Raw genomic sequence first — 288,358 nt, 5'->3', positions numbered from 1 at the left:
AACAGAAAACCCACACAAATAATTAACATTTGTCAACAAGAACCATTATGCTGCTGGGTGCAAAGCAAAATTGCAATTGCTACTGAAGAAAGCAAGTATGTCCTGAGGAGGGGGTGAAATTAATGATGTTTCAAAAGTGACTGAGATACTGAATTCTTTTTTAGTGAAGAAATAAACAATACTAATAAAGTAACTTTCAAAACAGGTGGTAGGAATATAATGTTAAAACATATTCTGTTCTGATGAAAAGAGAGTTCGAGAATAATGGGGGAAATATGAAAGTCTAGATTTCAGCAAATCTGATATTTTGCATCCTATTCTATGTAAGTATGTTAATGTTACCTCATACTTGTATCACTGCTTTGGATACCATGAAGAATAAGGGAGGCTTTGAAAGGTTAGTGTGAAACTATTTTTAAATACTAAAAGGAAATATGAGAGATTAGTACATGATCCTTTTGTATATTCAGCACAGTGGCCTTGAGCTGGTAGATATTACTTTCAAACATACAAGTATTTCTATTGACACCAGCGAGATTATGCCTGCATTTGAAGATGGACATGTGTTTCATTGCTTTGCTGGACTGGGGTCACCATGCTCACCATCGTGCTTTACCTTGTCCTTATTCTCCCTCAAATAACAAAGCTCATAGTAAGAGAAAAGACCACACATATCTAGAGGCTAATGCACCTGGCAGCAATTGGCAGAATAGGTTCAGAAAGAACAAAAGGGTAGAAGATAAATTTGATTTTTTTTAACTAGAACTACAAAGAAAAATGGAGACATGAAAAACCATGGCTGCAATATATTTGGATTGTAATACGTGTTAAAATCTTTGTCAACATTAATTAAAATTGGCTTCGATAGAAACACTGCCTCACTGAAAGATTGAAGGAGGATGAAAGAGCATAAACAAAGGATAATGTCAGCAATATATCCAGATGGGAAGAGGTATATAGCATGGTGCTGCAGGGATCTGTATTAAGTCAGGGATTAATATCTTCACTAGCCCAGGAGAGAAGTAAATAGCATTAATTACATTCACAGATAATACTAAAGAGATGCTTGGAGGACAGGGAAGTAATACAAGGAAACTTAATTATCTTAGAAACAGGATCAGAAAATACCTGTGTGTTTGCTTAGTGCCTGACACTGCAGGGCACTGATCTTGACTGTGGCCCCTCAGATGCAATATTATAAAAAGAGTGAATTGTTACAAAAGTGAACAATGCAATATCCAGTTTTAAAAAATGCAAGGTGAAAGAAGGAAAAAAGTATCATGAACTTTGAAAAGAAACAGGAAATTGGACAGCAGCAATTCTGGAAAAGACTGCAGGTGTGAGAAGATAGAGTCATTTACACGCATTTTCCAGATCCATGTGGCATGAAGAAACAAACTCGTCTTTGAGGCATGCATACAAAAAAGCATCAAGTCTTCTGGCCGCAAGATAAAAGCACTTTGGAATATGATCGAAGTGTGACTGTCTCTAGAAAATTACATATGATTCTGAGCGAAGCATTACAAAGAAGATATTAACAGACAGACAGGAGAGTGCTCAAAGAAAAGATGCAAACATTTTAAAGTGACTGAAGGGGTAATTATGCCTGTATGGTAATTTGTATTGAATTATAGAATTTATTCATTCTGTTTTTACACATTTATACAATCATTTTACATAAGAGGATGCTAAAAATATATAAGAAGACATTAATAAATTAAACTCTAGAGTATTCAAGATAAAGTATAAGCAAGTACAAGTATGATAAAAAAGCATGTTTCAGATAATATCGTTTTGATTTAAAGACTATGTATCCGTACAGGAAATCCACAGAAAAATTTGTTAAATAAACCTCTTGCTTTCCTACAGTTTCCTATAGGTATATGTAGAAAGTATGAATAAAGGTGATGCATTTGATTTATACATATAATTGTTTTTATATATAATTATATTTTGGATATTATAAATTGCCAGAGGTGTTTATTTTACTTTATGTCAAATTCCTTAGCCATTTCTGATGAGGTCTGAAAAATGAGTTATATTTATTATGGCTACCTTCTAAATATTTAGAAATATTTAAAAAGACGAATTTAGATTGCTTCATGTCATAGGTTTATAAAAGTGGCAATATAAAAAATAATAAAAGGAAAGCTAGGCTAAACATTTGGAGAGAAAAATCAAAACTTCCTAGCAGTGCTGTAAGTGACTGTGCTAAATGGGATTCAGTGGAACATTTCTATCTCTCGAAACATCTGAAACAAAAATGAATAGCTCACTATGAATTTACTGAAGTGACCAGTCACGAATTGTCAGGGAGACAGACGGCATGATTCAGTAGTTTTTTTCCATGTCTAATTTGTAAGCCTCTGATGTTATTATCAGTATACTCTGAGCAAGTGGGGTTAGGGGATGTTCCAACCATATGTGATCTATCACCTCCACTCCCCTGCAGACCTGGCAAAGTGCTTTGCTGAATCAGGTCATAATGCTTGCAGCCTTGTTAACCTGCAGGGTAAGAGCCCTGGGAGGATCAAGATCACGTCTGAACTCAGCCAACAGCTGAATTTTTTATAAAGTGACTGCCAGACAGGGGGATTTGAAATTCTGAATTTGTTTCATTAATATTGTAGCTGACAATCATTTTTCTAAGCTATCATTCTATAGTCTGAATTTCTCTGAATAGACTGCTTTTAATAGCTCTGTCAATACGATGTCTTCTTTTCTTTTTTTTAAATAGGAAAACACAAATGTAGTGAAGGAAGACTAAGTGCTGTCTGAGGTTCTGCTTTTTCCTTCCCCTTGTGAAAATGCAGATTTATCTTCATTAAATACCATAATTCAGAGTTTCTCTATTCTGATTAGACAGAAAAAAATCACGCTTCCTTTATTTTTCTTTTCCTCAGATGAAATGCTGGAATAAAAACATTTCATCTGATGGATAGATTAAGCATTGCTATTGTAAATCTACAGCCAAGAAACAGGTTGAAATAAAAATACAAACAAATTGGCAACCTGGATTCATAAGAGACAATACTGATGGCACCTCTCTGACTCATATAACATTTATGATCATTCTTTATGGGAGCTCAGCCACTTGTGGGGAACACAATAATAATAAAACTATTTAGCAGTTTTATAGCTCACTGTATTTTCAGAGCACCACAGTGATGTTAAATAAAGATGCCAAACAATACTCTTTGCAGTGGGTGATTAGACTATATTATTCCCATTGTATAGGCAGAAAGATCAAGTGAGTTGCCCAAGGTGAAATAGTGGTAGAGGCAGAGGCAGGATTAAGACACAAGCTGAATCGTAATAAGTGTGGATTTACTCAGCCAGATAAGAAGTTTCTCCTTTTTTACTATTTGCTTATGAAACATTTACAGTTGTTCCTAACCCCAGACCAACTCTGCAAAGTCATTATGCATTTATTTTAAAAACAAAAATGAACTTATGCTTGTGTGCTCTGCTGAATATAGTGAGAGACTATGAAGTCAAAGTACCCATAACTGTATCTTTCTACATCTAATTTCAGCAGTGGAGTCTAATTCCACAGCACCACTTTTAGTGCTATTCAGAGAGGCCTGCAGCTTCAGCCCCTGTACTTGAATGGCACACTTCCATTCAAATGCAGTAGTATTTCATCAAAATGTGCTGTCATTTTTGTCGTGGAAAACACAGAGCCAGCTTGTCTTTGTGTAAGTGTCATTTTGCGATATGAGTTACAAATACAACAACAAGCATGTTTCCATTAGATTAAATATCTGCTGAATACCTGGTTACAGAAGGCAATATTTAATTCAAGTCACTAATATTCCATCAGTTATTAAGGAGGAGAAGAGGTTTTCTCCGTGCTTTCACATCACCTTGAGGTTTGGGGATTTGAACTATTCTAACATTTATTTTAAGATTGTACTTTGCTGTTTTTATCCGCAGGTAAAAACACTGCCATTTCCAAAATGATGCCAAACAAGACATAGAGAGATGACAACACACTGCACTACATGCTCAGTTTGCAACTGAACTACCTTGTTGTCATACAACTTTTGCTTTAGCGCTAAGGAAACAAGACAGGGAAGGTAGAACATAGCTTCAAAGAGGTCTTAGAATCCCCAGGAAAGCTATTTATACTGGGTTGCCTGACAACTGTGCGTTCCAAACTCTTCTTTAGATGGTTGGCCAGTTTCCTCATCACTGACATGCATCAAGCATTTGCTTGTCTCTGTAGATTGTTTGTTTTCAGATGTCTTTTTTCAATAGTACTAAAATAAATTGCAAGTATGACATTTATATCTCTCCTACTGGTTTAATCTCTATTACTCTCTTTGAACAGTAGTGCGAACTGGGAGGGTGTCCTAAAATTAATCCGTTTTTCAAAGCTCCTTTTTATAATGTTTATTTGGCCATAAATTTTGTATTATGCAAGACTTTTTTCTACTTGATGATGATTACAATGTATTTTTTGCCTTTTATCCTAATTTTCCTGGTGAATTTACAGCTCATGAAAATTCCTGAGGTAATCACTTAGAGACTGAATTACGCTACTAATTCACTCACAGGCTGCAGCAAGCTATAGCGTAGAACCAAATACTTAAATCATTAACAATCCCCTGTCCCCTTCTCCATCCTCTTTAATTAAGAGATTTGTCTCAAAAAATAATACAAACTTAGATTACCCTGTCTTTTTACAACAGTCATGACTGTGGAAAAAGGTTGTAGGCTTGGACGGAGGGAAATTTCACCAGAATCATCCGGGAACCATGAAAGAAAGGGCTGTATGCTACAGAGGCATCACCGAAAATTGCCTTCCAGATGATCCTGAACTAATCTGTATCTTCTACTGTCCTTCAGTTTTCTCCTTGGCATCAGGGGAGAAGACAGGGAAAAGGAAGAGCAAAATAAGAAAGGTTAACTGATTGAGCAATAGATTTTTAGGCCACTTAAGAAGGCCTCACATAGACAGCTGACTGAGCATTAAGATATATTGTGATATATTAAGCATCTCTCCAATAGAATTTCATCTTACTGGTGCTGTAACTGTGTACAGCAGCCGTTGATTTAAGGGAGACAGTTCTGCTTGTCTGGTGCTGCACCAGTCTTTAAAGATGTAGTGAGATGCTTTAGCAGGAGGAACCAGAAGTGTACACAGGTGGGTACGAGGCTTGCCCTGGAGGAGGTTGCCTGCCGTAGATGCTCTATACGCCACCCATTTTGTAAACCTACATTCCACACCAAAGGCAATCCTTTGAATAAGCTGTTTGTGCCTGTAGAATTTGTCTGTACAGTGCAGTTTGTGATTTAGTTTAGCTATCCTTTTTTTGTTTTATGGGAAATGAGAGGGTGTAGGAGAAATTCAAGTGCTCTTTTGCCTCAGTATTTTCATTTACTTTAAGTGATAGAAGAAACAAAAGGAAAAATAATTTAAGATATATTACCTGATAATAGAAAGCGCCTTGCAGTAATTAAATCCCTTACACACAGTATTATATGAAGATTACAGAGCGAATACTGTTTGTCAAATGTGGAAAAGCACTGAGAAGTTCCCTCTTGTAACTGTAAAAACTGTTCAGTTGTTAATGGAGAATTGATAAGGAATAGTGAAACAAGGTCCATATTTGCTTATATACCCAAAGTATATTTGCAAGTATATGAGCAAGTATATGCAAGTATATGAGCAAAGTATTTGCTCATAACAATCTCTTTCATTAAAACAGGCTTTTTAGTGAGAAAAGTGTCTCAAAGTTTTAATGTAGAATAATACATTGAAATGGATTTCTACACAGTAAAATATTAATAATGTATACATTATACTTTACCTTTTCACAATACTTATTATAGGTGCATATTTTTAACCTAAATTTTAGTTTTTTATATATTTAGCCTCATTTTAAATATAGATGTCAACATACGATTAAGAGAGGTACTTTTTTTCTGAAACATTTTCATGCTGAGCACAGCAGTTATAGTAATTGCTTCTCTCTCCAAGAAGAAACATGTGGGTTCTTAAATTCTAAAGTAATAGACACCTTCTCTAGACTAAAATAATATGGCTTTCCTCAGGAGAGAAAATTGCTGTGCCATGGAGAAGGTTAATCTTCTCTGAAAGCTGTTCCAGTTTGGAATTCTGACAGTTTTCATGGATAAAATTCTCCCTGAGAACCAAATATAGGAGATGAAGGAGGGGATAATATACAGACTAATGCCCTTCACCTTTCAGCAACTGCCCATGTTAAACCTGCCTCTGTGATTTGCATCTTTCCTATTGATGTTTCATTGAACATGTGCAGATTCAAACTCATTTATACAGATGTTTAGGGAATGTCTGGGACATTTACTAGGGGAATGTGTACATCTCAGATAAGGTTTTGACTTTCTAAGTTGTCTCTGTGACAATGAAATACCATGCGTAGCTGGTGAGCTGGAGTTCCAACATCAGTACTGAAATAACTATATTACTTTCAGGTCTGGAGGGAGGTAGTTTGGCATTAGTTTAAAGATAATTGCACAGTGTAGGCATGCTGTTAAACATTGCACAGTTCTCTAGAGCTAATAGAAAGTATAACATAAGGTTACCCTAAATCAATCCACATCCCAGGTGTCTTAAATAAGACTATGCAGAAACACCATTCCATTCAAAACCTTCAGCTCTAATCCTCCCCCTACGTATTTTTCTATCCAGTAGCTCAGCAGAAAACAAAGTCTTATTTGAAAATGTAGCTGGGAGAAAGAAAAATTGAGTGTCAGCCCCCCTTTTAACTGGTGATTAGAAAACTTGTCCAGGAAATATGCAGGTGCAGCTTACACCACATCTTCTTTAAGCAGGAGGCTATCCATGATATTCTGGATATTCTCAGGACCTTTTCTGTTAAAGACATGCCACTGTGCAAAAGCAAATTCCATACCTGTTGTATTGAAAAAGGAGCAAGATTCAGACAGGACTTGGCCATTTGGCCTAATGGTCATAATGCTCACAGTGAGCATAATCCTTTGTGCTGATCCCTATTCCCAGGCACATCTCAGTATTTTATGCTGAGCAATGAGAGGAGGTGAAAACTTCCATCATTGGATGACGGAGGCAATCTAGGGGGCCTGAGAGCTGGAGAGTGCACAATTTCCTCACTCTGAATAACCAAACCACTGTTGTTTAGGTTCCTTCCTAAACTGGATTTACACTCCCTCAGAGAGAGAATGACACTGAAGAGGTCTCCTTTTTGGCACAGGTTTTATGGATCCTACACTATTGCATAAAAGAAATGCATCAGCATTTGTTCAAATAAATAGGAGGACCCCAATCATCTCTGAACAGAACTCTCTGAAAAAGTTGTTTAAAGTAGAGTTTTAAACAACTGGAAGGAATGACATAGGAATAATATGTATTGGAGAATTTAAATGGAAAAACAGAATGGATAGCACTTTCAGTAGTAGCTATATGAGATGCTAGCTATATTTAACTAAGAGCCTTCTTCCAGAGTCCATAGAAAAATAAATGAAGTTGTCTGGGTAGCACCTGCAAAAACAATACCTGCAAGAAAGTAGAAGAGTGTGAGGATAAAAAATTTAAAAGCCTGGGATTGCTGTATAATTATTTATTTGTGGATTGGAAAAGATTGTTTATGCTCAATTACTTGGTTGTATCATTATTCATACACTGTTTTGTTACCTGTTTTGAGACATTTTCGTTCTGTATTTTCTTGCAGAAATGGGAATATTATAACATTTTTAGTTACTTTAGAAGAGTTTAGTAAATTAAGTGCTGTTTAATATGGGAGTGTAGTTCATCCATTTATTGTAGTTTAAAAAATGGGGAGTAATTTGTGGCATATGTTTTATCACTATAAAAAAGAATTGAACAAAGCAAGATTAATGCAAATTAGACATTATTGTGCTCGGAGGCATCTACTACTAACAATGTTCCGTGTAATGAAGGCTGAATGTTGTGCATGATTAAACTAGTCATATATAAACAATAGCTCAAAGAAACATAGCAGAATATTAGAATGTGATTTTCTTCGTCCGCCTCTCCCCCAACAGAAAGTAAGTGAGGGAAAGAAGACAAGAGCAGGTAAAAAGCAGGATCAAGAATATGTACTCCATTACAGAAAGTAGAACCGTCAGGGTGAAAAGGGACTGAAAAGAAGAGAATGTCAGTGGGCTTCTGTGAAGGAACTACTTAGATATGGTATATTGATTCAGACTAACAGACATCAAGGAAAAACAGACCTGAGTTCAAAATCTGGAGTATTCTTCGCAATTTTTATATCTTAACTTTCATTGCCTAAGTCAAAGCTGGCATCTGTATGCTCCCTTTACAGTTAATGGAGAAAAATAGCACCTCTGGAAGGCATTTCACCTTAATCATCTTAGACACCTGTCTGAGGAACCGACAATCCACTCCATGAAAGTATCTCTTTATCTTTGTTGACTGTAGAAGGAGCATTTGGGGACTAGCTTAGACCAAATAACTAACTTTTTGCTGTTTGAATGACATGAGATGAATCCCTGTGGTTCTGATATGAAGTGACTCCTACTCTATAACTGACTAAACCGATAATGTTTCGATCTTGTAATGACCTCAGTGCATGCAGATTCTTCGGTCAATAAGGATTGGACCAGAATGTGCACGTAAGGATCAGGGCCAAGACAGAATCTTGGTATCAGTTTCAAATTTCTGAATTATTCAGATGTAGGGACTTAAATCCCAGAGCTTCCATCTGTTGGTTTCTATACCAACTAGTGAGTACTAAAGCAATTTTCCATGTTCAGAGAATTTTGTAATATTATATTTAAAAGCTGAATTTACGTATGAGTTCCAGTGGCATGAGTAGCATTTAAGCACTTGTAAATCAAGTTCCTGTGTCAATGGTCTTGTGAATGAAAAGCATTCCCACATTTGAACCTATTTGGGTTAAGTTTTAAAAGTTCTATTTTCATTTTGTGAATAAATAGATTAAGGATTTCTTGATTTTTCTTCTATATTTTAAGTATTGCTTGGTTCTGTTCCATATGTTCTCAGAAGCAGAATCAGTTGTTCAATTTCATTTAGGAAATTTTATTTAGAACAATGCTAACATTAATGCTTTGGTTCTTCTAAACTTACAGAAAAAGACTGGTCTTCTGATTTCCTATAGCAAACTGGACTCTGGTTACTCAACAAGATTTTTCCTTATTCTTTTACTATAAAAACCTCTGACACTTTCTTTCTTGCCAAATGTGGGAGAGGGAACTGCCCCCAAAAGTTCTTCTCTGATTGCACAAAGACATTCAAGGTAGCCAGACACTTCTGGAGATCTTACAAAGAGAACAAAGTCGGAGCTCTGACAGTATTCCCTTTTTGGAGGAGCTGCCCTCTATTTATTGCAGGGGTTGTCTGTATTAATGGTTTAGTTTGGCTTAGGAGTTCATCTGAGAAACAAATCTGCCAATTCCCATTTTTCCTAACCTTGTGCTGTCATTGTGGAGAGGCACTGGAGTGCATGAGCTGGATGCCTTTCAGATGAATCTACATAGAAAGATACGCACCAGAAGCACACCCAGAATCCTACAGCCATTAATGGGCGTTCAGACTAGAGCTAATCCTAAGTAACACCCCCTCCCTGAGATGCAGAATACATGCAGAGACTTGTTTCTATACAGATCTGCTCTATGCACTGCACGACTTGCATTAACCTATTAGTTATTTACATTTCTTTTACTGTACAAAATCTCACAAATCTTTGGTTAAAATTAGAGTTGATTTTCTTTATCCATGCACCAATCTCATATTTGTTTTTCCGTTAGGATTCAAGCAACTGAGTGCTGTAAACTGGCTGAAAAGGTTATTTTAGAAAAAGGGTTCTAAAAAGCACACAAAGAGTTTTTTCAAGCACTTGATAGGAAAAGAAATAATGACCTGAACAATGCTTTGACCATATCTTTTTCATTTCCAGTGTGTTCATAGTCTCTATTCCTACTTGATTATTATTTCAGCATCAGATTTACAGATGATACTGTCTCAAAAAGGAATCTTAATTTTCAGTCAATAAATCATATAACAGTCTGATGCTGATTCCAGCTCTAAAAAAGGTTTGTTGTTCCAGAGATGTCCTTATTGTACAGGACTTCCTACCTTGTTACTTCTCCCTGAGAAACGTAGTGCTCCAGCCATATGGTCAAACAGTCCCCATATAATCGTTCATGCTCAGCTCAGAGTGTGGAAGAAGATAATGCAACAAACTGAGAACAGTGTGAACACTGGTTATTAAGGGGAAAAAAGGCACATTATATATGAGAGCCTATTTTATAAGGAAATGACGAGAGAGAAAGAAATGACATATGCACTGGATGTATTTCAAAAGTACAAGTGCTAAATGAGAGACTGAGGTTCTAACCCTGTATCTCTCTGATGGGTAGGTAGGGGGAAAGTCTTTTAAGTCTTCTCTTTTTATAAACCAGGTTGTATCACCTGAGTATTGACAAGGTATGCACACTGGGGCTTGCAGATGTAGCCCAGGGTACCTGCTGAGTGTTTGAGCACAGTTCTCTAGCTTAGTCGAAATGTATATTTGTGTTAATTAACTCCATGGGGAATTAGCCACACCAGCATTAGAAACTGTGGAGGTCCTTGACAATAGTGTTTTAGTTATTTCTTTTGAAGAAAAAAGAAAACATTTCTTTGGCAACTGAACATCAGCCCATACTAATAACTAAAGGCCAAATACAATATAAATATTTCTTGAACTGATCTGCAAATGTAATGGTCTTAATAGTTCCAGTAAGAAAGTGGTATGCATTAACTGGAGTTGAAATATAGTATTTAAATGTTTTTCTTTATTTGTCATGATGATTCCTCTTCAGAATAGATGAGATATAAAAAATAAACTAATGGACATTTTACATTACTCTAAGCAACACTATGCAATGAAAAATTTCAGCATCAGAATGCATATATGCAGTTCCCAAGGGTAGAATACACTGGGAGTTATTGACCTTTGAAAAATCTGATACAGCAAATATTTTCCGTTCAGTAATGTACCCAGGAGACACGGAGTAAACATGTTGAGATATGAACAATGATTTCAAATTTACTACTCCAAGTGAAGGAAAGACTTTAGGCCAAATGCTTCCTGCACATGATGAGTGTCAGTTCTGCTGGTTTCTGCCTGTCTTTGCCCACACATGTCGGAATTATATCTATGTGATCCTATGTCTCCATCAAATCTGATAGTGGCCTGTGCTGTCTCCACAGCTGTGTTAAGAAGAGCAGAAGCCCAGTAAAATGCCCACTTCTCTCTTTCAGATAAAGCCAGAGGATTTCCCTATGTCATCATTTCTCTATTAGTTTGTTTTTTTGGAGCTAGATGTTCTGCTATTATTATTATTAATTATATTTCTTAATGGCAGCCAATGTCAGCTAAAGCTCAGCCAGGTGATGTTAGCAGGAGTGAAGACATGTTAGAGAACTTTCTTCCTTTCACTTACTATTGATTTCAAACTACTATCAGTGGTCTGATGCCTCAAATTCCATCTGAAGTCCTCAGGCTGGTTTGCATATTTAGAAACAGTGGCCAGTGGGTTTAAAAAAAAACAAAACAAAAAAAACCCACAGAAATATTTTCTTGTCACTAGCCAGAACTAGTGACAGAGATCCATGTATTTATGTCTCCCAGCCTCAATTACACATACTTTCTCCTGGACTGATCAGTCTGCTGATTTCTATGCTGTCGGAATTAGAAAGAGCAGTCGGCTTCACTCTTTTACTGGAACAACTTCCTACTGAGCACAGAAGTTAACTTGCTGCATCAAACCTTTATTTACTGTAAGATCATACTTGGTTTTACTCATGTGCAAGAATGTTCAGAGTGAAGGAATTCCCTTGTAGGGGGAAAAAAAACTTCCAAGTTTTTCTGAGATCAAATAAACTCTAATGTTACTGGAATTATGGTGAACTGAATAAGTGTCACTTGATGCCTTTTATCTGTTTTTTTTTTTCATTTTTATGCTTTATATTGTTTTTACTTCTCAAAAGGTAAAGAAAAAAGGAATTTCAAAAACTGTTTGTGGCCCTATTTGGTTCTGTATGATACAAAAAACTTTGCATGTGTGCATGTGTCTGTGTGTGTGTGTCTATGTGTCTTTGATTTGTACTTATGAATGCTATGATTTACAGTGCCAGGTTTTCCAAGAAGCCCTAGTAAAATCTCACTTGAAGGGAAGAAACAGATTCATCTATATCAGGAGACTGTACTGTTTTAACTAAAGCAGCTTTAGAGATGGTGAGGAATTATATGAGCATACCTTATCTCAATATTAATAGAAGAGCTTCTACATTGGAATTTTACTCAATATCACTTTTTTTAATCAAATCATGAAATCATATCCTAATTGTAACAATTGCACTAATTCTGCATTTAAATGCAAACTGGATATTCTGCAAAGCTTTTTTCTACCAAAACAGTTCTTTTTAATTAAGAAAATTTAAGCACTTGACATGCTTTCAGCACAGATCATCCCCCTGAAGTTATTAAATCTGAGAATTTTACTAAATCACTCTATCAAATCAGGAACTAACATTGTGTCTACACTAATAGCACTTTCCTGGCCAGTATAAGAAAAATAAATAGCTCATCCTTCCTTATGTGCATGAAGATAAACAGTAAATTGTCCTTTGATATAAACAAAATAACCCTCAAAATGAAAGAAAAAATCAAAATTTTCGGTGTAGTTGTATCCACACTGAGAGGGAAGAGAGAGGTTGGTATTATGGTCGTATGAAGTTAGGATCACTGTTCTCCAGCTTTTCTGGTTGGTATGAACTATTCAAAATGTGTAGATCTGGCATAAGCCCCTGTAAATAAGCAGATATTAACTAAAAGGAAGGCATAAACTGTTTTTTCTTCTTCTGTTTGTTTGTTTGTTCTACGCTTGATTAGACTTACTTTCCTCCATACAATGTCCAGCTGTTTCCTAATTCCTACGCTAGAATTAGCCTTGGGTAAGAAAAAAGCTGTATTTCTTAGACTAAGAATACTGTCTTACATTAAAATAGCTAATATAGGGTGATTTTTATCTCTTTTCAGATCACCTAAACCCACAGAATCTTATATCTCACCTAGTTTTCTCTTCCACAGAGATATAAATGGAAATATGTGATATAAATGAAAATATGTAGTTTATGCTGCAGCTAGCACTAGGCTTTTCTACAACAGAAGTTTATGCTGTGGCTAGTGCTTTTTCTACAATGGAAGAAACCTAGAGATTAGATTTAGATCTGGAGATTACTAACAGAGGAGCACAACAGGGTGCTCTAGCATAACAGATGCGATGGAGCAGGTGACTAGAGATGGATCGTAAGTGACAAAGAAGCACCCAGTGAAACAGTAAGGTTCAGCTCCAGTACAAACAAAATAACACATACAGTGTATATAAATGGCATAATGCACTGCCACAGGATGCTACAGAGTCTAAAATTAGAAATCGATTCAGGAAGGAATTGGACAGCTTCTTGGAGGACAAGATGTATGGATGCAAACTCTTGCTCGAGAAGTCAGATTTTGGGTTTCTGAAAGCTGAGAGTATATATCCTGGAAATATGCTCTTGTCCTGTCTCCTTAAGCATTTACTGCTACCACAGTTGGAAATAGCATACGGGGATAGGTGGACTTTTGTTATCATTAGTAATGGTACTTTTATTATTTCCACATGTGCGTGTTAACCTACATTTAACAGTTAACAAACTAAACCATTTTAAGTAATATCATATAATGTGAGTGCCTATTTGTTTAAATAATAGAATAAAAAATTGCCAAATTTTAGAACCTTCTTGCTTGAATTAAAAGTAGAATAAGACACACATAAAAAATAATTATTTATCTACTTCCTTTCTATTTGTATAGGAAAAAAAAAGATACTTGGCCCTTCTGTCTGAAGGTCAAACTGTAATACTGAAATGAGCGTCAACATGTAGTATGCTAAGTTGCCCAGTATGCTTGCATATTTCACTTGATCCAAACATTATATTCTCTCTTTTTATTTGTATTTATTAGCATAAAAGTGCTATTGCTTTGATGCAGTAAGAACGCATTAGTGGAAAATTAAAACAAAAGAAGACCTACTTACTTCATGATAGAACATTTAGACTGGTCTATATGTATAATGAGGGAAATTAAAGGCCTAGCTCTTCTGTCTCTTAAACACATGAATTCAATCGCCCCTCAAGACTTTACAAAGTTATTTTCACTGAGCTTGCAGCACTGTATTGAAGGAGTAGTTTTTTATCTGGTCTTCTATGGTACTTTGAGAAAGGAGTAATCCGTTAACTAGTCTGGGAACATTTAGGACTCTTCTGTGCCCCTTCAATCTCTCTATCTAAAGAGGTCATTATAAATGAAACAATTTTCACCATTATACGAGCAAAATATAGAGCATAACTGCCCAGTAACTTCCATTTTGCTTTATTCTATTTGTTTTGATATACTGACGGTAACACATATAGTTAAAATCAAACACGATAAGTAGGGAGATTGCATTATCTCCCAAAAGGATTCCAAGCTTGATTTCCATAAATAGACAAAGAAATCAACCTGAACCTTCTGTTAGTGTAAGAACCTTACTTTACTAAATATTGTTCTGTTTACAGTGTTCAGAATTCATCTTTTTGCCATATCATCTTTGAATAAAGTATTTATTTTTCCACATAAGCTTTCCTGTTCTTCAGGAACATGATTTGGATTTTCTGTGCATTATAGAGAAATATCTAGTCCAAAAAAACCACACAATAAAAAGTGTTATGTTTCAGAAGGAATTGAACATTTCAGTCTGAAAATGAGTTTGAAAGTGCAATTCCACAAAAGCTAAAGAAAGCATGTAATTGTCTATTAAATAATATGTTTTGAAAGTTTTTTTTTTTGCCTTAGACTTTATTGGATTTATTTATTTAAGGTCTTTACCTCTTTCTTTTTTTTTTTTTTTTTCCCAAAGATGAAAATCTCATTTCATGTACAGTGCTATATTCTTGTACCTTCTTCTTCCTACTTCACGATTAATTTCTCTTTCCTGGAGGAGAAGGGATAGTCTGGCAAGAAACCTTTTGCCATACAGAAATCTATTCATACTGGATCAGTTATAATATAATGAAGGATGAGTAATCAACAGATATTAAAAAATAAAACTAATAGAAAGTGTACAAACAATTTAGGAAAGAAATATTTCAACTATATTTGGTCTAATAAATTAAACAGTGCCTGGGACCAGTCTCAGATATTTTGTGCTAACCAACACAAAACAGCCTAGGTCTGTCCTGTCAAAATATGTTACCCTCCAAAAGAGTGTGGCCAAATTCAAACTGTTTATTCAGAATGGTTCTGGTCCATGTTATATCCCTATTATGTCCAGGAATGGTGTTGCAGTGTGTCAGTGGGCCCAGGCCAAAGGCATGTCATGTACAGGTCAAACAATTTAATGGTATGGATAATTGTATTCCAGTACCCAATAATTGTTTAATAGACTAGTATAGACATAGCCTTCTTGCACTACACATATACACAGCTAAGAAGGGTGCAGTAATAAATATAGCAGGAAGGTGAATTTCATTGTTCATTAATGTACTACAGATTACCTGTGTTTTCAGTATAATCCTAGTACATAGAGGAGAACTGTTGATGGAAATGCAGACAGTGGCTGAAGATCTTGCATTTTTTCTAAACTATCCATTCCCTTAGCTTTCTCTAGTATAGTGTCTACTTTTTTTGAGAACAGCAAAGCTACAGGAAGGAGTTCAAGACCTGATACAGTACTACTTTAAATCCACTTGCATTTTTTACAGAAGTCAGCAATAAGAATGCATAAGAACATACGTTACATACCAGGCAAGGTACAAAAGCATCAGTGCCGACATTATATGTGTAAAGCACAAAATCTTTAATTCCATGGCTGCTGAGATATTTGGCTGTTCCAAATACTCCAAACCTAGATCTTAGGACAGTAGCATTATCCCAGATAAACTCTCAACAAGGCAAACTATAACACGAGCATCACCCTCAGGGCACCTCATATTTATCATACCCACTGAAATATGGAATAACAAAATAAAACCTAACCCAATTACATGATAATGAAATAAAGTTTCAGTTTAAAAGAATGCTTTGGCCTTCTCTTTGTATCCTTATCAATCTGCTAATCTAAGAGTGACTAGTTCTACCCAGACCAAATGACTCTAATTGTACAATTACAACATTAAGACTATTCCATTTACCCAGCAAATTGATTGGCTAAACATAGCTAAGTACTTTATTATAATATAGAATTTCCTAAGAAAATAAAAACAATGTTAATGTTCAGCCCTATTGAAAAGAAAATGCAGGGCCAGGTTTTTAGCTAATACAGATTGGTAGGGACCCATTAACTTAAATGGGACTTCATTGATTTACACCAGCTGAAGCATGCAGCCATATTTCTCAGAATATTTTGCATACTTTTTCTTCTTCAGTGTCATACTTCAGCTGCTCATGATATTTGTGTAACTATGTCTAAGATGGACTAAATTCTAGAAGCATACTGCTACAGGAAAAATTTTATATAGGGCTGTCAATTTGCACAATCCTATTAAAATTATAACTAAATCATTCAGGTAAGCAAACTCTTAAAGATTTAGTTGCTTTGTCACGAGCCTAACTAGAATGAATTAAAATGTAAACCTCAAACTTGCAAGACATTTAAATGATCAAACTAAAACATTAGTGCAGGATAAACTTAATTTTGGCAGTACAGGAATGGAACTTTAATAGCAAGTCTCTTTCAAGAATCAATAAATGTTGGTGAACAATATTAAGCAATGTGTTTAGCAGTCAGATAGTTAACACACTCATTTTGTGTTTTTGAGAGGAGTAGGACCATATTTGCTCATGCTTCCTTTGTGTCTTGCACTGTAAATTAAACCTCCATTACTTAGGTTGCTATTTTTTGACTATGGAAACTAATAGTATCAAGGCTAATGTTGCTTAAGGAGAGAAAATATAATTTATTTTGGTCTTTGTAATGTAATGAAGCAAAATTCAGGAAGACTGTAATGTGAGGTCTCTCATCTGACATCATTGCAATATTGGTTAATATTGTGTCATTTATGATTCCATGACTTTAATACTATCACCGTAATTAGTTCTATAATGAGAAATTCAATTGTCCAAGAAGAGTTGTCTAGTTTTAGAAGTCTTAGGGTATCTTGTCTGGCCTCTAGCTACCCATTTTGAAAGGCGTCTATCAACTGTAGGTCCCATGTCATATTTGCTGGCCCCATACAGATTTAGATATACAAGCTCTCATAGGCCATCTGAAACAGTACTGAATGTGGGTTTGCACACTTCAGTTTCATCTATAATGTAACATATGGCTCTGTATAAGTGTTGTGAGGAATTCTGGAGATCAGAATTCCAGATTTGGACATCTAAAGTGAAAGCTGACTGGGAATTTTACTTGCCCTCAAAGCGAATGACAAAGTCATTCTGAACTTAGCTTTAGTACACTGATATAAAGACCTCCTATTTTTTTTTTGTTTTGAAATAGTTAAACATTATATAAAAATTCAGAAAATAAATAAGGCATAAATAAATTTCAGAAAACAGAATTGATCTATTTATCAAAATGAAAGCAGCATTACAGTAATGATTATGAGATTTCCAGAACAGCCCTGGCAAATGAGCACTGTCAAAAAATCAGCATTGGCCTCAAGTTACCATAGAGTGCCATGCAATATTATAACATTTTTTTCTCCTTTGGTAAAAACCCATTTTGATACCTCAGAGACATCTGTATAGGAAAAAGATAAATAATTCTGAGAATTAGGCACTATGAGTGGGATCGGTTAATCATTAAGACACTAAAATTACAGGTCTCTGTGGTTGAGATAGGTGTCAAAGCTTCCACTACAATCAGTGAAAGTCTAGTCAATATAATCAGTGGAGCCTAGGGAATGAGTCCATGAATGGAACAATAGAGATTTGATTCAGTTGCCACAACCAAGAAATGCTTTCAGGTAACCAAGAGCATCTAAATGACACTTGATACTTGTGCTTGACAACTGAATCTCACCCTGCTTGTGCTAAGTCTCTCTATAATTAATGGAGATCTTGCCAGTGAAGCCTGAGGAGCAATTTAGCTACCACTAAGGTAAATGTGTAAGAAGGTGTTCAGCTATCAGCACAAAGGTTTCTTGTGTTATTTGAGAGGTTTAGGTTAGCCAAAATGTCCACACAAAACTGATTGCGAAGAGATATGACACCCACAGAAAAATAAGTGCTTTTCTGGTGCAACAATTAGAGGCCATTTGGGACACTTTAGGCCATCTCAAAAGACAGTTAAGGTTTATGTGCAAGTATTAGGTTGAGTTGAATCACTCTACTGGTACTATCAGCTAGATCTATGCTAAGCATAGACAAGTGGGATGGGGCTCAGTTGCTTAAATGTGTGCAATTAGCACCACTTTAATGATCTTATGCATTGTAGAATATATCCTGAGCATCCACAAGGGGCTGGCAGTTATAACACAAGAATGACATGTCTTCTGGATAGAGAGAAGGCAAGTGAGATACACTAGGACAATTCAGACATCATTAGATATCTCTATTTAGGCAACTGAATCCTATGTGAACATGTCTGTAGATGTTCAGATTTAGGCATCTGGCTCTCAAAGTGAACTCCATCCTGTCCTGTGTTGTGCACTGCTATTCATAACAATATACAAGAGTGTCAAAAAAAAAAAAAAAAAAAAAAAAAAGTAAAGCCATTCATGGATGATAAAGTAACAATCGCAACTGCCTGTGCATTCAAAGCCTTTATTAATATGTTCAAAAGAAAGAGTTTCTGAAACTATTAAATTCTTGACCAAACACTGAAATCTATGACTTTGAAGTCTTATCTTGCCAAGGATATCCAGGACCACTTAACTGAACTAATCATTTATTGTTGTTTTTAATTTCTGCTTCCATGCATAAAGGTTGAACTATCATTACTTGTTGAGTTTACGGAATCATTGTATAGAACTATTCTGAAATGGCTACTACTTGAAAAAGGATTTACAAAATCAAGACCTTAATTTTTATTTTTATATAATAGTAACTGTACAAAAAATAATATACCCTTAATATATAATATCACCCTCATCCTGCTTGAATAAGCTCCCATTATATTTAAGATAGAACTTGTTTTTGAGGTACCCAAAGAGTGATCAAGCTCACCTTAATGTAAACAGTCTTGTTGTGATTTGGTTGCTTACAAATAACTATATATATACTTAATATATAAAGTACATATGATTAATATAAATTTCAGGAGCAATCTTTGATAATAGATTACAGGAAAAGACTTCTGGAAGAAGACCGTGTCTTTGAGGAAACAGGGCAATAACGTTCATGCCTAGAGTTATTTTTTGGAATGTAACCCTTTTCCTGTCTTGTCACAGAAGGTGGATAGGGAAGCAATTTTCTGTGGGTCTGTGTCAGCATATGGCATATCTCCCTGAGTACCCTAATGGCTGGGATCTGGAGGCATGAAGAGTTCAGCTTTTCTTTATTCCTTTTATCATCTACTTTGGATTTGGATAGATTTCCCTTTGCATGTCATAAGCCATCATCTATCTAGTCACATGGTGATAGATGCTGTGCAGTCCAAGTCCCATCTAGCTTTCAGTAAGAGATCAAATAAGAGATTCAGCTGCCCAACAACAGTACTGGAGCAGTCAGGGACCTGATTCTGACACTGTCCCTTGCCATCAATAGCATCTTTTTAACAGATGCATACATTTCAGGGAGAGAAATGCACTCATAAGGTTTGCAGACTCAAGCTGATGGCTAGCAGGACATTCTTATAGAATAATTAGAGACAGGAATTATAGCTAAAATTCAAACTACCATTTCTGACCTTTTAACATGCAAAAGATCTAAAGAGTTTGCATTTAAAGAGTTAATATGACCTATCACAGAGTTAGAGACAACTACTAATTTGGGATTCTGATATGATGATATAAAGTGTAATTTAAAAAATTTATACATTTATATTCAATATATCATTCATTATATCATTCAGTATAGAATACTATAGTCAGTATATTATAGCTTTGCTTATACATTTTTAAACCAACAAAATCAGAATTACTTATTGTTATTTGGAAAGTATACGCTAGTAAATATATATTATTAAAAGAAAACATTATCTTGTGAAGGAAAAATATTACCCATCAATTTATCCTCTCTGGTTAATTATATTTCCTGACCTATATTACATTTTTAATCAATGATTATATTTAATTCACAAGCCTCAATATATTCAAGTTTATTAAAAATGCCTTTTCCTTAATTCAATGTTTACCTTCATTTTTCCTACTTTAAATCATGTTGGGGCAAGAAGTGCTACTTCCTTGATATGGAGTGGATTCACTTCTGGATCTTTGATAGAAAAGTTTGAAGTTTAGGTTTATTTCCTCACCTGTTTTCTCTGTATTTCCTATAGGAAACAACATGCTGCAGATGATTGATTGAAATTACAGATCTTTAATCAAAATGAGAAGCTAGGGATTTTTCTAGATTACCCTTCAGGGACAATATACCCTTGTAGTCTTGCATGAGACAAAACTCGGCAGACCTTCTAGCCTCACAGAAGTCAGAGCTGGGCATCTCACGGAGTTCTATGGGGACAAGATTTCACTCAAAATCTGAGAGACTGGAAATGTATGGGAAGCAATGTTTATTTCTGAATTTTAAACCAGGTAAATAGTATAGATTTGTCCCACGGCATGACAAGAGTAAAATTTAGCTTAGGCAAAGAAATGCCTATGTAGTGTGCTAAATTAAAAATGGTAGGAGAGAAGGAAATTGCTTGGTTTTATTACCTAGAAGATTTTTTTTTTTTTTAGTCTAGAGGTCTCTTGGTGTCTGTTTCCCCTTTTTCAATAACTTAAAGATATACAGATAGCTACTGTAGTAGCTGAAATGAGTAATTTCGTGTGCCCCTAAAAAGATGAACATGCATAGTTCTCCTTGTCCTGCATTTTACTTCCTAAGGAATTTCCTTGAAGAATTAAATAATGTATGGCCTTCTGAGCAAGCAATATAACTGGTTTTTGATGAACAACAGCAGGAAAAATTCTACACAAATGTGTTTGCATTTAATAATAGTTTTTGTTCAACAGAGTAAGAAACCCTTTGAGGTCTGCCTCTGACAACCTCTGATGCTTCTGTTTTATCAATAAAGTATCCATGCTTCTGTCACCTCAAAGTTAGGTGACTGTTTTTCCTTATATAGGGTGACAGTGCAATAATGTAGAATGTAGCTGCTTTGCATTCTATGGAATAAAAAAAGTAGCATATAAAGGGAATTCCTAAATATCCTAAAAGAAACTTATAGCTAAGCAAAGATGAATCATCCTCTGGAGGTGACTTACTCCCTCTCTATTTACTGGAAAAGGTATCTGGATGAGAAACTTTGGTTAGATCCTTAATGTTACAAATGAACCCCATCCTCTGATACTACAATTTTGAATTCAACGCCTTCTGAAGTTGCCTGTTTCTTTCTATATAAATATGATGAGCTTAGACTTAGAAGGTTAGCCTTAAATATCTAAAGACAAGAAAGATTAATTCTTTCTAGATATAGATATTATTAGCACCATGATTTTTACTTGTGAGGTTTCAAATGTCATCTGACATCTGTCCTTGAAACGCCGCCTGATTATAACATATAAACAATGGCAGTTAAAAAATACAGTCAAGATGCAATACTCTTGCTTTAAAAAAAATTAGACTATTATAAAGTACTTTCAGGGAGGGGTCCTCAACTTTGAAATCAGGTAGCCTATTTGATCTGAAACAGGTTAGGTCTACTGATATTAAAGATAAACTGCAAATCCAATCTGTTGGTTATGCTACTTAACAAAGACATGACTATTTAGAAAGATTTATTTTTATAATTATTTGTTGACTACTGATTGTATGATGGTTATACTATCTTGTGTGATGTATATTCCCCTTTTATTGAGTTCCATTACAATATCTCGTAGGGTGCCCAGGGCTACTGATGGGTGCCTTTGTGTGTGTCCTAATTTAGTTGAAAGAAACAAAATAAAGAAAAAAAAGTGTTAATTTTCAGCTTCGATGCCCTGATTTTTGTCAAAACCAAATTTAATCTGTAGAATGAATAAGTACAAAACATAATTGGACTGTGAGATGCAGCTGGTAAGGGAAATTTGTCAGTGTAGTTCCTCCTTATTACTTTCTGCAACAGGGATCCAGGATGCAGTGTTTGAAGAATTTCACATACTATATTGTACAATAGATAATGCTGAGAAAGATCTTTTATGTTTTATTATGTATTTTGCAAGGGTTCCTTTGCTTGCCTAAACTAACTCAGGACATAGGCACACATTTAACAATAAATATAAAAGCTTCTTTAACTTCATTTAAAACATTGATATAATTTTTGCCACAGATGGTTTCAATCTATGGTCATATTTCCATCCATGTTTCACAGCGTCACTTGAAGAAAAAAATTGGAACAGGAAAGAAGAAAATATTTTTCCTCTGACAAAAACATCAAACAAATATCCATGAAGGAAAAGAGAATACAAAATCTCTAAACTGCTCTTCCTTCCTGAAATAAATCCTGGCAGACTTCTGCCTACTCCCAAATTCATTCATATGAGAGGGAAGGAAGGAAGCAAGCAAGCAAGCAAGCAATGGAGGGAGGGAGGAAGGGAGGAAGGAACAAAAGAAAGAAATCCAGTGAGGAGGACCACAACAATTCCCTACACAGATGCAGAATGGGGAGAGCAAACAATCTCTGCTTCATTCACTGGCTCTGGGATGGAAAGGGGTGCCCCAGGGCAGTGTGGTAAAGCAGGAACACTCAGTCTACACTAGATGTTGTCATAAAGTTAAGATAGGGAGGACGATGACTTCACTTTAGCTTGGGGGATGGAAGATCGGTCAAAGAGGAAATACATCTCTTGTTCAATGGCTGGGAGCTGGATTCTTCACAGGTTTCACATGCCACTTTTTCTTCTGAGTTAGCAGGCAATGCAGCAATTATGTGAGACCTCTGTGTAGAGTGCCTTTGCATTGTGACCATCTCTGCAGTTCTGACACCAAAGGTCTTTCTGTTATTGATTTAAAGAAATTTTACCATTTCTTTTCTAGGTAGTCCTCACCTTTCTACTGACGCTCCACTTGATCCAAAGTCTATAACTGAAGTATTTGTACATATTACTCAGCATTCGTGTTGGACAGCACTTCCATGAAGCGTCTGTATGCTAAGTTTACTGTAAAAGACAATTAGTATAATATATGTATTTTTTCCTTGTTTTGCAGTGTGTACCTAGCGATACATGACATTGCATTCTCTGTTAAATAAATAACTTTTGAAGAAAATAACATTCCTGGATTTTCTCTTGTTTGAATTTCATATTTTTATCTTGGCAAATTGGGACTTCTACATTTCTGGTCCCATATCATAAATTTCAGGATATCGTAAAGATCAAATTGCCAAGGCTGATAAGACTAAACTTGGACCTGAAACTCCATCTTCTTCCATTCCTGAAGAGAATGAAGAGGAGAAAGAAGTGAAGGAAATTATCTTGGAGAAGTCTAACAAACTTCCCGTATTGCCAGACTAACTCAGAAAGCATTCAACTCACTGCTGTGCCTCAGGCCCATTTAAATCTGATTTAAAGTCTTAAAAAAAGATTTTGGCAAGGACTTCCACATAAGATCTACATGAACCAGTTGCAAGTTCCTGAAACACAGAAATCTGTAGAACAGATTTGAGGGCTAATCTTGTTCATCCTTATACTAATGTTTTCTCAGAAACACTGGTTAATTTATGTGTCTTGGTTGTAATACTCCCAATGCGAGGGCTGTTATGAATGCAGCATGTCCAGGGCAGAGTTTATAGACTTCTTCAGCTAGACAAGATTACTCTCATCCTCAAAGTTCTTCTTCTTCTTCTTCTTTTTTTTTTTTTTTTTAATAATACAGGTTGATTTAATTGTTTTCAGTTGTACTTATCTTAAGTAAAGTATAAGCATTTCAAAAAGTCTCTGATTTTCTAAGTAAATCTACCTGAAACAATTCAGCTCTCTTTAACACAAATCCTCGGTCCACTCCACTTTACTCCTCTGACAAGATTATTGAGCAGCAAGGCTAACTGCCATTGCTGGAGCCTTACGCTAATGTGAGTACACTATTTCTAATGCTAGGAATAGTATTTTTAAAGCTAAAACGTCTCTGCAGGTCATTACATTGGACCACATAAACATCCTTAGTGGTTATTTCTGAAGAAGATTACTTAGATTAGTCAACTATGTATAGCAAAGCACTTAAAGAAAAGATAGCAGCATTTATATTGCTGGATCTAAAAGTCTAAATTGTGCACCTCAGCACATTGGCAAAAGAAAAGCAAACTATAGTAACTAAAGGAGAGGCAATTCAGAAACATCAGTCTGAAAAATTAGTTTCAGGAAAGCATGAGGGAAGTTAAAAGCTAAATCCCTGTGAAAAATCTGTCATTCACAGGCTGGAAAATGGAAGCCTGGGTTTGTTTGTTTGTTAAGGCTTTAAAATAACAGACTAGTAACCCAAATAAAAGGACAGGCAAAAGGAGTTTGACTTATCAAGCTGACAGAGTGTACCAACACAGATTACTGAAGCTGTAATCAGTGTAGTTTACACACAACTCACCCTCAAGAGCTATTTAGAGGACAGAAAAAGATATGAAAAATGATATGAACCCATCAAAAGTTAGGTAGGTTTACATTAAGTTCTTCTCAGAAGGACATGCCTGAAAGTCACCTGCAAGTTTTAATGGCAGAACAGAGTCACCTCAAAGCTTCATAATCACTTCGTTAAACTTGATTTGAGACAGAAAATATCATTCACTTCATAAGAACCTGCATGTGACTTCAGGACCCTGACCTGACTTCAGGACAAAACTTGTTCCTCTGTTTTGCCTTGGCCAGTTTGCAGAATATCAATACCGGGCAGTGATGAAATTGTATTTCAGACTAAATCAAGTTGGAGAGAAGACACAAAAGCTGCATATTGGTGGAAGTGGAAACAAAATTGGGAATAACAAAGATGTATAAAATAACTGTTGTCTGAAATCAATTTTTTTAAGGAAAACAGCATTTTTAGAACTATCAAGCACTGGAACAGGTTGCCCAGAAAGGTTGTGGAGTCTCCGTCCTTGGAGATATTCAAAAGTCGTCTGGACTCGACCTTGAGCAACTTGGTCCGGGTGACACTGTGTTGACCCCAGGTTGGACTAGACAATGTTCAGACATCCCTTCCAACTTCAACCATTCCACAATGCTGTGATTTTTTTTTACCCACAGTCTGTGTACTGGAATATACAGGCATACTCAAAGATTATTTCTGGGAAAAGTTCACATACTTTATTCAAGAATGAATTATGACAACAAATTAAGAAGAGTTAGAAAGAATTAGCTAATCAGGGGTTATTCATGTTATCTGAGAAAATTATGGCCTACGTCACAATCTCTAGCACTGTTAAAACTACAGGTAATAAAAAAGACCAAGCTGAACTCTCACTTCTGCACTGAGAAAATTACAGGACAAGATGTACTCAAGGAGTAATTGATTCCTAATAGCTAGGTCATATTAAATCAACTTAGTGGACTAGTAATTTCAGATATTTATCACAGACCATTCAAAATCTCATTTCTGAGCCATATCTGGAATCTTCTCCACAATGAATGTGAAAGTGTAAAAGTGATGGTGATATATTGGCTGTTATCAATTATATTTGCCATTGTTTAGGTAACACTGCAGGTCTTTTTTATATAACTACATATTGGTATTATCAGAAGTAATTTAAGTAATTTAGGAGGAAATGCTGAAAAGACAGATTGAGACTAAAATTATCTGCCAAAGTCTGTTAGGCATTTTTCTATTTTGTGAACTAGAACGAGAGACAACAACTACAACTATTCTACAATGAGAATAAAAACAATAATAGTAGTCTATATTTTTCCCATAGTTTTAAATATACATACTGTAATATCTGAAACACACAGAAGAGCTTTGAGGGGGGAGGAGGAGGAGGAAAAAAAGAAAAAAAAGAAAAAAAATTCTTCTAGGTCTAATCTGAGGTATACTGTAGCCAGAGAATTCATGTATACTACAGCAGAAGAATCAGAAATCATTCAGGAAAGTCCAGAACTCCAATGAAATCAGAAATGGGTTCTTGTATGCAGGTCTCCCACACCCTAATTAGATATAAGGTGTTAGAACCACTATCTCCTGGTAAATATTATGGAAGATACAAGTCATTAAGTGACTGGTGAAAACATCTTCTGAATTTATCCTAAGATAGGTAGTGTAAATCCTTCTTTATGAATCCCCTTGGACTTAGGCATTAAACCACTTACCTACCTCAGGACTTGGCGGACATATATAGCAGAACCTAGAGAAATTTAAATTCAGCAGCAGCCACTGGGCAGAAATTTTAAGGCCCTAAATTTTGGATTTAACTTCCTAAATTAAGACATCTTCTACATCTCTTTATAATTCTGGCCCAGAAGTCATTTATGTTGTTTGAAAACTGAATTCAGCATCTTTAATCTGTCTGCTTAGTATGCTCACACCTTCAGGATCATACGGTATAACTAATCCTTGCAGAATAATTGTATAGCATTTATTACTGTGCTGTACACCACTAAATATGATGGTTGATGTTTTTTAGGTCATCAAAAACTATTATACAAAGACAAAAAATTAATTGCAAGAAAAATGACATCAGCAGGTAAAAGTTAATAAATATGAATGCCAGTCCATTTCTAAGCAGCATGAAACTTCCTGATAACACCATGCAAAACCTAGTATTCATTTCACAAATGTGGATAATGAAGATGTGAGTAGCAGAGCATGTGTCAAAAGTATGTAGATGAATAGACGTTTAATCTACCTATGCCTAAGAAAAAACAATCATCTCCTGCAGAAGGATTGCTTTTGTTTAAGTATTGCTAGCTGATGAAATCCCAGCACTCTAACAAGGGTTTATAATTTGATAAAAATTGCTGGTGACTGGATCTGCATTTTCTTCAAACTGCTGCCCTGCTTCTTGCTAAGTGCACTGCTGACATGTTTGGTATTGAACTTGAACTTAAAAATTACTATCCCAGTAGATGTTTATTAGATTTAGCTGGCTGAAGTAAACCTAGACACAGTGCCCGCAGTACAATGTAAAAACAGATCTTATTTATGTGTGCTGGGAAATGTTGCACATTTCTTCCAGGAAAAAAGGGAAAATCAGAAATAATAAGAACAAAAACACCCACAAAGTAAGGTATTATCCATGCTATTAGAGGACCAGAGAAAATTGACCTGTGTTAAACTAATGTTATGTCATCTTTGAAAACATTATGATATTGTGTAATGCATTTTATTTTTATATAATCATTTTAATACACATTATTGGGAAAAAGCTTGACAGAAAGAACCACCTATAAATTCAATTCATGCCATGAGCTGAAGCAGAGGAATCTCAATATGGGGATCTAATTTTTCATATGAAAATATTACATATGTTTTAGTAAGAACAGACTGCATAGGGTTCATTTGAAATTATTTTAAAGAAAAACTATAAAATTAACATAAGTGGTAATTTATGAAAAAATAAATTCTCAGGAATATCTAAATTCTAATAACATGTGCTCGTCCCTAGAGAATCGCATAATACATTTGTTGAAATCAAATATAATTTTTTGGCAAATTCTACAAAACCTTTTTTTTTTTTTTTTGCCTACAGATGACTGGAATGGTATAGCCTTAACAACCGCCTAGTTATCTGCCTCTTTGCTAAGCCCTTTCTCTGTATCCACTAATGTCACCTGGAGAAGCATACACTGTAATGACTTGCATTCTCTGAAACTGAAATGTCTCATGCATCTGTAGGAATCTTTCTGCTGAGATCCTGCATGATTTCTGTCATCCCACCATTTCTTTTTGTTCTACAGTTCTTTGCTGTCACTGGTCAATAACATTGAGCCAGTATAGGATACTGAGCTTAGCAGAGGGTACCTCGAAGTATGCGATATGTTTCAGGTGAAGTTTGACAAAGCATTATGTAGTATCATTTAATGTCAGCTGTTGCGCAGATGTCACAGGATTCAGCTGGTTGAAGGAGAAGGAATGATAAATACAAAAAAGAAAAACAGGCAAAGAGGCATAAAAAGGTAATAAGAAAAAGGAGACACAAGAAGAATGTGAACAGGAGCAGGTTCAGGTGAACTGACATATATGTAGAGGAAAAAAAAAAGAGCATAGAGAGCAGGTCACAGCAAAGTGCAAGAAAAATGATACTTGAGAGAAATCAAGCCATGGAAAACAGTTATGCATTTCTAGAGGGTAAAGCATAATGCTGGACCACCACTGAACGTCAGTGCTTGCTGTGATATGAAGACAGCTTGGTGCTGTGATACTACCTTCTCTTTCTTCTAATCATTTTTTTTTTTTCCTGAAAAGTGCATAGAACAAACACCTAAGCATTTCTTGTATATCAGTGATTTACTTCTAAAAGTTTTGATGGGATAATGTATGGAATCTAAAAATATTACCACTGATATTAGTGACTGTCAGATTACTAATAAAATTGACCAGGTAGGACTATCAGCAAAATTCTCCAATGTGCTTGAACAGAGAAGGAACCTAACAGCTGGATCCAAAAGGATTCACATCTCTAAAACAGCACTTCATTATATTTAATGATTATCTGGAAAACTTTTTCTTAGTTGCTGCTTAATTTGAGAGAAATCATGACTCTTGGTGTCTCACTTTCAGTATGAAAACTCCCTGGACACCAGGGAGATTGTCTGTATACCCAGAAAAATTTCAGCCTGGGTAATACGAACCACTTTAGACCACAGTTTATGTCCAGACTTGACTGAGCTCCACAGAGTATGTTTTTCCCACCTAATTTCCCAGCCGTGGGAAGTTTATGCGTGAGTTATTGTCAAAACATAGCTCTTAAAGCAGGATCCATGCAAAAAGCAATGACAACAAGCTTTTAATTTTCTCAGTGAAATATTCCCATGCTCTGAATACTTCTCACGAATGAGAAAGTTCATCTTCAAATTTTTTCTGTCACTTATCACCACATTTCAGGAAAGGCTTCAGAGGTGTTAATTTCAGGTGGTGTGAAAAAAATCTGTAATAGTTCTGAGCAAGCACTGAAGACAAAAGTGTTTAAAGAAACACCTCTTATTAGTGTTAGTCTTTCCCTGTAGGCTGTTTCTGATTCGACATGCTGATGTCTAGGACTTCTTTTATGCAATACCTTATTTTACTGCCAAGCCAATATGGAAGCTTAACATAGGGTTTTGCTTCCTGTGTCAGGTACTGTCCCTTTAAAAGTTATCCTCGTTTTATTAAATTTTGAAGAGTCTAACTTCCTTTCTAAAATATGTCTAAATTTCAACTAGAAAAATGATTTAGATCAGTTTTTTGTTCTTTTAAGTGATGAAACTTTTAATTGCCACTGATTTCAAATCTTCAAAATTCAAGTTCTTAATAATATGGTTAGTCTTCATGGGAAATGCTGGATTTCATGATAGAATTCAAATTCATAGATTTTAATTTAAAATATTACCTGTAATTTTCACTATTTTTAATGCAAGAAACACACTTTTCTCTGTTGAAAATATAATTTCTTTTGCCCTCATTACCAACTGCACTACAACATTATCTAATGTCTTCTTCCTATTCTCTGAGGTTTTCTTAGTACTTCTTTACTACCAGTAAGGTCTCAAATGCTGCATTTAGACATCATGCATTTCAGTATTTATTTAACTGAGATTTGATTCTCTTTCTGTGATCTTTTTTATCTGTTTTTAATTTAACTTAGTTATGAAATGCTATTATAATCATTCATAAAGAGGAAGTACACACTTTTCTGTAATTCTTCATTAGCTTATTTCTATTCTTTTTCATATGAAACACAGAAACCCCCCTATCGGCAGCTTTCAGTAAGCTGCCCTAATTAGATTTAAAGCACATATTTCAATATGTTATTGATGACAAAGCTGCTACTCCATCACTGTCAATTGGACGAAAAGAATTCAAGAAGAAATCAGCAATATGGTAATTTTGCAAAGCTCTGAATATTTTAGTTTGTTGGGAACTTCACAAGAAAGATAGGAGTGTTAAATTCTTGATTTCATGCTAATTGTAAACAATCACCCTGTAGTTCTGTGATTTTTGTCACACAGATTTCAGAGGGATCTGATTAGGCTCCAGGCAATCACTATTTAATGTGAATACTTCCAGTTAGTAAGGGCTGAATTAAAGTTTAAAGTTTAAGTGACAGCAGCTAAGAACCTAGTTGCTATGTTTTTCGTTCTAGCTTAAAAAAAAAAAGAAAAAAAGAAAAGTACTGTTCCTCTAATCCTGCAAAAACTGTTAGCTGATCAAATAATTTCATGTTACCCATTAGAATCTAGATGGAAGCTTCAAAAACAAAAGCTTTACAAGAGATGAAAGGTAACCAGAGAAATCAAAGTAAAACAGCAATACATTTCTAGCTACAGGATGTAGAACAGAGACCAAAATTGTTATTTTTATATATTTTACTTAAGTATTTTGCTGAGTAGCTGCTTTAGGTAAATCTCTCTCAGTTCCTGCCTGAAGCTAACCTTCCCCTACCAAACTTTTAAGTACTCTTATGCGTTTAAAATTGATGTGTTCGTATTTCTTTAAAAATGTAAACATTTCCAATATGCCTTATCAAAAGTTTCTACCTTAACACCCACTATAAGCGAACCTTAATCAGTGATCACCCATGATACTGAAAGATTAGAATTCATTTTTATGTACTTTTGTTGATATTACATGTGACAAAGCTTGTTAGAAATGAGTTGGAGCAGCAAGTAATATTTCAGTGGTATCTCTCAAAAAAAGCAGATGCTGTGCTGATGTGTCTTTTTCCATATTATTCACATGATAGTCCTAGAAAAACACTAAGAATTAGAATATTTTCAAATATCAATCTCCTTTTAATTTGCAATAGTCATTCTAATAAATTTTCTCTCAAAAAGCTGTTTCTGTTCAGATGATTGAAGAGGACAGGCACCTTCTTTAAACTCTTCCTGTGTTTTAAAAAAAAAAAAAAATCCAGGCAGTTTCATAAATCTCTAAACTTTCCTGAGTTCCTCTGGCTCTGCTGGACAAGTGTTGTGAATTCCTATGAACTTTTTATGGATGCATATCTGAACTCCTTTTTTTCTGGGACAGCTAGGCAGAAAAATCAGCCACAGTGTACTGCATGTTCCTCTCTCAACCAGCAGATGTTTGAACGTTCTGCAGCTCAAAGTATCTGTGGGAGAGGGGAAAGCAGAGCCAGTATCAGCCTTGACTAAGAAACGGTCAAGTACAGCTGTCATATTTTCAGAGGGTTACAGTTAATTTTCCATGCAAATTCCATCTGCATAATCAAACATCTTTTGTTTAAGTCATCTCTTGCCTTTTCTTCATCCTTAACCCACTTCTTTTTGGGGGTATTCCCTTTCTTATTCCAGGGATATTTTTAGGAGCAAACTTGAAGTGAAGTTCAAGGATCCTTCAAGTCTCTGCTGTACTCCTTCAGCTACATTTAGAAGAGAGTTTGTTTTTTTCATAATGAAGACTGTGTGCATTTAGAGTGGACACATGATGATGAAGCGAAGTAAATTCTGTGCTCGTTTATAAGCATTTGTTGCATTTAATGACCTGGGTGAAGTCAGTACAGTAAAACTAGACCCTAAGTATTTCAGTTACTGAATCTGGAGGTAGAAGACTAAAGATGTGTGTACAAGAGAGGGAGAAAGACATCTGTAACAACTGCAAATGACTGTTGAAGTTTTGGTTTGCAGTACATTTGTTCATAGAATACAAACCCAAAAGGTATAATTTAAAATAATATTTAGGTGACTTTATTAGAGCACATGGAATATCTTAGAAGTGTAATTCATTAAAACATTGGCATTCCAAAATAAAGGACAAGCTGGAAAAATATCATATGGTATTCACATACTGACATAGATTACTTCTTTTAGGTAGAATTCTTCCTAAGATCTTTTGAGTTTAAGGAAGAAAGGAAGCATATTTCAGAATATAGACCTTAAACTAGGTTATGATAAATTTGCATTCAATTTGCAGAATAAAATGAACTCCAAATGCTGCTGGTGGCACATGGAGGATAATCTTCTGTTCTTAGTGTTCTGTGCATTTAGTTACACAGGGTAAAACTTATGCCTAGGATCCCTTTATGGACTAGATCTCCTTAACTCCTATATTGTGGCATTAAATGGAATCAAGCTGGAGCCCAGATCTTGTACTAAAATTCTTGCAAAATAAGAAAAAAAGTTCTTCATAATTTATAAATAAACTTTAAAACAATAAACAGTAGGACAGGTCTTGAATATAAACCAAATTAAAATCATAACTATTCCAGTGGGAGTTTAGTTGCTGTGGCACAGATCACTACTATTTCAGTCTTTATTGACCTCATATTGACATCAAAAGTGATGGTTCCATATGTGGAAGGTTGCCAGTGGTTACAATGTTACATTGATTCCTCTGAACGTCAGAAAGAAATGTTCATGGGCTGCTGGACTTCCAAATTTTGGGCTGCAAAACCACCACAGTGATATCTTCTTGTACAATACAACTCATGTGTTTTATATTTGATTGAATGTTCACAAGTATGAAGTCTATTCTGTTAATTTGCATGGGGAACAGGGGAAAGACAAACAGAAGGTGGAGGAGGAAGGAATATATGTCCTCAATACCACTCCCTCACAGAAATGGTATGTAATTATGATATTCTACCACTGTTGTCATCACTTCTCTACATGGACAGCAGCTGTGTCTAACCCTGAAATGACATCAGATTTTCTTAATTTACTCTAAAGTATCTTAGAAAAAGGAGTAGTAATCATTTGCCTATTTTCTACCCTCATAGAAAAAAAATGAGAAAACCTCCTAAAAAATACAATTTTATAGAAAGTAACTAGGTTCATTCTGAATGAAGTGAGTCAGGTTGTCTCTCCCACTGTCCATCCAGCGGACATTATTCATGGATAGATCCTATTTTGTAAAATAGAGGCTGTTTTCCTTCATTTTCCATTCTATTTGTAAAGTTTCATGAAAGTGCTTGAAGGACAAACACCCTGATGACAAAACAGGAATAACGTGCACAGACACATAACCCTCTGGTGTATAACAATATATCTTGAAGCAGCTTCAAGTGGCAGTCAAAGTAGTATTTACTTTTATCAAATAAGCACCATTTATGTCACATATCTAAAACCAACAATGATAAGAGTAATAAGGGGAATAATAATAACGATATAAAGTTATTTGTGCTGTTAAGGTTCATGAACAGATTTTCACAAGACAGTGCTTCCACTATCATAACAACAGTTTTGTAAGATCTAGAGAAGGCATAATGTTTAAAACATTTTTATCTGGATCAGAAGGTTCAAATTTGAATCATGTCATGAATTCATGGTAAAAGGGAATGTCAGTTCATCTCTGTATATGGGCATTACTTCATCAGAATTAGGAATCAAAGCTGGCCATCTGTGACATGAGCTAAATCACCCCGGTTTTTGCTGTTGGTCTCAGAAGCAGAACCTTTATCATGCTGCCTCATGAAATACTTGGAGTGCTCTGATCTGGACAACAGCATAGTTCTGGTGGCAGGTGTTGGGTTAGCTGGGTGGCAGGTTATGTGCATTGCATCAGGCAACCTATACTTTGTCTTTCATGCAGACTTTTATATATAAAAGTGAGCCTTTAACAACATTATATACAACACAAACATAACTTTTACCATGTGCTAAAATGAAGAAAAACATAAATATGGACTGACTTCTGTTTGTTAAACTATATTATCCCAGATTTTTATTTATTTTTTTAATCTTGAACTACCATGTAAGAAAAAATTATTTAAGAAAAGTATATAGGGAACTATAAGAAAAAATTTTTTTCCTTGTATGCTGCTGGTATGTTTTATCATAAAGCTCAGAGCTTCCTTTATTCAGGGTAGCGTATACAGTGAGTTAAGCAAGTTGCTTAATCAGTGCTCCCTCAAAATTTTAATCCAGATTCAGAAACAAACACAGGAGTACTCAAGGCATTACTGTTCTTCACTGTACAATGAAGGACTTGAGTGTTATGTGCCAGAACTAGAGAGAGAAATAAACTTGGGTCAAGAACTTGTTAAGCATTTCAGAGAAGAAACAGGAGCTGCAGCATAGCTGTACAGGACTACAATATCTAGTACTTTCTGGTTGAGGACATACGCTGGAGAGGCACGGTGTTTGTGACCAGTCAAATGTTTCTGAGGCAGAGCCACTTCTTTTGAACTGACCTCATTACATCCCCATGTGGACTGTGACTATGATGACAACATTCCTCCATCAAGACTTTTCCCCCATAAAAGAAGCAGCTTTGCATTTTCTCATCTGCATAAAAAAAAAGGGATTTCATAATAGCAATAGCTGACCTATAGCTCACTAAGCTTTTATATATACACATAGAAATTCTCGATTGGTTATGCTGTACTGTTAGATGCAAGCTATCACGCAAGAATAGACCATAAAAAAACAATTTTAGCATACCTTCTAAGAAGAAAATACTTGAACTTGTTTGTTAAGAATGAGAAATACTGAATAAGCAGAAGCAATTTAATTGGTTTATAGCTTTTCGTGTACTTTAGTTTGATGAAAAGTTAAACATTATTGTTTTCCAAGAGTCATTCACAGGATCATCTTGATTCTTCTTGATAAAATAAAAGCTTCATGTATTGACAACAATACAGCAGACCTCAGTTAAAAAACAAAAAAAACCCCCAAAAATCCAAAAAAGTTAATTCTTTGTTGAAAACAACATTTTTTCCTTACATCTAACAGAAATATAAAAACGTTAGTGATCATTGTTCCTTGCTACACACTTGAAAAGAGAACAATCCTTTGCCTGCTTGATTATTTTCAGGACATCAGTAAAACAGAATTAAGAACATCTGAAGAAGTAAAAAAGTGCACTATAATCAAATGGTCTAAACTTTGACAACATAGCATTGTTTGCAACCAGTACCCCTAAGATTAATTTTGGAAGACATCTCACTGACTACAGAATTAATGGAAAGTGAAAATGAATATTTGCTTGAAACTAATTGCTTGCCTCATATATTGCATAATGCAGGAAAGTACACTACAGAGAGGTTCTCATTTGGCCTTAAAGGCTGTGTAACAAAAGTTTTCAATCATTTTATTCTCATCCATCAAACCAATTTCAGGACTATAAGAAATATTTCATTTTATCAATGTTGAATATGCTGAAGTGTTGAGGCTTGTGATAATTATCCCACAGATTAAAAAATATAGAAATATTTTCTAGCCATATGAAGTTATTTTTATACATGAAGAAAGAACTATCTAGCTGTTATTTTAAAGCCTTTCAGTATGGTGATAAATTCTCTCCAGTGTCAAATTCACCTGATTTAAAGAGAAAAGGAGGGAAGAAAAAAAAAAGCAAAACCCCTCCCCCAAAACCTTTGAATAATTTGATTTCAACTGACTATAGAAACCTGCCTATTAATGGATCAGTTAAGGTATGCGTATATGAACACTTTTTTAAAGTGAAGGAATACAGGAAAATCAAGCAGTACCCTTTAAAACAATAAACGGAAATATATGATAATATAATGATACATATAAGGGCAACAGAAATGTTTGTGAGCAAAGAAAGCCATAATGTGCTAACATACTTTTTTTCTTTATCCCGAAAAGAAATCTGTGAGCCACTTTTACGTGGTTTCTATTACATGTGAAGAAAGGTAGTCAAGCCCAGACCTGTTTACTCCAGAGCTACTATACAATTTTCTAGGCTTTCACTTGAGTAAGCTTTTCTAACTACTATTTTCAATTTTTAAAAAGATAGTTTTAAAGTTAAAATTAATGGACAACAATGAAGGAAGTCAGTGAAAGTGAAAAGTTTTTGATTTAGCTTAAAGAAAACTGGTGCAGACCAAAGAGAAAATGCTTCTTTAGAATGAAAGAGTACAAAATGATGAACTGATATACAGAGCTTGAATAAATAAACAAGATATGTGATTGTAAAGCACAAAGATAAAACATGAAGTGAACTCCATTAGACATTATAGAGCAGTATTATGTCATTCATCTAAAGTAAACACGAAGACCTTTCTTATAGTTTCATTGTTCCTTCATTCTGACAATTTAATAAGTACCATCAGAACGTTGAACTTAAAATTCACAGTGAATTTCCAGTGATAACTATCAACCTTTAGTCATTCCAATCATTACAGACACATATTGCTGGGTCTGAAAAAACGTTTCATTTGCCAGGAGTTCACTTGACTCTCCAAACATTCTCTCCTACACTCAGTTTCTTTCTAAGCTTTAGGCAACCCACAATATAATATTAAAATAAGATTCAGTAGAAACAGCCAAATTTCTCATCAAAACCACAGCTCTTTACATGATAAATAGACTAAGTTTCTCTTGAAAATGATTCACCTGAATCTGGGCCCAGATCAGCTTAAAAGAAGTTAACCATAGAAAACTCCTAAAGAAATCTCATTAGAGAATTGATCTCATAAGAAAGTATTACCCAGCCAAGTTTTATGCAGTCTGAGGTTTTTGCTTTTATCATTTTGCATGTAGGTACACCAACCTATCTGCTGAATATTAAATATCTGGAATCTGAAAATATGGTGGTCAGGGGAGAAGGAAACGAAAAAACAAAACAAGCACACATCCATGCAGGAAGTGGAATTACAGAGGAGTCAGCATGAGAAATGAGAGAAACGTAAATCAGTAAGCTTGTAGTTAAGAATAAAATAGGACATTATTTATGTACGTATTAAAAACACACAAACATACACACACACTAGGTACCAAAATATATGGCAGATTCTACACATTTTAAAACTAGAAGCATAAGCAGTTTAAAGGGGAGAACTAGAGAAGAATTGAAATAACAGGAAAAGGAAAAAAAAAACATAAGCAGAAAGAGCAACTAGACATATGAACTGTATAACCAGAGAATGCAAATTAAAAATTTAACCTGTCAATGGAAGACAGGTTTAAAGACTCTGTTTAAAGTTAAGCATATGCATAAGTCTGGTGAGAGACTGGTGATACACAAATGTAACAATGATAAAAATTATATTTGCCCTACTCCCTCATTTTTTCCGCTCCCTCAAGGACCTTGCTTATGAAAGAAAAAGACCACTTTTTTTTTTTTTTTTTTTTTTTTGGGTGGGGGGTGGGGTGGGAGGAGAATATATACTTCTATTCAAGCCATTGTTCCAGTGAATGACAACCACAACAGCTGTGCTAAATTGCAGATTTACTAGGGAGATTAGGAGTGCTTTTACCATCCCATTAACAATCTCCAACACAGCAGGCAGTCCCAAAGCAGGTGATATATCTAGGATCACATAATTTCACTCCATCTCTTCATTTAGTTTGGGCCTGTTTCTATACTTGTATATGGTCCCAAACTAATATAAATTTTGACCTGTATCGAGTAATTTTAGCTTGTATCTTATGTAGGGAAAGCTTAACCACCACCTTTACCCAGACAGTCTTTGGTCTAATATGTAATGCTAAAGGGGAAGGTAGGATTCTCTAGCACTAAATATTAGATCAAAAAATACATTAAATATTAATGTATATGTTAATGATAAAGTGTCCAGTCTGGCTGATCATTAAAATGAATCATTAAAATGGTTCTACATGGGACAAGTGTGAGGAATGCTGCAACACAGTAGCTATTTCATCAGTTTCAGCCCAGCTCCACATTAGGAAAAAGGCCAACTATTCCAGTTTCAGGAAGGTTTGAAAAGAAACAGTTCCACTGCATAAAGGATCTCACATGATGCTGAGGAGAAGGGGATTTGCTTAATAATACTGAAGGGTGCATAAGTCAATACAAAAACTGGCAAGACTATGCATACACCATGATGACAGCAGGAGCTGGGAAAAGATGGACTGTTTCCATTACATTTAATGGTGTTTCCTGTGAGAAAGGTCATTAAAATCTTTGTGCTGTCCTTGGGGTCAGAAGCAAGGAATTTTTTTTCTAATGGTATTTTTAATCATGAAAGCAAATCAACTTCCATTTGGGTGTAAATTTGATGACTTAAGTGATGAGTAAACCCCACATTGTATCTATATGCAAGTTGAAACTTCAAACATGGGGACATTTTCTAGATAAGCAAGAAAGATGCACACAACTATGATGGAAAATTGAGAAGATAAAATATGACATTCACATATTTTATATTTATATATAAATAAATATATATATACATGTTCTTGCTCACACACAAACATATACTCCCATACTCTTGCTCACTTTGCCTTCCTTTATCTTTGCTTAGATGGTTACATTTTTATTACATGGCAAATCACTGTACGCCTTCAATTTACTTCTCCTTATATTTCCATCCTGTCTGTCATTTTCAAAAGTAAATTCAGTGACTTTAAAAAAATACACTGTGTCTTGTAACTGCCTATGAATGTTAAACTGATTGTTTAAGTGACATCTGTCTTTCCTTCAATACTATCTGAAAGGCTTCTCAAGGTTTATCAGACCTTCAAGACCTGTGGCTTCCAATTTACAGCTTATTGGAAACAAACACACATGCTTCTAACAGATAGGATAGTTTTACTTTTTTGGAGAAAGTGACACAGCGAGGAAATGACACTGAGATTCTTTGATCAGCCCCCACTGGTTATATGCAATGTCACTTGTAAATGTTGTGTATAAGGGGTATAAGCGGGTAAAACCTTCTTGGACTAGTTACAAATTTAATTGGATTATTCAAGAAAAATGGAGCTAAGCTCTACTAAAAAAAACAGTGTGTAAAGCTTCTCTCTTGTAATATGTTCTTACTATGCTTTAATGTCATCTCAAGTTTAATATGTTTTTTAACATATTCAGAAACTAGACTTAATCCTATAATCCATTTATTTTCAGATGGTACAAGTGAGGTTAACCAGAACAGAGGATGACCTCTGACTGGTTAATCCTAATTAAAGTTGAGCAAGAGATTTTTTTGCAAACTCTTCTGATGAATTCAGTTTTACTCTGAACTATAACTTCAGGTGTATCTTTCCCACTGCACATATAGAGGAAGAGAGGTACTGCATCACCAAGGTTTTGCACCAGCTGGAAGCTGTTTCACTGGTACCTGTGTAATGGACTGAGCAGAACGGGAGCCACAGGTAGGACAAAGTAATGTTTCCGGCGGACCTGGTTAGCAGTTCATGACATTGTCATTAGCCTCTACTTGACAGGATATTAAAACTCCTGTCCTACCCCCTGCCTTCTACTTATCCTAAGAATATGTTAAACCAACTCCTCAAATGCCTTAAACCTCCTTCACGACAAGCAATAATTCAAAAGAGCCTCAGAAGAAGAAAAAATGTAGATTGAATTTGCCATTCTGGTTTTCATTGCTCAGCTGGTGGTACATTTACCTACCATATCCCTTCTTCCCTCTGAACTGTCCCCAGGCACCACCAGCCTACAGTGGTGAATCCCTGCAATGTTGCCTTCTTCACGGATGACCACTGTAATATTAAAGAAAGTTATTGTCATGTAATTTTACAGGCTCTAAACCTTTAAAGCTTTCCATACTTGAAGAATGGAAGGAGATATTTTCCTCCAGGTGAGATTAAACTAAAAATAATCGATCTAGATAACAAGAAATTACTTTGAAAGTGTTAAAATTGACTCCTAAGGGTGTCACTCTCTGGCTAGAAAAGTGAAAGAAATCCTTAAAATGGAAGAGATTACAACTAGAATGAAAGTGACCTTTAATAAATATCTACTGAGATGGTCATTGGCCTTGATCTTGATTTATACAGAAATTGTGAATGAAGGGCAGGTAGACAACTTTCAGGTATGTAATCTCTCAGGCCCAAAAGAGAGGCAGCATCTGTTAGGCACAGAAATTTAGTCCTTTATGAACGTAGCTGAGGGCTGTCTGTATGCCAAATACTAATACAAAACCAGCCAGCCTACCCATATTGACAGATGATAGCCTCTATATGAAGTCTGAGATAACTGTTAGCAGTGAAAGTCCTGTATTTTTTCTTAGGGGGAAAAATCTTAGTAATGTAAACAAAACCAGACAGATAACTGAGCTGCATACATGTAAGGTGAATGCAGAAGGAGAAATAAAGAACAACCCTATAGTGTTATCATCCCACTAGATATTTCCATGCTCCTTTACAATGATTTATTCACCTGATTTATTCTTAACATTTCCTTAGTTAATTGAACATTACTACCTTCATTTTCATGGGTGAAGTGGAAGACTTAAAGGTGGCTCTATAAACAGAAAAATTGATAATGAAACTATCATTTTTTGAATTATGATCTGACACCTTAACAGTTATTATTTTATTATGAGAAGAACAGAGGAGCAGCAAGAAAAAAGAAAATTCGTAACTTTAGATCCTCTCTAAATTTCCCAACAAACCTGTCAGTAAGATAGAGGTCTTATAAAGAGCATATGAAATGAATTCATATTCCCATTCAAATTCCTATCAAAACTGATCACAAGGGTATATCATGCTTGGAAGTTTAGAATCTGACTCTAACAGAGTCAATATTACTCTAGCATGTAAGTACAACTTACTGTGAAGAAGAGGGGCAGGATGTTAGACCTCTTTGCTGCTCCAAATTCTGCACAGCTGCTTCTGTCAAACATAGCTTGACTAAATGCCCCAAAGAGTCACAAATGGATATTTGTCAGCTCTGAGGGAATGAAAAGACCAGAATCTTCTGAAAACAGAGAGCAAAAAGGTAAGTAAAAAACAACCAAAATCCTTTTTTCCAATCTGTAACTGGATTTCAATATAGACTCCCAAAGCAGGAAATGTGGAATTTATTTTGAGCTGCCACCTGAACCTCCAGACTGCTAATCAGTAATCCATCAGAAAAAAGAAAAAAAAGAAAAAAAAGACAAAAAAGAAGAAAAAGAAAAAAAAAAGATAAGTCTACATCTCAAAAGAAGGTTCCAATCAGAAGAATCATACAAAGAACTATTTTGTGACCCTATTGTGTTTTTTGGAGATTTTAGGGGCTTCTTAAACTGTGATTTATAAGTGATCCGTTAGGTTTATACTCACAAACCAGTAAAATAAGACCCTTAAGTATTTTCTATGATAGGCGAATAAATGTCACAATTCACAATTATGTGAATTCTGTCCAGCACCAGTTGTTTGCTGAGAAATAGTTCATTATCCTCACTACGCATATTGCACAATTATCCAGATAACATAAAAATTGAAATTGATAGTCATAAATTTCTCCCTTCCCTCATAAAAGACGTCTGACTGGAAAAATACTGCTCCTTTTACATCAGCAAAAATTAGTCATTTATAATTTGATATATTTAACAGATTTTTGCCTTGAAACAATTTTGTATGGTATTCTTTGAGAACAGAAGTTAAAATTTGCAGTAAAGCATGAAAATTTCACTGAAAAGTCAAAATGCAAAAAGACATTTTTGTTTCTCAAAAATAAAAAAAAATGCAAATGAAAATAAAACTGTTCTTTCTTTAGTTTAACTATGTTGTTGTTAGGTTTCCCATATAAGTTTTCTACTTGGTGACATTCCTAAGTACAGTATCACAGAAGACAGTCTTTTTCCTTTATGCATATAGTTGGTAGTGGCTGCAGAAAATTTAGCTCCTCATTGGATGTAGTTCTTCATGGGATTAGCTGAATTTAGTTAGCCTCTTTCATATGATGATAAAGGTAATGTGCACTTACAAATTTTGAAAATATACCTAGATACTCAACCCCTGTCAAAACCAAAAAGAATTAGATCAATAAATATCCTTCAGCATTTGCCATTTCGGTAAACAAGCCAGAGCATTCTGTGGGCTTTACAGTGGTGTCATCAACATATCACAGGTTCATATTGCAGGTCTGCAGGAGACTATTGAGTGAGAAGCTGCTAGTCCCCACTACTATACCTTGATCCTCCTGCAATCTCGTCTCCATTTCAGTTTGATGTGTAACAGCTATGGCAATAATTACTCAACTACAGCTTTAACAGGGGAGTGAGAGAAAGACTGAGTCCTTTGAAATGATTTGGAGAGCATTAGGCAGTCCCTTCTCTGTAGGCACAGTAACTAGTGATAGTGGTTTCACCCTTTGAGCTGAACAGAATTCGGTTGTTTATACGTTTTGTTCCAGTTACTTTAACGTTCTACCTTTAAAGAAAAAAAGATTAATACATTTATTTAAGGGCAGAGCATTAGGTCCAAACCTTTGGCAACATGGACTCATGCTGAACTTCAAGAGATATTTTTAGTTCAGACTTGTAAGCCTTAAAAGAAAACAACTGCAGCAACTAACAGTTAAGGAACAAAATGTGAGGAAAACAAAAATCAATTATTTGAAACTACCGATACATTCCTTCAGCCAATAAATATCAAAACAAACAAATTCCAAGTGTGTCAATCAGAAATACACACACACACGATCACACGCACAGAGTTCTGCAGTATTTATTTTCTCTTGTGAGTGTTTAACTCGTAACAAACAGGGGGTAAATCCTCCTAACCTACAGTTTCCCATGGAATATCTTCTATTTACATTTCTATCAATTCCCTTCTTCATTCAACCAGAACTGAAAAGCATAATCCCTTGTTAAGTTTATTGTAGAAAAATCACATTGTGTTCCAAAACAATAATCATTCAAGTCAAGATAAAGTTTTTAAAGGTTGGATTGGACCCCTGTGTTTCCCTTAACTGGACACCTGAGAATGAAAAACACAATTGTCAAGATGCCTCCTGGCTTGCATTACAAGAAACCTAATCCATTTACTCACTAGTGTGATGTCCTGCTAGCAGGAAGCAAGCACATACTAATTAAATGCTTCATTTCTTTATTTAAATGCTTGCATTGCATCCCCAGAGAGAAGGGTGTCCAGTGCAAATTGTTCTTGAGGAAATTACTTGTTTTTTTTCAGCTGTGGTTGTAACAGAAGTGTAGCTGTTGTTAGCAAATTAGTGGTTATGGTTACAGTAAATGGAAAACAGAAGCAATTATGGCTTACAAATGATTTCAAAAGTATTAGGAAAAAGATGAGCTACAATGTTACTAATGGCAACTGGATAAAACTAGAGCTGTAAACCTATAAAGCAAGACTAAACACAAATGATTTAGCATCAAAGGATGCAATTTTATAGGAAGACGTCATGTTTCCAGGTGCTGATTGAAGCTCATACTCTGTGAAGACCAGTTGGGTTTATACCCCATGAAAATTGCTTGTCATGATTTGTATTTTACTTATTTATAACCCCTAAGATTTAATTGCCTTGCATAATTGTAACCTGGAAGATTACTTTTGCTTCATACCAGTGTGCCTAAGTGAGGTCAGTAAACTCTAAAAGGAGTGTAAATGAAAGAAAGAATGTGGCTTTTTGAGGAAATACAACCTTTTTTTTTTTTTTTTTTTTTTTTTAGCTCGTGAACTTGCTGAATTCCCGAAAATATTTATTTGCAGGATTTACTTTGTTCAGGTGCTAGCTTGTTGTGCTTACATTTTCTAAATTGCTGTTTATTTTACTTTATTCTTTCCCCTTGCTTCAACAGATCCATAAAGTATGGGATCATTGCCTTCAGTCAGACAAAATGATAGACTCCACTAATAAGGGGTGTCTGACACTGGAGATAAAGGAGAGAAGAATGTACCAGTCTTGCAACAGAAAGTGCATCAACTGAAAATATTTACTGTTCCTATTAAAAATGAATTAACAAAAACAGGTGGCCTTTTAATTGAAGCCTTTATCACACTTTGCTCATTTTCATTTAAATGCAAATTTGAAATCCTTTCTCTAAGCCAATAGAAAGTTGAAACCAAACATCGACACTGCTTTACTAATGATGTAATTATGTGGCATACCGTTAGGTTCAATGTGAGGTACTACATATACTGGAAATATTAAGACAGCCAGTGAAGGTCCTCTTCTTTGTTTTACGAGGATACATTTATAGGCTGTTAAACTCTTTACGTGAGAACTTCATACCCAGAAGAGCTCTGTCTTGATATAACTGAAAAAAGACTACTCTCCACTCACACTATAAATCTGACCTCAGCTGAGTTTCTAGATAGTAGGTCTAGGGTCTACACTCAGAAAAAAAATTGATTCAGCTGCCTGCTAAAGGATGGAGGTCATTTATACGTTAGGCGCCCTTTCTTCTGAGTGATCCGACCAGAATTGTGCCTGTGGACCCCAACAGGATTTTTTCACCTTTTTGCAGACTTCGCTATTTGATCTCTTTTATCTGCTTGCCTTAAAGATTTTGTTGGCACATCCCAGCATGTATTTATTTTAAGCTACCTTGACCTATGTGATAGATTTTATAACTGCTTTTTTTTTTCCTTTTAATTATTTGTAGCTTATTATTGGGTGAAATATGTTTTGTTAAAAAAGGCCACCACAAGGCAGTTGAGGTTGCCTCTTTACCTACCCTGGCTACTCCACGTGGGTGAGGTGAAATGTCTGGAAAAGAGTGTGACTGTTCCTCCCCTGAGCCATCCAAATATGCTCAGAAGGATGGGGCAAGGGGTGTAGGAAAGGACCTGGCTTGTAGGGAGACGATAGCGCAAAATCTCTCAGACTGCCACAGATAAAAGAGCTTTGTCAGGACACAGAAGGTAGCGGAAGTGGGGGGGGGATTGCTTTCAAACATTTTACTTCCATCTGTCTTTGCCAACAGACCTATCTCCATTTTATGAGTTTTGCTAAAACCCAGCAATTCAAAACCCTGGGGTGTTTTTGATGTACTCACTTACAGGAAAAGATAGATGCAGTTCAGCTTCAAAGCTGGCTGAATTAGGAGTCATGTCACGAGCAATTGTTTATTGAAATGTGTATCGCGAGTTTTAACTCAAGCTCCTGTAATGGTAGAGCTGAAATGATCCAGCTGATTTTGCAATACTATTTTTCTTTGACATGTCTTAAGCTTTTAGTTAGAAATAATATATGCCTTTCTTTTCTACATAGTCTGGATTAGTGAATCTCAAACAAGCTAGCCCAATTTGAGTTCTGTCATAGCAAATGTCTTCTGAGGAGGAGGTGAGAATTTGCATCACTTTTCCCTTCCCTCCTGTTAAGCTGAGAAGCTGGAGAGAGGATAAGATGGGGTCTAGACACAGGAAGGTAAAAAATTGCTTACCCTATATCACACCACAAATCCAGTGGCTGAAATAGGTCTATTATATTTCATTTAGAGTATTTATCTTAAACTTCTTTGCAGTCTTTTTTTATAGTTTATGTAAACAAAATTTCTGAAGCATCTGAGTGAAATTAAGTGTCATTCACAGAAGTCACACAGCTATGTCTAGATTTTATTGCCTCAGTTCAAAATGTATTTTCAAGATCATTCTTGCAATTTGGAAATATCTACATTTTCTAAGTGCTTCAGTTTCTCTGTGGAAACTAAATACTTTTTTTCTGGATGCTCATAGAATCACTTAGATATAGAAGCTGCAAAGACATATCTTAAATTTCAGCCTCTGCAGAATCCACAATTCTTTTGCCTATTTTGCCTTCAGTTCTTTTAAAGAGCAATTCTAATAGAATTAAAGCACAACCAAAGAGAGGAGTCATTCCTTTAATGCCTCTCAATCTTTGTCTGTTAGCATTCACACCCAAAACTCTTCTCTGCCCATTCACAGGGTGTCTGCTCATTCACATCTCAGAGGCATCTCCAATCACACACCTATCACACTCCTATTGCTATAACTTTCTTGTTAAAGTCATTCCAATCTACATAATAATTCACTAGAAAAGGAATTTGCATGTGCTTCTTCTAAAATCTCCACAACTTTCATAGCTGCAGAACTGTAGCAGCACTTTTCTCTGTATTTTTTCTCCTTTTCTCTCTCTAAGGATCCGATGAATAATAATTACATTATTTCAGTCTGAGAAGAAGAATATGAAAGGAAGCCTCCATGATGCTAATTTATCACTTAAACTAAAACTGTTATTTGTTTTTGATTTATTTTAAAATGTCATCTGAGTAGTTTATTTTGAATGCAAATTTCAACATCCCAGAAGCCCATTTGGGGTCTGACACAGATGTCATGTATATCATTAAAAACTCCATTGGCTTCAAAGAAAGCAGAATTAGTCCTCTGGAGCTGGCAGTGTTACTTGGAGTCTGCCTGATGTATTCTTTGCTTTGTGATTTCATTTTTTTTTCTTAATTATATTAAATAATTATAAAATGAAATAAATATACAGTAAAGTGGATGCACCAATACAAAAGAGCCAAAACAGAAGTCATGGAGAAATAAAAGGATGTGTTGCCTTAGAGCTAGAGAGAAAGAGAGATAGAGGAAAAGATTTTTTTCCAATAAGATTTATTCCTTCTAAGATATTGAAGAATATTTCTTTTGAGTTTATCACTTCTGTACTGCACCTTCATACTGAAAGAAATAAGTGCAAACATTTCAGGAAGGGGTCATATATACCTTCAGTGATTCACTTATCACAGCTCTAGCGCTGCTGTTCCAGCTTATGAGTAGAGATATTTTTCATTTGTCAGAAAAAAAAAAAAAAGAAAAAAAAAAGTAGTGAGCCCTATCAAAAGTCTCAGGATTATATAAAAAGCAAATTTTACAGGTCTTTGGTTCAAAAGTTCAGGTCAAAGGTGTGGTTCAATGTAATTCAATTTGTATGTGAAAGGAACAGTCTTGTGCCTTTCCATATTAACAGTCCTCCCTCATTATAATATTAAGTACATTGGGAAGGATGATACATCACACAGGATAATATAAGTTGACACATACAAAGGAAACATAAGAAAGCTTAGCTCTTGGTACTGTTTTTTTTGCTCCTGGCTCTCTCTGAAATGCTGAATAAGTTTTTCATTTGATCTTAGCTTAATGCAAGAATCAGCTGTTTGGAGAGGAGAAAGCAGACTTCAAAAAAAAAAAAAAAAAAAAAATCCAGCCTTCATTCAGCCCAACAGACTCTAAGAGGTTTCCAGTAACTGGTGAACTATTGCAATTCTTGCTACACCTGCACAAACTCTCGCGTAGCAAATGGGCAGCTTGATGCATATGGCTAACTGCTGTCTCCCTAAAAGCCCTTTTCTTTAATTTATTAGGTAGCCTGTTCTGTAACCAAAACAAGCGCACGGCATTTGGGTTTTTACTCCCTGCTTTCCTTGGTAGCAGGAGGGGTCCTTTCGAGGCTGCGGCGGCAGACCAGGCAGCAGGGAATCTGTAACGGCTGATTCAGCTCCTTCTCCCTGAATAAGAAACTAATCCAATTGACACACAGTGAAGTAAACAGATAGTGACATATTTGTAGACAAACTGTCATACTCTTGATTATTCCTAAAAACAAATTATTTTTGAATAGCAAGCATGGTTTGTAAAAATGTCTGCCAGCCTCTGCAGCTGGTACATTTCTATGAGACCCAGCTATTAGGGAGATAAGTTAATTTCAATATAATGTACTATGGTTTCTTACCTCTTTTAGTAAATCTCTCTTGCACATTGAATTAAAGAAATATGCAAATGTTTTCACACTATAGATATGGTAGTTTGGTTTGTGTTTTATAATTTCTCTTTTCTTTTTGTTTCCTGCTTGAATAACTCTCCATGTTGTAACTCGCCATGTTTCCATGTTGCAAATTCCCATGTTTGAAAAGCTCCCCAGAAAGCAAGTCGATTTTGCCCTGTCTTAAATCTTCGTCTTTTTTTTAATGGAATTTTTTTTTTCAGTTAGCTGTTTTGTTTGAAAATAGTACATATTTGAAAAATTTAGTCTTGGTATGGCATGCACCAAATAGATTGGATTTTCAAAAGCAGGATTGGCTTCGTATTGTTCCCACCGAACTCTTGTATAGCTCAGTGAAATCAGGATTTCACCTCTCTCCCCTGGAGCCCCAAAGCTACTGTGTTATTGTAGGGGCTGAGTGTCCATCTCTTTGAGAATTTCACTGCAAAGAAAGAATACACCATTTAAATAAAGTGATGTACTTATCTGTCAAACTGTATCACATATCCTTCTATTGTGAATTCCCCCTGCATTAGTAGGAGTAAAGAGGCATGTTACCTTGTGCTGCCATTAGATATTTGTAAGGGACAAAGAATGAGGTCTTCTTCTAGTGCATTTACTGAAGAGTCCTATGGATTGAATATAACATTAAATACAGTGCTGTTAAAAACAGAGCCAAGCAAATAGTTGATGCTGCCTAGTGTGTTAGTCCAACTGCAGGCTTTGGAGTGAAGATGAATTCCTTTCAATAGTGCATACGTGAAATACAGAGGTATTCACTTTCCTTACAACACCCCTGGGGGTGGGGATGCCAAGGGTGTCCTTTTCTCCCTGATTTCTTGGTTTTAGGTGAGAAAACTCCTTGTGGAGGGTTTTTGTTTCTTTTGTGCTCATGATTTAAGAGTGGGATCCTCCAGCATATTTAGTGACTGCAATAATGCATGCCTAATTCAGCTACCTCCAAATTAGCAGATTTAGATGTCTGAGAAAGGGATTCTTAGAAACTAACTAAGCAAGACGCTATTTAAGCTAATTATGATTGATGTGCAGAGGAAGGGATGGGAGTTACCTGGTAGAAGTAGCCAGAGATAAGTAAGAATCTCTGAAATAACACATACCTTCCTTCTCTTGTGATCTTGAGTTGTGAAACTAATATGGAATTAAGCTCCTGTTCAAAGCTCCCTGTTAAGGCATTGCATGCCTTTTCTTCACTTCATTTTGAGAACAGGGAAAGCACAAAATAAACAAGAATCTGAAAATCTGTCTTTCTCCAAATCTTCTAAAGGAGCTGCTCCATCATATATAAATAAATTGTTTGAGGAGAGAGAAAAAATATGCTGCATTGTCTGGTAACCACTCACACAATGTATAGATGCAAGTCCATCCCATCAGTTTCTTTACTGAGCATGCTCTGAACCTAAAGTATCTTGCTCCTGTAGTAAACAAGCTTTTCTCCTGAGATAGTTTGAAAATCTCTGGAATTTTAGCTTGAGCAAGAGCTTTAAGCAACTAATTAACTGCTGGGGGGATCCAACCTCAGCATCTTTGTGTGTGCAGATACTTATGGAGTTAGGCAGTGGTGAATGGATTTTAAGGATGTCACTGGTGGCTAAATGAGATCTGAGGAAGAGGATAAAGACGGAGGCTTTTTCAGAATAACTTTTAAGACACAGGCTGAAAAGGCTTTTGGCAAGAAGCTTTTGGCAAGAAAATCAGAGAATTTAAATTAAGGGTGAATATATTTAATTTTGAGCTGGTAAGCATTCTGTACTGAAAGTTACTAATTCAACTTCAGTCCAATGAACCTTTTAGGTAGCAGCAGTTGGAACCTCTATGGCAACCAAATGTTACAACACTCCTATCAAAAAAGAAAAAAATCTTACAAGGTAATATGCTATAGCACAGTATTCAGTGCTTTTAATCACCTGCACTGCTTACCTTTAACAAAGAGTACTGAAGGAGTGAAGCATATGGCATATATGATATTAATTACTGAAAACTTTCTTGTGCTTTAGAATTATTAAAGAAAAAGTCATGCTAATGTTTACGGTTCCATCAAAATGGGGCTTTTGCTTAGCTAAGCAATGTATTGTGACACTAAGTCTCTGATATAGCTTTTTCCATCTTGGTCATCTTTTATTTCGCCCTCTGATAATTAGTTCAGTCACCAAGAACATTGGCATTTTCTTAATGATTAATTTTCAAATCTATAGATATCTCCTTTTACTCTTTCCTTGATTCTTTGGGCATTCCTAGGAGACAGTACTTCAAAGTGTGATGTAAAAGATCTCAGAGCAGTACCTGGTAAATCAGGCATTTAAGAGGCTAACATGCTTCTAAGCATGTTTTTAAAGTTATTAGTTTCTTTAGAACATTTCTACATTTTAGTAAATGAAATAATAGAGATAATTAACATCCATATGCCTTCTACAATTTTGAGGTTAGATTAAGTTTCATAAAACCTACAAAGGAAAAACAACTGTCAAGTGTCTCAGATATCCTGGAATATGCTTATTTTCTTCTGCGGTGGTTTCACTCAGACACAGAATAGCAGTGTTTTGCAGTCAGCAGACTTCTAGAAATATAAAGGCTTAAAAAAAGGTGTCCTGAAAGCAAAAGCACGGTTACTTGTGCTGCTCTGTTCATATATTAACCTTATATGATGTCTGTCACCATGAAACACTTTAGAGTCTGTGGGCCTGACTTTGTCTTTGTCTTGCCTCACATAGAATCATTTCCACCTGTATAAAGCAAGTAAAGAATTTTGTCAAAACAACTTGTCTCCGCTCTGCTTTCACTTTACATGAACGGAAGTGTCTAAGTTGTAAAGAAGTGAGGAACTGGGTGCACGTGTGTGCATGCGCACGCGCGCTCATACACACACTCACACACTCATATGCACAGAGGAATTGCCAAGGCATCGTTCAGACACTACTTTCTCGTGAATGGAACATGATGATGGTTTAATATCACATCCTACCCCCACACAAGAGTTTCAGACAGGAAATAAAGACTATATGCAGCTGTAAGTGGATTTTAGGTAGCAATAAACAAACAATATAGCTAGGACTCTGCTGCTAACACCTCTACAAAAAGGGACATACACAGGAACTTTAAGGGCAGGAGATGAGTTTAATTTTTCAGCAAGGTGGTGTCATTAACAGAAATATGTTCTCACAGTTTTGATCACTAGCCGCCTGGGAATCCTCTGTATGATGAGATCAGCAGCTAAAGTGCTGCGGCTGCAGATTTCTTCTCTAAATTTCATTGTCTCTGTTTCACAGATAGGGAGCATACGGTATAGTATAAATGAAGGGGCTTGCAGAGGGTCAGCAAGAGGACAGGGGCAGAAGGACAGAGAGAACTTCCAAGACTCAGTCTAGTCCTGGGTGCTTATGCTTTTCAGATATATGTGCACAGTTAAGAGTAATGTGCTAACATTCATAACTTTATAAAGAAACTCCCTTTATTTTACTTTATTTTATTTTTCTCTACTTCTATTTGGATGCCGATATTTCTGGTATTTAGCTCTTTTCTTCAAATATTTTTCACCAGTGGAGAATAATTTTTATGACCCTTGTCTTTTGTAACTTTTCCATCCTATCAAAACAAAGAACTATCTTCTATCATATGAATCGCCAACAAAACTGTCAACTAAGCATTTCTTTCAGGTTTTATACTTCTGTCTTTTTTATTTCCTTTTTTATTATTGGAGATGGTGCATGAATTAGATACCATGATTTGCAGAAATGAAACAAAATGTATAGAAGTGGCAGTTAGAACCATCTTGTTTTTTCCTGAAAACCAATGATATTTGAAATCATTGACATTCAGGGAAGGGCAAAAGGCTTCCAGTTGTCTTCAAGATAAAATTAGTCCTCTTTTTTTTTCCCCTAAATTGCTCTTGTTATCTTTCTAGTTTGTTTTAAGAGAAACATTCAACACTTATCTCTGCATGTGGTTTAATATTTTTGTAAACACATTCACAGTCTGTGAAATTTATTGTATTGTAAACCCTAGAGACAAGAAAGAACGTTTCCAAAACTGCTTAAGAAACTTCAGAGCACAGCTAAAAATCGGTGGATCTTGTGTTCTCGGGAAGCTTTGATCTCTTGAAAAGAAAAATAAGCAATCAAAAAAGAAAAACAAACAACCCCACCTCACAACCTTCTGAGAAGGGTAACTGCAAGTACTGACTCACCAAAAGACTTCATTTTCATGAAGCTTCCCATTTAGCAAAGATTGTATGAGTAGCTGAGAACTAACTTGAAAGTAGCTCTTTGTAGCTATGTCTGAACGCCAAATCTACCCATTGATAAAATGTAAAGCATGGTTGAAATGGTGTGAGAAAGAGGACAAAATAAAAATAAAAATCTGGTAGTAAAGATGGGAAAGAGATTAAAAAAAAAAGAGAGCGGCCAAGAGAAAGAGAAAAAGAAAGAGAAAGAGAAAGAGAAAAGAAAACGTAGAACAAAACAGATGACCAAATTTCCATGGAGAAAGTTACCTCAAGAAAGTAAAGTAGAAAGGAAGAAATTACCACACCACACAAAGGTTCCAGTGATTTAAATTGTGAACTTTTAGAAAGTTTAGTGAGACAGACCTTTTGAGATTCCCTCATCTATTATGGCATCTTTTTGCAAAACATTTCTTGCTGACTATAAAATGAAAGAATGTAAAGGTCTAATATTTAAGAGCCTGGAGCAGCTAAGGATCCATACAGCCACAAAGATATAAAGCTGACACTGTGCATAAAATATGTTTCTAATGAACATTCTTCGTATGTACCAGAAAAAAACTTGAATATTTATCCAGACCATCAGCTATTTTAATGTCAGACAACAAAGGCCTAGTGGTCCTTGATCAAGGATGGAATAAAATGGCAACAATTTAAAGTAAAGATTATCTGTTATTATCCACTACACACTAAATGAGTAATAAAACATTCCAGTAAGTCTTAAACATTTTCCTTAATGCAAGCTCATGACAGCCAGGAAAGAGGACAGAACATATTTCTAACCTTTGTACTAGCCTGGTTTGTCCCCATGAAGCCCTACAGAAGAATATGGCTTACCTAAAAGAATCCTAACAATTCTGTTTCTTTAACTTAACTCTTCCTAAACTTTTAGGAAGTGTGCAATTTAAATCACTGGAACTTTTTTGCAATGTAATTATTTCTTCCTTCCTCCTCTGCTTTCCCTGAAGTAATGTCTTCTAGGCAGGTTTACATCTGCTCTCTTCAGTATTTTCATTCTTTTTGGCTCTCTCTTTTCCATAATTAGGAAATTGTCTTAAGTGGAAAAGATATCTAAATGATGTGAAGCCTGACTAACAGCAGTGATTAGTGACCAGTTTTGACAAATATCTGGAAAGCAAACTGTGTCAGCATATGCCAGCATATACATATGCACATGTATGCATACTCAAACACCACTTTCATGTACTTAGCAGATGAAATAAATATTGGTGGAAGATGGTAAAAAGGAAATCACTATCACAACAATATTGTTTGTGTAGCATCATTCCTGCTAAATGGCTATAACTTTGTAAATTTTTGGAGTGCATTAAAAAAATCAAACAGTAAAGATGTAGTTCCACAAACTGCAAGTAATTTCCAAAGCAAATAATATGTACAATAGTACTATACAGTAAATTGGGAGCAGCTGCTGGTACTGACATTACAGATGGTTGCAAAGTGTATAATTTATGTTTTCTGCCACAGTAAGTGGAAAAGCCGTTTAGACATGGATTCATGATTTCATTTTTTTTTTCAGTTCTCATTATTGTGGACATACACATTCAAAATCTGTGTGTTGACATTAATCCATTTTTATTATGACTTTGTTAGCATAGTATCTGCCTGTTGGATTTTTAATGGTTTCTCTAGGAAGGTGACCTTCTCAGTAGATTATCGCATTTTTGGCTTTATAGAAATATGGAAGCAGTCAAGCATTCTGTAGTCTAGATGTAGCCTCTCAGAGACATACGAAATACACAGTGAAAGTTGAGAAGGTTACTACATCTCGTTTTAGAATATGCAGTTGGGCAATTATCCATCACCAAGAGATCAAGATGGGTTCTTGTGCATAAAACAAAGAATGAAGGAGAAAAAAATTATCAAAACAGTTGTTTACTTGCATTTTCTAAAAAAAAAAAAAAAATGTAATCACATTCTCCATCCTCCTCTCAACAACAACAAACAACATCAACAAAGAAACCCAGCCAAGGTGAAGACCTGCCTTTGCAGAGAGACTGGATGAGTGCTGGAGAGGCCAAGTGGGTTTCATCTTGCCTGGTCGTAGCCACTGGAAAGTTTAGCCTTGTAAACTCAGCTCATCATCTAGGCTGCCTCTGTAGTTTAGTAGGAAGAGAGAAGCCTCTCCAGAGGGTGATTTATCCATCTCAGTTAGACATCTATCTGAAGATGAAGTGAGTTGCTAGCTAGATGAATCACCCTCTGGAGGAACCTCTCTCTCCATTGACTACAGAACATGTCTGTTTGAAAAGCTCTGGCTAGACCCTTGATGCTTAGAGACCACAGTTCAGCACGACAAACCCTTTCTTTAGATCTCACAGCGCTGACAGCAGTGGAAAAACTGGAAAAGAACAGTATGTTTGCTCCATTATTAATAAGAAATAGTTATTTAAGTTTGTGTTAAGAATTGGCACAGTATTTTCACCCTCTGGGAGAGCTCTGCATACAGAATGCAAAAGACTTGAGGAAAATTTATTCCTATCTTTCTTACTGTGCTAAACTTTGGGTTGCAGTTCCTTTACAATAGAGTTTTTTTGCTGAAGTTTTTTTGGCGCAAGACTAAGTGGTCCTTGGAGACCTCGGTGTCCAGCTGTTTTATCACATACCCTCCCCACTCCCTTTTCAGTGCTAGATTTTCAAAAGTATGACATCATCCTGGGAACTCCTAAAGGTCTTAGCGGCATAAATCTCTCAAGGGTAAACATTTTAATTTCTGCCCTGAACATTGGCAGAAACTTTAAATTCTTGACAGTGTAGTGACGGTTGATGTCTGATTTAGATCTTATCAGCAGTACTCAAAAAAATTAAGCATTCCCCTACTAGTTGCACCTGTAGGGCCTAATCCATCTATGCATAATGAGGAGAAAACATACCTTTTACCATCAAGCTCAGTGGTTAGAACATCTTCTCTTCTTCACTGGATTTGGTTTGCAGGCATCCACAGACTTAAGCATTCTGGGCTCTTAGATATTGTGAAATGAGCCTTTGTCACCTTTTCCTGCTCATGTCATTCTTCCTGACATACATATTCATTAGAACAAGTACTAGTCTGACATGCCAACTTTCCATGACTTAATCAGCTGGTAAGGAAATCTTTCCTTTCTCCTTTTATTTTTTTTCCCCTTTCTTCTCTTCAAGTGAATACTGCAAGTTGTTTTTTTTCAAAATGGAACAGCTTCCACAGGAAAGGCTCAGAATAACCAAGACTCATTCTGTTAGGGAACTTTATCATTGAGGTTAGAGACTTGGATGGGATTCATCTGTCTTAATTTAGGCAACTAAAAGTTATATTTCCAAGATTTAAGTAGTCAGCCCTAGGCTGACTTTATAATCCATAGATGAATAGACATATCCAGAGACACCTCACTGAGTAGGTGTCCAGGATAAGCAGATGAAGCCCCCATCCTCTCTCTACTGACTACAAAGGAAAGCTAGATAGATTAGTTCAGATTTGAATATCTCACTTTAAATTATCTAATTAGGTAAGATGAAATTCACACTGCAACTCACACGCAGGCTATCAGCAAGGGATTTGGTCCTCAGTCATTTGCGGAGCAAAGGGAAGATCTTGAACCAGAAAGCTTTGTTTGAGAAGAGTCTCCGCTTCTCAGATTTGAACTGAGTTGGCTGCAGAGGCTAACTTCAGGAAAGGGTTCAAGGCTCTGTAACCCAAACTAGAGAGGTGCCCCCAGTTACCCTGTAGCCAAATGCTTATCCCTTGCTGAACTTATGTCACATCATACTTCTTAGCACATCTGATGGATAAAATAAAGCAATTCCTTATCAGTAGACTGGCTGACGTGAAGCACCTCTTTAGGCATCTAATCCTCATCCGTGTCTGAGTAGAAGGTGAAGAAACTTCTTGCTTCACTGGTGACTAGTCTTAAATTTCTGTAATAGGGAAAAATGGGATCTTATTCAACTTATATTAAACCAGGGACCCAGCAGCCAAGTACAGTGTTAACTGTGACCTTTATGATACAATCTCATGTTTTACGCTGAACCAGTGAACCTAAGATGTTGTTTGAAGGGAAACCTTTCAGACAGAGTTCATTACCAAGCATTAATCTTTTTCAAAACACACTAAGAATCTATCAAAACTGACCTTCACTGCTCTGTATTAGAATGCAGTGAGAATGCTGATGGCTGAAAGGAATATTACAATGGATTTGCTTCAAACTCTGGATGAACAATTAACACAGGAACGTCTGGGCTGAATTTTGTTTCAGCATTGCTGGCTTGTACTGCTGTCTGACATTTGTATCTTTGAATGCATTTATTCACAGATATGCATATATGCATACATGCACAAACAGTGACGGCTGGGGTTGTTAGACCATCATTCCCAGAGAGATTGGTGAGGCAAAGAGATAATTTGTTAGTTGAATGGAAGTTTTATCAATGTCATTTTTCTTATGTCCACAGACTGAGAGGCAAAGACTGAAATTTTGTCACAGATGTTCACAGGTCTTCTTTTATTTCCCCTGAAGGTGATAGATATTTTCAGATTTTCCCATACACTTCAGTGGAAACAGGAGCAGAAGCTAAGTTCTTTCTATAGGAGGATTTCCTTTCCATACGAAAGGCCTCACATTGCCATTCACTTTACTTCATTGCTGCATCTCACCCAGACTACTTCAGCCCTCTATTTTTTCTAAAACCTTGCTAAAAATCATGCATAAATGCCCTTGATATCCTTTATTCCCTTCTTTTCCCATCAGTACCATCACAAAACCTTCCTCACTCCCACATTTGCCCTAGCCTTTCTCAGATTTCACACAGAAAACAGGAGCATTGCCTAAACATTTATTTTTTTATGAGAAACAAAATAAAACTTGGCTTTGTTTTTCACAGAGATGCTGCCTTAATTTAGGGAGTCAGGAGAGAGTGCTGCAAATAAGGAGCTGGTGGATTTCAGCAGAAACTCTTGGATAAGCCTGGTTTAATTATGAAAGGGGACCACAGCGTGTTTACTTTGTTTAAGAGTGAATGAGTAAGACTGTGTGTGCATGTGTGTGAGAGAGAGGAAGCCAGAGAGCAAACAGGGTGAACTGGGCAACATTTCAAAAAGAAAGCTTTATAAAATAGCTCCTTAAAAATTAGTAAATATTTCACAACTTGAAATTACTCAGGAAACTCCTATTTCCCATTAAGAGGTACCCAAATTTAAGCGTGAAACAGATTTAATCTGGCTCACTGCATCCATAACAAGACACTCACAATTTTCTGGTTCTTCCTCACTGAAATACACCACACACAGGCAAACTCAAATCTACTGTCATTTTTCAATTTAAAATTAATCTTCCCTGATTAGGTTTTAGGGAGAAGCTCACAAAAAGACTCTCACAAAGTCAGGTTCACATTAAATAGAAATCTTCCTGTTGCCAAACTGTTGATATTTTCATTTATTTCCTGACATTTAAAATCCCATCACTGAAGTACTGGGCGTATGGTGATAACTCATTGCATATATAGCACAACAGAAAAAAAGGTGTCTGTTTCCACAGCTGAGCAGACTGATTTTAACGAAATTGAGCCAGTGGTGTATTATCGTTTCAAACAAGGACAAGTTGTCGAGCTTTTCTTGCCTGAGAGGCAGGCATACATTAACTCAAGGCTGCTAACAGAATAGTGACAAAAGAGACACAATGCTCTTTCTGATTCCCTGCTTCCTCCTCCTGAGACTTGGGCTCATTTGGAGCGTTGATGCTTACCAGACCCTCCAAAAAACACAGCAGCTGTTGTCGAGAGAGAAATCTCCATTTGCAACAACAACAAAAAATCAATTAAACAAGTGAATTAAAAGAGAACTGAAAAGTGCTCCACACCTCACAGTCTATGATATATATATCGTTTTCAGTTTTAAACATACTTAAAATAATAAAAAGAAAACTTTCAAGAGCTACGGAATCTCGAGGGGATTTAGTCCAAAACTTGAAAGCAGATTAGCTATTTTTTGTTGGCTTTGATAGAAAGCTTTTGTCTGTCTGCACAGCCATGGCTTTTACTAATAATACAGGGATGGGAGTAATTTCTAGTACAGTTGGCTCTTGGGTCCCAAACAAAACTGAATTTTTCATAGGTCTGTATCTCTGGGAAAGTAAAGGTTAGTGCTTGATGTCTGATTTACTTTCAGCCGTTTCAAAGCCTGTGGAAAGTATTAAGAAGGAAGAGATTCAGGTAATCTATCTAGCTGGAAGTTTAAAGGAGAGCAAACGGGGGGTTTATCCTTCATTTTGCTCTTTGTATCACTGTGTTACTAATTTCAGATGGTAAAAAAACAATGTCAGGCCTCCAAAATCATGAAAGTAATTTGGAGAATTTTTTGTGAATGTTTGCTTTGGTTTTGAGATGCATTCTCTGAAGGTTTTTTCTTGCTACAATGAGAAACTTTGTTCTTAGAGACCCTGATAATAAACTGCATTATAGCAAATAGAGTTGTAAGTGTTTTCTGATGTAGCATGGGGGTACAACAGAAACATAAGCTATCTGGGCCTAAATATGATTAAATCTGACTCTACTACTAGAAAAACAGAGATACATGGCTTCTTTCTGACATAGTTCCATAGCTATTGACCAAGTAAATATTTAGCATTTGTACAGTAATTTCCATTCCAAATACCAGTTCCAGTAAACTCTAAGGACCCACTGAAACAAAGATCTTCAGACTAGATGAAGAAGCTTAATTTACATATACGTATACCCTTTCGAAAATGGCAAAGATCTCTTCTGAGACAAATCATTATTTTTATTTGTATTGCAGCAGTGTATAGAAACCAGGACACTACTGTACTGAACTCTGTACAAACACAAAGGAAAGAGATTTCCAAATAATAATCTGAGAAGAAAAAAAAAATTGCATTTTTTTTTGGGGGGGGGAGGAATACAGAATTGTGGCCCCAGAAAGTCTAAGTATTTGCAGCTTTCCTGCCCACTATGAAACAATCCTGCCCACTATGACAAAAATGTCATGTTACAAACAGAAGCTGAAATAATGTATGGAGGAAAAAAAATCTTACCTGAGATTCTACAAAATAAGCCAAACTAATCTGAAGAAAGAACTTTTCTGTAGCTATCAACTTTTTTAGCAAACTTTTCTTGTATTTAGCAGTGTGTACACATATGCATGCACACACAGATATATATAATATATCATTTTATGTAAGAATTTCTTAAGTAAGTTAATCATTTCACTGAAAAATGCATGTGTTCTGCAGTCAGTGATTTTTTTTCTCCCCCTCCTTTATCTATTCTATGGTAGTAAATCCCCAGCTGGAGAAAAGGGGTGAACTCCACAAAATCAGCTCGCATGTGCGGAGGGACTGGACTCAGATTTCAAATCCATGGTAATTGATAATTCAAATGTCTTTTCCCTTACGTTGCTTGCAGGAAGATGATATGAATTCATTATATTACCATCACCAAGAAAGAAGCTGGCTGCATTGTCAGTGCACTTTTCCACCTTCTGGTGCCAATTTTTTTGAAATAAGGTATGCTGGAGTTTGTAAGGCTAAGGGCAGCGGACAGGGCAGCTGACATTTGGAATATCAATGTAGGACTCAGAAGAGCAGATCTGCTTGTAGTTTGGCCTGCATGAAGCTGCTTGGTTTTGGTTTGTCAAATTTCAGACAATATCTTGACGCCTGAGTTTCAGCTCACACTGATATAAATCAGTGGTAATCTCTTGATTGCAATGAAGTCAGTGGGAGTTATTACTTCAGTGGAGCCAGGATTCACTCCAGGAGTAACTCTTTTGAGACTAATGGTGTTACACTGGCATAGCATTAGCAACAAAAAAGACACATCCTCTTTATTTTTAAAATCAATGTTAGCAGAGATCTCTGGGAATGACTTATGATTTTTTTTTTTTTTTGAAAGTAAAAACCCTTCTCTCTCTACACTAGAATCTAATGGTTTAATTTTGGATAAAATTAATTAAGAGAAAAAGAAAAAACTGCTTAAGTGGCTACTTATCTACTATACCTGTATAAGTATACAATTCACATGTCTCTGGAATATATGTACTTCCTATGACTCCAGCAGTGGCATATGAATTTGAAAGATTTTGTTAACACATAGGTATACCAGGTGGTATATAACAAATGATGGTCTCTAACCCTATAGAATTGGTCCTGCCTGTATCCTTTGGCCATTATGGTTACTGTGACCCTATTGTGACTCTATTAACCAAAGTCTTGTTTGAAAATATTGATTTATATACTCAAGGAAAAGAATCATGCAAGAATACTCAAGGAAAAGAATCATTAAGAACATAAAACAAATTAAAACTAAACCAAAATCATTTTTAGAATGTCTATATTATAATATAAACATAAAGTGTGAGATTTATAATTGTAAACAATAAACTCTCTTAGTCAATATAATTCTATTTCTTTTCTTCAAGTGGATTGCTGAAAGCAAAATCGCTCTTAATGAAGACACTTAAACATTTTGCAGCAATACACCATGCCTAGCTGAAGATTATGAAGTGAACTAAACAAAACAAATGCTATAGGTGACTTTAATTTAATTTAAAATTTTAAATATTGATATATTCCATTAACAGACAATGGGTATGCATTTCAAAACAATTCACTTTCTGTTTGCTGTGTTTCTTTCAGGGAATTAGTGAAAGTATATGAATGTTCTAGACAGCAGACTATTATATCCTTGGAAACACACACACGCAAAAATCTTGATGTAAAGCCATGACATGAATGGAATAGCTTTAGTGAAATGGAGGATAGATTTTACACACTGATTATCTTACATAAAAAAAAAAAAAGTTTTCTATAATTTCTATGTTTTCTTTCAGCCAGATATAGAATATCTAATGTGTGCACCTGCTTTATTATAACTAAGTCATGAATATGTGAGTAATAAAAATATAAATGTTTTAAGTAAATGATGTAACATCCTTTGCCAGCAAATCTCAGGCCATTAAAACATATATATGTATATATAAAAATATATATATATACACATATAAACATGCACATATATAAACATATGTACATATATGTTTTAATGGTCTAAGATAAGATTTTATTATGTTATATATACTATTATTATGTTATTATATTATTATTGAATTATATATTATTATTATTTTTAGAGGTGATATCTATCAAAGAAATAATCATTTCACAACTATTCAGTAGACAATATGAAAATATGACTGTTATTGTTCAAGGACAATCGGAAAAAATCTCACCATATTTTTCACATATATTACAAAACTGAATTGCTTTCTTTTTTTTGTGATTAAAATATAAAGCATAGAGTAAACCCTAAAAATTATATAAACTTTGATAGGTAAAAGAATAGCATGGACCTTTGTAGATTAGTATTCTTTTGCAAAATGCATTTATTTTATGTGCTGTGTTTTTCATTCTTTGTGCAAGTAGAATTAATTTCACAAGGTATAAAGCAGTGGTAAACAAATTCCAACAAACAACTTTCAGTGATTCTGGTCATTGATCTGGAAACTTGGAAACATAATTACTAAAGGTCTTCGAAACATGAGGTTTGTGACAGGTTTAACATTTACTTTTCTTTTTTTTAACTCTATTCTTTCTAAAGGCAGGGCTGGAATATCATTTGAGATGCAGGAAAATTCATGAACAGGCTCATGTAGAATGTATAGAATATAAGTATTGATATTTGCCTTGCTTGTGTGTCGTACTCCCATGTTCAAGCCAGAACGTACTTTGAAACCATTGCCAGTATCTATCTGCACTGCAAAGCAACTCTTATCTGAAATGCCTGTTGTGCTCAGTTACTTTGTGCTGCATCATGATAGGATGACTAATCGTGTCATGAAAGTTAAATGAAATCGTGCAGCCAGGAAGAAGAATGCATTTTCAGGGTGCAATATTTCAAATGAATTATTTGTTCTTTCGTAGTGACTAATGCTTGAGCAAAAGACATATTTATTTTCTGGGAATGCAGAGCTTGATTCTGCACCACTAAATTCAATGAAGATGCTGTTGTTTACTTCTCTGAGTGCAGGATAGGAATCTTCTGTTAGGAAGGCAGTGACTTATGTGCATGTGTGTATGTGTTAGAAAAAAGAAGTCTATTGGCGTGTGATTTTCTCTTTATCTCTGACATACTGTGTTACTTCAAAAGATTTCACTGGCAAAAAGCACATATGCTTCACCGCAGCAAAGAGTATGACAAATAAAAATAAATAAATAAATAAGAGAGTATGACACTGTAGGTGTATGTTGTTACAACCAGAGGAAGTAAACTGCTGGTCCCCTTCTTTTACACAGTGACCACGTTCTCATTGATATAAATACTAAGCTTTTCAATAAATAAAACACCGATGGCATGACAAATTTACTAATGTAAGAAGCTTGAAAATACACTTAATAGTAAAATATATAGCCTTTATCTGAGACTGGTGAAAGGGCATTTTAACTTTTAATATTTTTTCTGGGGCTTCTGTTATGCGTCTCCTCAACAGACTACCTAAGGGAATGTGCAAGCAATCTTTCTGTCCTGTGGAAAAATGCCATGTGTCATAAGGCGAGCTGTCTTTGCAGAATGGCCAGTGTCCAAAACACCAGTGCTTAAAAATGAAAAAGCCAAGATGCTCCACAGCTTATCTTGGGAGAATTATTGACTCAGAGGCACCATGTGCGATGGCTGTCCACAGCAAGCATGGTCAAGATTATCGTTAAGCATGCCACACACCCAACACTAATTCCAGCGTCAGGAATTCAGTTCTAAAGCAGCTCTGCTGCAGTAAGTTTTTGGCACAACTTCAAAGCTAATATTCAGTCAGAAAGCTTAAAACCATGCAAGCTTATTTAGATTCTTTAAATGGCCTAGCTTAGTAGATTTGTGGGCATTTGGAGCTTTGTAAATCATTGCAGAGTAAAACAGTAAAAAATAAAAAGTTAATCTTTTCAGCTAGAGTTCTCAATAATGTGACACTGGATTCATTTCAAAGTGTTTTCTTCTGGCCTATCAGCCTCTGTCCCTAAGTCTCAAGGATACTGGAGCTATGGGCACTGAAACTTTTTTATTTGTGAAATTTGTTTCTTCTTTTGGCACATTATGAAATCACACAAGAGTTTTTGAGAGAAAAACAAACTTTTCATTTCAAATCCCACCTACGTTACGAAGTGACTGTTGTCTTATCTCCTGTGAGAAACTGTTGGACTTGAGTCACCACTTTTCAAAGATACTATCTTGTTACATGATGGCTGTCAGGAAGGAATGCGTTGGTATGTGTGTCACTTAAATTTTAAACAGCTTTTGCAATGGAACTGAACGAAAGCTCTACTTACATGAATGCTAGGTCTACCTCTATTATGTGAGAACTTCACATATGGGTACCTGATATCCAAATAATAAATAAGAGGGGTCATATAAAGCAACACGAATTTCATCACCTTTCATCACCTCGAAATGACTGTGTTTATCTTGATGTGATGTTACAGCTTCCTTAGCAGTTTAAAAATAGCTTGTAAATACTCTATCACAGGAAACTTCTTCCTCTCACAGTAGAGTAATTTTCTTTCAAAATGACCTCAGTCCAAGAATGAAAAAGTATGACTTGGTGTGGGGTCATTCAAAGCTTTTCTGGACTAAAACAGGTGTTGGTTTGAAAATCAGTTATTATACATTTTTGGGGGTCAGCACTAAGACCAATGTATTATTGTCTCAGAAAGGGAATTTTGTTTTTGGATATCCAGTATGGTCTCATAAAGCATTTTGATATGATATATTTGTAATGTTATGTATAAAAATGTTGTTCTCAGATATGTTTGACATTTATTTTTCAGGTGTTCTGTGCCCTAATACCATTTGAGTTTTGAGGTTTATAACAAAGCCTGAGTTGGCTGAAGCTTCAGAGGGGAACTACCTCCTTTTCTTTACAAGTCAACCAAGATACATTTAAAGCCTCCATTCTCAAAAAAAATGTGTTTTATTAGAAGTCAGCAAAGTCAGAGACTGCCACTGTTAAATACAGCAAGTGCAGATTCCCTGGCTGAGACTGTTTAGAAAAAAAAAAAAAGAAGAAGGTGGCGGCGGCAAACCTGCATCATGTCCACTGCATGTTTCCAGTAGCAAATTGAAAGACTCCTCTTACAGCTCACTAATTTTAGGTTGTTCCACGGCTTGAACAAAATCTAGGTGACTCATTTCCATCATCTCTGAAGCCTGACTTCAGACTTGCTGCAATAGGGCCCCTATTCCTTTCAAGACAGGCCGTACTTAGGCTGCAGGCTCCTTACTTTTTGTTTTGAGAGCACTCAGCTGCTCTCAGAGGAGCACTTTCCTCACTTGCAAGCAGTCAGCCACACCAGAGTGCAGCAGTAGGAAAAAACAAATAACCAGCTCACTGTCTGCTTTCCAGGCATATCCTAAAAAAAACCAAACCAAAACAAAACAAAAACAACAACAAAAAAACCCCTCTTATTTAATATAATGTAGAATATATATGTACTGTAGTATGTATACATAGTGTAATATACTTGTAGAATAAGTTATGCATAAACAAACCAAACAAGTTTTACCAGTTGTCTCAGCACTGCCAGTCCTTTTTCTCCTAGAGTCAAGGGCAATACTTCCAATTCCTTCAATGAATTCAAATAAAATAATCTACATTCTGTGCACTGTCCAAAATACAAAAAAACAGGCCCAGTCAGGTTCTGAAAACTTACCACACAGTGTAGGTCAGGTATAAAATTAGCAGTGGTGTGCTAAAGAGGACATCAAATCTCCCTTGGAATGATCTGCCTGCTCCACTGTGTGGGACATACACAGAACACAAAACAACTCCAGATTTGCTATTTCTAAATCTGCCCCTTGAAAAGGAGGAAGTTCCCTGTTCCACTGCTGCAGACTGACAGAGGTAAGCAGAATTTAGCTTCTGATTCCCAACATGAATGACAAGGACTCTTCAAGGCAATACCTCTGCAGTTGCTAGAAGGCATTCCTTCTTCCTCTACCCTCAGGGTTCAGCTGTTGTTTCAGATTTCCGAATTATTTCTTTGAGTGGGGAGGAACACAACCTGCCTTCTCAGCTGTCTGATAAGAGGAATCAGAATAGCTAAAATTATGACTGAATGCAAGACTGTCACCTCTTCCCAGTCCTAAAAAGAAGGAATCAGGAAGCTCAGACCTGCTCTCAGGAAATGTGCGGGCTCTCACTGAGGCTGCTTTTCCCTCATCGTTGAACCGAGTTCTGAATCTAGAGCCTCTAAAACTCTTCAAGGTTTGTCTAAACCTTTCACATACTCATTTACAAAGGGGATTTCCTGCCCAAACAGACTTCATCAAAGACTTCCTCAGCATTCCCATGCAGTCAGACTACAGGAAATTCCTAAAGTTCTCCTTTAAATGAGGGCTTTATTAGTGTAGCACAGTGCTCTCTGAATTGCTCCAAGGGATCTTACTATGGTTATGTGACTAATTGTTCATCTCCTAACATTCCTGGGAGTGAAATGTTTATTTACTTGGATTATATTTCAATTGCAGCAGAAATGCTCACAAAATGCCATATATTGACAATGTTCCAACTACACTGCTGTGCTCCCAAGAAATATAGGGATATCTATATTATATTAACCTTTTCTCTCTCTATCTATCTTTTTCTTAATATTTTGGATTCATATTACAATGCCTGTGCTTCAAGCAAACCTTTATTGGTCCAAAATGGCATCCACAAAAAATGTCTAAAAAGATCTGGTTCTTTTGCAGAACTACTTAGCGAAATTATTCTATTCTCCAGTAGTTTATATCTACTGACTGCTTTATCTATTACAAAGATATCCCAAACTGATTTCTGCATAAAACTTAATCTGAATTTGAATTTTGAATCTTATAATCTTCATTGAAAATGACATTAAGAGCTTGTCAGTGTTTTTCTCCTGCTCTCTGCACTTGCTTTTGGTTACAACTGGTGAAGGTGAGATATCTCCCTTCAGCAATATTTTATGATAAATGTCTTACTTTCCTGTCTTTCTGTCAAACTCAACATACAAAGAAATAGAATAACATTATTTTACCTGAATATACCGTTTGACCAACATTCACAAAAACAGATGTATCATTTGAATCAGACAATATCCTACCACTCCTATGAGGGATTATATGCTTTTTCAAATGGGGTTTTCAAAACAATCTCAACTGTGACTCCCCAAATTTCTTCCATAGTCATTGCTGGGTTTAAAGTTGAAGCTATGAAAAATGGAGCAACACAGCTTATAAAGTCTCCCTTATGGTTTCTCAGCAATTACAAGAGGAGAAGGTATTTTTTTCTTTAAACATTTTATCCATTCAGTAACGGATATCTGTAGGTTTTATACTTGTACCACTAAGAAAACAAGGAATTTTTGTGCTGCAAGAGAAGGAGGGAAGGAGTTTGACAGGAAAATCCAAATTCATTCTTTCAAATATATATAATAGAAGTAAACAGTTCATTTTTTTTCTTTTTCTTCTTTCATTTTCCTTGTTCCTCATGAAAACTTTTCAGTGCAATCACTTGACAAATAAAATGAAAAGAAAATTTTTTTATCAATTTTCAAAAAAATGAAATTAATTTCTTTGAAATTAAATCAGAAATAATCTGCTTTTTTGTTCTGTTTCAAAAGAAAAAAATGATGACAATAAAAATGTACATTAACTTTTTAAAGTCAGCTGAAGGACTGTATTTTTGTAAAACAAAATAAATGCAAATAATTGACAAAAAATTTTTGATCGTCTCGAATAAACTGGGAGAGGAAGGAATTGGGATGAATGGGTTGAATTCTTTATCTCTCTGCTGGGGTGGGGAGGATGCTGCTTTTCCATCCTGATTTGTAGGAGATGAAGGAAAGACTAGTCTCAAAGTGGGCAGCGTTTCTGTCAGCAACAGCCTCTCAGCACTCCATCTCCGTTAGCCCATCCATTGAGCGCTTCCTCACTGCTGCTGAGTGAGGACCCAGTTGGAGATGGTGGATGCACTGGAGATCTGGTGCTGCTTCTCCAAAAGCTTCCAGCCCACTGCAGGGAGGGTCAACGAGTGGCAGGGAGAGACAGAATCATCCCTGACTCTTGTTGAGTATCCCCGAATACTTACAGAGCAAGAGATGGATCTCTGATACCAAATGAGAGAAGCATTGCGATAAGGAGGCAGTGAGGCCATGGTATTGGGGGCAAAATGGTAACAAGAGCCATATTGACACCTCGAGGTAAAGACTGGGCCCTAGAGGAGGTGAAAACAGCTGGTTTCTCTTCAGCTTCATGGCTAGCTATAGCCTGACAGTGGACTGGAGCCTGGATTATTTCATTGAGCTTTAGGGACTTAAACTGCCTAATTTAGGGTTTTAGTTGCTCTAGTTCCCCTTTCTTACCCAATAGAGAGAAAGACATTGCCAAAGAAAGGTATCTATCTCTCTGGGTTATAAAGGTAGTGTAGGATGCCTATTCTCCTGAATTAGTCATCTTCTTTAATAAAAGACACTCAAAGCACAACCTAGACTCTATCCCACATACGTATGTGATTTCTGACAGTATAATAGTATATTTTCCTGAAAATGTAGCATCTTTTGATTTTGAGTATTGTTCCAGTAACACTAGAAAAACAGAGACAAAGTCTGTGCCGCATTAGATGATTTAGTTCAGTTTATTTCGTTCTTTGCACAACTTAAGATATCTGCTGGGAATAAAGGGGAAAAAAAAACCCTTTTGATGATAAAGCCTTGCCTACTGTTTCTGAATGCATAGTTAAATGAACCACCCATGCATGACGAACAAATCCCAAATTATTTTCTATCATTCCCTGCATTATATGAGGAAACACTACTAAGGTAAAACCCCTGCACAGATGTAAGGTATGGTATAGTACGGGTGGGCTCTGACTAGTCCTTGTAAACTTTTGGTAGGATTAATTTCATCCTAATCTATACATCTAAAATTAATCATCTGTCTCTAAACTAGTCAACCTACATTCTTTTTCAAATCAATACAAGAAAATGGCCTATCCAAGAGGCAGTTAAGCCCATCCTAAGACAGTTGTCTAGAATATGAGAGAAGTATTTTTCCCAAAGACCTGTTTGTCTCCTCTGCTTATAAAGACAGGATAGTATAAGCAGCTTAGACTTAGATAACTGAGTTAGACCTCTAAACTTAGGTCGAACAAATCCTACACCCAACTTTCACTCACATAATCACTCAAGAGAATTTTTCTGCCACAAAAACAAATTCTTTGTTAAATATAAAACCCTACTAATGTAGTAGCTGAAATTTTAAGTTAAATATTTTGAGAAATTATGGCTGCTAGTGGGAATTAACTGCACTCTTTCTTTTTTGTAGCTTAGAATAGACTGATTTTTTTTCTGCTTCCTATTAAATAGAGCAGAGCAAACCCCTCATTTGAACAGAGAAAGTCTTGAAATCTCACCAATAAATGAAAATATCAGAAAAATAATTTTAAGAAGATTGCTTTATTATATTATATTAGCATGGCACGATGCTAATATCTTTTGAAGTCAAGTTCCTGTCTTTGAGCAAGAGCTGGATCCTAGTGTTTGCTTTATTTTACTTGCATGCATTCCTCATGCCTGTTATAGAAGTAACTCTGTTTACATTCAAAGAATGTACACCCACTGCTATTTTCAGTCACAATAAAAATCAAACAGCTTCCTCAACAAGCCATCCAATAATGATGAAATGCCATTCAGAATTTTATTACAAAGAAGAGACAATGGAGCTCAGATGTTTCCTTTAAAACTGAAGTCCCTAGGGAAGGCTGAGCAATCTTTGTGAAACCAGCCACTTGCTTCTGTAATTGTAGAAATGCCAAGAATTGTTCCAGGACAGTACTGGGGAAAGAAAATATCCTATTTTGGCAGTGGAAGAAGACAGCTTAAGGGGTTGCTTGATCTACATTATTGTTCTTTCAGCAGACAGAGATTATACTAGAAGAACCTGTGGATATTTTATTGTTTTCCATCAAATTCACAGCGTTGGTCACGTGGAAAGCCTTGATTTGGGAAACGCGACTAACATGGACCTTCTGGAATTAACAAAGGAAGCAAGTTGCTGAGTGCCAGATGCAGGGCCTTTCCACAATAAGCTTAGCATCACGTGGCTTTTGCTAAATATCTTCGGTCTTTTCTATATCTTTTTCCTATAAATGGGCGATACAGATTTCCCCCCCCCCCCCCCCGATGGCAATTTCTATTTAAGACTTCTATTAACTTTTCTTCTAAAATGTGTATGAGCTAATGTGTGGTCTCAATCTATCTGATCAATAAAGTTAAAAAAATAGAATAACTAACTAAAACATACACACACATATGCATATTTTTTATCCTAGACCAGCTATATCAGGAGCACTTTTGTCTTGATTCTAATGCCAGCATGGACAAATCACAATAAAAGACTCTGTGTGGGGGTGCGTGTGTGGGTGTGGGTGGAGGAGGGGTTCTGTGCACAAATAGATTCTAATAACAGTAAATCTTCTTTTAAAGAAATTGTAAAAAAGAAAAACAGCAACAATAAATATTTGAACGGTTATGCCTTTTTTTCATTTTGAAGCTGCAGAAAAATTATATTTTAGTGTAAGAGCATGACAAAAAATAATCCAACATTTCTTCTGTCAGAATATTTTGTTAACTTGATCCATAGATGGGAGCCACAACAAATTTCTCACCATTCTGATAGGTACTAAAGAGGAACATAATACATCTTTTCATGTTTGAGTACTAAATTAGTGTGGATTTTAAATTAGATGTAAGAAATTGTGTACCTCCAAGAAATTTTTAATTTGCACTAAGAAAAATAAAGCAACAAAAGTAGCAAAAAGTATTATGTTACCTTACTTTTACATCCAGGTCTGTGATTTTATTAATGCATTTCAATGGAACAGAAGGTCACACTTACTATTTTTGATAATGCATACTGAATGCATGCAGCAGTGCATTCAAATGAATAAATGACTGTAATAGTTTATTTCCAGTTGTATTTGATAGGTAGAAAGGATTTGTAGACTGAGTAAATAAGCTGCTCTTTCCAAGACCAAGAGGACACCAGTAGTAAAGGAGATGTTTGTCATGGCCTGAGGGAAATAAAAAGGATACTTTTTCTTCTCTTTCCTTTTGTTTTTTTTCTTTTTTCTTTCTTTCTTTTTTTTTTTTTTTTAATATCAGCAGTGGGAATGGTAAGGGGCTGAAAACCAAAAGTCAGTAGTGTGAAGCATCATGAGTCGTGACATTCTTCTCAGTTCAGAGAAATCATAAGGTGAATGGGAAATTGGGAGCTGTTTATTATAGTGATAAGAGCTCTAGGGAGCTAAGAATATTGGCTTATTTTTATTACTATTTATTGATTTTTTTTAATGGTGGCAGTTAAAACAGTGCACAATTAACTAAAGAATCAGAATTCTAGAATTCAGATGTGAGAGACAATAAGTCAATTGATCAAGTAATTTTTAGATAAGCAAAATTAAAGCTGATTTAGAAAATTTCCAGTTGAAGGAAAAGAAAGAGATAACTATGCAGTGACTTCTAATCCTTTTGTGCCGTCATGGCATGCTAAATGCTTTGTTTCTTACCCCTTTTTCAACAACAACAAACAACAACACTGTTGAAAGACAGTGGAACTTTTGGCTTGAGAGAGAGTGGAAGAATATCACCTAAATGTAAGTGAGAACGTTTGACCAATAAATAGAAATCTTGATCAGGAAAATAAAAGAGAGATGAGAAAATGATACTTTGCCTGATCTTTAGTTAATAGGAATTTACATGGTTGCACTGAGGTTACATAGCTAAATGAGTCTGCGCTGAGGATGTGGCTCTTTTGTTTCTCTAATATAGCTCAGAAAAAGCTCTAACATTGCTCTAAAACGGTACAGTGCAGAAGGATTTCTCCCCCTGAAAGTCCCACAAAGTATTCCCAAAATGATCATACAATAGTATTATATGTTTTTCTTTTTTTACATATGTGCATCTGTGTATATACGGTCAAACTGGTGTTACAGTCCCTACCACAGTCTTCATTCACACTTATCCTAAACATGAATAACCTAAGTTCAAGTAATGAAAACTAAACATCTCAAAAAGACATGCACAACTCCTGAAGACAAAATGCAGAGTTTGCATAAGTTGCTAACTAAAAACCTCTATTCAGTTAGCAATGCCAGTATCTTTGTGTTTCTACTGTTTGACACAATGATGGATTATTTATTTACTGAACAGCACTGGTGGCCAGAAAATCTGATTTTCATGCATGAAATCCATGAAACCTCAGCCACTGAACAGCTTCTTTTACACATGGCAAAGGTCAACTATCAAGGGATTTTCTCACGTTTTGTGTGATTGGTCATGCCTCATTTCCTTCAAGAAAATATGATTTCCCCAAAGTGTGTGCATTTTAAAAGACTCACAAAGACCAAGAAAGTTGTTTCCTCTTTGTCTGTGATAAGCTCAAAATATAGAGACTAACCTACAGGGAACGACAAGCAACTGTTTGTAGCTGGGAACCATATTTAATCCTATCGTTAAGGAAAACCTCAGCGCTCACAAGGAAAAAAAAGAGTGCAAACTAGACACTTAGCCTTGTCACTTAACCTTTCAGACTTGCAAGTATTCAAAAAAAAAAATTAATATAATTGATAGTTGAATTCCCTATATTGGGAACATTTTATTTGTTTATACCAAGAACTACTATTCTTTTGAATAATAGGGAATCAAACCAAATGAAAAAGGATACTAGTACTGTTTTTGAAGGTTTCAGTACTCTCAAACATAAGAGTAATCGATTTGATACCCATATTTTAATCTGATCATGGAAGAGTAGAAAGGAAATTGCAGTTCACGCTATCCACTGCAGGAGCCGTCCTTTTGGAAGGTAGCACTGCAGCATATCTTTGTTAGGAGTTTTCTTCAGGACGAGGGCTACCCACCCTCTCATTGCTCGATGCATGTGTAAAGTGCCTGTCACGATGGAGCTCTACTCCCAGCTGGGGTCCTGAGAGATCATGGTGATAGATAACTGTATGAAAATAGAAAAGCAGTAGAATCCCTCAAAGCACTGATTTTCTTGTATTCATATAGGCCATAGGCCTTTCTTCTGAGAGGCTGAATTTCAGAATGCTGTAATGGATGTTGACTAACAAATTGAAAGACTTCTGCAAGACTTTTCAGATTCTCTGTAGTTTTGAGCAGTTCCATGCAAAGTCTACAATCATTTACATGTGACAATCTGTGTCTTTTGTCTAACAAGTGATTCCCCATTTTGTGATTTCTTTCCTCCTTTTTGTTTGAAAAGCATCTGTTTGTTTTTTTTTTACCTTAAAGTGATAACGTCCTGCATCGGCCAATACATTTTATTATATCATGTAATAAGCCATCATAAAAAAATACAGTATCTGCCCTGTGGAAAGAGTTGAAAGAAATCTGACAATAAAATAATGATAACAATGTGTAACATGAAAAATATATATGAACATGACATAATATCAAAGGGAAAACATGTTTTGCTCAACTGACAAAATGTAGTCAATTCAAAGAGAAATCCTGTTGCTTTTAACTTCTCCTAAGATAGCAAAATACAATTGTCTGTGCATCAGGAAAAAAAAAAGGCAACAAAAAGTTTGTGGCAAATGAAGGCTCTAGACTCTTTTAATAATGAGGGAATGTTTAAATATTGGCAGAGTATATGTTAATGTTAATATGCATGGATCATTTGGCTACGTTATTTACAAGGGTTTAGAATCTTCCCCATATCTTTGTCGTACACTGGAGATTGCAGCTTTTGGCTTCTCTTTTGCCAGTAGGTTAGTGACAAATTACTATGAGACATCTGAAAAATGGAAGAAATAACCAGGGTATAAGAAAGATTAGCACATAGTGCTAGGAAAAGGAATAGTACCTCGGCAACAATGAGGAGAATAGTGATAGTATAAAAATGTTTAAAGTATGTGATCAAGAATTTATTAAAAAGTACAAAATGACTCACACTCAAATCAGGAGGATCACTATAGAAATTCTTCTGCGTTAGCTGAAACAGGGAGAAAGCTGCTGTTAGTATAAGTTTATAATCACTACAAAAGGGGAAGGATGAATAATTATTGCTGAAATTGAAAAAAGGAAAAATTTGAATGGCATGTGTGAAGAGAAAGTAAGAATGAATGAAATCTTAATAATGCTTGGTATTGGAGCATGGATTAATTTTACCTGGCAAGTCTTGAAAATTGCAATGCTTGAGACATTTAAAACTAGACTGGACAATAAATGATTCGAACATACTGGTGAGTGCTGTCACAGCTGGGTGGGGGATGGACTTGATAACCTTAGGAGTCTTCTGCATCGAACTTCTGTCACTCTCTGATAACGTAAAATAGGCTGTAATACTTCAGTCCGTAGAACATAGCAAGCAAAATATCATGCTGAGCAAGGAACTTTGTGTCTGCCCCGTTTTCTCCTCTGGGCAAGATCTGCATATCAATATTAATGACGTATCATCTTCCAGGTTGTCTACAGCCATGCCACTCTCATGATAAATGTGGTCAGATACCGTGCCGGCGTTGCCAACACTGAGGCTTCTGAAGGGGTGTGTGCCTCTCTGTTATGTTAATTTTGCTAGCTTGAACTTGGCTGCTGCTCCCGCTGTCACAGCTATTTATGGAGAGCAAGTTTGTGTTAATAAACCTCTTGCGTCTTTACAAATTGTCTGGAATCAGTATGACTGTTAGTGCTCTGATTTGTCTTGGGGAACTGGAAGGAATTTTACATGTACATTGTTGGAATAAATCAAGACAGCGTAAAGTTTTCTTTGTTAGTCCGTCTCCTGAAAATATTCTGCCTCTAAGCACATGGTATAGGGGGATAAGGTTTGAATAAACTAACAGGGAATATTTTTCATGATTTCTTAGATTTTCTATAGAATTCCTTCCATTATTTTTCACTGACCTGCTGGAAACTGGAGTAAATCCTTGAAACAGAATAATACTTTTTCATTTTTTTCATAACCATCTGTTAATTTGAAGGCCATTTTACATTTAATTTTTATACTTCTAGCTGTATGCAATTGGCTTATTTACAAATATGTCCTTGTTTCATTCATTCATCAGTAAGTAAATGAAATAAAGGGGGAAAAAACGCTGGACTTCATCCCTTGCCTGATATTAAAGATCCAAGTGTTTCAGAATTCCCTTATAAAACTCTAATAAAAATACAATTATTTTTCTATATTGTGTCACAGAACATGTAATGGATATCTTGTGTTTTACTGCAAGATAAAGAATTCCTACTCTAAACTGTATATAGTCTGTTTTTAGCTTAAAATTTTAGGAATAAGTCAATTTTTAATATCATCCTTTTACATTTAATGAAAAATTAATATTTAATATTTAATGCAACATTTCATTCAGCTGTAGATAATACTTATAACTGTTTAATGGTCAAAATAATGAAGATATGGTTGTTTTATTTTTACTGACAAACAGAAATTCACCACAGTTACAAAACAATTCCATTTAGGACCTAGTGAATATTTATTTTTCAATGTTTTCATCTCTACAAAAATGATTAGCAATTGTTTCAGTGACAAAACTAATTCAGTGACAGAGAAAGAAAGGCAAAAAAAAAAAAAAAAACCCACAATCCCCATAGAATCAATTCTTTTATGAATTTGGAAAATAACAAGTAATCATTGCTTGTTATAGTTTTTGACAGCTTAAGTATAAAAAAATCAATTACCATGGAACTACTATCCAGATTAATGTCGAAAATAAACCTGCTTCTTAGGTACCTTATAACATAGAATTGATTTTTATTGTTTGAGGGAGGCTGGCTATATTTAATTTCTTTTATTGATTTCTTTCCTTAAGTCCCATATTCAATGCATGTGAGATACAATGCAATTTCTTACAGCAAAGTAATGCCAGGCACCAAGGCTGTGAATTAATTTTACATGAGTGAAAGCAGTGCTTAGTAATTTGCTGAGTATTTGAGAGCAAAACTAGTAATTTTCCTCTTTATTATTTATAAATATCAGGAGGTCCACAAGTGGGCATGGTGATGTCGGCTCAAATGAGAAGACCTTGCAGTAATTTCTAATATCTTGACACTGCAGCACCTCATGTCCTATGCCTCATGTACTTTGAATGCCAGCAGTAATTGAAGGTTTTTGGAAATCAGGAGGGGAAATATAATCAGCAGGGATTGCAATTGCTTCTTTGAGACTATGAGTTTCAAATCAGAATGCAATTTTAAACAGAAATGAATGCATGGTTTAAAAAAACACACACAAACATGGCAATTAAAAAGGAAAAATTTATATTGTTTGGAGCTTAAAGTGATTCTAGTCTTTCTCTAAATAAATAAATAAAAATGAACTACATCCATGAGCCTGTATGAGTAGAATTTTAATGATTCCTGTGTCAGCAAAGAGAAGGCAATGTCCTTTTGGTAGAAGAAATGCAAACGTTTCCTTCAAATAAATGTAAAATATGCAAATGCAATGATTCAGAAAGGGAGAATGAAAAGTTTGGAGCAGTAAGTATTTCATTTTGGCCTCTAATGTTGCTCGTTGTGTCATGGATTATAACTTTACAGCAGCAGCTTTCCTTGTCTAAATATGCTAGATAAGGTGGGTGCTCTTCACAGAGATTACCTGTTATTCAGAGATAGCTCTGTGGATGAATTTCTCTGCAGCAAAGTACTACTGTATTTAGCTGCAGAGGAAGATGGTGACATCTGAACGTGGGTAAGCAAAAACTGACATATAAAGGTACTATAATGCTCTGAGCCGGTTTACTGCAGCAGGTAAAGATCATACACTATCTGATTCAAAATAAAGTAAGCAAAGCCTACCCAACTTACCCTGAGGAGTTTTCAAAGCTTAATAAAGATGTCAGGACTATACTTGGTAAGACCTGATTACTCCTGAACACTGATCTACCCTTATGACTTTACCTGCGTGAAGCAGGGCAGTGGGTGGCAGTGTTACGCTGCTGCTTCCTAAGCAGACAAGCTATTCTAATCAGAAAAAAAGAGAAGGGAGGTATCTAAATTAAGTTTGAGTACTCCCTTCTTTCCTAAGCATCTGATCAGAGGTGCCATAATATAACTATTCATTTGATTTCTCCTGGCCTCTGTGCTTGCATGAATAGAATGTAAGTGGCAAAATGTAGCCAGATCCAAGAGTTTTATTAAAAAGAATGAACACAAATATTGAATTGAAAGTGTTGCTTTTTTAAATTGGTGCATATATTTAATGGTCACACAAAATTATCGTTGCTTTCTATGATGATAATACCTACAAAACTCCCATCCGGGAGTAAGATAATTTATGCTAGGTCCTGTACAAATATAATTACTTACCATTTTACACAGTTTGTTGATAGTGAGGTTTCTTTTGAATGTTTCTAGAACAGATTTATGATAGAATGGCCATATTCAGCATCAATAAAAAATAACATGAAAATAGGAAATTATTCCTCCATGGGCAAAGACTGAGATGAAAGATGATATTTGTACTGTTGAGGCACCTGGGTGGCTTAGTCAGGAGGCTAGTTTCCTTGCCTCCCTCTAAAAATAAACTAACTTCTGCAGAGGAGATTCAGAACAGGAGCCAACTTTGATGCTCTCTATCTCTGGAGGAATTTATTTCTTTCACCTGACTTCACAAGGGGTTTAGGGAGATTGACTTCCTAGCATCAGCGCCAGAAATTAGAGGGCTAAAATAGATGGTACAGATACTATATAAGAGTCCTATTATGCAATATTCCGTGAAAGGAAGTCATATTTGGAGGGGCTGACAAAGCTGCTGCAGATATACAGCTGAGTGTGTAAAGTCTGACCTGCAGAATCTCTGCTGCTTCAGAGCACGCACTGTCCGCCTTCCACAGTAAGCCTGCAAAGTCTGATGGTTTTGCTTTTTGCATTGGAAATTTGAGCTGGTTATGAGCAAGACACAAAATATATGGTCCAAATATGCCTCACTTTACTGTTTTTTGTGTTTTGTGTTTTTTCCCTCCTTCTTCTCTCACCTCAAATTCAGTTCTGTCCTGGAGCCTAACATACTCTGCTTTCTACAGTAGATAGGTGGGAGTGTGTAAAACTCAACAAAACTCACTTGTTCTCTGAGTAAACCCACTCCACCTTCATTTACTCAACACCTCTCAAGATTTTGAAAGGCTGAAATATTTTTGTCTTTAACATATGATATTGCAGTCCTCATGGTCTGTTAAGGCTGAGTTCATCAAAACAACATTCTTTCAAGGTCACCTCAAGGAACATTAGTGAGTTGTACAGTCCTCTATCTGTTGTGGTCAAGTGCAAATCTGTCTTATACGAAAGGTGAATCTGAGAGGAGTAGAACAAGATTTGCTTTTTGGATTTTTGTTTTGTTTTGTTTTGTCTCCTTCCCTGCAGTGGTTGTGAAGTGAGAACATAAAATAAATTGGTAAGTTTAAACAAAGTTTTATCATACAGATATCTCTTTCCTAACAACCAGCCCCATAATGTGTGTTCGTAATAAAGATATTACACTTCAGTCTGAAAAGACCCCTGTACTACATCCAAATTGCAAAGCAGGGGCATGCTTCTGTACTCTGGAGTCTAGGTAGAGCCCTGTGCTTCCTAGGGAGAGACACAGGTGTATCCTTCACTCCACTCTGTTTTCTATGTAGGTGAGAAAACATACATAGGCTATAAAGGCAGGCATAGGTCAAATACATGCTTGCATTGTTCTTACAGTCTTCCTCATATGTTCAGTTTGGGCCATTGTTAGAGACAGATTTGGTTTGATCAGCTAAAGATGTTCATATGCTCTAAATTATAATCCAAATAATGGATTTTGCCATTTTTCAATGTAATGTTCTGGTAATAAATATGATTTCTTATTTACCAATTGTCTTTTCTGCAATATGATTTTGTGTATCAGTTAGCTATTATTACGCAGTAAGGCAGAGATAAAGAGACCCCAGTCAAAACCTGGAGACCCATTGCTTTATACAGTCTTTACCCATACAATGGAAAAAATAAATTCCATGACAAAATATTGAGCAGCTGTGTACATTTTAAGACAGAACAGACAGAAGGATTGAAAACGGAAAAGTGAAACAGGTATATGTGTGTGTATATATATATAGATAGATAGATAGATATAAAAGAGATCAGATATATACTATTGCTAAAATAACCTCTTTTTAAAAAACATTTTAGGTAGAAGCAGATAGGCAATTATAGGAGAAATTTCTTTGAATCTACAGATGACTTTGCAAGAAATTAGCCTTTCAGTAATTTTCATATATCATTGGAAAGTAGCAAAAGAAGTGCTTTATCTAGGGAAATGTTCACTGAAAAGCCACAAAATATTCTCAGGGAAATGACCTACTTTAAGCTGAAGCCTGTGATATCTGTGTATGCAGTACTGTTTCTTGCACTGGGGGCAGGTGTGCCTAGAGAACTTCTAAGATCTGACATTGGTTGATCTTGGGTTTCAGACAAATCACTTAATTGGAATTAATTCATATTAACACTTTCTGGTTTTGTCAAAGGGGAACACAGATTGACAAGTATAATGTAAAAGGTTCTTATAACAACTAACTTACAGCTTAATGGAGAAATATGGGGAGAAATTTGGCCCCACAGAAATCTTTCACTAAATCTCATTAGAATTAATTATAGCACTGTTTCACCCATAGAGATAATAATAATATTAATAATAAAAGAAATACATTACCTACTAAAGCATGAGAAAGGCTATCTACATGAATGCCACTTAAAAAATCTGCTAGATTACAGAAAGGCAAGTGTATCCTTGTTTGCCTTAAACAGGTAAAGGACGGCTCACAAGTTGACTTCAATTTGGATTAAGATGGCTACAAACTAGAGCTCATTTAGCCAGTTACCTACTTGCTAGAGTTCCCACAGCCCATAAAGATTCACCCAGTTTTTCACATCTCTCTCCTGAAGCGTCATCATCTAGACGCTTCTCCATGCTAGTCAGCCCCCCAGGAGCAATCAAGGCTAGCCAGAGTACCAAGAAAAGCACATTTTGGACTCTACACTCACTCGGGGAGAGCTTTGCTACCTTGCTGATTGTCAGGGCCACACACCTGAGGAGCATTTCTGGGAACCATCATACAGTGCACATGCTTCAGCCAAGGCCAGAGCTTGTCACAACATGCATCCTTCCAAACCCAGGCATTTTTAGGGTGTGAGGACCTGCCTGGCTGGAGGGCACCCTCCGGACACCAGAAACCCTCAACTGCCCTGACCTCTACCACCTGTACCATGTGCCCTCTGCTCCTGGCTCATCTTCCCTTGTGGAGCAGTCCAGCTTTCTTCTGTGCCCTGACTTTTTTCATTAAATATGAGCTAAATTCTTGGAGCTAATTGTCAAATACTTTGTAAGGAATGTTTAGAGAATAACAGCTCTGTTATTGCTGTTGTGGGACAGCAAAGACAATTACTATTTTGACTTTGCTTTTGTAGTATGATTTTCTTATAAATATGCATGGAAAACATAAGTATGCAGCATATTGATCCGGAATGAAAATATAAATATTCCACAAAACAGCATAGAAAATTTGAGTATCACTCATAAGGACTTACTTCTTTCACAGGTTTATTAAAAAAGAAATCTCATATGCACCTTTTTCATTTTGACCGACCTGGATATTTTTAAGGAGCCAAGAAAGGAAGCCGATTAGAAAGCTCCGCACATATTGAATGTATTGGTATAATTTTTCTGTAGAACATTTCTTCAGGCTTCTACTTAAAAAGATCTGCACTTGTCTTTCCCCCCACCCCCACCCCCCTTGGATGATGAAAAGTAGAGTTCATCATAAATGCCAGCTCCTGTTTTTATTTTCCTGAATGGCTACTCCCAAGGCTTTCCCCCTGGAGAATTTCCTGTCTCATTTTCACTTCAGCAAGGAACTCAGGCTCTTTAGCCTCTAAAACCGAGCTGGAAAACCCAGCTGACATAGCTCTAGAGAAAAGCTTCTAAAACCTGATATCCCGTCATAGGAAGCACTAGGCCAGATTCTTATTTGAAATAAATTAGCATATTTGCATAGAAGCAAAGGAAATTTTACCCAGTGAGGATATAGGTCTAAAATAGGATTTTCAATCTGGAGTATCATTAAATATAAAGAGTTAAGGAATTCACAGTTAGCAGCATTAATTGAGAGAAAAAGAGATGTGATTCTCACCTAGGATCCTTAGTCAGCGTTGCTCTATTGAGTTCCTTATAGCTATTGTGATCCTGAACACCTGAAGTTCTCACCCAGACAAACAGCCTTCTCCCAAATTCAGTGTGCTCCAAATGTTTACATACTCACTGTATCTTTATATATTGATTATTTTGCTAGCAGATTTATTTATTTGTTTAACATAAAGCTTACAATGTTTAGAACTGTTCTACACTATTTTGTCATACATCTAGTTAGGAAAAAGACGGTATAATTAAGTGTTTACAGATTTAGCCTGGAGTGGAAGGGCAATGAATTTCTCTACTACAGATTTCTTGGGTGGCCTCCAGTAAGTCACTCTGTCTATGCCACAGTGCATATCACAGAAAAACCTGGCTATTACAGAGTGAGGAGAAGTTCCTCCATATCAGAATAGAAGCAAAATTGTGAGTGGCTCTGTGAAAGGGAATGGATCCCAGTCTGCAGAACAGATTGCTGCAGCTTTATTTAAAGAGATAATATTGCAAAGAATTTGAAGAACAGATACAGTTTTGACAACCATCCATTTTTTTTAATATCACCAGCTCATGTTATTACTCTAGGACTTAATTTCAGCTGTGTACTTTGCACAACTCAAAGACTTATATGTAATACAGTGAATATAAATCATCATTTCCATGTTGATTATCTGGAGAGGAAAATGGAAAATGAAAAGGTTAAATGGAAATACTTGTACTTCCTTTATCCTAGGGGATGCTAGAAATCAGTATGGCCATTTTGTATCTAGTTCCCCTTCTCTGACATGTAATGGCTTAGCAATAAAAATCCTAGCTAGACCAACCCTGTAGTCATAGGTGCCCTTCTCATGAAGCAGAAATCAGTTGTGGTAGTTTTCAATCTTCTTTGCACTACAGTGCGAATGAGGAAAGTTCACAGTGCACAGTTTTGATATGACCTCAGATTAAATAAAAATTATACTCGACTAAAAGTTTCCTTCCTTGTCCCCCCCGCAAAAAAAGATATTTATTATTTATTATTCTGTTACAAACAAATAGATTTTTTGCTAAATTCTCAAAGAAAATCCATACTTTTTTCTACTCTTGAGAATGTTTGAATAAAAGGATTTTTTTTTTCCAGTCAGAAACTGACAGCAAGTCGTATCAGACAAATACATATTTAAACAGTCTGATACAACCACTGTCTTTTTCAATATATTGAAATTCCTGGACGTAAAATAAATATAATGTCTTCTCTAACTACAGTACCATATGTTCAAAAAAACCCACAAAACCCCTTTTTCATGCTTTACTGCCTCCTGGGCTTTTATTCTAATTCAATACTGCAGTTATTGATATAGACTTGCATCTCTATTGCTCTTTATTTATTTATTTTAATTTATCATCTCTAGGAACACCTGACTCCTGGCACAATTTCTATTTCAATTGCTTTTGTCACTTAAGTACATTTTGGTAGGACAAATGACAAATCTAACTTCTGTTAGGCTTAATGGATTTTTTTTTTCCTTCTGGATATTGCAGGTGTCTCTGCATTTTCTTGGTGGTCCTAATTAAAATAGGCCCACTATTGTTTTTGCTTTGCTCAAACATTTTCTGGAAGACAGATGAGCGCAGTAGGTTTCAGATATTAATGCAATTAACATCTGATGTCCCTTTTTGAGATTACAGTTATCTGGAGGAATTTGCACCAGATTTCCATCACATCAGAAAAAGTAAAAAAAAATAAAAGAAATACACTAATTTTATCATCAGATAGGCAACTGTAAATTCTGTGGAATAATGTATGCTGTGTACCTTCTGAAACTGGGACTCATATGGCTGGAAAACAGCTTCAGTCATCCCATTTTAGAGGGCTGCCTCTCCTAAACCCCCTTTTTCCACCCCCTCTACAGCTCCCCAAGAATGTGCCAGTCACAGGAGGCACAGCACATACTCTCAGCCCTCCCATGTTTTCTCACAAAGGCTTTGATCAGCACAGAAATAGTTCTTGGCACTAAAACTCGGATTGTGTTAGTATTAATATTCAGCACTGTGATAAATGAAAAAAAAAATTGCATTCATTTCAGGCTTCAGACCAAATGAGACATTGCTGATAAAAATAAATATATTCACTTCACACTTTGAAGGTTATCGTTGCAACTAGAAAGGTTAGAGGTTGTGTTTGTTTAATGGAAGATCAGATACTAAAGCATGAGATGAGACATGCTGGGAAAATGTCATGATTTAGAACTGGGGCAAAACTCAACAAATACAGCCTCTAATAGCAAATAGCCTTTTTGTAGAGCAGGAAATATGTACTCTTACTGATTTTTTTAGAAAATATTTAGAGTGTGAAAACAGTCCTCAAGTGGAACAGTGGTAAGTCCTTTCGGAAACTTAACGCAGTGACAGAATAACCAATGGTAAGGGCACTACACTCCAATTTTAGGTAATGAGGTTTACAGCTCTGCATCTTATGGGTCACCATATACATGGATTCAGTCCTCTTATCTTAAGTGAATTCCCTAACCACTAGGTAATTGGTTATTGGAGGGTTCCTTGTTCTCTTTCCCATTTCAACCAAAAGCTTTAATACCATCTTAAGAAAATTTCCCAAGGAAAAAACATCCACTGAAGTCTGTATATTTGTGTCAGGTTTACTTTGAGCACATCAACGTTTTTCAGTGAAATCTCTTTTGTCAAAATATTCTTGAATAGCATCAGTGCTGAGGTTCTTTGCACTAGGTCACGTAGAGAGATGAAGGATGCTGTTCAGCCACCTGTCCTTCCCTTTCACCTGAAACACAAAGTTTCTGCTATATGTTGTGCCTTGCATTTGATGGAGAGAAGGAATTGCCCCTTTTGTGCTCTGACAGGGAAAAACTGTCCCAATTCATGAAATGATGTTATCTCTTTATGAGACAAACACTAAAAAAGAAAAAAAATAATAGAGCTTCTAGCTGCATGAACAAGCAGAAAGCCATCTCTATTGTGGAAAAAGAAAATGTTCCCATTTTAGCTGTAACTACTCAAATCTGTATAGTGTATCATTATCAACAACCAACATCTGTCCAGAACTGTCCTGTATGGCACTTGTGTTCCACATCTCACATGCAAGTAGCTTTGAAATAGGAATGAAATGGGATCTGGATCTCAAATCCCCTAGGGATGGTCTATAGGAAGGCAAATCTCTGTGGCCAGCTCTCCAAATCATTGCCTGTAGGCAACCCAGTTCCAAACAGAAAGACAAGAATCAGAAAAAAGCATCAGAAAGAAAAGTTATATGTAGCTTTCTGTTTTTAAAAATATTTCCAACCTAATCTCCCCTCAATGACTAGTTCTGTACATCACCAGCTGAAAATCAGTAGTTACCAGTTAAGCTTTCAAAATAATTAAAAATGTATAAATGTTTCATGCTGAGGCAAAGTTGCACATTACATCCTGACGAGTAAGTATAATAAGCTACTTCCATAAAATCTGCCATTTTCTTTCTGAGCAAATATCCGCAGCTGGGATAGAAAGAGGGAACTTGGAGACAATGCTGTGGATAGTGTTTGGGGCCTGCTGGCATCAGTGACCTCAAATGCTCCATCACTTTAAGGAACCGAAGAACAACCTCTACGCAACACAGTGGTTAATCAGGGTTTCCACCTTTCAAGGACTTCCCAAATTTTACCTAGTTGGGATGTTCAGTATTTTTTTTCAGTGTTTGGATGATCCCCATACCCAAGCTTTTCATACCATACTGAACTGAGTGAATACAGCTCAATGAGAAATGCACTCACAGGGAAATATTTTACTCAATGATTGCTTCATTCACTGGGTAGGAATCACATTGCAGGGCTCCCTGTTGTCAGCTTAGGGCTTCATCCAGTATACTAGCTCCTAGCTCCTCCTCCTCACCATGTGAGTTGTTACATGAATAGGATGTATAAGCCCAGTGGAGACACACATTTCTCCAAGTGTTTCTTACTGTTGAGTTCAGGCAGCTGTCTCCTTAATTTTCTTGTTTTTTCTGAATCTCATTCTGAGGTGTCTGTGTTGCTTCTGCATTGCCTAGAGCACATACATACCCGTCTCAGTAGTTTAAATTTCATGACAGAGACAAGACATGTAAAATTTTGTCATTGCAATTCTTGAATAGCTTTTTTTGTCACCAAGGTCATACCTGGAACTCAGTTACAGAAAATGTCACCTTGGCACTCGAGTCAGTTTGTGATTGACATTTGTGAGCCTGGAAGTTACCTCAGGAGCCTTTAGCAGAAGTGTGAATATGGTGCATGGGGAGAAGAGGTATATCCGTTGCTAGATCTGTCTCTGTGAACCACTGAAGGCTGAACGTTGTAGCAGGGGGTGAGTGATTCGATTCACTGGACCAAGTGCTAACAAAGCCATACCAAGACAATTATCAGGATCCGATGGAAAGTAACCCATAACTGCGGGACTTGGCCCTCACAGCTGAGGTTTACGTGAAAGGCAAAGAGGCAAAGTACCTACATTTAAGATAATGCAGAAGAGGAGCTGTGCTTTTAGAACTGTACATTTCTCTCTATTAAGACATCACATTTTCAATCTCCTCATCAACACAATGTTAAGAGCCTTGAAATCATTTTATCCTACTAAGCCTAGCAGTCTGTTCAATTATCATCATAAAAAGGAATGGCTTTTGTTCTGCAGTTCAGTGCAATTGGTTTCCAATAATTACCTTTATGTCTTTTTAGCTATCTAGTTTACAGAAAAGATCATAGTGCACGTAAAGTTTACATTAAAATAGTTCAATAACTTAACTGTAGAAAACAATTTAGCCTTATGTTCACTGCATATATTATGGCTTTTGTGGCTTCTTTTCCTTTTGAATGACACGGTCAACAGTTCATCACATTTGCACCTCAGAGGCAATTGTTACTCACTCATGTGTGAAAATAGCAGAGTCTGTTTAGATTAAATTGCTCAAGATCATCACAGATTGTTCAGGGACAAATCACAACATTTTGGTGGAAAGAAGATTGTTGTTGCCTTCCACCTCACGCATTCAGGGCACAATTTTAAATACTATACAAATGCATTATTTGAGTCTGAAGAAAGAATTCAAAATTTTTTTCTTTTCCTTCTGCTCAAGGGAGATAAGCATACTTGGGGAAAAAAGGAAGAAAAATTATATAAAAAAATGTTCATTAGTTACTTGTAACATCATTTAAGACATCATATGTGATGGGGAAAGTACAAGAAGACAAGAAGACTTTTCAGGGAAAAATACCCACAAGAACACAATGTGCACTTATTGTAATAAACAGAAACCATAAAATAAGCATATGAACATATATTAAACATTTTAAAATCTGCCTAGATCACTTGAAAGCCACATGTACCAAGTCTGATGTCACTTTTCAAAATACATGTCATTTAAAAGTATTGAATGAATAAAGGAGTTAAATCAAACCATTTATGACATTTTCTATACAAGTTAATTTTAATTTCCAAATAGGCGTACAGAATATCTGTGTTTACTTTGATTCATTGCTTTAATCAGTTTTCAATTAACTGAGATGATAGGAAAAGTGAAGATGGCCTATATTAAATATAAACATACACACACACGTATGTATAATCTCCAAAACTGTATTTTTAATGTAATCCCATATTGGACATAGAAAACATTTTTCTTCCAGGAAATCTGTCTTTGAAGACAGCCTTTTTTTTTCATTTTCTTCACTGCTTGGAATTCCACTAAACATATTAAAATAAGATTAAAAAGGAGATGCTACTAAAAATATTGCATGACAAATTTGATATTAACAATGTTTTCCCCTACAGTAAAATTATAGATCTAAAGCAACTTAAATGAGGAAAGGGATAAACAAATTCTGTGAATGAAAGTGAAAACAAGAAGCTTCTTATTCAAAGATTATTGAGGTATGCATGAAAGATGAGTCATGAATATGTTAGGAAATCAGTAAAAGTACTTTCGCATAAAACAATGTTAATGTTAACATAGTTAAGCTATGTTAAACACACAGTGGAAAAATTAACAGTAAATTGATGCTAACAAAAGAATATAAAGTGTTCAGTGTAACGGCATGTTTCCAAACTAGAGACAAAATCCTGGATCAGTGAAATTAGTTCCTTTTTTCTTCCTCTTGAAAGGTGCTCAGAATTTCTTCCTAACCATACAATAGTCAGAGGAGTACCAGTACTGTCAATTCTCCTTGCACACTAGCCAGGGCTGAGTAATTGTTTAGGAAGACAAGTAAGATATCCAGTTTATTTCATTACTGTCTCTTGTCAAGAAAGTATTGGATAGAAAAAAAGTCATTTTTATTATGACCCCATCTTTTGGTGGGTCTTGTTACTATATACATATATATATGTATGTATATACACACACACATAGGCAGGGACACACACATAGACAGGGACATAGACAGATACAGGTGTGCATGTGCACATCTGTGTGCACATGCGCACACACACGCACAGAGAGGAGAACTGCAGGTTATGTCAATGTAGGACATAAGCTTTTGGAGAGGCTCCCAGCTTAGAGCAGCTGCAAGCGCTGTGCTGGAGGCTGCACCAGCTCAGGGCTGCGCCCAACCAAACTTCTCTCTAGGCCTTCTGGGGCGCTCCAGCAAATCTAATAAAACTTCAAAGCGGGCTGCACGCTGTTTGCTGAGCAGTCTGGGTGATTTTATCTGTTCAATACATATAGACACGCTTTCGTGGTTATTGCTCCACAATGGCAAGCGGGTTCCCGGGGACTCGGCACCCCTGCCTCGGGGCATGCTGTCCTCCGTGCCCGCCTCGCTGCCGGCAGCACCAGCTCTCCCCTGCCTTTGGCTGCTGGGAGCACGGCAATCCAGCTCTATTTTCTTCAGGGTGAAACTCCAGGGCAGAAGGGGATTCTCTGCAGCTCGAAATCTCTAAAGTATTCCCACAGAAAGCAGACGCGATTTAGCTTTTCATTTCCATGACATAAAAAGAAGAAAAATACTGTATAAATATGTAGAGGTCCTTTATCTCACAGAGTGTAACTTTATCCCATATGAGGAACAGAGAGAGCCTTTAGAAAAGAGATGAACTGAGAAAAATTACTGAGCAGTCTGCGGACAGCCAGACATTCTTTGGTGTTCAGAATGTTTTTGCTTCTGAATAACTCACTTATTATTTTTGGGGTGTATTCCAAGAAAATCTCTACTTCACTGTCTGCTATGTATATAAAGTCCCATTTTCTTCACTTAAAGCTAGAGTTCATTTCCATGATGGAGTGAATTTTGCCTTTCATGTATGTCTAGAAAAGAATAAAAATGAATCTACAAAAATATCTAAATTTTTACATTCATGTGATAAATAAATTGTGATTTGAAAATCATTGCTGATCAAGATCGACTCATTCTAACAACCCTGACAAACAAATATACAAAACCACACCTTGATTTATTTGCTATTAGGATTTTGCATATGCTGCTTAACATATATTGACAAATATATTAAAACAGCAATAACAACAACCAACAAATCCTGTCTCTTTATTCAAATGCTTTCAAAAGTGTGGCAGTGAAGTAGTTAAGGCATTTTTTCTTCCAGATCTACAGGTGTGTGCTGTGACTTTCTGGCATCATTTGTGCCAAAGTCCATCCCCTTAGATGATCTAGCTGTAGACAGGTTGGTTTTTCAGCCTTGAATGTCAAAAGTGGTTGAACACAATGGTATTTTCTTGTCCCTTATTGATTTCAGAAGTGGCTATGCTTTAAACATACTAGCCCAGTGGACCACCTAGTCTAGAGAATGACCTTTGATTCCCATCTTGACTAACAGCTGTGACTACACTAGGGTATGTTCCCATAACTGCAAAACAAAGCAAAACACAGCTGAGTGGGGAAAATTCAAAATAATCAAAATCTGATGTTCTCAGCAGATTAGGTTTTTTTCAAACTATATTTGGCTACAGTTTGCTCAGCATGGTGTCCAATTTCTAATGTTATTGGAAATCATAATCCTAACAATTTTGGAAATTGTAATCCTAATTTATTCCCTAGTAGCATTTATGTACATATATACATATACATGTACATGTAAATATGCACATACAAAAGATTTAATCACTCATTGTCTAAAAAAGCAAACTGATTCTATTTACTTTCTATAGTTTGCAGTTAGAACAATCAATGTTTTTAGACAAAAAAACAAAATGTTCACATCATTAGCATTCTTTGGTAAATCATTTTGGTTGATTCGATGTTTGAATATCTAGTTAATGTTGTTTTTGAGACTCATGGGACTTTGCAATTACTTTTTCAAATGAAAATTGATAAAGGCTGAATATCAGAGGCAACAGGAAAAAGACATTTAAAAAATAATTCTGATTCATAGCTTCTCATAGTATATTATAAAGTCCTATTTCTTACGAAAAAGTGTATTAGTAATTGAACTAGAATCGGCCCTTTCCTCTACTAGTACAGAAGATTTCAAAAACTGCTGAATAAATATTACAACTGCATTCACACAAACAGGAAATTCTTAATTTAAACAAAAACTTTGCTTTAAATATGAGCTAAAAGAAGAATATGAGCTGTATTTGAATACCTTGTGTGCTGTATAGTGAATACTCAGCTTTCTTTGAAAACTGAAGAAAAGAGGAAAAATAGATAAGAGTATTTCAAAGTCCAGTTGTCTTTTGGAACTATTGTTCAATATTGTTTTATTGTTTGTTTATTTACTACATTCCCAGTGTTTTAATTTTAATGCCAGCCCTGTCTAAGAGTCTGCAGGGTTGGATTCTGCTGATGGAGCTGAGCAGACTGTGCAAAGTAACATGGATGAGCCTGCTGTGCTGGGCTCATTTTTGTACATAAAAGTTCCAGTTTTAAAATCTGTAAAGTTTTAAGAAAGAAAGAGATCATTGAATGACCTCACCCCCCAAAAAACAGAAAAAAAAAGATAAAATTGTTTAATTTCACTTTTCACTGACTTGTATGCTGTTGGTAAGATGTGACTTTCTTCTGTCAATATGGATGTATCAGTCAGTGCAAAGACATGTAAGACTGTCTTTTGAATTCTCCTTTTACTGAAGACTCTCCTTGATTTTTTGGCAGGGAGGGATTGGGCGTTGTTGGTGAACTCTTTACTTTCTTCTATGGTATGGCTATGGAAAAGTCAGTCAGTTTCTGGCTTATTTGTGATTTTTTGCATTAGTTTTTCTTCTCTCTTAAAGGTTGTGGAAAATCTTCTCTATAAACAGATTCAAGAGTTTAAAGTTTGTATTAAATACTACTTGTTTTCCTTTTTTTTAATTTGATAATTAGTAAATTAGCATAGAATCAAATCAAGTGTAATTTCTTACTCAAAGATATTACAAAGCTCACCTGAGCAACTTAATTCCTTGTGAGCAAGCCGAAGGGATCACTGGCATAAATGTAGGATTCAGGCTAATGTCCCACCATTTTTAGAATATATTTATAGTACAATATTTGGTGTATTTTTTATATATGCTGTTTGGTCATGTTGTGTGTGTAATTTTATAGCTGAGATTCAGGGTGTTAGTACAAGCACAGAAACTACAAAAACCTGGCAAATAAATCTATTATCTGGACATTATATTAAAAAAAACCTTTGATCTTTACTTATTTCTAAACCAAATAACCCTGATTTGCTTTAGAGTTTTCTAAAATTTGCATTGCTGTCCTTCAAAACAATGAAGAAGGTTCTCCTCAGGACCTTCAGTCATATTCTCCCCCAGGCAGAAAATCCTGACTGCTTAAAAGTAAAAAATGTGTCCATGTCTATGTTGTCTGTGCACAGCAGAAGACCAACAATCTGTTTCAACTTTCATCTTCAGCTGTAACACTGGCTTTTAGTCCTGGACTGCTCTGGACACTAATATTTTTTGTAAACTATTTGGAGAGGAAAAAAAACAATCACTGTACTTTTCAGAAAATGCTCAGCACTAGTTTTAAATAGAGGCCAGAGCTTGCTTTTTTGCATGTGCAAGCAGTATCACAGATTAGTCTGATATAGCTGGAATAAAGACATTATTTCAGTTGTCTTTGTTTAGTACATGGTTGTCAGCTCATTTCTGCCTCTGTGCTACAAAGACATAGCAGAGAACAGCAGCTACAGCATCCTGGGCTAAACTACATCAATCTTAATGCTGTCTGACACAGTATTTAAGTGAGTCTCAGTGTACCTTTCCCTGTTCTGGTCAGGAGCTATGGAGACGTCTGTGCAGCAGCAAGGAACTGCAACAATCAGCAGAGACAGTACTACCAAAAAGATTTTTACAATTCATCTTTGTTGATATGATGTTGTTTTATGTTGTCTTCGAGATATAGGCCTAGAAGAAAGCCCAGTCCTGATACCATGTGTGGGCAGTTTTGTTGTCACAGCTGGTGATACTTTCTTCAAGATGACAGAGAAACTTTCCCTGGAAGTTAATGGTCACGAAACTCTATAAATTCTTGACCAAGCTCTTGCCTTTTTTGACCAAATATGTGGATGAGGAATTAACAAAACCTCCAGCAGTGTTTGTACATGCTGACTGTAAAGCATTTCACAATAAGTTTTCCACCACAGATGAAAAATACTACACAGAGCTGTGAAAACACTAGTATAAAGGAGGACTTCTCGTCTTCAAAAATCAGACTGAAGGGTTTTGCTAGTTGTTATTATTTGGGCAGACCAAGGAAGGTATTTCTTATGGCTTTTTCCGTGTTACTCTGATGGAAAACCTATCTAATCCAGCAGCACCTTCTGCCTGAATCTGAACCAGGAAGTACAGAAAAAGACTGTTTTCAGCAGTAAACAATGGAGGGATTGTATATGAAAACTCAGTGTTTTTAAACTGTTTAACACAGGACACTCACATCTACCTTAAAAAGATATTTAATATCAGTGGAACCAATTATATGCAGAGTTACAAACAGGGAATTTTGAAGCTGGTATCTTAATGGTAACTTAATTTGAAGCATTAAGGTGACTCTTTCGCATGACGTGTAGCACTTCAAGAAAGTACTGCTGGAGGAGTGCAAATGATGTGGATGTCTCTGGTGAGTCAGATAAGAAAGATTGTTTCCTGAGGGAGTTCCAGGACAGATGGCATTTGCAAATGAAATGGTGGTGATGACAGAATTTGCCCAAGCAGATGTAAGCTGCTTCCAGGGAAACAAGAAGTTGTTGAATGAAGCAGTACCAACATCAACACCTATTAGAATGGCCCATCTGAAGAGATGCTCAGATAACCATTACATTACACACTGACAGCTAGGAGGCCACAATGTTGTTAGATTCCAGATTGGAAATAAATTTGACCCATGGAGAGCAGTCAGTGAAGAAGAGGGGATCGAAGGAGCATATACAGCAGGAATTGAATGGGTGGATGTAAACCATCAACCACTAAATTCAGTAGGAGAAGTACAGCTCCTATGAACTTTAGGTGTTTAATTATTACTCCTTTATTATGATAATAAATATTTCTAGAATGGTTGGGTAAGGGATCAATTCCAGTAAAATATGAGGGGAAAAATCATTTCTAACAGTCTTGAAGTGTTTTCGCTTCAGGTAGATTGGAGAAATTGTGGAATCTGATGGGGAATTTAGCCACATTAGAGATGCCTCCACAATGCCTATGAATGACAGGGATGAACTCCTCCATGTTGTGTATTGGACTAAAAGCTGGTATGAACACATGTTACATAACTAACAGAGTCACTATTCAATAATTTCCATAAGTTGCATAATATTGTAATAGATATTTTAAGTAAACTATCAACTTAGAGTGAAGTTTAACAGAGGTCCATTTAAGCGGACTTAGCAGTTTTACAGTTTGCAAGCTTGTTTCATATTGCAGAGATTAATTCTCTCCCAAAGAAAGACAGAGAAGCAAGGGATATAAATCATGGATTTTACTTGTCTGTTTGCTCAGATACAGACAGCAGGCTGAGACAGGAGTCCAGAAATATGCAGAAATAGAATATGGTAGTGAGCAGGCATACTTAGTAATAGTTTCAAAACTACATAGGAAGTTTTCCTTATAAGCAAATGAAGGACAGTTGCTCACATTTTGCCTGACACTGAGTCAATTGTATGGAAAGACTGTAAAGCTTTTAGGTTTAAGAGTTAAAGACATTTTGGGATAATTCTGTATGCTGAATCCATTCATGATTGACATATATTGGAAGAAAAATAATATTCTCTAAATGTGTTATTGATTAGAATAGAGTTTGGTTCACTCTGATGTGTTCATGGAGCAGGAGAAGGCACTGGGACAGAAGGAGTTGCCATTTTTAGGTGCAATACTGTCAGAAAACCTTCAGACAGCTACAGACGTCACACTGGGATTCTGTTTTTATTTAAGATAAAATAGTGATGGAGGCAAAGATTTTGTATATTTTCTCACCCTGACTGGGATAAGAGCAAAACAGATGTTCTTTAGAGTAAAGCATTATGGAACCAACAAGGAGGGATGTGCTAATACCCTGTACCATTTTGAGAATAGGCTACAGATTTCCAGGATATCAACAACTTAGAAGACCCTGTCAACTATTAATCTATAGGCTGAAATATTATTAGTTATTAAGACTCAAACATTTTTGTGGGGAAAACTGGAATATTTGCAAAGGATTTGGGGGTCTTGAGGAATCTGACTGTCACACACTATGCTCATGCTATCAAGACTGAAATAGCATCTCTGAATGAAGATTTGTTGAAATTCTATTAAAAAATGTGTGTGCTAGAGCAGACTTATGTGAATATTGTGTAACTGAGTCCACACTTAACAGGAACAGTTTAGCTGGGTCTGGATGGATAACATCAGCAGATTTAGTGTACAATACATTTCACCATATATTATTTACAATGTTTTATATGTGTTCTATATTTTTTATACTAAAAATACTTACACCATACTTGGAAAACAGACTGTGAGTTATTAATATTTAACTAGTGTTTCAGCTGCAAAAGCCTTGTGGATTACCTTTGTGTAAGTTGTTTAAAATTACTGAAGAGATAGGACTGTTGGCTTTACTACGGTAAAGAGTTAAAATAAATTGCAGGAAAAAGTATGTAATAGTTTTATATAGTATTGTCCCAGCACAAATTTTTTTTGGTATTTAATGTTATTGGCATCAACATTAATAAGACTGGAGTTCTGTGTGCTTTGAACAATTATACTCTCTTTGTGAATATTAAATATTTCTACTTCAGGAATGGTTTCTTTTTTCCCAATAGGAAACATATATTGCGCTGTGAACCTTGCCATATAAATCATTTACTCAACTTACCCTAAAGCAAGACAGAATTGATTGAATAATAATGGACACATATTTTAGCATGTATTTCCTTTTGACATCTATATCAAAGAAGGTCTTGCCTCAGTTTAAATATCCCCTCGTTCTAGCGTATGTGCATACATCTATGTACTTCGTAGACAATGGGGTGAGCACGTTTTTCCATTCTGCAGAAGAAGGGCTGGAGTGCTTCTATTGTATGTCACAATTAGGTTTGACTGTCAACTGTATGCTAATAATCTGAAGTGCCATCCATTGCGTAACATACTGTATAATGCTTAATGACCTCAGTGCTTGTCGGAGGCCGATCATATTGAAGTAGCTTCAGAAAGAATCATATGTCATGTATACCAGTTTTGTGTACTTTTTTTTTTCCCAATAGCAGAACAAACATATAATAGATTGCTTCAATGTATCAAAATGTTTTTTATATTCATCCACATACAGGATAAATGCAATGTCAGGCCGCAGAGGTTAAAAGACAGATGGGGTGCTAGACTGCATTGAATAACAAACATATTTAAAGTAATTACACATACATGAGGAGGATCTTCTGGCTATTTAACTTGAAGATTAATGAAGAAGAAAATTCTCCCTCCACTGGTGTTACAAGTTTTTCACAGCTCCCTTTTCACCGCAAGCCAATTCCATTCAGTTTTTCCTGATATCGGTACAATCCCCTCTGTTTTCATTATTCCTCTTGCAAACACGTATAACACCTCTTGCAGATCTTAAGCAACACAGCATACATACGTACAATCTGGGAAATGAAACAGGGCCAGCACACAGACCTGCACACTGATATGTGATCATTCATACTGTTAAATTGTTAGCATGGCCCCTGAAATAATTTTGGACTCATCAACCAGCACTCTCACAGACAATGCCCAGGCACAGTTTGGCGCTTAGCATGGGCCAGGCACTCCTCCTTACAAGCAATCTGGATGCAGTCGCAATATTTTTAGGCAAAAGAGAATTAAGCCGTACAGAAATAAGCAGTGCCAAGACAGCTGGCATGAGGGCCAAAGAATAGTCTATGGTCCGTTTTCTTTATGAGTATAGACATGGACATGGATTCCAGGCACCGAACAATATGCACTCCCCACGTAACTGCATCTGTTTGGATTCTGCACACTTACTTTTAGCTTTTGAAGTGTGGCGAGCTATGTGCAACAATTCAGAAGCCAACATGACTTAAGTACTCCTGCAGAAGGCTTTATTTATTTATTTTTAACTAAGAAAAGTGGATTATTAAAATCAGCCTAATTCTTTATTAAGACAATGCTTTGTGATAGCATTTCTTTCACAAAGCATTCTGTGGGAGTCATAAACGATTCTGTACAAATTATGTCAAAACTCTGTCTGATTCCCAGAAGCATTTTAAGATGAATTGATGCAGGAGGCATGCTCCAGCCTGAGTGTTGCATGTCATTTGTTTTGTGACATTCAAGGCTGAAGCTAAATCTCTGAATGTCACAGAGATATTCTGGATTCTGTGCAGGGCTGCCTGGAGACAGTGTTTGACCTTCACGATAGCACTTGCTGGGGGCATTCTAGTCTCATGAATGCTCATAGGAGGCCACAGATACCTGTCCTGTTTTGGCAGAACACAAAATCTAGTGCTAAGCAATTTTAGGTTCAAACAGAGCTTGCAATGCACTTGAGCCGTGCACTTTCACCACAAAATGCCAGGTGATATTTAGGCTTCCAGATCTACCTCCAGTTTTTGTGACGTCAAAAAAGAAGAAATGGAAATGTGGAGATCCACTTTGACTTTAGTGGATTTTGAATTAAGTTCCACATGAGTAGTCTGAAGATGGTGCATACTTCCTCAAAACCCCATTGCTTACCTGCTAAAAACTGTAATTGTGCTTATGTGTTTCTAATAAACCCATACTCATTACATCTGTCAGGACTACCTTATCTAGAACTGCTTGGGCTGAAAAAGCCTTCAGACTCTTCAGCTGCAAGCTGTTTGTGTGATGGGACTAATTAGATATTCTTCCTTGCTTAGTTTCTTATTTTATTTTCTATATTTTCTGTGTCTTCTGGGATGGTATAACCTTTAAAGTTAAAGACTTTTTCCTGTAAGAATAATGATACCATCTTAGGCTTTAATGGTTCAGAAAGCTACAGATAAGTTGTACTGGCTCAAATCCATAACCATATCTGAAGCTGCAAGAGTTCATGGCATCCTTTAATATACCTCCATCCAGAATTACTAGACTTCTCTTTCTTATCAATATGTTAATAACATTTCCAGCAGGACAACTAATGTTTAATGTCTTTTGGATACAGATATATATTCAATCATGGCAGAGTTTCATCCACAGATTATTCCAATTTTTTTTTTTAAAAAAGGAAAAAAAAAGCAATTCTTTTCTTTTTTTTTTTTTTTTTTAATGAGGTATAAAAACAATTATTATAAGACAGGAAGGGGCAAAAAAGAGTGGAGAAATACTTGCTCCTGTCCTTTGGATCAAATTTAAAGAGATATGAGCAATATATTTTCAATTCATCTTTACTGTTTGAATCATTCTCTTGAAGAATCAATATTTATCATTTGACACGAATGGGAACTGAACTCAAAGTGATGCCATTTACAAATCTGCATTGTGTTCTTTTCTACATGCATAGCTTGAAAGACCTACTTACTTTAGAAAATTGTCACTGACTTGTTTATCTCTATGTGGCCATTCTGGGACCAGAATAATGAAAGAATTGAGCTTATCCCTGATCTTAATATTTTTGAAGCAAATTTCCTATTGGAATAGACTTTTATGAGAGAAAAAAAAAAAAAATAACCTCAAGTGGCTTTTGCCAAAGTCTGCGTTTTATCATGAACAGCAAAACTGATAAAAAGTTTTTACCCAGCTCTTGGATTTACTTTCTTTTTAAAAAAACAGACAACTAATGTATAATTTGTATTGCAGAGGCAGCTCAAGCAACGGGCCTAGTTAGAACATAAAGTAGTTGCTTGAATTGCATTTCACATTCTCCACCTCTATTTTCCCCAGCAAAGCTTAAACAGTAAGGTTTAACTCACTTCTAGGCACAGTTTTGTCCTTGGAACAATTAGAGAGTGTTGTGGCTAAATAGCACCCTTTCCTAAGTGACACTGCTAGGTTTTTGTACTGTTTTCTGTGAACCAATTTGAGATATCTGATGCCTGGTTTTCAGAAGTGGTGATGACATGCTGCTCTCTTTGAGTGGCCATATCTCTGTAACGCCTCAAGGGGTTTCAAGCTGTACATGGATAGAATTAGAATTAGTAACACTTCTCAAAATATGCCTAAATGTCTGGCTTAAAAAAAGCTTTTCTAGAAGAATAACATGAAGAAATATGAATGTTACTTTCCCACATGCTGTTGTATTATTTGTGCAGGAATTAGAGAAGCATTAAATGAAAATTTCTGATGCTTCATCCTCCCTCAGAAAAATACAGCTTGCCTTTGAGGTAACCTATTTGGATAATCAGATGCAGGGAGTGAGCAATGCAGGTTTTGAAAAGAGGCTTGCTATTTGTATGGCTTGATATTTTACTGTACATATAAACTGAAGCCTTGCCATCTTAACAATGACACACATTTTCTAGCAGCTTCTCCCCAAGGCACATCTCCCACCATAATCATTCCTACATTCAAAAGAAGTCTGGCTTCCACTTATAAAATCTTATTAATGAGTCATTTTAAAGCTGTCTGAACCAATTAATACCCATACTGTGTTTCCTCTGTGGGAGAATCATCAGAGAATGTCAGGTTACCCTTTGGTTGTGTTCTACAGCAGCCCATTTAAATGTCCCATTAACAGGAAGCAAAATGTTTGTTTCCTCGTTTGTTTTCCTTCTCCGCTGCATAAAAGAGGCACTTTTTGGCTAGGGAGTGCGAATATATAACTCTCAGACGCATCATGAGCTGCCGGCAGGAAATTTATAACTCATGCTTCCTTATCTGCAAGTAGCATGCTCCCATTATGGAATAGGTCAAGCATTCTTTTTGCCTGAACCACATTAGGCTGCTTTTGAGGGCTGTCCTGGGGCTTAAGAAGCTCTTGCTGAAGGACTAATGGAAGATAGTAGAAAGTTTAGAATATTAAAAAATACAAAGGGGAAAAGACTTATGGACAAAATCTTCCTTCAGTTTAATCATCAATATACATCTGGAGAAATTCCACCGAAGCCAGAAAATTACTCTGGATTTATACCAGTAGAACTGTGAGAAAAATAAAATAAATATGTTGAGAGAAAAGAATGAGGCAGAAAATAAAATACATACAAACATAATTTAAAGGAAAGACACAAGGGAAAATGTAACAAAAAGAAAACAAAACAATTAGGTCAGTGTTTAGATAAAATAACAACCAACTAAATGATAATCTTATCTTCATTTAAAGTCAAATATTTTTCTGAAATGTGGAAAGATGAAAATGACTTTTTGAATCCTTAGATCTACTAGGAAAAAGAATAAGATTGTCTACGAAGACGGTATTTGGTATTTTCAGCACAATTGGAAGCAATAGGGTACCTGCGAGTTAAAGCTCACGAAAGGTTCTCTCATTAAAGTACAGCTTATATCTTAGTAGTTACAGCAGCCTTCAAAAGTTGGGACATGTGAGTTAAAATCTGCTGTAGGTATCTGCACAACAATCTGCTGATTTTTTATAAATGCTAGCTCAGTGCACTGCATGCTGTGAAGCCATTCTGAGTAATTTGACTCTCTCCGTGCACTGTACAGGAAACCCTTGCACCTCTTTCTGCACTCTGAATTCCCCTCTGATGACAAGAGCTTAGAAAATTAGTGCTATGGAGCATTTAACATAGTTCTTCAGGATATAAGCTCAGAAATTAAAAGGCATTTAGCTGCCTAACTTTTCCAAAATATCTGTTAAAGTTAGGATTCCAAAATCTGTGAGAAGTTTGGGTATGAATCAGTCCCTGAACCAACAGTGCAGTCAAACACCTGCCTGCGTGTTTTTTGGTTTCTTTTTGCTGAACTGAGGCATTACTAACAAAATCAACATCTTTAGACTGTGTTCCAGGAAACAGATTTAGCTTTAGTAATCAGTAATTTAGGCAATGACGATAGTCAGGACAGTATTAGAAAAATTCTGCTCCTCTGGGAGGACATCTGGGTAGGGTCAATGAATTAAACTGTGTAAAGACTGCTTTCAATAAATATCAATTAATTTTTCTAATTTAATTCAAAATCACTACAATCATAGTCAAGAAAAAGAACTGAAGATGAAATACAACACACAGAAATAAGACTACTATTTTACAATGTCTCTGGAACTGTTTTTTCTTTTTTTTTTTTTTTTTAACTCAGTGTTGCTTGCCTTAATGGGGACAATATCTTCATTACGTAATTCTAGAAAGGATTCAGTCTACTATTAAAACACCCCAATCTAGGTGTCCATATGTGTGTATCAGAAATTATGTCATAGTCAATGATGAAATAAGCCATACAAGTAAGAAAGCCCGGGGATCATTCAGCTAAATGTAGGAATTATTTTAGATGATAGGAGGTATCTTGGCCTACTGCTGCATCTGGCCCAATCTGCAGCTGCTGTTTGAGAAAGGAACGGATCATCTCTAGGACTGTGACTTATCTGCCAGCCTTATGCAAATATTTTGGACACTCTATAGCATTTGAAATGATCCTAGAAACCAATATCTAAGTAATCAAATCCCTCCTTCATTTTTTATGCTCAGATGAGAGAAAATGCTCTCTAATCCTCACTAATTGCGTTGCCTAAACCTTCACTGAACATAATGAAAGACTAGATAACTTGCACGCTTGTGGATGTCTACACGAAGACATTCAGTGTGTGTGTCTCAGTCTCAAGATGAATCCTATTTTAGCTGGCCATGGTGATATCTAGTAAAAATATCCTAACTTAATATCAGCTACTTCATGGGTCTGATGGAGATTAATTAATATTCAAGTAGCTTTGGCTATCTTTAGGTGGAGTGAATCTATACCTGTGAATTATATTTATTGTTAGAATTACTATCCGATCCAAACTTTAGGGTCAGAACTACTGAAACTTTTCAGTTTTGATATCACAGAGAGTAGGAAAGGAGAATTCCATTACAACTAAATGATAATAATGGCAAAAAAATATGTAGAAAAAGCAAAGAAATAGGGGGCAAAAGAAGAATGAAAAGAAAAATTGATGATTGGGCAAAAACAAGATAATATGACTCATAAGTTCTTTGTGGGACCCAAGCAAAGTTGAATTACATCAATTCTTCATGTCCCTTCTCACTTTTTCCACTTTGTCTTCATGAAGGACTAACTTCCTCAATATAATAAATTAAGCCTGATCGTGTTCCCATTAAAGTGAGTAGTAAAGCTCCCATTAATTTTAGTGGATCAAGGGACGACCTCAAATGTATGTTATCAAACAGATTGGTTTGTGGATATATTGCAAAAAAAAAAGAAGTTTCATGAAATTGCACAAAACTAGTTTCTACTAAACTTACACATTTTTACCCTGAGAAATTCATTTTTTCTGTAAGATTTTTTTCTGCATAATTAATTGAATTATGAAATAGTTTATGCCCAAACAGAACAGGCAAATATTGAAGAAAAGTATTCCAAGATTAGTTTTACTAGTATGGATAATCTTTTACATATTTTCCAGGCACAATCCTATGGACGATTGAGATAAATACATGTTTACAAACATACGTGTATATATATATATATATATATATGTATATGTATATGTATATGTATATGTATATGTATAAGATATGTCTATACAGATCAATATTCTTATACAGTGGACAGCCAATAGTTAAAGAGGTGACTTGAACAGATATTTCAAGGGCAAAATGGAATGTATTCTCCAATTAAACTAATTAGAGTATTTGAACGGAAAAAAATGTGTGAATATAATGACTGTTTGTGGGCTATTCATTAAGAGAGAGAGAAAAACAAAAGGGGGGAATTACTGAGTACATTCCATGATAAATAGTTTGTTAGTTCTTTTTCTGTGATGGAATCCTTTCTTGGGTTTGTATAGTTAGTGCTATTTTTGACTGTCTGTTAATAAATGCCCAAAAGGTAGAAACAGCACGAAGTTGGAGTATACTAATGCTATAGAGTTCTTTCTTACAATAAGAGTCCTGCATATCTAGTATCATCACAGTAATTTGAAGAGAGACGACACAGCAATGTTTTCACCATTTTGATACTGCATTTGTTTATGTTGTAATAACTAATTAGTTTACAGCTTGTGCAGGACACCTTCTTGAACCAGGATGGATTGTTTCTCTCCCTTGTCTTTCAGAGAACTTGGGAAGAAAGCCAGGGTAGGAGGAGGAACTTCTTCAGAGCTACTGGAGACTGGCAAAGCTAGAAATAGGGCACAATATGATTTGAGATAGTCTGTTTTGCTCACACACAGATCATCAGATTTGGAGTAAGGAGCTAATTTTTTGCCTGGCTATTGATAGCAAGAATGGATTTGGCGTGAGGGGAAGCATTAGTCACCCAGTTCATAAGAAGGCGCATGTTACATGTGTATTTCTTTGAAGATTAGTTTAATGAATCCCTTTCTATAGTAGGGAGAAAAATTGCCGATGACTTCGACCTTATCTTCTTCTTGAGAAGTTCTTACTCTTCTACTGCAAGACTTACATTTACTAAACATGTTGTGGATATTTTTTGCCTGGGGATGTTGTGAGGATGTGAAACAGGTGTTCCATGGACCCTTATGACCTAAAGGGACCTAATGATGCATGTGTTCTATTACTAATAACCAGACTTTTTCATGCTATTGTTATAACCTTTGGTCACACATATTAGACTTCATAGAGTGAAAATATCAGGAATTTGCTCAGCAATTTTTGTTTATTTTGCCATACAATCTGCAAGTATTTGCTTAAAATGCACATGGCAGAACTGTGGTTTAAGCTGTTTTTTTTCCCCCCTTTGTGTAGCAATGGGAAAAAAAAAGATACACTTATAAAACAAAACTATGGAAGATGGGAGTGTACAAAGACCCTAACAACCAAAAACTATACTACATTATGCAACCTGTATATTTTAACTTTTTTTTTTTAACTTAAAACTGTGTCATAGTAATTGGAATACCTTCTACAATATCTTCCATTCCTGAATTTCCTCAGGCATATAACTGTAATCACTCTATATCCCTTATATACATTCAAACATTACTCTCCCTGGAGATTCCTGTGGGAAATATTCTTTTCTCGTTCTACTTCAATCAAAATCATCAACCATGGCCTATCGATTACAGACATAAAAAAATAACTCTCACCAAGCCTAACTAAGCAGCAAAATAAGGTGAGAAATGTAGGAATATTTTGCTAGTGTCAGTATTTACTGCTTCATAGGAAGATCTCAAGAGAAGCACACTAAAGCCTTATGATGAAAGTTCTAGAATTTACTTTAGACTGGTTAGCAAGAAAGATTCCCCACAGAAAAGTAAAGAGAAGAATGAGATAAATTAAATATTAAAGACTTAGTAAAGAATTACCAAAGCATTGTAAATAAACAATATCAAATTGAAAACAATTTCAGGAATATGTGATTTTAGATATCTGTACTCAGCTTGACTTATCAGTGCATTTAAGGACTTGTCTGTGATTTTATATACAACCCTTAGCAGGAGTGAATTTATTAACTTTATGTCTTCATAACTAGCCTTGGGAAATAATGTGATTCACACAGAAACACTGTTCTTCAAATGCTGTAGGACACTTAGTGTCTGTAGCTAATGTCTCATCATCTCCACTGGTCAAAACAAAAGAAAGGATGCTGTCACAGTGTCATTTGTCTACTACTTAGGAAAAAAAAAAAAAAGAGTTCTTCTGTGCAAGATATAATTGGAATAGATTTCAGATATTCATATATGAATATAGCTTTCTTCACCTTTATTCCTTGGGCTTTTCATTTAAACTATACCCAATCCGGCCTTAGATATCAAAGCCAATAGTTCCACAGTTAGTTTTTCATGAACTTATCGCCAGCACTCGCGTTTTAGGTGGCTAACTTTTAACTTTTAACAACTTCTGTCCGTCTTTTTTTTTTTTTTTTTTTTTTTTTTTATGAAGAAAGGATCTGGAAAACTTCTGGTATTTGGGGTGGAAGTAGTCAATGTCAATAGCAGGAGACAAGCCAACAATTGGACAAATATCTCACCCCAGAGGAATGCTTCTGGTCCTTGCCTGAGCCGTGCCCTGAGCTGCCCAGATTTGAGGGGCTTCAATTTGTTCCATTTGAGCTCGGCTGACAGTAAGTTCAGGAAGCTGAAAATCCATTGTAGGATGCACAGCTGGTCCCCATGTGATTTAAGGCTCCCTTTTATGCAAAACCTCTGTGGAAAAATGAGAAAACAGCAGAAGACTTGGATTTGCTCTAGCAAAAACAGTATTCCTTTCTGAAGTCCTTGGTTGTTTTGAATAATCTCTGTAGTTCTCCCATTAAATTATATAGGCTTTTTCCTATATAGGATTTATAGGATTATATGGATTTTTCAATAAAACATTTTTCACGTTGAACCATGTTATTTTTTGTTTGGACAGCTGCTAGGGCACTCACTAATTCAGCTCTTCACCTGCTATTACACTTTGTTATGAGGCATATGTGATATATTTTGTCAGCAATTTCTTGTTTATCCCAATTCTCAGCAATAGGAACCAGTGAATTGTTACAATCCAATAAGCTTTCCAGTATCTGTCTGTACCTCCATGTCTAGATATCCAAGTCCCATTCATCCCATTCAAACAAAACAGAGGCAAAAATATATTCTCAGATGAATTTCTGCTATTTAGTCATCACTGTATATCACTCAGGGGGCAAGCACCAGGGAAATACCAAGTAATAGGATGACAGCCTGTGTTTCCAGTGTATACCCTTCTCCTTCCTACTTTGACTCAGTGGAGCAGAAGTACTTATATTCTCTCTTATGAAAGAAGACAGCTATTTCCTAAAACATAACCAAGTGCAAAATCTAAGTCCAAGGCCAGGCCATCTGATTTATACCAACACAGAAAAGGAAAATTTGTAGACTGCACTTCCAGCAACCCATTCTGAACTGCCTTGCTTACTGAAGCTAACAAATTACCCTTTCCATGAGGAAAGGCAAAGCTGCATCTTGGGAGAGGAGGCGAAAGTGAATTGTGTGATCATCCATTTGTATGGGTAACTAATGTGACAGAGTATGTGGAAGCATACTGTACTACAAGATTGTGACAGAGTATGTGGAAGCATACTGTACTACAAGATTGGAAGGTGTGGCCCATAATTATGATTACTAAGCAAAATTTTTAAATATTGCAAACAAGGCTTGTGGGAAAAAAATGAATAAGCTGCATAAGAATCTCAGAATTCTGATTAAAGAACTTATGCTATTTTGTGTAGCAATCTTATGATTTGTCGGCTGGTGCAGTGTCATAGTAATAGGGAGTAGCAAGTAGTCACCAAATAACTGAGTTTGCATTACTGTGAATATAAAATCACTAAAACTTAAAACATACCAGAAAAGCAAGATACCTACTAAATCTTGTAACTAACTAACTACCAGATTATATCTTGTAAATGTCACTTGGATTTTCAAATGTCACTTGCTTTTAAAGAAGCAACACTGACCAAGAGGCAGAGTTCAAGAATATTTTTGTTTGATAACATGTATATTTTTTAATTTATTTCAAGTTATACATTGCCTTTGCCTTTTCTTTCCACATCTCTTCAGTTGGCAAGTGTCTTTATGAGTTATAACCTTTCCACTTTTAGCCGTGAGAATTATTTTACGTGATTGATTGTTGCAATTAGGCTGTCCAGTGGAGCAGTGGCAGTTCCTTGTGCTGCCAAGCAGGAGGGACCTCAATGCTGAACTCTCCCAGCCTGGGATGGCCAACAATGGGCCTGCCACGGTGAAGATGGGCCTGACCTCTGGCCAAGGTGGTAGACATGTCACTCAAAGGGCAGACCTGCCGATTGCGAGCAGAAAGCAGATGCTCATGTGCCTCTGATACCAGACACAAACTGCTAATAGTGTGAGGCCTAATCTAAAGGAAACAGTGAGGAGGAGAGATGCTTTGTGAATATAAAGACGAGCTATTTTGAACAGAATGACTCTGAACATCTCTTCAAACAACATGACGCTGCAGAGGTATGTTCAAAACTCATGCCTTTCCTACATCATTTCATAGAATATCTGTTCATATTTAAAAAATAGTGTAGCCTTGAATTACTATCTTCTAACCTAATTGTCTCTCATACCCCAACACTTGACATAGATCCTTCACCCTAAATTCTAATCTGATTAGGACCATCTCATGAGACAGCAGGTTCTCTTTAAAGGACGTTCCAAAATTAATCATCAAAATGATAATTAAGGTCCCCAGACTAGAAAATATTTGATTATATGAATCTATAAGTTCTATATACTTATACGTACATGTATAAGAAGCTAAGACTCACAAATCTAGAATCTAAACCTACATATCAGTTCCTCTTCTCTTTATGCGATGTCTACATGATCACTCATATCTAGTATCAGCCTTGATCCTATAATATAGGTCTTCCTCTTTTCTTTGCTAGAGATTACAATATTTACATATCTGCAATGACTACATAGTTTCTTATACAGCCTGAGAAACTGAAATCACTCTAAACCTACACAGAAAAACAAAATGAATACCAATACCTTGAATAAAACCATAACCTCTGGTAATTTTGTTTTGTATGTGGTTTAGATGGATTGTTTCAGTGGTTCTTAATTTCACTGGTCTTAATTGTTGTGATTAAAAGTCATTACATAGGCATATCAAGAGAGGCTTGGTGGTTCTGAACAGCAGGAAGACTGAAGCTGCAGTCCTTGATGCACCAACCCAATTAAAAATGCAATCAACTTTGAGGATTGGAAGTTAAAATAGAAGCAGGATGAGTGGACATGAGTCTCAGAAACTAAACTGCCTGGCTGGAAAAAAGGCACTGGAAATATCTGAAGAATGCATGTAATCTTGATGAAATTCCTTTAAAAAGTGCCTATATTGAAAACAGATTAGAGTTATTAGGGAATCAGACATTAAATATTTTTGATTGATAAAATCACAGAGAAAAAAAATTGTTGCTTTTTTGAGCAGATAACAACAGTAAACTTCCTCCTAAAAACCATGCTGAAAATTTCCATATCGCAGCTGCCCAGAGTGCATAACAAGGAGAATATTAGTAATGTCCAGATGCACATAAATCTACAGGGATGCCTCTTGCCAACAGCAAAATGAAAGGGATGACAGTGTCAATCACATCCAATAGACTATGTTAATGCTTTTCAAACAGTTCTTTCACACTCGAAAATAGTGCTCATTAATAATGTATGGTCCGGTATGAAGGAGAAGGAATGTTGCCTCCAAAACTGATAGAATTCATTGTTCCTCTCTATACTCATCTGAACAATAAAGCCACATTTCTGAAGGACAATTTTTCTTTTGTCTTTAGGATTGTGCTGAAATGATTTCAAACCTATTATACTAATTGGCCCCTTTAGTTTTCCAGTGTGTGCTGCAAATGTTGCACTTTAAGAGCCATCTCTCCCTGACTCCCTCCATTCCCCCCTCCCTCTTTGACTGGCATTTCTGGATTGTATGAGTAAGTTACCAAGCTTTCAAAATTGCTGGGTGGGTGACGGTGCAGGGTTTTTTTCTGCTCCTCCGCTCTGTTGTTCAAACAGCTGTCAGGATGGTGGGCCTGTGGGTTTGCAGATATGTTTTCAGACTAACAGATTGTAAGCTCATGCGTGAGAACAGAAGAAATACTTAGAATCTGAAAAGGTTACCCACCCCTTGGAGACTAATCTCCTAATATACTATTTTGGTCAGAAAGCACCTCAATTGCTTCTCAAAGAAGCCCATTATTTTTGCCTCACAGACCATTCAGAGTCATGTTTATAACTGCCTGCTTAAAAAAAAGGTCTTTTTATACCTGTGTGAATTCAAGTTTTATTTACTTTCAGTCACTTCCCTTTGTTCTATCATCTAAAACGACAGCCTGTGTTTGAAACGGTGACTTGTAATGTTCCTGCCCCAAAGGAAAACCAGACCAGCCAGAGCACTTTGCTCCATTGCACTGAGAGAAGAAAGAACCAGCACCGTTTAGGCTAAAATCCTTAGCTTTTTGGGCTGTTCACCACAGACAACCCCTTCAGTTTAAATCAAGTCTAAAAGGTGGATCTCATTTCCTAGCCATAATCTTGTTTTTTCCTCTCTTTTTCACACACATATACACAAATATATGTGACACCAAGGTTATCAAACAACTTGAGGGTCCTAGGAACTTTTCCCTGTGCATGGAGAGATAAAAACAGGAGTTCACAGTCCCTTGCCATCGAGTCAGTCATTATAAAGATTAGGATTCAGATTCCTTTTTTAGCCCCATTTGCAGCAGTGGCATTGAAAGAAGGGAGGAGAGATATTGGTAAGTTTTGCAGCCCAGTAGCTCCCAACCTGACAGTCTGTTTTCATTTTATAAAAGACAGAATTGTGCTTCTGGATTCTCTTCTGACAGCTTGGTGTCTCATGCTACCCCGAGTGCTCCTAGATCCTGCTCCTCCGCTAGCACAGATGAAATTTGTGGCCCCATTGCTAAGCCAGGTACTACACATTTTGATCAATGTTACCAAATCTGCCTACTTGTTTGTTTGCCATATGTTTTAGTTTCTTCTATGGACAAATGTCTTTTTAAATTTTGAAATGCTTTCAAGCAGACTCTATGTTTTTATAAGATCCAGCGCATGATGTCTCAAGTCAGGGCCTCCTTTAGTGTATGTATTAAGAAATTTTCCCTTGTACTTACTCTTTTATATCTTTTATATCTTTTTTCCTTTATTTAATTTATGATAATTTTTGTTTCAAGTAATTTTTGTCATATTAAATTTGTCATAAAAAATTTGTCATAAAAATATTTTTGTCAAGTAATGTGTTAGAATATTTTGAGATGATAAGCCTAGGAAAAGGGCTAGCTTAGGTTAAATGTAAATTAATTAATAAGATTCCAGTTAGAAAGTAAATATTGAGCTCTCCAGAAAGCGATTAATGATAAGTGACTTTTGAACATAAGAACTATCTGGTGCAGGAAACTATTCAAAACAATACTCTCTTGCCTACAGAGATTCATACTTAGTGCAAGCTCAAAAATATGAAATGCTAGTCATGCCTACACATCAGATCCATTTTTTAATGTTTATGAATATTTGAGTTAAAATTCAAGATGGTACTTCAAAATTTTCATTTTAAATATGATTGCAAACAGGATAAACAAAACCATTGGCATATTCATTACAAAAATGAGTCTCATAGAAAAGTGGGGGCTGGATAAAATAGGCGATATATATATATATATGTATATGTATAGCACCTAATTCAAGGTGTGTGGTCATTTAGGTAGAAACAAAAACACTGGGGTAAACATCTCATTTCCCATAGCTATACTGGCTAAATAAGTCTTTTCTACTGACAGGCAAAAGAGCTAACACTGATCAAGGAGATGCTTGAAATCAATCCAGAGCTATCCATTAGGGAGCACTGTGCACAAGCGTAGGCCTGAAATTTCACCCCATTCTGGATGGCAGTGCAGCAGGGGGAAACCAACCAGAGGGCCTAGTAGTTACCTTCCCAGAGGAAAAAGACTGCAGACTGCCATGAAGCACTGGTTATTCTTATCCTGTTTGCCTGCCTTGTTAGAGTTTTATTTTTCTCCTTTTAGTAAAAATGCAGTTTGTTAGCTGTGCGATTTGTATGTGCAGCTGAAGAGTGTTAGCTCGCTGAGCATCATAAAGTTCAGTAGAATTTTCACACGTTTCTGTGCTTTTTTGTAGCGATCTCCTTAAACTTGAACCAGACCTTGGTGCTGACAATACAGTCTGGCAGGAGGGTTATTCAGGCATTACTCTTTGCTAGCACTTTTATATAATAGCCCTACAAGAGTTTTCACAGAAGCAGGATCAAAATTCAGCTTCATTGGTAGCCTGAGGAGATTTAAACATTAGATCTTCATAAAGATACATGTTCTCTCTCCCACGCTATATAGACTATCCAAGTCTCCTTGGGAATTTTCTGTTGGAAACACAGCAAAACACAAACCTATATATAGCCCAATAGCTGGGGCCTTTATTAGGGAAGCAAATGTGTTTTCTGCTTCTGAGACAATAAAGAAGTCCATACAGGAGCTGAAACAGTAAGAGGAGGACGCCCCTCTTTTCCAAGAAAATTGCACCGATTAGGGCATTTCACAGAAAGCCTCGTCATGTTGATGTCAGCTCTGACAATGCAAAGGGAGTCCAAGGGAAATCCAAGGAAAATTTAGACAGGAGAGTTACTACCCGCATCTCACAGGGACTTTGCACTGATCTAGTCACTAAGCTTCAGTCACAGTCTGTACTGGCCTGGGGATCCCCAGGTTTTGTTTAAAGTCATGTGACATTTTCAATGTCTCATTTTACATCACTTTTTCTTAAATCCAGTCCAAATTCTAATTCTGTAGCTTCAGTTAATCATCATTTGAAATTCAATTACTCAGCCTCAGTGATAGCAGGGTCTCATTAAAAACAAAAAAACAAAAAAACAAAACACACAATAAAAATCTCACACTAATAGTATTTTCAAGGCATTGATATTCATTTTTTTTCTCATTGACAATTCTGCAAAATGACTGCTAACTTTCAGCTAACACCTCCAGTAGCACGTTCAAGGATTTAATGGCTAGATTCTGATATGCCTTTGGAGATTTTTTATTTCAGGCAACATGACTTTTCTTACGCTTTTCTCTTATTTTTCCCTTGGATTGTAAATCTGTGTATTTACAGACAAGTGTGTGAATACAAGAATTTTACATACTTAGACTCTGCCAGATAAAAATTTCACAACATACATAACCTTGTTTCTACATTTGGATGCTCTCCCTTAATATTTGTATCTATTGGGATATGACTCCAGTGCCCATTTATATTCCATCATCTCATTCATCCAAAACATCTGGGATGCTGTCTGTTGTCTTCCCTCCTCAGGCAAATGTTTCACTTGCAGCTTGTATAAGGTCTGTCTGGCTACAGTGAACTTAAGAATTCCCAGTTCCAAAGTATGGTGAGTTGAGCAGGCTGTTGCCAATGAGAGAAAATATCTTATTTTGTAGCTCATTCTGGAAAAGTGGCCTGAGAATAACCCCTCCAGGGATGACAATTGCTCTGTTTCCCAGGCATATGTCCACTCTTGGTAATCAAGGACAGCTTGTCATGCAAGAGTACCCCAGGAGATGGATGTCCAGCTTTTTCTGAAAATTTTTGGAGGTGACACAAAGGCTGTATGTCCAAAACAAACTGACAGCAAGTGAAGAGGCAGAAGCTTGAAAGTTATTTGAAAAATTGTGGTAAAAATATGGAAGCTGGTAAATATTTTCATCAAAATTTTCCTAGATAGATTTTTATTTTCAAATTCAAACAAGCATCAACTTGAGAGTGTCATTTTGATGAAAATCTGCAAATGGAAATGGGATGGTTTCTTATAGCTCTGTGTATTTGGATTGACTCTTCTCTCTGGAATAGATTTGATCCTTAAGCATCATTGTCTTTGTATATATTTCAATAGTTACTGTGAATGCTCCCTGAGAGATATGAATTTTTTCGAACAATTCATATTATTAAATCTGATGATGTCAGATACAATGGTCAGGATAGACTCAGAAACACCTCTTAGGAGAACTGATTTAAATAAGCGTAACCAGTGCCCCTAGGAATACAGGCAGCCCTGAACACAATGAAATCATCTCAAGTTAAATGTGTATGACCATTTTGTTGGGAAATTTATTATAGAAGATCATTATAGTTCACTCATAGAAAATACAATATAATTTCCATCAGAAACCTATTTAATATATGATATTGCAAATGTGGACCTATATTACAAAAAAGCAGAGAACATGTTACAGTAAAAATCTAGGTATACACAAGCTGACAACATTTTAAAATAATTTAGAAGTAATTTTTGCTCCCCAAAAGACTCAGTGTACCTAATTTAAAATTGATGTAAATGCTATTTTAACTTCTGAATTTACTTACTGAATTTTTATTTAATCATCAGTTTCATGGAAACAAAATTAGAAAGTGGAAAAATACATAACAGACGGATAGCAAATCTGACCCAAATGACATCATATTAGAAAAGTATATGCAGTTTGCAGGACAAAAATAATTTACTGAATAACATCTGGAGTCATTTATGGACTCTTCCTGGGAATGCTGACATAGAGAAGTGAAAGCCTGTAACACTGCAGAACATCATCTCACTTACGGCTGATATATGTTCAGGACTCCACTTACAAATTGCGCTGAACAAAACTATTTTCAAGTTATGCTTTTATAGTTTGTTTTTTTCTCTTCATCACTTCTCTTATGCTTACAGAAAAGCATTTCAGCTCATAGGGGAGGAGGAGGATTCACTGCTGGAAGTCTGTTGGTCAGAGAAGAGATTTTAAAGGAACATAATAAATGCATGTTGTCATTTCAATACTTTTTAAAGACTAGGCGAAGCCATAGCAAGTTTTTTGACTCCTGAAGCATGTTCATCTCACCTGGATCCTTCACCTGGATCATCAGTGCTGCCTGCAGATCCTTCTCACTTCTTTTGCAGAGCCTCTGTGGGCAGTATCTAGCAGCTGTAGACTTTCGTCCCTCATTCCTGTGAAGCAACAGTTTATGGTAGGTCATATTTATCTCTATTTAGAGTCTGCACCAGAAAAGAGCTCTAGTGCAGGGATGCTCCACTTACCTCCTTTGTTACATCTGTAAAATCAGGGTCATGTACCTTCAGTGAAAAGCATTAAGAAAGAGATAGAGATTGTAACATACTTTTTTCTTCTTGGCATGTGGTGTGCATTTTGTTGAAGTCAAAGCATTTGACAAGCTTGAGTTGCAGCTCTGATGTGTCAGCAGGATCTGTCTCCTCATATACTACAGCCAAACAGTAGGTGTGTGACAAACTTTTTGGTTCGACAACATGCATGCCACATGCCACAGATTAGTTTAGCCATCTCTGGCAGTTTGTGTAAACATTTTCCATCTTCTTGAGCGAAGTCACACATGGCACTTGTAATCTGTTAGAAGAAAAATTGTACCTATTTTTGTCATCCCCTGAATCTGCTAACTTCCAAGGAGAAACAAATGCAAGGTTTTTTGTTTGTTTGTTTCTTTGTTTTGTTTGTTGGGGAGGAAGACTGCTGGAATTTTTCCTGCTATGAATCAGACTTTGATCATTTTGCATAGAACTATTCAGCTTTGGTAGCATTATCCAAGTGTGAGTTTGAGCTCAACATGCCAGAAATAGAGTAGAACAAATGGCCAGATCCTGTATGGGTGACTCAGGTGACAACTCCTGCTTATTTACTTTGTTATTCTGTGTGTGGTGCAAATGAGAGGGAAAAGGTAGAGATAAATTATTGCAATCCTTGAAAAGTCTGTTGTGGTCAGAGAGGAAAGACAGGAATATTACAAAAGCTCTCTTGACTCCCTTTTTGTGTCTGCTTTTTCTCTGTCCAGTTAATGCAGAAGGGCTTTATTCAGAGAGCAGAGCTGAACCCTGTTAAAGACCTGGTGCAGATCCCAGGTGCACCCTACTGCACCAGTGAGGTGGGAAGGGGATTGGTCACACCACAGCACCAGTGTTAAAAGTAGGGGAAGGTGCCCTTTGCGGAGGACAGTGCAATGTATAGTATTCCTGAAATGCAAAAGACATCAAAAGCTGTAAAACATCAGAAGTTATCACCTGAAGAACTTTTTTATGGCAGGAATCCAAACTTATCTTAAAAGGAAGGAAATGAATGCAAAGAATTCAGGGTCTGAAAAGGATTTTTGCTTATCTTAAACTTTGTAAATGATCCTAAATCCTACTAGTTAATTTTCTGCTGGAGCAGAAAACTAAGGAGGTAGGAGGGCGAGAGAACAGAAAAAAACCAAAAACCTCCAACTATTTGCTAATACTCCTGCTAATGGGTATTTTATGGAGACTTTTATATTTTATAATCCCTTTCAAAATACTTCACTACATTTTTATATGTTAAATGCTTATTTTATTACTTAAAAGAATAGTTGCATGATATTGAAAAAATGACTCAGAAAATGGCATTAACTAGCATTTGAATTGGCAATAATGTGACACTTCGAAAACCATGAAAAGTAAATCTACTTTAGCAAGGTTTCTATTTAAGCAGAAAGGTATAATAATAAGAAAATATAGGGCATATTTTCTGCATAGTGTAGCAGAATCTGATACCAGAACACAGCGACTGGTAAAAACATAAAACGTGCAAAGTAGGTGTGTTTAGAATGTAAACACCACATACCACATTTAAAGTTTTAGTCTTTGCTATCTTATTTCTTATGTGAATCACATGCTAGTTAGCGATAGTGCAATGTTCAGTTTTCTAAATTTATTTGCGTTATCAGAATCTAGTATTAGTAGCATATTTGTAATCTGAGATTATCTTTTTACTCTAATTCATTTATTGCCTGCACAATTATTTATGTAAGGAAAAAAATAAATGATGGGTAAGAAATCCTTTTCCAAAAAACACAGTTCTCTAATCTGTCTGCCTGCCCCCCAAAGAGTTGATTAATTTGTAATATTTCTGTAGTTGAGCAAATTTCAATTGACATTTATTGTTTACACCTTGTCTACGTTGGGAAGTATTTTCTATATAAACTCCGGTGTTAACTGAAATCAACATTTGTATACTAATGCTGGCTCCCCACACATTTGTTTTACCTTGTATAAGGAAGCTTTTTACCATTTCATCTTATTTCAGTCAGGAAAAGTTTTAAGCTAAACAGTAAACAGGCACTGTTACTTCTAAATAAGATTGTTACCGTGGGGGATACATTTCTAAAAAACCTCAGAACTATAGTAGTATAACCTGTGAAACTTTTTCTCAGTTGACAAAGCCTCCAGCAGTATTACTTAGGCTTCTACATTAGAGGTAAGAAGTCAGAATAAAACACTTCAGTATAAGGGGCACTTGAATTAAAGGACTTTAAGCCCCTAATGAGAACCCGTGTCTTGATTTGAGTCAAGATTCTTTCTGGCCATAATAGAAATAAAAGCAGAATTGCAAGAACAGCTGTAGAAAGCAACCGTGACTTGCAAAAAATCACCTATTAATTTGAGGTATATGCACAGATCATTTTATGAACTCTTTGTGGGTGGGATTTAGATGGGAATAATCAACAGCAGCAAGCAGTGGGCAGATTTAAACTACCGTCAAAAACAGCAACACCTACAGAATGGCAAAGCTTCAATCCAGGCATGTGTATTTTGGAAATGATGTTACATCTTTCCAAAGACAGACCATCCAGGCAGAATAAGAGGACAGAAAAAGACAGGCCTTCAGAAAGGAAGGCATTTTGGAAATATTTATGATGAGTAAAATTCTAGAAAACAGAATAAGATGGTCCCTTGTTCAAATCTAAACCCAAATCTAAACCCCACTTTGTGGCTGGAGGGCCACAAAGACTAGAGGAGAAAGTGCCCACTATATGCAGTCAATTACTGATGACGGGAAGAGTAATAATGCAAAATGGTATCTCAGTAACCACTTAACAGTCTAGAAAATACTGTTATATATTATTTTGAGGGTACTACAGTTTCAAACAGAAACAAACAGAAAAAAAAAAAAAAAAAGATGTAAGGATGTTACCAAAAAATTGTCCCTGGGTGGGGGGGACAATTATCAGAGGAGAAATACAGAGAAGAGAATGCCCTCTACAAGTAGGATGATATACCTCCATGCAAATGTGTACAATATGGCAAGCAGGAGTTCAATGTCAAATCAACAAAATAGTCAATGAATTCTGGGTAAAAAAATCAAAATGTTTCTTAGGAATATAAACCATATTTTTAGAAGTAACTTAGAAGCTTTGTTATTGTCATGACTTCTTTTGAGGGAAACTGAAAAAGTCTGTTGTTTAAAACATGCAATTTGAAGTGTCCAAATAGCATATCAGATTAAAGAAAAGATGGAACAAACCTGAAGACATAATACTTTATTTGTAGATTGCTCACATATACGATAAAGGACTAAATTCACTGAATAATTTCTTATCAGTTATTCATGTGGTTCTTAGATTTCTTTAATGAGTCACACTCTCAGAAAGTCTTTATCTCATATATATATATGTTTGTGCATGTGAAGCTGTATATATATATATATATATATACACACACACAGCTCAACATACACAAGCACACACATCCCCATACACTTGCGTAACTATGACATTTTCTTTTTCAGACAGCAAACAATATTTGCTTGCACTAGTCAGTACATTATACACTGAAGAGCAATAAGACATATTGTTCTGTTTGAGTACACATGTAGAAGTTAGGGCCAAGCCAATGAAATTTTTTATCCATGAAAATTACAAAATGAATACATACTAGAAAATCCATTAAGCAAAGAAAACAGTAGCCAAAATTGGGTACTAGTCCAAACTTCATCTTTATTTACTCAATATATTTAATGTTTAGGCAGTTTTATAAATTTACAAGTGTTTGCATAAATGGTCTTTTTCAATTACTGACCTATAATTTACTACAATTATTTGCCTTTGTGTCGCCAATGTTAGATATTCCTCTTAACAGATTGCTGTATGCTCATATATAATATAGACATTTCAGCTTGAATAAATCCCAGAGGCCTGACCCTGGATATAGCCAATAAACAAGGTCTCAAAATCTGTTTTAATGCAATAAGTATGGATTTTTGTGTGCTAAACAATCTTAAAACCTAATCCCTTCAGTGGCTGATTAATCAATAATATAAACATTAGCTGCTACCACTTGTCTCATAGCTTTAGAGCCATAGCAGTCTTTCATTTTAAGAATCAGGGCCTAGCTCTCCGAAAATCTTTAATTAATGTAAACTCACACATAAGAAATTATAAATAGTATTAGAAATATACATACACATATAAAATCAGAGTGAGTCACAAAGAGACAATGATTAATATGGAAACACTGCAAAGTATATTACTAGGATTTGGTGATGTGATTATAAATTTGACTGCTGTGTAGTACATACAGGAGAAAGGGAACTCATACAAAGGAAAAAGGCTTTACCAGAAATTTTGTATTCTGAATGTAAAAAGGTGTTTTAAAAATTACCCAAATTCTGCTTCCTTGTGTGTTTTAGGGATTTCTGTTTTCCAATCTGAATTGTATGGGCAGAAACTGAAAACAAAATTTAGCTTTGCATTATTTTTCTCCTGCTCAAGTAATACAATTTTAGTAATAATGGTAGTAAATATGTATATCAGTATAATATCTACAGTCACTAATCAATGGTGCTTTAGATAACTGGTTCTTGCCCATGTGTGTGTTGCTGTTATGTCTATGAGGTAAGATAGGACCTTTTTTGATTCAAGGGAAACTTTGTCTTCACTATGACTACAATGTATTGGTGCTCATTTAACAGCTATTAAGATAAATGACAGAGCATAGCTCATGTGCATTTGCCTAAATTCATTTCCCTTCTTAAGACAGTATGGCCAAACTATCTTTTGGGCCCTGTCCTGGAAATGTGTCTAAGCATTGCCAGACCCATGCTGGGAGCCATGCTAACAAACAGTAGGGACATTGGCCAGGGCTTGAGCAAATGTCCATATCCCGTTTTGCTTATCAATACTGATATAGCTGGGGAAACCACACCCCAGCTTATCTGTCAATGAAGAGTTTCATTTAACCAAACATACACAACACTTGAGCAGCCACTATTGGTTACCCAAATGGTTTCCTTGTTGACCTTAGTCAGATGACTGGTGCTTCTTTGGCTCATCAAGGATCACAGATTTCTTGTCTCAGAGGTTCTTTTGTTTTGCTGTTCAGGCAAATATTAAGATTCTATCCTGAACTTGCTTACTTATATACCTTAGTGGGTGCACAGGCAGGTCCCCTGTAGCTGTATACTTGATAATCTATCGCATGTGGTTGTTAAATTTGCTAATTGTATGACTAGCTATAGTGACCTAAGTATGAAGCACAAGCAATACAAACAGAAATTCAATCCTTTGTTTCAGATGTTAATACAAAGGAACAATATTTATATCATTTCCTCATTCTATTCATATGTTCTTTGTTTTTGTTTTTGGATTTTTTTTTCTAGAAGAGGACATCAGGGGCTAAGACAACCATTTATGCAAGTTTAGGCACAGAGGAGGCACATTTCTAAATACAAAGAGTTCCACTTTAAAAGACTCTGTACTGCTTTTTTGTTCTTGGTGATGTGACTCACTTTCCATAGTCTAATGTGACCCATAACAATAGTACTGATTCTGAGATAAAATATTCAACAAAATTAAGGAGCTAAGTTAAAGAGATCTGATTATTTACAGACAGTGGCCAGATAGGGGAGAATGCTTTCTTTACCGTGGTGTGCAGAAATCAAGACCTGAACTGTGGCTAGTGCACATGAGATGAGGGGTGTGTATGCACAGAGAGAGAAGAGGAGATTAACTCCACTGTTGGAGGTAATTTCATTATTTTTACCATAAAGCAGCTGGACATTTTAATGGACTGAACTGAAGAGAGGAAAATATGAGCTGTCAAGTTCAAGTTAGGGCTCAGATAACAGCAGGTAAAAGAGATGTGGTCTGTCTCAGTATGAGCCACACTGGATCCTACAGCGAAACAGCCTCAGTTTCACGATTCAACAGGCAGGCTAGACTCCAGGCTAGGGTATCACAGGAAGGTGATGACACTGCATTACGCGATGGCGACAGCATTACTCCTGGAACAGAGCCAGTAAATTCATTTGCTCATTTTTGAAGCCCATGGAATTTCCTCCCTAAATGTCTTCTATCTCAATGTCTTTATAGCGGGTTTACTGTAAAGCATAGGCATCTCTTTGGATGCACAGCAAAGCCGTCACTTAAGACTATTAAATGAGCTAAGAGATAAATCTCCTTCCGGCAAGACAGCTGAGGCTATACTGACCTTCTTCCAACTGGAAATCACAAAGTAGCTTTCTAACCCTGATAAGACAAAGCAGCATAGTGATAATGACATGGCATTTTTGTCACTCAAATACTGAATAATATGAAGTGTGACAAGCTGGGGCTTTCTTTGTGTCCCTGAATATATGCCATGAGTATGTGTTAATGCAAATAATGGAAATATATCAAAATAAGATACATATTTTCTGCTTGGATATGCAAGTTTCATTGCATTCATGTAGACAAAACTTACCATGTGGTATGGTTAACATTTTGACATTATTTCAGGATAAAATAATACTTACTCTAGGTATACTGTACATTTTCTCTGATTTTTGCTTCACTTTGATTTGGAAAGCAGATATAATAGGATGCAACATTTTGCCCAGAAGGAATCTTAGATTTTTTTTTTTTCATTTACATGGCTTTATGAAACAATAGTATTTCAATACTGAGGCAATCTAATCTGAGACTCACCACTACTCAGTTATGTTCAGCATTAACTAGAGCATAGAACTGTGTTGAGTATCTCCTGCTGTTGTTTCCACACAGGAGCTTTAGCTTTGCTGTTGCAGTGTGGATGGTTCTTGTTAGAATGCAAAATGAATTTAGCAGTTTGGCTTCTTTTGAGGAAATACATTCTGACAAATATCTGGAAGTATTCTAGAGAAAGAATGTCTCATGTCAAACACACTGATCAGTTGCATTGACACACAAAATGTTGTCAAATTCTTGACAGCATTTCTCTCTACCAAATTCTCCCTACCCAAAACTTCAGTCCATTGATGTCAAAATATTTTGCAGTGAAAGTTTGAAATTTAAACTCAGATACAATTATTTTTTGGTGTCCAGATGAAAAGAACAGGGAAATGTTTCCCTTTTATTTCCATGAACTTTTCCATCTCATTTTATTTAGTAGTTACTGAGTATGTGTTATACAGGCATGCCAGGATTAGTATAAATTGATTGCCACCTTGAGGGTACAGTGCAACAATAACTATGTATACACTAATGGTCAAAGGAGAACATATACAAATGACAATATGCCAGCTAAAAGTAAATAAAGAAAATACATTTCAGGTCCTCATGCACATAGTATGATTTCTCTAAGATTGAATAGCAAGAATAATTATAACAACAGTAATAGAAATGACAAAAGCATGGTTGTTCAATTAAATGCAGGAGCAGAAAAGGTGAAGAAAACCAACCTCAATATAGTTTTAAATGATATCAGAAATCTAATTTGGGAGAAAAAAGTCCTCTTCCCGTTAATGATTAAAAATTTCAAATTTTACAGCTTGAACTGTGGCAATTGTAGTCATATTTCCTTAGTCGCCTGTAAACAACAGAAAACAGTTATCTTTCCATTATAGTTCTCCCTTCTGATTATCTCTAGAACAAAGTGCTGAAGGCCATTACAACTTCCAGTGGTGTCAAGGCCTTAATTGGGAATAGATTTTCAACTGGGTTAATGTAATATTTTATCTTGGAATCAAGAGCCATTCCTCATTCCAATCATATGTGTCTGTGAGCAATATTGTGGTGTTGTTTTTCCTTGGCCTGTTGTATTTTGTATCCTACTTCCTCTTACTGAGGTTAGTTCTCCTAAACTCCAGGGCTTAGTTACAGCTATAGCACTTCTACAGACTTTAAAGAAGCTGTAGGACTATGTTTTCGAAAGTATTAATATAGCTTGAAAATTGCACACTTTCAAGATTACTAAGGTAGCTCATAAAAAAAAGTAAGCAGTCTTAACAATATATCAAAGTTTCTTTGTGCTGTTACTATAAGAATCTTATAGTTTTAACAAGACAGGTATTGTCTGTATATATCCCTTCATTCTTATGTAAATTTAAACAAAAAATAAAATATTTAACACTTTTACTTCAAGTCAGGTATAGGATAGGTTTTACTATCTGAGGGGTAAAGGTACTACTACCAGGGGAGTAGGTTTTACTAAGCAGAGAAAGGAAAAAGGGGAGTACCTAGGTTATAGGAGACGGATCTTCCTCAAAGGGTCTTCAGAGGGGATAACCTCTCTTCACAGAACATTTCAATGAACTGGATGCCAGCCCACTGCCTTCCCTGGGGTGAGGTATTAAATTTTGAAGTTAGCCTTCTAAGTCAGACTTGGGCAAATTCATTTTCTGTAAATGTAATCCAGTTTCCAGAAAACAAGCAAAGTAAATACCTCCTTGTAAAATTATACTTATTTTTGTTTTTTTCCCATTGTATTCCCTGATACCAATCTTTGGCAGGGCAATATTTAAAAAAGGCGTTTGGGGTTTTTTTGAGCCAACATATTATTGTCTGAAGTTATAACATCATTGGTCACTTTTGAATAATAGACTTAGAATTCTGTGGGTACGTTTATTTATTTATTTATTTATTCTTCCCATCAGGACATGCATTTCTCTTCTGAGAACTAGATGGTCTGGAAACAAAGCTTCCATTTTATATTGATCTATACTGGTTATAAAGTAACTCTTTACTCCCAAACTGCAAAGGAACCAAAGTTACAGGAAGATTAAAGCTAAAAAAACTTTACACAGTGCAATAGCTCTCTCTTACTTTCAGCATAGCTATTTACACTGCCAGTATCTCAAGCAAACATTTCCTGACCAATTTTTGGCTTCTTTTCAGTATTGTGTTATATTTAATGTAATGCTCATAGGCCAAGCCAGTCTGGCAAAGCTGAATTTCCTCTGAACATGTTGATTATCAGGGAGCTACTTTTCAGGTCAGTGACTTAGTTAGTACAGCTTAACTCTGAGCCGGTGTGGCGGACTGATGAATGAATTTTTTGCCTTAAACATTTCTTGGTGCATGGGGTGCAGGCAGGCCACAACGACTGAGCTGCTGCGACCCCTGAAAAGGTCTCCCTGCGACCACCCGGGACACACCGAGCCTGCACTGAACGAGACCGCAATCGGGCAGAGACTTTGGGATCTGGACTGTAAATTATTGTCCGTTTTTAGAACAACTTCTATAAAACCTGCTTGGCATGAGTGGCTAAATTTGCTGAAGCCTTAGGCCGCACTCCCTAGTACAGTGAGAAAGGGCCCAGAGCTGCTGCAGGCGGGAATGATAAGGGAGTTACCAGCAATTTGCATTCCTGTGCACTGCTGAAACAGTGCTAATTGCTGAAGTTATCACCTTCTTTGTCAGGACCTTGAGAGCTAATGGCTGGACCTAAGAATGGAGACACACCTGTCAGCAGAAACGGCAACAGTAAACGGCCTACCTAGGGACAGTGATGAGACCCAATAAGGAGCAGGAGACCCCAGACCCAAATATTACTATTGGTCTGAACTACCACGTGAGGGGTGGGAAAACTTAATTTGAAAAAGCTATAATTGCCGAGGGATTTCTTTGTTCCCCCCCCCCCCATCTCCTTCTCACTCCCTCTCTCGGCCCTCGCTCCTCGTCCCTCGTCGGAGGCACCCAGCTTGAGCTGTGATTCGAGCGGAGTCAGCGGAACATCATCGGCCTTGGAGTGGTGGTAGCTAGCTTCCTCTCTCCTTTTCCAACTTTTCTTTATCTTTTCCCCTTACCCTTGTTCCCTTTTTTCCCTTCGCCTCCCCTTCGCCTTCCCCCCCCCCCCCCCACACACGCCTTTTCTCCCCAATTCGTAGAAAATAAAGGTAAAAGGTTGTACGATATTTGACCGGTTTTAGCGTCTTAATCTCGTCCTTGGGATCGTAACGAAACCCTCCCGATATTGGATCGGGACAGCCGGTAGGTATGGTTGGGCGTGAAGGTACTTATTCATAAAACTGCTTCTTCTGAAAACTGTACATATGCAATATCATAGCAACAGTCAGTTATGGCTGCAACATGATGTATTTAAGCATTGCAGAAGACAAGCTTTGCTCTGCTCCTGGTAGACAATGAGTGCTGGAAGATCCATATACACAGGGAATAATCATTTTCCTGCTGTTTAACCTCAAGTCAGAGAATAGTCAATGGCCTAGTCATTAGCCTGCAGCCCTAACGATCACCGTGGCAGCTGACAGGTGCAGAATCGTTGCATACACGCACTAGTGACAGAGCTAGAAGGTCAATTATTATCTTCTGGTACTTTTAATATCTGTACTGCAACTAACCCACCTTCCCCAAGAAACTCCACATAATAATAATAATAATAATAAAATAATGCCTCCATATTTGGTATCATATGCTCTGCCTTCATCCTCCTAGACCTCCTTTTCCTACCCCACATCTTGCTCCAAATCTCAGTGGCCTTGCTCAGTCAGTGAAAAGTTTTTTCCACTTATTGCTATTATAGAGTTTCCAAGAGAGTCAGATATCTCTTGCACCCACTTTCTTTCCATGTCTCAATCTATTCCTTCACATTCTACTGAAACTTTCAGGATGTTTATTTCATTTTGCCTTCACTCTGCCATAAATCTTCAATACCTATGATCTTATGCACTTTAGGTCACAAGCTACCCAGCTTAAATTGTTACTACTACTTATCACGGAAGAGGGGAAAAAAAAAAGATAACCGAAGATATATTTTTAACTCTTCAACATGAATTAAATGGGAATTGTGTAACAGACCCTGTTTTGATCCTGAATGAAAATCAAATATGTTTCATCTCTGTGGAAAATCAACCTCCTATTAAACTTACTTGATTAGATAATAAAAACATTCTCATATCAAAAAACTGGCACATAGTAAAATAAAAGTAGATTTAAAAGTACAATACACAGAGTTAATTTTTCTTCTCCAGGATTCTAGACTGAAAAGGTGAATTTGTTCACTTACAAGTGAATTTGTAAGGTACATTTCGGTTGTCACATATCTGACAAACACTGGATTTTTTTTTCTTTTGGTGGGGGCAGGGGAACAAATGTAGACACACTGTGAAAAAACATGTTGTCTGTATCCTATCAGAGAGCTCTACAGGCGGATGTATACATTCTAAATTAATTACATGTAAGTGTTATCTTGCACCAAAATTATATATATTTACAGTAAATCTTTTACAGCAATTCTCTCATGTAAATGCCAGAAGAATAAATTAAATCCTAACAAGGGCATTAATCTCCCTTTGAACTTGAAGAAAGGTGCCCCTATGGGTATGATATATTCCTGCATATGGAGCAGTTTATTCTTTTGCAATTGTCATGTTAATTTTGAAAATAAATAATAGTACTTTACTCATTTTTCTCCATCCATAAACAAAGTAGTAGATAACATAAAATGAAATATGTTCCAGCAGGGATGTAAATTGTATTGATGGAAGACTCCAGATCCTGTTTCAAGTATTTCAGTAAGGTGCTTTGAAATTCAGAAATACTATATGATTTAAATTCATAAAAAAGAACAAAATTCCATGAAAGGAAAGTAAAAGAATTAAGTGAATAAATGTGGATTCATACAAAACTTACACTTACTATGATCTTATGGGGGCAGATGCAATGTTTCATACAAAATCCTATTCTTAGGACTTTTGGAAAAAAGTTTTAGAGACTCAAATAATTCAGATAAATTTGGATATGAACTTGAATTATGAATTAAAAGCAAGTGAGCTTTGGAATATTTATCTCAAACAACTTGAAAGTCCAGCCAGCCCTGTGATTTACTGCAAAGTGTGTGTCCTCCTTCTTTGACCTTCTCCATCTATTGACTTTTGTACAGTTTCTTTGCCAACAACTTAAGATTGGGTACACCGTTTTCACCAGACAAATTGGAAAAGTACTTTTTATAGTTTACACCACAGGAAATATTGAATGCAATTCACAGAAAACATGCTTTACTCTTATTAGTCCAGAGAATTTGCAAATTCAAAAATTTACACATTAGCAAGTAATACACAGAAGCAAATTACAGAACACTTGTAACGTCCCATCTGCATGTACCTGTCACTGCACATGCATAATAGCTGATTCCACAAGAGATCCAGAAGGATATATGTATGCAGCCAGAATTAAGTTGTCAGATAGGAGACAGTAATACCTTTGCACAAATAATAATAAAATATATTAAACAACATGGGTATAAATGTGTCTGAGCTGATGATGTGCAGAGAGACAAATAATTACAAGAGAAGTATTTAAAAAACTCATGTAGTGCTAGATGGAATAATGACAAAAAATAAATCATTCATAGAAGTTGCAGGGTTTATAGAGGACGCAGGCCTGGGGTGCTGCCTCAAGGCACTGTCATGGTGCCTGATACACCCTTTTTTCAGTCTAAGGCAACTTCAGGCATCTCATCTGATACAGAAAATTCTGCTGAATTTTAATTTCAAACTGTGGTGCTTCTACTGCATCTGCATCTGTCTGTGGGACATCATTTAAGACTGTCTTTCCAGAGGGAGTTTTAGTACCTGCTGTCACTCACAATGTTGCTCTCATTCCCACTTCACGCATGTGAGGCATAATTAGCAATGCTTAATAGTCTGTGTCCTGCGCTCTGGCACCATCATCCTCGATACTGCACTGTTTTCCTTTTACAGTTGGCTGCAAAAGCAAAGAGGAATTGTACTTTGTGCTTTGGTTGTAAGGTTTCCTATCACTGTGACACTCGGACAATGATCATATGTGCTGTATCTCCTTACTCTGTTAAGAATCTAGAATGTCATTTGGTGAGATCACTGAAAATAATCATAATTAATTTCTTGCTGATTGACAGGCTAATTCCTTCTCAGAATAATATGCAAAGGCAATTATCAGTCAGTGCTAGCTGCATGTCTAACTAAATTGCATTATAGATGTTCAAGGCGGAGGTTAAGCTTGGACTACTTTAAAAGCTTGTGCTGCATTGCATACAGTCAAATCAAATCATTGCCAGTTAAGCAGTTTAATCAATGTCTGGGATTTAAAAACCTTTTCTGAAATCTGTTTCTTTTAAATATGTTGATTTTGAGAGATTTTTCTAGGAGAGTGAAACAAGCTCACTGGTACTGTCAAACTGAAAAAAATACCTTTTGATGAGACTTTCTAAAAAAATATTAAAACAAGTTAATAATGTAAAAATCTTCTATTCCTTCATTTTATATTGCTATTTCAAATTTTCATTCAGAAATGATTCTTTGAAAATAAATTATGTTTTAATATATAGCTCACCTCAGAAAATATATATGCTGAAATGACATTCATATTATTTTTATGTTAGCAGCATTCTTTTGATCAAATCAGAATTGATTGTTTCCTGATCAGAAGTTTTAACCTTTCCCATTTTTCTTCCAATGTAGAATGAAAAAAATAAAATAAAGCATTATTGAAATTGCAGTGCTCACAAAGATTTACTGCTTCTGTTGATACATGAAATTAATGCCTTACTAGAGACAAATTAATTGATTTTATGAGTTATTTTCATCATTTACCAATATGAAGTTTCAGCTACATGTCCAGGGGTGTTTAGTATACATTGATGAGGAAATATAGAATACTATGTACAAAAATGTAGACAGTGTGAAGGCAACAGAGTTCAGTTTCATAGTGGTCAAGTTCTATTTGTTGTTACTCCCAGGTAAATTTACACACAGGAAATCTGAAAGAGACCCTGGCTGTCACATTTTCCAGCTTGATGCCTGTAAGTGCCTCAGAGATGTCAGAGGGATAGTGCTTCTGTCAGGGGAATCACTTACTGACCTATTTTTGTTAGGAAGTGAGCACTTGTACGTGCATGACCATTTATGCAATTTGAAGGTGAGAACTAAGATATTTAAAAGCGCCTAGCCTGGTAGAAATCTTCCTTGTGTCACTGAAGCCAGGAGAGTTATGTCAGTTTGTACCAGATCAGAATTTATTTTAAACAATAGATGGTGCTGACATTTTTAGAAAGCATATTTCCAAGTTTCACATATTTTCATTTTTTTCCACACTTTCAGGGACATCTTCTATTCATTTACTAGAAATCGAAAATAATGCAAAGATCCAAAGGTCAAGTATTGTGATGGGGAATTGCAAATATCTGCAGTAAATAATAGGAATGATGATGATGATGATGTAACAAAAAAGACAAAGCATCAAAAATCCCAGCCTCAGACTGTCTGAGGGCCTGAGTCTGAGAAGCCAATCTCTTGGGCAAAATAAGTTCTTACTCATCCTGTTTAGCAGAATGGATTTTGGTCCTGTGGAAGTCAATATGAATACTTCAGTTTCACTCATTTCAAATAAATCCACAATATTACACAAAATATTCTCTGTTTGATTTAGATGAAAGATTTTTTAAGACATAATTTATAATGAAACTTTTTGAAAAAATGTATATAAGATTGGATACTTGCCTACTTTATAAACACAGTTATCACAGTTCACAGTTATGATGGGAAATAGAATCCAGTTATTGTTTCCCGATTTGCTCTTTCTCCTCTAAGCTTTCTTTTACACTACTTCTTTATTAGACATGACAAAGAATCATTTTCCTTTAGCGGTTCAGGCATTTACCACTCCCTCTGAAGTTATCAGAGGTTGTGTCCCCCACAATACACAATGAACTCTCTGAGGACCTCAGAAAGTACATGCTATTGTTTTAATGTGTGGGTTTTTTAGACTGCTTCCTGGAGGAAATCCTTAGTACAATTATTTTTTTAATCGCTTTAAGAACCATGTTTCTTTTTGTTTTGGTTTGGGTTTCTTTTTCCTTGAAAAGGTGTTTGAAGTCCTTGAATTTACCCCTAGGCCCATAACCATCTTTAATTCTCATTTCTAATCCCTGAACACCCTTAATCAAGCCTCAGTAGTTTTAATTATTGTTCAACATCTTATTTAGGATTAAAATTTTTCTATGACTGTACAATGAATACAGATCATCAAATACTCATTGTATAATCACAATTAAAAGAATAATCCCTCCAAAGATGTTTAGAACAATTTAGACTACCCAGGATTTAAGAGAGTTAGGTGAAATGAGATTTATGGCTTGGCCAAGTGTCCTGAAACGTAAAACACATTTTTAAATATTCTTAGGAAAATGGATCAAATACAAAATTCATCAGGTTTGACAGACTGTCTCTTATTATGGCTAGTTCAAAGAGTTTCAGAAAAAAGGTGCAAGAACCTCACAGCAAGAGAGAGTAGACTAATTTGCATGTATAGTTAAATCTCGTCCTGATCTCTGATAGTTAGAGCAAGCTTAAACCCTGAAGCTTGAAGTTGATGATCTCTTTAATAAAATCAGCATGAACTATAAAAATTCCATGTACTCTTTATATCAATCTGTAAGTCCATCAGTTTTTGGTAAGTTTATGGCCTCTGAAACTTTAGTGTCCAGAGGATTAATTTTTTTCCAGGAAGAGCAGGATAGTTGAGTACAACTTAAAATTTTAAATGCATATATATTCTTGATGATAAAATCAACGGTGAAGAACAATGTCAAAAATGCAGTGTCTCTCAATCTTCCTTATCTTATATAGGCATTATGCCACTTTATGAAGCTCATTAGGTAAATTACCATTAAGCTTACAAAAATCAAGTACTTGACTACCCAGTAAAATACTTATATGTATTTTAACCCTGTAATATATTCATTATCTTGTGAGTCACTGTAAAGATGTTTGCAAATATGTATCTCAGTAAAACAACTGGAACAACTGAGGAGGAAGAAAGGTGTACTCAAAAGTAGTATGTATTGAGCTTCTCTCAGGAGGCAAGTATTTGGCATTTCATATTAACAAGGTTTAAGAGGGACAGATGACCCTGTATGAAATGAGCTCTTGCCAAGCCTAAATAAGAGAAATCTCTGCTGCAGACTCCTCTATAGGGTAATGGAGATCGAAGTCATATGGAAGGACAAGATGGTCAGACATAGCACTGGTCCATCCCTGCTGCTACTCAGCTACCTCTTTCCCCACCTGGGCAGTTTACCTTTGGGCTCCTGTGTGAATAGGCTCTCACAGGCCCCACTCTTTGCATGGGCTTAGTACTGTTATCTGTCTGTTTTAGGAATACAGACATTTTTGATGGAGATGTAATTCTGCAGTGTACAACAGTTCCTTCCTGGTATGCAGGCATTAAACTATGGAGGGAACCACGTGTGCGGAGTGCAGTCGAGTTTTCATGACTTCCCTTTCAGGAGAAAAGTGCCCCCAGTACCAGCTTCATAGCACCTACTTTTTAAAACGGCTAGCATAAGGAATTTTCACCAAGTTTCCAAGTCAGAGAATCTTATTTGAGAGCTTTCACTTGCAGCATACTTTTCATGTGTCCCAGAATCTTTCCTAGCCTTTCCTTTTCCATTCTGAGTGGAAGTATGCATTTAGATTTTCAGTATTATCCTACCCTTTTTTGACCTCTCTCACTCTCCACAACTCAGTGCATAGCAGGCATTGTGTGGCTTCCTATTCAAAACCCCTTTTTGGTGTTTTCCTGAATTCTCTGAGCATCTTAAACTGCACTGGTGCAAGCCCAGTGACAAAATAACTTGAGAGGGAGGTATTCCCACCCTGTAAAAGCAAATCCTCCAGTGTAAAGGGTTGTGTGCTTTAACACCGCTGATTAAGAAAATATGCTCCTAAATTCTCAAAGTGCACTTAAAAAAAAGTCTCCTCTGTCACGGGAGAAGTGGGAAGAGAGGTAAAAGAAAGGAACCAAGCCATTCAGAAGAGAGTTCTCCTAGCAGGTGGCCCTATTTGTGCCACTTCAACAAAGGGGGAAAACCAAACAAGCAGGCAAAAAATTACTATATCGCTCAAGGTGATTGATTAAGGTATGCTTTCACGGGTGTTTGAGGATGTCATTAAAACACTGAAATATCGAGAAGTTTGCCATGCATTAGAAGTTATCCATTGTATCACACTGGGATATAGCCTGACATTGCCCTGTGTCATACTGGGAGACTGCTTAGAACCATCCTATGCTGTCTGCCACCAGTGTTCAGTGTGGGGCTTCCTGTGAGTTTTCAAAGACAATGAAGAAACCTGGGGATTGTATCCTTTTGAACTAGTGAGTCACCAGAACATCACAGATGTTCATTACCATATGAATTTAGCACAATTTCTAAATCCCCAGATCACTGTTATCTCTGAGTTTAGCCTTTGTGGTGAATGGAGGAAAACTGTTATTTTATTTATCTGAAGACTGCATTGTGATAAGCAAAGTGCCTGAAATAATCATATCAAGTTCACTGTAGCATAAGAATTTCCAGTTGGGGGGGGAGGGGCACTTTTTTTTTTCCCTGAGTGAGGGCAAGGTTATAATAGTTTTTAGCAGAAAAAAAGAACTGTTAATAGCAATTTCTGATACAATATTTTTTTCTGTTTTAAGAAAAATATTATTCCTCATATAAATATAAAAATATTATTATGTTTTAAGAAAAATACTATACCTCATATGAGGAATAGTAAGCTCAATCTGAGAGCTTGACCTTGAGGTGATCCAACTCCAACCTCACAGCAGAGAGCGGGGCCTGTTAGATACAGTGCAGAGCTGTACCAGCAGTTATAACACAGACTTGAAAATAGGACTAAAACACATCCACCCAGTTCAGAGCACCAGAAGAAGAAACTTGGCCTGTAGAGACGTTATATGTGTGTTCCCAGGAACGCTGCATTCCCTGGCACTGTAATTCAATCGTCTGTGTTCTTACATCATTAGTACCAGTTCTTCACCAGAAGCCAGCCAGCACTCTCCTGTACAGTTCCTGGAGATGGGTCAGTAGTTAGCATGGGCTGGAGCAGTTCTTACAAAGTTATCTTGTTTGTGTTAGTAAATGTTCTAGTAACATGGCAATGAGAAAAAAATATATCTTTTTTTATTCTTTTGTCTACTCCTCTTTCTGCATCATTTTCCCTTAAAGCCCAGCTAATTTTTTTTCCATTTTTCTACACTGAACTTCTTTAGGATGTCTTGCTTTTATCCATGTCATTATAATAGCTGGTTCATGACTGTATTACAAATATATATTTTGGACAAAAAAAAAAAAAGAAAAAAAAAAAAGAAAAGAAACCCACAACAGAATAGAAATTGATGAGAATTTTAGACATTGACTTAATATTTTCAGAAATTCAGAATCAGGGATGAATTCGGAAGACCATTGAATACAAAGCAAGAGGTATAAAAATAGAAAATAAAAATACAAATGATCTATTCTGGTAACACTAGTGTACACAGTCCTATATACAGGTAGACAGGACTTAGGAAGCATTCAGCTGGCTGGAAACATGAATACAGCACAGAGGAGGTGTTTCTACAAGTGGCAGTTACAACTGAAATGCCATACTGTGACTTTTAAGAGCATTTTTTATTTTGGCTGACTCTATGTTGATATTTCTTCAAGATCTTGTGTAAAAAGAGAAGAAAAGAGAAAGGGAATTTGTGTTGAACACACCATTGTAAAGAGGCAATTAGAGAGACTTATCAGTAATGGGAAACTTTCCCTCTACATACAGTTATGTGAATTTGTAATTGGTTATCATTTAATTTTAGTTCTAATATTTACAGAATTTCCATTTACGAAGAAAATTCTGAAGCATAATTTTTCAGAGAGTTCCTCAATAGGAGTAATTTAATTTCATCTCTCAAAATACCTACTATCATGCTGACCAAGTACTTTCTTGGATCAAAGAATATTGTTCATTTTTGGTTGTTAGATCAGGAAATTAATTTGTCTAAAAAATACCTAAATAATTGACCAGAAACCTCAGTAGAAGTTTGTTTTGTTTTGGGCACTTCTAGGGGATAAAAATCAAGCTAATCTCTTCAGTAGATTGAGAATATGAAGAAGTTTTATGCTGCTGACTCTCTTTCACCTGGCTTATTTACTTGCTTTTTCCTCAGCTATATTTGCTATCCTCTAACTACGCAAGACAACCATGCGATACAGATAGACTGGTGATTTATTTCCTGATTAGACCAGGTGGAAGGAAACAGAAGAGAAGCAATGTGCTCTCAAAAGTCTGCCATTAGCTGAGGGACCTGTAGACATTGTTTTCAATCACCTAGTCCAATAGAAGTCCAGATGACTTTTTCAACCACATTCTAGTATCAAGAAGTTGAATGAAACTATTAAAATTGCAAAATCATCTTGTATAAATATTGTTGGGTTTTTTGGCATCTATTTTATGTATTAAACATTTATTTTGGTAAATAACACTAGTAGTGATCTTTCCATACTTGGTATAGTCAGGAGGAATTGGTCAGATGCGTGATTCCTCCTGGTATGTCTATATTCCTAGTGAAACTCCAGCCTCATCACTTCATTTCCATCCCCCGTGGCTACATTTGCCCTGTCTCCTCGTGCGTTCCAAACCTACCCTTTCCCCTCTTGTTGAAAGACACCTCTGTAGCCTATTTTCATAGAAAAGCACAGTTTCTTTTTGTGCTCCAGAAAATATGAAGTGAAATTCTAGCCAGCAGAGGATCTGTACCAGTTGCTTATTCTGTGATAACTACTGCCTAGCACTCCTGCTGAGGCAAAACGCCTCCCCACTGCCTCCTGCAGTGGGCTGTGTCTTAAAGGCACATATTAATTGTTAATTAACAAATTACAATTTTAAAAATAAACTACAAACAGCTTATTATAGTGACATTCAAATCACTCCATTCAGTTAAATAGGATGACAATTTATTTAATAATGATCACAATGTTCCTTTCTCTGTTGCTTTTTTTCTGTCTTTTGCAGCTTTTTGATACCAAAAAAATTGCTGTCAATGAATGCAATTCAAATGGTCTCTTTATGAAATGAAATCGTGCAAGCTGATATGACTGATGCTTGCATTGTTTCTTGAAGGACGGACAGGGTGGCTACAAGAACAATGTTTCTTTTAGGAAGCAACTCTGCATGCCCTACTCTGTAAAATAGCAATAATTGAAAAAAAACTACCAGTTTGTCTGACTGAGGATTATAGGACTCAGCTGACTTCACAACTTTAAGGGTACTTTCTCTTTTTAAGAATAATTGGTCCTTGTGAAATGTGAGTAGCAAACAACATTGCAGGATCTATTTTTTTATGGAAGGAAGCATCCTTTTGTATGATCTCCAGATGAAAAGCTGTCATCCGTCTTCTGAATAGGTTTCATCTCCCTCTCCTTCAATGGCTAGTTTTTTGGTTTTTTTTTTTTTTTTTTTTTTGAAACTGCTGAAGACTCCAAGCAATTCTTTATAATTCCCTAAATAAAGATATCAGAGTATCTGCAAAAAGAGTACATGAGCAGGAATGGGCAGCTGTCTCCAAGGGTGGAGGGGGAAAACTTACCAGTTTAGTTAAAAGCTGTGAAATGTTATTGCTGAGTAATGCCAACGTGTTTCCTAAATGGCTGTGTCCTTCCAGTTTAAAATGGTTCTTCAAGTGGAATATTTCTCATTTATGATATGTTAACCTAAGTATATAAGCTGTTTTGTGCAGAGTCTTAGCAGTCTATCAAAGATAATTAAAAGGAGAGAGTAAACTTCAAAGGCAAGCTGTGGAGAGGAGAGGAGAGGAGAGGAGAGGAGAGGAGAGGAGAGGAGAGGAGAGGAGAGGAGAGGAGAAAGAAAGAAGAAAGAAAAGGAAAGAAAGAAGGAAAGAAGATAAGAAAGAAAGGAAGAAAGAAGGGAAGAGGGAGAGGGGAGGAGAGGAGGAGGAAGGAAGGAAAAAGAAAAAAAGAAAGAGATTATCCTTTCATTTGGGAATATTAAAAAAAAGCCATCTACAAGGAACATCTTACAGAGAAGGTTTTAAAGATGACCAGAAATATAAATTCTCCACCTATTTTTTATTATATTTTACAGAGATTATGTAAAAAGATGGATAAGGTTGTAGTGTTAAGCATTTTGTCGCACATTCTTCCTGGTGTCTTATTATTTGGTGAATAATGCGTTCTACTAACAGCTTGGATATTTATTGCTGAGATTGTCATTTCTTCCCCCCCACTCCCGCCCCCCTTCTTTTTTCCCTTGGATCAGCTCTATAGCTGCTCAAGTAATTTATTCTTTTTGTATAGTGCTGTTTCCTAAATGGCTGTGCCAAATATTCAGTCTATTCTGTAGAACATACAACTTTAACTTTGTCTCTGCATGTATTCATTATAGGAGTCTTTAATTACAGGATCAGATAATATTTCTAAAATAGCACAGTCTAGTATTATATCATTTGTTGGATTTTCACTTCATTTTTTTTTCCTGGGAACACTCAAAGACACGTACATGCAATAAAGACATCCTAGTGGAAAATTAAAATTTTAATACCATTATCTGAAGCATTAAAGCTGTTCAAAATCTTTTAAAATAGATATTTTTGTACTAAATAAAGGTGGAAGGGAATCCTAATATTAAAAACACAGTTTCATGCATTTCTTTTGGAAAATAAGAAAAGTATGAAGAACAATTCACTAATTCCACAAGTCTCATTCATTTATCCCATAGTCTCTGCCTAGCCCCCCATCCCTGGTAACCTTTCAAAACTGGCCAATCATCTTGCACAAACCATCTTTATGCACAAGATAATAGCCAGTAATAAGGCCAATGGCAGTACCAATAATTATCATATTCAGACAGTACAAACCTGGAAAATTTCAAGCTGAAAGCTGAAAGTTTCAAGAAAGCTATGGGAGACCATAATGGGCTCTAATGAAAAACACAATTCATTAAACTGTAGAAGTTGGTACAATTCCCAGCATAACAAGCAGAAATCTTTGCTATGTTTAGTCAATTCTAGAGTAATGGCAAATGGGTTAAATATCCTATGAAATAAATGAATGAGAATATATGGAACTATTCTTCACAGTTTTCATTAAAAAAAGGAAACTTCTTCGAACAAAATCAATAGTAAAATTCTCTCTGACCTTATCAAGTAAGGTTAGGGTTAAAAACCTAAATAATGATATTGTTCATTATTTATGATTCATGGATGAAAATCTTATTTTTTCCCCCATGGGAAATGGCCTATTAGAAGTTCCAGTTTCTTTTGATCTTAATCTAAAGATGATCAAAATGCATAATTATGCTTCCTTTGACCTCTAGAATGAATATGACCACCTGTTTTGGAGGAAATAGAATAAGTCAACTGGATACATGTGCAGCATGAATGCAGCTTTTGAGAGAGCCATAGGTAATTCTATTTTCCAAATGATTTGGTCATAGGTTGTGGCTATTTACATAAGGAAAAAAGAACACTTTGATGATAGAAAAGGTATGAACATAGAAAGTGAGATAACATGAAACGAGACAATGTTTTTTGTTTGTGTTCTATTCTATTTTGATCTAATTTAAAATGAAAAGATAATATGTAGAATTTAACATATATATTTCAAGAAATACAACAGATGTCTTGTAGGAAAATAAAACCCCTAAAAGCAATATTGGAAGTAGCCAGAAGTTAAAACACCCAATCAGTTCAAAGCTAGTAAAGCAGTGATTTCATAAAGATGTAAATATAGAGAGGTTTAGTACAGATATAAAACTAGCAAAGAAAGAGTTTTGTTTGGGGAAAATTTGAAGAAAAAAAATTTAAATATAAAAATAGTGGTCAATATAAAGACCTGTTGTAAAATAGGTAGAATCTTATAACTATAAAAAGTAGAACATATCAATAAGCAGAAAAAATATAGCTTAGAAAGAGTAAATAGATAATAACTGGAACTAAGAAAAGCCAGAGCATTAAAAAACATTTTTAATTGAACTAGAATAACTGAGTGGCACATCGGTTAGCTTGTATGAGAGGATTTATTTTCACCTTATTTTTTCACTCCTGATTGTTACTTACATCTACTTGTTGTGTGTTAGCTTAAAAGTAGGTGTGAACTGGGCCTTTCTTAACGTTTATTGTTTGCACAGAATTTCACTGGAACTATACATACACACGAAGTTAAGCATATTGCTCATTAGGATTAGAATTTATTTGCAAATGGTTGCTTCTTTGTTCTTTCTTGTGAAAATTTCAGACCAAATTTTTTTATTTTCATATAGAAAGCCATTCTTTTTGTTGTTGAAAAAAGGAAAAAAACATTCTGACTCAAGATGTTGGTTCATTGCAATAGTTTTGCAATGCCATATCAAGATCTTGTTTTTCAGTTTAGCTTGTAGTTACATTCTAGAAGAAATATTTTCTCTTTCTGCATATTATTTCTACAGATCTTTAGTAAATGTCTGTGTTTTGGGATCAGTATTGAAATTTGCTTCTCAAGCAACAAACAGGAACTGGCTACAAGACTTTTTTTTTTTACTCAGGCCTTTCCTGTCAAAAAGGTGAAGACCATGGAATAGGACAGGACCACACTGAAAAAGCACAAATGATTCTTACTTGGCTTGATAGTTCGTAATTAGCAGTTGCTTCTGGTAAATGTCTATTGCTACACTTCATCATCTAGACAGAGCACAGATGTGCAGCCTCTAAAATTCTACCTGATCTGCCGAGAGTACATGTCTTTTTTCATATTTATATGTCATTATCCAGTACAAATAGGGCAAGGAGATTTTTGTGGGACAGAAATACATGATAAAGACTAACCTTGCATATAGACTTCAGAAATTTACCATCTCTTTAACATCACATTATGAAGAAATTGGCTAGGACTTAGCACTGCATATTTACCCGCAGAGAATGCCACTGGCTGTGGAAAAGTAAAAGATAAGATATCTCCAAAACTGTGAGCAAAATTCTATCCTCATTTTCACCCATTTAGTTCCACATGAATGACAATGACAACAGGATGTTTCTCAATGCCTGAACATTCACCTCGAAACCCTGGATCAAGCAAAAATCCTTGAATCACCTTCAATAAAAAATAATATATTTATTAAACTGGCAATTCACATTTAATGATTATTAAAGCAACCAATTAATTAAAATGAATGGCATGAAAATGAATACAATTAAAAGGAAACAAGAGATGGCATTACAGGATTTGTACCTTGCATTTGTCCACCAGGCAACTTTTTCAATTGCAGCCAAATTGAGAAGAAGGGGAGATAGCTGAAAGATGCTCATGTTCGAAAAGTTTTGCCAACTCTGGAGACAGAGTAAAGAACAAAAATTATTGTTCCCTCTGAGGAAAGGACAATTATAACTCAGCCAATTCAAGGAGGATAGGACATTGGGAGCTCACTGCCGTGAGTTCTGTGTGTGTGGGAGAGGGCATGGAATTGGTTAGGAATATGGGATACAATCTCATAGGAAAACAAACTTCATTAATTCTGCTAATTTAACCTAGCTTTAACTTCAACTTCTAAGCATGGTAACAATGAGGCCAGAGCTCTTAAGCAGGAGAACGCAAGTTTTAAATTGCTTATTACAAGCTTGTCTCATTCATATATTTATATATGTAGATGCAAGTATATATGTATATTTTATACATGTATAGGCATATATACACAAACAGACACATACACACACATATGCAAATTTCTATATATGCATGTAAGAGAGAAGGTACCAGTAGATGGCACTCAAGAATATGTAACTGTGATGGGTTTGTTGGCTGCCTTTTCTTGAAGAAATCAGTAAGGAATAGAATCAGGTTCTTGAAAAAACAATGGCCTCCACCCCAGACAAAAGCATAACAAAGTCTGTATTTAAAACAAATACAATATTTCTTTACCCTCCAAAAATGCTTTTTTTCTGCATTATCTGGGAAGGATTTGCATGTGTTGGGATTTGGGTGGGACAACTGTTGAACACTGTGGCTGCCTGTGAAGTACTAAATAAAAAGGCCTGGGAGTTTTCTTTTTATTTTTTTGTTTTTTTGTTTTTTTTTTTTTGTCTCTGACACCACCTGTCCTTGGTATGATGCTTCCCTATCAAACTAAGCCTTTTTCTCCCCTGCATTTGGGCATCTACACCCAAACTGTCTGATAGGAGTTATCCCAGCCATGCTAACCCTTGTGTATTCTGGACATTGTCTGAGAGAAGAATAAAGGCAAAACCATGGGGGCCTTTGCTAATAATTTACATAGAAAAGCCAGTCTTTGGACCTGTTTAGTTCACTCGTACAGATACAATTTATGATATTTAGCTTTTGTAAGTGTCATTGCATGTTTATAACAGAAATAATTAAAACATTGGCTACAACTGCTTTGACATTAGGAAGAACTAAGAGGAACTTGCTCCTGCTAAAAGGGATTTGAAAAAAGGTTGTGGCATCAGCAGAAAGAGATTTTTATTCTTTCTTAATCCAGAAGTCTTCTCATCCAGACAAACCAACTGTGCCTACAAGCAGACCAAGCAGAGCCTGCTGCGCCTAGACTTCAGTCTTGGCCCCTCATATCAGCATGTCAGAATGATAAATAGGTCTGGACCATCCCCCCATATCCCCAGATTTTCCTTGGAAGAAAGGACACAGAGGTATGAACTGAACCATGGCATACTTCTGTAGCTCACCAGGCCTGGTCAACTGTGAAATACCAGCCCCTCCATATAGACACAACCAGAACATTTGGTTAAAAAAAAAAAAAAGCTTTCAAAACAATTTTTTCTTTCAAAAACAATTCAAAACAATTTTTTTGAAAGTAAGAAGCTTGAAAAAACAGTAATGAAAAAGTACACACAGACTGCAAAAGCACTGGGACCATAGCCTTGAAAAGTTCTTATTTTCAACCACATGCTGGATAAAAATGTCTTGAAGCCACAAGTAAAAAACACTTTAAAAAAAAAAAAAAATTCTCCTGTGTTCAGGAAAACGGACTTTTACTCTCAGAGAGCAAACATTTTTGATACTTTATTTAATTACTAAAATTCTCCTCCTGTGAGCAGTCCTTCCTGGGTCTAAAAGCTGCATCTAACTGCTCAGATCATGACAGATATGAGCAGCGTAGTGCATGGATTTGTGAGACCAAAGATGTGTATTGTCCCTTTTTTATTTTGCGAAGGTCTGCAGCTTTACACTTTCCTCATTCAACTTTAAAAATAAACAAATAAATAAAAAACCTTAGGTGGGAATTTATTTGAGCATAGACTTTGAAAAGGCACCCAGAGGAGTAAATTTCTTCCTCTGGATGATTCCAGCTTTGACTTTATCAAGTTTATGTTCACTCTACTATCCATCTTCTGTGCCTTCATTTTCCTTAAAAAAGGCCTTGTTTTGATGTCTAAATCTTACATGCCATCAAATCCACTCTCAAATTTATTGTTCTAATTTACATGAATAATCTTGTTCATACACAAACCATGTACACATAGCACACACATGCAGAGAGAGAATCTATGTATTTATTCCACAACATAGAACATTTGGATCAGCCACAATAGTTTTCCATAATGAATGTCTTTGCTTGTCAAACATTTAAAACAGCCAAAAAGAAAGAAAGCCTCCAACTTGAATAAAACTTTGTCTAAGAGCTACAGAGAAGTCAGAAAGTGCTTCTTGCCAATGAAGCTGTTTCTGTTTTTTAACAAATGAAATAAATTCTAAGATATGCTATACTCAGAGGCATTCCCGATCTAGTTTTCACACATTATTTTTTTTGCCTTTTTCTTAGCTGTAATAAAAAGACTGAGAGAATAAATTGAGGGAAAAGGAGAGGTGAATCTGTTGAGAGGCTCTCTAATGACTGCTTATTGCAGAATTCTTTGCATGATGGCTTAATTCACTAGTTATAATATATATCAGCTGTCCTTCATGAATACCCATTAAAACTTTTACATATACACACACTTACAGCTTGGGAAATGGCTTTTAAGATACAAGATTTCTTCCTCTTTTTTTTCCTGATGTTTTTCCTCTAACGCTCTTAGCAATCAGCTAGCCCTAATTATATTTAGTCTACAAAAGGCTGTTGTATGTTGTTGTAATATGCCACCTGAGACATACCTCCTTGAAGTTTGGTAGAGTTTAATAAAAAACTAGTTAGCAAGGGCTAAATCCCGGAAAGTACTAATGCCACTAAGTCTCTTCAGTTACCTGGGAATTCTCCCTCTGCGGTACAGACACGTGCCACTCCTAAGAGCGCTAACCAGTTTGATATATTCCTGCTTCTTGCTACATTTCCTGTCCAGCCACACTTACTTAAGAAATGCTATTTTAGATTTGTAGGAGTTTTACTGGCATTACATAAATTGCTTAGATGCCTTATGTAAAACAGAAGGGTTTATTTTCCTTCCTCTCTCTACCTAACAAAAAGATTTTCACTCCTCTCCCCCATCCCAAATGGCAAGTCTCTTAAATACTTTAAAGGAAGAGCATGATTATAATACTTTGCTGAATAAGGATCGAGTTACCTACATAATGAAAATGAGTCATATACTTCTGTTTTCTGTTGTGCCACCTATTGTAAAAATTATTAAACTAGTCTACATGTATATGAACAACATTCTTACAAAATAAAACCCTAAATTACCATCATGGTATTTGGTACACAAATCAGCATGGAAAGCATCTCATTTTCCTTCCAGAATTCTCCTGTCTCATATCTTATCCCATTGAACCAGCTTTTTCCAAAGAGGACACCTTCACACATAGGCTACATTACAGAAGAATCACACATGCAACTTCTAATAAAAGTACCCTTCTTCCTTAAGACACAAGACCATTGTAGTAGAATGTCATTAATCTGACCATACTTTGGAAGGCAAAGGGCTGTCCGCTGAGCAGTCACAAGGCAAGAACCATTGACATGAAACACATTAGCTTTATTATTTTTGTTAAACATAATTTAAATTATTTGGAAATTATTTTGAGGAATTTTCAAACACTAAAAATGACTCTGGGACCCAGCCAATGTAAGCACCTGGAATTCTTTTACAGAGACCTGAGGCATGTCACTTTGCAAGATCTGAGAATGGAGAAAAGTGACTTGTGTGGAAATTTTTTTGATCTAGTCTTTGGGTAATAACTTATTTTCTGTAAAATGCTCTGTGGAGTTATCCAGACTACTCCTAAACAAGAAATAGGCCAAATTATCCAGTGCAAAATCCAACTGTATCACTTCCAATACCTGAGATTTTTTTTTCAGAAATCACCTCAGTATTTCTATCCTGTTTTGTGCACATAGCTTATAGGTTTTGCCACCAAGTTAGCTCTGGTTACAGTCAGGAAGCTGAGAAAATCCCTCTGAAGAAAGACACTGGTAGAAAGCCTTCCCCCCCCCCCCCCCCCCCCCCCCCGCCCCGGTTGTATCTGCATTGATGACTATCAACCTACAAAAAGAGTACCGTGTTCTTATTAAAGGCGAAGCTGCAATCCAAAGTAGGTCAAAAGAAAGGAGCACCTGACTCAGAACACAGCTTCCAGAGATCATAGCTAAAAAGAAAAAAACCCCATCCATCTCTAGTTCTGCTGCTAATGACAAACTGAACCTAGGTGAAAAGGTTCCTTTCAGGATGGAACAAGGAGGAGGGGCGGTGAAAAAAAATACAGTGTCACATGCTTGCCTGAAGAGTTTCCTTTAGCTCAGCTCTGATACCCCTCCATCAATCACTGCTGATGTCTGCATTACATTCTAATTCCTAAGACATATCTCCTGTCGACTGAAAAGATCAAAGGGAAGGCTTGCTCAGGGACGATGGAGCATGCTAATCGCAATCCCACCCCTTTGTTTGTAAATCCTTTGCAAGGTTCCGATTGCAGTGAATTAATTAAATTGGTTCTCACACGATGACACTGATTCTACCTATATTTCTTTCCCTTTTTTTATCTTGGATTTTTTTTTTCCTTTTAAAAGAAATACACATTGTAATATGTTAGGAAGTCATCATCTGGAGGATATGAATATGATCTTGAAGCGTTATGATTACAGAGCATTGGGAACCTACATGTATTCTCTCTCATATGAGAACTACATTAACATTTCACTTACTTAACCTCCCAATAGAATTGTGAAGGCACCGTTTATAAGAATTGTATAGGCAGTATAGGAAGAAGAGAGGATTGATTGATTCAGGAGGGAAAATCATATTTCTTTCGGGCATATTCCTAAATTGCTTGACACACATTTGCTTATATGTGAAGGCTATACCTAAAGGAAAGCTGATAGCTGAACTTGAATAAAAAACATTTCAAGGTAGGAGTGGGAGAATCAGCAAAGAGGGAGTGACAGCTGAGATTCAGACTACACAAAGGTTTTAATTACAAGCCAAAAATGTACACCACTTGAACTTAAACAGCTTTTTAATCCAATCCAATTTCATTAAGCACATTTATTTCAACTTCAGACTTATTTATTGAAGCTTAATTTAAACCATTTCCTTCAAGCTTCTTCCCAATTGACTTAGCCTATGTCTGTTTTAAAGACTTTGTTACAGTTCAAGTGGTCAGGGTATGGAGAGTGAGCTTAAATCCACATATCTGGGCTGGCATAAACTCATACTATAGCTTCTGTTGTACCAGCAAAAATGTCGTTTAGCTTGTTTTGCTTCAGGACAGTGAATTTATTACATTGATACAAAGGTTCAGTTTGATAATAGCTCCATTAGGAGCACTTTGCTTGTTTTCTGTATTGGTATTTCTATAATGGTAAAGTGTTCTTAGTACAGATGTTTCTGGATATTAAATTGAACCAAAACTGATTTAAAACCCAAATAAGAGCATCATCCTAGCTTTCTGCACATAAAAAACCCTGTGCAATGCTGGAAATAAATAAAGTTTGTTAGTCCAGATATATATTACTTTCCCAAGGCAAACATTTTCCAGTGGCAAAAGGAAAAAGTAGTAAACCTCTGACTTTGGAGTTAAATGAAGGCGTAGGCCACATTCAAGGCTAGTGAAAATTCCAGACTTTGTCTGAAGTCACCACAGTCGTACCCTTCAGAGTATCTGAATATCTGGTTCAGTTTCTTTGTTCTTTTACAGCTATGATATAATTTACATTAAGCTTTGAATGACTATGAAGAAAGTGGCTGATCAGAAATGATTTGCACAGTGATTTAACCAGGTGCCAAAATGTAACATGTAAAGGTTTGTGGCTTTGTCTTTTTCCAAATGAAGATGTGGAAGGGGGAGACAGAAACAGGCTGGGAGGGAACACCACGGATGAGCTGGGAATTTAAAATGCTGCAAAAAGAAAATCATATAAAATATGATTCAAATAAAAGTTTTTAAAATAGCATCATCTTGCTCCTGGGCTACTAGTAGTTATATTTCAACTCAAAGGAAAACTAACATTATCTTCAAAGCTGGAAGAGTCTCGTATGAAAGCAAAGTTTATTTCTACGTTGTGAATTTTTTGGAGTTAAAAGAGCCAGTGCTGGGGCCCTAGAGATTTCCCTTGTGAATTCACCAAGCTGAATTTTCCTGATAGTTTGACTCCAGTCTTCTTCCTTATTAGGGAAGGTTACATATGTACCTGCATATGCACATGTATATAGGTTGTATATGGATTATATATATAAACATTCAAAAACTTTAGCCTGATTATTAAATAAAATGATATTTCCACTCCTGCTTTCTGGGGTTCTAAAATAAATATATTCCTTTTACCTTTTACTGTTTGGCTTTTTGGAGTTGGAATATTATACACAATAAATGCCTTTCACCCATTTGGTGAGCATGAAAAAAACTAGTCAGGTGGAAATCACTCATGTCCACAAGAGAGCAAAAATCCCCCCAAAAAGGCAGGAGGGGAAATCAGGACACTGAAAATCTTTCTTTTCTTTATTTTCTTCATCCATGTGAAAGTCTAGTCCATGTTTTAATCTGTTAAAATTTGTGGCCGCCTGAGTTCCGGAGTCTGTGAATCATATCATTACTCAGATATGTGACAAAAAAGACCCAAAAAATTCTTTTAATTACTTGTTAATTTTCCTTTTTCTCTGAGGAGAACTGGAGTGCCCTTTCTGTAAGTTCCATCTCTTTAAATTTGTCCTGGATAATTTCATACAAGCTGCAAACCCTGTCATGTCGCTTCATGGGAGGAATGATGTTTGACATTTTAAGAGCCTTCAGTGAATGACTAAATTAATTTTACTGATTGAGTCACTCTTTTCCAAGAGCTTAAGTTAAGAGCAGAAATCTAGTAAGTAACTTTTCTACACAAAGCCAAGCTAATGTTTTCAGTGTACCCTGTATGCTAACTCTGTTCTTTATTACCCAGTTCCTGATACAGAGCAGAAGGTGTTGATTTGCATGCTGGGTGAAACTATTTTGGGAGAGCTGCCATCTTCAGGTTTTTTTATTAGTACCTGTCCTGCAAATTAGCAGCATAGATGGCTGAATTGGATGTGCTAAAGCCTGAGCCATTGAGTATTTCTGAAAACTAAAATCAAAGCTGATTTATTATAGTAACAGTTATGGTCAGCTGCCCCACTGTAGAGACAATAGACATTAGGCGACGGGCAGGACAAACACTGGGAAGTGACTACTTCAGCAATTGCATTTCAATCTTGCATTGAACTTGAGTCAATAACCTAGATCCTTAGGTTTTCAGGTCCCAAGATCCTCACAGAGGTCTTTTTGAAGACTGTAGATGATTTGCCATTTTATTTTTCTGGCATTGAGATAAATGCAAGTGATATGCTTAGAAGTCCAGAAGTTTCACAGCTGAGCTCCTTTAGAACTCTTTTGAATATCACTTTTGTATTTATTTGTTTATTGAAATGAATTTAAAGCAGTTCTTCCAACTCATGCCACATTAAAAAAAGTATATATATTTCCTTGTGGGAACTTCTCTGACTTGTTCCATAGTGAAAATAAACACAATAATTAATTTAGTCTGACTGAAATGTTCTCTTTTCATGCGTCTTTTATACCTTGAATATTATTAGCTCTCTGGAGTTCATTGCTTCTGAAATGTTTGAAAATATTTTTATTAGCTTTTTCACTCTTAGTAAGTCACTTTTCCTTATTTTTGTGGCCTACCTTACTGTGATTTTGTGTATAACTTTTCAGAGCTGATGCTCTTTTCCATTCTCTGGTTAGAAGTGACTTTCTTTTCCTGAAAGTCCAAAAGTAAGTAGGAATAGCCAGAACTCTAGAAAGAATAACTGTAGGACTCAGGAGACTGAAATAGCTGGGGGGGGGGGGGGGGGGGGGGGGGAAGTAGAGCATGCCTAGTGGGAACATTAAAAGCAGTCATCAAGCACATAAGAGGCTACTGCAAGGAAAATACTTTGTACTGTATGTCCACAGTAGTTAGGACACGTAGTAATAAACTCCAGCTGTAGCAAGAAAACTTCAGCATGGGTGGTAAGAAAGAATTCCTAGTCTAATGATAATGAATATCTGAACTAGACTGGATGAGGAGGCTGTGTAGTGTCCAGTACTGGAGTACTGGAATATATACACTGGACATCATACAAGTATAGATGATTCTAACTTGGCCAGGGGATGCGTTTAATGACAACTTAAGGTCCCTGTTAGACCTGTTGTTCTCTCATTTCATTATTGTAATAACTTACTTTATTCTGAGGTTTTTAGCATCCTGGCTTATGGCATCTCCCTTTAGAGACTATTTCTTGATTTGTGGCATATATGTAGCCTATCATGATGTTTCACCTGGCTTATATGCCCTTTAATTAACTTACATACACGTATGGAACTATTCTTTTAAAAAGATAATATTCTTTCTCGCCTTTTTCCTCCTCAAGACAGACTACATTTGCCTAATTTTGAGTGCAAATAGAGAGTGGATTTTCTAAGTTAATTCAGTCTGAATATATTTAACTTCTTATTCAAAAAAAAAAAAAAGCTTCATATGAGAAAGCCTTATTTTGGATGAGTTAACATATTGAGCATTTACACCACAATAGTTAGAGGAGACAATGACAATTAGATATTGCTGATGATATAATCAGTCCTGGAGTCAATACTTCTACCACTGATTTTGTAAACTTGAAAAGGTTGATAAGCATGTCTGATTCACTGAAAAGATGGCATGTGTACTTTCATAATATGAGGAATACTATGGAACTCCCTACAATAGGCAAAATAGATCACCTAGTGTGGATGTAATTTTAAATGCAAATTCCTTTGCTGTGAGTAATGTAATTTCCTTTTATTGGATCTTCTCTCAACCCTTTACTGATAAGATTCTTTTTTTTTTTTGTCATCTTAATACAGAATAGGTTCTTCATTTGCTTTTTTGCTTTGGGAATGTCTTTTATAGAACTATTGTGATGCAGGACCAATTTATTTCCTATTTCTTTACAAAGGGATGAAGATACTTCAACCAGTGAAACATGTTGATTCTTAACATATCCGTCTTCCCTCCCACAACATGACTTTGGAACTGACAAAAGAGGCTACTGAAAAGCATTTTTAAATTAACAGGAGTGGCAAACAAGGAGGTTCAACTATTTCTGACTGAGCCCAAGAGCACCAAATTTTTGAGTTTGTGCAGATGAAACATCACAGACATTATTCAAAAAATGCATATCCAATAAGCATTTTCTTGTTTATGTTTGATATTAGTTTTTTAAGGATCTTTGGGAGGGATTGATCTTATCTAACTCTTGCCATCAGCAGTAGAGACACATACTTCCAAACTAGTCACTTCAGTCTCCCTTTCTTCTAATCAGTCCTTTTAGGAAGTAATTAACCTGACCTATTTTAGGTGACTATTTTAAGATGAGATGAATTACTCTTATTAAGAGTATCTTTGTTTCTGCTGATGAAAAAAAGAAGTCTTCACAATTAGCTCAAAGGTGGATATATCAACATTTTTGATGTTTGCATTTGGGTAAATGAATGCCTCCCTGTATGTTATGATATCCTGTGGTTTTAACAATATAGTTTTGTGCATGGTCTAAAATAATCCAGCAATCATTTTGACATTAGGTATCTAGTTCTGCACTCCATGAAAAACCTTACAATGGAGCTAGGCATGACGATGTACCTGTAAAACTTGGGTCTCTGTAACCTAGAACCAACCCAGTTTAATAAATTTGAGTTGTCAGCAAGCCTCAGGATCTTCACAGCTGTATTTGGAATATATGTTTGCACTTCATCACTGGCAGGTGGTTGATGTACAGTGTTTAATGTTCCACCAAACTGCTTTACACAGATCTTTAAGCTACATATCTAAAACAGAAATGGAGGTCCAGAAACCTAAATGCCCTAAAAAAGGGCTACCATTTCCTCTGAGATATCCTATTGTAAAAGCCAAGCCACATCTCTAGAACTAGCAGATTTCCTCTCAATTTAATATTATTGGTATCTGAAACAGTCTTGGCTAAAGGAAAATCATCTCACTGTTTAAAGTCTGTATAATCTGTATCATCCTCAGATCTTTAAGTGACTGGATGATATACACCCCTAAAACTGAAGCCAGACACCAGATTTTAGAGACACTAGACATATCAGCTCTTTCCCTTCACCTCTTCTAAAATCTCATCTATTTTAGACTGCAGTTTTAGTGTTAGATAAACTTCTCCTTTGAATATATTGGTATTTTCCTATCAGCTATGCAGAGAATCTAAACAGTCATTTTAGATGAGGTGCCTAGCTTTTAAAAAGCCATAGCAAGGTGGATGAATCCCATTTTGGGTGATCACTCCTTAAATCACTCCTTAAATCCAGTGTGTTTTCTATAGGGCCTATAGAATTGCCAGGGGCTCTTTTCTGAGAATGTGAGAGATGAACAGAAACCCCCAGCACAGCTTCTGTACAGTCCCAAACCCATTCAGGGAATTAAGCAACACGGCTGCGCAAAATAGAAGCGAGCTCCATCCCTTACTGACAGCAATGCAAGACAGTCACAGGTTATTCTGTGCTGCACTTATTAGTCTATTTAAGTTTCCTGCAAAAGATTGTATTGATATCTAGAAAGCCTTTAACAACTTTCTTACCTCCTTGAGGCTCATAAAAATGCTGTGCAGTAGCTCTGAAAACTCCATTCCAATGGATCCTGACAATTAAGAAAAGGCAGTGTGATTGCCTAAGTTGTTTTAAAATATTGGCTTGCTGCCTACGCAAAGCTAAACAAAGGCTTACTCTAGCTTTTAGGTCAGACCAATACAGGCCAAGCCTGAGCTCTGATTTGCCCCATACAAGGAAATATAATGGAGTGGAAGCAGCAGCTACTTAATATAGGAGTTAAAATTACCCGTGACTGAAGTGAGCACATCAATCAAAAGTTTTGGCATATAATGAGCTAGACAAACTGGTGTGGTAGGTTTGGGGGCAGGAAAAGGCTTCACTCTGTATTCAGCAGTTTCCAAATTACCATGACATCCCTTTGCATAAACCACCCGACTTCCAGCAGGTGGATTTTACAGGCATTGTGCTGCCAGCACAAAGATGGATCAAGTGGGAGCATTCAAAATAGCTTCCTGTTTTGTGTTCTTAAAATCAGAATTGCATGAAGTCTGCCAAAATTCTTAACATTTTTAGAAGCTAGACTAGGAAATAATAAAAGGGATGGAAAATCAAGAAAGAAAAATGTGACAGCATTAACATATTACACAAGCAACAGTGCTTGTTTTCTGTGCCCAGAAAAATCCAAATTTTTAATAAAAAGAATTACCTTAGAATGAATCAGGGAAATACTCTAATCTTTCTGAGATGTCTTCCTAATTCATGTATGTCATGCAGTGTTCGTTACAGTAAAACACAGCACTTTCTCTCTTACCACCTGAATGCTTTTGGATTTATTATTCCTGTCTCGATCTTTTAGGGAAAGATACTGACACGTTTACATGTGTCTAAAATCATTAGCTGAAAAACCTCTCCTAAATATATAATGATTGCAAAAGTGCATTTGGGAAGAGATCAGATGCATGTTATGACACTTTTCTATAAATGCCTTCCAGTCATCTATATATAGGGGATCAAACTCTTCTTTCAGATTCTCACATGGCAGTCTGAGTTGTGCAGGAAATCCTTGCAGTTATTCCAGAGAAGATCAGTGCAGGGCTTTAGAGTGTGCTTTTGTGGTAGTGCATTGGAGGCTGTCTATTCTGGGAGGATTTTTGTTTTGTTTTGTTTTTACTTAATAAGGTATTCTAGTGTTTAAAGGCATACTATGAATTTACAGTTTCCAGCCTCTTTGTTTAAAAATAAAGCAACGTAATTGTATGTTGCAAGCGATATTAAGACATATTTTTCAGTGAGCATTAAATTAGACTCTGTTGATGCTGCAGGACCAATAACCCACCCAACTGGATGTTCCTTTGGAATCAGTAAAAAGTGCATAGCACAGATGTTGTTGTAATCATTCTATGTCAGAACAATCCAGGGTTCAATGGTCCTACAATTTCCAGATGTGTGGAATGATGGTCTGGTTTTCAGATATACTGGGTTATAAAATAAGGCATGACAGAATAGTAAATGTTCATTTCAGAATAAATGGAAATTGTTTTTCTTTTTTCGTATTTAAGTCACTACAGGAATGGACCTCGAGATTTCAGCCAGGAGAGTAGGGAGAAAAAATGGAGGAGAAAGAAAAGTTGCAAACCTACGAGAACCATGGGAACAGAGATCCTTGGCATGTTGATAAGTTAAAAACTTTATACAGGTGTTTTCCAGAAGCTGAAGAGAAGGCATTGCTCGAGAAGGGATTGTAAATCTAAAATCAAAATATGTCTTGAAGAACGCTTCAACATCTAACACTTGAGCTGGACACACAATTGTTAGCTGTGAAAAACTTAGGTGGAATCTAGGCTCCACTGCAATCGATAGATGTTTGCCATTGATTTCTGTGAAGGCAGGATTCTCCCCCAGCTTCTCCTCATCATTGTATTACTGGAAACTTTCCCTCTGGTGTTTCTTTCTAAATCAACAATGTGAATGTCAGCACACCAGAGACAACTGGTTCCTTACAACAGTTTTGTCTGTGACTCTCACTTCACACTCCTGTTCTTTCTCCACGTCATCTGGTCCTCTTCTCCTCACAAGCAAATTGTTTATGGACCCTTTTCTCTTCATAAAAGTGCATTCAGTAGCAGACTTGAAAGAAAAGGCCATTGTCAGCTGTTTATATATGTATGAAAGCAGAAGCCAGGGATAATATTTTTAAAAGTGTAGTAATTCATAGGAATAGCAACATTAAAAAAACTAATCTACCTAAAAGGTAATCTACTGGTCTTATTATTTTCTTGTCATAGTTATCCTTTTTGTTTGGTCAGAGAAGAATAAAAGGAAATCGTCATGAAAAAAATGCATATGTTTGAAGTCTGGCACTCAAATGATATATAACTGGCTCTTGATCAAGAGGATTCTTCTGATGTCTTTTTTTTCCCTCATTGACTAAATCCACCCCCCTCTCCAGCCCCTAACATATCCCTTTCCCTACCTTTAATAGGATAAAGCATTCTGAACTAAAGCCAAAAAGATGTTTTGAATTTAATCTGTGGTATTGTCTGTCTGTATCTCCTTTCAAGGGTTGATGACAATTTGTTGCTCTGCATATTTCATGCAACTTAAAATGGAATCCAAACATTCCATTAATATAGATAAAACATCAGAACGATGAAGCTGTTACTTATATCTGCAATAAAGACTTCATCTGACAACAATCTTCCCAGGAACTTCAGTGTGAGCTGTATCAAATCCTGTGTTCTTTGCATCAAATTTTCTATTCTCTCTTCCTCTCTCTTTGAGAACGTGATCAGTTAAGATGAATATTTCACAAGGTAATTCCCAATTTCTCAGAAAGTCTAGAATATTTTAAAATACTTAAATCATTGCTAAATGACTTAGATTCCTCAGCTCCTAAATCTAAAGCCTGTTCTTTTTTTTTTTTTTTTTTTTTTTGTAGTCGCATGGCTTTTGTTTAAAAAAAAGAAAAAAAAGAGGTCATGCCTAGGCACAGGTTATGGATGAGCTCTTCAGAAAAGGAAACAGCAAGCTGCCTACATTAAGTGTCAAAGTCAATAAAAAATAAAAATCATATGACTAATACAGTTGAAGAAAGGGAACAAGCTTACAATTAGAATATTAAAATAAAAATTCTGAGACAAAGAAGATCGGTTAAACCATTGCTTGATTTTCCCTAAATAATAATAAAAAAAGCTGAAATTCTTATTTTTCCTACTAGCCAGGGATAATGTCACTTTAAGCTAAGGGAATTAAATGTCTGTTTTTATCCACCTTTTCCCCCTGCTGTACATAATCACTGTCTGTCACACTTTGATGTCATAATCATCCACTGAAGCTTCACTGTTAAAGAGTAAATCTGCTTAACTCACCAAAAAAAAAAAAAAAAAAAAGCAGGAAAATTGCGCACCAAAGCACTTGCTTTTTCTTGCCTTAGTAGCAACAAATTTGAATTACAGATGTGTGGTTTTATGTCACTCTGGCTTTACTGGAGCCATTTCAAAAGGCAAGAGCCCATTTTTTAAAATATATCTTAATCAGTTCAAATAGTAACAGCAACTGTTTGCTACTAAGTAAGCATAAAAAGTCCTTTCTTGTGTGTAATGTATGTGAGCAGCAGGACCTCAGTGTCAAACAGAACTTCACAGTATCTTTTTGCAATAATTTTTCCATACAAGGAAGAGATCTAAACGTTGGTATAGATTTAATCTGTGAATGAAATACTCTTTTATATATCTAGTGCTTCAAAAAGCTTGGTTTACATTTGGCCCAAAGTGAAGACAGTATCCTGTTCACATCTGGAACGCAGTCGAAAAGTTGCCATCCATCTGATGTTATGTTATATTTTTAATGCCAAGTGAAAGTGCCAATTCTTGTTTAAAATTTTCTTTCACATAGTTGCATGACTCTTCTTTTTTTCTGTTGTTTTCTTCTGTTTAATTTCTGTCCAGTTTTAGTCTAACCTACTGAGCCATTTAACATATGATTCACTGCATCCCTCTGTTAAGATTAATTACAATAATCAGTGAAAAGAAAGGATTTTCTCATTTCCAGTAATTGTTTACATTCTACTGCTGGACACCATACTATTTGGTCAGGTATCATGAGAAGGAGAAAAAAAGAAAAAAGAAACCAAAGAAAGGCAAAAAGAAGAAAGAGACAATCTGTATTCAGTATCAGTAGCCCACATTCTTCCTTTGGCAACTTTCTCCTTTTATTGTAGGGTTCCCATAAGCCAATCTGAATTTCCCAAAAGGGGTTAACAAAATAGCTTCTCAGTGAACAAGTGCAACTACATGTTAGCATCAAACTTTAGAAAGTCACCTCTATTATGAATCTGTTGCTTTCTGATCTTACCCTTGTTGTTTTATCAAGAAACCTTTCTGCAATAATAATGCTACGTTAGTATTAACAACAGCAACAGCAGTGTATATCTTACATTACTCCAACGCAATGTTGTTGGCAAGCACTCCTGAACCGTTACTTATTTTATATAGTGAATCTGTAGAGCAGCTGTAGCTGGATGCCAAAAATACCTTTTTGCTCCACAGAATACTCAATGTTCTTTTTATTATGTTAAGAAATTGATCATTTCAGTTTAATTATCCTTTGGTAAGAGCGTATAACACTTACAGTGCAAACTGCTTTCTCTGGAATATTTCTCTGGTGTCTTTTCCTGCCTATTGGATTTTCAAATGATATTTCTCCATACAGTAAAGGGGAAGAAACTGTGGTTCCAATATATTTACATTCAATGCAGAGAGTGGATATAAAATCAGTTGGTTCATTCAACAGATTAAGTAGAAAGATTGTTGCATTTCATTACCCTTATTATGTAGCAATTTTAATTCAGTTTAGGCTTTAACTGCCTCAGTAACAGCCAGCATAGCCAAGGAAAAAGAAGCTTGTCTGTGCATGGTCCCCACATTTGATCAGCTGCATTTAAAGGCCATGAGAACATTGTGAAGGATTGATCGAGGAGTGTAGATACCTGTACTGGTTTCAAATAAAACTGATGCTAAAAAAGTCATCTCAAACTTACCAGTGTGAACCTAAAATGTTTCTCGTTCTGTACTCTTAATTGCAAAACATTAAAGAGAATACAACGAAGTTCTTGTAAACACAGACAGTGAAGCAAAGCTTTTAATAAAATGAAGAAAATATTGGACCCATAAGACAGCATCTTATGCATCAATGGAAGAAACACTGGCTGTTCTCAGTGCAACTGGTTGTCAGCTTGAATATGATGATCTCATTTTCTTTCACATTATTCTGAATATACCAGTTTAATAACATTATGGACACTTTAATGCATAACAGCCTATAGAAAAAAAAGGAAGGAAACAAATTATATGTGGGTTTCTTTTAAGATCCAGCAACTATTGTTTGAGTTTCTATGCCTGTTCTTTCATTATCCCAGAATGAGTTTCTTTTCAGAGACAGCAGAATGGTTTGACACAACAAAACAAATAGCTCTCCTCCCCCTCCCCATTAGGCTCGCAAGCCACGTGCGGGTCCGCACTGCTGCACTAAGCACAGGGTGTTTTATAAATCAGTCAATTCCTGCTTCTCCACAAGGGCAGTCTCAGCCTAATGGTGCATGGAACTTTTAAATGCAGAACTTTTATATTATTTTTCCCCTTAGCACTTGTGAATGTGAGGAACCAGTAACATTAGCACGACTCAAGCCCTCTGCGAGGAAGCATGTTTGAGTCAAGCTGCCTCACTGCAAAGCAAACAGTCCTAATTCATGAGATGTCTTCTGGCTCTGGGAGAAGTTGGGCCATGAAAAACAGGACTATATTTGCCTGGAATACCAGTGTTTGCCTGGGCTAGCACAAGGGGAGCCTGCTGCCTATTGATTTTATAAACCTGTTTCCAACCAAAACATGGAAATTATGCCATAGAATACACATATTAACTAATATATCTTTAAATAAATATCAAAGAAGAGACATCCCTGTCAAAGGACTGCTGTTGACTTTTTAGTTTACCACCTGCTATAATTCAGGCCACAGTTTAGTAAAGTAATTAGGCACATTTGAAATATAAATATGTAAACAGCTTCACTGACTTCAACAGAATTGCTGACATCTTGAAGTTGTAAGTTATGCAAGAGTGGCAGAGAAGAGTAATATCTTTTGATAAATGTACTAATATCATTGGGGAAAGAAAAATAAACTTTCAGGCACAAAATCCACTTCTCTGTTCAATTACCATTTATGAAAGAACTCTCCCTATAGGGCCTTGCTACATTTATAATGCTTGGCCATCACAGTTATTGTTCCCTGCCATTCTTAATGTCAGGCACATATTTAAGAACTTGCCGTATCAAAGCCTCAGAGAAAGCTCTGAGATATTTTATGGTAATTCAAATGACAACCAGCACATATAATTTCTCAGGTTAATACTGATACAGCTCTATTCTAAGTCCGCTTTTTGGCTATGATCCTCCATTACATTTGAGTGTTGGCCATGTGATTCATGGCTGATCTAACATGGTGAAAAGGAAAATAGTTAAAGCAACAGGGTTGTGACTTTGGCTTCTGTTATTACCATAAACTTATAGTATATAGAAGGGAGATGTCATCCACATTGTGGCTTATCTATACTGCCAAATTCTTCATCTCCTAATATATCCCTTACCTACTTGTAACAGGAACTGACCGTGCCCAGTTTTATATGTGTAACTAATTCAAATATCAAACTTTTTTATTTCTAAAAAAAAGATTGCTATTTGAAATTATTCAATCACCTCTGACAGGATACTGGACAACTAGGAAAGATACGTACAGAAGTAGCAAAGATGATCACAGGTATGGAAGTGTTTCCACATAAAAAAGAGTAGTTCAGAAAAGAGACAACAAAAAAGGCATAGGATATAGGCTTATAAAATCATGAATATTTAAGAGGTTAATGGGAAACCTGTTTTTCTCACTATAAGGCCTGAGTAACAGCTAATGAAATGATCATGCAAGAGCTTTGTTTAAAAAAAAAAAAAAAAAGCACTTTTTCCCACGGTGCCTAATTAAACTGGAATTCCTTGCACTGGACATTGTACAAGCCCAGCATATAAACAGGTTGCAAACCATTAGAAATGGAGGAAAACTGCATCAGAGATCATTCAGCACTGAGGTATGCATATAAGTTCTAGCTCAGGAAATCCCTAAGGTGAAAGATGAGGAGATATACTAGACAAAAATATCCCTGAATGCTTGCCCCATCTTTATATTTTTTATATTCTTTATATGCTTTGCATAAGCATCAGTGGACAGAACCATCAGGCATGTTCTTATGTTTTCTACTCATACTGGAGTAATTCACCTACAGAGAGGATCTCTTTCATCTCAGTTTATACAGGAGAAAACTAGTGCATACAGCAAATAACTTCATAGCAGATGCTCAGGCTCTTCAGCTGAGCTTAGTGCTTGAATGAGTGGGATATATGGGAAACTCAGGCAGATTTATGGGGCTGTCAAGTGATGCAACAATTTCAGACTTGAAGGTAGAGTTTTGGAGTTTTTATATATATATATATATATATATATATATATATATATATATAAGCTTTGTATGTTAAATTCTTGTTCTGTGTTATTTTGTGTTAATTCTTGATTTTAGAAGTGATTTAATGCAACATTTAGAAAGCTATTTTTGATCTCTTCTTGAATTCTCTCAAAAGCACTCTTACTTAATGAGTGAGCTTTTCACTCACATTCATAAAGATATCTAATCTGTAATTTTTAAACGTGTTCAGGGGATCACACTTCTTAAACTGATTATCTTTAAAACTGTATTATATGCATTTAATATGTATTATCAAAAATGAAAACAGTGTTTAATGTTATGATTTCCGGAAACTTGCAAAAATAAATCAAATATGATAAGTATTTTGTAACTCTGTGTGGAAAAAAAAATCTCATTTGGGACAACAGATTTAAGGATTTTCTATTATAGTTTTTTTGTTTTTATTTGCCCATTGCCCATCAATATCTTTTGTATTTCTATAACTATGTTTTTACATGTGATGTTATTTTTGGCTTGACGTAATCTCTGTTTTAGGCAGCAAAGTAGAACCTATATCCTTGAAAGCAAAATCTAAGAAAGGGTAACGTAAATCATTATATACTTTTAACATTTTACATATAGTCACTGCACCTTGACTACGACTTCTCAGGGTTCATTCTTGTTTATAGCAACCACTGTTTGTTCTTAGTTTTAGATTCTGAAATGTTCTATGCATAAAATGATAGAAATGCACTGTGACTGGACCATTTATTCTATGCTGCAGTGCAAATACAAGTAAACTATCTCTGACAGATATTTGGATAAACTCTTAATAACCTACAATGACCATAAAAGAAATCATGGAAGCTAAATGGATATTCTTTTTGTTTTAATGGGCATTTCTACTTTTCTTCTTTCACTTTATAGTTTAGAAGACATACATTAAAAGCCACCGATCCATCCCATATGCTTTTGTGAGAACACAAAACACAACCCTTCCATGAAGCATCTATAGAGATTGCTGTTCCTTGCAAGAGCCACAGAATTTTATCAGTAATGACAAATAAGAACAAACATAAACCTCTCAAGCATACGACCATGTATTTCTCTGTGAAAGTTTTCTCAAGTGACTTATTCAAATTGGAGAGCTAGCTAGAAGGTCCTTGACATAATTCAACATAAAGTCTTTGAAATGTTCTGCTATTTGTGCTTTTCTACACCTTCCATATCATTTGATCGCAGTATCACCATGTGTTAGTCCCACTGGAAATGAGTTGTCTTCAACGCAAATTGCAGGTGTCTGACACCAACTCTTGATTTTCCTCATGACAAAGTTCTTTTTGCTTGCAAATTTTGGCGCTCTCCACAGCCATGCTTGATATTAAATGGCCGTGCTGCCCCATGAAAACTACATAGACACCCTGGTGTCTGAGATATCTCGGCAGCTAATCCATTCTGCAGGGAAGTACTTCCTGTACTTTTAATAAGCATATTCTGAAAGTTAGTGAAAATGGAGCTTTCTTTTTGTAGGAGAACCAGCAAAAAATCTGACCATCTGATTTGATGGCTAATTTGGTCCATCTAATTTGGTGGCTAGTGTATATCCTGCCTGTCAGAAAACATTTCACATCTTGCAGAAATTAACAATGTTCTCTCTTTATATTATTGATTAGCACTTTGAGGACCAAACAAAGTTTAACTCTACCACCTCCACATCTAGCAAGAGTTTTGCTGGATTACACATGCAGAACTCCATTTCTTTGAGGTTTGTTTCAAAGAGAATCTGTAATACAGGGCCACTGTCTGTCTTTTCTTTGTTTACCTCATTCATAGTAGCATCTGTTTTAATTCCAATAGCATAATACTGTATTTTGCAAAATATGTATTATATACCCAATGGTGGTACAGTGTAGTTAGCATGAATCCTTGTGTCAGGCCTGAAATAAGATCAAGACAATTCCTTACTGCTTTCAGTCTATTCTCCTGATTTTCACATCTTTCTAGCAGATCACCTGGGCCCATCAGACTTGTGAGTCTTGATGCATACTTAGTAAATCTGTTTTTCATATCAATACATTTCAATCATAGTTATTTGGAGAAACAGTTTAAATTCTCAGCGTATGTACATGAAGACCCAGCATGCTTCCCACTGCCATTAAAAAGAATACACACAATCTTCACAAAGGATCAGAGAAAATTACATAATTTTGGTGCTAATCCTATGGGACTCACCTTAAAGGCCTTGAATGGAACAGAACATCACACGGCTCTCTATTGATCTCAGCCCTCTGTACCTGTGAAAATTTACCCTACAGGCTAATTACAGTAGGATAGTTGGAAATAAACATGTTTTTTAGAGTCAATGCAATAATAGCAAGAGGTGCCTTAATCTCACATCCAGTTAAGCTTCAGTCTCAAATATCACCCTCAGAGTTTAAAAATAGTTGCTGGTAGATATCTGATAGATTATGAGCATTATTGGGATAACAGTAACAATAAAAAGTTTAATAAACTAACTTTTCAATCTTTTTGTTATTGTTTTGAAAGACTTTCCTTCCTTGATTTTAAAAATTGAAAAGGACTGGATCCATGGAATTAGTAAACTGTACCATTAACTCCATTCCTTACCTCCCTTTATCCTTAGTTGGATAATACTATTGAGTTATAACAACACCTCATCCCTATAGCTGAATGTACTGAAATTTAGGAAAAGGAATAAATCATAAAACACAAGGTTATCATCATGTTCTTTGTCTTTAAATACAGATTAACCTGATACATGAAGTACTTCAAAGAAAATATAGAGAAAATGTTATTTCTTTGTTTGAGACTACCTTTGGAATGACATTTTAATTTTTATTTTTCATAAAACAGATAAGTTCCTGTTATGAGATACACTGCTCAATTCAATTAGTTTATTTTCTTGACTGGGTGATATTTATTGATAGCTTTTTTTCGCATTCCTGTAAAAGGTCTTCTTTGACCATCAGTTCCAGGAATATATTTTTACATCTTTTATTCATTGCTACCATTGCATCTTCTTTAGGTAAGAGAGAGAATTTTACATATCCAAATACTGGAAATCCTCGTCGGTCCTTATCCAAGCAAGCACGTTAAAAGGATGATACTGGTACTGACATGCACAAATGACTGTTTATTGTATCAATCATTAATCATTAATCTTGTTTCTCCCTGTGTTTTATCTGCTAAGACTTATTATGTTAAGGATTTGAATTCTTGGCGCCAGGGTCTGTCTTTTTCTATGTGTATCAGTACAGTTCCTGGCAGAGTTGAATCTCATTCTGTTATATAGATGAAAGTGATAAAGATAGAAATAATAATAAAATATGATCCCAAATTAGTGGCTAAACAAAGCATAGTTTACTGTTAAACAACAAAAAGCTAATCTTCACTTTCAGCAGGCAATGAGAACACATACTTACACACAGAACCCCTCTTCCCATTCCCTCAAACACACAAATTGTCATAGAAAAAGGAGGGAAAAAGGAAAGATCTATTCAAGATAATACAATAAGGTCATTATCTACAGCAATCCAACTGCAGGGGTGTCTGTTAATTGCATTTTGGGGATGCTGAATAAATAAGCATTTCAGCACTATTACTATGATTCCAAAGCACAAAGCTCTTATAGGAGAACTGAGTCAAAAAGAAAATCAAATTCTACAGGGATTTGATGAATTATATTCTCTTCATTTGCACAAATTAAAAAACAGTAAATACAAGTCAGAGCCTGTATAAAACATTTAAAGTCATTCTTGTTTGTTGTGCTCTTAATATTAAGATGCAAAGATTGCATGATTGTAGACAGGGACCCGTTTATTTCAATAAATCCACAATACTGAAAAACATCGTATAAATGGTTTGACGATGAGCTGTGTACTGCAGCGGAAATTCAGCTTGCTTAGCAGACTGCTGTAGTTGAGGGAAATCATTGGACATCTATACTTATGCTGAGTTGACAGTGCAAAGGGTGGGAAGCCCAGTGAATTTTTTAAAGGCCTAGTAAGAGAATTGCAGGTGGGTGGGTGCAATAATGGCTTTCATGCTTTTTGGCTGGTGGGCTGCTGGGTAGGTGCAGCATAACTCCAACTCCAGTTTGTGCTCCCTGCTCCAGCGTGCTGTGGTGCCAGGCTTGGTGCCTGCACACGTGCTGCCACACCTAGCACAAGCGGGAAATAAAACTCAGAAAGCAGGGAACAAAACTTAGAAAGTCTCAGAGGGCTTTAATGTTCTGGTGGGAATGGACACCTAAGAGCTTCCCTGGAGTAGGTGTCTAGAATTCTCAACAGGAAAAGCTGAAGTCTAGGAAAAGCTGAAGTCTGTATGAAAAAAAAAAAAAAAAAAAGTGGGCTATATGCTCACACACACATCTATATACATGAGGAAATAAATATTTATGCAACTTTCCAGTTTACACATGACAGACTAAGCTGTGCCTGACAGTAAGGAATATCTACTATAAAGCCATGCATATATATATATATATTTATATGTGAATACACACAAGCATAAACTGAACCCGGATATTCTGAATAAGATAACATTTTTGTGTGTACAATTTTTGATTTAACTTAAGACTAAACTCATCAAAAACAATAACAACAGTTGTTCATCTGATATTCCTAGAACCACTTCCGGACCAAACAGAGTCAGATAATTGCTGATTAATCTTCAGATAAGAATCCGGACATCTAAAAGAAACCACTGTGCCTATGGGGCACATTTATCACTAATGCAAACATGACAAATGGTCTTGCAGCACCCTCCTTGAAATATATATTTTTATTGATATAAATGCAGAGAGAAAAGAAGATTAATTGTAATAATGGAAATCCCCTCATCTTTAAAAATGGCCAGTAGGTATTTTTGTTTCTTTTAATTAATAAATCCTGGAAAAAAATCCAGCAAAACAGGATAATATTTCTCATAAAATATTGTCTGTGGTTGACTTTTAAATTATTTAGAAACATATATAAATCCATATTTAAAATAAAATTTAGAGGTAAATTTTATAGAAGGAAGAGTTATCCAAATTTTGTCTGGCATGTTTACCAATATGTATTTATGTTATATTTAATAAAGGAAAGAATAAAAATAGATTAATGTATCTTTATGTCATCTGATTATTATGTCACCTTACATCACTCTATTTCACAAAATCAAAATGTATTTTCTTTTGATTTATCTTTTATTTAATAAAAGGTTTGAAATCTTAAAGAAGTGAGGCAAATCTAGGCATGTGTTTTAATTATTAACACAATTAACTATCTTACTTGCTTTTTCATGATTGCTGTTTAAAATGCTTTAAGAATGAAACCAAATTGCCCTCTCAATATCTTCCCTGTTTTCTGAAACTGTGGGGTTATAGCTCTTTGGCATCCTGATTACAGAGAATTGATGGTGTCAGCAAGTCTTAGATCAAGTTCATATAACCACAACTCTTTATCTCATCTCTGAATTTCTGATTAGTCAGTTCCATAGCCAGTGGACAAGATTACTGAGAAATCTTGCCATTTCACAATCCTTTTTTACATAAAAATGGGATGTCTAAGTGATCTACCACAAGCTGTAGTTGCTGGTGCATTATGTGTAATTATTCATAAGAGCACTAGATTATGATGAAAGCTGTTCCTAACCTTATACATAGAATCATGAATTTCCTAAAAAAGAAAAGAAAAAAAAATCCAACAACTTGTAGCCAGAGAAATATTTTCATATAACCCACAAAGCCATTTCAATCATAATGATAAACCATCAAATATAAACACTGATGTTTGCTGATAGTTTGCTCAGGTTGCTTTTAGGATTATTGGAATATTTTTTAATGAATAAATTAACTTTTTTTAATAAACAAAAGTAATCACTCTTGAACATGGAAAGCTGCTTTGAGGTTTTTTTTCCTATAACTTCAGGCATTCTCAAATTTTGTGAATACAAAAAAAAAAAAGTTAAAGGGAAACTAGTAAAACAAAATTAAATGTCTATGTTATAAGAAGAAATTAGAAATTTAAGGCTAAAGACAAAAAAATAGGTGTGTGGCATAGATAAATGTAAATTCTGATCCAAAACACATAAAGACTATGAGATTTTTTTTTCCCCTGAAAGACTGATATATTTATCTTGTCACAAACTTAAATTTAGTATACTATAAGTTTGGGGGGTTGTTTTTGTTTTTCTCTGATCTATCCCATTTTGACCTGGCAATGAATGACAGTAGAACTCGTAGACTTGGGTACAAAATTTTCATTGGAATAGATCATACACATTGCTTTGTAAGTCAAAATTCTACAAATGACCTTGAAGCCAAAGGTTTCACATGGAAGTAAGCATAGCCCTTGTGATTAGGTTGACCTTTAGGACAACATTTTTTCTTTCTGGAGGAACAGGCAGATCTGAGACTAAATCAGAGCTGTGTGAAATTAGAATAATCAGAAGGACATCAATGACTACATGAACTGCTTTGCTCTTTAATAGTAAGTTCTGTGAATTCATGCCTTTCCTCCCACTCTGTCTTCTACCCTTGCTATTTCCTAGGTTAGGGTTTATCTACTCTTAATGCTCATATTGAAGGAGAATTCTCTCCAAGCTTGCCATGGCTTTTCTCAGTCACCAGGATATCATAAAAAGGGCTTTGCAGAATGGAACATATTATATTTTCATTTTGGAATTCTTTACACAAATTAACACATTTGGTGCCTTTCTTGAATAGGGTCATTCTTTCTCCTAAGTGGACTCATTCTTTCAATTATTATTGTGTCAGCAGCACTATATTTATACTCTCTCCACTAGGATAATAGAGTCAGTTGGGCACCTGTGCAGTGGCTTTGAAGAAATGCACTGTATTCAAAATTTAAACGAAACTAAATTCACAGTATTTTGTCACGGTAGGTAAGCACTATTCATCCCATGTGTGTACAATCTCTGTAAGATACTTATTAATAAACACATCATATTCCACAGAGAAGGAGGTTTTGGAGGCAAAAGTAATATCTTTTGTTAAACACATAGATATGGTTTGGAAAAGCAGGCAAGTTTTGGAGAACATAGTCTCTTCATGAGACCCCTCACCAGGCATATTCTATTTGTAGTCTTTGCTGCATTTCCTTAATGAGGTTGTTATTTCTTTAATAGAGGAAATAACAAAGGAATGAAGTCATCTCACAGAAGAACACTCATTTCTTCTTATTTTTACTACAACTTTACTGCTTTTCAAGTTGTTCTCTACAGAGACCAGTGTTAGAGCAGATATAGGATCTAGATCAGAGGTGAAGGAAAGTGATCATACTTTGATCAACATTATTTTATATGTGGGAAAAGCAAGCAAGCAAGCAAACAAACTACTGCTACTGTAGTTTGCTACTGTATTCCCTATACAGTCAGCTACTGTATTCCCTATTCTTCATACAGGTGAATGTTTTACAAGCATTTTGTCCTATTTTTAAAAGAGGAACTTCTTTATTAGGACTATTATTTAAAAATAGATGATTCGGTTAACTTTGACGAACAGGCATTTTGCATAGTTGCTCCCAGTTAAATACATAAAGCCATGCTTTAGATGTTACTCAGCACAGTGGGAAAAAATGGAAAAGAACACAGGAAAAGTGTATATTTTAAAGTGGGAAGTACCATGACTTAGTCTAATAACCTAAAGTCTATTGTCTCATCTCATCATTCTTACACCGATCCTGTATCTTGAGCTTAAAATACAAAATATAGATATCCTAAGCAAAGATAGATGTCTGACCTATGGCCAGAGAGCTAGAAGGTCTACCCTGATAGTCTGAAAGGTAGAAAAAGAATCCCTAGACTCAGGGGAGGCCTATTATCCATGAAAATTTATGCATTTGCTGCCTCACCCTAAAAATAGAGTCTCTACCTGTGTCATAGGCAGGATGCCAATGATATGCTTCAATATTCTAGTATCAGTACATCAGTACACAGGTTACAAAAAGGGTTCTTGGTAGAAATCATTTTAATGCCTTTTGTACTGCAGCAGGAAAATGGTCCAATAGTGGAGGCACAGATGATTTAAAGCCAGGATACATAGCATTAATATTAGCCATAAATTTATTCTTCAATATTCAGGCCAATGTATTAGCAAACAACAAGATGTGGCTCACACATGTATAAGAACACTTTCAATGAAGAATTTTATTCAAGCTTATTTCATTACTTTTTTCTTGGTAGTGTGAACTGTGAATTAAGTTGAATACAAAAGGTTTTCACTGCACTGAATTACCTGTTTCACCTTGAAAAGCCACACAAAATGAAGCTCTTAAAGCCTTTTGAAAATGACCTTTTTCCTCAGCAATGATTTATCTTTCCCCTCGAAAATCCCTTTTACAAAAGGGAGTATGATTAAAGGAAGCCAAGCAGCACAAACACTCAGTGAAGATCCTGCTTATCTGGAACTCACTTGACAATGTATGTTTTTGGGGTCGGGAATGCTGCAGGTTCAAGGGATAATTCTGCCTTTCAAGCACTTCAATTTATTTCATGCGTGAGCACTGTCATTGTACGCAGACAAGATGAAACGCATCGTTGTGTAAAGAAATTGAAATGAAATCCTACTTGACCCGGCAGGATGGGGCATTATGTTTGACTCAGTAGTGATTCCTAGAATAATATCTAATTCCAGGAGGAAAATTTCTTGATATGGCCACCTGCTGTGAGTGTCTTTGTCCAGGGATCACAAGTTGTTCTGGGTGACTGGGCTCAGGACATGCCTAGAAGAAAGCAGCCAGCCTCCTGCTGGCTTATAGATCCCTTCATTTTCTGTATGCTCGCTATTCAATGGGAATGAGTGAATGAAGAGCAGGGGAAACCCGAAGCACTTCCACAGGAAGACACATGCTCTGGCAGATATGAGAGCTAAAACCCATTTGACCCCAGTTTCTCATGCAGATTTATCGAGGGGTGAGGGTGGGAGGTGAGGGGAATATAAAATTGAGAGTCATTTTTTTCTTCGCAGGCCAGGTTTTAATTTTTTTGTTCACACAGGCCAGTCACTGGCATGTCAGTCCACATTCGGGCCCTGTGAAGTGTTTACTTTGAAAAGGCTGTGCACCACCAGATTAAATAAAATAGGAGCGCTCCATGTCTCACAAGAGGGAATCGTGCAGACAGCTTTATTACTTCTGTCAGAGAACAAAGGGTTTTCCCAGCATGAAGGGGATTATTAGGCCGGCAGCAAATAAATGGAATGTGCGACGTCAAAACTTCAAATATGACAAACAGGGAGAGGAGAAGGGCGAAGAATCCTTAATTGATTTCTCTGCCGTAACAATAAGAAGAATAAAATTATTCAGGCGATTCCACCTAGCCAATGTCAATGTTGTGGCATAATCCAATTTTGATGCAAATTTCCATAATTACCACTGATAGAATTACTCCAAAAGTTGATCGTTACTTTTTCTTTCCCCCTAAACAATCCAACTGCAGAGTATCAAAATATCCTTCTATATGTTAGAAATAACATTTGTTTCTTCTAAGAAAAGAACTCTTTCTTTCCCCATTGTCTTAAAACTTCTGAGAAGTTCATTTCTTCTCTTAGAAGACACAGCCTTTATTTATTAAACTGACTAAATGATACAAATGTGCACTCCATATACATGGACTCCTGTGTCTTTCTCTCTCTTTTTTTTTTTTTTTTGAATGGCAGTTTTAACAGGAAAACCCTGTCCTCATGGCCTTTCATTTATCATTTTCTTTACTAGTAAATATCAGTTTTTCCTAGTTTCACTGACTGGAGCTAAAGTTGAGGAGTTTTCATCCATTCATTTATTCTGAGCTGCCATTTTGCTGCATATGGATTGGCAGCTTCATACAGTGCAACTGAGAGGTCTGATTGCACAGACACCCTCTGTACCATGGCGCGAGTGAGCTTCTGAATATCCTGGAAATTGTAGCAGGTCATATCATGTAACTAAGAGACTGGAAGCATCACCTACACAATATTCCTATGCGTATGTGGCCAAACAATAGCAAAGATGGAAGTGGAGGACATTCTCTCTGGCAGCATCCTGCCTTCTTTCACTGTAGAAGTTAGAGCAGTTCATGGGTGAAAACACATTTGTAATTAAGCTAGAGAGAGCGAGCGAGCAAGAGAGAGACAGAATTATCAGCAGCAAATATTTACCTTCTCTTCATAACCAATTCTGCCTTCTGTTACATCTTTACAATAAAACCAATGGGAGTGCATTGACCTAAACCAAGGTCTGAATTTACCCTTTGATATTTCCACTGCAAACACTGCAGTTATGAAGCAGGAAAAAAGTGAGTGTGCTGCAGTGTGTTATTCAGCTGCTGTACATTTCCTTTGCCTTGTGCCATACCAGTGTTCACATTTTAAGGTTCTGTGTTGCAACACTTGATTTTACAGAAGCCTGTGAAGTTAAGGACCTCAAATGTAATAAGACAGGGGAAAGGTTTTAAGTTATTATTTTTTAAAATGCCAAGAACAGTTAAGAACCATGAATGCTTTAGGCCATGAAGTAATCCTAGAGCCTGTAATGAAAAGAATTTGTCAGACTAAGGCATGTCAATATACATTAAAAGAGAAACAATCTCACTCATAGGCAAGTATATCCAATGCTCAGGACCAAATCCTGTTCCAGTCCAGGTCGGTGAAAGTTTTGCCATCAGCTTGAATAGTAGCAGGAGCAAAACCCTTCGGGCCAAATTTTCAGTGCCAGCTTCCCTTGCTTTATGGCACAATTTGGCACTGGCAATGAACTGTATCTTGATTATGTGCACCTGCAATTAATAATCAGCACAACAACAGATGCCAGGTTATAACCCCTCTTCAAATCCAGCTTTTAGTGTGCTACTAAAATATGACTAGATGTAACAACAAGCATTTCTTGTCACCTAAGGCATCCCTCAGCCCTAAAAAACCCTAAAAAGGTTTATATTTGACCCATCAAAATCCACATGACACTGTGACATGATATGCAGCACTGTGAATGTTTTAGGTGCAAAGGGAATAATCCCTTGAACTGCGGATTTACCAGCTGAAAAGAGCAGCTCTGCTATTTAATCACCCTGATACTTAATGTAGCAAATATAGTGTCAATGCTTTCAAATTAGTTGTAATTTTTTACAAAAGAACCAAAATAGTTTTAGCAGTGTTAAGGTGTCTGTGGAACAAATTATTTATATTCTCATCGAGTCTAGAGAACTAACTGAAATACAGACCTCTATATTTTTAGTACAGACCCGTGTGAAGATAGCCTGTCTATTCTTAATGCTTTGTTCTTAATGTCTAATATGACACTGTATTGACATGTATATAATGGATTGAAAGGGAAGAAGAAGAATGTGATACGCTATCTCATCCGTGACTGTATTTTTATTATAAGATCATATTCCCATTGATGCTCCGTCTAGTCTTGGTTGATTTCTGATCTCCTATAGTCAAAGTGGTTTGACTAAAAGGAGTAGATTTTGAGGAAAGAAGGAAAATGATTATGGTTCAATCAGGCTTACTATTCTATACATTTAAGTACCTTGAAGTAACTGATAATTGAAAAGAAGCCAGGAAAAATTGCAAGCCTCTTGTCAAGTCTAGAATTTCTATCCATTTTATGTTTGACTGTATATATAGAAGATCTGAAAAGCTGAATCTGAAATTAGGGAAATGATACAAAAATAGGACATCAGTTCATGCCTAGCCAAGTGGATGAGAAAGGAGAAAGCTAGCCATTAGCAGGAAAATTGAGGGGAGTTCAGAGAGGAGTTTCAATTTCTTGAATTATTTTTCTTCATGACTATACACATAGGGAGAGCTTAATCTTTCACTGCCAGCAATGACAGTGGGCAATAACCAAACAGGGATCAGAAACAAAAAAGTGATGGAAGAAGGAGATGGAGTAGAAACTTCATTTTACATGGAAAGAAACAATATGAATAGATTTAGTTTGTAGAGCCAGACCCTAGCTTCCACATGCATGAGCTGAGCTTTTGCTTTGGACACTTCTCTAACAAACAGATGGCTTCAGTAAATTATTTTCTACTTTAAAATCCTACTAATAAAGCAAAAGAGAAAGGAGGTTTATCACACACACACACTGTTGGCACAGGGTGACAGAGAATGCTTTTGCATTCTTTCTTAAGGAAGGAGCACTGTGGATATGACTTTGTGAAGGTAGAGATCTTTGAGTAATCAACACCAAAAAGCATGTGTTTGCTTTCTCTTAATTTAACTAAAATCCATTTTGGAGGAAGAAATGTTCCCTGATAAGTGAGTGTTCTGAGAAAGAGAGGTACTTCATGCTGTTTTGTGAGCTCCTCTTGTTGCACAGCTGGCATATGTATAATAATAAAACATGCTATATTAAAAAAAAAAAAAAAAAGTACAGCTTAAATCACACAGATTTCCCCTTTAGCATTAAGTTGACCCACAGTCTCAGATATGAATACTGGCTCATGAACAACCATCTATAAACAGAACTTGTCTCCTTTTTTGAAGTAGACAAGTTTTCCCAGGATGCACTGGCAGGTATAGGAGTATTCTTTCTTCTTCTTCTTCTTCTTTTCTTTTCTTTTTTCTTTTTCTTTTTTTTTTTTTTTTTGTGAAAAGCAGGATGAAGAATTCATAACCCTTAAGCAATGTGGTATCTGAATTTAAAAGATTCAGAGGCTTAGTTCACCTAAGCATCCAAAATGCAGATATGAATCTAAACTAAGAGTTTAGAATTCCCTCACAGGGGAAATGTTCTGCATGTTATTAGAACCTGGTCCAGGGAGCTTGAGAGAAACCCGTTGTCCTACAACATTCACTGGGATGTTTTGGCACTTTACATGATCAATCACCTGGACTTAAAGCTTCCTGGGGGGAGAAAAAAATCATGCCTTTAATTTTGGCTGTACATCTCTATGTATATCTTTGGTACTATAAGAAGATAATTAATAAATACATCCCAGGTCTTCCCAGGTCAGTCATGCTTCAAATTACAGAGTATGAATCAGAAACCCCAGAGTGCTTCAGATTTGAATCATTCCAGAGCTTCAGAGAGGTGCCATGTGCTTTGATGCTAGATTAAAAAAGAAAAGCTTAAAGCAGCTGGAAATTTGAAAGGCATTGCAGCAAAACCTAGCAGAAATGCTCACAGACCTGCTTCAGTATGAGTGGTTGTCCCGATCCAATATCGGGGGGGTTTCGTTACGATCCCAAGGACAAGATTAAGACGCTAAAACCAGTCACATATCGTACAACCTTTTAACTTTATTTTCCACGGAGTGGGGAGAAAAGGTGGGGAAAGGCGAAGGGGAGGAGAGAGAGAAAAAGAGAGAGAGAGAGAGAGTGAGAGAGAGAGAGAGAAAGGGATATCACCACCCATGGATCCAGCGGCGTCCTGTTGGTCCTCTTCACCCTGGGTGTAAATTTTGGTGAAGCGCGTGCAGTAATTACAACTCAAGCAGGGTCCGACCCTAGGTTCCCGCTGAAAATTTCGGAGCCAAATCAAGGCAAATTAAATAAATAAATTGTAATGACACACGTGCAGTAGTTACAGCTCAAGTTGGGTGCCTCCGAAGAGGGACCCCGAACAAAGAAATCCCTGAGCAATTATACTTTCCAATCTTAAGCTCTCCGCCCTTCACGCAGTAGTTTGGACCAATAGTAATATTTAGGTCTGGGGTCTCCTGCTCCTTATTGGGCCTCTAGGTAGGTTGTTTACCGTTGTGGTTTCTGCTGACAGATGCGTTTTCATTCTTCAGGTCTTGCCCTTATCTCTCAAAGCCCTGACAAATTATTACTTCCCCAGCAGCAATAGTAGGTGTTATTTCCCAAGGTCCAGACAAAGGGAATATGATCTGGACCGCGAGATAGTCCAGACCCCCCAATCAGCATTGTTTCTGCAGCGAGAGGAGGTCCTGCTCCCCCGGGTCCCAGCGCCCAAGCAGGCCTCACTTCAATGCCTTGACATCCTTCCTCCCGGAGCGTTAAGCATGGGAATGCAAACTGCTGGTAACCCCCTTGTCTTTCCTGCCTGCACCAGCTCTGGGGCCCTTTCTCACTGAACTAGGGAGTGCGGCCTAAGGCTTCAGCAAATTTAGCTACTCATGCTAAGCAAGTTTTATAGAAGTTGTGCTAAGCAGCAGTAATTTACAGTCCGGGTCCCAAAGTCTCTGCCTGATCGTGGTCTGGTTCAGCGCAGGCTTGGTGTGTCCTGGGTGGTCGCAGGGAGACCATTTCGGGGGTCACAGCAGTTCAGTCCTGTTTCCGCCGGGAACAGATGGCTTGTTTGGGGTTATGGTTTGCTTGCACCTTATGTACCAAGAAATGTCTAAGGCAAAAGTTCACTCATCTGTCCGCCACAGTGGTGTCAGGTACGGAGGTTCAGGTGGCAAAAAGAAAAGATCCCTTCTGTTCTGAGTACAGCTGAATGATCGTAACATTAGATGTTTCAACTGTAAAGGGAAGATGAACCCAGGGGACTTCTCCCAGTTTTCTGAATATGGCTGCTGCTTTTCCTCGTTTCCAGGTCCAGCCAGCAGCAGGGCTGAGTGCATATTCCGAAGATGCAAACACACACGCACACAATACAAACATGGCTGGCCACACAGACCAGCATAAGGAGGAGAGCAAAGCCTTTACCAGCACCCACACTAACATCAACAGCACTCACGTAAATGTGAACAATCCTGTTCCTCTTATCTGGCTGCTCAGGCTGGAAGTTCACTAGTAGGAACATGCTTACCCTCTCGGTATCTTGATTCACAAGCACTGACATCTGCAGGTCCCTTGAACCCTAGATCAGACTTTAAGACCATCCACAGACCATGTCCAGACCCTGGGCCCTTTTTATTCAGTTTCCAGCTCTGAACTGAATTTAAAAAGAGGATACAGCAGTTTGCAGCAATCAGTTGCTGGGCTTGACCAGGGCAGTACACTGACACACTGTTTACACATGGCCGGCCCATTTTGTCTCCCTTCTTCTCCATTTTCCCATGCTTGTTCCTGCATAATCCACCTTAATCCCTCCCTTTCTCCACTTTGGTACTCCTCCTAAACATCTACTAGTAAGTTTTGTACATTTCTATAGTCCCCTTGCAACATCCCATAATAAATTGTTTTTTTTCTTAAAACACCTATGATGATGTTCCTTTCCCTTCTTCTTGTCAATTACAAAGTTCTGGCTGAACTTCCACAAGGTTATGCTTTAGTGCAATGGCCCAACAATAAGCTACCTAAAGATTCTGGGTTTTGGTACCGTCTCCTTCCTTTGCCACTTTTCAGGTCTGAGGGTTTAATTTACTACTTCTCCTGTCTCTTGTCTTTTTCTTTTATGCTGAAGAGGTGTTAACCAATTATCCTTACCAGCTAGATATCCTTACCTTTCAGATATCTTCAGAAGATGTCAAAATACTATGTTTAATTCTGTTTGTGCCCAAATTGTTTGCCTCTCCTAGTTCGCAACATCAATAATCATTTCTTAGAACTAAATATTGTCCTTTTACAGAGAAGAGGAGAAACTCCTCCATGTTGATAGGCCAGGAGAACTTGGCCTGGCTTCAGCCTCTCTCTCAGACTGCCTTTTTGTTATGGTGGAAGGCTGTCCCATGGACCCCAAGCTACATACAGGTTCTCCTTCTGCTTCTGATGAGTAGACTGCGTCCTGCTCCCTTCCTCAACACAGCAGTCCAAAACCAAAGACCTAATTTGCATATTTTCATATTGTCAAGTAATCTCAACAACAGTGTGACATAAAACCCAACATAAAAATCCTTCCCCAAATAATTGTCTAAGACATTCTGTGTTTTTGTTGCATCTGTTTAGTATTCTCATTATTGTAACCTCACTTTATATTCCAGTTAAAACTAATTGTTTTTATCTGCCAATGTGACCCAGCACCTATCAGAAGAAATTTGTATTGGAATTATAATATTTAATTTTAAAATTACTTGACTAAAACCAGCTGAATTGGTATGCAGTGTCCGAGAACAATTTTTTTCTTCTGCACATCCTCTCCACAGAGGAACTATGCCTCCTTTTATCCACTTCATGCAAATCTCTCCAAATTTGCAGAGGAAAGGTGCAGAGCCTGGCCACAGTTTTAACTTTTGAGGGTTTTCACACACTTCCAATGCTGTAAAATTACGACTGAAGGGCAAATGGGAACTAGCTGTTTATAATTATCACTCCTCCCATGATTATAATTATTTCTGTTCATCTGCTGTTGATGTATGCAGGTAACATATCACAGAAGGCTAGCAAGTGCAACTTGAAAATCAGTGAGATGGGTGGTTTTTAGGATGACTAACCAGAAGGACTTAAGAGGGTTGCACTAAGGAGCAGTCCTTGAGAATTTGCAGTTCAAAGACCTGTAATCATTTTCACCATTATTCCAGTAGTCAGAAGCATTCACAGTTTAATTTTTCATTATGTTTCTTTCCCTAAAAGTGATGCACAGCATTCTTTGTCACAACCTGCTTGTTTTAAATATCTCCTGGTGGAATAAAACATGTAATAACATTTTGATTCACCTGCACTAGTATTGTCATGCTCCTTCAAATTTTTCATGAAGTGCTTTTATTTATTTTTCAATTAGCTGGGTAAGTTGAATTTCCAAAGTCACATTATTGCCACAGAACAGAATTCATTGTCTATTCCAGGTAGTAGAATTCCAGAGGTCAATGTTTATAGTCTCAGTATATCCAAAATCACTTTCCTTAAAGCGTATTTTCAGTTTCTGAGCAAAAAGTAGTAACTTTACATATATGCCTAAATCTAGCTTGTGCTATGCTATCCACATATTAATATGTCAGTATTTCTTTCCTAAATGATGCTCTTTCAAAAGATATAACACTATGTGGTTCCTGGGTTGATATTATAACTGGAGGGAGGGGAAAGAAGAGAAGAGGGGGATCAAATTATTGCAGATATAGCTGATCATTGAAACATGTTACCAATGCATTAATTGCAGCTCTGCAGTGTGGGAGTCCTCAGTCCACCAGAGAAGTTGAACAGATTTAATCACAGAACTGAGAGGAAGATCACTCCTGTGCATAAGCCTGGAAGAAAAGTGGTATTACAGCTGAAATGCATTCAGCATTTTAACTAGCCTTCATACTTGACATGGAACGTGTGTGCATGCAAACTTTGAGAAGATCCTTTAAGAGTTATGGTAAAAAAGTCTCAGTAGGTGTTTGTTCTCATGATGATGATTAGATTTTAATTGGCATAAGAACAGTCAAATTCCCAGAGCCTCAATTACTTACCAGCTTGGACACTAGATACTATTCATATCAACAAGATATGACTGGAAAACTGAATCCACATTGAAACTAAAACCAGCACTTTTAAAACCAACAAATAAGCACCTGCATTTATAGCACTCCCAGAGGATCTAGAAGAAATTTGCAAAGTATTGCTAGATAGAGGAACCTCCAAAATACTAGCAACTAAGAGCAATTTCTGCGCATATGCTGCAGAAAGGTTTTAAAGGGTTAGCTCTGTACCTCTATAAACTGCAATCATTAGTATACCTGCTGTCTGCATAGATTATGCCCCAGAATGCAAGGACTAAGAATCTTTGGAATTACAGCATGTAGTGCTCTATTTAGTTAATCTTTTTTTCCCCTTTTTTTCCCAAAATCTCTCTAACGCTTTAATAACTTTGTATATGCATGCTTTCAGTGCATTCAGATGTATCCTTATAAAATCACAGCATAATTTAGGATTCCTCTGGAAAGGATGTCTTAAGGTCATCTAGTCCAGTCCCCAGTTCAAAGCAGTGTCTACTACAGCAGATTGCTCAGGACTGTGTCCAATTGAATATTGAATAACACCAAAGATGAAGATCCCACAACATCTCTGGGAAGCCTGATTCAGATCTAAACCACGTTCACAGTAATTTTTTTTTCCTAATAGCTGGTCAGAATATCTCTGTTCCCATTTCTGTCTCTTACCCTATCATAGTGCATCGCTATGCACCTCTGAGAAGAATCTGTCTCTGTTTTATCTATACCCACCCATGAAGTAAATGGAAACAACAAATAGGTCTGCCTTCAGCCTCCCTTTCTTTAAGCTGAACAAACCCAGTTCTCTCTGTCTTTTTTGGGATACCAGATTCCCCATCATGTCTACATTATCTTGGTGGCCCATTGGACTCACTCCAGTATGTCAATCTATTTTTAGTACTGAGGATCCCAAAGCTGCCCACTGTACACTGCATGTGGTATCACAAATGCTGAATAAGGGCAAGACTGGGAGTAATCACCTCCCTGGACCTGCCAGTTATATATCCTTTCTAATGGAGTTCAGTATGCAGTTAGTCTTCACCTCTGCAAGGGCACAGTGCTGACTCATGTTCAGATAGTTGTCCACCTAGGACACCAAGTGCTTTTCTGTGAAGTTGTTTTCTATCCATTTGGTGACCAGCCTGCACTGCTGCATGGGTTATTCCATCCCAAGTGCAGGACTCCAGCCTATTAAGGCCCCATTGAATTGCAGCCTTGTCCTCCAGTGTATTGTCTGCTCCCTCCAACTTGATATTGTTGGCAAATATGCTGAAAGTATGTTCTACCACCTCATCAGGATTGTTAATAAAGGCATTAAATAGTATTGGCCTTGGTGTTTATTTTTGAGGTATGGCACAAGTAACCAGCCAGCTTTGTACCACTGTTCACAACTTTTGAGCCTTGTGGTCCACTGTATAGTCCTCTTGCTCAGTCCATATCTCATCAGTTTGGCTCTAAGAATATTATGGGAGAGCATGTCGAGGGCAAGGTACAAAACTTCCACCCCTCTCCCCTCACCCACTGGGCCTGTTCTGTCATTACAGAAGGTAATCAGACTAGTCAGGCAAAATTTGCTCTGGAAAAATCCATGCTTGATGTTCCAAAATATTTTCTTGTACTTCATGTGCTTGCAAATGGCTTCCAGAAGAATTCACTCCATAATCTTCCTAGGGACTGAAGTTAGGCTGAAATTCCCCAAATCCTGCTTCTTGCCCTTCTTTAAGATGAGTGTGACATTTGCCTTTTGCCAGTCATCTTTGCATCATTTTATAGTCCTACTTGGCCACTCTAGCTAGGAGTAGATACAGAGAATTATTTTCATGGATCCATTTGGAAGCTTACTGTCCTGTTTGTTGCTGCATAAAAATTGATGTTTCAGCCATGTGATGCTGTAAGTTATGCTGGCCATAGGCACTGTGAATGAAATTCTTCGTATATAACTTTTAGATGCTTACAACATATGCTTCTGCATCTGAGCTAGTACAATGTAGAGCTTCTACATCTAAACTCAGTTTTTGAGTCAGTGGAAAGACATGGGAACTTCTAGTGTGTACCTCATCTCGTCCTAGAGTAGACATCTAAAATAGGTCAGACTAATCACATTCTAGAATTTTTACTATCTTCTGCTGGCTATAAAGAGAGAGTGGTTGACTAGAAGGTTGAAGATGTCTACAGCATCTTGAAAGAGAGAGTGAGATCTGAGCACCTCACAGCAAAAGCATCACATGTAGAAGGATCACTTCATCTGATACATGCTTAATCATCACTGGATTTCATCATCATCATATAGCAGTTGCTTATTTGCATACAGCAGAAATTATTCAGGCTAGAAAACATATGAGATTATCATTTGCAGCTGAAACTCAAGGAGAAATTAACTATGAAGAATTCATTGTCAAGTTTCATTTTGACCACAAGATCAATATTATCTTTACTAGTCTTATGCGAGTTGTCAGAACACAAACACATAATGACAACAGGTGTTCAGGATATCATTTCTGTATGTGCAGTGATATTTTCAGAAACATCTAACTGTACTAGTGCTTTGGCTGCCTGAACTTTTAAATCTTTGTAGAGCACTAGATTGTGATATGGAGGCATGCCTTAAGAGTTTTAAAAATATATGTCTGAATGACTTTCAGAGATGCTTGTGTTTCTAAATCACACAAATATTTTTGAACATACCGTCATCATCTATAAAAAGCTATGGTCCTAGCAGTGATGTTCTCAAGTATCATCCTGAGGCATGTGGTGAGTTCTCACTCAGAAGAGAAAAATACCTCTTTGATGAATAATACATTTGTTTCTCTATATCAGCATATTAGAGGCTCCTTGGAGATTCCAGTGGCCCTCTTCACTTTAACTTATTTGAGTTGCTGCTATGAACATAGTATATGTAGTTTATAATAACTATTTATGGTATATATAAGTGCCTATATATACTTATACATGCGCGCACACACGCATGTGCACGCACACACACACACACACGTATATATAGTGATAAATTCATCAAATACTAAATTACAATCCAAAACAAACTATTAGTTACTGTGGTGATAAGAATTAACACTGAAGAATCACCTTTGGTGGACTTAAAGGAACAGATGAGGGACTTTGACTCCTGAATTTTTACCATTTGATACAGAACGTGATCTCTGTTAAGTAAAAGTTTCTACAGTATTTATTTGTATATATGTATACAACCATATAATTACTCAGAAAAAAATCTTCTCTTAAGAAGAAGGAAGCACCTATAATGTAAGGAGGCAGGCAGTGGAGAACCCTAAGGAATGTACTTAAAACAAAATTTTTTAAAAAATACAATTCAGAGATCAAATTAAAACTAAAAGACACAAAAAATATTTTAATAAATGCATAATTAAATCATCAAGATACTCTTAACTCTCAAACTGCGATCATCTCAAGTGATCATACAATGGCAGTATATTTAGACTTTTGCTTTGTTATTATTTGTGCCCCAGCTGAGCTTAAACTGATTCTAAAGACAAATTAGATTCTTTTTTCACGTCATAGTGTCATTCTGTGAAGTGGAAGAGAGAAGAGGAACCTGTCTGAATATGAGCTCAGATGAGCAAAAAAACTGCATGTCAGGCAAGAAACCGAACAGGAGAGGAAGACCTGAGACATACTACTTAACATGCAGGATGCCAAACACAGGAGCTGTCCACAGCAGAAGCTGAGGAACTTCATGCAGTGTAAGAGCTGAATTGGAGCTTCCCTGCAGCAAACTCTGGAAAATTAATTGCAGAGCAGACTGTCTCTTTTCAGCAGGATATTACCTAATTGCCTCTGATAGAGGAAAATCACTAGGCTAGCCACAATGCACAAGGCCTGTGGAGCTCTAACTTTCTGCAGGACAACTTCTAGTGACCAAAGTTGGCTAGGTTTTGATAGGTTTTTGCTTGGAATATTTGTCACAGCTGCTTAAGTTATCATGGCACTGTTTTTTAAACCTTTTTTCTATCTGGAATTACCTAAAATATTTCCAAAGTAAACTCATATCTCTTTAGAGGCTTTACATTTTTGAATGTTACAGTTCACACATTTGTGAGTTTTACAGTTGTGCAGTTTGTATGAATTCACTTTTCTTAATCATCTTGGATAGATTCTGTCAGAGCACTTCACAGATCGTTAAGGGTCTTTGGTCTACAAACCAAGAATAACTCCTCAGGTAATTGCATTCTTTCTTTTCTGCCTACAATTTTCAAATTGTTATGTCACTTTAATAATCTGTAGGAATGCCTATTTACACTATTCAGGCTCCATGAAGCCTGATGCAGAATCACCTGATTCATCACTGAACGTTAATCTCATGAGGAGCTTTAACCAATACTGACTCAAACTGATGTATTCCCAAAGGCCAGTGCAACACAGGTTGAAGATGTAGCTTTGATCTGAAAGCAAGTCAACCGCCTTAGTGTGGTAATTAAATTGTAAAATATTCTAAGTGTCTTCATTTTGCTGTGTTGGGTGTAGTGATGTGCAGATGCAACAAAATACTTCCATTATTTGAGTGCTAGTTTGGACATTACTTAGTGGGACACTTCTGTGTAGCATGTGACCTTCAGTGTAGACCTGACATGAGCTTCAGAGATATGCATGTAGTTTTAGTGCTTACAGGGCCTAGTAGCTCAAATATCTTCAACTTCGCAGCATGAAGTATTCTGTGGGTATTTTAAGTGTAGCATAGCATGGAATAGTGGCATTTATTACAATAAAGTCTGTGTCAATGACAGTATCTTAAAAATAGCCACATGCACACCCAATATTCTTGCATTGTTAGTTTGCATTACATTTCTAGGTGGTGAATAACAGATGGAAAATGATATAATCTGATGGTTAACAGAGCTAATGAGAGGAAAATGTCCACAAGGATCAGTCCTACCTACTGAAAACCATCTATTGTTCTTTGCTGTACTGCCACAGTTAAGATGAGAATTAGTAAAAGTTAAAGGGGGCTGATGCCAGCAATTTTCTATGGGGACTTTTGGAATCAGTCCCCACCTGTACTGAATTAGGCCAGGTCTATAGACATTGAGGACATATTGCACATGTCATTTTCCCCAATGCATTTAAAATTAGGTTACCAAGAGATGTGAATTTTCAAATAGGATGACTCACTGTTGATAGATTGTATTAAATTCTACTGCCTTGCTTGTCATGATACTTTTTTTTTTTAATAGATAAGAGCACTAAGAACACCTAGCCAACACTTTAAAGCATTTATATAAAATATAATGAATAAATTAAATACCTCAGGGTATACCTCAGGGTACATCTTCAAACTTTCAATGACTTGGTATAGAATCATACTATCAGAAAGCAAATGGTGACATGAGGACACTTTTAGGAACAGTGAGTAAAGAGAGAGGAAAAAAAAGAAAAAAAGAAGTACCGATAATACGTATATCTTCAAGATCTGTAGTTAAAAAAGCGTTATGGTTTTCCAAAGACTTAATGTTGAAATCACCCTGTTCTCTTGGCAGTGAATGTCATTCTGTGATGTTTTTGCTGAAAAAGTATGTGGTGTGTGCTCAAAAGTCTGTTTGCCTGTTGAATTCAAATGTTTTGACTTGTCACTTTTGGCAGAAAATAGTCCATAAAAGAGTCAGCAGAGCAGAGTGAATGTTAAATACATCTAAATTATTTAAGGTGGGACTGTGGAGAAAAGAAAAAAAAACATGGATAAAGACAGAAATTATGTGAACTAGGAAAGAAAAGAATCTCTTTATAAAGATGTGTAAGTTAGAATGTGCTAATAAAAATTCATGCAGATCTGATTATAGGTAAGTCTAGCAAAGAGGAAAATGGACCTGGGAGAGAGATGGGCACAGGACGTTAGGTAGGTGTTGCCCTGTGGGTATGGAAGACAACTACATGCTCTTCTGGTCACTTTGTGTTCCTACTTTTCAAGCCAAACTTCTTACTGCAGTTGATCACTTTTGGATCCAGAAAATAACTAGTTGTCTAAGACAATTTCAATAAATCTTTGTAGGCTTTACTTTAAGCAATTCATCCCAATAATGTGGAATATAACAATAGGAAAATTTTTTTTCCTCCTAACACGTGAATTGTGTTTCCAATCAATTTAGTTTTAGAGGCAAAAAGAAATCACACAGTTACAAACTGGAGTGAATTTCATGTGTGTTAGGAAACTCTCTGGTTTTCTTTTGGAGGTTTTGCTTATTTATTTTTAATTTATAGAACTGTCTTTAAAAGGAAGCAAAATGTCCAGTTACTTTGTTATTTGCTTCTTTGAATTTCCTTAGCTTCCTAGAATTGCTTTAATTTGGTGATGCTGAATGTGTACATATTGGCTACAGTCAGTTGTATAACAATGTGTGTTATAAAGTGATCCAGAATTGCAGTGGGTGTTGCACTTTGTCACCAACTCAAAGAGGATGAGGATGACTTTGTAAAAGAGATGTCTCATAGCGTAATTCACTGTAGACAGCTGGAAGTTTCACATTTGCCCCAGGCAAACAGTAAACCATTAGTTCAGCACACCCTGAACTATTTGTTTAAATTAAATATGTAATAAAAAAGAAAAAGGAGAGAGCAGAGAACCAAATAGAATTTGGGGGGTTTTGTTTGTTTGTTTTGTTTTGTTTTTTTCACAAACAGTCTGCAGCTTTATACACAGACGCAGGAGAGGAAAGGGAAATACAGAGGTAGGAAAGATGATTCTGATGCTGCTTTGCACAGCAGAAGTCAATAACATTTCAGATTCAGACAAGAATTTTAGGTAGTTGTAAATGCAAATATAACACATGTAAAATACAATCAATTAATGTGTGATTCAATAATTAAAAAAAAAAAGAAAAAGAAAATCAATCAGGCTTCTGCAAGGCCATAGAATGCCTTTACAATACAATCAATGTCAGCACTTGTATAGCCCTAAGCATCAGACAAGACTGACATTTTTTCATTTACAAAATAATTCTGGTTATTAGGAGTGTATTTCCTGATATATATCAAATTTATTTCTTCTGTGTTTCAAGTCCTTAAGCGTCTGATGATAAAGATATTCTGAATTCCCACCTGCCAGAAGCTGACTACCAGTCTTCCTACTGTAAAACCGAAGGGTCTCTTGCCTGAGGCTGCTAGCAGAGCTACATCGTGAAAGACAGATGAAATGCAAACAGAAAAACACAGTCCCCACCTTTCTCATTCTCCCCACTGTGGAGCTGGAGCTTCTCGCTGCAGGCATTGCCTTTATGGCATGGTTACTAAACACAAGGGTATGGAAGTTGATCATCAAAACAGATTTCCTGTGAAGCAAGAGAGCAGTGCATGTAACCAGCACACCAGAAGATAATATGTGACCATAGAGTTTAAAAAGAGAGAAATTTAACATAAATGTGAGCCAAGGCACTATAGCAAAATTTATCTAGGTATTCAGATCCAAACTGTGCAAATAACATCTTTCTGGAGTCACAGGTGTGGAAATTGCATGCCATTTCTGCACTATGGGAAATAATTGGATTATTATAGCATAGCCCTGTGCATATCAACTGTTATTTTTTTGTTATTCTTTTACTGGAACTTCAGGTCAGTGTTGTGGAAGATCTGCAGTTTGGCAAAAGGAATTAAAAGAAAATTATGCTTCCTATCACATGATGTAAATCATTGTGCTTTAGCAACTAATGAAATGCAGTCATATTTACAGAAATTTTATTCAACAGATAAGTAATTTTTGTTATTTTATTTTCATTATTTAATAATATATTTATTTACTACACATATGCATAAACATATAAATATCCACACACACCATTGTATTTAATTATATAATTATTGTCATTGCAATCTGGGACTATGCTGCATTTTACCAAAAAAAAAAAAAAAAGTTTAAGCATATTTATTGATAATAGTTTCTTAACTTGCTCAGACAAATACCTATAAAGAGCTGGTTATAATCAATAACAGCAAGAAAGTAGAAAATGTTTCAGGCTGCCTAATTCTTTTGTGTTGTCCACACTAGTCTGATGTAGGAACAGAAAGTTTATTTGCTTAATCTGCCAGAATGTACATTTTATTTCTTATATGAAAAGAGAATGGCTAAACTGTTGTCCAGCCAGGCATAGCAGAATAATACAAAATGAGAAAGAAACCATAACAGGAAGCCAGGTCTCACCCATTCTGTGTGAATGCCCTAATTACTAGCTATGCGCTGTCTTTTACCTAAAGAGCATTCAGATGAAGTGAGACAGTGTAGACAGAAATGACAAAGGGGCTACCAACTGTAGATATCCTTTGTTTAGAACATTCTTCTGGAAAATAGGAAGTGCAACTTCTTATGGCCATTAGGCAGAGGAGAGGATGTGTCTCAGCACATGTCCTGTGTCTCCCTAGGACATGTTCTAATCACTGAACTTTTCATTACATATATATGCTCTGGCTGGAAAAGATGGATAGAGGAATGCCTAACAGGGGAATATGTCGTAGAAGGAACATTTAGCTGATTATACCTATCAAGAGGCATTCCCTGAAGCAGATATTTTGTAGTTTAATTTTACTGACAGAAATAAAACAAACAAAAATTAAAGAAACTGAGCATCTACAGAGATTATATGTCACCAAGGCCCATGGGTTGCCTAAGCAACCTAAACTGTCTAATAAGGCATTTGAATATCTACACTCTTCAGCGCCTATATGACCCATTAGACAGAATATGAGGACAAATTCACATGAGATCAGGGAGCAATCTGAGCTTCATAATATTGCTCCTCTGATCCTCAGCCAAAGGGGGACTATGCCCTCAATATTTTTGTGGAAACAGCCCTCAGCATTGAGGGAAAGTGCTGGATGAGTATCCAGACTAAATCTTGTGTTCATCCTCAAAACAAATACCTTTCTGAGAACTGTAACTTCTCTCTTCCATTTCAGTTGCTTGCAGAGCAGAGGTGCAGGGTCAGGGCGTCTGAGAAAACATTTGCTTTGAAGAGTCTGAAAACTCTTTTTTTCCAGTGTCACAAAGGGTGCAGGCTGTCATGTCCTTTGGTGGCTACCAATGAGAAATCTGAAATGGAGCTTGTAATTTAAACAAGCTTTTAATAAATAATAATAATAACAACAATAAAGGCATGTTAAAATATTAGAGGCTAGAGCTTTTAAGGGAAGAAGAGAACTTTCTTTTTACTCTGTCAGCTTGCTAAGAGAACCCCCTCTAAAAACTACTAATCTGAATCAGAAAGTACCAACAGGTGTTACCATTCAGCACAGGCTTCTTAAGGAGCCAGTCCCCATATAGAGAACAATAAAGCTGCTACAACAATAAATATCACATCTGGTGCACAGAGGGGGAATAAAGCTTCCTACTTCAGTCAAGTTCTTTTATATTTCTTGCAGAAGGTAGTCAGTGGTGAAACTGTAACTGAAGTCTGTTGTACAGTCTCCCAAAAAGTATCACTTTATATTACACATTAAAAGAAGCAGAGGCAATCTACACTATGTTTTTCTAACACTGACTTAAAAGTAAGTGTCAAGAACCTTCTCAGTCATAGAAACCACTTTCTCACTCACAGGAGCCAGCCAAATCAGGGTAATAACAATAATAGGGAAAGTATGATGAGAAATCAAGACTGAATTCAGAGGGCATATGAACATTGAATAAGTGTGTAGGTAGAGAATGGGTCATGCTTGGCAAGGGCAGAGCAAGTTTCCACCAGATCATCTCTGATGGGTGTTTAAACTGAAGGTCATTTCTCCCCTTTCTAATGAAATAGGAGAATGCATCCCTAAAATAACACATAGGTAGAATTTAGACAGTTGAATCCTGAGCTACAATTCTAAAAACATCTGTTCAACTGTTGCCTAAGATTTCCTAATTGATTTAGAATGGACCTTAAAGTTTCCTAAGTGGCTGGATGCTTTATTTATGCATCTCAGTTATGATAGAGATGAGCAATTAAGTGTGTGTCTCTAGATCTACAAACGAAGACAGTCATCCAGTCTCCTTGTCATCCAAGAGGCTTGATGTAGTTGCTGTTCACAGCATGCTTTGAATGCTCCCCAAAGATGTAAAACTCAACACAGAATTTAGTGGCAACCTTTTTCTTTCTTTCTTTTTTTCTTTTTTTAACTAGAAACAACAAAATATCTTCTGCTTCCTCTTTGCAATAGCCTCAAAAATACTTCCTCAGATTAAAAGAATATACATATATATATATATATACACACACACAAGGGAATATATACATATATATATATATACAAGAGAGTATGTGCATATATATATATACACACAAGGGAAGTGTTCTAAACACTGATGAAGAGGATGTTTTGGAGGGGACATTTTTAATTCCTCCTGTTAAAGCTGTATCATTGGGCAGCAGTGAATTTAATGATGAGAAAATGAAGAGAGGAAATATGAGCCTTTTCAGATGGAAAGACCAAAGTTTCTGTCTATTCTGTCATGGCCATTTCTGTGTTTTATCTAGAGATAATTTTGTGTACAATACAGAGACACTCCCAAGAGTAAAGACCTATGGTCTCTTGACCCACTCTCAGGGACAGACCTGATCAGGAAGTTAGAGAATCATCTATTCTCTGCTTTTTGGCCCAATGAATCTTGAATTCTTTTTAATACAGCACTTAAACATCAAGAAGAGTTTGAATGTCATGGGCAAACCTCCATACCAGTCTCATTAAGCCACTCTTTTGTAAGAAAAGAGATGTGTGTTTGAATTTATTCATCTGGAAAAGGGATATGGATTCCCACTCTTTGAATGAGTGCTTTATTGGCTGGTCTATTATATAAAGAAAAGAGCCTCAATTCAGCATCTGGTGTTTTAAAACAACTTGGTAGGTTGGGGAAAAACAAAACAAGTGAACAAACAAACAAAAGGAGCTAGTTTTAAAGCATGTGATAAGTTCCTATTGATACTGAATGGTATCAATATCTTTAGCTATGAGTGCCTATCAGTATTGAAAACAGTCTTGAGACTGGTATGTATAGACAGATGCTTGTTGAGACTGAAAAGGTATTGGTGCCATTGTTAGATATTGATAAGGTGTAGCTGAGAATGCTTCTTTGCATGAACTAGTCAGGTGAAAAGAAGTCTAAGAATTTTCTCTATAGCTAATGAGACAACTGTTGGCAACTATCTGATGATAAACATCATGGTGCTATTTTGAAATCCTAAGAGATCCTAGACATCTCACACAGATCCACTAATAAGGTCAGATACCAAAGAGTTCATTGGTAAAAAATCTGAAGAGTTGATGCTGAAAAGTCTTAAAAGTCTTTGGTTAAATCCAGCTCCTAAGGAACAGGTAATCAAATGGAAATTTTGAAAAGTAAATTCCCAGTATGTGATAAAACAAGTTGTCTGTGCATATGAGAGAGCTGAATCTGGTCCAATGGTGTCAAATATGACAAAATTTTAAACAAGAAGACAATAGGTATAGGTATGGGGCAAAGCAAGGTTTCTTCCTAACCAACAGGCTTTCAATTTACTATTTAGTTTAGCTTAACAGGGTGATAAAGCAACCACACTTTAGACATGAAGCTATTTCACTTCCAATTTTCTGCAAGGATACTGCCATTAATCAGTTGCATGGTTAAAATCATTATGGAAAACAAATTAAACATTACTTTAAATGTAGGCTAAAGGTACAATGTATACATTACACATCTCTTGCTATGGCTATTACAACTGGGTACATCTGAGGCTGCATTTCAGTGAAAACCGTTCCTACTTTTAAAATACATTTTGTTACTAATATAAGCTAACTTACTATTAATTTTCAAGAAATGTAGCAGTGAGTTAATATCATCAGTCTATACTTTCTCTTAGCTAACTACAGTTGGTGGTGGTCTAGGAAGCTGATCTGGTGAGCTTCTCCAGGATGGGAGATATATTTCTGTGTTTGTCTTATTTGTTTAGCCCACTGGCATGAATCATCAGGATTTTCCAGTGATAGAAGCATATGTACCAGCAGAGAGAGCTTGCCCTTTTTGCTAAAAGTCAAGAAATAAGGAAGCCTATTCTTTGAGGGCTAGCAAGGGCTTTAATTAAATTTTCTTTTAGAAAAGCAGAAAGGCCTGAAAGTGGAATATTATCATGCAAATGGTAATCACAGGGCTGTGACTGTGTTCTCTACAGACATATGTCAACAGTAATGATGTAAGATCTTTAGACCCGTATTTATCGTGATGTAGTTTGAGGGACTGGAAGAAAGCTCCAGAAGCCAAGGAATGAGTAATGCCATCAACTGAAGCCCCTACATGGACAATCTAGAAAATATAAGAAATTTGGTTTGGGGAGAGCTTTGATCATTTTTCTGCATGGAAGAAAAAGGAAAGTTGTCTGTGGCACAGGTGACCAAGTGCTGTTGCTTCACTTTTAAAACTCTACCACCTTGAATACCTGCTTAGAAGAAAGAATCCATCAGTAGTTATAAGCAACAAGATGCCAGCACAAATATGCGAAAATTTAAAATACTGTCTCTACTGCATCTGTCCTATATCCTTTTTTTGATTCTCTGACTCATCTCTTATTATTGACGGAATATGATACATGACAGCCTGTGGAAAAGTGGAGTATCTATGATGTCCACTAACATGGAGTTGTTGACTTTGTCATGTATGATTCCTGCAAGTGTGGGTGCAGCCCTGAAGGACAGCCTGAATGATACGGACAACCAAATACAGTTGACATGCAGACACATATCCCTTGCCAGCAGAGAAGGGCTGCTGAACAAAAGAGCTCCATACTGAAGGCTATTCGGTCTCTTCCAGCTGCTCCTCTTCTAGCGGCGGGATTTCTTGCCCATTCCTTTCCACTAAAAGCTGACAGCCAGTTCTCCAGGTAAGTGGGAGGAATCATAAAAAAAAAAATTTAAGGACTGTGGAGTGTGTTTTGAGGAAAAATGTGATTATCTGCTCATCTCTGTTTCGGTGTGCCTTGAGAAGATTAGGAACTTGAAGGCAAAAAAAAAAAGGAAAACATTACCAATCTATGTAATGACAGGCTTAAGATCTACAAATCAGTCTTCAGATTCAACAAGTTTAGCTCATTACTGACATGGTGTAGACGAATCAGAGAAGAGCAAATAGGATCTGTAGGCCTTATTATCAGTTTTCCTAATGAAACAAGTTTTCTATGGCAGAAAACATGTTTTTTTTAACAGCTCAGGATTTCAGACAGAAGCTGATATGGCAGTAAGCCAATGATATTTTGTGTTTAAATTAGTCATAACAGCCTAAACTAGCACATAATTGTTAGATCATCAGGGATTTCTTACAATTCCCTTTATTGTGGATGCTTAGGTAGGTAGGTGTTTACTTAGGTAACTGAATAAGCACCTTTGTAGAGTACCAGCAGTATGGTAAGTGTTGTTTTGTTAAACTGCAAACTCCAGTGTATTTAAATTATAGCACACCAGAAATGTTACTAAAATTTCATGCTTCAGCAATGTGTGAAACAGCTGCTTGGGGTCTGAACCATGCAACAGTTTTTGTATAGCTAGCTCATTGTGACCTACCTTATGTATGATGTCTGACTGAGTACACTGAAATCTTAATGCTAATAACTAGTTCTTTCTTTGCTCTTCATTCACGGTTGAATTCTACTGTTTTCTCTAGGGCAGAAGAAACCTTTTTCTTTTCCTAGAACACAAGAATAGATAAAATATTAATTCAGTGCCTGACTTCCCTGACTGACTGAAGTGTATATCAGCTCACTGCGGGTAGAAAGGTGTATAGCCTGGCAGCTTAAAACTGTGGTTCTTTCCTAGGGACCCATAGGAATAGACTGTGTTTTTCAATGTCCATTAGAAAGGTGAGTGCTCAGATCTATATTTCATTTTGATGTTATCCTCCAAATCTGAAAAAACAACTCTGTGATTATGCCTTTTATTTGAATAAGGAAAAAAAAAAAAACAAACTTGGGTCTAAATACCTTTGAGTTAAACAGAAGTAAATAGATAGACCTGTATTTTACATTACATTTTAATACTAAGGACTGATTTTGACAAATAGCTTTTATTTTAGTGTGGCAAACATGACCCCATAAATAATAAAATTGGTGCTAACAATCAAAAATACATATAAATCTACCTCTACAAGCAGGTCACAGGTTCTCTGTCTCCTAATATTCCTTGAAAAGAGGGATACTTTGAACACTCATTTTCAAATGTCCACAAGACTTTCCCCCCTCCCTTAAACTCCAAATAGTAGAGATATTGAGCAATAGTATGCAACTCTCTTCCCTGCTTTTCACACTGAGTGAAATGAAATCTATTGTGATCTTCTCTTTCATTCAAATCAGAGAGAATAAGGCAACTCTTTTTTATGTACTTTTTATATACATATATATAATATATGTATATATATATACTGCAATCAATCTATCTTTGAGAAAATATGCTGAATTGTAATTCTGACTTGTAACATTGTTAGCATAGATGCTGACCAGGGTTTGTAAATGTTTCTTGCTCCATGAACCATGTATCAAAATCTTCATACAGCCACAAAAGACCTAAATTGTACCTTCAGGAATTTGGAAGAAAGAGGAGCTCAGGGAATAAATCATACATGAAAGTGATACTGGCTTTTCCCAATAAAGGATCTTCATTGCATAGTGCCAGGCCTGCAGGTGAATCTCAGGGCAAAAAAACAGTATCTGCTGCAGTAGCTCATGTTGATTCTCCTCATGCCTGTAATGGACATATACTTTCCAGTCTTGCTGCTTAGTCTGATGGTCTCGGCTTGCGAGTTCATGAGTTGTATTTATTCAGCATAAGTTGGCTACCCTTCCTGATCTATTCCATTTGTAAAAACTCCATTATCCATCAAAGATATCAAATTGCATAACCCAAGAGAATGCAGTTTGGCATTCGGATCTTAGCTGAGCTGATAGAGATTGCAGGTAAGAAACCAAAAGCAATACAATTTTGATCTAAGCATCAGTTAAGAAGAACTGTATGCTATTCTCAGACTCAGCTTTCAGATGGTAATAGAATATTTAGCTAAATGAAGACATTTTTTGCTTGCCCTTGATGGATGACAACTTTGCCCTGCCACCAGCTGGTGACCAGCTGATATCCTGCTGCATGAAGATTAATTGATTTTAGTTTTGTACAATACTGAGTCATACAAAAGGTTAATCTGATTTTAGGCTTATATTAGAATCTCAGCTAAATATTTCACAGAAGTGAGTTCCTTGGGTTAATTATCTCTTACGAGAATAATAATTCCCATTTTAAAAGTGTTCTTTTTAAATGTCAGACTAACTTCCAGCACCTATTTTTATGGAAATAAGTGTACTGTAGCATACTGGAGTGCCTTCATCACATCCCTTTTTTCTTCCCAGCTTCCCAGACTAAATACTCCTAAGCTTCATCTCTACTTCCAGGAAATATCCATCCCTCTTTCCACGTGGTCATTGCTGATCTCCTTTTATGGACCTTTCTATTCAGGCAGTTTTCTTCTTTTTGGGGGAGGAGGGTGGAGGAGAGAGGGGAGACGAGGTGACCAAAACTGAAAACAGTATCCAGGCAAAGGTTTACTACTGATTGATATTACGACCATGTACTATTTTCACATATTTTTTTTCTCAATGCTTATCACTTTTGATATCATTGCATCATTGGTCATGCACCAAACATACATCTTCATTCTTCAACGCATAATGATCTATAGGTCTTTTTTCAGAGGGCTCCACTATGTGATCCTTTCCATGCTCACAATTTCTAAGTGTATTCTTTCCATGAAATATTTTACTGATGTAGAATTATCAGACCTCAAGTCTGAACCTGAATTTTCTACTTGCAATTAAATTGTATGAAGCTCTATTTTTCTTTTCATGAGTATTCATATATGAAAAATGACAGTCTTATGCCTGCAGTTTTTCGGCATCCTCTACTATTTCTGCATATTTTTTAGAATAAAATAAGAAAGAAAGGAATAAGAAAAGAGATAAAAACTTAAGGTTATGGCTATTTCATGCATCCTGCTTCTGTTGATTTTGGCATAAAAATATTTCCTGCTGGTCTTGACAAGGGATTTAGTCTCAAAAGTGGCCATTGACAGAAGTATTTTCTTACTAAATTAGAGACTGGCAGAATATTATGACAATGGACAAAAAGACACTGCAGCATTTAGAAACAGAAAAAATATATATGTACATATATATATACACATATATGCCTGCTGGACTGAGAGTGAAAGGGTTTTTTTTCCCCCCCTTTCATCCCTGTCCCTCACTGCACAAAGTTTGAGTAATCTTTTTCTAATTTATTTTTTGTTTGTTTGTTTGTTTGTTTTTGGTATGAGAACTCCATGGGCTGGAAACAACAGAATTTAATGCCAGAAGAACAAGGAAAGTTGTAAGGATGCAATGCTTCTGGCCTGCCTGTCAGTTCTCTGACTGAAGATTTTAGGCTAAGTGAATCTGTACTAGAATAGATACTACTATTTTGGTAGCACCTAGAGGCATCATGGACTCATCATACTGTAACTCCATTCACATTTATGGAGAAAAAAAAAGTAATTTCCACAAAATAATTACAAGCAAACTATAAAATAAAAATAAATAATAATAATAATAAAAAGAACAGATTTGGTAATCTCTCTTGCCTGTTCCCTGTCTTAGTAGCACATAGCACCAACTGATGTTTAGCATTATTTATGATTTTAGATTTAGTTTGGGATTGGCTTATCCCCTTCCAGGGTTCCCAGAAGGAATTCATCTGAGAGCTTTTGAGGTACAGAGACTCTAGTACGAGCTTTCCACACTTATCTGAACCATCCCAGCTTTCTGGTCGTTGTAGAACATTCTATACAACAAAAAATGTTATGTAAACTGGGACCTGCTGGCAACTGGATGTTTTCACACAACTCTAGTTGCAGAGGTCTTGAACAGGAGCAAGAAAGCGTGGATTTATACTTCACAATTATGTGATTTATAATTATGTGATTACAGTTATGTAAATTGAACCAAGTTGAACCAGAACAGATGAAAACAATCATTTGAACCTAGTCTACTGGATTTTTTCTTACTAAACACCTTGTTGGCATGCACAAACATTTGTTGGGGGGGGGGGGGGGAAGTCCAGATAAACAGAGTTTATTCTTAGAGGCCTCACAGCCCTATTGATATTCATGACCAGCTCAGCATGTAGGAGAAGGGCTGCCAACACTGCATGCATTCTTAATATGGTAGATCAAGCAAGAACCATTTTGACAAAGACTATCTGATAGCTTTCACAATCTGCCTAGAAATGGAAAAGTATCCTAAAGTCTAGTGCAGTGTGGCAGGCCACTCAATCAGTCTTGTCTTGCCTTTTTCTGGAGAGATTTAATTGTATAGATATAGATGTATCTGTTGATATTCTGGCTGTTATCTTTAGATTTTTTGAGGTATTCAGAGATACTTATCCTCTTCCCGCCAAAAGTTTGCTGATGTATGTCTAGAGAAAATGGCTGAAATTACAAAGCTGTGACAAGTAAACTAGAAAATATTTCCTAAGTCTTCTCAAAGACAATTCTCCCCCCCACCCCGTTTTTTTTTTTTTAATGGAAATTCTCTCTGTTTTATGTCTTAATTATTTTTTCTCTCATTTTCTCTTGGAAGCAAGAAATGACAAGTAGAAGTTAAAATTGGTATATTAATTGTTTGTAACAATGTCTAATGACTTGGTGGAGGCTTGCAGATAACTGGAAAGTTATTTATTCAGAACATCCAGCGAAAGGGCAAAGGGTATTCTTAAACCCCAGTTTCAGGACTTGATATCTCAGTATGGTTTTAGTGAGACTTAAATGATCTGTGGACCATATATAACCCCTCATCAGGATTTCACTTTACTAGAATTATTCTTCACTACCAGAAACTGTCATCATTCAGTCTCAGTCATTTGTTGTCCCACTACAAGTTAAACTAACAGAAGTTCTTCAAGTACATGTAAATCAGTTAAACCATAATTATGGAATGGTTTTGACTGCTTGTTTGTTTGTTTTTTTTTTCTATAAGTGTCATGTTTTGGTACCCTGTATCTATTGATTTTCTTGATATTTATATTTTTGTCTTGTTTTCATTTTGAAGTCTATAGTAACAAACTTAATTGTGCCTCAGGGTTCTTTTGCTGTCCTCCAAGAGTCTTCTCGAAGTCACTGGGAGAAAGTTCAGTGTCTTAAATATTTAGTTCAAAAACACAAAGAAAGCAGAGGAATTTCCAGATGAATTCTGCAAGCTTAAGCTTGAACATTTTTTTCAGTAGTTTTAGTCCATCCTTTACTCTGATACAGAGAGTATTACTCATATATTGACAGAATGTAAAACTTCAGGCTCTACAGAACTGCTCTCTTGCTATATTTGAATCAGCCACAGACAGCTTTTCCCCTAAGCAGACCTCATAAATTACCAGAATATTACGTGGAAGACAACTGTGTTGTACTGTGAGAGAGAGATGGGCATCTAAACATGATGGATGTGTCACCATGACATGGACATATCAGGTCATTGAATCAGCCTGCCCTTTATGTGGGGTGATCTGAAGTGTGTCCTCTCAAATACTAGGTGGCTAGTAGGGAAAATATCTTCAGACAGAATGTTTCTCAGACTTTAATATATCTCCAAGAGCTCCTTCAATATTGGCAATTCCATAGGCTGAGCAGAACCGTACCTCAACCAGTCACCTGCAGTCGGTGCAAAGGTTCAGGTGGCAGAAAGGCAGTGGACAGTGGTACCATACTTTACAGATATTACCTCCAGGTCTCAAAATGGGGAAAAAAAGAAGAAAGTGAAAGAAGCTTTCACACTCAAAGCATGACACGCCTAAGATATCAGTAGCTCACTTCTCTTTTTCACACTGACATGAAATATAAGTGACTCCACTGGAATAGAAAAACAGTGCAAAGCATGATAATGGTGTGTCTTCACTAAGAGTTAGAGGCATTGATAAACACTCACACATTAGCACTCTGCTTTGTCTAAGATTCCTCTTACTTGAGAAGTCACAGATCAAACTAGATGTGAGTTGCCCATCCTAGCTGTTGCTGTGTACACTTGTACATGATGCATGTATCATGATGTTACATACTATGTACACTATGCTTTGGAATGACAATAAGCAAATTGTCAGGTGGAACCTTTTCTCCATTGGATAGAGAGGTATTTAGCTGACACTCTTGGCAAATGAGGATAATTGTGAAAAGACATTAGAGCACAGTCATAAAGGATGTGTTTGGTATTGGTGAAGTGTGACAAAATATAGTTTGCTTCCAGGAGAGACTGACAGGCCAAAGGGTTGTGTCTCACTAAAAACCTGAGTTAGTTTATGGAAAACGACAAAACCACAAACAAAAAAATCAAGTCTTGGAGTTTAAATTTGAAAGTCTACTTCTTCAAATTATTCATGCTATTGAGGTAAAGTTACCAACCCTTTGCTGGAAAATAATCAAACATATAACATCCATCCCTGTGCAAATACCTTGCACTCATCATGCCAGACTTTGAATACTGGGACAACATTCTTTAGCCTCAAGACCTCGCTATGAAATTTTAAAATTTATCTTTTTAAACAATCTGTTTCTTCTCCTAATAACTCCAAAAGATTTAGGAAAAGACAAGGAAAAAGATCATATTCCCCAGACACACTTTTCTTTTTATGTGACAGAGATACACTTATTTAGAGAGCATGGCCCAGCCACTTGACCTGTCACAGACGGACCTTGAGGTTTATGAACCAAAGAGAACAATTAACAACCCAATAGCCTATAATAAATTAGCAACAAAATGAATGGTTATAATCTACCTTTACATTATAGTCAATATTTCCAACTGCTGCATTCCAACTAAAGTTCTGCAATATTTACAATGTAGTCCTTTATGCCAAAAGTACTATTCAACTCTCAAATGCAAAGCAGACAATGTGAGAAAAATACTTTCAGAAATAAAATTTATAAAACAGATAAAAATTGAAAGTTTCAGGGTAATAGTCATAATAGTCCAGTACTGTGTGGGATGAAATGCATTATCTGTGCCCTTGGAATATATCATAGCTATGCAAGACATTAATAGCCTCATGCATGCTTCCTTATGATATACAACGCATCAAATAAATCAAAATGATTTTTCTGTTATAAAGCCAACTATATTATACCTAGAGGTAGTCAATTAAGCAATAAGACATGACACCGGCTGTATTGCACTAATTCATCTTGAGCTCAGTCATGAAAGGTGTTGAGTTAACTCTCTCCAGCTTTCTCCCACCCTCTCCCAGGACTTTTAGTGGAAGCTGAAGCTATTCACTGTCTCACAAGATAAGCCTTCAATAATTTGTCTTTCAATCTGATCTATGCTAAGAGAATTTTTCCATGTACCTTGGTACCAGCTTCCATTCAGTGCCCAGTTTTGAGTGCAAAATTATGAGTTGCCTTCATAGCATTAACCACTCATTCGTAGTTCATCAACATTTAGGACATTTTGCACAATAATAAGTAGTTAAAAATATGAGATAAATATGCTTGTCTGCTTGCTTTTAGCTATTTAGCTTTTAGCTACTGAAATATTTATAGTTCTATGGTAAGGGAGCAGAAGTAGGTCAAAAAAAAAAAGTATGGATGAGAAAGAGAGTCTGTTAACTAATTGTCCTAAGTAATCTCTTTTCCTGATTTTTATTAATACACACCATATATGTACATGATATGACTGATTATATGTATTGCTCATCTTGCCTTAAAGCCAGGGTTAAACTAGATCAGGTGTCAATTTATCAGAAGGGCTCAGATGCTCATTTCAATAGCTAAAGGGCTGGAAGGGGCCTTGGGAATTCATCTGCAGGAAGAGATTTACTACTGAACTGAACAGAAAGTGGCTGTTCCTTCATCATCAAATGCTTTACCAATGGCATAACGAATCAGATTGGAGGAATTTTGTGGCAGTGAACAGAACTCCATAGAAAATATTTCCTGACATTTTATCCTGTGTATTTTTAAAAGAATAGTGTCAAACTAGCATCAAACCATTACCAACTAGCAATTAGAGTTAACCGTACATGAGGCACAGGTGAGGAGAAATCCTTATTTGGCAAAAGAACTATGTACTTACTTTATAGGGTGTGCTTAAGTAACATTAAATTTCTAAAGGAAGACCATTGTGAGTGAAAAGGTAAACATATCATCTGTGGATTATATATTAGTGTGTATTCTTACAACTCACGCTAGAGATGATACTCAAAACGCGATGTACATCTCATAGCCCAAGCCCAGAAAAGACTGTCAGTTCATCTGTATTTATTACTGACTAAATTCAAATAGTTGTATTCATGCAGAGCCTCTAAGACAATCACTATGAAATGAGTTTCAGTAAGGGCATTGGGTTCCTGTACATAGCAACATTTTGGCTATGTTCCAGCCAGTTTGAGGAAGCTTAGCTTAGTCTAAAGATTCTGACCTATTCATTCCAATTTTCACTTTTCTTCACTGCCTGAATTCAGGGTGTCTTAAAAAAATCTTTATTTAAAAAAAAAAAAAAAAAAAGATTGTTCTAGAACTCTGCAGTAAAGGCACCAAAATAACCGTGAATTTGTATGTTGTCAAGAGATGCCACATGATGCAAAAAAAGTAGTATTAAGTCTGAGATTTAATGCTTATTTCCTAGGCAGAGAAACTCAGTTTCAGCCATGCAAATTTTGCCTGCTTATGCCAGTAGGAAGTATGCCCCAGACTCCATGCTATGTAAGCTTCTTCAGCAAGTGAGCATATGTAGCATTAAAAAAGTATTGCAAATTCTAATGAATACTACCTTTACATCTGAAAGATCAAATGGTCATAAGAAAGAGCTGCAGGCCATGCCAGCATTGTTATTTTGCTTCGCTCCAGGCCCCAAAATCTTTCTTGTTTTCTTTTAGGGCTCTACTGTACGGATAAAAAGATAAATCTCATGTCACTGTTCTTTTCGTACAAAATACAGAAATTTCCAGTGCCACCTATTGGTATAACATGAAAACAGAATAAAATTCTAATGTAAGCAAATTGGCTAGCCACCTATAGGATAAAAAGTGAGAAATATGTCATATTTAGTATCACAGGAGGAAATACATCTGTTCAGTATGATTTTTTTAATTTTGTCAATATTTTTTGCAAACAAGTTTTTAAAATATTTATAAAAGAAACACCTGTTCTGATTCAGTCACTGCTTAGCAGGAACATAAATTTCTTTCCCACTTAACAAAACATTTAAGGAATAAAACAGGAGTTCAAAATTAAGTCTATTCATAAGTTGTGTTGAACTAGGCTAAAATAAAACCAGCAAAGCTGCTGCTAAGAAGAGAGAGAAGGAGCAAAACTCCTTAGGAATTATCAGCACAAGAAAATCAATAGTAAAAGAATGAAAACTAATAAGTTGTTAAATATAGATCAGTATCTAGTTTTTGATTTCTTGCTGTGGGTTGCTTCCCCAACTAGAGAAAGAGTAACCAACAAAATCCAAAAGTGTTGCAGAGAAGCATGCTATGATTAGTTGCTTGGGTGGGTCACACCTAACTTTTGCTGTCTAGCTTTAAGATTCTATCCATACCAGTTATTTAGCTCTCTTTTATCATCAAAGGAAATACAGTGCCTTTTGAGAACAATTCATCTCACCAGTCGCTAACCCTTATCTTTGGATGGAAGGAATTACCTTATTGAGATAACTATCTTTCTCTATTGACTACAGAAGAAGATTAGATTACTAAGACTAGACATGTAACTCTGCGATACCTAATGGTAGATGAATCCTACTGCTGAGATGCAGGTAAGAGATTTAAAAAAACAAACAAACAAAAAATCTTTCCTTAAATAAGGTACTTAAGAACATGCTCAGTTCAAGAATGGGAACAGCTCCTCCAAAGTCAATCGAGTTGTTCATTAAAGATATTGGAAAGTAAAAGGAAATAATATTGACAGAAAGTTTCAAACTGTTTTCATTTAATAAAGTCCAAATGGGGCTGACTTTCATTTTCTTGAAAGCATTCATGACACATTAATCGATGTTTGTATAAACTATGTTATTAAAACATTTGCTAAAGTCTGTTCTTAATAAACAAAACCAATTTCAACAACCATTTTAGAAACTTCCTTTACTTCGATTTCTACAAATATCAATTACATCTTAAAGTAAAAATCATGATAAACTATATATTTGAAAGAAATCCATGCCTTCATAGGATATTTTTGTTTGGAACCAAGACTGATATTTAATGAAGTTTTCATATGAGAAACCTACGTCAGTGCTACATGACACTATTATATTCATAAAACTCGGCACTTGTTAAGAAGTTTGACTGAAACAGGGTCCAAATTTGGAGTCTCATGTAGGAATTTATATCTGGAAAGAAGCCAAATTGCAAAGCAAATTAGTAAGCGTTTCATCCACTTGACAAAGGAAGGACAAATAAGAATTCCCACAGTGTGTTAGGAATTGAAATTCTTCTTTCATTTTTTTCATCCTACTTTTTATAAACCAGCCTTGGCATTTGATCTTCATTGAGACCTACCTTTTCATTTGCTCCTTAAATACAATGATTCTTTGAGGTGTTTAAAATATCAGTGACAGATAAAGAGCAAATGAAAAGACATTACTAGAAGACAGAAAACTTACAACTGAGAACATGAATTAGCAGAAGCCTTCAAGATGAAAATGGAGAAAATGGCCTAGAAAGTCAAAGTTGAGAAGGTCAGAACAAGAACTGGACTGGTAGAAAGAAGTAGGGCTGGAGAATAAGAGCCTGTTTTCTCTCCTACTGAAGTCAGTGCAGTAAGTCCTATTTACTTTAGAAGGAAAAGACCAGACCACCTTTACAGGGCATGTTTATTCTGCTGTCGAGTTGGTATTCGTGCTTCTATTTAAGTCTATGCCCATGACGTAGTACTCTCTTAGTTTTATCTAGTTTTTCCTTCTCCTCTACATTCCTCTGTGCTTTTTCTTTTTTTCCCACCTCCTCATAGATGCTAACTGTACTGAATTCAGTTACACTGATGCTTGTATATTTGATTAAAAGATAGTTGTCTGAGTTATTTGAAGTTGTGCTAGGAGAAAGACTTAATCGTTCAAGGGTTATTATTACTCTGTCTCACGCTCTATTTCTCTTTCTCTCCTAAGGTACTTCAGTGCCTATAATGAAGTGAATCCAAATGACTACTTTGAGACTGGCAAAGAACCTGACATGCACACAAAATATTCTTTTAACATTGGTCTGAACTAATCATCCAAAGGGATTTTCTATTTCATTTATGGGATTTGAATCTCCCATGTGTTTTTCTCCTAAAGTGATTGTACTGATGCAAAATCAGAAGCACTGGAGAAAAGGCTGATATGCTCTCAATCTGCTGGACTTCATAAAAACTCCTGAGAGGCTTAACTAGCCTTTCGTCAGTAATGGGGTTAGTTTGATGGAGTGGCAGGCAACATGGAAGGCATAAGTGCCCATAGGGTAGATTTCCCTGCTGTGTCCTTTTTTCTTCACTATACACATGCAAGAGGATGTGGTCTGCTCTCTGTAGGAGTTTTTGGAGGCACAGCTATATGGTTGCTTGGCACTTAAATGAAGTTTCTGTTCCCCTTGTACCGATTCAACTATCATCAGGAACAAATTGACTAGATCTGCTACTGCTGTTTTAGAAGGACCAGAAGTACTAAATCATATAATAATATTTTGTCAGAAAAAGAAATTTTAGGGATAAATTAACACAAGTTGAAATTTTAGCATAAACTATGAAAATCAGGAAGACATTTGGAGTTTTCCTGTTTTAATGTTTTATTAACAGATCCCCCAGAGAGAGACACTAGCAGAGAAATCTGAACAGTGCAATCAGTGCAGATCCTGGTAATATTTCCTCCAGAATGTCTTGTATTTTTTTCTGCTGTGCTGTGATCAATGTTTGCTCCAAACACCTCCAGCACATGTCTCTCAGACTCTTCCTGTCAGCCTGCCTCATTGTCATCCCTTCTTAATGTCTTCTTCCTTTTCTAACTTATTTTCTCCTCCTCTCCTTATCTCTTTCAATGTCTTTACAATTAAATAGTTTTTTGCAACCATTCTCAACAATTCATGAAAGTAATATGATGTTTTTTCTAGTGACCTTAGTCCTCTCTTTGTATGTTTTGTCTTCTCTACTTACCCCCACCACAACAATTTAGTGTGTAAGCTTCAGGGCTGAAGCTGTGATAGCACTTTTGTATTGGATCACAAGTATGAACTTGGACATGCTTTTGAAACCAAACTGTGACTATTAATTCTGAGCAGAATTATGCTCACATCTGAGAAAAGGCTTGTGGTGAGCTGCCTTTTACCTGCAATTTTGTGTATGTAATTATGATGTGGATAGGCCTGATATAAGGGAAGATGGGACTCTGAACTCGGGATGCCCTTTCGTGTTGCTGAACTCATCAGTCTAAGTCATCCCCATCCCGCAGGAAACAATGTGGGTACAAATAGTGGGCCAGAGAACATACCATCTCTCACTCATTTCCTGTCTTTGTCAGTAAAATATAGGATAGCATAACCACAGAGCTTGGCACAAGAGAATTAGTACCTAGCCTGAACGGATGAAATGCTGATAACTCTAAGAAGCAGTGCTAAGCAATAATAAGGGTGACTTTCATAATGTTTTGAGGTGGCCAGTTCCAAACTTTTTTCAAGCCATTCTTTTTTTTTTTTTTTTTTTTTTTAAGTTGTAGCATAAAATCTAAGCTTAAGCCTACTGGAAAGCTGACCTCAGGACTTTTGGAGAACAAGTTCTCCAGAAGCCTTAGCATAATTGAACAAAAAGAACTTGAATATCAGCTGCTTTTCAAACCTGTCCTAACGCCGGAATTTCTGACTAGATCCCCTGTCCCTCTATTATACCGACACAGAACAATGGACAGAGTGCAGAATTCTAGTATATTATGAGCAAACTACTAAGAGGAATTTCTGTGCATGCATATGGAAATGTATGCCATGATACAAGCAGTATGGAGGAGACTGATGAGTAGTGTCTTTGCCCAGATACAAGTAGGGTGAGTGTATCTGAGACATCAGGGGAAATTCACCTTCCAAGAGGACAGAACTGCTTTTGTATTGCTGCAATAGTTACAGAGCACTGACCTGAGAGAAGAGGTTCTCATCACCTGCTACCTGCTTATGACATATAGACTAAGAATTCTTTACTTCTGATGTAGAAAGGAAGATTTTTCCTTCACTCCTTACTTTGCCTCCCACAAAACCTACAAACATTATAGTAATTAATTGTACAGGGCTTATACCAGGGAAAATAAAGATTGAAAGTTTCCAGAAGAGCTCTAACAGTGACGGTGTACTCTGAAATGACCACTAAGCTCAAGGCTCTTTCCTTTTTTCAGTTAATACCCACTCTGATGCTTAAAGGCCTGGGTTTGCATCCTTTGTCAAGGTTAGGATTTTAGGTGCTTTGCACTGCTGCAGTTGTCTTCCAAATATCCCTTCTACTACTGTAGCCCTAGAATTATGCTAATGGCATATGTAGTCCTAAGCATTTGTCAAGACTCAGATTCTGCAATGTACAGACAGAGTTCACAGATATTAAGTGGAGAAGGAAAATTAATAGATAGATGCTTTCAAATAGTATTTGAAATTCTTGAAGCATTTTTCTGTAGCTTTCCCAATGAGTGTTGAATTCATTTGATTTTACATGCATCAGCATATTGATGGCACTCTACCTTTCCCCTCTATAAATGGACACACTCCACTATACAAACTTTCAGCCCAACATCTTTTTTTTTTTTTTTTTTTTTTTTTTTTCCTAATTTGCGCTTCAGATACATCAAAAGACAAAAATCCTGTGGGAAAATTATGCTCCATTCCATAACTCCTTTTGTCACTAAATAGAACCCTAAACCTCTTCAATGCCTTTATAAGGAGCTTTGCTTCTCAGATGCATTATCCCCTCCACTTCCTCTCCATTTCCTATTGTCATCTCCTTTGAGATTTATTTCCCTGTTTGTCCTTTTCAAATGCTGGCATTTGTAAGAAGGGTTTTTCAAAGACATTGTGCTTGAGCCTTGATGGCAAAGGGTCTTCTCATCGACACAGCTGCCCACACTTCTTTTACTTTGTTTGAAAGGGAATCTAGAAAATAACAAATATTAAGCTGCTAGAATAGATTTCATTTTAAAGTGGCTTCTTTGTTTCTCTCCACCAGTTTAAGTAAAGGACATTTTCCAGGGAAAAGATTCTTCACACTGAAGTTGACAAGACTTCTGCCTTTAAAATAAGTGGCAGTAAAAGTGGGCCTACACTGGTTTGCATAGCTCAAGGTTGTATTATCGACTCTATAGCTCAGGACAGGTCTGTGTAAAACTTCATGGAAGAGCAAGAAGAAAAAAATATCAACCTGTTTTTTACAATATAAGAATGGAAATAATTGTATGCTTGCATAGCACTTGCTCCTAATGCTTAACTGTACATTAAAGCCTCAATTGTATATATGTTTTTAGCTTCAATGTGTATATTTGCAGGAGCAAAGTCCAATATTTCATAGGCTGGATCTGCAGCTCAGATAGTGCAGTGTAAATCACAAATAATTCCATTACAGATAATTAAGTTAGTGTACCAGTTTAAGCCTGGAAGAAGTGTGTGAAGATTGAAACCCTGTAATTACATTTGTTTCCAGAACAGATAGAACATCACTGGTATTTAGAAAGACATTGTTCAATAAATTAGTTACCAAACGAAACACTGCAAAGAAAAGCAGCTTACAAGATGTCGTCTCTGTAGACCCATTTTAATCAAATAAATAACTTTTTTATTTTAACTTTTTCCTCAGAAGTATGGAAGCCTAAAACCTCTAATGACTAGCACAATCTGACCCCATCAGGTCCTTAGCTATAGAAATAATGGAGCAAAGAAAATTAATACAGGCTAATAAATGAGCCAAAATTAAAAGATTTTGAACTTTAACTATTTTTATTTGTAATATTCAAAAAGTCTTTTAATAAGGTATCTTTGAGTTTCAAATATGATTTATATGAACTTTGGGGGTTTTGTCACTGCCTGTGGATTCCTTGTTCCATTCCATTAGGGAATGGATTTGGGTGTCTTAGGTCAATAATAACTGGCACAGGATATAAGCCTAAACAGAAAGTAAATAATAAAAAAGAGAACACTAAAATAGTATTCTGTTCCAAACCGTTACTATTAAAACAGATATGTCTGATTAACCATTCATCATGAAATTATTATCTGAAAAAATATTTATAACTAATAAATCTAATTGCTAGTTTAAGTGAGAAAAATCAGGCCCCCCCTTTTTTTTTTGACAGAGTGATTTTTTTTTTTAATGAATTATGAGATTAAAGTAACTTGTACTTTAAAACATGGTTTTTTTTTCTGCTTTTAACTTTTTTTTATATTGGTTTTGCTAGCAAGTCCATTTGTCCCCCAAAACATACGAGCAAGGAAAAGAATGGAATAACAAGTTAGTGAGATTTATCTCTAATTATATAATAGGGAATATTTTCCCTGATTAATAGGAATTTTACAAGAATCTACACTTAAATTCTACAATATACTTCAACAAGACTGGCCATTTTGTAATCCTTGTGATTGGTGACCTTTGATCACAGACTAGCTAATAGTTTGAAGGCTCCATTTGTAAGAGACTTCTTTCTCTTAAGTAGTCTTTTGCTTTACATTTTCAGCAATTAGTCATCAGTGCATATGTACACAATCTTTTTCTGTCCTTAGCTCGCTATCCACTAAATATTAACCATTTCCCATTCTCATGCAGACTCTTTAGATGACTGATCCACATCTAATCATGTCTAATCATATCTAATCATTGTGCTGTATGATAATAGACATCAGATTTCATCTTTGTCCACTATTGGACTAAGGGATAAAACTAAGGGAGAAACAGTTGGATTAAGGGATAAATTAAGGAACAGTTAACTGAGCAATGAAATCAAGGAGTTAGCAAAATATGTGGATTTACTATCTTTGGTCTTTGGACTTCTTTAAAAACTGAAGGTGAATGGGTCAAAGGAAGGAAAATATTATCTTCTTATTTTCTTAACCCCTGGATTTAATAGAAAGATAACCTGCTATTGGAGAAAATTTAGAGTAACATCATGACATTCTAATTTGTACCATCTGTTGGTAATTGCCAAGTCACTAACATGTCAAATGTGAAAGGCTAAGTGAAGGAGCAGAGATGGGTATACTTGGTGCATGCCAGTCAGAGTTTTCTTCATGACAGGGGAATCTACAACTGCCTAACAAGAAGAATTTTAAGTACTGTGGGAGCCATAACAAAAATAGTAGGTATGAGCTTCCAAATCATCACCAAACATACTTTGGAGAGGTTTCTCCCTGTAATTTGGAGTCACAGCCACAGAAGATCTCTGTACTTTGTGTTTTTCCTTAAGGGTGGTGTTTAATAGAACAGAGTAAATGAAAAAAAAAGGGGGGGGAAACAAAAACAAACAGAAAGTCTTGTTTCTAAGCCCTGAAGATATTTCCCTGAGAACACATGTTTAAATCAAGAATCTACTTGGACAGCCAAATATCTCTTCTTGGATCAGTGTAACCTGAACTGATGCTATCTAGATTGTACTTATTTGTAAATCCTCCCTACTCCTGCTCTCTCTTGTTAAACAACTGGAGCCAGATGAATCAGCCAGGTGAATCAAAATAAACCACTTTCAAGTCAATGTAAGGATCACTGCAAATTAAGTTATACTAGTTCTCTCCATCATTTTGTTCTTTGGCAGAGGACAGATGCTGAAGAAGACTGTAAATCCAGATGTTTGTTACTTTCCCTCTGTTGGATGGAACAGCTCAGCAGATGGACTAGTTCCTGTGATTGCTTCCTAATCAGTTTCAGCTAGAAATCATCTGGGTTAGTCTGAAGAGCTTAAATAAGATGCACCCACATAATTCTCACTGTTGGCACAGCTGAGAGAGTAGGACCTTCAACTAGTAGGCGGTGATGGGCCTTTCCACCTTCCACACGCAAGAACAAGCTTTAATCTTCTTTTCGTTCATCCTAATCGTATAGTCTAAGCACCAGTAGCATCTAATGATAGCTAATGCTAGTTCAAAAAAGAAAAAAAAAAAAAGAAAGTTTCACTTTTGATCAACATTTTTGCCAACCATATTGACTTTTTGTAAAGGAAGTCATATTCAAAACTCCCTGACCATCAGGATAGTTCTTCAATATGCCTGCAGCTCTTCTTAGTTCAGAAAAGAGTTATTTATACTAGACATAAAAGGCAAGAAACATACAGAATCTGCACACTTTAAAAAAATAAAGTATTTTTTGGATCTTTCTTATTCATGGGTATTTATGCAAATGGTTTATATTTAACATATATATATATATATGAATATACATAAACTTATATAAAGACTATTTGTTAGAGACAATTACACTGATGATATAGATATAGAAGTAAATTTAGACTCAGCTGATGAAGTTGTTCTTATATTTTTGTATGACCAAATATACAATTTATGGAAAAAGGATCTTGACTGCTGCTATAGCTGCATTGATAGCTTTGTATCTGTGGGAGAAACTCTGGTGTAGAAAAGTTTCACGACTGAATATCATGTAAATACAGTAAGAACTATGTAAACTGAAGAAAAATAATCATGTTAACACCATGAGGGACACTTGTACCAGTAAAGATAGGAAAACCATCCTCATATCTGAGGATAGGGAATGTGAAAGCAACTACTGACAGTTGAAGGTGAGAGAAAATATATTCTTTCCGTTTACTTACCCTTGGTAAAGTTTAAATTGTTTCAAGATGAAAGAGTTTTTGTTGGAATGGAGCTGATTTAAATCTGTTTGCTCTGCTGCTGCTCTTTTTATAGCATCTGTAACATTAGCTCCTGCTCAGGTAACTGTTTGCTGATGGGCAATAGACCACCAGCTAATTCCAGAAAGAACAAAGACAGATATTGTACAATCAATATTCAAGTAGAGAGGTACTGGTTCTCAGTTTTCTGGTCCTGCCTTTGACTAGTGCAACTACACAATGCCTGCAGCCAGACTGCCTTGATGGTGATAACCTCGCAAACTAATCATGGGTGGATCTGTTCAATATTTAGAGAGGAGAATCTCAGGAAAATGCCATGATGTTCTTCAAAATACTATGAATTATTTTATATTGGCATTCTTTCTTGTTAATACCTTTGGAAAATTGAATCAATAGCAGTACTTAAGATTAAGGTTTTACCAAAATTACAATCCTAGTAAAGATTTTGTCAATGTAATCTGCTACTCATGCCAAGTACCAATTACTTTTTCTTATAAACATTTTGTCATAGTTCCATTTATATGACTCCTTTTCCTCTCTTCTTTCTCGAAACAACAGTGTTGATTTCATCAACCAGTCAGCAAATCAACAAGAAGTATTAATGCCTTATATTACTTTTTGGTAAGTAATTACAATACAGACTATTTGTTCATGGGAAAAAAAATAGTGTAAGTGACTATCTGTTGTTCCATTTAAATTAAAAATTAAGATAAATGAAGAGACTGTTTGTTACAAATGTTCTGACTTTCAAAAGGTCAAATGCTGACAAACTGCAGGTATCAAACAGTGAAAGTAATAGCTTTATAGCATTCAGGAACTTGAATGGAAAGGGGATTTGGATTCTACTGAAGCAAAAGGGTCAAAATTATGTGAACCACATACGACTAAGCAGCATGGGGAGGAGTCTTCTAGTGTATAGCTCCAGATCTAACTGGATAAACAAGCAACTCAAAGAAATATTTGGAATGAACAGAGACGGAAAGAAACAGAAAGAAAGCTGTATAGGAGTAAAGTAAAAATTGAGAGGAGTTAAGAAGACTTATATCTCTATACTTCCTATATATCGTTTGTGAGTCAAGCAATTAAAAGTAGCTTCAATCATGTTAAAAAAAAAAAAAAAAGGAACAGCAAGGAAAGAAGAATTAGGGTTAATACACAATGAGAATGGGAATATATTTACATAAATTAATATTTTCCGCAGTTTTCAATGAAAATGTGAACATGAAGACAAAGGTAATGTGACTAATATATGAACGGAGAATCAGAAATTGATATTTTTGCAAAATATATAGATATATTTTATCTGTATATTTTTATAAAAATACAAAATGTTCAAATCAAACAAACTAGATCCTTTCTATTCCAGAACTTGGAGCAAAAAGGAACACAGAATTGCAGAATTCATAGCAAAAATTTATAAGAAACTCTTTATATCTTGATTTTTTTTCATATTAGTGAAGAACAGAAGACAAAGTATGAAAAAGAGGGCAGAGAGTGACAACCTATTAACCTAATAAATAATAGGTAAGGCTCTTTTTCAAAGACTTTTTGAAAGAAAGAATCAGACATTGCCAGTCTAACCTGATAGGATTCATTGAAAAATAACTGATTTTCTAGACAGCGAAAGAGAACAGATCTAATCAATCTGATGCCATACAGGAATTGCTAGTAAAGAAGAGGAGAAAAGAAGATTATTCTGGGAATTATAAGGTGGGTAATGAAGTGACTAAAAGAGAGACAACAATAGGAAGTACAGAACATGGAGGACTGAGCTAGAGGGAGATTATTGCTGGAGTTCCGCAGTGATTGGTCTCTGGACTGATTTCATTAATATTTTCTTTAATAACCTTGAAAAAATATGAAAGTGAACTAAATGAAACATGTCATCACTTAAGAAAACTGGTATATCACACAGAAAGATTCAGATGACCCTGAGCACTGGAGAAATAGGAATAGAATGAAATTCATGTAGTATAAAATATACGGTTATGTTCTCAGGAATTAATAACAACAATTTTGTCTAAATCAGGAATTCATTTCATTTGGAAATTACTGAGGAAGAGAATCTGTCTCTACTAGTTGATCATAGACAACTATGAGCCATCGAAGTAATATGACCATGAAAAAGACAAATGTGATTCTACAAGGTATCATTTGAAGCTTCTTCAGAAGAGATAAGTAGGAGTCAATGACGTTGTACGAGGCCAAGGTAAGATGTTATCTAAAATACTGTATATAATTCTGATCATCTACAATCAAGAAAAAATGCATTCAAGCTGGAATAGGTCATAGGAAGGCATTTAAGATTAGAAGAGAACCTTCTTGCAAGAGGAATCAAAATGTTCTTGGGTAGTTTAGACAAGGAAGTGAAGGTCAAGAAGGACTGAAATTATAACCAAGGAATGAACACTAGTAAAAGAAATTAAAAAGGTTTAAGCTAAGCGATAATGTTGACATAGAATTTAAAAGAAAAAAGAAAAGCCAGGTCTTGAATAAACATAGGCAAGACAGGAGAGTAAGATTTCTGGCAACAAGAAAAATGAGGTATCCACACGAAGACTGAAGAGGGGGGAAAAAAAAGAAAGAAATCTGAACTATTTTTAAAGTGGAACTTGCTTAATTTATTAAGAGAGTTACATGATGTAGATACTTGCATTATTATTACTACCTAAAAAAAATGAACATCCTCACAGGCCTATATTCCAGAGGATTTACTGACTTACCAGTAAAACTGACTTATCACTGGCTAATTTAAAATCAAAATTATAGACTTCAGCCCCTTGTCATTCTACTAGAGGAATTCCTTAATCAGCAACAGCAGCATATGTTGTATACAACTTCTAGCTGAATTACATTTATCACATCAATATGGTAGTGAATTTGGAAGTGCCTGTTATGTTATCTTAATACATTTCTAACTTATATTTTTCATCATTTTTCTAAAACAAAGACTTCTTTTGTCTGGAATTGGTACTGTTCTGCCACTGTATTTCTCATTCACCTTCCAATTTTAAAAAGGGAAGTTTATAGGGTAGGTTAGTAACTGGCAAGATTGCAGGTGTGAAGAGTCTGTCACAACACACTATTTCAGGACTTTCCAGGGGTGCTAGTTAGAGCTGTGTATGTCCCATTGGGAAGATAGGAACCATCTGTTTCTAATGGGATAAAGTTTCTGTTTCTATCCCTGCAGGGCTGCAAGATATTGAGCATACAGTCTGCCTTACATCTAAAGCCAGAATGCATTCGGAAAGAAAATTTCGGAGAAAGAAGGAAACAATTCTCTGGCAGTTACTGATTGAAATGACTCAGAACTTGAGAATGACAGAAATAATTCATGAAGAAATGGCACAATGCAGGACAGACTAAAATATTGTTTTAATGTAATTTATCACAGCACTCCAAAATTAGGACATAGTTAAACTCATGACATGGGTCATGACTCACAAAGCTGATAAAAGAGTACATTCATTATTAGAAAACTGGTTTTAGATTTTACAAGTTTATGATCTGGCAAAACATCAGGGTGTCAGAGTATCTACAGTTAGTTACATTGTATAAGCTGAAATAAGTAAAATTTTTAAGGAAAAAGATATAAATATTATATATATAAGTAGGATCTTTACTTAATGTTATTCACTGAAGAATAAGATTAAGCAAGACAAAGAGAAAAAGGTAAAGCAAAGGTAAAGCAAAGCAATACAAAAAGCAAATATCTTTCAATATAAACATTAGGGAACTCCAGATGCCTAATATAGATGTTTAACTAAAGCTCTCTCAAAAGTGTAAGAAACTGGTCCTGGGAAGAGGAGGCTACACAGATAGCTAAATTCCCTGCACCTTCAGCAGTGAAAGAAGGCACCTTTGGAGGCTTAGAGAGGGATATACTGAATGCTTGACTTAGGATCTTGCTTCAGAGACAAGGGCTCTTTCTATATTGACAGTGTTTAGAAGAAGTCACACACCCCCAATCCCCCCTCCCCCTCCAATCATGTTATCCTGATGTTAGGAGTCACCTGTTCTTACCTCTTCTTTTGAGAATGGAGGAATGAAGAAGAACCATGAGCAGTCTTCATCATTTGGGATCTATTCTGCTTACAACTTCTCTTGTCAAACTTGTGGCCATTCTTTGCATAGGAAGTCAGCAGTTAGGGGGATGAAGCAGAATTAAGATTCCAGACTCAATGTAGGGTCAGCAATTTCATTCTCATTCTTCTACCCCAACCAGTTCCTTTCTCAGCAGACAAAAAATCCCATCATCTTTGGTTTTCTCTCCTTTTGTCCTGTGACTCTTAACTGCTTGAGTTATAGATAATGGTAAAGGAGATCAGCGCAGAAAAAAATGGGTGATGAAAATTTTTGGCCAGAAAACTTCACTGGCCTGGTGGTTAAGGCACTCTGTCAGTTATATTCAACAAGTGTTCAACATCCTCTTATTGAGTAGTCTCAAACCTAGGATTCCTGCTTTCTCAGTGTGTTTATCACAGCATTCTATAAAAAAAAAAAGAAAAAAAATCACAGTCAATGACCAGTATATCAGAGGATATCAGTATATCAATCTGATAGTTTATATTTGTTAAGCTCCTTTAAGGATGTAGATAGAGGTCAGGTGTCTGTTCACACTACCCAGGTGTGAATGAAATTCTCATGTGTGGGCAATTAAAATTAAGCACCTAGGCAGTTTAAGTGAAGAATGAAAACACCTAATTTAAATGCCTTAGGAATTGGACAAATTTGTAAAGTTGGTAGAATTTCTTTGAGGCACTCTGGGTTTAGGTAGGGTGAATGTCACCCTGATTACGTGGACTTGGATTTTCAAAAGAACTGCAAAGATGCATCCCAAGAATAGATTCAAAAAGAAGTAAGTTGACATAGTGTCCACTTCTTGCATATTAGTAAAGTAGCTGTGTCTAGGCATTATTAATTGTAGAAAGAACAGACATTCCTCTAACTTCATTTTTTCTTTTTTTTAAGATAAATGTAAGACTGTGTGTGTCCATGCTTTTGTACATATACATGTGTACAATAATACATTTTTCTGATGTAAATTTAAGAGCCAAGTAAACTATATTATTTATTTACTACATATTTCAGAGCAATCCACTTTATTAACTTCTATTTTTAAATACAAGGCAACTCGGAATGGATTAATGAAGCCTAATATTATGAACAGAAAATTAATGACATATACAGAGATAACACTTCATAATACAAGCCAGCAGGGGACTATTCTTCATTAGAAGCTTATATTCTATGAAGGTTCAACACTGCAACTAAATGCATTACTTTATTATCATGTAGTTATAGTCTTCGGAACTGTGGAAATTCTGATTTCCTACAAAATATTGAGAGGTAGGTAATAGAAGGCTCATGCAAACACATCTGATCCTGCTAAAACCTCTGTGATAATTATCTTTCCCAAAGTCAAAACAATAATATACAAGGTTATAAGAAGAGCAACAAAATTGTCAGGGACACGACATTCCTGCACCAGATGAAATTAGAAAGGTCTATTCTAGTTAGACCCCAACCCTATAAAAAGTTCACATTCCTATCTTTAACTGTGTGAATAGTCATATTGATTTCATATTCAGAAATCTTCACAGGATTAAGGTTTAAATTGGGGTCAGATGTCTCTGGTCATTACTGTTGCCCTTCTTGAACTCTGTGGAACTACTCACATGCGCAAAATTAAACGTTTGCAAGGTCAGAGTCTCAGTCTGGAAATAAAGAAAGCAAAATCAGACATGATAGAGATAACACTGTGATGTTACAATGTAAAGAGTCAAATGTTTCTGTTTATACTTAAGCTATGAAGAAGCTTTAAGGCAGTTACAAGGAAAGACCTGGTGAATGGTCCCTCGGCAATATATTCTATTTCCTGATTCTAGTTTGGATTCTGTCTTTTGAGACGTAGAAAAGCAAAATTGGAGACACCCACCAGGGGAGATCTGGATGCTTAGCTTTCAGGTATACTGTTGTTTAATAAGTTTCCTAACGCCAAATTGTATATGGTGGATACAGGCGTAAACATCTTACATGCCTGGGGAAATCAAGGCATCTGAAGGAGGACACAAAGCCAAAACACTGTGACAACAGTTCTTCAGCAACCTAAGCTATTCTCATCGCTATACACCCTAATCTTGTCCTTCCTTCTATTGTCTGATGCATTTTTTTGTGTCCGAGTCACTCCAGCACCAGTACTGCTCCACTAAGGAGCATTGACTAAGGTCCCTCAGTACACTGATTAGTCACTTTTTTTTTGGTATAATTTTCTGTAGATTTATTGAGTTGAGACATCTCAGTAAAGAGTCCAACAAGTGCCAGAGTCTGTCAGAAGGAAATCATAGCAGTGTCTGACTTTGGGGAAGAAAGGGTGGGACAACAGCATGCAATTATGCATGCTTGAAGTTTCATGGATCTGTGGAAGAGATCTATTTCACAAGAAACTCCTAAAAGATGTATTGCTCCAAAGACAGCAGTACAGTTGATGGCTGTTCAGTTTGGGGAAGTTAGGTTTTTAAATCTGTAATACTGAGAAGTGCCAAACTGTTAATTCAGGTCTTGGATTAAGCACATAAGCCGATCTTAAAAAGAAAAAGAAAAAGAAAGAAGAAACAATTTAGAGTTGTGTATGTGTTTTTGTTTTGTTTGTTTTGTTTTGTTTTAAATAGATATTTGCCTTGCCATCCTTTCTTTATCCCACAACCCTTTGCTTAGAGCACTCACTTAAAATGTGGCAAGGTATATGCAAGCCTTCCCCCCAGCTCCTATCCCTCTTTCACAAAGGGATATAGACCATCATCTACTAAGTGAATTGAAACCATCTGCTTAAAGAAAAATGAATCTTTCCATTTCCACATGTTGAAGCTGTTCCATGCTTCTTGGATTATTTAAATGTTCACTTGAGAAGGGAAAGAACCCATATTCCAGGTGAGTGCTCTAACCAACAGGCTGTAGAGACATTCTGCTCTCTTTCCAGCCCTATCTATATTTAATTATTCGTGAAAAGTGAGACAGGCAATGAGACAGAAGGGGCTGAGACACTCCCATCCTGGAGCACATTACTGCTGGCATTCATCAGTGATGTGTACATTCAGCCAGGAGAAGAATCAAAACTAAGCATCCTCACATCTCACTCACCACTGAATTGCTCAAAGATATGACAGTTTTGCCTTTCCTGAGAGACTAGCTACACCATGAATCCACCCAGGTAAAATAGTTCTGGAAATATCCCTTTTATTAGTCAAGCTGGGATTTAGGCTGGATCTTGACACCTCACTGTTTAATGCTAGGAGAATTAGACAGTTGCACATACCAGGATTAAGGGCCTATGAGACTGTGCTAATGGGAATTTAGGTGCCCAAGGGCGTTAACCTTGCTCCTACATGGTTACTTGGAAGGTTGAGGGGTGTGATACCCAGTGGTGTCATGAACAAAGGTGTACTTTGTCAGAGAAGACTTAAATCTTTCTATCACGCATCACAACTTCATCTGGAGAGTTTCCCCTCTGCTTAGGAATATAATCAGTGGAATACATTGTTAAATCATATTTTTTTAGACAAATTATATTCGATAATCAAATGGAGATGAACAGTGTGATTCTGAATACAATTTGAAATTTCCTTTACTTAGTACAAATGCAAGAACTACTTTCATGCTTCAGACTATAAAACAGTCACTGGTTACTAGTTACAGACAGGAAATGTGTTTGTGTGTCAGTGCAAGTACATTAGGGGCTATTTTCTCTTCCTCTGAATCACGTCCAGTTTTGTTGAAGGTTCTGCCACATTTATGCTTTTTTTTAACTCAATATCACTATCTTTTGCATTGCTTTTCTGAGTACCTGTCAACAAAAAACAGACAAAGAAATTGTAAGATATGCTTAAAAAACACACTTAGACCAAAGGAGTTAATTAGCTTACTTGCATGTTGCTAATGTAACATGCAAATGCCTGTCTATTAATTTGGTAGGCATTAAAATAAACCACAAATATAAGCAATTTAGAAACACAGCTTTCTGGGAAACCTAAGAAAAGTGAATTTTTAAGTCTTGTAAGCACTTTTGAAAGTCCCACCCCACAGAAGGGATTCATCCCTCTTAGTACAGCTCTGTAAAAGCCAGTTTAGTCTGAGCAAGTTGTCTGGGTTCCTTTTGTAATCAGTGAAGAGAAAAAGGCATGTCCAGGGGGCATTTTTTTTCTCACTTCTACCACTCCATGGAATTGCAGAAGAAATCCAAGTAGAAGCCTAATTTTTATATGATTAAGATGTGATGAATCCTATGCTTGACTTTCTGTGACACTCAGTGCTTGTCAAGATTAACAGGATGAATATTTTGTGATTTTTTAAACAGTAATGGCCAAAAATCCAGGGTGTATAGCACACTTTTGCTTCATTCCCAGCCCAGACTCCAGCCCAGCCCAGAAGCTTACGCTTCGGATACTCTGGCCGTTGTGCTAAATCATTCTCCTTGTTTAGCTGGTTTAGGATGATAACTGTGTCCCCCCCTGCCGTACATACGTACTTTACCCCATTTCTTCCAAATATATATATTCTTGCATTTTATATAGTTGAGGTGGTGAAATTGAAATACCTTATTTGGAATCATGGTAATTATTCAACATTGCTTTTGTTAAAATATAGGAGTGAATAGTGCATATACTGCAAAATAATATTGGAGTGTAAAGAAATTGGCATTGCTTTCCATCAGTATGTATAGTCTTGCAGTCAATAAAAATTGCAAATATGTTTTCCAAAATGTTAATTTGCATAAGGTCATGTTTTTAAAATGCATTCTCCTCAAAATTTTCTACTTTTAAATTTTTCACCCCAAATCAAAATGACAATCTACATATATTTACCATGATCCAAAAATATTTATGGAAAAATTTAGCTTCTGTAATTATAATGAAATATTAAACAAAAATCCTGACTTTGGATGAGATTCAATCCTTTAACAAGGGACACTAATTTGACCTTGTATGAAACATATGCATGAAATTTCCTTTATTTTAAATAAAATCCTAATTCTATACCTGTATTATTTTAAAGCATCCTAGTAAAGCATCTCTAAAACTCCGTAAACTGTACAAATATTTGGCAATTAATATTTTCTGTATGACAAAAAAAACCCTCTCTGATAGTTTACAATAGCTTTTTCAATGTACATTTCCTTCGTGTTCACTGAATCACAGCTCTGTTATTTGTGTGTATGCATGTATCTGTGAATCTGGATGCAGCTGCATGTAGTATTCAGCTGATGAAAGCACAAAACCCATCTTTTTCAGATTCAGCTGTGACAGGAATAAGCTTGGGTTTCGATAGCCATATCACCATCACAAGAAGCTCAGATCCCATCAATGAGGTGACTTTGCATTCTCTGTAGTCTCAGCGCTATATGTGGTGTGGGACCGCAACTCTGAAAGGCGCAACTGAGCCATGTTGAACCAGGTAGCAGTAGTTCTGGGAATAAGGGCAGAGCAAATCTGATGATAGAAGCTAGTGCTACATACCTGCCTCAAGTAAGCTCATTTATTTCATGTGGAAGCCCAAGCAACTCCATTTTCATTGCTATTTTCATGTGATTTTGAGCTACCATGTATGTGCTATGTTCATAGTTCATGGCCTTTGTAACATGAGACCAGACTTTGTTCCTCATGCTGAAGTGTAAAATACTGATCTGGGGAAAAAATATATATTTATTTATATATTATTATTCATAAATATTGCTTATTATTATTGCTTTTTCCTGTGAATCTCATCTTAGCGTTTTCCCTCACCTTTGGTGAAAATTCTTCCCGCTCCCCTTGCAGAGGGCTGCCTGCTTGCTGTCTATGGCAGATCAGCTGAAACACCTGTGTGCTCGCCCCGCACAGCTGTGCATGTGCCACTGCCCAGCCATCTGCAGAGTGCTCCAGATGGCGGTTGCTCCTGGAGAGTGGGCTGACAGGCAGCTCCATCCGAGAGGGAATGTTTATTGTATAATTAGAAAACGCTGCATTAAGTCTAGCTAAAATAAGAGCAGAGTCAAACCTCTGCCCCAAACCCAACCATGCTTTCCCCTAAATTCAAGGAGATTTGGTTTACCTCTGTGTTATTATTTTCTTTATCTTTTATTTTCTTTTGGCTTCTGTGCTTTCCCCTGCCACCTGCGAACAGAAGTGCCAAAATGCCATTACAGTGGCTACTCTTGTCATTACAGTGGTTCTTGTCATTTTTACTGCAGGTCTGAAAATGGAATCTATAGGAAATTTCATTTCAGAATTCACTCCTGTGAGGTTAATTCTAGCCCAACACAGATAATGGGCAGGGATACAGGCATCTTAAACTAAACAATCACCACAAACAACAAAGTCAAGTAAATCCAGAAGAACCAATAAGGCATGAAATTCAGATTTTTTCAGAAAATTTTTCAAGTATGAGTGTATTGCCCTCCTTTCTCCCGTCATTTTACATACAGTATAGACTAGTGATAATAGAGCTAAAAACACAGCCAGGGACTCTTTTGGATATGGTGGGGGAGAGAGGAGGAGAGGACTGGGAGCGAGCTGATGCAAACTTACATAGAGCATCAGTGACTTCAAAGGAGTTATGATGATGACTTAATTCTGTTGAAGAGTTGACCGTGAACACCTTAGAAATGTTTGTATTGCTGAATTATATTATCTTTTTTTTCCTCCCTTCTTCCTTATTTTTTCTTGAATTTTCACCACTGATTCACCACAGAATTGCAATGTGAATGTCTGTTAGAGGTAGCACTGCATTTTTAACCTACATAGTCATGGGCACAAAAAGGTTTCTCATCAAAAGAGAGCTGCAAGCAATGTCTTCACCTCCTCCTCTTCTTTCTTTCCAGCTCAATTAAGAAACAACATGTTTTTCCTCTCAGTGCTTGCCTTTTATCTATTCCTCTTCTCATGTTTCTCTGTTATTTTTTTCTCCTTCATGGCATAGCAGTGGTGCTGAATGCTGATGAGATAATGCAAAGTTTAACCCCACAGTCCTTTTCCTAATATCTTCTAGTACTAGAAATGTGATCTGCACTTTTTGAGGTTCTCCGCAAGCCCATGGAAGTAGTCAGAATCTCATGAAATCCCCACTTACTCCAGGACAAGAAAATATGGAGTAATTCTCCTCTCTGATGAGCAGAAGTTGGAAAACAACCTACTTCTGTGTCAAAAGCAACTGGTGGAAGTTGTTAGACTTTTGGTTATTTCTTTATTAATTTCACTGTAAAATGGTGAGACTTATTTTCAGCACAATCACTGCTCTGTAGAAATGTTTTCTATCACGATTACACAAACAAAAACATGCAAGTATGGGCTAGAATTTACTTATATTAACATCACTCATTGGGCCTATAGGTAATTGTCCTATGTCTGAGCGTGTTTGCCTTTTCTAAAATTCAAATGTTGGGTATTTGAAATATGGCAAATATAATGGTGCATAGTATTTTTCAAATCAACAAACAAAGAAAAAAATGATAGAATACTTGTTCAGCTGTATGAACTATAAGTAAGAATATTTGTTCTTATTCAGATCTGGTAAAGTCACTTTGTATTCAGAAGCTTTACTTCAGTTTCATTTATACTGATTTGAAAGCTGATTTAGAAAAAGAATTTGCCTCATGATGTGGGTAAGCATATTTATTTCAAAAGGCTGTTTTTGCTATTACAGTATATACTCTTTCTCCAATATCTGCTATAAACTATATACTCCTCCATGCTACTCAAACCTACATACTCATTTGAAAAGGCTGTTGATTAAAATGCACGTAACAATGAATGCAAAGTTTAACAAGGCTTTTTTGCTTCTTTCAGAAGAGTGAAAAGTATTCTGCTGAAACTAGATGTTTTCTTCATATTATAACAAGCATTGATTGACTGCCAAGTAATATGTCATTGAACATAGATGTAAATACTAAAGTAGACATTTTACGGACATATTTTGAAGATAAATAATATTTATTACTGTTCATGTTCCACTTCTAGCTCTCTGATACTAGGATATTCATTTGATAGACTGATCCTCATGTAACCAGGAAGGAGGCTCATGCCATTTTAGATCTGTTGCCAAGGATCCTATAGAATTGGCATTGCAATGGGTAGTGACCAAAACAAAGAGACATTTTGAGCATTTTCCTTTTCCCTCCGAAGAGGACATATAACATAGGAGATGCATCTACAGAAATTTCTATTGCACTGCAATCCATAAGGGCACTTTTTTCTTCTTCTCAGCATCCTTATTTGGGCCTAGCTATTGATTAGCTGAGTACTGTTAGAAGAGCAGTTCATTAGTTTGCCATCGAGTTCTAGTAAGTTTTCATAGAAGGAAGGAAGGCAGGTTGGCTGCTTTAAATTGTCAAGGGAATAAAAACATGAGTTTTAGTCTTCATTGAAACTACCTGAAGAGTATATACTACTTCTTTTTCTCTTTTTTTCATTTTTAAGATTACTGAAGGATGTAGCTGAAGGAAAAGCATAGGTAAAACTAATAGGGAAATTTGCAAAGGGTGGGGGGGAAGGGAACACTTCAAAATGCTTTTGTTCTCGGATCTCGGAGTCTCTTGCTATCCTGTTTTGTCCTGATCTCTCAAATATCTCTTCCAATACAAGCATTTGCATCTTTTAGACGTCTTTCATTCTGTACATCATAGGCGAACTTGTGAATTTGCCCACAAGCTCACAAACCCCTGAGCTTGTGAATATATCAAAGCAAATCTAGAAGAGTAAGCTAAAATCTGCAAGCTGTAAGGAAGGATTACAATGCTGGATGCAATGGTCATTTGGGTATCATTTAACAGCATTATCTTACCAGGTAATCACCAACTCCTGGTAGAAAAGCATCACTATTGAACATACTGCTAAAGCCTTCCAAGTTTTCTTTGTAATTAGTACAGAAAGTCCTGCTGGCTCTCTATACATTGTGTCATAACTTGCATTATAAAAATTTTTACTTACAGAAAAAAATGTGGACAGTATAATTTGTTAATGGGACACACAATATGTTTTCAGTGACCCTTCTGTGAGCACTGGGAACACTGCACTTGCTGAAGAGTCTCACACAAACAGGGCTTAGTGCCAGGTAGAAACTATCATCCTAACTAATTTAATAATACAGGATATTGGTTTCAGATACACTGATGACAGATTGGAATCTAATGACCTACAGGTGATAATGTGAAATAATAACTTGGACACATAGCAAAACTTTGTGTGTATAGTGACAATCCCTGTGTCTGCAAAAGAGACAAAAAGTAGGAGAATCTTTCAATGCCAAAGTATATATATATTTAAAAAACATGCACATTACAGAAGAGATTCCAACAATACTGACAGTGTGTTAGAATGGGAATTCTGACACTACTGTGTAATTAATTTATGTTGTACAGATGTTAGAGAAAATCAACCAGTCATATAGGAATAATGGATCTTTAGAGAATGTAACAATTAACTGTTATTGTATTTGCCAGAGAGAGTCTATAGAAATAGTTATATCATAGAATACATTTCAACTCTCAAATTTTAAAAAAGGAAAGGACGCCTGGCACCTAATAATTAGGAAACCACAATCTATGCCCCAAATTGTTATAATGTACATATTCATTTCATTAGATTCACACCACCGTGTGGTGTAAAGCAGGAATAATTAAACACCAGATGGTGATGTAAACTCCAATAGAGAGACCTCATGCGTAATGCATGAGAATGGGATTTACTGTTATTTTTATCCATTTGGAGCCATTATGCTACTCTCGGACCCCAATCCTTGGCTCAGAGAAAAAGATCTCTCTGGATTGAGAATTCCTCTATGCTGAACAATTTGTTCATTTGTCCTGTCATAGCCTCATCAGTTATCTTCGTGCTCAACTTCCAGAATTTCTGAGAACACATTATTTTCTGGCAGTGCTCGCAGAACTCCTGAGCTTTTCCATCATATTGAAGCATCTGAGCTTACGGGATATCATTTTATGTTTCTGCCAGCAGTATAAAGTTTAAGATTAGGACCTTTGGAAATTGAATCTGATTTTTAATGATTGTAGTGTCACATTTCCAACCTGAAATACTTTTAAAATGTCATTAACTGATGTGCTATTAATCATTTAGATTTTTTTGACCATTAAAATATCTTTTTTTTTTTTCATTAAAGAAGTAATGAATACGAAAGTGAAGTGAAGACAGGATATATAGCATATTAATGGTTGGAATGGAGAGCAGATTAATATGCTTAATTCTCCTTCACTCATGACATTCCACATAGGTGTTTATATTGCTCCTTGGTAAAACAACAGCAATTAAAAAACAAATGGGTAGTTCTTCTTCTAGCCAGTCCCAGTGAAAGAAAACAAGGACATTGATATGTGTACCTTTGCTCCTTGACTGCTAGCAAGTGAGCAGAAATCAGGAAAGATAGAAACAAAGGTATACTTTTTTCACTTGTGCATCAGAAAACGTATTCTTCATGCAGTCTTGTGATCACAGCAGCATTCACTGAAGCCGCTCAGAGCCGCACATCTCTGCCGGCTCTATGCAGCTGTATGAAGGACACAGGACCTAGTGCTTGCTTAGCTGCTATTGATGCTTCTCTGCATCTGAGGGTTCCCTTTACATCCTGCTGCCCAGTCTGCCTGTCCAGAAAAGGAGAATCAGTATGCCAGAAAATCCAGCTGTTTCACAGATATGACAGCTATATGTGGTAGCAACAATTCGTATGTTTTTATGTCTCAACAAGCCTTGTGAAAGATGTGTGGCTTCCAGAACCATTTTGAAATATGAGTTTCATTTGGTTTCACTCTGTACTCCAGGATGCTGGGATGACATTTAGCATATGTCCAGAAAGCGTACATATGAGAGACAGAGGTAGTTTTAAGACACTTGTGCATTCATAGTCTGCCAGCTCAGGGGTAGATGCAGTGCCACTTCCAGTAGAGAGGAAAAGAGGACGTGCTACTACAGCAGTGTCCCATACAGGAGGATGGGACATTACAGCTCCCATAGTTCTGAGAAAATCCTCAAAAAAAAAAAAAAAAAAATTGCCATCAGGTAGCTTTACACAAGCCTAAATGCATGAGGTACATGACAGTGAGTGCAATGCAGTAGGAAAACAAAACTTTCTTGTATCAAGCTTGTATTGTATGGAGTCCCAGAGATATTCACAGCACTGGGTAGTGACTGGAAATGATAAAGTTCTCTCAGATTGCCTTGCAACTGTGTGCCTGAGAGTGTGGTCTACACCCTAGCCTCAATGGCCATTCTGTTCTGACTTGGTCAGGGCGAAGATAATTCAGGGCAGAGGGCTTCATAGGACTTTGTGTGTTGGTCCTTCTGGACTGGAATAACCTACCACACAGTGGAAAAACACTATGACCTGGTAAGCTTTGATCCTGCTGTGGCTTTCCAAAGCAATCTTAGGCTTTCATGTAGGGTTGTTGCAAGTAGTTAGCTCCATTTTAGTAAAATCAGCTACTAAAATCACAGTGAGATCCTAAACCAGATACCAAAGGACAATCTATCAAGCTTTACTCACCATAGCTGCTCCATCTCTGTAAGACATACAGTTTGTGCTTGACTCAGGAGGCAGTGTCTTTTCCTGCTTCTCTGGATCCCGGTCTTTCATGCCTCCCTTTAAAGATTAGCCTGATTCCCACAGGCTCTCTGGCTGCACTTCACAACCACTTGATTTAGCAGCACAATCTTTTGCCCCAAGATTTTTTCATTTTAATGCAGCTCATACAAGCCAAGCTTAAGTCTACAGTAGCAATGCTTTATTTCAGTACTTCACTGGCAAAGTGCGTCTGTGTGGATGCATCTGTGTCAGCCAAATCTATCCTTATATAGGTAGAATAAAACCATACCATGTGTTGTGCTGATGGTCCAAGTAGAGCTATTCTAGGAACAGTAGAGATTTCTGCTCTTGTAACTATTCCAGTCCTTGATTTTGCCCTGACTGCAGTACACAGCTGTGCTGTCAGGGCCCTGCAGTATAGACGTATAGCCTTACAATCACTGAAAAAATATATATTCGCTGCCAGGATCATCACTGTTTTCATAGTCCCAGGCTCTGATTCAGTTTGAAAAACATTTTTTTAATTAAATTCCTTTCCTCAGAAGAAAACTCCAAGAAAAAAACAAAAGTCTTATGAAAGTTGAAACATTTTAGTGAAGCCCAAAGCAAATGAAAATATATAGGTCCTATAGAATCAAATGTAACCAGAGAATCTTACTGAAGAATTTTCTCTGAGGAGGAATTTTTGATGAAAATTACCAGTTCTGAAATAGCAACATATCTGAAAGGATTAAGCAAAAGAAAAAGAAAAACATTTCCCCCTGTGAAAATCTAAATGAAGTTATTTCATTTCTAACTGCCTAGCCTTATATTCAATAGTCTGCTATTCAATTTTTAACTAATCCCAAATGTTTAATCTCTAATTAGTGAGATATATGGTTCTTTATTAGTGCAAGGGCTAACAGAAAGTGCAGTTCAAGTCACTGTCCTATCCTTTGCAATGTGCTCCTTTGAAGACTATGCCCACTTCAATGAAGTATAACATTTTTATCACAAGTTTTCAGGCTCCATGCCTTGGTGAACATGCCCCTGAGGATAATTCTCATAGCCCATTGTCACAAAATCCTGAACAAAACCCGATTTCCTACTGAGTTAACTTGAAACATATTTAGGAAAGTTGAATACATTGAAATCACACATTTTACAAAGGCAGTTTGCTTGTGCTCAGGTTAGTGTCAAGCCCATGCTAATACTTCCTACCTCTCACTGAGCTCAAGCAAAATTATGCTAACTGCAGCAAGGGGACTGCTGATTTTGAGTGTGGCAGCATGAGCATGTCTCTCTGCGAAGGGCTATAAGGATATTTACTCCAGAGGAAACAATACCCATTGAGCAAGACACGACAGCTTTCTGGTGAAATTTAGCATTTCATGTCTGCCCAGGTTTGTGGAGGGCTTAAAACTTCGGTGTTCCTAAGAAACTCAGACTGTATTTGTCCATTTATTTATTTATTGTTCATTTTTATATGCCCTTCTTTGATGCCCTTCTTCTCAGCCCATCCACCTTCAAAACAGAGGGAAAAAATCTGACTTTTAGGGCAGAAAGGACAGATCTCACCACATGGATATACTTTTAGCATTATTTTCCCTGTATTAAGTCAGCCTTTTTTTTCAAATTTCTGCCAATTTCTTACCTTAGACCTCCAGAATTTGATAAAAGATGACTCATATTTTCCTTCAATTCATTACTTTTATCTTTCCATGAACTTAGTGCAAATCTCTCCTAAACTGATGACAATTTCTGAGGGTTCCACATATTGACCTGATTAAAATAGCGAGTGAATAGCCAGTGTAAATAGGACATATAAAGTGTAAATAGGAAGCAGAAGCCTGGTACAAATTACACCTTTGTGTTGTTTTCTGGCATACTAAAAACTATTTTGTAAAACTATCCACTTTTCCTCAGAATGCAAGAGCAAATGGTAATCAATGAGACTGAAACATAGAAAAGTCAGAATGGATCAAAATAGTGTATTTATTAGAGGGGGAAAAAATTTAAAAAGATTATCTATGGAACTCACTGTCACTAGTGAATCCTTGAAAGGATTTAGATGTGTGTAGACAGAAAAAACATATAGAGCCATAGTGATAAGTGTTAAAACAAAAATAAAGCAACTTTTTTAGAAAACATTCAAATATTTTGTGCTTCAGGCATAAACAGAGATTTAGAGAGGAGGGGAAAAAGCCATTCATCAGGGAGATAATTCAATTGGGGTTTATTGTGTTTCTTGAAACTTTCTTTGAAGAAACTGCTGTTGCTCACAGAGCTAGTTTCTGGATTATAGGAACCACTGATCTGATTCAATACAGCAGTGTCTATGATTTTACTACAAAATATAAACTGGCATTCCTAGAAAATTATTTTACTTGTTTTTCCAACCTCCTATGAAAGTCAGGCCTCAGTGATGATTTTGAAACATTCAGGTGAAGGCAAACCTGAATTCAATATGAATCTTTCATAATCCTGTATGTTCTCAAAGTGTGGAATAAATCTACCCAGTCTCTACAACTAATGAAATACGAATATAAATGTTGTATCCTCAGCTTGGTTTTATCTCTGGTATACAAGAGATAAAGAAACTTATCAAACAGTACAAGTAGGAAGAGCTAGTAATATCCAAAGTAGACTTTTGATAATTTGGGGCAAAATGACAAGCCTGACTATTTATGGACAATGTGAGTGCCTGTATATCAACTAACTATATCCCAGAGTGACACAACTGGTAGATAGCTATTTGATGATTTCATTTTCTGTCTTTAGATTTTTATTATTATTATTATATTTAGACATAGCCAACAAGCAGTTCTTAATTTCAGATACTTGCATGTCCTTTTCTTGGCAGGCTAATATACTTTTGTCTACCTCGATCCTTAGAATATGCTCATTTTGAAACTTGATTAAAAGTGCTGCTCTTTATTTTCAAAACATCCCTTTTGACTGTAACTCTTAAGGAAAGCAGGCCAGGAATTCACTACCATGTTTATTAGAAGAATTACAACAAGTGGTGTGTAAAAATGCACCATTCACAAGTAAATTGGCTATGCTAAAAACATTCATGTTGTAGATAAAAATATATAAGCAGAAAATAATTACACTTGCTTGGATTACATCAGAGATGGCATAACCACCCCTGTACAGATCTCTGCTGTCTTTAAGAGGCTACAATAGAGACATCAACACTTAAACTAACCAGCCTGGGCTCCTTGCGGAGTCAATGGAGGTGTGATACCTCTCTCTTCTTTCAGATATCTATTTCAAGATATCAAGAACTGTGCCTTAGAAGAGCTAATAAGCAGTGCTATCAGCTACCCAACTATCTCACCACCAATATCTATTTATCATAACCTGCATCTGATCACTATGCTAGTAGAGCTATAGCAGCAGTTATACAATGCAGTTTTTTGAATCTAGCCAGCAATGGTCAAAGATGTCATGGGACAGGACACAGCACCTGGATTAGTCACCCTCCCAGCAGCTCAACTAGCAGAATCAACTGACATGATATAACATGTCTCTTTCTCCAACAAACTGGCCAGCTGTTAAGAAAAATCTCACAAAGGGACATCTGTCTGTCTAAGACAGGACAGTTAAGTACTTTGCCTAAGGCAATAAACAAAAATAATGATGAGGACAGGTTTGTAACTTTGGAGTACCAGCTCCCACAGTTGAACACAAACTCTAAAATCAAAGTTCTGCTTTGAAGGATTCGGAAGAGCAATCCAAGGTTACAGTCTGGATACAGTGAGAACTTGAAGTTGTGGCTACCAGGTCATGGATTAAACTAGGTGGCTGGAACTAGCCTCAGCATGAGTGCCAAAAATATACAGGTTGCAGTGTCAGTAGAGCTGCTAGATGACAAAAAGTCTACTGACCAGAAATATTTCTACTCCTGTATCAGTGCATGGAAAAAACTCACAATTGCAACTGAGAGTCAGTGGAGGATTTCATTCTCTGCATGTTAGCTAAAGGGCTGCTGATAAAACATATGTCCCACAGGATTCTATTAAGTTTTATTACAGAGAGGCCTAGAGTGGGATGTTTTTAAGGGTGCTACTGTACAGAAGCAGATAAGGTAGAGAGGAAAGGGAAAACCTTGTAAATAATGTGTACATCATTCACATGGTATGCACATTAGATAAAGCTGCAGTCACGCAGGGATGTGCTTCACCTGAACATTATGTGAAAAATGTATACTATCAAGTTTGAATTCTTATCTTTATCACCTCCACATTAAAGTTTGTTGAAGTATGGATTTGTCCTGGATTATAGAGGATGGAATTTTGTTTCTTTTTTAATCTGTGAAAATTCATTTCTTATGCTGCATGCCACACAAATTTTATAATAAATAACCAAAATTCAACTAAAAATATCACAAACATTGTCCTATCTTACAGGACTGGGATTTATTTAAACCTGATTTATTGACAGGCTGTGTTGGAAATATGGAGAAAAATTATGCTATTAGCATTGTTTACATATAATCTTCTAGCCTCAGGGATATTGAATATTAAAGAAGGCAAAAAATAAGCAAACTGCTCATTACAGAACAGGTATAATAGTATATTATATGAATAGAGTAAATGAATTCCCAAAATGCACCTGTGTGACCTGGAATGCATTTTCAAAACATTTTTGCTTTGTCATATTTAAGCTCTGATTTAAATGCTTTTAAAATGGGACATGCATGTTTTGAAAAATGCTGTCCACTGTGAGTCTTTCCACACATTACAGTCACCATTCTCTCTATTCTTTGATAGACTAAAGATCAGATTAAAAAAAGAAAGAAAGAAAGAAAGAAAGAAAAGAATTACAGAAAGAGCAGCCATTCAGATTCAGGTAGTAAAAATTGGCATCCCTTTGGAAGATCGTAAGACTAAGTTCTACCATTTGAGTATCTAGCCCATTAAAACAGGTAATTTTGACTTTTCTTTCAGGAACTGTATAATGTTTAAACAAAATTCACCTATACACATTGTATTTAGTGCAGTTTTTGACTCATAAATTTCTGCTTTTGGCTTCAGCAACAAAAATCTATGTTGCAGTATGGATGAAGGCTTCAGGCCAAAGTCAAATACTTCTTTTGTTTTTGGAGTTTATTTTATTCTGTCTATGAACAAACTGAAAAACTGAATAACATAGGGTAGAAAAATATAAACTATCCTTCAGCATCCTAAGAACTTAATTCCGTGAGGTACTTCCAGTTATGTTCACAAAATAATTTTAGCGTGGAAATCCAACCTAATTCCCAGTTTAGGCTACTAACCTGATACCTGAGATTCTTAAACAGTAACCCCTAAATTACCACTACAGATATAATGATCTCTTTCAGAAAATTTTCTTAATGGGCCAGACAAAGGCTGAAGCACGTCCATATAGCCTAATGTCTAGGTCACAGACCTCAGGATCAGAGAGATGTCAGTGGACATGTCTTATATTTAACAATCATTGGAAAACTTCCAGAAATGGCTCAGGACGATGAATCTTGACTAAAGAAAGGTACTACCTTCTGCATGCCTTAGAGTACTGGGCTGTATGACGCCCTGTGACATCTCCTATCAGTTACCCTCGGCATCTCCTGGCTCATTATCTATTGTGATCCTAAGAGTCTAAGCCTTTCCATACGTTTTGTGGTGACCCTAGAACTACATGCAGCTGGGTGCTAGTTTAGAGTGAGGAAGACTAACAGCTGAACTAGCAAAGCTAAAGGAGCAGTAGTCTTGAGCACAAGCCCTTTTGTGGACCTGACCTAAGTGTACAAACATGAAAGCATTTAGATACCTAGACTTTGCCACATGAAGTGAAGATGTATCATAAATGCTTTCCCGTATCTGGGTCTGGGTCACTTTTGAAAGCAAGACTCACTTTTGAAAATGTTGCCTCTTGTCTCTACCTTTGCTTGTATTCTTTCTGATACAAGGGCCGTAAAAAGAAGTACATTTAGTGATTAATTTCTGCTAACAAAAAGAGTGCTGTGATATCCGAATTTATCTGTCACCGATTTCTGTTCCATTAATAAAGTTCCATGTGAGATGCTAGTAAACTTGTACCACAGTTTCTTTTCTTTTTTAAGTTTCTCAGACACTTTTTCTTTTGGCTTCATTAGCTTTATGGGTGTGGGAGGGGGTTGTAGCAAAAGCTTACCATTTCCTCCTTATTCTTTTACATCCTCTTAAAGCAAGAGACCTGTTCTGACAACAATCTGGACCTCCAGATTGCCAAGGAGTTTGATACTGCTTCGAGTATATGGCTGCTAAAAATGGTTTGACTCTGTTCACACGTCCTGTTTTAACTGGATCTGTGACTGCTAAGCGCTTACCATGGAGTCAGCCTCCAGATGTTTTTCCCCCAGGAGGTAGCTGGCCACACAAACAGTTGAATCAGAGCAGCAGAAGGGCCAGCAGTCTTCAGGGCTGAGTGGCTGGTGGAAAGAGAGAATGGAAATCTCTTGTATCGCATACACCACTTACAGATTAGCTCTGTGCAACCACAGCGTAAATATCAGAAGTTTATTAACATAGCTCCCTTGAACTAGACTGTACTAGAGAATAATGACACATACAATTAGGCTGGCAAAACTGAAAGCAGTAACAACAGTGAGGTCTGAGATCTCTGAACGTAAAGGTTTACAGACTTGCTATCCATTTTAACATATTATATATCTTTTTGTGTTTCTCTCTAACAATACCAAGTTAAGATTATGATCACTCTTCTTAATTACAATGGATTAAATCAATATTTATTTCTTTTGCTCTGGACTGATACTGATAGTATTGAAAATATCCTTTTTATACAACTGTGTTATTGTTTTCCAAACAGTGTGTTGCTGGTAATCTCACCTCAGCAAGAAAGTATTCCAGGAATCATTTCAGAGTAGCCACCAGTCATTGTAGTAATGTTTCATTTCCAAAATTACCTTCTTTGGGCCTGTTACTGGAAGCATCACATACAGCGTTTATCTGTTGTAGAAGGAATCCATATTTCTCCTGACTACTCTCTTGTATAAATTACTGCTTCTATTTAAAAATGTCAGGCTCTGTACAGTTCTCAAATCCAATGAATCTGCTTTATGCTATTCTACCTAGGCCAAGGAAGACTAATTAAGCCCAGTGGAGAAATCTTCCAGTACTGTTGATCTCTTGTTGCTATTCTTCAGTCTCTTTCTTCCACTGTTCCAATTCAGGATATATTTTTAGCGGCAAGGAAGTATGGGGAAAACAGCCGAAGCATTTTTCTCAGCAGGTAGTCTCTAATCTCTTTGGGGACATTCCATGGAGCCAGAGTGTGTTGGGATTTATCCTCAGATTTCTGTGCAACTCTTCATGCTCTTCTAGCTGCAATGTGCCTTTCTGGGCTTGGGCTCACCCTTCCTATCCTACTGGGACTTTCATTGGTGAAATTCAAAACATCTGCTATTAAACTTGGCTAATGGGCATTTATTGAATAACTTTTCATTACACATTAGTTATGGCACTTACCATTCTTTTCATTCACAAACTTTGTGGAAGCTTTACCAGAGCATTACGGGGAAAAAAAAAAAGAAAAAAAAAAAAAAAGAAAGAAAGAAAGAAAGAAAGAAAGAAAGGAATGGATCTGCAGCAGAACTTACAGTATCAGATGGACAGGCAGACAATCTAGATAGATGTCACTTGGCATTAAGTGACAGTAAGTTGCCTTATGCTGTTCACTGAATGATGGATGACAAATCTTATTGTTATACAGATGCTTAACTCAGTGTTGTGCATTATGATTTTGAAGATGCCATCTGATTTGCACAGATTAGTATTCTATGCAGCTATAGATGTGTTGCAGGCAGTAGGAACTGGAATTGGTTTATTTTTTCCTGTTGTTTGTTGCCTGACAGCTTTGACTCCAAGACCCATTCATTATAGTAAACTGAATTTATAGAGGTCTGGACTTTGGCTTTTGCTTCAGTGAAAAAAAACAGGTTCTCATTTATTGGATTTGCAATGTAGATATAATATGGCTAGCACCTGCACAGAGATATTCTTGATAGCAACATATTAGAGGACCATGGTGAAGTTACTGGCACTGAAGAAGAAGAGGGAGGAGGTGAGAGAATATTTGTATATTGCTCACCTAAACATTTCTTCAAGTTTGCTAATGTCCCCATTCAGCTTGGCATGGGACTTAAAAGCACTATATAATGGGGATAAATTCTCAAACAATGTGGGAAAGAACATCTGCTAAGGGTTTTATGTAATTTTCCACTCAATTTGTTCTGTCAAGAAGATAAAGTATTTCACTCCTTTGAAGAGACCAGTACTTCGGGTTAAAAAACCAAAACTTAAAATGGCAGAAATTCAGTATGAAGTAAAGTTTCTTTGTTAGGTCTGCTTTTCTGTATTGTTTTTCCCTGTATTGAGTCACTTTAGTTTGCTTTTTCTTAGTCTCTTTCTTTTATTTTCATCTCTGTTTGCTGAGGTAAAACATACAAGTATCCAAGAATCAAGAACAGTGACTTCCCTAACCAATATGACATAAATATATTTCACGAAGACTGGGTGTGCTTCTACCAAATCATTCACACAATGGTTGACCGAGTGGTTGTTACTTGGCTAGCTTTCATTGCCACATATTTGTCCTGTATTCCAAATAAAACAATAAAATTGTACTTTAAGCAATAGAATCACAGTCTACAGCACTCAAAATGTGGAATTTTGTGCTTCTTATTTTCCACATCAGAGCAGACCAATGAGAAACATTAAATGCATAAAACTGAAAGGCTTCTAATGCATTACAGGCTTTCAATATAGTACATTTAGGGCTCCCCAAACAGTGCAATATGATTTATAAACTGTACTGAAAGCTTGCTATTGTAGAGCAGTGGCTCTTATCATCAGTCTCCTTATTCCTATTTCCTGTGGAGGAAATAGCTGTTATCAAATAGTATAAATATTAAATAATATCAAATGGTATATCAGTTAATGCCTTTAATGTGAATATGTTGCTCTGTATCTGATTCATTATTTTTACTTTATTTACTTTGCTCATGTGATAAAAAGGTAATACAAAAGGATTCTTGCGTTTTAATAACAGAAAGATACAATATTCAAATTGAATATAAAAGGTGTTTAAAGTGATGTGCTTAACCAATGTACAGTCTGTCAAATACCTTTCAGCATTCCATAAGGGCAGCATGCCTAGCTACTGCATGGTAGCAAACCTGAATAGCCTCACTAATGTTAAGAAAGATGAGTCTGTATTTTTACTCTTCTCAGAAATGTGTAACGCTTTCAGTCCTCAGAGCCCTTTTATTTAAACAGAGCTAAAACTTTTTTCATCAGCTCCAGGAGGGCATGAAGTCAAGGACTTCATATTTTGAGAGAAAATGCTGTGTTAGCTGTCCCAACAGCCATTTCTTTGTTTTCCAAGCTGGTTGAGCTAGGAAGTATGGGAACCCTCATGTCACATAACTCCCACATGAGACCCAGCCAGACAAATATTTGAGCCATAGACCCTTAGAGCCTCACAAAGCATTCAGCCAGTTGCTAACTGCCCCTCGCACGGCAGTACCTGAGCCATCTTGATAGCAAAGGTCCTAGAGAAGACAACAATGTCCTGAACACCTACAAATGTATTTGTGTTGCCTGCAAACCCGTACATGAACAGTAGATGCTAAATCTCTGGGCACTACAACTCTACCTCCTTGCTTCCTCCTAGCTTTATAGCAATGGGATACAAAAGATCGAGACTGGAGATTCGTAAGTGGAAAAAAAAAAAAGAAAAAGAAAAAGAATATACTCAGATAAAGCATAAGCCATTAAAACTGTGCCCTAATCTATTTTCTTTTCTGAAGCCTTTCAGTGTTCAGTTTAGATTTATATGTTTCAGTAACACAGTATATACATCATCTGTAAGCTTCTATAGGTTTTATATGTAATAAGGTAATGAGATTACACAGCACAGGAATGGCATACTTCTGTTTCCAGCAAGCTTCAGTAGTGATTAACTTCTTCCATTTCAGAATTTGCAGTTGTGAAGTGTATGATGGCAAATTTAGATTAGAGTTTGAGTTCCATTTCACCCCAGTCATACGCCTCCACACTCTCTCTCCCACAACTTCCTTTTTATCTTCTTTCATCCTGCGCTGTTTTCATGCACTAATACTTATGCTCTTACCTCCTGCATTCTAAAATATTTATGAGCAATTCAGTTCTTTTGTACAGGTGGCAAACCTTAAATCATGTCAGGTAATTGCCCTTACTACGCCACTAAAAATTTAATTTTTAAAAGGAATGATTACCTTTTTCGTTACTTATTTCACATACTTTGAGTTCCTTATGGTAACAACTGTTTTTATTTGTGTTACATATGATTTTAAGTATATCACTGCTATTTAAGAAAGGAATAACCTTCTGGTCAAAGTTTTTACATCTCAGCAAGAGTATAATGGCATAGACACACTCACAACGGAGTAAAAAAAGATGCAACAGTGTGTCAAACTTTGCAAGCATATGTAGTTTCTGTGTGCAAATTTGGGGTACAAAAGTACAAAGAGAAATGATGTCTTAGGTTACATATATATCAGAATCATATTATTTAAAAGTATGAGTAGGATGCTTTTGTATAAATTTCAAATGTATTATTTTCACAAACTCTGCAATTACAGTGATGATCATGACTTCTGTATATAGATGAATGTAGTGGACCTGCGAGTTAATACTGGAACAATAAAGTAAAAACCTCTGGAGCCTAAAAACATAAGGGTAGTCCTTTCATGAATGAAAGGGAGATATTCTGCTGCATGTAGTGATGGTAATACTGACAATGCCCTAAATGAAGAGCAAACACTTAAACATTTAGAAATATCAAGGCCTTGGATAAGCAATAAACTATTAATTAAATTCAAAGTGACACGACAAGGTTTTCCACGTGAATCCAGGACCTAATACTAAAAAGTCGTAAGTAAAGTCAAATGTTTTAGCTCTATCCAGTTCTCCCTCCCTACCCAACCTTTGCAGAGCCATTACATCCCCCTGACCTGAACATGGTAAGTGCTGGAGCACACAGCAGTTGACCAGGCACGCCTGCAGCACACTCCATGTCACTGGAGAGGCAGCCAGCTTGCAGTAATCTTTTCAAACCACAGTGTGTTGCTAGCCTTTGGTGCTGCCGCATTTCACAGGGGAGCTGGGAAGGAACTGAGATACAAAAAGGAAAAAGGAGCTGCAGGCTGTAGAGAGAATGGTAATTTTATCATTTGTAATTTTATCAGTGAAGCTGTCATTTATTTTCCACTTCCTCTTGCTTTGTCCCAGTAGCTTAAGTCTAAAGCTGGTGGTGAAAGGGGGTGAGCAAGGCAATAAGACGTGGATAAAGTCTATATTACTGACAATGAATGTGGGTAAACTCCATTTGCTTGCATTTACCCTTGATTGCCTCACCGCCTGGAGCTACCTCAGGTTCCAATCAAGTTCAGCATTGCAGCCCATCTCCCTTGGCTCTCAATGACCTAGAACCAGTTGAGCTTGAAGACTGACTAAGTTCTGGTATGGGGACAGTAGTTGAGAATTGTGTCTTTCAGGCACAGACCCTAGAAGGGTGAAAACCATCTGAATGGGAAGCAAAGCTTTTTGGAGGGTAGCTTGAGACTGTGAACTCCCACAGAAACTGAGGGACTGAGGACAATTATAAGCCTCCTCTGTATCATCTCCAAGTGCAAAGTATGTTCCTTCAGCCTGCTTGTCTAATTGAAATTGCATATTAATTCAATGTGCATATGGGTTCCTTTAATAATAGTATGTTTAAAAGCAAAAGCAGCAACAATGGGATTTTAACTGCACACACTATTGTGCTGAGCAGGCAATAACAAAAGGAAATAAAACATACCAGCACAATGTTTATCACGTTCCACCATGCAGTACTTATATTATGCACTCAGGTATTATGGTGAGGAAACTAGTTTAAGATGTAATGGAATAGAACTAATTACTGCTATTGACCCATGTAGAGTTGAAAGTCTAAACTGCAACTTTAATGTCTCCAACTAAAAATGCCTCTATTTTATTCAGCACACTGACTCCTCCTGTGTGTATTCAAGATAATATCCATTTACTGACACAGACTAGTTTTTACTTTTTACTGGTGACAGTCCTACAGAACAAAAGCTCTGAGAAAGGGATATCTTTTCTTTTTTTTTCTTTCTTTCTTTTTTTTTTAAACGCATCAATCCACAGTATTAAATTCCTGTGGCAGGTTCACTCTTCAGCTTGAGTGTACAAATTATGCTGCTGGATACATACATCTGTGTAGCCCCATTGAAGGCAGTAGACTCGCACTTGAAACCCAAAGCAGAATTCATAAAACAGAAGGAAGCCAATACTGTAATTTAAGACAGCTTTTGCCCTTCAGAATATTTATTATCAGTGATGAGGTACAAACAAGAAAAAAATCCCTCTAGCTTCACTGCCATATTCCAGATTTAGTTTGCAGGGGTGACAAAAAGAAAGAAACAAAGAAAGAAAAAAACATTTTAACTCTTCTGTTTATTAAACAGCACAAATTTTGTACCAAAACAATGAAAATTAAATAAAGGTAGACTCTGAAATGACAATGACATAAACAAAGCTTTTTATTCTGGTGTAGCTTCCCTTGTATTATTGTTTATATTTTGTTAAAATTTAAATAGAAAAATATGTTGTAATAAATATTCTCATATTAATGTAGTTGCACATTCTCTTAGCATTAAATATTATTGCAAATAAATTATGAATCAACTTGCTTATGATTGTTACATTATTTTAGAAGACATAAAAAAGGCATTCTGTGGAATTTGTTTTTCTCTTTATGTTGTATTTGAAATGCATTCATTTTCATGTCTGTGTCTCCCTATGGGACACAACAATTTGTGCCATGGACCAGTTCAACATAACTCTTGACTCAGTCAGAGAAGCCTGCCTTTAGGTCATCTGCCAGATCTTTTGTCTGGAGACCACAAAGGACTGAGGACAGTATAAGCAGCAACTTCCACAACAGGACATACACTTCTCTTAAAGAGTTTAGTCCAGTCTTGTGTTTAGTCTCCCACTGAGAAGCACAACACAAAATTAAAGTTGGGTTTCAAAAGATGAGACTTAAACCTATTTTAATGCTTAAGCATAAAAAGAAACAGAAGAGAACAGAGAAAAGCATAGTTCCATGTTTGTTTCAACAAATGATGACTCACATTTAAAGCTGTGAATAAGCAATAATGATCATAATTGTAACTGTAGTGGTTTGTACCCTATACCCACTCTAAGTGAATCATTAGTAGTCAATTATTTCCTCAGCTGCAAAACCACAGGATACCTTCAGCAGGTCCAAAGAAACCACACAGCAATCCCACAAACTGAGCATTATTTCCCAAAGTCAGCCATTCTTTTCCTCTGCTGTAAGGCAACAGATTTTCATTTTAAACTATGTCCATTAACTATAGCAAAAAATCCATTTCATTAAATCCCCTGAAAACCTTACTGTTGGTTTCATTTAAGCAAACAGGCTGATGTGGCTTAAGTAAACACTTATGTCTTGGAGTGATAGCCAGGGCAAGTATGGCTTGTAATAAAGAACAGCAGAGGTGATACCTAATTTGGGCACATACTCATTTTCACAAGCTCTGAGACAAGACATGTCTTTCATAGATAAAAGCAGAGTAAAACTGGTGTTGAATATTCAGTTACTAGGAGAAAATTCAGCTTATGAACAAAGCAACTCTCATTTTTCTTGGGATTGGTAAGATCTCTTCTTGCAAAGAGAATCCTCACAAGGCCATGTACTATTTACATTCCAGAATGAAGTGGTGCCAGTGGTCAATAATTTTATGATCATTCACTGGTTCAGAGAGTTTGCCAAGTGCTATATTCTTTTTACAGAATTAATTCTGTACAGAATTCATGAAAAATTAATGAAAAATTAATGAAAATTCATTTCATTAATTCTGTACAGAATTCATGAAAAGCCCAGTATGTTGAACCAGAAAGATAGCAGAAGGTGCAAATTGTGTAATTTTGCTTTCAGTATATGTAGTGTGTAAATATTTAGGCAATGATTGGTTATCAATTATTTGCATCATTTTTGCATAGGAACCCCAGTATATAAAACAAATTCTTAACACAGTGTGCTTCCAAACTTGTTTACATCCACCCACTGGATAGATATGTAAGTTGTACAAGGTTGTTCAAAGAAACCAGGGTACACTGGTTAACCAGATAAACTGTGACCTCACTAGTAGTTTTGCTGAAATTTTTCACAAGTCTTCTCATAAAGAACTGCTTATACAAATTTTTGAAAGAGGATAATGAGTAGAAAGGATAATTTGAGACAAAGAGCAAAGTTCTTGGCTGAGGACGGAGTAAGCGAATATGTTTATTCATTACAGGTTAATAGAGGTCATTGTCACCATTTTGACTGAGAAGAAGAGAAAATTGACAGGGTTGCATGGGTGAATGACCTGGACTGAGGTTAAGCTAACTGAACAGGATGAAATAAAGTCCTGGACATTGCTGGATGTGACAAGAAACAATGTAAGAAGCTGAGCTAAGTTACAGATACCACCATGAGGGATGGTTGGATTTCACAGGTGGTTACATGGAAGTTATGTGGGAAAGAAATGAACCTCACAGATAATTGAAAGGGGCCTTTGGGGGAAGATGACCTTGCAAGGCCAACAGTACCTAGGTAACCATACCAGTAATATCATATAAAGCCAATATTGCTTAGGGAACCGTTTCACAAGTACAAAATTTGGATATAGATGTGGCAAAACTGGGACCAATGAGGAAAAAAGGTAATTAGGAGTGGGTTGCTTGTTTGTGAGGATATGAGGGTTGAGAAAGGGAGATTCAAGGGTGGAGAAAGAGAAGGTCAAACAAATAGAAAAAGGGATAATGGATATACAAACTGTGTGATTGGTGCTGTGCAGGGGTAGCTAGCTCTTGATCATCACGTCTTAATCAGGACTACAAAACAAGCCTGTTTTTTCTGACCATGCCACATGTGTGGAACCTGCTTCCGCAGCCACTGTAGCAGACTGCCTTCCCTTGCAAGCACATGAAGACTCAAGACAGATCGAGCATTCTGATATCACCACGTCAGTGCCTATTGCAGACCTGATGGCATCGGCATCTTCTCAATTGCTTCCTAGCACTATGATCCATCCTGGGGTGTACTGTAACAAAGAGGAAGAAATTTTTGAAAAGGGTGACTTAGTGAAGAAATGTAGAGAGAAGAAAAGGATCACAGAGATGGACTAGAAAAGAAAATATTTATGGATTTTTGGTTAACAAAATTGTGTCAGATGCTATTCTTCATTTGCCTAATACTATCAGATATGTGTTCATGAAAGTATCAGTTTTGACTTTTTTATTTTATTTTATTTTTAAACTATGTTAATGACAAGAAAAATCAACTTTAAAACCAGAAAGAAAAAGTTTATCTTGCAAACTCAAATTTCTCTCTCAACCTAGGAATGTGTGTGGTCTTCAATACCATGATATAAATGATATTGGCAAGGTAACACAGGAAGCAGGCATCAGTGGAAGAAAATCAACTTGTATTTTCCAAGCTTCAAACCTTAACATGGGGACCACTCTCACTTTGTTATTTCTGAGTTTATCAGTCACAGTTTTGTGCATTGGGACAAAGGCATAGAGTAGCTGACTTTTGATTGCATAACTGCTTTAGACAGATACTTTATATATTCTGAATAAGAGTATATTGCTAAGGGTTTACCTTATGTTTACATGGAAATGATACGGCAGATACCATTCTCTTTTGGTTTGTGTCTGTGTGTAAGCAAGAATTTGTTAAAAATAGAAAGTATATGAGGGAATTAAGCACTACAGTCTCACAGGATTTTAACAGGAATGGAGTGACTAACTTCATGAGGTACCATTACCGTCTATTAATGCACTTGACTATTATAAATTGTCTTCACACTCTTGAAATCTGAATGGTTTAAAATATTCTTTTTCTCCAGAGGGCAAGTGGGTTCTTTTATTTATTCTATTTTATCTTTTTGGACCAAAAGAAAGCTTAGCTTTATATGGATCTGCAAATAAAATCAGCAATCACAACAGGGTTGCTTTGCAAGCATACGTGTATGATGAACCCCTAATGAGAGAAAGATCCTTTTTATTCAGTTTACTCTCCCTTCATTTGGCTTATTGGCCATATCAAGTTAAATGTTAATTGCAGGCTACAGAGAGGTTACGTATCCCTTTGTAATCAAATATCTCATTCATTAACTACCTATGCAACAAAATATCTGCTGCTGAACATTTGACTGAACCTTTTGTTTTCATAGCAACAAGAAGATACCACTAATCAGGGCTAAACATGGAGAAAAATATTGTTTTTTTATAATAAAAATATATTTTTAATAAGAATGTTAAGCTACAATTAAGAAAAAAATAGAGTTAAAGTAAGAAGACTTTTAGTTCTATGAAAAGAGTTTGGGGATTCAATAAATCCACAGAGATTAAAAATACCTTTTTTTCCTCACTCATTATTACTTTCTCATTATACATTGACTTGCTGTGCGACCTTAGGCAATTAATTTACTCTCTAGCCAAAATTTCCCAACCTGAATATGTAAAATTAAATATCTGAATCTATTTTTGGGTGCCAAAATAAATGGCCTGATTTTCAGAGGTCATTTGTACTCCAAATATTCATTAAGTTGACATGGGCTCTGCCTGCCCTTTGCCTCTGAATAACTCGTTGCTTCTTGTGTACATAAATATGGATTTAGATGCTCCATTCCTGGTACTGAATTGACAAATGTTATTCTCAGACCTCTCGCACAATGCAGTATGGTGCAGTATGGATCCCCGAGCTAGCAAGATCCAGGCAAAATAAATTTGAGGAGCTCAATATTGCTCAGCGCCAAAAGTGATACAGCTGTGTTTGCATGTCTCAGCACATGCCTTGCCTATGCTTTTTCTAGCAGAATAAGTTCAAAAGTCATTCTCTCCACACCATAGGTGTGTCTGGAGAGATTTAATTTCCCTGGATGTAATTCCATACATTTAATTTAGGTGGTTAATTTAGATATTGACGCACAAAAATGTGTTTGGCCCTAGAAGGGGGCTAATGAATTAGTCTAACTACCATAGTTGCTAAATCAATTGAGAGAGATAGAGTGCCTCTGAAAATATGCAGAGGGCAATCCATTCCTATTATATGTGTCCGTCTTTCCACTGAGAGTGTAGAAAATTAATAGAAAATGTTAGGTCCTTCCATCCACTCAAGAACCAGAGTGTTTAGCCCTCTTCTGAGGAAGATATCTCATAAAGGTGACACTGTCTTATGCATAATAGTCTAGTGGTTTGAGCGCTCACTGAGGAAATGAGAGGTTTGCGTTCCTGGCTCTGCTCACGTTACAGGGGACTGAATACACCTCTTCTATAACCCGAAAAAGTGACCTAAACCACCATGTCATGAATAATCCGAATGAGATCCCAGACTGTTCTTTCTTCTGAGTCTGAGCTGCTGTGTAGCCAGGAATGCAAAAATCATTAGTCCGGATGAACAGTGGGGAAACAAGTGTCTGACTGTAGTCTTGGGGATACGTCTGAGAAGGGAATGACTCAACCTTTCGTCCCCCTTCCATGGAATTCAAACACATTTCTCTTCTAACAGCTATGGGCGAAAAGACAGACAGGGTCCTGGAAAAGCACATAGTTGTAAGCTCCCTCTATCTATTCCCTTCCCTTTTAAAGGCATGCTTCTTTCTCTTGCACTTTCTTCTGCACTCAAAGCTCTTATTGCAGACTTCACAGAGACACTCAACTTTAGAAAAGCACACCCTCTCAGGGTGCCTCATGGTTTGCTGTTTAGCAGAGTGCCCTACACAGGTATAATACCCCTCAGGCTGAGAATAGTGTAGAACTCCCGCTTCAGAAATTTCATCCCTTGTCTGTAAAGATAATATGAACAAAAAATGTCATTTTTGGAAAATAAGATATTTTGGGCCAGGATTCAGGCCTGTCTGAATCAGGCCTTGCTGAATTCATTCATTCAGTAAGGTAAAAACTTGCCTGGGTGGGCAGTCCCTTAACAGAGAAGAATTCCTCTATGGATTTACCACATATCCAGGTTTAAATCTGCCTGGATGGTTTTCCAAGGTATTTCTCAGACTTCTGCTTCAAAATGTAACCTTTAAAGATACCATATAGTAGGCAGGAAAGGAATAGTCCACTTTATTATGAGGCTCTGAATGTCATGATGTTAATCAACATTTTGACTTAACCTGCCTACATAAAGGCCCTGGTACTAAACTGTGCTCAGTGACAGGTGTTTAGAGCCAGATGTAACTCCAGTGACTTCTCCAGAATTCACAGGTCTGGTGTAAGGCTGATGTACAGCCCTGGCAATGCTGAATTCGGCTCCCTCTATCCCACCTCAGTAGTCTGTCTCTTAAGGCAAGGCTCATGATTAAAGCTATCTTTTATTCTTTGATTTTACACCAGCATAGTCTAAAATTGAATAGATTATTTGTGAAAGAGAGAAAGAGGGAGAGAGAGACATAACAAATGTAGCAATTCTAGAAATAAGGGTTAGAAGTCAGCACTTTCTAGATCTTCACTGTAAATAGATCCAGTCATGGTATTCTTTGCTTTATTCACACTTCACATATCCTAAGCTTGAAATTAGGAAAACAAATGTTCAGTTTTTCTTTTAGCATCTGCTGTTTATCACTTGACCCTTGCACAAGATTGAACATTGTGAAATTATTCTATGTTTTTAGGTTCTCTATGTATATTTTTAGATGCATGGGATAAATGGCATTAACTTTAGGAGGCCAACAGCTTAGTAGAACTTTTGTTTCTATGTCCGCAATGTTGCCCGTACAGTTTGCACCTGTAATTTATTTGATGAAGCAATTGAATCATTTGCCTGTGTACACACATGACATAAAGGCACAATCAGGTGCTATACAGCCTTGCTCAGTAACCACTGAAATGGAGTGTGTTGAAAATCTATACATAGCTGAATGGGTGAAAATCTCAAGGGCAATTGGGAATACATATGGTTAACAAGGTAAAGCTATAAGAAAAAAATAAGTAAATGAAATAAATAAATATAACAATTAGAAAAATAGGAAGACAATGAGAAGTTGTGAGATAATATCTACCAATGGGTGAAAATCCTTTAAAACAATGACATTTAAAACAAGTAGGAAAATATGCTACATTATGTCAAATTTTACATGGGGAAACAAATATGACAGATTTTTGAACTTTATGACTCTGGAAATACTTGTATAGGTATACATACCAAATTATTAGGAGGATTTTGGAATTCTGTCTTGTATCCAGTATTCATCATCTTAATTTAAAATTGACTATTGTTTGGTTAAGGAGAAAAACACCATTATGAGAGACACAAATTCTGTGTTAAGTATGCATGTCTCCCAGAAGAATTACATTATTACAAAACTCCTGGATACCAATGATATTCCACAAATATCCTTCAAGTCTCTGTTCTTTACTATTTTCTGAGGAACTAATGAACAGGCTATTTTCTTACACGTAAGCTATCATTTTCTTGGGTATCCATTATTTATGTATTGCTAAAACCTCTCAAATTTCACTGAGGTTTATTGGATTCCTGTTTGACTTTAGTTGTACTGGAGACCTCCCAGCCTATAAAGTGCTTGCCATGTGCCATTTTTGGTGTCATGACGGGGAAAGCCTCATGAGGAAATATCAAGGTATATACTGTGGAGAAGTACAAATTATGAGAGAGAAAATGAAGACAGAGAGAGAAACCCATCAAAGGAGACATAGAAAAATGTTAGTAGATAGATGTACTTGTTTTAATAAATCCCAAGAGGAAGACCATTCAAACCTAGCTCTGGCACTTGAAGACAGCAAAAGAGAAAATGGCAAAGCTTTTCTGTCAATTATTAAAATGACAAAAGCAAAGGTAGATGGCTGTTCTTAAGTATACACTGACAGAAAAATCTACCTAAAAAGCTTTCCTGGGTTCACTATGAGCCACTCTGGAATGCCAAATGATCGGTGGTAAGGAATAATTAATGAAGGAATCTCTGTACTATTAAAAGACTTAGCAGCCAAATATGAGCAAAGTAAGCATTAAGAGATCCATAAAGCTTCTGGAGAGATACTAATGAGGCATTCACTACATTGCAAAGGATAATTTCTGTCAATTGGCATATTCTATATAAACAGACTTTCCATGATTTTGTTAGAGAATTATTATTCATTCCCTGCTTCACCAGATTAGTAAAATACTAATCAGTGTGAAACACAATAGCTCCCTAATCAATATGCATAGTATAGAAAAAGGAGATATAATGTAATTCTTCTTGCAAATGAACAATTTAAATACATATTTCTTAGGAAGTCTCTGGTCAATTTTATTTTTACAAAAATATTTTCCACAGGTGTTTAGTAATTTCCTCTGATCAAAGATTTCTAGTATATTGATGAAAAATAGAGCCTAAGGTATAGTAATAAAGAAGAAAGCTAAACTTTTCAAATAAAAAAGAAAAAAATAGAAATAGTTTTCAAATCCATCAAACGCCCTTAATATCAAATGCCATAGAAGACAGAAAAATATTTCATTTCAAATAAAATTAAAGTTGTATTTTTAAATCCTGCAAAAATAATCATGGCCTTTTTTTCATTAAGCTCTAGTATTTGTATGCATAGATGAATGTTTATATGTTTAAATGCCATAATAATAAGTTAGAATTCATATATATTCAGTGGCTGGGAAAATGTTAGCTGACTATTTTAGCCTTACAATTGCTCCTTTATGTTCTGGAGAAAGTTAGAGATGAATGAGGAAAAAATAGAACACAACATTTTGCAAAAACAATCAAAACAAAAATAGAAAATTGTATTTATGATGCAAACCAGTCTTAAAACAGTGTTAAGAAACTGTTGACTACTTCAGATGCTGTTTCATTAGCTTCTTTAATTTTAGCAGCCTTTTGCTTAAGAATTTGTCATAGTATGTTGAAGATTGAACTTCCTCTGGATGTCCACAACGCAGTGATTCATAAAATTGCATAGCATTCAACAAAGGTAGAAAAAGAAAGCCTGCACTTTTCTGTGTCTGAATGATCTTACAAGGTGCACCTCTCCTCTCCCGTCTTAAATGGTGTATTTTATTAAAAAAGCAGTATAAAGAAGTCATATACTAAACAATGAGGGTGAATTAATTACAGAGTTAAGTTAAAATTCATGAAAATTATTCTACAATAAAAATATGCTATTTATTTTGAGTAGGACAAGGTTTGTAAAAGAAAGCTGAAAAATGCTTTCATCTAGAAAGCCAGCTGCCATAAAATTAAATAATAAATAAATCTTAAAGAGTACTTTTTATTGAACTAGGTGAATTTTCACATTTCAGCTGAGAACTAAACAGAAACTTGTAGGGTGTTTCATCTTAATTTCATTCAACTTAATGTAAAATGCATAGCACTGCAAGGATTCCTCAACAGGAGAGTCTGCCTCACTTGACAATAGAGTAAGGATTCTTGTTGCCCCACCAGTCTGACATGTCTTTCAAATATTGACAAAAGAGATGATATCTGGGTTCCTCAGAGTGTTGCCTCTAATCAGGGAAATATAAGACTTGCATGGGACTGGAAGATATAGATCTGAATCTCCACCTGAAGGCTAAAGGGGACCCAGAAACCATGTCTTTAGACTTCTGGAATGAGCGTCCTGATCAGTAGCCTGAAAGGCAGATGGCGTCTTATCTTCCTTTGAGAAAAAAGGAGGTCAGCCTGATGTACCAAAAGATACAATGTCAGCACATAACGATGGGAGCAAATGGTATAAGTGCAAATATACATTCTCACATCATCATTAGTTATTCTTACACGTTATTTTCACATCCAAGAATCACCATAGTTATGATGAAATGTTTAAGCAGTCAGCATGTCAGAGAAATTAAGGATGGACATTAAACCATCTTATCTGGGCACCTAATTTACACAGTACCTGACTGAAATTTTAGGAGCTTGACTCGAGGGCGTAAGAATCATTCCAACTTAAGATCACTACAGTCAATGAAGAGAGGCAAACACTTCCAGAGGAAGTTATTCATCCCATATGCCTTAGGCAACAATTTTAGGATGGGATAAATCACTCTGTGGAAGAGCTTGCCTTATTTACTAAATGAAGTTTAGAAAATGAGCTTAAAGTAGACACTGAACATTTGCAAGCTGGACTTAGGCAAAATCAAGACCTGCAGAGAAAAAAATGTGCCCTCCTAACTTATAAGCTCTATCTTAATTGATTACTTTTGGAGGAATTCTGGAGTATCTCTAGTAGGTAATCCATACTATTCATGAAGACCCTGGTTTCTACCTCTTCCACTCAGAAATTAGGAACTAAACAGACATTCTTAAACAGAAGAAACAGCATTCTTTTAGCTCTGGATCTACTCTTTCTTTTTCTAAAGCAGTATGGTACTACCTGCTTCTTATATACTAGTCTACTGGTTAAATACTCTGCCAAGTAGCTGAAAAGTCTGAATTTTAGGTGCTGTTCAGCTTGAGGAGATGAACCTTAGCCTCGAAATAGCTCAATATTTCCCCAAAACCTAGATGTTCTACATGAGCTATTCTCTATCCCTCTTCTTCAAGCTAAGAATTCTTCTATGAGAAGACCTCATACATGACTAGCTAGTACCTGAACATGGATACAACTTACATTAGATAATCAACCTCAGTTATCCCCTCTCCCAAGGCAGTTACCCAATTCCTATTACGGTGTCAGGGTTCTTTTTGATTACTCTCTTTTTGGCATAGTGTCTCTTACATTTCTTTTTTACCCAGGACATCCTTGGCAACACTTACTGCTAGAGATATGGTCACATTCTTGGTAGAGGAGGGAAACATTGATCCTCCCAAGTCAAACAGTACTATAGTATGCTGAGCTTCCAGTTGCCCAGGTCAGTCCTCAAGGTCCTGCACTATTGTACAGAAGTTTTGCACCACTGTTGCCCTTGACCATGTCTAACACATCTAAGCTGGATGGAGTTCAGATGCCTGTCCTTCTAAACCTAGATTACAACAGATCTCTGAGAAAGATATAGATGCCTTTCTTCTCAAAAAAAAGCCATGTCTGAGCATGAATGGATAAGTTTGGTTTTGTGTAACTTGAAGGCTACACAGGGAGTCACCAATCTAACTGGAGTGCTTGTAGGACTGAATAATGTTAGTAGGCAGAATGTAGGCAGGCTGGACTACTGGCTTCTGCTTAGGTAGGCTTTAAGCAGTCAAATACCAGCCTAAATGGAATTTAGGCAGATAGTGACCCAGTGTGATTATTATTATTATTATCTCATAGAAAAAAATATTGCTTTGCTATGAGATCTGATTTCCTCATTTTAGATTTGGCTGTCATCCTACACAGTTTATTTGCTTGTACAATGTCTTTATCGCAGGGAGTTGCAACCATGTTGACCAAGTTCCTCAAGGCAGATTCTTAAATCTGGAAGTCTGTTTATTGGGTACTCACATGAATTGTATTTTGCACTGTACTTAGACCCTTGAGACAATATGTTTTTCTAAAATCGTGCCATTCAGGTTAAATTGTATCACAATGTGATGTAGTTGTCACTTAATTTGTAGTTCTGAAATGTTTAGACAGTGTTAGACACTAACATCTCCTGAACTATAAATGAGGCAACAACACCCATTTTGACTAAGCATAAGTACAAAACAATATATAGAAAGGTGCCTGGTCAGACAGGAAAATCAGTAGGTTGTTTAAAATAAATTATTGATGAAGTAATATAAAAAAATGAAAAACTTCCTCCTTTATACTGCTGATCGTCTGGCCACTGTCCTCAGAAAACTAATATGTTACTAAATGTCATGACTAAGTTAGTTGTAGCTGCAGAAATTCAAAACTTTTCTTAATCAAGCCAAGCACAAGAAAGTAATAATAATAGTTAGACAGGAATTTATCTCCAGCTATTTCTTAGCGACATATGTTTTTCCTTTCAAGAGTCTGATTATCTAATCATTGTTGTTATGGTAAATCGTAATGGTTCAAACTACTGTGACAGCAACATCTTCTTGTAATCTCACACTTCTTTTATTACACAATTCAGGCAAAAATTCAGTATAAATCATGGTACAGGACCCTCCACATCAAGGCACTGGCCAGAGTGTCAGATACCATAAGAAATGGAGGATCATGCCTAAAATAAAGTAAAGCTATCGGAATAAAAGCAAATATCATCCTAACTGTACATACCTTCAAGAAACAATGGTTTTAGTAATAGCTATGAAAAGATATGCAAAAGTATATATCCTTCTTCCACAAAGCAGGAAGACAGGGTGGGACTTTTCCCCTTCTTAAGGATGGAATGCTTTCTGGCTTAAGTTTATTTCTTTATGGATGAAATGGGAAATAAAAAGATCAACAGTGCTTTCATTCCCTCTTGCTCCTGGAATTTGAAATGAGAATTTATAAACTGAGGAAAGACACGAATTTAAAATGTACTTTATATCTGAGGAGCCTCCTTCTTGCCTACCTTCTAAAGTGTGAACATTCAGATTTTATAGATTTTGAACCAAAACAGTTGAGGTGTCTCAATCTAAAACTGCCAGCAACAGTCGAAGAACATAGCTTTTCTTGAAGACATAAGGGAAATATCAAGCAAGAAAAACTCTAATAAATTATGATCTTCTAAAGTCAGATTTGAGATAACAAGTTTGAGAGGCCAAGCCATTGGACCCAATAATACTACATCCTAATAAAGATTCTGATTAAAACAAATTTTCACCATTTTTTTAAGCAGAGATTAAAAATGGGATTTCTGTATCTTGGCTGAGATTAGCTGATCATATTTGGTTCTGTCTAAGCCAGCAGTACATGGGTTAAGAGGACACAATTCTGCACAAATTTACACTGGGACAATAATATTCCCCCTGCAGATAGAATGAAAAAGTGCACATCCTATATCTTATCCTTCTTTTACAATTTTATATGGTTAGCAGCTCTGCAAAGTGTGCATGTTAATATCCTACCATGATTATATTGCTTAAGATACTAACTCAGTTTAAATCTCACTTTTGAAGGTTTTTTGATGCCACTGTTGAAAATCTTAATTGCTTCCCTTTACCCTCGATTCTTGCCACCTTCCAGACCATACACTGAAGGTACATTCAAATAGAAAAATTGAATTTCTTGAAGCTGAATAACATGAGACTGTGACACCACTGTCTCTTTCAGACACTAAAAATGTTCTTTCATATAGATCTTTCAGTCCTTGTCATTCAGGGACTAGATGTTGTGTTAAGGCTTTGCAATGCATTGTTACTAGGCCACCAAATCATCCTGGAGAAACATGCACTAGTAGTCCATATATTATCATTGGCTCTGATGTGTAATACATTAGCATACCAACATTTATTTTTGAAAACGCTATTCAAAGATGTCATTTGTGCATATCAGGGCACTTCAGAAAGACTTACAATGGGGAAATTGAAAAGACCGCATTCTTACAAAGGTAATCAACTTTCCTTTGGTGGCTTTTTCATATTATTTTACTCAGTAAGGTTTTAGAATGTTTATCCATTTTTGTAGACTGGCTCATCCAAATGTTTTTGTAACTTCATGAACATGTCAAAGGTCCTCTGTGGGAATTCTGTGGGAAATATGTAGAATGACCTGCCCATATGGAACAAGGAAAACATCACAGCATGAGACACTGTGGAAGTTAAAATGAAATATTTTCAGCTCTGTATGTGAAGCTTTAAAAACGGTGTATAGGAATTCTGTGTTCACAGAGTCTTGCATGTCTGTGGTCAGATTGTAGTTCAAAAATTTCTTTTCAATATTGCTAGGTAGTTAACAGTTAAAAAATCGATTAAAGTCTGTGTGTGGGGCGGGGGGGAAGCATGAAAGGCTGAAAGGCTGCTTCCATATATACATTTTTCACTACAAACTCCCCTAAAAAAATTATCTCTCTTCAGGCTTCTGTTTGGCTGATACCTTCTAATAAATAGAAGGGAAAATTTACTGTCAAACAGTCATGTGGAATCTCCAATGATATTACGTGACGAGCTGACAAAACTGTCACTGATTGTTGCCCTTAACTGTGAAGGAAGTAGAGAAGTGAAGATTCAGAGATATTCACTACTTGTTTCAGTTCTTCCTGTGCTAACAGAATGAATCAGTTTTTGACATGTTGTAGTACCTGAACTGCCAAATACTAACAACAACATAAAGCACTTAAGGTTAGGTTCTGCTTTCTGAGGTGGCTACAAAGGCTGCTCTGTGTATCAGAAAAGTGCCAGGAGGTAGTAATTACTTAAGTGTCTGTGTGTGTGTGTGTGTGGGGGGGGGGGGGGGCAGAACCCCCCCCCCCCCCCCAATTTAATTACAGTTAAAAGTATGGTTGGGTATGTTGCTGGTAGTCAATCAGATCATCAGAAGGAATTTTTGAGCAACAATCAATTAAAATTCAGGAAGACTGATTTGCAGAGTAGTCACAACTACTAATGAATTTAACTGGAAAGGAAGGTCCTCAACTTTCATCATGGCTAAGCTTGGGAAAAAAGGCAACTAATAGCAGCAAAAAAATCTACTGTAAATATATATATATATTTCTCCTAGGCAAATGGCATTTTAGCAATCTCTATGACAATCACATAAGTATAGAAAGAGGATTTTAGAAGCCTCATATGAATCATACAACTTTTCAGATAATGCCCAATAATCTTCACAGATCTATGGGCTAGAATACATGTCAGCACTGCTAATAGTTCTGTCGTAAAGTGAAGAAGATTTTTTAAGGAATTGGAGAAGAGTTCCTCAGGAACAGAAGTAGCCCATTGAGATGCAAGCCGTACAGCTTTTTCCATGAAGTGCCATAGTACCACACATGCTACATCAGGTGGTGCTACCTGCAACTGTGCATGAGAAATTCCAGTCTACTGTTCTGCAGTAAATAGTCTACTCAGGTTCTTTATTTCCTTTCAGTGAATTTCCTATCATATCTTTCATTACATTTACTGTTTAAAGCAGTACACGAGAACTTTAACTCCACCGTTCCAGCGTAGCCAAAATTTGTGGATTTTTATAAATTTGAAGAGAGCATGTACACCACTCTTCCCTCAGACCTTGACTTACTTAAATCTCTGGTTCTGTCACTGGAAAAAAAAAAATAGGCCATAGATTAAATTACCAATACCGGTTTCTCTCTTGTTTTTAAAGCACTACCACATTCATTATTCTGTACATAAAGTGCACATACTTCCTCACTATCATGCACTACTCAACAGAATTTTTTTTCCTCATTTATTTTATTTCTCATTTATGCAGGCTGTAATGAAAACAGAAAAAAGATACAAGAGGCAAATTCATTTGTTTAAATTCATTCTATCAACAGACCATGAATTACTGCCATATTACATACTCAATACTGTGAAAATAATTCCACTCACATGATATATATCTCTTCACTTGTTCTTTATAGAAAAATAAACTAGTAGAAACACTGCATTCTTCAAAAATTATGCATGGAAATGCAAAAGGGAAACTATTCTATCAGTATAGTGCAAGTTCAGAAAAAACACAGTACTTTTTTTTTTTTTTTAATGGTATTGAGTCCATCTATAACCTATAACATACAACCCATCCACCAAAACACAGTAAGCCTGAATTTGACAAGACAATAAGCCTAAATTTGACAGGTAGTTCTTTTGCTACAACTTCAATAAAAGACCATAGATAGGATTTATCTCACCTAATTTAAGATGTCTACAGCGTGCATGTCTACATCTGAGATAATCTCCCCAGGATCCCTTTATAGGCAATGGAATCAGTGGAAGAAGACACTCTGGGGCACTGTTCATCTGACCTGTATTAGATGTCTACTATACACTCAGGTGAATCATGCCTGAGGAGTGCCAAATTCTCTTCACTGATTATAAAGGTAGCAGAGGATGCCTGCACAGCTGTAGTTCATATTAATCCTTTCCATATGTTTGCTGTGGAGAAACCCGTCCTGGACAAGATATTCAAAAGGAACTTGGATTTGTCCATTTTGGGTGGTAGGTCAGAACATCTGCATCAAGGCTCAAGTACATCAAGTACTCACTGCCTGAAGGTCTGTCTTCTTGTAAAGAGATGTTCAAAACTTGAGGGTACAAGGTGATGAGCAAGCTGGTATTGCAGCAGAGGCTGGAATAGATGACCCACGGACAGCCCTTCCAGCCAAAGCTGTTCCTTGGTTCTGTGAAATATCCCATGCCTGGGTACACCAAACTGAGTGTCCAAACACAATTCATCACTTCTGAAGACTGGCTTGTTGTCTTAGTGGTATTATATATCTTGAGCTCCTTAGAAGTGGGTCTCCAGAATAAAGGAAAATTCACCTGCCTAATATAGTCTTGAAAACATGGAAGTCCTGCTAACTGTATTGGAATTTCCAAATGAAGATCACCTGTAGGACTAATCTATGCCATCTACACAACTTTGTCAAAAAAAAAAAGAAAAAAAAAAAGAAAAAGAAAAAAAAAGAAAAGAAAAGAAAAAGTAAAAAAAAATGGGCAGGAGAAAATTAATGATGATAACAATTGCCGCTTGTTGGGAATGTTTTCCAGGGGTTGACTGGAAATCGATAGCCTTCTATGGCTTAAGATACCTGACTGGATTTTTGAGGAAATTCATTAATATTTCAGAATAGTCCTCCAGGCCTGATCTTGTAGATAATTTTTGCTCCTTTCTTAAATTAAATAAATTTTAAAAAATCTATCTCTAGTAAAACAGAATTTTTCAAACTGAGAAAACATGTAATTGCATATAATGTTTCAGTCTTTACGAGCTTCTGTCAGCCATATCTGATTTCATATTTTAATTTAAATGCAGATCACTTTTTTTTTAAAAAAAGAAAAGAAAGTTTCAACAGCATAAGCAGAAACTGTTGCAAAGAAAGAATGAGTGTTTCTTTTCTTATGGGAAACCCTTTAATAACTCTGCTGGACTCATGATCTTTATGAATTATGGGCCTTTCACACTCAGGATAAAACCCATAATACTTACTCCTTACTAGTGAAGCATATTAATAGTAGATTCAGCTTGACATGATGGTCATTAAGGCCCTCAGGAGCTGTGCTATAAATGTCAGGAATTGTTGTCAGAGAGTTAAAGGCTTTGTTTCACACAGGCTTCCGTAACTGTATCTTGTTTTCTGTCAAGTCATAGAGGTCCAAACATACGTACTTTTGTTCATATATAAAAAGGAGAACTGAAATATACCTGTTAATATACCCATTAGCTGTACTAATAGAGTTTATCTATGAAATATAACTTTATTAGCCTTGACATCATCCCCTCATCACTCTCAAACAATATTTAAGTACTTGTCCTGTTTATTTTGCTATATTAAAAAATATGCAAAATATAAAGACAGCAATAAAATACCATCAAACAATAAATGTCCTTAAAGGATCATTTGCACTACTGATGATGTTCAAGTTGTTTTCAGGAAGACATGCTCTTGGCTATTATATTTGCAAATCCACTGAGCTGCTACAGGGAAATGGAGTATGCCACTACTTTTCCTGAACTATACTACTATAGCTGATTGTGGGTCAATGCACTCAAAAAGCCAATTCATTACAAAATCCGGCTGAAATGTATATTATGAAAATAAGCTTGCGCACCCATGCTAAATTACAGCTATGTTATATTGCACAATAAACCACTTCATAGTGACCTGCTATGAACTTTTTTTATTTACTTTCTGTTTTTACAGTAATCCAAAAACTGAGCAGAAATACTTTACCACTTAGACGTTTCAATGAAATAGAACTGCTCATTTTCAAGGATCAAAAACTACTTCACAGTATTAGGGGGCAGAGATTAGCTTTATTCTAGAGAGCTAAAATGAAGTCATATTACTCAAAGCCCTTGGATTACCTTCATTTAAATTTCTCATCACAGTTCTTAAAAATGTCTTGTTTGCAGAGTGTGCAATTATATTGAATATCTCAGTACATTATATTGGAATGCATGTAGCCTTTTGCTTTAAAGTGAAAATATAAGCAAGTGAGCCCATTGCCATGAAACATGTTAAGGCTAATGAGTTGTTATACCCATTCTCTGAATTAAAACCTGATTCTGGTCCCATTTACACTTAATCCAAGACTGACATCATTGAAATTACAAAGTAATCATTAGTCTTTTCTGAAGTTGTGAATTTGTCTCTGAAATGGATGTGACTTATTTGTTTTTCAAAAAGCTCTAACAGTATTTAAAATATCAAACATAAAACTGAACTTTGTAATATGCCAAAATTCCCATTGACATTAACAAACATTTTTGGATATGAAAGAAAGATAGAATGGACAAAATTTGTTGTTGTTTTTCCTGAAAATGAAAGCAAGAAAATCGTTGTGGTCTGGGAGTTCAGTTCCTTTTTTATGAGCTAATTGCAGCCAGTTGAAGTTTGGAATAGAACACTGAATAAACTTTCCCTCTCCTCTCTCTCCCTCTCTCTCTCTCTCTCTTTTTCTTTTCTTTTTCTTTTTTTTTTTAGTAGGTTTTAGAACCATGGTCAATGCCACACATCTGCTCCACTCTTCTTTTTGCTTCCTATTATTTTGTGAAAATGCATTATAATGGTGTTAATCCTAGTATTTCCAGCACCTCAAGGAAATATGCTTTCTGGGTGTATTGCTGAGGAATATCTTATCTTGCTGTTGGGATTGAGCCACTGGAGAAGGTTATTTACAGAGTATACACTCACATTTGAGGACGTTATTTTTGCTATGTGACTTTGTTTTCTTACAGAGCTGTAAAATCTATTGAGCTACATTCTTTACTTAGGCATGCTCATGTATAGGAGAGGGAAAATCAATATACATCACTGAAATAAGAAGTAAGTGAAGGCCAGATTTAGCCTGTGTGCTTAATCCGTGGAAAGAGTTAAGACTTGGAAGAACAGTAAAAATACTATTAGACATTTTTTTTTCTTGTAGTACAGGGTCCCAGTAATCTTGGTCCTTAGATATTAAGCAGCAAAACTACAGCTGTAGAATGAAAGCAATCAATCCTTCCAGAGTATTCATTGTGTTTAAATGTCTAAAGGTGTTACACAATTCTGTTATGAAATCACTGAATGATTTCAGGCAAAAATAAATCAGTACTGGAGAAGCAAAAGCAATAAAAGTGATATTAGGAGACAGGCATCAATTTTTTGGTGAAATGCATGCCCATTGGAAGTTCTACATAGGATTCACTATGGAGATAAAATCTGGGTTAAAATATAAAATTCATCTTGCAAGTCAGCTAGGAATTATCTAAATTTAGCATCTAAACATTAGGCAAAGTGTCTAACCTATTAATCTAGGCTCTGAACATAGCCAGTGGAAAGGGGCAGACACTTTAGTGATGGTGCTTCATTTGATACAAAGATAGATATTCAAGCTATATTATCTGAGGATGTTTCATTCCACCTATCACTCCACTGATTTTCATGAGACAACTGTCTTAGAGACCTAACTTCTAGATAGCCAAAGTTGTGTGACATGCCCAAGGCCCAGCCAAAGCAAAGTTTAATTTTTCATTAAAAGTGAGAAACCGTCTGTACATTTTAAGTAAACATTCAACAGAATCAACCTACCATGCACAAATGTTGCCACTCTTTTTCTTCTTCTGCCCATCCCTGCCTTCTTCCCCCATCAAAAATAAATAAATCTTTTGAACAGTTAGTACAAAAACAGCTGTGCTATTTCAGGTTGCTGGCTTTTGGCTCGATGGAGCTTGGGCTGGACATGTACTGGAGGTCTCACCCCAGCTGTAAGCAGAGACCAGCAACTTCCCCAGTTGCTGGTGCACAGCTGGAGGTGGTGGATGTTCCTGGGGTCCATGGGGCAATGAAAGGCAATGATGTCCCCAAGGAAAGAACCTGGCAGCTTGGCCCCTGTGAGGGGAAGCTAGGTGCAAGGCACTGGCAGCCGGGAGAGGACGTGCTGCTCGCGGAGATGCTCAGCTGCCGGGTAGCTGTGGTTACCCATGGTGCCACTTGCATGCAGGAGGTCACCACTGCTTGATCCATGGCATAGTTTGAATATCTCCTGGTGATAAGAGGGCTGTGAGTAACGCAGGCCTGGTAACTAAACTCAGCATCCCCTCAGCACTGTTTTTGTCAGATTACATAGTTCAGAGCCTCACTGACAGCTAATTGTCCTTGTCCACCCAGGGCCAGCAGCAGTCACGTGCTAATCACTTAACCTTGCAGCCACAGCCCAAAGTGTCTTTTTTCCTGTCACTTAGTCCCCTCTGTGTTGGGGACCAAGATTGAGTGATGCTGTGTGGGACAGCAGAGGATCTTTAAGGCAGAAAGTAATGATCTGGTAACTATGATTTGTGGCCAGAATGTGTGCACGTGAGTTGCCAGATCATTACTTTCTGCCTTAAAGATCCTCTGCTGTCCCACACAGCATCACTCAATCTTGGTCCCCAGCACCTCTGTACGCAAATATTTTCTTTGCCCCTTTCCTCTTTTGTTGGATGGCAGCCTACAGCTATGACCTGCTGCCTCCCCGCACAGCCTGGCAGGGGACAGGGGATGCTTGGTGGTGTCTGGAGCTAGTAGCTGACACAAAGAGCATATGTCTTAGACTAACAAACACACATCACACGCTACAGATCCACCAGCAGTTAAATGAGGCCTTTCTTTTTCTGTGACAATGGGAGGCCAGGATCCTGCAGCAGCTACATAAATATAGTAAAAATTTTATAAATATTGCTGTAAATATGCTAAAATATAGTAAATATGCTATAAATATGTAAAAATATCTGAAAAATCACTGAACTCTGAAGGCAAAGGACATGAAATAGATTCAGCCTTTTATCATCTTATTTCTGCTGTTCCATATACTTCAGTGACCTGCCTTTAGATTTGAAATGAAATAAAACAGAAAAGAAAGCAAAAAACAAAAACAAACAAAACCAGAAGAAACCAGAAGAAAATTTTCTGCTTCCTCCTAAGGCTATATTCAGGAATATTCCTGCGGCTAAACGCTATGCAAACAAGTGTGTATGTGTGTATGTGTGAGCACTTACACCTACATCCCTAAGAGTAGCTTTTCTATGCCTTTGCTGAATCCACCTGTGGCAATTGTGTTGCATACAATAGTACGACAGTAGGCTCTTTTGTAGAGCTTTTGCTGTAGGCTACTTATGAATGCTTCATGCTTTAAAGAAACATTCTTAGTAACTTCATGCACTTTATCAACATGTATTTTCAAGAAAAGTTATCCTCATTAAATGCAAACTTCTAATCCTTTGCTTTTTCTCACAGTCTCCTATTGTTTCCAGTGCTACAGAAATGACATCTAAAAGGTATGCTGATTTTTCAGAGATTTATGTTTTAATATGTGTCTTGCTTATAAGGAAACCAATTCTAACTCCATCTATGTAACATAACTAGGAGAAAATATCTGACAGTTGTGCTGACATGTTTAACTGTAATATGTCTGCAAGTCTTAAAAAACTTGAATTAAAGGCACAAGAGCTCCATATTAAGGGTTTATCTGTACCATTACCAGAGTAACATGTTCAGGGAAGGAATGCAGTCTCAGCTGACTGCAGGCAAAAATGGAGCAAGCCTAAAGTTACATTTCATTTGAAGGTAGCTTGTGATCTCCTCCTTCTTCCAGGGATGCAACAGCAGGACTTTTCCACAGAAATAGTAACCTGCCTTTATATGTCAAATTGAGCAGAAAAGTCCAAAACATGACTTCATTTTCTGAAACAGTACAATGTTCTCTAACGTTGTAGTTTCACAGCAGTGATGAACCAGTCAGATGTGCAAAACGTTTCCAGAAGAACTTCCCACAGTGTCAATGGGGGAGCGCAGTTCTGGAGGCAAACGGTGACTGAGTTAGAAAAATAATCCAGGAAGTCAGAATGTGAGGATCAGGCCAGTATGGAGATCCTGCTGCAGGATCTCTGTTCTTGCAGTGAGGAAGAACTGTAAATCCTTTTCATCTACAGACTCTATTTATAGAGGCCTATGGAAGGTGCGAGCATGATTACTCCAAGAAAACTGCAGTGGGTAAAAAACAAACAGTCTCCAAGGGGTCCTCGTCTACTTAGAAGAGGAAGCAGCATGAGATAAATTTGGCTTTCTTGGGTTTTACAAATGTCATCTGGGAATATATTCATCTGCAAGTCCAAGCAAATGTTGGATAATAGTCCAACATTAAGTTCTGTTAATCAAAATGGGATCGGTATCCATATGTGTCAGAAAACTATGTCAAAGCAAACAGGCAACATTCACACAAAAGTAGCTAGGTTATGAAATTCAGATACATTATTTTCACCACTGGAGGGATCCCATATTTTTCCATTAATTCCATAAGAACATTTTAAAAATTACAAAAATGGTTTAAGTGGCTTAAGTAAATGGCTTAGGTATGTATAAGGATGTAGTATGGCTTAAGTAAAGTGTGCTTCCTTCTTCTGAATGCATGTATAGGCTCACAACAAGGATTATTTTATCTTTTAAATATATCTTTCCTTTAAAAATAAAATAAATACTATTTTATTAGCAATGTCAATAACCCCTGGACAACATATGTCATAAGACAATTGCAGGATGGTTTACAAAGAAAAGCGGGATCATCCACCTTATTTACGGAGGAGAAACTAGGGAAATGATTTGGCTAGCTGTTTGAATACCATGGTATTTATCATTGTTATCAAAAGTGTCAACAGATCTTAGGTTTTATTATTGTCATTTAAATACTCCTTTGAGATATCTGCCATCTTCTGAAATCAGAATCAGCAAGCTGCATAATTTGTCCAACAGATGATTTTAAGTACTGTATATGTAAAGTCCTGGTACAGCTATGCTGTCTGGGTAAGTGCCTTTTAGAACACTGCCTTGCACAATGTTTTAGTTTCTCTCGGCATTTAAGTCTAAACTAAAAAAATATCAATTCACTTCTGAGCCTGACCTTCTTCAAAAGTGTTTTCAGTGCTTGGATACCCAGAGAACAGCTTTAATACATGACAGACCAGGAGATTCTGCAACACAGGGTCTGCCAAAATTGCTCTACCAGGAATGTGCCAAGAAGACATAAGCTGTTGCTATAAATATAATTTCTAACACTTTTTCAAATTATTTAGCCTCTTTGAAGCAGATGAGAATATTAGTGGAATGGTGGGAGGTAGATGTCTCTCCTAAATATATTCTGGAAATGAAACAGCCCTCCAACAATCCTTCTCCAAGAGAGAGGAATGTACCATACACATAATTGCAACTTGAAAATCCAAATTACTTCCATGGAGACTGCCCAGTGGGGCAGCGACATAGCACATGGGTTCATTTCTGGACATAAGAATTTAAATTCAGCTATATGTAACAAGCATGTTTGAGTGACAGGAGTCTGCTGGTATTTTCTTTGTTATAAGACATGAGCCAAGATGGCCACACAATATGGTTTTGTTTCTCTATTCAAAGAGTGAACAAGACAGGAATAGAAAAGCTATTTTAGAGGAATCTCTCAGCATACTAACAAAAAGAGCTTTTGCAATCCAGTGTTTCTGAAGAAAAGTACTGTTTAATTTGAGATGAAAATCTTAATGTAATCTATTCCTTTGCAATTACTAAAAAAGGACTTGTATAGAACTGCTACCCAGCAGCACAAGTTAGAGCTAAATGTCTCTGCCTGTTTCCTGAACAGTGTCCTCATGACAACAGTTATATTTTACTCTTGTTTTCTGGCTGTCCAAAATGTCTCAAATGTTTATGAATTAGGATCTGGTTGGAAGTCAGCTACTTCAGTGACTGTCTCCTGTTTCTCTTTGCCATAGGGAATACTAATATCTCGAGAAGGAGCCCATAAGAAATTCATTGGCTGAACATTCTCAGCATCACGTCCCTGTCCTCTGAACTGAGCCCTACCAGAATTCCCCAAAATTTCACACTGTAATCATAGTCCTCCTCAAAAACACTTAACATTCATTTCTGTAGCCAAGATTTTCATAATAGTCACATCATTTTTTTCCTGCCTGCTACTACCATCAGCCTCCTTATCACAGTTTCTTTAGCATTAGAGGTGGAGATGACCAGATAAAATCCCTTCAGCTTCAGAACATTTACTGCCTCTGTAACAAAAGTCAGCTGCCCCATTAAGAGGCTTGTAGGAAGTAAAGCAAACTACATTAATTGCCTACAATTAGAAAAAGATATATAGCACATTGCATCTTCAGATAGTTAGAACATATCCAGAACAAAGTTATAATTACTATGGAAAAAAACATTATGGCTCAATGGATTTTGAGTCATTTCTGTTAATGTATTATTTTATCTATAGATTGTTTTATGTTACATCTTTGATGGCTCAGCATCAGTATTTCAGAGCTCTATTTAGGAGCTCTGTTTGATATTTCCATTTCTCTTCACTAAGCATTTGACATTTCTTATGAAGTTGCTGGTATCACATTTTGTCGATCTCACTGAATCTTCATCAGAGATCTAGGAGGACAATCATTCTGCTTGCCAGCTCATCTCATGGATATAGGAAAATCTGACACATCTGAAGCTGAATGTTAGGAAACCTTTATGTCTGAAATGACTCTCCTGCACAGCAAACTTGGGTTATGTATATTTACTCATTTCTTTTCTTTAGCTGTAGAATATGCTGTGGTAAAAATCTGTGAGAGGAGAGATCAACAGTCTGAGTATGTTTTGGTTCCAGGCATTACCTGCAGAAAACATACACTGTGATACAAGCTGAATAACAGAAGCTTTGATATGTTGGATTTGACAAAAGACCCTATAGCACAAAAGATTTAAAATTTTACTGAATTAATTTTCACTTTGCAAGCATGAGGGGTGGGTAAATCAAGCCAAAATAAAGTAACAACTAACTTAAAACTTCCTTCTAAATTCAAACCAAATGATTTTGAGGTCACAAAAAGTTCAGCACCTATTTTTTCCTCCCAGTTATTATTTTATGTTTTCATTTACTTACTATTCTCAAACTCCTTAAACAAAGATCAGGGCTTTGGAAATTTTGCTTCATCAGGGCTGATCCTTCTTTAGTGTAAAACAACTGCCCAAGAACACAGGAACTAGTGACTACGAGGAGTTTGTATACAGGCTGAAGAAGGGTTTTTTTTTTGATTATCTTGGGAGTGAGGAAAATTTCATGTAAGCATGATAACAACTTTATTTAACAACAGGATAACAACTTTATTGGATCCTGGCTGTAATTATCTGTGTGTGTGTGTGTGTGTGTGCGTGTGTGCACGTGCACATGTGTGTGTGTGTTTACGCGTTCATGGATGGACTTTCTATAACGTAGATACGTTAACTTCTTTGTCTAACTTTGCCTTCTTCTCTTTTCCTTGTGTGGCAATTTGCTTCCTATTCTTCTGTTTGTTTGTTCTTTTCCCTCCTTTTCATTTATTCAGGTTTTTGCTCAATCATTTTAACACTATGTTCAAAAAGTTACTGAATCAAGGAGCACAGAGAGAGCTCATTGTATTTGGAGTGCTTGCACGGTAGTGGTGTCTCCAATACCCAAACACATTTCTTCTTATATATAAAAAAATCTTCATTATTTCGTCTCATCGTCTTCAGACTCTGTGCCTCAATACACCACCAACAACTCTAAAATCACTTATGTATGACTCCACAGGGATAACTTAACTGTAATTACAAGAACCCAGAGTTCTTGAGATAAATCTGATACACAACTTATATCCATTGCTTGTTGTGGAATATACTGCTAACTACTTGTTTTCTTCCAAAAATATATTCAACTCTGTAACTCAGAAAATAGTCTTCCCTCTGAATTCACTGTGTCATTGCATCACATGAAGAGCTATGCATTTATTTGGTTAAGGTAATATTAATAGTAAGAGCTTTAGAAAAGTAGCCTGATAGGTGAGACAAATCATCAGTATAAAGTATGCGTATAAATTCTAGTAAGATCTTATTTGTAATAACAGGAAGACAGATTGAAGCACTTTATAAATATTCTGAGCCAACTTTTTAGCATTCATCCACGCAGTCATCCAAGAGCCAAATCTAAATAAGGTCTGTGGTGCCTAAGGCAGGTTTGAGGCAAAATTTAAGAGTTCAGCACCAAAAGCATGATCCTGAAAACACTTTTCACTCCACTCCCACTTCTTTAAAAATGTTGATTGTTATATTTTGTGAGGATCAGGTCTGTAGTAGGTTCAGGACCATATGGGCTTGTTAAGGCTGAAGTACTTTACGACATGAATAAAGGCACAATTTTAGGACTATCGGGAATTTCTATATGAAGACAATAAACAGAGAAATAAACAACAACAAAAAGGAGAAGCCAATGAACCATGGTACTTTCAATCCCAGATGGAAATAAACTGGAGTATCTGTAAGATAAAATGTTTCATGTTAAGGATGTCCATGTGGCCAGCGGTAGACATCTGATCTATTATCACAGTTTCCTTTAGAGTTTAATGGGAGAAATGGGTATTTTTAGGATATAGTTTATCTTGTTCTAAAGTAGACACCTAAAACAGGCCAGGTGAATTACACCATTAGAGCGACCATTTATGTCCATTGATGTAAATGTCTGAAGACAATTAAAACAGATATAAACATCTCATATATAAATATCTGAAGTTAGAAAAGATGAATTTCAATCTAAATATCAAAATCCTTTGTGATATGAGCTTTGTGGTTCACCAGAGGATTTGGGTGCTCAGGTCCAAATTTTAAATCTCTTACTCAGCTGCTATTTAAGCATTAGGTATTTTAAAAATATAATTCCTTAGATAACTGTAGATGGAAAGGACATGTAGTTCTGGACAAAGAGAAGTAGATAGGAGACCAACTCATACATGACGTTTGTTGGAATTCACTAACTAGTCTTTCTTCTGACAAACTTGTGGATGAGCGATAACCCATAGACATTCTGATTCACTAGCTGCCAGATCAGCTTTCATGGGTATACTGCAAAGGGAGATGATGACTCTTGCAAAAGCATAGAGTTGTACCAGAGGTGTAGGTAATATGTATGTAAGGTCATTCTCCTTTCTGGAGTGTCTCAGACCCAGATCTTCCACTTCCCAGGAAAGTTCTCTAAAAAGCACGTCACAAGATATTCTCTGGTAAATATTTCTCAAACCTTTTCCCACTGCAGTTGTTCCACTTTGTATAAAATTATGGAACTGCTCTGTAAATTCACAAGTGAAGCAGCTGAGTCTTCTCTTCAAGGTACAGTGACTGCACATGCTGATGCTCTGAGCTGAGCTAAAGCCAGATAAAAGTGTTAGCCTAATCTCCCTTTTTGATAACTTCCCACAGTAATGTGGAGCTGTTCTTGCTCCATCATCTTTTTCTGACATGATAAGCATTTTATTTCTTTATGAGTAACAGAACAGTTGGATCAGCCCCATGTTATGATAATTATGTAAGAGGCTATCACTTTTTTTTCTTTTTGCATTGTTATTCTGTAAGAAAATGCTGGCTTAGGCATCTAATATCAGTAAAAGCTCATGCCTGTGAATTATAAATGGATGGAGATGCCTCCCTGCAGCCAATCATAGTCATCTAGTGTTCTTTGGGAGTATTTACATGGCATACTGAGCACATAGTTATGTGCCTTAGCTGTTTTTCAGAGCTGACCCGAAGCTCTGAAGCCCATAACATGAAGTTATGTAATGGCAAGCTTGACGTGACTGGATTCAGAATTGTGCAGATTCAACCACACGGCTTTCACTTTATTGAAACGTGGGCAGAGTCAAATTTGGCGTGAGTTAATATACTATACTAATATATACAGCCTGCAGTGGGTGGGGATTAAAATATGCTTACAGGATGAGCATTTCCTAGTAATTAGCTCAGTTCTTCGCGCATAGTACTTACTTTCACGTATTCTGTAATTAAATACTTGGATCTCTCTGTGTATTCAGCACAGACATATAATTCAGAGCTCTGGATCCATTAGGCAAGGTTCCTAAGGTCAGCTGTTTCAGAGTTGAACTTTTAGATTTTTAATTCCTGTTGTGTTTTTCTTTTCTTTTCTTTTCTTTTTTTTTTCTTTTTTTTTCTTTTTTTTTTTTTTTTTTTTTTTTTGCAGTCTAGATATCTAAAAATCTTTTAGCCATCTAGAATAACTAATGCTTATTTTAAAGTCTATTTATATGCATCGAGGAACCTATTGGATGAAAAGCAAATGTTGTATCACTCATTGTCAATCAGCTCTAATCATAATGGCTTATTCTCCACAAAAAAATTAAACAGACTTTTCCCTCTTTGCCAAACCTCCATGCTAAAGAAGAAGTAGAGAGAAGCTTACTAAAAAAACCTAGCAATTCTGTTTTTTAGCCACTGCTACTTTAGAAGCTTGTGTGTGGCTCTAGACAGAGCCTTAGGCAGGAGAAAAATCATAAATAGAAGTTGGAAGGCTTTGGTCTGTATGGCTGTCTTCTTAGGCTAATACTGAAGTCACTGGTTCTCATAGAAAAAAGAAAAAAAAACCTAGCTTTTAATTAGCTATATCAGACACTTCAGGCAGTGTGGCCATGGCAGCAAGGGTTTCTGACTGCGTAAGCATATACTTGGGCTTTCAGAATAACCTCAAATGTAACTGGCAGCATAAAAACTGATACCACACTTATATCGCACTACCTGTATCTCCCCTATTAATGTTTAAACTAACTCAGATATTCATTAGTTGATTTTGATCTAAACAAGGTATGTCCACCTTTCATCACTAGCAACAGAGGGAACCTAAGATGACCAGTTTAGACTATATATTTTAAATGGATAAAAGTAGATGAGGTGAATGACTGCAATGCAAAGCAATTTGAGTCACTATTTCTTGGTCCTAGAAAAGCAATAGTTTGCTACCTTCCTGGAGCATTAGGAGTCTGCATCCCTCCTGTATCAGAGGAACATACAGGAAGATAGTTGGGTCAGACTTCATCCATTCCATCCATGTGCTCATCTGCTAAGCATGATAAATCTTCATTAAGTCATTCACACAGATGTATAAGAGGAAGTCTAACACTTTTTTCCCAATCTAACCTTTCTGGAGACTTTGTATACAAATTGTTGGAAATTCAAGATTTTTTTTTAAGTTTTGTAGAGAGTTAATAGATATAAAAATGTAAATTGTTTAATCTGAGACCTTTGAGCACTAAGCTACTTGCTTTCTGGCTTTTCCTTTTTCTTTTATTTTCTTTTCTTTTTCTTTTTTTTTTTTTTTTTGCTTTTATACTTGTTCCCCCTACTTTTAAGTAAAAATACTCAGCATTTTGTATGCCACATGAACAAAGTAAATCATGAGAGAATTTTTGTACTAAAAAAGAACAGTGGCATTAGCCCTTAAACTAATACAAACATGTGAAAGAATACTTATTTATATAAAGAATGCTTTGTTAATTGATTTTAAGTGCTTTTTTCTTTTTTATAAGCAACTTAATACAGTCAGTTCTAACATACTCCTTCTTCATAGTCATTAGAAAGAGAGCAGGACAATGAACTTATCAAAAAATTAACTTATACCTTAGATTACTTTAAATCAACTGGTAAAACAGTGAGTTAGATTTGTTGATGCCCTAAATGCAATTACTGCCTGGTGTGATCTAGATAAATATTTGCTTTTGTTGTTAGGCAGAGCCCAAGCAGATAAGGATTGATAAGTGTGTCCTGTTTGAGTGTTAGAGTAGATTAACGTTCTGTCCTAATTTCCTAATTGGTTTCTCCAGAATGTCATTACGATGATTTGCTGGATTTTGTTGTTGCTGTTGGAAAAGTCAATAATACTGCAAGTACTAAATCATAATACTGGTATTGTAATGGATATTTAAAGGAAGAATGTGAATTAGGGAAATGTGGACTCAGTTTTGATTCTTGCTTTCTTTACAGAGGCAGGGCAGCATGGCACTTCAAGGGAAGCTTATAATAAATGAAGAATTCTTCCACTTCTTTGAAGGAGAAGGGGGACTTTGAGTAGTATACTTCCTTGTTCTAGCATATCCACAGTGCTCACACAAGCACAGGATATACTAATGCGATAAAGTTCAGTTTTAGAGTTTCATATAAATCCAAACATTCAGAAATACAGAAGCTAATCAGATTTAACAACTTTGACTTGCATATCACTCAAAATCCTGCCTGTACATAGTTCAGGGGGACTTAGATCTGTGTTCAGTTTTGTACCTACTAGTACTTTGCCATTAGCTAGAAACAGAATATGGTAAAGAATACTGACAGCCAGCCACTGCGAGATAATATGAACAAAACTTCTAAGCATTGAAGTTTATCAAAATACTTTGCTAATTTGTCCAGTGTTTCTTCTGTGTGATGGAAATTTCCATTAGGTTTAACTGGATTTACGCAGGTAAGCTGGGTATTTTATTTTTAATTTCCTTTCCTTCTTTGACAACTATTCATCATACAAACATCATACAATCATTCACTTTTGAGAGGGCCAGATTGTCCTACAAGACCTAACTTATGCAAAAGTGTGCTTTGAATCATACTAGCGAATTCAGAGAGCTTTTGGTGAGCAAGGTATCTGCTCTCTCCCTGGTGGATGAACTAAACTCCAATTCCTACGCCCTCCTTTGCATAGGAGCAAACACTTCCTTTAACGTGGCCTGGAATGGACATCGTGGCTTTTATTATATTAGAAATGTTAAAAAAATCTAAGAAAATGAATATAAAAATCCATTTATAAATGTCTGTAATAAATGCACAAAGCAGGTCAAGGATCTCCCATTAACTGATCAGCATCCAGCAAACCTCCCATCACCATTAAGACCCTCTAATTCTGTCAAAATGCTCTGATTTAACTTAAATTTGTAAAGTGCATGCATTATTATTTCTTAACTGTGTCTTTAGTAACAATGGACATTTAAATAATAAATACAGTGACTGTAAAGCAACCCAAACTTTGAAAGAGGCTTCATTGATGAAAAGTAAAGAATGTAAAAGAGCCATGTGAGAGGCCTGATGGAAGCCCCTTATATACTCTTATATACCCCAGCCAATGTGTGATGCTGAGGTATTGTACACATATATTTTAAAAACTTGAAGCTGTATATAGCAAAAGTTCATTTACCTGAGCCTGACTATTGCCTTAAAAACGTTAACAATTGAAAAGGCATACCATAATCTGAAGGGGCACTGATTATAATAACTGATATAGCTAATATAGAAAGAGTACTAGGACTGTTTAAGGAGATATGAACACGAAAACAGTAGTATAAATGATTGTGCCTGTCTAAACCAATACCTGATTGATTTACAGTGGGAGGTGCATTTATTACGGCATCATTATTGATATGTTTGAGTTATTCTATTTCTAGCAGTTGTCTTTGTATAAAATATTTATATGATAGGAATGAATTTATCTGTAGTGTAAGAGCATATTTATGCTGCAAATACATCAGAAAATTGTGTTTTATTTATTATATCAGTAAAGTTTAATAGAGAGAAAAAACAAAGAATAAAATCATTGCATCATTGTATTGTGGGTAATATGGCCATGGGGAAAGGTGAGAGTAAGTGAAATGAATTGGTGCTTAGGATAATGGAAGTGAGGGACTAATGGGACCCAAAGGATCCAAGCAAAATACAGACACGTTCTGAGTAAGCTTTCTTCAGCTCCTCAGGGATTAATTCTTCCTGGTTTTGAGCAAGAAGTTGCAATAGCTCTTCATTTCTAATCCCAGGCTTTTTATAAGCAAAGTTTGCCCACATACACTGGACCGTGCAAGAGGAAAGTAGAAGAGAAAGTGAAAAGACCCACCAGGATTGATGGAAAGCAATTGAACAGTTCCATGAGAAGAGAAGGTTTTGTGATTAGAACCATGGAAGGATGTTATCTTTGCAGGATACAGGAAGGGAATTAAATGGATTTATGAGAAATGTCGAAGGAGAAATAAATGGACCCAACCAGTTTCTATCTATCTACCTCCTACCTAAGATATGCTCCTGCTATGTTTTTTTCCAGACACATCTGAGCTACACATTAGTTCATGACTTAAATATCTATTATTTCTTTGCTTTACAGGGTTCCCATTGTTCAGGAAAAAAAAAACCAAATCCCTCTCTGTTATAGGTACGTGACCTATAATGAATAGAAGTAATAATCAACCCTGGCACTCATTTTGAAAGGCAACAGGGTTCACATCAAATCTTTTTTGAGCTTCTGTTAATTTTTTCCCATGTGCTTTTTAATTTTTTTTTTAGTCAGTATGCACATGGAAACACTTTTTTTTAATTATATTTTTCTTATGAAAATCAGCTTCATGGGTCCTGGGTTTTCACTGTTTTCTTTGGTTAAGCATCAGTCTTCTCTGCAAGTCTTAACTAAACCACTCAACCTTTCCAGTTTCACCCATCATTACCTCCTAACATTTAGGCTGAATAAGTAAGGTATAATAATCAGTGGGTATGTAAAACCTGTGAAGAATTTCAGGCACATACTCAGTGTGAGACTTTTTTTCCCCCCTTTTCATTAAACATACACAAACAATGAGCCTCATTCACATCTCATCTATTTCATAGGAAGTCTGGCATCCTGAACTGGGAGTCACTAGTAACACTCTTTGAGGCTATTTGCAGTCCCATTAGAGTCAGAGAGCTGCATTAAGAGAACCTAAAGTATTAGGATCAAAATTCAAATCGGGGGTATTTTCATTCAAACCTGAGAAGCTACCCAAAAAAGCCTTGCACTGTCCAGTGTTTTGGGATCCTTCAGAGAAGAGGGACATATAAATGCAAGATCAGTAATAAACACTAGCTAGGATCATTAATAGTGTAGTAGACTAACACACTCATGAAAAAAAGGCTATTAAATTAACAAGTGTTTGTGTGATCAGATAAATGAAAAGTAATAGACATCAATGTCTTTCACATTGTAGCACATCAAGAATCTGTTGATTCCTGACTTGCTTAGTTTATGCTAGACTGGAAGGAATTAGATAATCCCTTTGTTAGGAAAAGTAACATATACCTGGAAAAGCTGTGGGAGCTTATAGATTATTTTTTCTGCTATTTTTTTCCTGCTTTCTGCCTTTTGCTTTCTTTAAGGAGGAATTCTGGTACTAAGTAAGCTATTAGTTGCATGTATGCACCTTGTCATTATATAAGACACCTAAAAGACCAGCAAGCTGATGTTCTGATCTATAAATAGAGCTTCTTGCTATTATAGCAATAACTCAAAAATCAAATAAACAAGTCAGCATTTTGACATTTGAGGAAAATAATACTGAAAAAAATCATCACATGAAAATGAATATTAAATATGCATAAATGAAATATGATCAACTTAGTCACCCAGCACAGAAAATGAAAAATAGCTTTTGTAGGGGCACATTACAAAGATAAACCAGCCAGTTAAATTTTGAATAAATCACCTTTTATCCACTTGTTGTGACATACAGCCATGGAAATTGATAACTTCAGGACTCCAGGTCCCTATGAAAAATAACTTTTCCAGAGATGGCCTGTGTCTTAAATCAGATACTGTATGAAGACTACTTACAAAGTTGTTTTTTTTTTTTCCTGCTTAATAAGATTCCTTCCAAAATGCCAGTTTCATCTCCTAATATGAGCAGATGGCAAAAAGCAGTGATCATAGCAATTACAGGGTAGTACACAGAAAACAGAGAACCAAAAATATGATAAAGCAAAACAGAACATTTTTTCATTATCTGGTATTTAAGCACGGCACCTTTCTGGCAAAAAGGAAGGATTATCTCAAGGTTATTTATTCATTTACCAGCAATCAGCTAGGTTCAGATAGTTGAAATCCCTGGTATCCAGAGAGTCAGTAAGAGGCCTCGTGCATATGTTCTGCTTTATGCCACTCATCTGCAAAACAATGAGGCTTGTAATGATGTGAAAGGTTTAATGGACTCTCTCCTGGTTCGTCCTCTATCTGAGCTGATTGTTATTTGCGTAGTGCAATCTTCTTAAGACTGTGGTTCCCACATGGGGAAGAGCAGGCAACCACTGGGCTGTGGATGGCAGCTCATGTCAGGGATCAAGGATCATCCAGTTAACAGTTTTACGCTGAGAATTCACGAATATTTCTGGTCCTAAAAGGCAGCTTGCTAACATCTAGAGTTATTTTCTGTTATATTGTACAAAAAGATATTCCCTTACATGTAACCATTTTAAAATTGTTTAAACACTGATCAGAAAGTTTTATCAGTCTGTTAATTATTATCTAGACTCAAGGCAATGATGAAGGTATTTAGCACATTAGCAGGCCATTACATGATGAAAACAAACAAGAAATGAAGATAAGAGAGTGGTTATATTTAACAAACCTATCTAGAAGAGATGGTGTTTTGATGTGCTGATTAAGATATAACATTCCTTAAGAAGGGAGGCTAAGTTGTTTATTTGCCTTAAAATTAATAGAAAACAGGAGCTGAAATCCCTTTAGGCAGCTTTGAGGCCCTAAACCAGAATATTTAACCTTAAGTATCTGAGACATCAATATTTTATTTTTAATCTCCTTTTATTCTTAAGGAAAATGCAAAAAAGAAAAAGAAAAAAGAAAAAAAATCATCTCTATAGTCTTTTCTTTCCATGTTAAATTGTTTGTGGAAGGAAATAACAAGTTAGTATGTGATTCCAATATATACGAAAAGTTTTTTACATTATGCATAAGTATCTGAGATCTGAAAGAGGTTCACTCACACACAATTAGTTGTTTCAGTCTTACTTCTACACTTACTTTTGGGCCGAAAATTAGAGGCCATGTTAAGGTATCATTCAACCCTTAATCCTTACAATCCAGTAATTCCTTTGGGAACTGAACCTTTTTATACATTTAATGCCATCAAATGAAATCATGAGACTGTGATATTTCCTTCTGCAATCTGTCACTTCATAAAGAATTATTTTATATCATGAGAGATGAAACAAACAGTTTTGAGGAAGGAACAACTTTTTTAAAAAGCAGACTTTATCAGTATCAGGCAGAATGAGATTAATACAATTGAAATATTCATGGAGTAAAAAGCCAGAGGAGACTATTAGTTCACCTACTTTGACCCCCTCCAGACCACAGGACATTGCATTTCATCTAGTTATCCTTGTATAGCCCAGTCACGTGTATATGACTAAAGCAGAACTTGTGCTTTGCAAGACTGCATGCAACTTTGAATTCAAGGTATCAAGAGAAGGAGAATCCAGCACTTCTCTTCACAGCATTCTTATTCTTTTTGTTCTGATAGCTAATTCTCTTTATATGAAAAACATGTGTCTGCTTTCTGTTTTGAATGTGTCAAATAGCTGTTGTTATGCCCTTTGGCTCCTATTATTTTATGAAAATATCATTATCATAGAATCATAGAATAATTTATGTTGAGAGCAGCTCTGGAGGTCTCCGAATACAACCCCTGACCCAAAGTAGGGATAAATTCAAAATCATGTCAAATATATATATATATATATTTTATTTTGTCATTCCCTATTGTCTCTTTGGAGGGGGTGCAGCAGGAGTACATTGTATCCATTTCATTCCTGCATTTTTTTTTTAATGTGGATAGCAAAACTGTACACAGACAATAAGTCCTATTGATTGTACATGCCAAAATAAAGTTACTTTTCTAAACCCCGGCAGACTATAAAATACCATTAGTCCTTTTTGCCACAACTCCACATGAAGACTTTACATGCACTTAATTGCTTACTGTGCCTTGAAAAAATATTTTCAGAGCACTGCTTTTCAATATATCAGCTTCAGGTATGAGAATATTCTTTTTTGCATGATGGTATTTGTCTGTGTGAAAATACTTCATACAGGCCCAGATACACGGTCTTATTTTATCATGTGATCCAGATACCTTACGATTATCCAGGTGCCATCATTATGGCATCTGTCCTGTCTACAGATTTAATTGGGAGTGATTTTATGCTAACTTTCAGAGCAAATAACCCAGATTTTCGTATACATATATTTTTGTCTTCCCCTAATCTTTCTTAAGGGACTCCTGGACATCACAGTTTGACTTTCTTTTTTCAGTTTTTATCTGACCACTGGAAAATACAATCCACAAACCTTTCACCTTTGATGTTTAGGCACACCACTGGCTGATCCAGCTCTGCTTTAAAGATTTGTCACCTCCTGTCCAAACAAAATCTTTGTCTGTCTCCCTGAGAGGAAGGCTTATTTTTTGAAACAGGAGGTCAAGGTGACAAAAATTAAACTTAGAATATTTTTTCTCCCTTTTCTTTCCTCTTCTTCCTTTCAATTTTTCTCTGACTGTCATCATCATCTCCCTCACCACTGAAAGCCCTCAAACTTGAATGTTATATTTGACTCAGCCATCTTTCTCCATAGTCAAATCCAAGCTATACCCAACTTTCAGCACATCATCTACTTTACATCACGAGATTTCTCTTTTCCTATACAGCTACACTACTAAAGCTTTCATTCAGGTTCTCATCATATTCAAAGTACTTTGGCAAAACATCATTTTCATAGTACATTGCTTTGATAATGGCAATTTATATGCACCTTTCTATTAATTCTGCTTCTATCACCCTGAACAGAGATCATGTATTTTGACGTTGGAGGGTCTCTGGGGTATGTGCCTACCCAGTCTTTCTTGTTTGCTACTGAGATGTCATTCCTATCTCTAATTGGCCTCCATATCCTCCTCCCTGTATTTTCTGGAAAACACATGTGTACATTGTTCTGTGACAGTCTCTGCTGCTTAGTGCTTCCCAAAAACATTACCAAAACCACCTGCTTGTGCTTCTGCAGTTTAATCTTTATTGTTTCCTTTTGCTGCCTATAAAAAGCCTTCTCATTAGTCCTCTCCCTCAAAGCCTTCTCTCCCTTCTCCTTTTGCACTGACCAGGGTTGCGACTTTTTCTTTGCTCTCAGGACACCTCACTTCCTTCCCTCTCCCAGCCTGCATGTACCTAATGTCCCTTTTTCACCCAGTCAGAGAGCTGATTTGCTATAATGGGAACTCTTACTTCGTGTGTGTGTTCATACAACACCTAGCATAACTAAGCACACACAATACTGAGTGGCTCATCAGTACTAACACAAATCAAAGCTGAGATTAATTTGAAGCTCAAAAATTTCATTACAATTCTAGCAACATCTTATGTTTTCTCTTTGTTTGCTTGTTTTGTATTTTAGAGCAACAGGAAATGGTATGAAACTTTGCACTCTGCGGAATTAAGAGGTGTATAGGTGTGGACAACTGAGCAGATGGATGTTCAAAACAGTTAAAGGGAGTACATTTCTTTTTTTTCAGATTAACAGAGCTTAAAATTTCTCATTAAACTACATGGTCATTTTCTGATCAAAATCACTGCAGAAAAATGTAATAATATCAAAATTTGGGGTTTTGGTGAGAATATTTTCAATTTTTTTTTTTCTTTGTCCTTTCTGCTTTGTATCTGCTAAAAATGGGAAGAGAGATGAAGGTAGTGATAGGGTAAATGTGATGAACAGGAACTGAAATACCAAAAAAAACTTCCCTCCCCCTCTCCAGCTTTCAATTTCTATTTCAAAACTGAAAATTGAAAAGCAAAATTTCCTCCAAAATATCATCGGCAGCACTTTTGCACTTTTTTACTAAAAAGTTTCAAACAGAAATCATGTATTTGTATTCATAATGCTTTGAAAGACTTTAAAAGCTCTAAGTTGTGTAATAGTTATTTTATATAACTGCACGATCTTGTCATAGCTCTCTTCTCCTTTCTATTACTTCTTCACTATGCACTGCAATTAGTTATGTATTTCCATCAGTCATCAGTCTCTACCTTTATTGTTCATGTCTGCAATTAGCATTTGTTTTTCACTAGTGATAATTACAGACAGTCATGTGGCACCTCTGTTCCACAATGCCTGGAATGTCCCAAAACACTTTAAAAATGATTTAGTACATTGTAGTAGGAGACACACAATAGTTTCTCCTTCTTTCCCCTCCCAAGATCATTCATGACTCTTGAAAACATTTAGGCTCATTTTCTCTCTGAAGTTTCATGTTTCAAACACACAAAGTACAAAATGATTTCTTATATGTGAGAAGAACAATGAGGAAACCTTATACTAGAGAAATATTCAAGAAGATAACAGATAAACATTTATACTATTGAACAAAATACACTGAGGCTGTACCTTCAAGTACTATACATAATTCTGGTCTTACATTCTGGACTTTCAAACTGCATTCAATTCAGAAAAGAGCTATTAAGTATGACTAGAGAAGGGAAAGATCACCTCTTGAGAAGGGACTGCAAGCTCATGGTTTTCTTAGCTTAGCAAAACAAAGACTGAGAGGGGATAGGACTTCAGTCAATAAACACATCAGGATAAAAGCAGACAGGGAAAGGTGAAGAGCTATTTAAGCTAAAAGCTAGTATGTGCATAAGAATAAACAAACATAAAGTGTCCATGCATGAATTTTGAATGAAAATTAGGAAACGCTTCCTAACACTAAGAAGAACAAAAGTCCTTGGAGACTATTCTGATAGGACTGTTCATCTGTGGGACAGATCTGACTAGTATTAAGATGGAGCAAATGAGAGGACTTTTATAACACTTTTGATTATTATAGATGTTTAAACTCTGTGGCCCTGACAGTTCCCAGCAATCCTGTATTCCGACTTCCATTAGAGCTGCTTCCTAGCACTGTGGCTGTTATAGCATGTAAATTCAGACCACCCCCCTATGTTAGAAGTATCAGATCCCAGATCTGAGGTCTCTATACAAGGAATGGACAGAAATTATTTCAATGTTGACTTAGGGTCTTTAGTAAACTCTCATGGTCTTGAACTAATGGTACATTCACATGCTTCCAATTTTTATGGATGTTCAAGTTGCACAATGTCTTTGTTACAAATATTAATGGAAATGCCTTCTAAACAAGAAGCAAACTCTGAAAGGCATAAGGACCATCAGCTGCAGAAGCTACTTTTGATCTAGCTAATCTATCTATATGCTTTACCAGGAATTTTTGAAGTGCTTTTGTATATCTAATATATATATTTTAATAATAAGCATTTAGAATTCTACCATTTCTTTGTCCGTGTGTATATATATATCCGTTTCTACATACAGTACACACATTCATATTCATATACATATACGTATTCATACATACATACTCTTCCATATAATACTCCTAACGGACAGCAGAGTAAGTACATGTTTACTGGAAGGTTCTAAATGGCTTTGAACACTTTTAGTGAAACGCTTCAACATTTCTCTAACATAATGTTTTGAAAGGGCCTAGGGTCAATACAAATGAAATATATGGAGGCTAAAAGAAAATTTGACAGAAAATTTGTTCAAAGAGCACAGTAAGGTGGCATGTAAAAACAATAATGGGCCATTATGCTGTCTTATTAGAGAAATTAAAGCATTGCACACACCGTCTGACTCATAGTGTCTGGCTTTTCTACCGAACAACTTGAAACCTGTATTTTCAACTCAAGCAGTGATTTTTTAAGTGTAATTTTTTTTTAACAGCAAATATTTAATAAATCAGATGTGGCAAACCTTTTTGGTAAGTTCAAAAGGCAGAGAGCCACCAGACTCCTGCAAATAACACAAATAGTGTTTGGTTACGCAAGAACTAGCATTCATATGCAAACAGGCTAAATGCAGGTTTTTCAGGTGCAAACAAGGTTGTATAATCTTCTGTGAATACAGCAGTAAAGGAAAAGAAGTAGCATATATGTACTAATATATGAAGGACCTATATACCCTATTATCTCTTAAATTAGAAATGGACCTGCAGCACTGAATTTAGTTCTGGGGATATGTCTGCCTCAAAAATATGCAGGATGTCACAAGCAAATTTTCCAAGCAGCTTTTCTTCAGAAAGATACAAATTCCGTTCAGTGATAGAGCTTATGCCATTACTTCAAATAGAACTTACTTTAGCTGCCAAAGCTTCTATACTATGTTGGGTTGATTACTTTTGCCATTATAAAAAGACAGGAAAAAAATGCCCCTAAAAAGACATGATTATATTTTAGAAAGCTTCTCATAGAGTCTACCTTTACACTTGATCTCCTCTGCTCATCTCAGCCCAAATATTTATGATGTTGGAACACTAAATAGTTATTTGTCAAAAAAATTTAAAAAAGGACACCACATTTGAATTTGTTACAGGGTGCCAGTTCTGCAACTACCTCATTGCACTGACATCAAGTACATTTTTCTATGGATATATATGTAAGACGTCTGTCTGAATTTATCTGACTGAAAGTGATTGATGTATATACTGTATTCATTTTATAGAAGTTAATAAATATAATTTGCCAAGATGTGTATAGAAACATTAACAAATTAACTGGGTTATACTCTTACTTGGGATACAGAGAGCTACAGAAGTCAAGAATATGAGTCACTGTGACTCAGTGACTAAACACTTTACTCCTAGGCCTTCCAAGACATTCATTAGGTTAACATCTAGCTAACTCACACATTGCTGGACAAATTTTATGTTCATTCTACTTTTGTGAGATACGGATGCATCATCTCCTTTCTGTAGATGTGAATCTAAGGTCTAAAGCAGAGTCAATGAACCAAAGTTACCTAAGTCTAGGAACTGAACCTCAGTCACTTCAATCATGCATTTACTGAAATATCAGTCTCCACTCTCCTTTGCTCTTAGGCAGCACTCTACAGCTAAATGTGCAGGTACAAAGCACCTGGAAATGTTAGAAGACTCTAGACAGAACCATCCAGATTATAGCACAATTGTGTTTACAAGGACCACTACAAATTAGCTTATCCTTTCCTGGACTGATGTGTTTTGTGTCATTTGTTCTGAAAGATCTCAAAAACTTCTCAAGGTATTCTGTAACAATAATCTCTTTTGTTTTCTACTGTTATCTGAAGTAGATCTTTCTTTCTGAAATTTAATCTTTTTACTTCTTGTTTTCCCCATTGTGAACCAGTAGAACGGGCTATTTGCTTCTTCAAAGCAGTCTTTAATAAACCTGAAGGCTTTATCGTGTCAATTCTGATTCTTCCTTCTTTTAACTGATGAAATCCCATTTCCTCCTATATTTCCCAGTTGGTCATTTTTGATGATGTGTGCCTGCCTGGGTGCAATGAATTGCACTTTTGTTTTTTAGTATTGGTGAAACAAGTCAAAAAACAGCTAATAGTAAAAGGAATTTCCTCGGATGAATACCAGTCTAGAAGTGGTGGCACAAAATCAAGACATTTGCTCCTTCACCACCTGTTCCTGTTCCTCCCTGCTTATTTAGATTTGAAGGAAGAAACACATAGAGTACAAGCAGTGGTCCTCAGCTGCTCCTAGCCATCTGTCAGTGCTGAAGTTATCTATGAAAAAGAACAGCATAAACCTGCTTAGTCTCTATAACCTGCCCCTGGATCCTAAATTGAGTTTAAATTGGCTGAACTTAAGTATTTGTGCCACTGTATGCTTACATTTACTTGTGAATACAAATTACCACTCAGACTGCAGGTGAGTCTTCTCCTGGGGCCTTTTTGTTTGCTAGTTTGCAAGGACTAGTACCCGCTAGTTTGCAGGACTAACGCAAAAAAACAAACAAAAACAAACCTGAACAGGGACCAGTTAGGTGACAACCTGCTCTCCAGCTGTTGGATAGTGGTTGATTTGTGCTTTGGTTGTCAGAGTTCACACACTTTCACAAAATATTTATTATTGTTTTTAAATTTATAGTTATCATGTGAATACAAAGATCTCTATGTAAAAGGTTGAAATATGTATTTTTATATATAATTTCATTTTGTCTTTTCAAATCCCTTTACGATCTCTTTATGATCTTATCCTCTACCTTATAATGTGTTAATATGCTCAACAGACTAAATTGATGCAATTTGGAAACACATTTTCATTAATTAATTTTGGATTTTAATTTTGAATTTGACATGATTCCATGTTATTAGATGTGTTTTTTATTTTACTGTAGAAAAGGCTAAAAAGAACTTATCACAGCATGCATTAACTCATACTTTTATCATTTTCATTTTATTCATTTTCTACTTAAGATAAAAAGTTTTAGTACCAGTAAATACACGTATGTGCGCGCGCACACACACACACACACACACACACACACGCATCACTAGGCACATCCATAGAAAAAGGGAATTAAAATGTGTAATTTTCAGGATATAAAATATTTGTCCAGCAGTTTCTACTGTTTAACTCAGAATTATATGAAACTCTTTATATTTTATACAGCAAGGTTTGGTGGCAGGGAGAAGTGCTGACTCATGAGCTGAACGCAGGGACATCACAGTGTGAATCTCTGCAGGCAGACAAAACTTGGCAGCCTTCATCACAAATTAGGGAAAATATATACAGAAAAATAATATGACAAAAGGTGCAAGGTACTAAGGCTTACAGATGTTTTGATTACAGCAGACATATAAACAGTGGTGGATGTACTGAAATAAGAAATAGAAGAAAGTTGCAGCAAAATTTTAAGGCATTATGTGTATTTGTATTAGGAGACTCATGAGAAAGTGGGATGAACAACTGTTGGGACTTTTGCAATTGAATCCTAGTGGCTGGATCACAGAACAGGAACTTTTTCACTTTCAGTTTTTGTGTTTTGGCTGAGCTAGCACATCTCGATGTTTTTGCCTTTTGACTCATACTTTTGCTTCTGCTAGTTTGCACTGCTTCCATCTCTCCCGATTTGCTGAGTTTGACTTTGAGAGGAGTGTAAAGATTTACTGCAGTAGGAGAACACAGGAACACACTCCGAATGTCCTAACATCCCTCCTACTCTTTGCAGAGGGAGAAGAGAGAAAAAGGAAGACCAGGGAGGGCCAGAGGCAGCACAGCCAAGTGCCCATGTTCTACCTCGAGGTTTCTACCACCTTTTTGCTCCTTTCATCTGAAGGAAGACAAGAGCAATTCGTCAATAAGATCAAATAGCTGAAATTTGGAATACAGCTTCCTGGATAAAAGCTAGCAAGGTCATTTCATCTGAAACGTCCCTTTCCAGAACATGAAAATGTCTTAAAAGCTTCTCAGCCCAGACAACTGGCGTAAGAGTGATTGGCTCACTTAGATCAAGCAGACACTTCCTGAAAGACGCACATCTGCTTTAAGTATACATTACCCTATAATTCAAGTGAAACATAAATGGGAAGAGGGGGAGAACTTTACATAGATTGAAAAGCTACTGTTAGATTTCTCAAAAATCTCTGTGATGAGGACAAGTAGAAGAAAACTTACAGCCGTGCATAGCTGTATTTACTAGTCAATATTTTCTTCATATTGAAAGGCATTTACCTCCACAGAGCACGAGTTATACCATGCATATGCAAATCTCACATTTGCACTGAACCAGTTCTGGAGGTACTTCATGACTATGAGCTGCTGGTGCTATTTTAAAGTATCCCGAAAGCAGACAGATGCCACACCCAACTTTTAAAGGAGCTTTAGTTTTCAGCAGGCCTCAATTTTTGTAACAGAGTAACCTGGGCCCCAGACAAGCATAGCACTCACCAAAGAGCGAGATCAGAGAGACCTTGGAGGAGTAAAGGGGGAAAGCTCTGGGTAACTGAGGCATCGGCATTCAAAGACCGACTCCGAATTAGCAGCTGATAACACTTAGCTCCTTTGGATCATTGATAGCACAGTAGATTTGTGGATATCTACTTTTCACCACTGATTTGGCCGGTGATCTCTTAGTATCGTTCTAGTGATTTAAAGCCACTTTTAGGCTGTGCATAGTGAGGAATACAGGAACTCAGGAACATACTTAAGGCATGACTACTTTGTACTGAGTCATTATATTTCTGCTCTCTGCACTTCAAGGTTTTGAGTACACTTTTCAAAACACCTTGATTCATTTCCTATTCGAAACAATATTTTGTTATGTTTTTCACTGTTGGACTTTTGAGGAAAATTTAGCTGAGGCCTCTGTCTTAAAGTGCACTATTTGTTCGCATAGTGAGATCCATGAGAAACGTGGATTTCATTTCTTCTTTGCTTCAGATGCCCAGACATCACCACTAAGGGCCTAACGCATGTTGTTTACTTCTAGCCGAGTCACTGAGGCTGTTGTCATGCAATTTCAGAAATCTGCTGCAGCTAGCTTTGGGTACCAAATGGAATCGCAGAAAGGTAGAGGTTCTTGATTGAATTTATTTGTGTTTGAATCTGTCATGGATAAAAGAGCCAACAAATAATAAAATAGATGCAAGCCTCTGTAAGTCAGCAGCCACCTGCTACCTCTGGGCTATTAGAGGGGCCCTCAGCATGACAACACAAATCCATGCTGGCAGGCCAATCACAGCTTTAAAAAGCCCTACCTCAGCTCAGCTCGTCAACTCAGTCAGCAGAGTGACAGCAATGTTGAAATTTCATTTTTCCTGATATTAGTTGTGAATTGTTTTATCACGTTATTTTTACTCTCACCCTCTTGCTGTCTTTTAAATGCTGATAGTGTTGATAGCTTTAAAATGCAGTCTATCTAGTTGCTCTTCTGAGAAATGGAACTTTGGTTCCACTCTTTTTTTTTTCTTTTTTTCCCCCATGAATAGGCTGAAGCTCTTGTTTCCTTTCTCCCCCTTCTGTACATCTAAATCATGTAAATTACAGGGAACTGTAAAAGTCAAAGTACTCATCACAGGCACCATAATTATTGATAATAATCTATTCTTCAAATCCGGCACCATTCCACATGCTGTTCACTGATTTCAGGCCCATTTTTAGAATGAGTCAAATTCTGTACTGACTTGTATCACCTGCAACTACATTTGAATCAACCCTATGAATTTAGGAAGTGGGAAAACAGAATTTTTATATATGATGGTATACTGGTACCTTACAATGGTATCTCACATAACAAAGGACTGACAGGAGGAAACAAGAATGAAATCTTGGCCTCAGCATACTCAGTAAAAGTTTTGCCAATACATTCCACAGGGCTGGGATTTCACCCCCATGGAGTGAATTTGAACGGAAGATGAGAATCATGTACTTGATTTTTTTTTAGTTGTTGGCTTTGAAAATGCAGTCCAAAGCATCTTGCCAGCACCAGAGGCTATAGAACTGATATTTAGAGATGATGGAAAAGAGAGAAAGCAAATAAAGCTGTAACCTATTTCTTTTCCATATGTTGTTCCTAATCACTGTGCATCAGTGATTTACAATGAATGAAACCTCTTTCATATCTTCAGCAGGGTATCATGGAAGCCTAATGCTTGTGCTCATTATAATGATCTTAAAACTTTCTATATGGTCTCTTTTCCTTTTAGTAAGCCTGAGCTATATTAATCTGAACCCATTACAAAAGCAAATTCAGTTTTAAACCACTGAAGGTAAATGGTGAGGTTTCTCGGGGACTACCTCAATATTGTATTTGGCCTTGGTGCAAGGAGTAGTCTCAAGCCAGCAGACTGCAGTAATACCATCTCTGAGTGACCTGATTTTCTTCAACCCCCCATTACCAGACTGTATATAGGAGAGAAGCTTCAAGCTTATCAAGGAAGACTGGCTCTTCTTCAGTCCCTGAGGACTGACAAGTGAAAGAAGGAATGACCCATGGATTCAGATGCAGGGCCAAACATACAGCATAAGCATACAGAGTTATTCTAGAGATTATCCTGTTCTTTCTCTTCCCTTTAAAATTCCATCAGCGTGGAGACAAGAACCTTTTTGTCTGCAGCTCCTGAAACTTTTTAAGACAAAATTCCTTTGTTTTTCCAGCTTTTTCTGTTTTTCAAATTCTTTTTGAATCTTGCAGCCGTATCTCATGGTGTTTTATAATTTCTATCCTGTAACAGTATTGTTTTACTATGAAACCTATTAAATAAGTAAATAAACATGGAAGGGACTTTGCTTCTCAAAGCTGCATTGTACAACAAATCTTTTCACTCCTACTATACTTTTATACTTGTATAGAACCCATGAGAAAAGTTCCACTAATTTAGAAGTGAATAAACCTTTTTTTCTAAGGAACCAGTATTGTGCGCCTTCTTCATCCAAACTCCCACATATACAGTAAGTATAACACAGTCCAGTAATAGCACAATGCAATAACTGCTGTACTAAAATACATTCTCATAAGCAACAGCCGTCAGCTAAAATTCTTTGTAATTTTCTCTTGAGATAAATTTACCTTTTCTTTCTGCCTACATTAGTCACAACTGGATACCACACAGAGCCAGAACAAGATTCAATAACCTTTGAAAAAACCTTTCCTACCTACGAGGTATAGTGGGTATTTTGGTAGCTGACCTAATAACTCATACTAAGAAAACAATTATTTTGCGTGTGTGATTAACAAGACATTAGCAAATGGAGTGCTACTATTAAGGTGCATTTTCTCAGGCAATCTCTAGTTTCTGGAAAGAAGCAATAAAACTAGAATCTAAAGGTCTCTATTCCTTTTGAATCTGGGACTTCCCTTCTTATTATTCCCAGTCGTGAATGATATATTGAAATATGTACCTTATGTCACACTGTTCATCATCATGTCACATTGTATCATGTCACTTTATGTAGTTCAATATGACAGATGCATCTCTAAACCAATGCGTCATCATGTCCCTTGGCATGAGGAGAGGTGAAAATAAATACATTCTTGTTTTGTTTACCATTAACTATTTCCAGAAAAATAAAATAATTGAAAAAATGCCTTTTATTTAATTTTGGAATATTTTAAGAAGTAAATGAAGTGAAAGGGTGGAACCTCATTTGCTTTTTAAAAATCATTAGTAATAGGTGCTCTGAGTGAATCATTTCATTTTGTTATTTCTTTGATTTAGAGAGTACAAAGAATACACCTGTAAGCAAGTTATAAGCAATAGTTATATATACTATAGATAGCTAGGGAAATTATAGATTTGGAGAAAAATGTCTAGTGGACTGAACACGTAGTAAATTCCTTTTTTGGATGATAATGAAAGATTGTATTTAAATGTTTAAGACATACATATTAATTAACATTAGAAGTTATTTTGTTTTCTTTTCTAATTTGTCTGAACCACATTCTAGAAATTATTTCCACGCTATACTCAGTTGGCTTGGTATGCAATACACTGGAATCACTGATATGTTCTTTTTGCTGTGAAGGACTCCAGTGATGAAATATGCTGTAAAACTAGCTTAGTTGGCTGGAAGGCCAGACTCTAGCCTGCTTTGCATTACTAATGTTATGCAAAGCAGGTGGGCCACAGTGATGGATTTGGCTTAGTGCTCATATAATTGTGTATAGGTGGCCCAATTTACCACTGGGTTACTTTAGTCCATTACGAGTGTAATTCCAATGAGCCAAATTCACTATTTCCTAAAGCAGAAATGTGAGGGGAAAGGCAGCCTGTCACAGAGCATTACGGTTGCCTAATTGTCTGTTCAGTCCCCTTGTAGTTGCATCTAAAGTCCCAAGTTAAAGTAGATGGCACCGATGCATCTTTCACTGGCCACTGCTCTCTAACCCCCGCCCCAGCTCCTTTTCTGTATTTCCCATAATATTCTCTCATTTGCTAGAGGCCATAACTCTAAAGCCCTCTTGTGTTTTAAAATAGAAAAGCATTATTCATTTCTCAACCCTTAGACTGTTTCTAGTCAACGTTTAGAATTTATGAGAAGCAGGGACTGATGGCATTGGAAAGCGAAGTCTTCTGCACATGCAAACGTGTTACAGGCAGGTTGATATCCCTAATCCACCTTTGTCCACTTGTTTTAAGCCTTACCTGAAGAGTTTGCTTTAGGGTTTGGAGAGTAATGCTGTAATGTCTATCCCAAGATTTCTGGTAACAGAGTCTGTCTGTGTTAAGTGAGGAAATGAAAGGAGAGAGACCATTAAATGGACAGAGTGGACCAAGAAATAGCCAGATACGGACTCAATCTCAAAGTCCCCATGATCCAAGCTTCCAAACTACATACTTAAAAGTAGATAAAGTTACCAAAAACACACATTGATGTTGTGGCTACACTGCATTGTTAGTATTTTATAGGCACCTTCATGCGCTGATGAGGTACGCTGCAGCACCATGCAATTCAGCCTTGGAATGATTTTCAAGCCAGCATTAACTCTAAAAGATTTCACATCCGTCCCTGTCTCTGCATTTCCATGTTATATGTTGTTACCCATCTCTAATACAGCTATTTTAAGCAGGTTTGGGTATGCAAGTACAAGCTAAATGGCATTTAGATTGTAGTGAGGTGTGTAGTGTACCTTCTTACCTTGAAGGAGGTAAAAAAAAATTCAATAAACAGGTGAAAAGCATCAGTGAGAAAATCTCCCAGTTTCTCTGGAGCCTTGGGAAAAAAATATTGATCATCCTTTAACAAGAGAGGGAAACGTTTTGCTTTCTCTTTATATTTAATCCATCAAGAATATTCCAGATCATTCTGCTAGTAGCAGATACTCATGCTGTCACTCTCTGGTCATATGTTTCAGTTCAATAAGAAATAAGGATTGATTTATTTCTGATATGTAGAAAAAATGGGCATTTTTTTTAAAGAACAAAAGAATGCATTATTTTGTTTGATACTGCTTACACTATTCAGATGACTTTCTTAACTAGGAGCTGATGTGTTGTAACCAGTCTATTTCTTGCTAAGCTTCACATTGTTCTTATGGAGAACGGGCAGGAGACAAATGTTTTGCATATGATGTTGTCACATAGTTTTAATGATCCATCTTTGTGAAATGAGAGAGGAAGAAGAGGCTGAGAAGCTTAGTTATTTGGATGAGGACTTAATTAGGAACTCAGTTCTATAAGACTAATATTGCTTTCTGTTCTCGTTTGTTCTTTTTGTAATAGGAATAATAACATGCCAATTGTATATGATTATGGATAGCTATTTATGGAACTAGACTTTGCCTCTACACTTAATTATGCTTTCACATATGAGGTAAGCATTCTATTGCCACTGTGGCATTTAATTGAATCTATTTTTATTTTCTTCCTTTCTATCAAGCCTTGCATTGATAGATGTTTTGCTCACTTTTCTATGCTCTATACCTTACTTACATGACAAATTTTCTGGTGACCAAATATAACTGGTGTAAAAACTTTATACAATATAGAATTATTTAATTGTATATTTTAGAAATTTCTGGTTTTGTCTGTTTTCCTAGATAAATACGGTTACTGTGACCTTATTGTGAGTCTGCATTTATGTGCATGTGCATGTGGAAGTATACATGGGCCTATTTTTCAGCAGTAGCTTTTGAAATTATCGATCAGTTTTAATTGACTTTGATACGTAGATATCGCAAAGATAGCGAGACTCCACAAGCTTTGTGAAAATAGGTGACTGAATAGAAAAAAAGGAATTTCTAGAGAAAAGCCAACAGTTTTGCTGTTTGCTTGACTTGAGATAACCTCCATGGGAAAGGAAGAAACTGGAAATCATGGAAGCTTTTATGGAAAAAGTTTTGTTTTGTTTGAGAAAGGGGTGCAGGGGAGAATATAGAATACTTTCATTCATATGGTCATAAGTGTGCACTACCAATATCAATGAAACATGAAATGGTTTTCTATGCCATTTCCCCCTCTCCCCCCCAAAGAATTTGAATATATAATTTTAAACAGTATTTATCTGCTTTGGTTTGTATAGTTTGTACAAAGGCCATCTGACCAATATGCCGTGTGTGCGTAACAGCCTTTTAAATGGCGTCCTTTTCTTTTTCATACAGCGTTAAAATATTTAGGAAAAATTGACTCCTGCCAACATAACAAAATCAACATTGAACCAGCCTTGTAAACTTTGGAGAATTCCAAGGTATGGAAATATATATGCTTGTCATTAGAAGTTCTCCATAAAAGAATTACTGTGTTGTTGAGAAAATTTTCCTCTGAGAACCTGGATATCTTAGTTATGTGCACAAGGTAATGCATATGATCTAAATTAGGAAGGAGGAAGAGATATATCTCAGGAAGTCACTAATGGATCAGCAGGTGGTGTGCTGACAAGTCCAGACAAAAAATTTACCAAAGTAAAACAGCAGACACAGAGTTCTGTACCCTAGAGATTTTCACAGAAAGATAAGAGAATACATCAGACTTCGTGCGTTGGAAAGTTTTGAAGGAGGATCTTACAGGATTCTGTGTGAGAGCTGATGTGATCAGAATCAACTGACGATTCCTGATGATATTTATATTCTGCCTACAACTAACTATACTTTGAATTTGAAATATTAGAACCTAAATTGGTTGGAAAAAATGACAGAACTATTCCAGGGGATTCACATCTGATGGTTTATATATGAAGGAATGTATGTTAATTAAAATTTTGTTATAATTACCAGAACAGCATATTCCAGTTCATCAAGACGTTTTCTGGTGGTATGAGATGTTGCATGTGCCCATAAGGCTGGTTGAGTATGTGGTCCTCTCCTGCTAGGAACCTTATCTGCTTTTTCAGAAAGATAAAGTGGTTCTTTGCATGTAACTGAATTACCTTCCTAGGGTGCTCCTTTTTACCTTCTGTCACATCCTCTTTGCCTGAAAAAAAGAACCTGAAACATTTTTGACATTCAGAGGATTTTGAAAACTGATCTCAGTGGATCGTGTGCAAGAGAAGAGTTAGACGTCTTCTTCGAAGGTCGCAGAAAGGATATCTGAATCTTTAGCTTTATAATAAGCAAATGGATTTCTTAAGAAGTCCTATGGAGAAGTAAAAAAATTCTGTTAAAATGATGGTCCATATTACCAGAGCTTTATACCCTTTGCCAAAAAGGAAAACGCTTCTGTTAATGTACTGTGCATGTTGGCTGTTTGGTGAGCCTCCCTTAGCATCACAGTGTACTTCTGCCTCATTTCAGTGATTCAAAATCCAAAGTGTTTAGGTCACTAATTCCTCAGTGATTTTCTGTATGGACAGTGCAAGTGATTCAGTTTTCCTGACCCAGTCATCATTTTATTAATCTTGCTCTGTCCCACAGCGTTTCAAGCCTAATCTAAGGCCTAGGACCCTATTGTGCAAGGCAACGTGCATATTTAGATAGCAAAAAGGAGTTTTGTACTCCAGGTAAGAATTTATTCCAATCAGCTGCCATTCAGAGAGTAGAACAAGAGAAAATAGATGCACTCAAATAGATGAGGAATTTATAAAGAAGAAGAAAATATGATAGAAATAGCCAAGCTATTGTGAGATCATTCAGGAGGCAGATGAAGGAGTATAATGGTGTTGTTTGGCAGCTGTGTGTAGAAAGAGTCGCTCAAGCATGGAGGATATCACAGAAGTCATGGAGCCTATTGTTTTAGAATGTATTAAAGATTTAAAATTCAAAGATAAAAATTTGAATCAGAGAAACTTGAATCAGAATCAGCTCTCAGTAGACTGGTAAGATAGATCAGTAATGTCCTGAAAAGTGGAGAGAAGCACATTGCTTGATTAAATGAAAAGATGGAACCAGTAGGCAGGTGCAGGGAAATAAGTAACAAAGTCAAAACGGTGGACTCCTTTCAGCAGCATTTTGTAAGTCTTGGATAAGGCTGCTTTTTAATACAGTGAATGTTGAAGTAATTGAGATGTGAGGAGAAGAAAGCCTGGACCATAGACTTATCCTGTGGGCCAGGAGAAATAGCTTTTATTTTACACTGGACAAAGACCTATAATACTTAAACATAATCTGGATGGGAAGACCTTTAATGACATCTGAATGGAATTTAAAGTAAGGTTGCCAGCAGGAGGATGGCTTTGTCCATCATGATCAAGAAATTAAGAAATGAAGATCTCTTGGGAGGAGGAAAGGAAGGACATTTAAAATTTAACCATTTTGAATTTGAACTAATAACTACATGATACATATGAAAATGTCAGACAAGCCAAAAGTTTGCACAACCAATTTCTGTCTGGAAATTCTGTACATTGTCTATCTGTCTGTGTTGATGGTATACAAGTTACACAGATGCACATTTTCCTTACATTTTCTATATCTTGGTCAAATCAAATAAAATGTCTTCCCAAGAGGTGATTTCTTTTATGAGAAAAGAAACAGTGATACTGGGGTAATATAGAGGAAATAGACGGAACTGGCTTAGCCAGCTCTTTAATCTTTGGAAAGACTGCACATGAGAGAAAATGCAGGAAATACATAAAGAATGGTAGAAGACAGATGAATCCTCTGATGTGACTAGCTTTGTCCTTATAACTGCATTACAGATGAGAAAAACCCTGCAATCTACACGTTTTAGACCAAATCACCAACAGTGCATCAACAGATAAAAGGAAAAAAAAAATGTTTGTTGCACAATGTATCCTTCCAGTCAGGACAAAATTCTCTAGAACTATATAGCATACTTGAATACAGCTCCTCATTATAACTAATGAAACATGCCAGCTAATGGTATTGCTGGTGGTCATGATCAAATGCAGCTTCTATTTAACAAGCCAGTACAAAATAATACGGTTTCTGATGAGAGAACATTTGCTCTTTATCTCATAATCACAAGGAAAAAGCCTGTTTCATGGACTGAACTCATATCCCTTTGTAAAGTATTGTGATATGCCTACCAACAAATAGCTTCTGATTTTTATTCATAGGATTCTGTCACCAATAACTGGTTGAAAAGGGAAGTGTCGGAATCAATTGTGTTTTAGATGTGCATGCAGTGAACTGATAGGAATAGTCACTGGGTATCCTTTAAAATTGCGTTTTACATCAAACAATAGAAATTGTTTTCTCTTTAGTGTTCAAAATATCCCACTATTTGGTTCAAATCTCCTCGTGATACATATAGGTAAAGAAAAAACATTTCTAGGGATTGGAAAACAGTAGGGTATTGTCACTCATGATTTTTTTTTGAAGCGGAACAGTAGATATTGAAGGTTTGACTGGGATAACTTTTCATACTGATAATTCTATGAGTTCTATTTCTTTGTTTTTGTGAAATGGGATAACTCATGATCTATTAATAAAAGCTATGCTACTTCCTGCTGTTAATGCTCTCCCTGTTTTTACTGATCTTTTATGCCACAGAACATTTTTCCTGTTCCATGTCTGAATGATTCCCAAACTCCCCAAAAGCTTTCAAGATAGGTGCATGAACACTCGTGGTGTGAGTTCTCGCATGTACTTAGATTTGTGGGAACCTTTTGCAATGAAACCTTGCAAAACTTGAGATGTGAGGTTATAATCCAGGATATAATATGGAAAATAATTGTTTTATCTTTCATTAACATTCAGAACAATGTTTGAGAGGTGTACATTTGTCTTCCTCGATTAGTACAAACATCCATGTTTGTTCTTAGGCTTCATAAACGTATTTATTGAGGCAATATTTGAAAAAATATGTGGAGCTAAATGAAATCTCATAAATTTACTAGTATAATCTAGGATTTCACTTCTACTGTACTTAACTGAAGCCAACTCAAAATGTAAAAGGAAATTCAAGGGTTCAGCTGAACTGAAACTAGGAAAGATTTGGTGAATCAAGAATGCTGTGAGACTATAAAGTAATTGTTGATCCTAAGAACACCTTTCCTATGCTTTTATTTGTTCTTTTGGCTCTAGCTGGCCTGGCCCACTGGGCATGGACACAGCTTTAATGCACTTAAAGGAATATCGTATCATGGAAATTTTATCAACAGAGAGATGCAGTCTCTTTCCTTCAAAGGATTATATGGGACTTTCACAGTAGATATTCCTGCTCTTAATTTCTCCTTGGAGAAAACAATTCTATTTCCATTAATTAGTTCTCTAGCTTAAATATCATGAGTTATATCTTCCTCCATAGTTATTACTGTATTTTCAGCAATTAATGCATTGACTAGCTCTTTTGTAAAATTTTAAGCATCTTTCTATAGCCTACATTTTATGAAAATAAGAAGAAAAGGTACTATAGATTTCATGAAAACTACTCATGAAATATCTCCAACATAAAATTAAATTGCATCCAGATAAATGTTGGATAACTATCCAAAAGTTTCCCTGCTCATTTTCTCTCAGCTTTTGAAACTCAGAAGATAATCCACCTCTGTATTATACGTGTAAGCCAATCCAAGAAGAGCTGATCATTCTTTTTTTTTTTCCTTTTCCTATAAAGAACAAATCTCAGTTCTGTAGTGTCTCATAAATAAGAAGGAACATATCAGGAGGTTTCTGAAGTAGTCATTGTGCAAGTTAGGAAGTTAAGCATACTATTTCAGTCTGCATTTCTGCTTTTTTTTTTTTTTTTTTTTTTTTGTTCTTCATGAAAGATTATTTCAAGCTTTTTCCTTGTTTCTTTGGCATAGATGCACAGCTGCCACCAAACACCAGGATAACTATAATAGACAAAGCTGAATGAGATGTATGGCTTTACCAGGCCTTTCTACTTTCATCTGAGAACCAAGGAAATGTAGGTAAGATCGCTAGATGTACAAGAAGATGCTTGGTGGTCCTGATGATAAAGGATAGGAACCATTTTTATGATCATACAACAGTGTTAAAGCAGATATATTGTCATTCAGGAACAGAATTCGTATATTGGCATACTGTATTAAACACCTAATTGCAAAAAGATACTTAGACCTTTAATAGTTAAATTTACTATGGTCAAGCTATGAAAACAGATTGCTTACCTGTTTGACTAATATCAGGCAGATAAGCAATCTGTTCTGGCAGGCTAAGAAGAGCCAAGATAATTATTTTTTGAAAATTGAAAACATCCCTTTTTTTACTATCATACAAATATAATAAGAGAAAAATGCACCTACAGGGAATATCTGTGTTGGTTTTCAGTTAGCTCAATCAATCAGAATAAACATGATTAGTCAGAATAGGTTTACAGCCCAGATCATCATATATCAAATTGCACTGGGGAATATTTCTGCCTTTATGATGTGGCTAAGTAAACTATGCATAAAATAACGCAGTTCTTCCTGTGTCTCTGTGCTACTTAAAAATCAAAAGCATTCTATAGGGCAATCTAAAGCTTCAGTTATGTCTTCTTAAAGTGTAGATCATTATTCAGGCTGTAAAATGCTTGTGTATCTTACACATTCATTTGTCTGTTTTTTTTTTCTTTATTTTTTAATATGACAATAAACAACAAAGAGGAAGAACAGAAGACTTGTTAATAGCCTCACATAAATTAGAAATTCCTCATATTTCCAGTCAGATATACCTTACTTGACTGTCCTTGTATGCTGAAGAACAGTAAAATAGGTAATTGACCCTGACTGCTTATGACTCCTCAAGGAGTATGACATCAGAGAAAGAAATGTAGGTACAGAGCATCTATGGACAATATATTCACCCTTGGTTTCATTAAAGGACTTTTTGATTTTAACCTTCAGAAAGTTAAATCTTAATAGACTTCTATTTCACAAGCATTAAAACAAAACTCTGTGAGTCGGTTCCCATGACAGTTTTCTTTCTGTGTTAATCCCCACATTTAACAACATGTCACTTAAGGCAAAGGAAAAAAATCCCTGTAGGTCCATTTCTGCTCTCCTTTATACAGATGAAACACCCATTGACTTCGGTGGAAATTAGAGAGGGTGAAACTCAAAGGGAAACTTGATGATGTATGTGTATGCCCAAGCAAGAATGGCCATCTGTTATAAATTGTAGTATTGGCCTTACCAGTTCATGTCTGGAAAATGAAAGGATGATATAAGTGTTGCTACTTTTAACTATGTCCCTGTTGTTGTGTGCTGCTTTTTTTTTTCTTTTCGTCTAGTAGGCTCAGTTAAATCATATATTCTTTTCCCATTTGTCCTCTTGAAGAATGGAGTAACACTGTTACTTAATGGTTCAAATAATTTTCTTTTGGAACACAGATGGGACTCTTAAAAATAGCTAAGTGTTTTTCCTTGGATAGAAGAAATTAAGTTATTCTTTTCCTAATAATAATAGTAAAAAAAAAGTTATTTAAGTCTCAGCATAGGCAATTTCCTCACATTGGCACCTGAATAGAGATTCAGTCTTGCTTGAGCTTCATATGATACCCTTAAGGGGCACTGGCCGGAATGGTATGCATGCCATTTATGCATTCTACTAGAATATATTTGTATTTGTTCACTTGAGTTCACGCACTTTACAGGAAGTAAAGGAAGTGTTTAACGGCCTTTCCCTCATCTGGAGGCCTAGAAATGGTTCATAAGAATTGCTGCTACTAGAATTAACAGCTAATGGAGATTCTTCTTTCATTCAGTTGGTAAAGTCGGCGCTTTGGGATACAAGGGTCTTCAGTTCAACTTCCAGGAGAGGCAGATTCCTTACACAGCACGCCTTTTCTGATAATACATTCATGAACATTCAAAAAAGGACAAAGTGTCTTTGACAACTAGTCAGATTGCCTCTAAGTATTTGGAGACAGACAACCCATGCCAATCACAAATCCTTGGGAAAATATCATTCATTGCCCAAGAACACTCAAAATCCTTGCAAATTCGGATCAATGAAACATTATAGAGATGCCAGATATATATTGAGAGATTGTCAGGAAAATTAAATAAAATTGTTGTTTCTGGAAAGTCGAAAAAATAAAAGCCGACAAAGGTTGAGGGGTATACATGAGACTTAAATGATATAGTAAAATTATTTTGAAACCCATCACTTTTAGCACCAGTACAGGTTGGTATCCTTAATAAAAGTTATATATCTTTAGATTCAATAGAAAACTAGTTCAATGCAATCTATTACTTTCTTGATTATAATGCAGATTGGTAAAAATATCCAGTTCCCCTTGTCCTGTAGCCAGTACCTGGCAAGACAGAACATGATTATTGCAGCTAGCTTTTGGGATAAATATTTTAGGTAAAATGAAGGTGCTAATGCTGCTGCGATGAAGATCTATCATATACAAGTCATTTGTGACTCAGGAAGATGGGAGTACCCATTTCATGGGTATGAAATGTTATATGCATCAGACATATTTAAAAGATTGAAGATTATAAGACGAAGTTGTATCTGTGTAGCCATAGAATATATACATATGATTCTATATTGCACTTTATGTATTTCTATATGTATGTTTATTTAAAAGACAGAACAAAGTTTAATTCTATAAGAGCTGTAGGGAATTGCCCACATTTACAATAAAAGGCAGTTTCAGCAAGTAAAACCAAACCACACTTTCAGCTTATAAAACATATCTATTGACTCCACATCCTAATACTTTCAGAGGAATTTGCCATCCCAACATTCCTTGCCAAATAGTCACAATGGCATCAAACACCCAAATTATTTGCAAGTTATTTTTCAAAACAGAGGAACAAAGTAGTTGTCTCTGGCATGCAGCACTCTAAATGATGGAAAATTCTCTCTCCTAATATCACTGACGAGTCTCAGCCCTGTCACCTATCAAACAAGTTCTGAATGGGTATGTAGCTGTTATTTCTCAAAAGAGTGGAGTAATGGGAAATGTAGAAAGATAGCATGAATGTATAACCTAAAGTGAGCAGCACATTTACAAAGCTGCAGGACATTTTAGATTGTGCATATGAATGAGTTTACTATACAAAACAGCAAGAAACATTACGAAATTGTATGGACCATTATGAAAATGACTGGATTATGTTAATGATGTGATACTGATTAAGCAGGGTTAAAATTAGGCCTAATTTAAGTAAATTCCCACAGCAAATATCAAACAGTTGTCATGTAATGGTATCCCTGCAAATCACCCGTTCCCCTAGCTAATTTTCACAGCACTTTAATGGATGCTGGTGTTTTGAGGGTTAAATTGCCGTTAGCATACAGTAGTCAAGCTCAATGGAGAAGCAAACTTGAACAAAGAAGAATCAAGTTTTCTTGTGAATTTTTGCCTCATGGCTAAGTTCAGTTTAAGCCAACATAAGAAAGTTTCTGTGATTAGGCCCCAAAGCACAAAAATACCAATTAATTATGATGATTAGATATGTCTTCATTAGCAGCCTATAAATAAATCATACACAGCACTGCACAGCCCATATTTCTGTTACACTGAAGAGAAAAAATCCTTCCATGCAGTTTCGTAAAAGTCTAATTAATTTTAAATTTTGTTATAATTTGGCATTTGTACCATGCTATGGAACTTTCAGCGTATGCTTGTGTTTATACAAACTTATATGTCTGCTAGAATACAAAAAATATACATTTTTGCCACGCGAAGAAAAGGTTTCTAGATTCAAGACTGAAAGATGTCTAATTTTGTTTTTGATATTACTGTAAGTGTTCACTTGGAGTAAATCTTTTCGCGAGCATGAAACATTTGTAACTAAATGGGCTGAATCTTCATTACCTCCCCTCTTCTTCTGAGTCATATAAATGTTGTTGCATCCACTTATGGATGGTGGAAGATGCTCATATGTTGTATTGCAGAGCTGGTGATTGAATGTCATCTACATTAACAAATAATAGTGAAATGGAAGTGAATGTGTGGAGTGAAACAGCTGATGATGAGGGAAGTTGCTTTGGCCCAGTCCTGTGGGGTGTGCACTCGTTAGCAGCTGGAGCGTACTACGTGTGATCTGGAAGTACTTCCTCTGATTTAAGTCCCTCTAAGAGAAATCCATTTCATGAGCTCTGAGACCATTCCACAATGCGAACTAAAGAGAAGGCAGAAGGAACACTAGATACTAGATCTTGAGGGAAAGGGAACACAAGAGAAATCTCTTCAAAAGTGCGCTCCTCTTCTGAGCTGAAACACTAATGTAGATGCTCCCTGTTGGTATCCTTGTGTTTAACCAATATTATCTTCATCCCTACAGCAATCCCTTTATCTCCATTTTTTCTAACATGCTAGTCACCATGATGTTTAGCTGTCATCAGTTGCTATAGGAGACCATACTTAAATTTGTGTACCTTTCCAAAATATCTCTGAATTTAGGGAATACTGTCGATAAATTATACTCTGTGAAATAACCACTTTTGACATGTGCTTCAAATGCTTCCTCAAAGCCCCTTCTACTTGCTTTATTGTCCTCCACAATGAACTTGATTTTCTTGTACATCAGCATAGTATAATCACTCTTTTCTAGTTTATGGATAACAAAATATCCATACTGCCGTTCCCTCCAATTTCAGTATCTTTTACCTCCTTTTGCTTAAAGTGTCAGGCTTTGGGAGCTATTTTCATGCTTTGACTTTTGTTTTAAATTTTAAAGGCATTCACACTTTAAGATTAAGCTTTTCAGATGTCCAATTACAATTGAGATGAAAGTACTTTTTTTTTTTTTTTTTTTTTTTTAGTCATCTGACGAAGAACTTGACTTCCAAAGTCAAGTCATTCCAAGAAGGCCATTATTTTTAGGTACGTGAAAGTTCCCAACTATTTTTAAAGAGGCCAAAAAACAGAAAAGAATCTTCATCAGTGAAAATAGAGAAATAATAATTAAAGAGCATTTGTGTCAAAGACAATGAACCTGAAACTCACTTTCAACTGCTGACTATCTGAGAGCTGCCTAAACCACGCAGACACATTAATTAGCCAATTGTTTGTTTATTTGACTGTTTTTTTACTTCAAAAATTGCTGTATGCTTCACATTGGGCTTAA

The sequence above is a fragment of the Dromaius novaehollandiae genome, chromosome 3 (genome assembly GCF_036370855.1).
Source record: "Dromaius novaehollandiae isolate bDroNov1 chromosome 3, bDroNov1.hap1, whole genome shotgun sequence".
Taxonomy (NCBI): domain Eukaryota; kingdom Metazoa; phylum Chordata; class Aves; order Casuariiformes; family Dromaiidae; genus Dromaius; species Dromaius novaehollandiae.
Note: the sequence above shows the minus strand (reverse complement) of the source record.